This window comes from Mya arenaria, chromosome 14 (assembly GCF_026914265.1).
Source record: "Mya arenaria isolate MELC-2E11 chromosome 14, ASM2691426v1".
NCBI lineage: Eukaryota > Metazoa > Mollusca > Bivalvia > Myida > Myidae > Mya > Mya arenaria.
Window position 1 is genome coordinate 21446990 of NC_069135.1, and position 288358 is coordinate 21735347.

At 35.4% G+C, this 288358-nt stretch overlaps 8 protein-coding genes, 1 long non-coding RNA gene and 1 other non-coding gene across 10 annotated transcripts; 8 read left to right on the forward strand and 2 right to left on the reverse strand.

Moving 5' to 3' along the window:
- Window positions 1-30159: 30159 nt before the first annotated feature.
- Window positions 30160-66878, reverse strand: LOC128215783 (adhesion G protein-coupled receptor L2-like). Its single transcript, XM_052922351.1, has 27 exons — window positions 66820-66878; window positions 62430-62524; window positions 61372-61506; window positions 60120-60235; window positions 59213-59393; window positions 56664-56838; window positions 56327-56469; window positions 53425-53613; window positions 51235-51341; window positions 46831-46983; window positions 44210-44317; window positions 43344-43442; window positions 42805-42925; window positions 42336-42485; window positions 41850-41919; window positions 40304-40430; window positions 40010-40071; window positions 39566-39689; window positions 39229-39338; window positions 38050-38149; window positions 37622-37790; window positions 36313-36379; window positions 36110-36170; window positions 35615-35700; window positions 32750-32876; window positions 31072-31227; window positions 30160-30312 (listed from the first exon to the last, which is right to left on the reverse strand). Exons 2-27 carry the CDS (start codon window positions 62509-62511, stop codon window positions 30160-30162), a joined length of 3171 nt encoding a protein of 1056 aa, XP_052778311.1. The 5' UTR covers window positions 62512-62524; window positions 66820-66878.
- Window positions 66879-97143: 30265 nt separating this feature from the next.
- On the forward strand, window positions 97144-102890 carry LOC128216921 (uncharacterized). The gene is made up of 3 exons (XR_008258155.1): window positions 97144-97236; window positions 98159-98250; window positions 102858-102890. It is a non-coding gene; the product is annotated as an uncharacterized LOC128216921 (long non-coding RNA).
- Window positions 102891-104619: 1729 nt separating this feature from the next.
- On the forward strand, window positions 104620-107174 carry LOC128215909 (serine protease 41-like). Its single transcript, XM_052922514.1, has 4 exons — window positions 104620-104683; window positions 105018-105166; window positions 105426-105483; window positions 107038-107174. The coding sequence occupies exons 1-4, from the start codon at window positions 104620-104622 to the stop codon at window positions 107172-107174; spliced, it is 408 nt and encodes a 135-aa protein (XP_052778474.1).
- Window positions 107175-107658: 484 nt separating this feature from the next.
- Window positions 107659-132097, reverse strand: LOC128218081 (uncharacterized). Its single transcript, XM_052925617.1, has 16 exons — window positions 131739-132097; window positions 128141-128303; window positions 125091-125215; window positions 124186-124266; window positions 121956-122061; window positions 119456-119503; window positions 119236-119275; window positions 117909-118086; window positions 116254-116355; window positions 115855-115931; window positions 113908-114022; window positions 112459-112500; window positions 111957-112023; window positions 111388-111560; window positions 110116-110205; window positions 107659-109199 (listed from the first exon to the last, which is right to left on the reverse strand). Exons 2-16 carry the CDS (start codon window positions 128269-128271, stop codon window positions 108928-108930), a joined length of 1647 nt encoding a protein of 548 aa, XP_052781577.1. The 5' UTR covers window positions 128272-128303; window positions 131739-132097; the 3' UTR covers window positions 107659-108927.
- Window positions 132098-138619: 6522 nt separating this feature from the next.
- On the forward strand, window positions 138620-166197 carry LOC128218600 (cadherin-23-like). The gene is made up of 36 exons (XM_052926308.1): window positions 138620-138969; window positions 141850-141924; window positions 142344-142516; window positions 143752-143808; window positions 144512-144601; window positions 146017-146118; window positions 146508-146519; window positions 147290-147451; window positions 147757-147882; window positions 148233-148311; window positions 148581-148699; window positions 150332-150541; window positions 150812-150976; window positions 151226-151387; window positions 152569-152633; window positions 152913-153180; window positions 154084-154320; window positions 154602-154686; window positions 155338-155783; window positions 156048-156195; window positions 156341-156550; window positions 156887-157197; window positions 157477-158004; window positions 158096-158284; window positions 158422-158638; window positions 159315-159628; window positions 159810-159959; window positions 160393-160521; window positions 160658-160746; window positions 162653-162736; window positions 162975-163043; window positions 164102-164168; window positions 164731-164899; window positions 165132-165192; window positions 165328-165393; window positions 165649-166197. Exons 1-36 carry the CDS (start codon window positions 138924-138926, stop codon window positions 165932-165934), a joined length of 5766 nt encoding a protein of 1921 aa, XP_052782268.1. The 5' UTR covers window positions 138620-138923; the 3' UTR covers window positions 165935-166197.
- A 10473-nt stretch (window positions 166198-176670) lies between these two features.
- Window positions 176671-188757, forward strand: LOC128215911 (cadherin EGF LAG seven-pass G-type receptor 2-like). Its single transcript, XM_052922515.1, has 15 exons — window positions 176671-176898; window positions 178880-178972; window positions 179419-179508; window positions 180456-180581; window positions 181078-181203; window positions 181679-181760; window positions 182656-182786; window positions 183297-183500; window positions 183711-183884; window positions 184925-184989; window positions 185179-185431; window positions 185674-185925; window positions 186256-186340; window positions 188395-188555; window positions 188731-188757. Exons 1-15 carry the CDS (start codon window positions 176671-176673, stop codon window positions 188755-188757), a joined length of 2097 nt encoding a protein of 698 aa, XP_052778475.1.
- Window positions 188758-189383: 626 nt separating this feature from the next.
- Window positions 189384-198492, forward strand: LOC128215912 (cadherin-23-like). Its single transcript, XM_052922516.1, has 14 exons — window positions 189384-189435; window positions 189513-189725; window positions 190105-190415; window positions 190541-191047; window positions 191506-191706; window positions 192815-193031; window positions 193157-193470; window positions 193653-193802; window positions 194127-194255; window positions 195122-195210; window positions 196212-196298; window positions 197103-197145; window positions 197771-197780; window positions 198485-198492. Exons 1-14 carry the CDS (start codon window positions 189384-189386, stop codon window positions 198490-198492), a joined length of 2331 nt encoding a protein of 776 aa, XP_052778476.1.
- LOC128218601 (uncharacterized) lies at window positions 198491-202075 on the forward strand. The gene is made up of 6 exons (XM_052926310.1): window positions 198491-198560; window positions 199599-199729; window positions 199971-200011; window positions 200399-200468; window positions 201037-201102; window positions 201590-202075. The coding sequence occupies exons 1-6, from the start codon at window positions 198528-198530 to the stop codon at window positions 201888-201890; spliced, it is 642 nt and encodes a 213-aa protein (XP_052782270.1). The 5' UTR covers window positions 198491-198527; the 3' UTR covers window positions 201891-202075.
- Window positions 202076-206727: 4652 nt separating this feature from the next.
- LOC128217570 (MOB kinase activator 1B) lies at window positions 206728-221465 on the forward strand. Its single transcript, XM_052924781.1, has 4 exons — window positions 206728-206896; window positions 211076-211245; window positions 214574-214801; window positions 216022-221465. The coding sequence occupies exons 1-4, from the start codon at window positions 206883-206885 to the stop codon at window positions 216261-216263; spliced, it is 654 nt and encodes a 217-aa protein (XP_052780741.1). The 5' UTR covers window positions 206728-206882; the 3' UTR covers window positions 216264-221465.
- A 51459-nt stretch (window positions 221466-272924) lies between these two features.
- Window positions 272925-273001, forward strand: Trnah-gug (transfer RNA histidin (anticodon GUG)). The gene has a single exon. It is a non-coding gene; the product is annotated as a tRNA-His (tRNA).
- The last annotated feature ends 15357 nt before the right edge of the window (window positions 273002-288358 follow it).

The window sequence follows — 288358 nt, forward strand, 5'->3', positions numbered from 1 at the left end:
GGAATTTGATTTGTCACAGCTATGGTCGACAATCCTCTTATTCGAAAGTATTAATTTCATGGTATAATTTCTGTGAAAATTTTATTTCTTGATTGTTCGAGTGATGATTAGATGAATGATTGATCAAATTATGTATATGATTATATTTGATATATATTTTGATAATAGATTGATCGATTGAATAATCTGCCGATGTTTTAACGAATTGAATGCGGTCGATTGATTGATAGAGTGAATGTCACGAGTAATCGATCGGCAATCGATTAACAATTGTATCAACTCCAAGACCGATTTCCTGACAAAACTGAATGATTTATTCCTGATCATATTCAATCTGACAGTATCAGATATATAGTTGAACATGATTAATAATGATACAAACAATTTTGTTTTATGTATAATGGTTTATTTCTTCATAATTTTATTAGACAGAATTTACTTCTTTAATTGGTTTGCTTTAAATGTCAATACGAAGAGATCATATTTAAAAACCACCTTAAATCGGCCAGAATAATGAAATCATTAGTATCCTTCTATAAAGAAAACCTCTGAAATAGCCATAGAAGCATCTTAAATGAATTTATGACGATGCTACAAATTACAAACGAATCTCAACTTTGTATCATGATATTGCGGCCAACATTTACCTCGACGATAAAAACTTATATAATTTGCATTTTTGTTCTCACGTCTTTGTTTTGCGAAGTCAATTCCTTATATTATTCGCAATATTTTCCCTTGACTGATTGTTACTAAGTTTGATTAATTACCCTAAATGTTTAAGACAGGCTTAGTTTTAATTCACATTGTCGTAAATATGACTTTAATCGAAAGTATGGTTGAGTATGGAAATTATTCAACATTAATGTATTACGGTATACCCATGTTTTGTTTTTAAATAATATAAATTTCAATCTCTATCGAACTATCCAAGGATTAGCCCAATGACAATAGAAAAGCGTGTTTTATTTATGCTCAGATCGAGATTGAGGCCTCTTCAGTGGATTATGATAGTAACTGTGGTCTGATTTACTAGCGCACCAGTCAAGTCCCATAGTTTCAGATTGAGAAGATTGGCTCCTTCAGTGGATTATCATAGTAACTGTGGTCTGATTTACTAGCGCACCAATCAAGTCCCATAGTTTCAGATTGAGAAGATTGGCTCCTTCAGTGGATTATGATAGTAACTGTGGTCTGATTTACTAGCGTACCAATCAAGTACCATAGTTTCAGATTGAGAAGATTGGCTCCTTCAGTGAATTATGATGATAACTGTGGATTGGTTTACTGGCTCATCGATAAAGTCCCATAGTTTCAGATTGAGGAGATTGGCTCCTTCAGTGGATTATGATGATAACTGTGGATTGGTTTACTGGCTCATCGATAAAGTCCCATAGTTTCAGATTGAGGAGATTGGCTCCTTCCATGGATTATGATGATAACTGTGGATTGGTTTACTGGCGCACCAATCAAGGTGAACCATACGACCAGATGACTTTAATTTCTTATATTATACCTTACATAAATGTGTCCTTTTTTGTATATATAAAGTCGCTCGGTCAGTATAATACTTTATATTGTTAAAAATCCAGTTTTATGACGTCACCAGTCCATATCATATTTTTGGCCGGTCCAGACCTCGCCAAAAATCTAATATGGACCGCTGACGTTAAACAACTGGTAAGTGCGGCATTTTTTTCACAACGGCGAAAATTTGACGCAAGTAAAGATTGTTAGCTTTGTACAATGAAACACATCTTAAGAGCTTTAAAAATATTGAAAGGTAATAGAAAATGTTCGGTATAACATAAGAAATATTTACACACCACTTCGGGCCATATGTCATTAAAAGGACCGTCAAGTCAGTCCCCGAAGGTGAATATACACTTTCGGTGGCTGACTGGCCGGTTCTTATAATGTCATATGACCCTCAGTGATGTGTAATATTTCTTAACTATTCTATGTAATCCTGCGGTAACTATCTTCGATACATTTGTAAAAGATATGTAATCTCGCTACAGCATATTAAACATTCTTACATGTAGACCAATTTTCTCTCTTGTAATTTAATGCGTTCGATGTTTGATCAAACAACAAAAAGGTGTACCGTTACATTTCGCAATTCATGAAATGTGGCTTAATATTAAATTGTCTGGAAATAGCTTTGGGTTATTAACTAGTCGAAGTCATTTAACTTATATGTCTCTGATTCCCATTGCTCTTAAATTTGTCATTTTGCCATTCATATCACATTTCCACGGGTAATAATCAATATTGTTTTGAAACTTTTCCTTTAAAATGAGTTTTCTGCGTATGGCACATGCTGTAAACATTCAATCAAATGTGTATATGCTATAACCAACAGGTTGGACCAAAGCAAGTACAGGAATAAAATCACAAAGAATTTAGGTAGATTTTGCTTTTTCAGTGTTGATTCATCTTAGATCTAAATATATAACATATAATAATATTATATACAACCAATAATATATAAACAGTGACATGTAAATCTGACACGTAGACACACGCACATTAACACGTAGACACACGCACATTAACACGTACTCAAGTCGCTCTTTACCTTGCAAATTCCTAACACTGTTCAAAGTCATCAATTACGTCACATTAAAATGTTATTACACTGTTTACATATTTTGACATTATTTCATGACTGAGATAGTTCCCACTGCCTTCTTAGTGTCATGTTGCAACTTATTAATTTGCTATGGAAAATACTGAGATCGAATTAGCTGCAGGGCGCAAAAATCTTGATCTTTGTACAGTCACTCTCCTCATTCGACCGACATAAACGAAGGAGATTAGTCACATGATTTTAATTTCAATATGTTTCGTCATTCAAACCGTTGTTAAAACAAAAATTGCTCACGAATGCATAACATCACGGATCTAATCAAGGCACAGCCAAATTAAACATTCCTGATGAATTTAAAGCATTTAACAGTTAGTATTCGAACTGCACGAATGCCCACAGCAGATTTACGCTTACAACTGTACCTCATGCTACGTGTGATTTATTGTTATTGCGCATTGGATCTCTACAATTATCCAACACCGCAGCCAGAAGTATAGTTAATAAGACTTACTGTGTAATATCGCAAGTAAATATTGTAAAATGTAGGTGTAATATGTCCGAAATATAAACAATATGTAATCTGTAGTTGGCTTTAATTAAAGCATTTAACAATTACCTGAAAGCATTCCTCATTAATTTATCATTTAATCTAAAACCTCATTGAACTCTCAGTGTTCTGTAAAGGATCTAATTATGCCCCCCTTCGAAGAAGAGGGGTATATTGCTTTGCACAGGCATGTCGGTATGTCGGTCGGTCGGTCGGTCGGTCGGTCGGTCCGTCGGTAGACCAAAGCTTGTCCGAGTGATAACTCAAAAATTCCTAGAGGTATGGTCATCAAACTTCACATGAAGGTTGGGCCTGACCAGTAGATGACCCCTATTGATTTTGGGGGTCATCGGGTCAAAGGGGCAAGGTCACAGTGACCTTTAATGGTAAAATAATTTTAAAGCTTGTCCGAGTGATAACTCAACAATGCCTGCACCCATGGCCCTCAAACTTGACATGGAGGTTGGGCCTGACCAGGAGATGACCCCTAGTGTTTTTGGGGGTCATCAGACCAAAGGTCAAGGTCGCAGTTACCTTGAATGGTAAAAGGTTGTCCGAGTGATAACGTGACAATGCCTGCACCCATGGCCCTCAAACTTGACTTGGAGAATTGGCCTGACCAGGAGATGACCCCTATGGTTTTTGGGGGTCATCTGGCCAAAGGTCAAGGTCACAGTGACCTGGAATGGTAAAAGGTTGTCCGAGTGATAACTCGACAATGCCTGCACCCATGGCCCTCAAACTTGATTTGGTGATTGGGCCTGGCCAGAAGATGGTCCCTATTGATTTAAGGGGTCATTGGGCCAAAGGTCAAGGTCACAGTGACCTGGAATGGTAAAAGGTTATCCGAGTGATAACTTGACAATGGCTGCACCCATGGCCCTCAAACTTGATTTGGAGGTTGAGCCCGGCCAGAAGATTGTCCCTATTAATTTTAGGGTTCATTGGGCCAAAGGTCAAGGTCACAGTGACCTTGAAAGATAAAAGGTTGTCCAAGTGATAACTCAACAATGCCTGCACCCATGGCCCTCAAACTTGACATGGATGTTGGGCCTGACCAGTAGATGACCCCTATTGATTTTAGGGGTCAAAGGTCAAGGTCACAGTGACCTTGAAAGCAAACCCGACAATTCTTGGACCTATGGTCATCAAACTTGACATGAAGGTTGGGCCTGCCCAGTAGATGACCCCAATCGACTTTAGGGGTCATCAGGCCAAGGTCAATGTCACAGTAACCTTTAACGCAAAAGAGTTAACAAATCTTCCCCCACTGATATCTCAACAATGCCTGAACCTATGATCATTAAACTTGACATGGATGTTAAGCCTGACCAGTAGATCACCCTTATTGATTTAGGATTCATAGAGCCAAAGGTCAAGGTCACAGTGATCTTGAATGGTAAAAGGTTGTCCGAGTGATAACTCAACAATGCCTGAACCCATGGCCTTCAAACTTAACTTGGAGTTGCATCTGACTTGTAGATGACCCCTTATGATTTAAGTGGTCATCGGGTCAAAGGTCAAGGTCACAGTGACCTTGAACGAAAAAAACTTGTCTTGTGATAACTTGACAATGCCTGCACCCATGGCCCTCAAACTTGATATTTAGGTTTCTGGTGACCAGCTGATGACTCTGGATTTTGAGTTCATAGAGTCAAAGGTCATGACGGTCATAACACACTTTATCCTAACACTTTAATGGTCATAATCTTAAAACAGCAACAAATCAGCTGTCATTTCGGTCCATGCATATTTCATGCAATTGTCCATATAATCCTGACAACATGGCGCTCAGGGGGGGGGGCATAATGTTTGACAAACATCTCTTGTTTAAATGTGCATCACATGTTTTTATTTGTTATAAATGGCAAATTACGCAGTTGACTTTAAATATTTAATTTCTTCATGTTTAGCAATCAGAATCATCAACGTCATTGGATAAAGCATCACTAATTTGAGATATTATTTTTTCTTTGAGGTAAACTCTCTCATTTGCGGTACTTTGAATGTCGGAAATCCAATTTCACTTGCATAAACATAACAATACTGCTCCACATTGTCGCATCAAATTGTTTTGTATGAACTAAAACTACACATCAATATCCGACGCAGCACAACGATACCAATAAGGAAATCCGAGAGACGATTACATGGTATGGAGCCATGCATTCAGATTTCTTGTCACGTAGAAAAAATAACTGTCCAGAATTGCACAATAGCATAATAAAAGAAACTTCATTTACGATTTTGTCTTAACCTAAGTATTTTTAGGTCAGTGAAATCTTCCTATAGCGATTTATGAGTAGCAACAGAGCACAAGCTTTTGCGGATCCGTTTCTTGTCAGATGTTGTGAATAAAAGACACCGGATTGTATAACCAACTCCAACCAACTAAAATGAATAGCTTATTCTGTCATTCGTATTTCGTAAACTGCGATAAAAGACTGGATCGGGTAATTAATGGATTCATTTCGTGTATTGCCGAGACATCATTCTTTGTTTAATAACCATTTTGAGCAAATTGCTAGTTTAAAGTACGACATGTCTCGGATTCATTCAATAAACTGTTCAACGGGAAAACGCATCGATTCATTGCGAACATTCATATAACCTCACAGAACCTGTGTATATACAGATTCTAGTAGACTAGTTATACCGGGATTGTTTAGCACCAGAGAACATAAGAAAGGTAATTCCGATAGCATTGGTAAAGTATTTCATACATATTTCTTATTGGGTAATTCGTTTCTTTTGAGGCTATTGACAAGCGTTTGTAACTCTCAGAACATTGCAAACATAATCAATGCACACAAACATGAGAACACAGCTAACACAAGCTAATGGAGTTATTGTTTGAAAATCAAATATAAATGCAATTTCATAGCATTTTGTCTGATATTGTCTTACAGAAAGCGGTTATTTGGATCATCTCATCGAAACAGGATTTTAAAGTCAGCCAATCGGATAGCAATTGCGCGCCTGCCTTTTCAGATTTGAAAGGCATTAACTGAATAAAGCAATGGATCTACTTTACTACGACTGTCTTAAGATGGCACAATTATAGGTAATGGCTTCGGAGTGATGTATTAAAACACAATGGGTGTCATAATAATACAGGCGGTCAAAAATTTCAATAAGTGACTTTGCCTTGGAAATATAAAGAGGAAAAAAATGTTTCAGCAAAATATTGCCGTTGATTTATATAGAAGGACAAGTGGTGATATCATTCAGTTTAAACTTTGACTTGGAAATATACAGGAGGAGAAATGATGGCCTCTGTTATTTTCAATTTACCTAAAATGCCCAACAAATCGCGAAACACAGAACGATTAACCCGAGGATGGCCCCCAAACACGTCAATGACAGATTTCCAGATTCAAAATAATATTGGAAGCGGAAATGACGTCATGTTAACAATGTTCGTCATTTTTGTAGGATTTATGATAGTCGGTGTTGCTATTTACAAACGATGTGTTTGTTATTGTAAAGACTAAAAGTGTTATCACTGTGTTCCTTGATTCCCTTGTTTTTAGTATTGAACTGGATATACATATAATCACCACGTTACGGTTTCAACAATGTGCGTTTTGAGCTTTATGAAATTTCAATATGCTGTTTTTCTTGTATTTCATTGATTAAAACTGCTTTGCCAATTTCAAAAGAGACCAAAACATAGTTTTCGACGTTGTTAGTATTAACTTGTGTTTATGTGTATTTTGATATATATTTATCACAATGTCGTAGATAAATATCAGATTGGTGGTTACAACATTCATGCAACACTTGATGCCTTATCAAAATACATTAAGTTTTGAACGTTATCATGAACGTTCAAAGAAATGCTGTTTCTTTCATTATTGAAACACATATTCAAAGAGATCAATTTATATCCCATGTTATTAACATTTTACAGTGAATTGGTTTGACGTTTTGGGGAATTTCTCGTCAATGCACGGATATATAACCAAAGGAATGTCACAACAAAGTCTTTATAATTAGTCACATAAACGGTGTTTGCATGGCCTTACTAAAATAGTCAAAGGAAACAGAGTTAATGTTGAAAACATGTGGAAAAAAATAGATAGACGAGCGTATTTTGAAACTGTGTGAATTTAAAAAAAAAGTTTAAGAGTTTAAATTGAAGACAAAAGTGCATTTTTTTCAAAGCAGAGCCAATTGAAAATATGACGAAAGAGGTTGGCGAACTTTTGGCGCAACTTGTGCGCCGCTCTCCCAAGATGCAAGACCATACAGGAAAAACAAAGCATGGTTATGGGTGTTCCCCTTTGAATATTTGTGCTAATTTAAATGTCTTAAATAGTCCATTCTGGTGTCTGTAGGGTTTTGATTAATGTTTTCGACCACATTGACATGAAAAGTTTACTTAGACAAATTTATTCCGGCCCAAAGTATGGGATCAGCAGAAGAATAACGGAACACAATTATGAGCGTGATCTTTGTCATGGCTAGTAATGTGCCTTCAACTATCTAACTATATAAAACAACTACTCGCGAATTGAATGCAGATTTACGCAAACAACTGTTGATTATACTGACTTCGAATAAGTCTGAATGTCTATGAATACTCTTGTCGCTCTTGTCTACTCGGCGACAAGAATTACACCGCCAACAAAAGTGTGGGGTATGATTTAGTGATATCGCTAGTAAGTATTGTAAATTGAATGTCTCTGAAGTTAAACATTGTAAAATCATTAGGCTTTCAATAAGGCATTTAATAATATCCTTAAATAATTCAACTCTTCCTTTTCTTTGATTTTAAAACCTCTATGAACTATCCTTTTCCTCAAAGTCTCTGATTTACATGCATATCCATGTGTTGATGATAATATCAAATTACACAATTTTGTGTCAAGAACGTTGTTTTATCCAGTTTAAATAATTGTTTTTCTCCTTTTGACTCAAGCATGCAGTCAATTTCGATGATCTAATTTTGTAATTTCTTCATTTAGTAACAAATCTCAAGTTCACGTATTACAATTTTATTAGCCAAAATAACCAAAAACACAAGATATGGAGTCAGTAGCAAAGACGTGATAGGTACATAGCGTCAGTCGGATTTATTTATTTAACGTATTGTGTTTTCTTTCAAATAAACACTCTTATTAAAGTGGTACATTAAATGTCGGAAATGCAAATAACACTAGCATAAACCTAAGAGTTAAATTTAACAATGCCGCCCCAAATTATGTTTGGTTTAAGAAAAACTATCAATATCCGTCGCAGCACATCGGTACCAATAAGAAGTTCCGGGAGACGATCGCATGATATGGGGATATTATAAATTATTGTCACGTAGGGATATAATTGTCAAAGATTGAGCAATAGCATGATAAAAGAATATTAATTTACGTACATTTTTATGTAAAATAACAAGATGGTGGTGTATTTGCAAAGACAATGTACCTGGTATGGTGACTGTTTTGGGCAAATTGCTCATTTAAAGTACGACATATTTGAGATTCATTCCTGAAATCGTACAACGGAAAAACGAATCAATTCATGGCGAACATTATTACAACTGCACAAAACCTGGGTTTTGACAGATTCTAGAAGACGCTTTGTTTTCCTACTAGTTCTTTCTTGATACTTAATAATCAGATCATGTTAGAAAGGCATTTCGATAGCATTGGTATTTTTTTATACAAATCTTTAATGGAGTAATCATTTTTTTCTGATATCAGTTTTAAGGTCTTATATTAGCTGTTCATTCAAAGGATTGCTAATACACATTCACGTATATAGTAAACAAATGCACAAACATCGAAGTAGAGTAATCATGACTTTATGGAGTGATTTGATGAATATCACTTTGTCTGATATTCTGTGTAACGCAGCGTTGAACTGGTGATATATTACCCATAATAATTTCAAATTACACATTATACTATATGTGCACAGATGGACAAACTATGGCAACGGGGATTTTCAGGTCACGGCTATGTTTTACTCTACAATGGATATACATATGCGGACAGAAATTTACTTCAGTGAGTCACTTTTACTTCGAAATACACAGATTGAAAAAATGATGTTTTCAACGAAATTCTTTCTTATATTTATAAGGATTTTAAAACGGTGACACCATTGAGTTTCAACTTTGCCTTTGAAAAAAACAGGACGATAAATAATTGCCTGTGTGATATTTAATTTAGTACCTAAAATGCCAAATTAAACACAAAACTCAGATAGATAAACCAGAGTATGTCCTTCAAACACATCATTGGCAGATTTTAAGATTCAAAGTAATATTGAAAGCGGAAATGAGGTCATACTAACAATGTTTATCATTTTTGTGGTATTTGTTGTACTCGGTGTATCAGCAGTAGCAACTCAAGACGTGTACGCGTATCAAGGAGCCTAAAAAAATGCTATTTACAAACGGTGTATTGATATTGTCGAGACTTAAAGTGTTCTTAATGTGTTAGAACAGAATGAACAAACAATCATCACGGTACGGTTTAAAATTTGACTGTGTTCCATACTGATGTTACGACATTATAACTGAGTATATTTTGAAAAATGACATTATAATTTACTTTTGCCCTATTGATGAAAATTGTTTTACCAATTTCAAAAAAAAACATATTTTTGCGACGGTGTGAGTATTTCATTGTATGTTTAATGCATTTCGATATCGAACATTTATCACAATGATGTAGATATGAATTAAGATCGTATATCTTATATTACTCATACAAGACGTGATGCTTTATTAAAAAAGCATTTTTTTATTTATGTTACAGTATGACATGCGTGTCGAATGAACAATTTCCTTTTAATGAACAAATTATCCCTTCTCTATAAACACAGATTTATTAAGGTACATTTGTTCTCATGTTGCCAACGTATGACTGTGAATTCGGTTAACTTAATGAATTTTGGGGATTCCTCGTAAATATACGGATGTATTTGTTTGGCATGGTGTGATCTGTTCTCAATGATTCAATCGAGCATAATCAGACAGTCGCAGAAAAAATGTTAACTAAACATAGCAAAACGTGATATTTACACGGACTAAGTTGGCAAAATAAATACTATAATCGCAAATATATGCAGATAATAAATACTGGAACAATTGATCGGCAAACGTGGGCCCCTTCTGTTTATTAGAAATTTACAATAACGTTTGTTGGTAGACAACTGACGAGAGGTGTTGTGACGTCAGCTGATACATGAATAAAAATACTTTTAAAATCAAATACATGCTATCTTAACATTTTGTTTTGTTTGGATTTGCATCGCATGATTAAATTGTATTTGAAAAACGGTAAAGATGTAGCTAACTAGATATCTCAAATGGCTAAAACACGAATTCTGTTAATTTGTTGCAGACAATGTATTATGGCTCAATACCACAGAAATCTACCCCCCCCCCCGACGGACGTTCATACAGAAAAAAGAGAATATTTTATTATATTAGTTGAATGAAAGATAAGAAACGGGTGGTCTTTTTGCATAGAGCTTTACATAACTGGACACTGTATTGCAAAATAAATGATAGTTTTCAGTGTAAAAATTGGAAAAATCATTGCCTGTGGAACTATGTAAATTGGTTGTTTGTAGCATCATTCCGTCTTGACCTAAGGGTGATGTATTACTACTCAATTTTGTAAGACACCGCATTGGTCAACTCTATGTTTTCTTGTAATTAAATTTTGTGTCTTGGATTGTTCTACAGCAGCCAGTTACATGTCTTTCAATTGGGACTGTTTTAAAGTGAAAAGCCAGGTTAGTGTCTCTATGAAACATATGTATATTTGTTTTGGTTCGGAATAAAACATATTTACGATTATTACCATATATGGTGGTCATGGTCAAGGTCGTTCCGACAATTGCAATATATGGTGGTCATGGTCAAGGTCGTTCCGACTATTGCCATATATGGTAATGGTTAGTGAGCTTACATAAGTAAACGGCTACTATAAAAGCCGTGTATACACGTGCATTCGTCATTCGAGTTTATACCTGGCAGTAGACAAGAGAAAACTGGTAGTTTTTACCATCCACCAACCCTTTAAAATTTTGAATGGATGTATATGAGTCATCTAATGTGTAGATATTGATGAACTTTGAACACATTCATTTTATATTTTTCAGATACACGATTGTGTGTCGTTCTGAAAATTGGGAGAGGATGACAATCTTGTACAGAGTGAACGAGACGGATTCATGAACTTTTACAGCAGTCGCTTTGTGCAAAGTGATCTTTTTATTTTCCTGATGCTATGTTTATGTACATGGACACATATTGCCACACGAAGTGGTCATGAAACCATTGAGAGATTGATGTTTATTATTTGTATTGTGTGTTAATAAATATACTTGCCCGGTAAAGACTACTCCTATACAGTCGTTGTTTTATGTTTTATAAGGTTAACACATAAATAACTTATGTTTGGCTGAATATAATGAAAGAAAACATAAACTAAAAATAACTGTGGTCTTAGGTCATATTTCCTTGTTAAAAGTAGCATTAGTTAAAACGGTGATTTTGATAACAATGCGAATGTGTCTAGTTCAACCCTTTACTGGATAAGGAAAACAAAAAATCCCAGAGTCTTTGCGGAAATCATTTTGTCCAAGGGCACGTTATGTGTTTTTTCCAACAATTTGATTGGCTGGCGAGCTGATTTGAGGTTCCAGTTGGACCTTGTATTCTACTTTTTATTGTGTCGCCTGACTAGGCGACATATAGGGGTTACTTTTGTCGGCGGCGGCGGAAACTTCATAGCTAGATAGATCTCATTGAGTGCAGGTGCAGTGCACAAGAACCGCAACTCTTGCTTCCATAGTGTTAGAGTTATTATCCTTTGTTGGCGTCCTCGTCCCGTTTTCACTTGTCCGGGGCATATATCGTAAACTATTTGTGGTATCAACTTGAAATTTCATATGTAGATATATCTCATTGAGGGCAAGTGCAGTGCACAAGAACCGTAACTCTTGCAACTATATGTTTAGAGTTATTGCCCTTTGTTAATTTTCAAGCTTAAATTTTGTCAGGGGCATATATCGTAAACTTTAAGAGGTATCAACCTGAAACTTAATAGCTAGATAGATCTCATTGAATGCAAGTGCAGTGCACAAGAACCGTAACTCTTGCTTCCATATATTTAGAGTTATTGCCCTTTGTTAATTTTGTTGTTAATTTTTGTCCGGCTTAACGTTGTTACCTTCAGTTCAAATGTCACCTACACTTAGTTAATCTAACAGCTATAATGTCGACAGTAAATAATTCGTCAGGCGACACATCCGACTCGCGGAGTCTTCAGTCCGACAGATGTTTGACTAGCCTGTATTATTGTTCAAACTTATGAAAAGGCATGATAATGTTCTAATTCTATGTTCTTTCATATCTCAACATAAACAAATCGTATTGTTCTTACTCTCGCTCCTAAATAACATGTACTAAGACGATTGAGTTTATTTAGTTAGTATCGTATGTTTTACGAAAAAATGTGTATTTCTTATAAATGCCAAATCAACAACTAGTGCATACCATTTCTGTCCACAGGCCATTTAATTAATAAAATATGAACATTCTTCAATTGAATATGGTTATAAATGTTATTTAAAAAACTAAATAGAAATTGTGATCAACGTTTTAATGTATACATTTTGTTTTCATTCCTATGGTTAAATTAAATTTCCTGAAAGATTTAGTTTTTTTAAAGCAATGATATTTAAAACGCCTCGTGTTCATGACGTGGCTGACTCCGGAAAAGTTCTTTGAACTATCAAAGTAGAACGTGCTTCAGAGATTTAATAGATCAAAGTAGACAAAGATTTACATCAAAGGTAGCTGAAACCCATTAACAATCCGATTGTTTCCATAAATAGAACACTTAAAGCAATAGTCTACTAATTGCTCTCAGTGTTCCCATTAAATCAGGAAATAACATGTGTCTTAAATTTAAACCTGCTGAATATTGAAATGGAATTACATGCTATTAATCACAAAGAATAACAAAGCTACGAGAAAATGAGGTTTATTATCTGAATTGTTCTTTTGTCAACATAATTCTAAATTTAGACAGTCATGATATATTAAGCGTGAATAAAAGCACCGCGCCTCTACCTATATTTTATTGAAATTTTGTGATTAAAGATAAGTTGTTATATATATTTATATAGAGAAAATAAAGAGAGAGGAGAAAGAGAATGGAGAGAAAGGTGGAGAGAGGAGGGGAAAAAGTCTTGGAGATGAAGGGGAGGGAAATAGGAGAGAAAGGGGAAGAAACAGAGGAGAGAAAAAGGGGAGAAAGAAAGATGGGGAAAAGAGAAGGGGAAGAAAGAGAGGAGAGAAAGAATAGGAAAGAAAGAGGGGGAATAGAGAAAGGGAAGAACGATAGAAGAGAAATAGGAGGGAAGAAATAGGTGGAAAAGAGAAGGGGAAGAACGAGGGTGAATAGAGAAGGGGGAGAAAGAGAGGAGAGAAAGAGGGGAGTGAAAGAGGGGAGTGAAAGAGGGGGGAAAAGAGGAGGGGAAGAAAAAGAGGAGATAGGGAAAGGAGAAAATGAGGGGGGGAGAATGACGACAAGAGAAAAGGGAGGGGAGAAAGAAGGGGAAAGGGGAGGGGAGAAAGACTGGGGAGAGAGATATGATTTGGAAGGGAATTGAGAGAGAGGAGATTGAGAAGAGAATGTGGTAAAGATATTGTTGGAGGTATGGGAGATATACAGGCAAAAGTTGAAGTGACAGGGGGAAGAAGAGTGAGGAAGGAGATAAGATGCGAAAGTTGAGAGGTTGAAAGCACAGAAGAAAGTTTTTGAGATTTAAGAAGAAAAGAGGGGAGGGTGTGTAATGGGAAGGTAAAGTGTGGGGAAGGGAGGCAAAGATAAGAACGTAATCCAGATTTGATAGATCTCGAAACATATGCGACCACATACACATGTACGATGGTGGCTCAAAGAGCCAGAAGGAAAGACAGAAGAGAGGAGACAGATCTCGTACCATGCACGACCACACGTACGAGCGGTGGCTCTGAGAGCCTGGCTCGAGAACCAGCACCGCTAGTTCCCGTACAAATTCATCCAAGATTTGAAACCCTGAAATTTTATCATAATACAAAGCTTGAAGGTTAAATGGCAGATTTATATTACATTTCCGTGGAAATGGTATTTGTTTAAATTCATGCAGTGGTACGAAAAAAAAATACATGTTATAAAATTATATTTTAAGAGCTTTATACTGGAATGACAATTCTTCAAAAATTAGTTAATTGCCTTATTTTAGCTATTTAGTATTATTGTTATGCCTTCCGTTTATTGCTTATTCAGTCTATTTATATTACTATTAAATATTCTATAAATAAGTGTATTATTATAATATCAATGATATACAGTAACGCCTTTGGCCATCACAATAAAAGGTGCGAAAATATGGCCATGAATGGAAATATTACTGTACGTTGTATACCGACAGAAAATGATATATTAATTCTTGAAAAATAAAGAGTTCTGAAACATTGCTGTATACAGTGCGACATGGAGGCACCACGCCGCCGCATACAGTATACGGCAGACATATCACTGCATTTAGGTCGCGTAACGGTGCCCCGCATAAAGCACCATTTGAAATACTTAAACACCGTATGAAGATGTTCCTTTATTTATTATTGACTATTTTGGGCAAATAGTTGATACAGTTTTGGGCAAATAATTGATACAAACATGAAGGAAATGAAAATGAAATATAGTGGCCGAGAAACTAAACAATAATTTTGGTTAGCCTAATGCTGAAAATGCATCATTACAGGAAAAAGGAAATTGGATTTGTATAGAAATGTCCAAAGTTTATTATGGAATATAAATACTGGAACAATTGATCGGCAAACGTGGGCCCCTTCTGTTTATTAGAAATTTACAATAACGTTTGTTGGTAGACAACTGACGAGAGGTGTTGTGACGTCAGCTGATACATGAATAAAAATACTTTTAAAATCAAATACATGCTATCTTAACATTTTGTTTTGTTTGGATTTGCATCGCATGATTAAATTGTATTTGAAAAACGGTAAAGATGTAGCTAACTAGATATCTCAAATGGCTAAAACACGAATTCTGTTAATTTGTTGCAGACAATGTATTATGGCTCAATACCACAGAAATCTACCCCCCCCCCCCCCGACGGACGTTCATACAGAAAAAAGAGAATATTTTATTATATTAGTTGAATGAAAGATAAGAAACGGGTGGTCTTTTTGCATAGAGCTTTACATAACTGGACACTGTATTGCAAAATAAATGATAGTTTTCAGTGTAAAAATTGGAAAAATCATTGCCTGTGGAACTATGTAAATTGGTTGTTTGTAGCATCATTCCGTCTTGACCTAAGGGTGATGTATTACTACTCAATTTTGTAAGACACCGCATTGGTCAACTCTATGTTTTCTTGTAATTAAATTTTGTGTCTTGGATTGTTCTACAGCAGCCAGTTACATGTCTTTCAATTGGGACTGTTTTAAAGTGAAAAGCCAGGTTAGTGTCTCTATGAAACATATGTATATTTGTTTTGGTTCGGAATAAAACATATTTACGATTATTACCATATATGGTGGTCATGGTCAAGGTCGTTCCGACAATTGCAATATATGGTGGTCATGGTCAAGGTCGTTCCGACTATTGCCATATATGGTAATGGTTAGTGAGCTTACATAAGTAAACGGCTACTATAAAAGCCGTGTATACACGTGCATTCGTCATTCGAGTTTATACCTGGCAGTAGACAAGAGAAAACTGGTAGTTTTTACCATCCACCAACCCTTTAAAATTTTGAATGGATGTATATGAGTCATCTAATGTGTAGATATTGATGAACTTTGAACACATTCATTTTATATTTTTCAGATACACGATTGTGTGTCGTTCTGAAAATTGGGAGAGGATGACAATCTTGTACAGAGTGAACGAGACGGATTCATGAACTTTTACAGCAGTCGCTTTGTGCAAAGTGATCTTTTTATTTTCCTGATGCTATGTTTATGTACATGGACACATATTGCCACACGAAGTGGTCATGAAACCATTGAGAGATTGATGTTTATTATTTGTATTGTGTGTTAATAAATATACTTGCCCGGTAAAGACTACTCCTATACAGTCGTTGTTTTATGTTTTATAAGGTTAACACATAAATAACTTATGTTTGGCTGAATATAATGAAAGAAAACATAAACTAAAAATAACTGTGGTCTTAGGTCATATTTCCTTGTTAAAAGTAGCATTAGTTAAAACGGTGATTTTGATAACAATGCGAATGTGTCTAGTTCAACCCTTTACTGGATAAGGAAAACAAAAAATCCCAGAGTCTTTGCGGAAATCATTTTGTCCAAGGGCACGTTATGTGTTTTTTCCAACAATTTGATTGGCTGGCGAGCTGATTTGAGGTTCCAGTTGGACCTTGTATTCTACTTTTTATTGTGTCGCCTGACTAGGCGACATATAGGGGTTACTTTTGTCGGCGGCGGCGGAAACTTCATAGCTAGATAGATCTCATTGAGTGCAGGTGCAGTGCACAAGAACCGCAACTCTTGCTTCCATAGTGTTAGAGTTATTATCCTTTGTTGGCGTCCTCGTCCCGTTTTCACTTGTCCGGGGCATATATCGTAAACTATTTGTGGTATCAACTTGAAATTTCATATGTAGATATATCTCATTGAGGGCAAGTGCAGTGCACAAGAACCGTAACTCTTGCAACTATATGTTTAGAGTTATTGCCCTTTGTTAATTTTCAAGCTTAAATTTTGTCAGGGGCATATATCGTAAACTTTAAGAGGTATCAACCTGAAACTTAATAGCTAGATAGATCTCATTGAATGCAAGTGCAGTGCACAAGAACCGTAACTCTTGCTTCCATATATTTAGAGTTATTGCCCTTTGTTAATTTTGTTGTTAATTTTTGTCCGGCTTAACGTTGTTACCTTCAGTTCAAATGTCACCTACACTTAGTTAATCTAACAGCTATAATGTCGACAGTAAATAATTCGTCAGGCGACACATCCGACTCGCGGAGTCTTCAGTCCGACAGATGTTTGACTAGCCTGTATTATTGTTCAAACTTATGAAAAGGCATGATAATGTTCTAATTCTATGTTCTTTCATATCTCAACATAAACAAATCGTATTGTTCTTACTCTCGCTCCTAAATAACATGTACTAAGACGATTGAGTTTATTTAGTTAGTATCGTATGTTTTACGAAAAAATGTGTATTTCTTATAAATGCCAAATCAACAACTAGTGCATACCATTTCTGTCCACAGGCCATTTAATTAATAAAATATGAACATTCTTCAATTGAATATGGTTATAAATGTTATTTAAAAAACTAAATAGAAATTGTGATCAACGTTTTAATGTATACATTTTGTTTTCATTCCTATGGTTAAATTAAATTTCCTGAAAGATTTAGTTTTTTTAAAGCAATGATATTTAAAACGCCTCGTGTTCATGACGTGGCTGACTCCGGAAAAGTTCTTTGAACTATCAAAGTAGAACGTGCTTCAGAGATTTAATAGATCAAAGTAGACAAAGATTTACATCAAAGGTAGCTGAAACCCATTAACAATCCGATTGTTTCCATAAATAGAACACTTAAAGCAATAGTCTACTAATTGCTCTCAGTGTTCCCATTAAATCAGGAAATAACATGTGTCTTAAATTTAAACCTGCTGAATATTGAAATGGAATTACATGCTATTAATCACAAAGAATAACAAAGCTACGAGAAAATGAGGTTTATTATCTGAATTGTTCTTTTGTCAACATAATTCTAAATTTAGACAGTCATGATATATTAAGCGTGAATAAAAGCACCGCGCCTCTACCTATATTTTATTGAAATTTTGTGATTAAAGATAAGTTGTTATATATATTTATATAGAGAAAATAAAGAGAGAGGAGAAAGAGAATGGAGAGAAAGGTGGAGAGAGGAGGGGAAAAAGTCTTGGAGATGAAGGGGAGGGAAATAGGAGAGAAAGGGGAAGAAACAGAGGAGAGAAAAAGGGGAGAAAGAAAGATGGGGAAAAGAGAAGGGGAAGAAAGAGAGGAGAGAAAGAATAGGAAAGAAAGAGGGGGAATAGAGAAAGGGAAGAACGATAGAAGAGAAATAGGAGGGAAGAAATAGGTGGAAAAGAGAAGGGGAAGAACGAGGGTGAATAGAGAAGGGGGAGAAAGAGAGGAGAGAAAGAGGGGAGTGAAAGAGGGGAGTGAAAGAGGGGGGAAAAGAGGAGGGGAAGAAAAAGAGGAGATAGGGAAAGGAGAAAATGAGGGGGGGAGAATGACGACAAGAGAAAAGGGAGGGGAGAAAGAAGGGGAAAGGGGAGGGGAGAAAGACTGGGGAGAGAGATATGATTTGGAAGGGAATTGAGAGAGAGGAGATTGAGAAGAGAATGTGGTAAAGATATTGTTGGAGGTATGGGAGATATACAGGCAAAAGTTGAAGTGACAGGGGGAAGAAGAGTGAGGAAGGAGATAAGATGCGAAAGTTGAGAGGTTGAAAGCACAGAAGAAAGTTTTTGAGATTTAAGAAGAAAAGAGGGGAGGGTGTGTAATGGGAAGGTAAAGTGTGGGGAAGGGAGGCAAAGATAAGAACGTAATCCAGATTTGATAGATCTCGAAACATATGCGACCACATACACATGTACGATGGTGGCTCAAAGAGCCAGAAGGAAAGACAGAAGAGAGGAGACAGATCTCGTACCATGCACGACCACACGTACGAGCGGTGGCTCTGAGAGCCTGGCTCGAGAACCAGCACCGCTAGTTCCCGTACAAATTCATCCAAGATTTGAAACCCTGAAATTTTATCATAATACAAAGCTTGAAGGTTAAATGGCAGATTTATATTACATTTCCGTGGAAATGGTATTTGTTTAAATTCATGCAGTGGTACGAAAAAAAAATACATGTTATAAAATTATATTTTAAGAGCTTTATACTGGAATGACAATTCTTCAAAAATTAGTTAATTGCCTTATTTTAGCTATTTAGTATTATTGTTATGCCTTCCGTTTATTGCTTATTCAGTCTATTTATATTACTATTAAATATTCTATAAATAAGTGTATTATTATAATATCAATGATATACAGTAACGCCTTTGGCCATCACAATAAAAGGTGCGAAAATATGGCCATGAATGGAAATATTACTGTACGTTGTATACCGACAGAAAATGATATATTAATTCTTGAAAAATAAAGAGTTCTGAAACATTGCTGTATACAGTGCGACATGGAGGCACCACGCCGCCGCATACAGTATACGGCAGACATATCACTGCATTTAGGTCGCGTAACGGTGCCCCGCATAAAGCACCATTTGAAATACTTAAACACCGTATGAAGATGTTCCTTTATTTATTATTGACTATTTTGGGCAAATAGTTGATACAGTTTTGGGCAAATAATTGATACAAACATGAAGGAAATGAAAATGAAATATAGTGGCCGAGAAACTAAACAATAATTTTGGTTAGCCTAATGCTGAAAATGCATCATTACAGGAAAAAGGAAATTGGATTTGTATAGAAATGTCCAAAGTTTATTATGATTCGAAATTTAAAGCCAAAATTGTGGATTTTATTTCACTTCATATCTAGCAGGCTTGATTACATAAACTAGTTGTGTAAACCTCTGGCCATTCCTGTATACAATCCTACTATGCAAAAGGTTACCAGGCTCGCTGAGCCTGAATTTCGGGATGATCTAGCCGTGCAAGACTTCGGTGGCAACCCTGGAGAAGCACGACTTCCTCGTTATCGCAGGTGAATTGTGGCTACCTCATTATCGCAGGTGAATCGTGGCTTCCTCGTGATCGTAGGTAAATCACGGCTTCTGCATTATCGTAGGTGAATCACGGCTTCCTCAGCTTTCTCAATATTGTAGGTGAATCACGTCTGGAGAAGCACGTCTACCGCGTGGTGGTTCGCGGCTTCCGCGTTATCGTAGGTGAATCACGTCTTCTGCAGTATCTTAGGTGAATTACGACTACCTCGTTACAGTAGATGAATCACGGCTACATCGTTATAGAAGGTGTATCATGGCTTTCTCGCTATCGTAGGTGAATCACGGCTTCATCGTTATCTAAGGTGAATCACGGCTTCTTCGTTATCGTTGGTGAATCACGGCTTCCGCGTTATCGTAGGTGAAGCGCGACTTACGCGTTATTATGGGTGAATCACGGCTTCCGCGTTATCGTAGGTGAATCACGGCTACCTCGCTACAGTAGATGAATCACGGCTACCTCGTTATAGAAGGTGAATCATGGCTTTCTCGCTATCGTAGGTGAATCATGGCTTTCTCGCTATCGTAGGTGAATCACGGCTTCTTCGTTATCGTTGGTGAATCACGGCTTCCGCGTTATCGTATAGGTGAAGCGCGACTTACGCGTTATTATGGGTGAATCACGGCTTCCTCGCTAAAGCTATTTTCACTAGGTGTATTTTGATGTCATGTTATAAAAACGTTATCATGTTGTTAATCTTACAGCTGAAACCTGATTGAATCCATATAACCCATAATGCTTCTCTATTAACCATGTCAAAAGCTCTTTGGTAATTTATGAATGCAGGTCAAAGTATATACCGTTTGGTAAAAACTTTTTGAAATAGTATCATGTACTAAGAACATTGCATCAGCTGTAGAGTGACCATTCGTCTCTGAAATCAAATTGGCCATCATAAAAATGAATACTATTTTCACACCATTTGTAAAAGCGATTTCTTTTTGTAAGAGAGTATATTTTTGCACTAAATTTTCCAAAGTAATGCCTCTATAATTTGCTGGGTTAAAAAAAATTGTACTTTTCAATATAGTGAAAATAACGCCTGTAGTCTAGTATTTCAAATATACGTAAATATGATAAATATGGTTGAACAATGTACAAATATAAGGTGAATTAAAATCAAATTTATATATTAAATGAAAATAAATCACTTTCTTATCAAAATCACAAGCTTTGAATCTTTTCAGCAACAATATTGTTTCAACTATTTCTTTTATTGAAATTTGAAAAGTTCATCAATGTAGAGCGTTTCGTCCTTCAAATAAATTTCATGAGTACTCGAGTTGAATTGACGCTAACACAAAATTTGATTTTTGTTTTCAAAATTTAAAAAAAAAAAATTCGGAGACATTCTTGGAAGACAAACCTGATTTGCTGATTTTTAATATATTTTCAAAATAGTCGAGGTGCTGTTTCACTTATTTAAAGACGGTGGGTGGAGGGTGGTGGTTCTGCACCATGAGTTATATTTCATTAGCATTACGTTTTTATACGGCAAATTTCTTTCTAGTTAAAATAAGATATAGACACTTCGTTCATTTTAGGGTTCCGCGTATCAGTATGCGAAAGTAAGTCATGATTAGAGACAAAATATACAAATTCTGAATCGTTTTATTTATTTCATGCTTTAAAGCTGCACTCTCACAGATTGAACGTTTTGACCCCTTTTTTTATTTTTTGTCTTGGAACGAGCCGTTTTTTTGCGAAAATCCATGGAAACCAATTATATAACTTTAAAGACTGCTGACAAAAAATCAGATTGCAGATTTTTATATTTAAGTTCAAAAATGATGTTTTATGCATTATTCGTAAACCCTTAGTAACGGTTTAAGCCATAAAACATTATTTTTTGAACGGAAATATGAACTTCTACGATCTGATTTTTTGTCAGCAATGTTATATCATTGGTTTGCAGATATTTACGCAAAAATTTGCTCGTCCCAAGACAAATTATTTTTATAAAAGTTGTTAAAATTGTAAATCTGTGAGAGTGCAGCTTTAAACATTCCTTTAATTTGGAAAATATGCTATCTGAAGCCCGAAGTAGGGAAATATTCTACTGTGTACATTTTGTTGTTAAATAAATAGAATGCCATATGAAAGGTAGGCCGGGTTTGAAACTTGGAATAAGATTAAGGTAGGTTATGGCTTTGGACTCGCATATGAACATGCAACATCAATATAATCTTTGTGCTGCCCGGCTTATCCCTGTAGTTTCCGTAACCCAATTGATTGGATCTATTTGTAAACATGTAGTTTCCGTAACCCAATTGATTGGATCTGTTTGTAAACATGTAGTTTCCGTAACCCAATTGATTGGATCTATTTGTAAACATGTAGTTTCCGTAACCCAATTGTTTGGATCTGTTTGTAAACATGTAGTTTCTGTAACCCAATTGATTGGATCTATTTGTAAACATGTAGTTTCCGTGGCTTAATAAACTTGATCTATTCTATCCCTGTGGTTTCCGTTAATAAATAAATATATAAACAGTTCAAATATTACCTTCTGGCATAACAAAAACACAAATTCAATGTTTTCTCCATATAAAGACAATATTATCAAAGTGTTGATTTGTAGAAAATTGGGAATATTAACAAGATGTAAATCCTATATTTCTTAAACTCGCGATAAAGTGTAATCTGGAAGAGTTCTTCTAAACAACGTGGTTCTCTCCTATTGTAAAATTCTAGCAACAGGCAATTTTATGAAATCTTCAATTTGTCATTTGGCTATGAAACGTTTATTCATTCAATACCAAAACCATTATCATATCCACTTATTATTATGTAAATGGTTTATTAGTTTATTGGGAAAACATATACAGTAGGCATAAGCCCATGAGTACAGTATACAAATACACTTATCAAGTTATGAATATGAAACCAAAACCTACTAATAGAAACGGATAATTGGAATATAGTACCAGTCAATGAAAATAATTGTCAAACATGTAACAAACTAGGACGTGAGTCTTTTTTTTATTCGAGCGTAATAAGGCTTGATGATGAACGTAAACAGCATATTAACCCATCTTTTAACAGATATCGAAACATACAAAAAGTTATACAGCTGGTAAACACAAATAATACAAAGGAATATTTGAATATGAACAATATAGTATCTAATATTTTTTAACAGATTCGTTATAACATGAGTATTTTTATTTATGTAGGACATTTTGCATAAATTTGTTTAGTTGTGACTCTCCCATTGTGCTTTAAACTTTTTTATAATTCGTACGCTCATGACTTGATATATTGAATCTATTTGAATCGCTATAGATTCCGTTGCCTTATTAATTGGACTTATTTTACACATGTTTATGCTAGACATGTTTTCGTTGCCTAATTGATTGGACTTATTTTAGACATGTTTCCGTTGCCTAATTGATTGGACTTATTTTAGACATGTTTCCGTTTCCTAATTGATTGGACTTATGCTAGACATGTTTCCGTTTCCTAATTGATTGGACTTATGTTAGACATGTTTCCGTTTCCTAAATGATTGGACTTATTTTAGACATGTTTCCGTTTCCTAATTGATAAGACTTATGTTAGACATGTTTATGTTGCCTAATTGATAAGACTTATGTTAGACATGTTTCCGTTTCCTAATTAATTGGACTTATTTTAGACATGTTTCCGTTGCCTAATTGATAAGACTTATGTTAGACATGTTTATGTTGCCTAATTGATTGGACTTATGTTAGACATGTTTCCGTTTCCTAATTAATTGGACTTATTTTAGACATGTTTCCGTTTCCTAATTAATTGGACTTATTTTAGACATGTTTCCGTTGCCTAATTGATAAGACTTATGTTAGACATGTTTCCGTTTCCTAATTAATTGGACTTATTTTAGACATGTTTCCGTTGCCTAATTGATAAGACTTATGTTAGACATGTTTCCGTTTCCTAATTAATTGGACTTATTTTAGACATGTTTATGTTGCCTAATTGATTGGACTTATGTTAGACATGTTTCCGTTTCCTAATTGATTGGACTTATTTTAGACATGTTTCCGTTTCCTAATTAATTGGACTTATTTTAGACATGTTTCCGTTGCCTAATTGATAAGACTTATGTTAGACATGTTTCCGTTTCCTAATTAATTGGACTTATTTTAGACATGTTTCCGTTGCCTAATTGATAAGACTTATGTTAGACATGTTTCCGTTTCCTAATTAATTGGACTTATTTTAGACATGTTTCCGTTTCCTAATTGATAAGACTTATGTTAGACATATTTCCGTTGCCTAATTGATAAGACTTATGTTAGACATATTTCCATTGCCTAATTGATAAGACTTATGTTAGACATGTTTCCGTTGCCTAATTGATAAGACTTATGTTAGACATATTTCCATTGCCTAATTGATAAGACTTATGTTAGACATGTTTCCGTTGCCTAATTGATAAGACTTATGTTAGACATGTTTCCATTGCCTAATTGATAAGACTTAAGTTAGACATGTTTCCATTGCCTAATTGATAAGACTTAAGTTAGACATGTTTCCGTTGCCTAATTGATAAGACTTATGTTAGACATGTTTCCGTTGCCTAATTGATAAGACTTATGTTAGACATATTTCCATTGCCTAATTGATAAGACTTATGTTAGACATGTTTCCGTTGCCGAATTAATAAGACTTATGTTAAACATGTTTCCGTTGCCTAATTGATAAGACTTAAGTTAGACATGTTTCCGTTGCCTAATTGATAAGACTTATGTTAGACATGTTTCCGTTGCCTAATTGATAAGACTTATGTTAGACATGTTTCCGTTGCCGAATTGATAAGACTTATGTTAGACATGTTTCCGTTGCCTAATTGATAAGACTTATGTTAGACATGTTTCCGTTGCCTAATTGATTGGGTCTAGTTCCATCCCTGCAGTTTCCGTCGTCTTATCAACTGAACAATCAATTTAATATTTTAATTGTTGTGTGATTTTTACGTAAAGTTCGTATCACGTATTAGAATCACAAACAGTTAAAAACATATGTTAACGATGATATAACATCGTATTTATGTTCAAGCAGTGTTTCGTCTGCACTTTGTTTTTATGAATGCAAATGTTCAAACATTTAGCTTCAAATTTCAAGAAAACGTTTGAAAAAGTGAATTACCTTTTATTGTAATAGACGTTAACTTAAAGCTTCGATATCCCCCACCGAAATCTTTAATAAATAGAAGCTTTGAGTGCATATATTATGAACCCTATAAATAACAGAATCAAGGACATCGTTGTCCCAATCAAAGCTATTTGTATAATTTTAAAGTTATTTTAAAAAAGTACAGTTATGATATATATATATCATTTATCTTAATCGTATATCATGAAAAAAAAATACTTTAACGATACAAAAAGGAAATTTGTCAATCCTTTAAATCTTTCCTGTTTATTTATTTTCGTTCCAACTGAAAGTCTTTCCTCGGCAACGCAAATGAAACTGATTTTTCAAAAACAGCTTTAAAAAGCACGAAAGTGTACATTTACAGTTAATTTTCATCGCTGACTTTGTACAGACAGTCAAATGCGAGATTTGGTATAGCTAACATGGGCCTTTACCTTACATTTTTGCTTTTTTAGTTTTGCCATCTATCAGTTGGTTGTAAACAATCAAGAATAATCGGGCCCGATACTGTTCTCGTAAAATGCAACAATGAAGAAAACGTGTAAATTGTAACGGATTCGGCATGCGATGAATATATAGCAATCTCCTGCTGCTGATGGACACGAAGCCAACAGGTTTCTTGTCCGCCCAACAAGTTGTTTGTCCAACAAACAGGTTTATTGTCCGACCAACAGGTTTTTTGTCCAACCAACAGGTTTCCTAGTCAGACCAAGAAACATCTTGTCCAACAAACAGGTTTTTCGACCAACAGGTTTCCTGTCCGACCAAGAGGTTTCTTGTCCGACCAACAGGTTTCTTGTCCGACTAGCAGGTTTCTCGTCCGACCAACAGGTTTCTCGTCCGACCAACACGTTTTTTTGTCCAACCAACAAGTTTATTGTCCGACCGACAGGTTTCTTGTCCAACAGACAGGTTTCTTGTACGACGAACAGGTTTCTTGTCCAACAAAGAGGTTTCTTGTCCGGCCAACAGGTTTCTGTCCGACCAACAGGTTTCTTGTCCGACCAGCAGGTTTCTTGTCCAACCAACAGGTTTCTTGTCCCACAAACAGGTTTATTGTCCGACCAAACAGGTTTCTTGTCCAACCAACAGGTTTCTTGTCCAACCAACAGGTTTCTTGGCCAACAAGACGTTTCTTGTCCGACCAACAGGTTTCTTGTCAGACCAAGAGGTTTCTTGTCAGACCTAGAGGTTTCTGGTCCGACCAAGAGGTTTCTTGTCCGAACAAAAGGTTTCTTGTCCGACGAACAGGTTTCTTGTCAGACCAAGATGTTTCTTGTCAGACCAAGAGGTTTCTTGTCAGACCTAGAGGTTTCTTGTCCGACCAAGAGGTTTCTTGTCCGACCAACAGGTTTCTTGTCAGACCAAGATGTTTCTTGTCCGACCAAGAGGTTTCTTGTCCGACCAACAGGTTTCTTGTCAGACCAAGATATTTCTTGTCCGACCAACAGATTTCTTGTCCGACCAAGATGTTTCTTGTCCGACCAACAGGTTTCTTGCCCAGGTTTCTTGTCCGACCAACAGGTTTCTTGTACAGCCAACAGGTTTCTAGTCCGACCAACAGGTTTTTGTCCATCCGACTTGGATTAAGTCTCCTCAAGTGGGCCTTTTTCCTTTTTTTATTTTATGTAGCATTGAGGATATGAATGGATTGTAAAATTCAGGCTTATATTTACTTATAATCATAAGGTAGCAATAAACTCGGTACAAATGGAATTAATAGTTGAAATTCAAAATTAACGTTTGATATTTTGTAAACAAGATAATGTTAGTGTTTTTCAAGACAAGTACGGGTCTGCGCCAGTTATATTTTGTTATTTTTCTTATAAATATTTGAGGTTTATCAAGCTGTGAAAAACGTCGTGAAGACGCTTATAGAACGATTTGATTTCCCCTGAGTCTATTTTGGCCATTAAAAAATGGGTTATATAATATCATGTATGCTTTACTCTGGCAACGATAAAGAAATGCAGTGGAAGTCACAGACAAAACTCAATGAAGAACATAAATGTTCAGTATGATCTCTCTGGAATGTCATGTAAAGCTTTACGCGAATACTTTTAAGAAGCAAAACTGTTACATGATACCACAATTAGCTCCCATTAACTCAGACAACATCGACATCAAGGGAAATCAGTCGTATTTTAATTGTGTGTTTTTTTTTGTAAAAACAATCTTAAATCCTAGCTGTATCATGCTGTCTGTTCTCCAACTAAAATATGAGCAGTTATATTGTTACTAGTTTCCATCAGGATTTGATAATGATTATTTGAAGTTGTTGCATGCAGATCGAACATTTATCGACATCCCTCTAAAGGAATACATTAGAGGTCTAACGTCGTTGAAGGCGACCGAATAAAAATATAACTTGTCGACTTGCATTTAACTTAGAATCATGCATGATAAATTGTAAAATGAAAATCATTGTAAGAAAGTTTCCATCTTATACCCAATCTACTCTGAAAATTTATCGCTCCTTCCCATCTTCTATACCCCCTCTCCTCCTATCTTTCCTCGATTCTTCCCATCGTCTACGTCCACCTTCTCACATCTGTCCTCTCTCCTTCCCATCTTACAGCCCCTCTCCTCTCATCAGTTCTTTCTCCTTCCCAATACCTACCCAATCTCCACTTATCTTTTCTCTCTCCTTCCCATCTTCTACTCCCAGTCCTCTCACTTTTACTCTCTCCTTCCCCTCTTGTACCCTCTCCTCATCTTTCCTCTCTCCTTTACATCTTTTTTCCATCTCCTGACCTCTTTATCCTCTCTCTTCTTGTACCCCCTTTCTTCTAATAGTTCATCTTTCCATTCCATCGTCCATCAAATCTGCTTCCCATCTTCTACATTGAAGTCTTCACATCTTTCCTACCTTCTGCCGATATCATATCCCCTTTTCTCTCATCTTTCCTCTATCCTTCCAAATTTTACCAAATCTCATCACAGCTTTCATCTCTCCTCATTTTTCTCCCTATCTCCTCTCCTCTATTACTCCTCTTCCTTTACATTCCTCTCATCTTCATCCCTTTCCCTTCATTTACTACCTCTTCTCTTATTGCCCTTTCAATATCCATCATCTCCACCTGCATCATAAAAACAAAAACGTGGCAAACAGTATGCCATAGACATTAAACATTATTTTAATGTGTCCTACAAATGAAAAATTTAAAGATAAAATCACTATTATCATCATCGTAGGAATCCGAGTTTCACACATTATGTGAGACTATTAAATATTGAGTATGAAGTGCTAACGGAATTCATCCTTTCGACGATTAATGAACAATATATAAATTTCTCTAAACCTTAGCTTGTGTTAAATTATGACTGATGGTTCTTAGACAAGCATCTTTGTAAATATACAGCTGATAACACAATCAACCAGAGCATATTCCTATTTGATTCATCAATTCACCTTCAGTCTCTCAAACAGTATGGAAACATAATTGTTTACCGTATGTTTTAGTCATTTGCATTCTTTCCATACACACATAGATATAAATCTTCGCTGAATAGTTGAAGAATTACTTATGACCTTTCGGTGATATCTCATTAATCAATTTAATGAACTGAAACGTAAAAATGATATTTTATGTCCGCATTTTGACTCATTTTTATAGAAATATAGCCTTTTGACAGTTCATGTTCTTATTTCAACTGAGCTAAGTGAGCCATACATTGTATTCATATTTTGTTTCGGATTTAATTTAGTTGTTTTTAGAGTTATCAATACTACAAAACCCCTGCTCGTTTCAAACTCGTGACAAAAACTTAAATGGTTTTCACATGTTTCAACATATTAATACAGTTGGTCAGATACATATTTAAAAAAAAAAAGAACATTATCGTACGATGCTTGAACATACATCCAATTGCACCAATGCGTATTTGTTCGTAGCATGTTTGGCATACATTTTTTTAAACTCTGCCGAAAACTGCTTGTCACATTGTTCAAACCTACAAGTCCTTAACTATGCAGCACATGTTTAAACATTGCAATACAAAGTCGATCATAACTTGTTAAATCAAAACAATATAAAGATGTTTGACACATGTTTAACTACACCAATACGTATCTTCTCGTCCCATGTTTAAAAGCATCAGTACATATCTAGTTGAGGTATGTTTAAACACACCGACAAATATGGTAACGCACACCAAAACATATCGCCACATGTTTAAACACATACATCAATACATATCCTCCCTTCACATGTTTAAACACACCAATACATAACTTCTGGTCACATATTAAACACACCAATACATAATTTATCTTCACATGTTGTGTTAAACACACCAATACATAACTTCTCATCACATGTTTAAACAATCCAATACATATCTTCTCATCACATGTTTAAACTCACCAATACATAACTTCTCGACACATGTTTAAACACACCAATACATATCTTCTCGTCACGTGTCTATACACACCAATACATAACTTCTCGTCACGTGTCTATACACACCAATACATAACTTCTCGTAAGGTGTCTATACACACCAATACATAACTTCTCGTCACGTGTCTATACACACCAATACATAACTTCTCGTCACGTGTCTATACACAACAATACATATCTTCTCGTCACGTGTCTATACACACCAATACATAACTTCTCGTCACGTGTCTATACACACCAATACGTAACTTCTCGTCACATGTTTAAACACACCAATACATAACTTCTCGTCACATGTTTAAACACACCAATACATAACTTATCGTCACACCATACCATTTCTTAACTTATTGGCCCATGTGTTTAGACAGTGTGCATGATGGCCACATGTTTAAATATACCAATTTTTAAACAAACATTACTTACAAATCTTGACATGACAGTCAAAATAACTCGTCAGTTTTACCATAACATTTTTTTACTTTCAAATATTTGCGTTATCTTTTTCCACGTTTGAACAGAAACCTCACTCTATCAATATGTTGCATGCACATTACATACTAAGCACGTTTCTGAATAATGCCAACTGCTTAAAAAAAGAATACCTGACGTTTGAATTCTAAACAATTACGCCGTCTACCTATCAAGCGAAATTCTCAATATTCTACACAGATGTTATCATTTCACAATCTGAAGCCATCTGTTCGTCTTCATCAGGTGACGTTTCTCTCTTTAGACGTTGACGGCGCTTGTTTCTTGCCGCCTGATCACGACGTCGACGTGGTCGCGGATCTAACGCTAACGCCTCTAGACGGTCCTGCAAGACCATGTTATTCTCGTTCATATGTTGTACAAAGTTTGAAAGGAGCAAAATTACAAAATAATGGTCCGGAAAAAACTACTCAGGTGGCCCTTACTTACTGTAATTGCGCTGCATTGACAGTATTACCGCTGATGTATAGTTGGTCTTACATGTTCTAATGTTATATGTATAACAAGTAATACCAGATACCAACACTCATATGTAATCGATCAATGAAAATAAATCAGCAGTTATTAAAGAAAGAGTTCTCGGTTCCAGTTATTGCTATGTCGAACATACGCGTATAATCATTCGTAAACATTGGTAAAACGTGTGCAATTTTAACTACATAATTCGTATGACATTAAACTCGAATTTATACATAACAATTATTGACCATATCATTACAAACTAATAGCAAAACTTGAATGAAAGTTAAATTTAAACTCTTCTTTCAGATTCCTGGCACGCAATGGGTTATAAATTCCATGTATAAGCAGTTTGCTTTGTGGTATCGAATCCTGCTTAATCTGATACTGATTGGATAAACTTGCTGATATTTCATATGTGATAATGACAGCATTGAAAAATAACAAAATAAGATTGTGTGGAGTAATCATGAATAAGCTTTTTTTTTAAATGTAAGAAAAAAACATCTGTCGAAGGCGACCATGTTTGTTATATTTAGAGCTTGGTGACCACAAACCAAACTGACAACGGCCAAAGGGAAGATGCAGAAAAGCAATGAACCCTTAATCGCCATAGAAACCGTACCTTCTCCACGAGATGTGTGGACGGCTGCGAGTCTAGAGATCTATCGTCGGCGTCGTCAAACCCGTGGGCCGACAGCGTCTTTTTCTTCTTCTTCACTTTGAAAATGTTGCGTACTTCTTCGTTCAGCAATAGGTAAAATACGACGAAGAACATGCCCTGGAAATTAAAACATTATATTATCAGTGTATGCAACCGGTCAATCCATACAGAATTTATAAAATTAGAGTTGTCTAAACTTGATATAAACGACGCCTGGCGAGTTTAACCCAGATTGTTCCGAGTGGCCACGAATGCGAGTTTTATTTATGTCATAAATACCATTTTGTTACTGCGACATAAATCCATATATCGTCGCTATATGCCGCACAAATTTGAACGCTTTTCAATTTTTACGGCATGCCAAAAGTTATTACATTAGTTATGAAATATTTCATGACGTTATTTTGTTTAAAGTACATTATTTATATTAAACTATATATATATTAATTATTGATTGCGATATATGAACGATCAAATAATAATAATAGCTACGTGGTCACACATGACCCCATTCAAAAAGCGCCAAAATATCGATACTATTCTTTTCATCTATTATAATACACATATCACGATTTTCTTAGATCATTAGAGACAAATGTCGACTTAAACATAACAATGCATTGAAATTAAGAAAGTACATCATTGGCAACCTTTATTGTGCCCATTGGAATTGAAATTGTTTGTCGCCGTATTTATCCAACCAACATCAAAATAATGAATGACTAAGGAGCGCTAAAAGATTAAAACTGTAGGATGCAGCGTAAAACCTGCTGTAAACACTATAATTATCTCCGACTAGAAATGTTACATAATCATGGTGAGTTCCCGGAAATTACATTCGTCATTTTTCTGAATCTCGTATAATTGATGGGAATGCATTCCGGGCTTATGCATCCGTTTTCGTACCGCGCTCATGGGGAGCTAAGGTATAGATAACGCGAAATGTAACAGTGGGAAGGGATCATTAGAAATTCTTAATGATAATTGCAAAGATATCCAAGGAGAATCTCAATATGATGATCGTGTATCTAAATGATGTTTTTACGCTTTGTCAAATCTATATTCCGATATTTTCCTGTTTATCAAGAACATAATTGTAGAACATGTTGCATCCTTTAATCTTGGGAATTTATTTTATCATTTCGTATGTTTGAATTCACAAATTTATAGTTTTTGAAAAAGAAACTAAAAGCTAGAATTGTAAACAATATTGAATAGGGATTATGTTGTTTATCCTCTCTTTTAAAAGTGCACACCATAGGTTTACACTTGATATATACACAAAAGAAAATTATTATTTTAAATCCGTATTATGTTTAACTCATTTGACTAAAATAATGAACAAATAGGTGTGACTGGTGTACAGTTAAAAGTATTGACTTTTATAATTGCGGTTTTCCATTAATAGCTACGTGCAGAGGACTGAGGAAGATTTTGATAGTCAGACTTAAAAGTAGGAAGACTGAAAAATCCAAAATTGAAAGGTGTTTTTTTTAAACCAACGTTATAATTATCCGTTTCATGCCATACGTCCATTAGGCAAATTAATTTTAGTTTATAATTAGCTTAATCCAACAACCTTTGCAATCCAAATACTTCATTTGCAAATAGTTTAACATTTTCATTAATAAATCATTACCTGAAGGCTATTAAAGAGACCAAAGATGTATTTTATGATTCTATCGTTCATCTTCAGGGAAATAAAGGCAAAAGACCATGCGACAGCGATCAAGATTATCTGAGTCCACAGGCCCTTCATCAGCAGTCTGTAAATACAGGATATCTGTTTAAGACCAGGCGACAGCGATCAAGATTATCTGAGTCCACAGGTCCTTCATCAGCAGTCTGTAAATTCAGGATATTTGTTTAAGACCAGGCAATAGCGATCAAGATTATCTGAGTCCACAGACCCTTCATCAGCAGTCTGTAAATACAGGATATTTGTTTAAGACCAGGCGACAGCGATCAAGATTATCTGAGTCCACAGGTCCTTCATCAGCAGTCTGTAAATTCAGGATATTTGTTTAAGACCAGGCAATAGGGATCAAGATTATCTGAGTCCACAGGCCCTTCATCAGCAGTCTGTAAATTCAGGATATTTGTTTAAGACCAGGCAATAGGGATCAAGATTATCTGAGTCCACAGGCCCTTCATCAGCAGTCTGTAAATACAGGATATTTGTTTAAGACCAGGCAATAGTGATCAAGATTATCTGAGTCCACAGGTCCTTCATCAGCAGTCTGTAAATACAGGATATTTGTTTAAGACCAGGCAATAGTGATCAAGATTATCTGAGTCCACAGGTCCTTCATCAGCAGTCTGTAAATACAGGATATTTGTTTAAGACCAGGCAATAGCGATCAAGATTATCTGAGTCCACAGGCCCTTCATCAGCAGTCTGTAAATACAGGATATTTGTTTAAGACCAGGCAATAGCGATCAAGATGATCTGAGTCCACAGGTCCTTCATCAGCAGTCTGTAAATTCAGGATATTTGTTTAAGACCAGGCGACAGCGATCAAGATTATCTGAGTCCACAGGTCCTTCATCAGCAGTCTGTAAATACAGGATATTTGTTTAAGACCAGGCAATAGCGATCAAGATTATCTGAGTCCACAGGTCCTTCATCAGCAGTCTGTAAATACAGGATATTTGTTTAAGACCAGGCAATAGCGATCAAGATTATCTGAGTCCACAGGCCCTTCATCAGCAGTCTGTAAATACAGGATATTTGTTTAAGACCAGGCAATAGCGATCAAGATTATCTGAGTCCACAGGTCCTTCGTCAGCAGTCTGTAAATTCAGGATATTTGTTTAAGACCAGGCGACAGCGATCAAGATTATCTGAGTCCACAGGCCCTTCATCAGCAGTCTGTAAATACAGGATATTTGTTTAAGACCAGGCGACAGCGATCAAGATTATCTGAGTCCACAAGCCCTTCATCAGCAGTCTGTAAATACAGGATATTTGTTTAAGACCAGGCGACAGCGATCAAGATTATCTGAGTCCACAGGCCCTTCATCAGCAGTCTGTAAATACAGGATATTTGTTTAAGACCAGGCGACAGCGATCAAGATTATCTGAGTCAGCAGGCCCTTCATCAGCAGTCTGTAAATACAAGATATTTGTTTTAGACCAGGCAATAGCGATCAAGATTATCTGAGTCCACAGGCCCTTCATCAGCAGTCTGTAAATACAGGATATTTGTTTAAGATTAGGCAATAGTGATCAAGATTATCTGAGTCCACAGGCCCTTCATCAGCAGTCTGTAAATACAGGATATTTGTTTAAGATCAGGCAATAGCGATCAAGATTAATTTTGTCCACAAAGCATTCATCAGCAGTTTATACAGGAAAACCATTTTAGACCAGGCGACAGCGATCAAGATAGTCTAAGTGCATAGGCCCTTCGTCAGTCATCTGCCAATAAGAAAAATAGTTTTAGACCCGGCGACAGATATCAAGATAATTTGGGTCCACATGCCTTTCATCAAAAGTCTGCAAAAAAGGATAAATTCGTTTTAGCCAGGCGCTAGCGATGAAGACTTTTTGGGTTGATATGGCCTTCATCAGAAATCTGCAAACACTGGAACGAAGTTTAAGACCAGACGACGGTAAGATTTGCTGGGCCCACAAGTCTTTTTTGAATAGTCGATCAAGACTTTTTTGGGTTCATATGGCCTTCATCAGAAATATGCAAACACTGGAACAAAGTTTAAGACCAGACGACGGTAAGATTTGCTAGGCCCACAAGTCTTTAATGAATAGTCTGCAAATACAGGAATACAATTTTATACCAGGCGGTAGATATCAACATTGCTTGCGTCCATAAACCCTTCATCAACAGTTTGCAAATACTGGAAAATAGTTTTAGATCAGGCGACAGCGATCAAGATTATCTGGACCCACAGGCTCTTCATCAGCTGTCTGCAAATAAAGGAAAATACCTTTAGACTAGGCGACAGCGATCTAGATAGTTGCTGTCCAAAGGACCTTCATCAGTTATCTTCAATCACAGGAAATTGCTTTAAGATTTTACTATCTAGGTAGTTAGTATTCATTAATATCCCTTCTCATTTCCGATAGCCCGATAAAGAAAATAGCTCGCGTGTTCGATTCCATTGCCTCGGTATAAACCAGTTCTGATACCCATTTTGAAAGGCCATGAGAAAGATCACCTGATAACAAACGAACCAACAAACTCATGGGAAGAAAAAAAAACAATCAGTTTTATCCAGAACAAAGATAGTGTGAGTACATTGACATAAATACATAACCAAAAGAACGATGAATTGTTATTAAACTAGAAATGCTTCAGCAGAAAGGACTTAGAATTATCAAAAGAGAGTTTGAGAGTTATTCGAAGATAGGGTATTGTTAAGAAAGTAAAGTATGCAAATGAAAAGACTAAATCGCTATCTAAGACTCAACATTTTGTTTGAAACTGAAACATTACTTAACGCTATATAGCTGGCAGAAATGCATTTACTACTGGCGACTTACATAATGGATTTATTGTTTTTCTCGGACTTGGTGTACGAGTTTTCATTATGTTCCTTTGCGGTAAATATCAGCACCATTATTGTAACCTGAAATATATTAATGAATGAACTTTTAAATGGTTTAAAGATATCCGTCGCAAACTTTATAACTGTCGATATGAAATAGTCGCTTTCCTATTTTTGTAATATTGACGAAGTTGACACATGCTGACTTTGACAAATTGAGATATGAAAAGTTGGTCAATAAGGGTAATGGCCAGTAAAAACTTCATTTATGCATCTCTACATCAGGAGTAATAGATGTACGTTTAAATATATTCCAATACATTAATTATCAAAGTAGAACAGCAAAACCAGCTTACATTTGACACAATTTCCAAAAAAAGACAGTTATATTCAGTTTTGAGTCCGATTATTTACAAACAAAAGTCATATAAAACATGAGTTTGCCGTCAACAGTAAATTTATATATAAATATATAAATGGTCGAAATTACCGCAATAATTCCTAAAGCAGGTCCTACAAACAACCACAGGTTATCCCATGATACCCAGCACCTAAAAAAACAAAAGTTAATTAAAGTTATAATGAAAGTTATGACAAACATGCTAGTTAAAGAAAATGGAAAACAATGTGTAGATGTTAAATTGATAGCTGGTGTAAATGAAACTCAATCCGAGGATAACTCTGAAAACTTACATATCTTTTGCATAATAGTTTTCTCCCTGTGATCCGACAAAAGAGCCAACCAAAACGGCCGGTATTACTGCAAACAAAGAACATTAGAACATATAAAACATGTTGTGTTCACGTTTTTCAAATATCGTTATTTCATTTACATTTTCTGTTTGATTTAACAGAATTCTGAGGAAAAAATGAATGGTGTATATAATTAAACCCGCGTATTTGCTGAGATACAACAGCTTTAGATCATCTTTTTACAACTAGGTAAATTAGAATTGAGTACTCAATTAAACAACTAAGAAATCATACCGTGATCGACGAATTTCATCGTCGATATCATATCAACAGGCTAAACTACTGTACCAACCGTACAGTATACAACCATAGATGTCAAACTTGTCCGTACATTGTCGAGAATTTGTATTCAAAGCGATATGTATGCCTTTGAAGGGTAAAAGTGGATGCATTGTGACTTTACAACATAAGCTAACATCCTGGTTCAGGGTCCTATGTGTTTACTAAAATCAGACTTATGTAATGATCGACCGACCGTGCCCACTCCACCCGTAGATGAAGATGAAGCCTCACTGTGTCCAGCATATGCTTTAGATGGGAAGGTAATCACAATGTCACCTTCACCATATTTGTTAACCTCAATAACCAAATTTCTTTATTCAATTTGATTCTTTATTTCCGGTAGTGCTCACTCCATCCAAGGATTTTGTACGACCCTTTGTTAAACCTGATTTATAAATGACCTGTTTTACTCACTCCATTCGAGGGTGTCATATTTTAGCTTTGACCCTTTGTTAAACATAAGCTAACATCCTGGTTCAGGGTCCTATGTGTTTACTAAAATCAGACTTATGTAATGATCGACCGACCGTGCCCACTCCACCCGTAGATGAAGATGAAGCCTCACTGTGTCCAGCATATGCTTTAGATGGGAAGGTAATCACAATGTCACCTTCACCATATTTGTTAACCTCAATAACCAAATTTCTTTATTCAATTTGATTCTTTATTTCCGGTAGTGCTCACTCCATCCAAGGATTTTGTACGACCCTTTGTTAAACCTGATTTATAAATGACCTGTTTTACTCACTCCATTCGAGGGTGTCATATTTTAGCTTTGACCCTTTGTTAAATTTGACTTATATTTGACCGGTGGTGCTCACTCCATCCTAAGAATTTGTATTTAAGCTTAACCCTTTGTTATGATTGATTCATAATTGACCGGTATTACTTATCCTCTCCGAGGATGTAGAAACTAAGCACTGACCCTTTTGTTATAATTCATATACAATGGACCTGTAGTACTTACTCCATCCGAGGATGTAGTATCTTAGCATGGATCCGGCCTCGCTGTGCCCATCGTGGGCGTGTGAAGAGTATGTGATGACTATGTAGAGGTTAAAAGCTTCGTTCATCAGCCACGAGAAATTGGCAAGAAAAAAGTAGTGAAGGCAGACGGCGAATATCTCACAAATCACCTGAAAGGGTACATATTTCAGCTACTATGAAGAAACTTGAAGCGTTACATAGTACTAACAAAGAAAGAGTCAATGGCATCATCTATTTATAGTAATTCCACTGCAAAAAATATCACACGCTTTAATAATCCTACTGTATTCGTCCACCTTGGGTATTTGAACTACAGAAAAATTAAACACTCATTAAAGCGATGCATCGCAAGATTGCATTTTTTTCCAGTTTGATAAAATGAAATTTGAGGCAATAACAATATTTCACCGTGTGGTCGTATCTCTCGATGCCCACCATGAACACCAGCTGGCCACAGACCACCGACATTCCGAGGTTTCGGTGTAAAGACGCTGTTGCTGATGACGTTCTGAAGTAGTTACAATTTTAAACTATTTGTACTGCAATTTAAGTCAATTTAATTATGTATCTAAAAAATACAGCACTTACGACAAGGATACGAGGTTTCAATTTTAAAGTTCTAAATTATATCAAGAAATGACTTAATTTCATGAAAGGTAGTTTGTGTAAGATCATTTGTCTACAACAGAGTATTAAATCCTTTAAATTATCAATAAAACGACCTTATTTAATGTATGTTTTATGATGGAAAAAAATGATCAACGGATAGAATATAGGTTCATGCAAAACATTGGTTTAAATTTTAATGCATTATTATTAGTGATAATAATGTTCCGATGATCGATTATAATCGAAAATCGATTGGTTGGGCCTGAAATCAGCGACAGTCGATAGTGTTTAGTTATAATCGATTATCGAAAAAAAAATAGTAAGTGTTCAGATGTTATCTTTAACAAAATGGCTGATGAAAGCCACAATGAGCAAGTAAATGAACTATTTTTTATACAACAACACTTAATAACTTCAATCATAGACATGAGGTATATGCATATAATGATTAAGAGTTTAATACTGTACATGAATAAAACTACAACTAGTATTTTAAGAACCGATTGTACTATCGATAATCGGTTACTTGAGTGGAACCGATCATCGATAGTAAAATTGCAACCGATTCCCAACACTAATTATTATGTTTAACTCATTTCACCTAATTGTACAATAATATTGTTTATCGAAAATATGTATATCACGTGTGTTTATTATTTACAATAAAATACGATTAAACTTACTCATTTGACCTCAATGATCAAAACAAAAACGGCCTTATTTTTTGTGTACAATACAATATTGACCCCATTGTGACGCTTTTCATTTGTGGAATTCGTGGCCACGTAGCTATTATTTTCAAAAAAAACAACATTAACATAGGCTAATATTTGTGTACCAAAAACATTCGTTTTGTTTTGATCATTTAAGTCATATGAGTCAATCATAGTAGTGCATGGAAAAAATATATGTATATGTTTATGTATATGTATCTTTGCATCGACCTATAATGTGCCTCTTTAAGTCCTATCAACATACTTGTAGTAGATGTGAAGTAAGCAGGTCGTAAGGCAGAGAGTTGCACTCATTGTACAACCAATGTAGGAAGCGAAGTTCATCAAAATCGGTCGCACTTCACCCTTGTTCCACTAAAATAAAGCAAACATGTAAACGTTGCTATTTTATCGTCATTTCGCAGCTGATATATGAGATGAAGTTCATACCTGTCATTGCAATTCTGTTTACATCAGTAACAAGGGAAATAACTCGGTGTTGTTATTGTTCAGCCCGTTTAATAAGAAAGGCATGAATTCGTTTTCAATAGTATTTTAATTGCAAGAAAATAATTACTGGAATACAATGTGGTTCTTCATACATTGTCGTTGTACATGTCAGTTGTTACTGCAAAGATGCCCGTTGATGCGCATGCGCACACAGCATCGTTCCCACGATCCTGTCTTAGCTCACAGCCTTCCGTCGTCCATCGCCAGTCAGTGATTCTAGGCAAACAGCATACAATGGTTCAAGTAAAATAGCAAACACGTACTTTCTTTTTTTCTATTATCTGTTCAGAAAGGCTATACAAGGTTTATGTCGTCTGCTAAATCATCCGTATTCAGACTTACCGATACTGGATATTGCTAAGGTATTTTTCTGAATTTAACGTCCGATTCAAATTGACGAAATGCCACTTATGTGGTAGACATTTACTTTAAGTATCTTACTCGCTGTTCACATGATTTTAAGAATTCTTAAACATGTAGATCTATTAGCAATTCCACAGGACAGACGATGAAATATTTTACTAACTTATACTTACTTTCCTGCCAGAATTGTCCCGTGTTCCAGTCGGACGCACTCTGGGTTGGATATGTTAAATGTCTGTAAAAGACGAACACAAATACAAGCTCGATATATTTCTGAAAAAACGCTTTCCAATATTATCATATGCTTGCAAACAAACAAGCGTTTGTGTGTATCTCACATAACCATTTAGGAAGCAATTAATTTGGATGAATGGTAGATTTGGTGTTTAGAGAGATGTTCAAAAACCAAAATGATCCAAAAAAGAAAACGATACTGGTATGAAGCAACTCAGGCCTACTATACGCACATCTAAGTAGGGCAAGGTAAACACAATGGGTGCGGTCAGGTTTGACCCCAGTCCCAAGTGTCCGGCATGCAGGAACATAGCGATGATTGGTGTGTTAAGGTTGTTCTCCTTGCTCTTCTTGCCAGTCCTAAAGGAAAGAAAAGACGATAATGTGTAATTTAGTTGCAAATATTGAAAACAATAAGTAAAGCCACAACGCTTTAGCCTACAAGAACATGACGATGATTGGCGAGTTAAAGTAATCGTTTTTGTTTCTAAAAGGAAAAACAAGGTAGTGTGCAATTTTCAAATGTTAGCATAATGAGCCGACTCCTAACTCTACAGCCTGCATAAACATGGCGATGATTGGATTTGTGTGATTGTATTGCTTACACTTCCTGATTGTTATTACAATGCGACAAGTGTTATCGGGCGGGTTTTTTATATGCTTTACAATTAATGTGCACAATGCTCACTGAAGACGTTCACATAAATAAATACGTTCTTTTGTTATTAAAACAAAACACAATACAAGAAATACTCGTTTGCATGCTACAGCGGGAAAGTTTGGAATTTTTTACCAGAAGAAATACGTAAGTCTAACACCGAAAAGACATTTAAAACCCGCTGTAAGAAGTTCTATTTACATCATCAATCGCAAAATCCGTTGTAAAAATTATATGCATAATTCCATGCATACCACAGGTATAGTTTATACGTATGTATTTGTTGAGTAAGGTGTTAAATAAATGTGTGACTGTCCTACTTACTCAATTAAACAATTTTGATGAGTTTTCTTGTTAACATTTAGGTACAAATTGATGTATTATTAAGCATTGATGTGTTAAATGAATGTATTATATTCATGTTTCTTTATGTTTTCGTATTACATTTTAATACGTACCTTTCTGAAATCCCATTCTAAGCATTTTACATGTTAAAACGATCATTAATTCTAGTTATAGGCCATGACGAAAAAATGTAATAATGTTTTTTTAACAATATGTATTTTTGCGGTATTGTTCAAAATGTGTTTTCATATTTGTGTTTTGAGTATTAATTATTTGCATCACATCTTATTTAGTGTGTGTGTGTGTGTGTGTGTGTGTCTGTGTATGTTCTTTCAGATGGCCGCATTGTAAATAAGACGTGTGTTATGTTTTTCATAATATGATGCCTATGTCTTAATGTGTTACCTTCTATAAATAAAGTTATTATTATTATTATTATTATTATTATTATTATTATTATTATTATTATTATTATTATGTCTTGATAATGAGATTCATAAGATTTAACGTACAGTTTGATCAGAATCAAAAACACTCGTCCAATCAGAATTTTCAGAGGTATGTCGTTAGACGCACATCTGAGACAAACACAAATGAGTGTAGAGCGAGAACTAAGAAACCAGACATGAACTGTAAATAACATTTTGTTTGAAAAAAATGATATGTATCATATTCGATGCGCATTCCGATTGTTTTCAATATACAATACTAAAATCAGGAACACGCCTTTAATGAAAGCAGCAAAAGTAGAAATGGGAAACAACTTGGCTACTTACGCCCTCAAGTCATGGTTGGGAAGCATGATTGTCATACCACGGATTCTCAGACCAGCTATCTTTATGAACGCTGAAGAAGAGAACAGTTTCGAGTTATTACAGCACTGTGGGTAATGGTCGTATTCTTTACTGCCCTTTGGTGTCAGATAGTATCAATCAGATCGCAGATCAGTGTATTTTGCTTTTTAACGCATGACCTATGTAATGCTTTATCTTTAAAGTTGCAGTACACAGTGAAGGCGGTACCCTGATGTGACAAAAATCAGGGGACGCAAAGTTTGGGATAAGCATGCAAGATATTCTTTTCACTAACCCATAAGACTCATGTTTTTTCAATATACAAAACAATAAAAGCAAATTACGTAAGCATACTCTACAGAAAGTGTCAAAAACATGACGTCATTCATTTAAGGAATGGAAGTTGAGTTGTAAATATTAGTTTATAAACGGAAACATTTCATGCATAAGTCCGTCCTGCTTTTATACCTGGAAGGTCAGATTCATTTGTCGATTGTATGATAGCTGCTGGCATCTCTATATGGCCGTATCGTGGTTGCACCCCTTGACGACCGTCCATTTGAGAAGGAAAAGTTGCCCCTCGAAACTCCTCAACCCATTGAGCATGTACGCTGAGTTCTAAAAGGAAACGAATTGTATAGGTGTACACCTTAGAATGAAAGCTTTAAACGAGCCATATCATGCATGTACCAGCGCAACATTGATCTCCAAAAATTATGTACGAAAATAAAGCAGCTCTTTTAGCTTGACAAACACCGTTACTTCAATAACATTAGGGAAACACTAAAGAACGTGAACTAGTCTCAAATAACATCACTGCAACAGTCAGGAGGAGATCCCATCAATTTTATTTATTATTGTTATTGAGAAAAGTATGTGTGTTTTATAAGAAATCATGGTCTATAGTTCTCAGGTATTTTTAGGAATTGTTTTTCACCTATCTTTTGTCTGATGGCATACAAATAAGCATCTTCAAAGCCGACAGTTCCGTGTATGTTACCGTCCGTGATCTGGTTTTGCAGAATTCTGGAAACCACGTGGGCAAACGTCTCCATCACCTACACGAAGTGGAATGAAAATAAATTATAAAGGATTAGGCAAAATACTAGTCAACGGAAAATTAGTGTTGTTGAAAACACGTTCTTGTATTAAGAAGGCTTTTTTTTTAAATCCATACAAGACATACACGTATTTTTCTAAAATAATACAAATAAACATCGGCAGATTATTGTTAATTGATATTTTTAATTTTTAAGACTAGTCAAAAACTTTATTGATTGGTTAATATTTATCCGTGTTTTATACAATTGACTCCAACTGATGATGCTGTTTTCCGACGTTGTAACTATCAACTACAAGACGGGATATAAATGAAAAACACTAAAATTGTAGACTTCAATACTCCACGATGGCAAAGTCGGTATATTCAAATATGATTTTATCTCGGCTCCATTATCGTTCATTTTGCAAGCAAACCTTTAGTAAGTTATCTCCCTCTGTACCGGGAGGTTGAGTGGCATTCCATCCAAGCTCGTGTTTCTCGCTGAGTAGGTTGTCAACCACATCACACACGATCTAAAACAGGACCAATATGAAGATGATATGAACAATAGTGACTCTCAGCTGGGTGGGCATCGCAAAATAAGAGATGATGTCACTCAAAACATCACGTTCTAAGAATGGAAAGGGAATTTATCTATACGTGTAAGTGTATGCAGTATAAATGACACTGCCTTCATGAGATAACTGCACAGTAAATAGATCATATGTGTTATACAACGAGACGTTGTAAATGGATAACGTTATTAATATGCGCACTGTATAGCTACGCCTTATGTACGAGGAATGATCCAAAGGAAACAGGATTGTTCTCATATAAAAATTGTTGAATTAATATACAAGACGCGGATGGTATTCGCAAACACTGAACATATTAATACAATAGTATGTACGGTACTAAACAGTTCTGAACAGGGGCACTACCGCAGATCCGGCGTGCGCCCGATACGTCGGAACGATGTTAAACGCGTCAATGACGCCAAACTATAGCTAGTGTCTTTCAAAATACTCGCCGCAACATTGAGTACACCGTTGGTATCGATGAAGCCATTTGTGTATCCATTCGTATTAAGCGCTATACATTTCTAAATTATATTTTGTGATATGAATAAAATAGTGGCCAGTCAATACGCAACTTATTAAACTTACTAGATTTAATAAATCTAATTAAAATCCTACTTGAATGATCACTGAAGACCTTCGTACTAACGCAATACCGTTGACTTCGGTTACTTAACCCATTTTTTTAAAGTTGTTAATGCGAGGTAATAGAGAACTCCGACCTGTATGAACTGTTTAGTTTCGTCCAACGTTATGAAAATCTGAGAGGCCTTGGCATAGTTAACCGTTCCATCAGACCACTGCTGCACCTTCAACACTATCATCTCAGCCTGAAAAAGTCAGCATATTAATGTTGATTGGACTCAAATATGTTATCTAAGCTTGCAATTGTAAACATTAAATGTGTTCTGACTCAAATAATTTATGTCAGTCTAAAATGACAACTATTGAAAGTTGTTAAGACTAAAATAGATAATCTCAGCCTGAATGTATCAAGAAATTTAAGTTGTTTGGACTCAAAAAGTTCGTCTTTGCATGAAAATGTCAACATTGTCAAGTTGTTCGTACTCAAATAGTGAAACTCAGTCTAAAATTGTCAACATATTGAAGCGTATCGGACTCAAATTGCTCGTCTGAGCCTGTAAATCTTAATATATTCAAGTTGTTTGTACTCATATAGTTCTTCTCAGTCTGAGATCGGACACAAGTTTTACATTTCAGCCTGAAAATGTCAACATAGTTATGTTGTTTGTACTCAGATATTTCACTTTAGCCTGAAAATGTCAACATAGTTGTTTTTTTATACTCAGATATTCCATTTCAGCCTGACTATGTCAACATACATGTACATGTAATAAAGTTGTTTATCAAAAAAATGAATCTCCGCCTAAAACTGTCAACAGATTGAAGTCGTAGATAGTGTTTGAAATGCAATTAACAAAACTCCGACTATTTGCGATCATCTCCAACATGTCAAGGACAGTTGCAATATCTTCAATGATCAAATACCTGAATATTGACGATCATCTGCAACATGTGAATGAAAATTGCAATGCCCACATTGACCAAATATCTAAATTATTGACGATAAAATTGAACATGCTAATACTAGTTACAACATCTGCAACTAACAAATAACAGAATAATGTCAAATACCTGAATATTGAAGATTATCGTCAATATGTCAATGAGTGTTGCAACATCTACAATGGTCGTCAAGTACCTGAGTATTTGGTCAAGTACCTGAGTATTGACGATCATCTCGAACATCTCAATGACTGTTGCAACATCTACAACGGGCAAGTACCTGAGTATTGACGATTATCTCAAACATGTCATTGACTGTTACAACATCTACAATGGTCCAGTATCTGAATATTGACGATCATCTCGAACATGTCATTGACTGTTGCAACATCTACAATAGTCCAGTACCTGAGTATTGACGATCATATCGAACATGCCATTGACTGTTGCAACATCTACAATGGTCAAGTAACTGAGTGTTGACGATCATCTCGAACATGTCAATGACTGTTGCAACATCTACAATGGTCCAGTATCTGATCATTGACGATCATTTCGAACATGTCAATGACTGTTGTAACATCTACAATGGTTCAGTATCTGAATATTGACGATCATCTCGAACATGTCATTGACTGTTGCAACATCTACAATGATCCAGTATCTGAATATTGACGATCATCTCGAACATGTCAATGACTGTTGTAACATCTACAATGGTCAACTACCTGAATATTGACGATCATCTCGAACATGTCATTGACTGTTGCAACATCTACAATGGTCCAGTATCAGAATATTGACGATCATCTCGAACATGTCATTGACTGTTGCAACATCTACAATGGTCAAGTACCTGAATCTTGACGATCATCTCGAACATGTCAATGATTGTTGCAACATCTACAATGGTCCAGTATCTTAATATTAACGATTATCTCGAACATGCCATTGACTGTTGTAACATCTACAATGGTCAAGTACCTGAATATTGACGATCATCTCGAACATGTCAATGACAGTTGCAACATCTACAATGGTCAAGTACCTGAATATTGACGATCATCTCGAACATGTCAATGACTGTTGCAACATCTACAATGGTCAAGTACCTGAATATTGAGGATCATCTCGAACATGTCAATGACTGTTGCAACATCTACAATGGTCAAATACCTGAGTGTTGACGATCATCTCGAACATGTCATTGACTGTTGCAACATCTACTATGGTCCAATACCTGAGTGTTGACGATCATCTCGAACATGTCATTGACTGTTGCAACATCTACTATGGTCCAATACCTGAGTGTTGACGATCACCTCGAACATGTCATTGACTGTTGCAACATCTACTATGGTCCAATACCTGAGTGTTGGCGATCATCTCGAACATGTCATTGACTGTTGCAACATCTACTATGGTCCAATACCTGAGTGTTGACGATCATCTCGAACATTTCATTGACTGTTGCAACATCTACAATGGTCCAATACCTGAGTATTGACGATCATCTCGAACATGTCATTGACTGTTGCAACATCTACTATGGTCCAATACCTGAGCGTTGACGATCATCTCGAACATGTCATTGACTGTTGCAACATCTACAATGGTCAAGTACCTGAATATTGACGATCACCTAGAGCAGGTCAATGACTGTTGAAACATCTAAAATGGTCAAGTACCTGAGTATTGACGGTCATCTCCAATATGTCAATGACTGTTGCCACTTTTACAATGGTCCAGTACCTGAGTATTAATGGGAATCTCCAACATGTCAATAACTGTTGCCACATCTACAGTGGTTAAATACCTGAGTATTGACGATCATTTCCAGCATGTCAATGACTGTTGCAACATCTACCGGATTACTGTAGGAGCTGTGGAGGGTGTGGTTCACTAATTTTCGACCAAGATCAAGCAGCGTTTTTTCGTCTATATAATCTGCTAACAGGTACCTGTTGAACTATAATAAGAATATAATTTATTTTAAGATGCACTCGTACTCGCAAATAAGATCTACCACAATTATTTATATTGTTTTAATATTCTAAAAAGGATGAATAAATGTCGAAAACAATGGTTCTTATAAAAGATACTGAGTTTAATTTGAAAACAAAAATGACCATAAAACACGGTATTTCTACCTTCTGAGACTTAAGTAGATCACAGTAAATCCTTTAGCATTAACCAATCATTTAATAGTTTACGCTTTCTGCTATTAAATACACGGTTACAATCTTGTAATCAGTAATAAATATTGTCTCTAAATGCAGTATTAAGTAAGTAGTTAAAGGTTTATCAGTCGAACTTGATGTTTGTTATACATGTGTTTGTATTGATTTTGAATAACAGTGTCACTTTAATGAATGTGTTAATCCGATCCTCTTTATCATTTCAATTTGATAGGATTTTTTAAGCGTGATTGACTAAACATCGACCTAGAAATGTCAATATGTTGTGTTTAACCTGTTTTATTACAACGATATTAAAACAAGTTATTACAACACCATATTAAGCATCCTCGTTGACACGATGCTACGCGAGAGTGTGGTCACAGGAGGAAACCCTATTGTCAGGCTTGGTGACAACAAACCAAACTCATATGCATCCGTATATTCTGATTAATGCAGTCTGCTTTCAGATAACTCATTTTCAGTAAGGAGGAAGCTGATTTATTTCATTGCTGCCAGAATGTGTCTTGGTCAGAATGTTCAACATACCAGTGTTAATGACATCTTCGTATACAGTGTTCCTAAGTTTTCTACGAATATTGTCACCTTTTCGTCTTATCCAATATAGAATTAAGCATAATCTGCAATCTAGTCTGACATAAAGTATAGAGTATACCGTCTATAATAACCCAGATATATCAATCACTATGCTAGTATAACTGCAGGAGCTGACATTTATAGCAAATGTTCACTTCTTGCAAAAGTAACTTTCTCGAGGTGTATTTAATTCAAAGCAGCCAAAACGGAGGTTGTGGTGTGTAAGCTTATTTATACTCGAACTCACGCCTTGCCCATTCGGCTAGTGCTCCGTTAAGATTAATAGTCATTTTAGGAGCATAGCACAGACAGAATGTAACCCTGGTTAGAGCAACCCTATTTTTTTTAACGTGCACCAGTGTATAGCAATGTCACACGGGACCCCATTTAACGTCCCTCCCGGAAGACGATTAGTATTTTTAGTGATGCGGCGGGGAATCGAACCTGCGACCAATGGATTGATAATTAAGTGTGTTACCACTAGACTATGGATCCGCCAAAACGTAAAATACAAAGGATAACTATTTAGCATCCGAGGTATGTCGCCTCGGTTAAACAGAAATCACACCGAATGATAGAATACCAGGTCGGTGTAACGATTTGCTAGAATAAAATAATCGACTTAAATCCATATGTATATGTTTTGCTTCCCTATTCCCAATTGTAACACCAACGATAACCGCATGCCAGGCATTTGCCTTGTGATATATTATATCCAAATTATGACAAAAAGAAAAAAACACGCCAGTTATTCTCATTGTGATGTATGAAATCCCAATTATGACACAAACGAAAACGACATCCCAGATATTCCACCTGTGATATATTAAATCCCAATTAACACATCACCCCACCAACGTTAACCACACGCCCTCTATTTCCCATTTGATATATGAAACATCTTCGTTCTTTGTCAGATTTCTTTGACAGTAATATTGGCTTGTTTCCTCTCCGATTTGTTTTTCTCTCTTTCTTAATGATATTGAGCTTCAGTTACAACAAGGTTAAAATGCAGGTTTGACAGTTGATGAGATTTCGGTTTATTGTTGTTATTCGCAGACGATGCAGCTATTGTGTCGAAAACTAGGAAAGACCTTCAGGAGTCATTGAGTAAATGGAATCTGACGGTCAATGTGGAAAAGGCTAAAATTGTGGTGTTTAGAAAAGGTGGTCGGTTAGCTAGAAATGATATATGGACGTACAACGATCAAGCTGTTGAAACCGTCAATTCCTTTAACTATCTTGGTGTAGTATTTTCCTATGGTGAATCTTTCATGCAGGCGGCTAATAAACTGGCTGGCAAGGCATTGCGGTCTATGAACTCACTTAAGGCCATGATCAAACGTAATCAGGTCCCTATTGATATAGTGTTCAACTTGTTTGATGCATTTGTTTTGTCAATTCTTAACTATAATTCAGAAATGTGGGGTTATATTTAGCCAGAGGTGATAGAAAGAGTACACAGGAAATTTTGCAAGTGGGTGCTTTATGTCAAGCGCTCCACAAATTCATTGTCACTCTATGGAGAGCTAGGCAGATTAAGTATTTCCTTAAATTATACAAAGATAAAAAAGATAATTGTATCCTTAGGGCAATATTAATGGATCAATACAGGGATCTTGATGATAATCCACAGACTATAAACTGGGTCTCTAAAGTAAGAAGTATTCTTCAGTCAGCGGGTTATGCGGAGGTGTGGTTATTCCCTGAGTCTGTTAACATAAATTCATTTGTCCGCATGTTTAGAAATAGATTAAGAGATGTATACATAACTAGTTGGGGAGCTACCATGGAAACACAGTCATCATTGTATTTATATAAGGAAGTTAAACATACATTCCAATTGTCTAAATACATGGTATAACTGGATAGTATAACATATAGAAATGTTTTAGCTAAACTCATATTGTCCTCGCATAATTTATATATTGAACTAGGTAGACATAACAATATCCCTAGACAAGACAGAAAATGCACACTGTGCCATTTAAACGATATAGAAGACGAGTTTCATTTTGTTTTTGTTTGCCCAATGTATAATGACATCCGACAAACTTATATTCCTAGATATTATGTTAGAAATCCCAGTATGATTAAATTTATATCATTACTAAATTCTGATAAAAATAATCTCTGTTAATAAAGTTAGCGATTGTTTGTATTAAGGCTTTTAAGATAAGAGACATAAATATATGATATCTTAAAAAACATTCTCACATTATATTGCTGTTAAATGTGTTAGTTATGTGTATACCATATGTATTGTTGGTATAGTTACCAAAATATCCATATGCATTACTTATTTATCACATACATGCTATTTTTATTTATTTTTTATTCTGTGTTTATAACGATAAACTGTATATGCTTAAGTTAAATAAACATTCTGTTCTGCTCTGTATGAAATCCCAATAAGCACACTATCGAAACCTACACGTCAGTTATTCCCCTTGATATATTACATGCAGTTATCACATTATAACATCTTTGCGCAGACCGCAGTGATATGCTTAGGATTGGTACATTAGTTTACCGTTTTCATGACAAAGTGAATTTGGGAGAGTTTCTTCTCTTGTCATTTATATAACCCTAGTGGATTTTGAGATTTTATAGAATGTTGAAATATCGTCGACAAATCATGATTAATAGTTGTAATTTGTCCCATGACGTGATAAGCAGCACATCAATGTTGTTGGGGTTTTTTCATTTTCAGGATCAAGACTGATTTTACCAAGCTGAGGTCACAGGCAACTATTAAAAGTATGCCAAGGGCAGCTGTTGGGATCTGCATCATATATTCAAGTCTCTGTGGATATCATTACTACAATGGTGTTTTGTTTGCTCCTTTGTAACCCCATATCACTTTGGTATCGTTTGAAAGGGTATAAATTCCTGATTTGTGATTATCAATATGCAAATTAAATGACCGAAATACATTATACATTCAGTTAGTGCAGTTTGTATTTTAACTATTTATCTCGTCGGAAATCGCTCGTAATATTACATATTTTGCAATCTTTCAAGACCACCAAAACTTGTTTTTCAAATGATACTGAAACAAAATCGGGTCACCAGGCACCTACATTCACACATTTGATTATCGGCTACCTTAATAAAGGAATATTTTTTAATCATTTAGAGTCATAGATTTATCAATGGGTGTATAATGGTAAGTTTAATGCCTTGACAAATTTAGTTTTTTTAACAGTTAAAATACATCACATCTGGGTAGATAACCCATTGTCAGTCAAAATACATCACATCTGGGTAGATAACCCATTGTCAGTTAAAATACATCACATCTGGGTAGATAACCCATTGTCAGTTAAAATACATCACATCTGGGTAGATAACCCATTGTCAGTTAAAATACATCATATCTGGGTAGATAACCCATTGTCAGTTAAAATACATCACATCTAGGTAGATAACCCATTGTTTCCTACCTTGTATTTAAGCCTCCTTAGAGACTCTGAAATACAGCTGTCTATGTTGGCCGTGTCCCATTCTCCTTCGTTCTCATCTGTCAGGTTACACGGCCGAGTACCATACGCTATAAAAATCAGATAAATTGGATTACTTTTATAACATGTCGGCACCGTCAAATAGAATATACTTGGGAGGGGGGGGGGGGGGGGTCCAGGCTTTGATGTTACACAGACCGTAGCTCTGAGGGTTAAACTTTTGGCATGCGCCTCTCCCTGAGAACCAAATTATAAATGGTTTAAAAGAGGAAATGGCGATGGCGGAGTGGATTTGGATTTCTCTCCATGTTTATCTTTTTGGCAACTGAAATGGTACATTTTTTGACTTGGACAAGCATGTTGTTGTTGTTTTTTCTTTGTTTGTTGTTGTTGTTGTTGTTTTTGGGGGGGAGGTAGAGGGGTTGCGCACCCATACAACCTCTTCTAAACCTTTTAGTGATAAAACATCCTGAAAATAACATAACAATTCCATGGGCAGGAACATGTGTCTTTATGTGTACGTGTTCAGAGCAAATAGAAAAACATATAATATATGTTAAAACAGATACAGTTACTTGAGCGAGCAAATAGACAGAAAAATATAAACTGTTTATAGATAATGATATATAAACAGACACAAACGTAGTACCAGTAACATAAACCTTTGAGGCACAAGGTTACACACATAGTTCATATCATAGATACCTCATAAGACAATGTCAGTGATATCGAAACAATTTTTGAACATGTCAGGACGTAGTCGGCAACACAAGCACTACATCGTCCTTGCCATCAGTGTCATTACGATTGCACGATTGTATTGATTTTCGTACAATAATACATTTTACATCTTGCAAAATATTGCTTCTGCGAAAATGCATCACTGTTGTATTTGCTTTACATCATTTGGACTCAAAATTTGTTGAAAAAGGATTGACTTAATAAATGGTTTATGTTGACATACTCACAGAGTGTATAATATCTGCAGTGATGTTTGGAGGCATGCTATTGGCCTACGTTCTGACGCAGTTATATATCTGCTAAAAGGTTAACCTACTTCCATAAGATATTTGCAGCAATATTGACCTACCTTCTGGTGATTGTAAGATATTTACAATGAGGTTGACCTTTTTGTTGACGCTTGTAAGATTTAATGCAGTGATTTTGATCTACTTTCTGGTGAGTGAAAGAACGTTGACCTCCTTTCTGATTTCCGTCTGATATTTGCACTGTGATTGACAGACGTCCTCTCGAGCGTGTGAATCTATGTGCGGTGTGGTTGTCATATTTTCTCGGAAGTGTAATCTATTTGCATTGGGGTTGCATTGCGTTCTCGATATTTAAATCTATTTGCATTGCAATTGCCTTACTTTCTCGGGACGTTAATCTATTTGCATTGCGATTGCCTTACTTTCTCGGGATTTAAATCTATTGGCATTGCAATTGACCTACATTCTCGTGATTGTAATTTATATTCTCGGTTGCCTTACTTTCTCGGGATTGTAATCAATTTGCATTGCGGTTGACCTACATTCCCTCGATTGTTTTGTATTTCTATTGCGGTTGACCTACATTCCCTCGATTGTTTTGTATTTCTATTGCGGTTGACCTACATTCCCTCGATTGTTTTGTATTTCTATTGCGGTTGACCTACATTCCCTCGATTGTTTTGTATTTCTATTGCGGTTGACCTGCATTCACGTGATTGTTTTCTATTTGAATTGCGGTTGATCTAGATTTTCTGGATTGTTTTCTATTTGCATTGTGGTTGACTTACATTCGCTGGACTGTAACCTACTTGCATTGTGGTTGACCCAATTCCTCTGGATAGTAATATATTTGCATTTTGCTTTAGACCTACTTTTTGCGTTTGTTAGCGATTTCTTTTTTCATGCGGTTGACTTTTTTGATTGGTATAAGATATTTGCAGTGGTATTGATCTACTTTCTGATGTGTGTAAGATAGATGCAAAAAATTTGCTCTACTTTAGTTTGCGTGTAAGATTTTTGACAGTGCTGTTGACAAACCTTCGGTTCGGGGATATCTACATTATGAAATACATAATTGTTTATGTGTGTGTAAGATATTTTCAGTTGAGTTACTCCTCTCGTTTATATCAGTGCCACATGTTCTAATTCAGTAGTGATTTTTCTGAATGACTGTACTACATACCGGTTGTGTTTGCATCTGCGGTTCGCTTGTTAACATCTGCTGGACATGGAATTGAGATGGTATCGAGGGCCGGTGTCCGCGTCCACCGGATGTTTTCAACAATTTGCTCGTTACATTGGGCGCCTATCGTCAGACTGCAGTATTTGTTACACGAGTAACCTATCTTTTCCTCGCTAAAACATGAGTCTCCTGGAAAAAATAATAATATTATATATGATAAAAAGTAAACTCTTAAAGGGGCTGTCTCACGTATGATAAAATAGCGAAAAAAAGAAGAAAATTGTCGAAAACTGACATAAACTTGGCATCAAAGTGTACAATGCATTGAAATTTACTAACTGACGTACCACATAGTTTATAATTTATTTAAGTTTAGCAGTTGTTTCGTATTTTTCCATTAAAAAGATTACTGGGTATGTCTACCAGGAAGAATTCATTCCTTATGCGTGATTGGCTAGTCGGTGTTATCACGTGATATTACCGAGGTAGGTGTATAGCTTAATTATGTCACACGATTGGTATAAGTCTTTGTAGCTCAGTGAGTAAGACGCTGGACTACAATTTTGGCGACGCAGATTCGAACCCGGTCTCCGACACAATTTTTTTTTACATTTTGGTGCTATTTTTTACAATTATGATATCAAAGCGTAACACATTCTATGAGATAATTGTCCTGAGATTCGTTACAGAAAAGAACTTTTTTGGTGCCAATCTGTGACACAGTCCCTTTAAGTTTATTCCAAATGCATAGGGCATCATACCCATGCGATACAATGTATGTTTGATATCTCTTAGTCAACGGTAAACCAAATATAAGGTTATGCAACAACGAAATATCAAGGGTTCGTAATACAATAAATATATCATACGAATTTTGAGAAGACAACGAATATTTTTTCGTTAAAGGCTTCAATACATGCATAGCTAACCCTTTTACGAATTAGGTGATGCAGTTTTTACGATAAGGCTATACATAAATGATTCAATGATAAGCTTTAGGTTCCAGTTTCAAAACCTGCCTTCCAGGCAGAAAAAGAATATAAATAAACGTTATTACAAATTTAAGATCTATACAACAGGCACAACGAAAAGCAATCCTGCAACAGAAAACATAAAATAAAGTTGGTGCATGTATTCTAATGAGATTTATAACCTGTTTATAGTAGCTTTATAAATGAAGTTTTGCTAGTTTTATTTTAATTTTTCCAACGTTTTGTTTGTTTAGTTTGGTAGAGCACTATGACGCTAAACATAGAATCAATTTGACATTGCACCACATAACCATTTAATCCTAGCAGACAATTATCTCCTTATTTCAAGATTTCAAAATGGTATTAGCAAGCTAATATGGCATTGGAATTGAAGCTATGCATTTGACATAACCTTTAATTTAGCAACGTTCTTTTTGTGGATATTATTCAAACTTAACACGGACGTTTTACTTCCGGATGGCATTGCATCTGCATCTCTCATTCCCAATGTCACAGTAAATATAAAAGAACAGAACAGATATTTTATTAAGACTTGTACAAAGTACATCATCTTCTTAACCACAAATGAATAATAAATAAACAAACACATGGTATGACATAGTTATACATTATATGAAATAGAATCATAAATACATTCAAAAAAATATTCAAATCAGGTGAGGATGAACAAAACTATTATAATTATAAATCAATATTTAAAGTGATCTTCTTATACTCAGAGCTTGTTTGACAAATAAGGATAGTTTTTACGGACGTAAATAATAATACCGTTTTATGTATTTCTTTCTTATAGTTTCAAAACGTGTACATCATATCGACGTATACAACAAAAAGCCGCTTATTGTCATTTAAATATTTGTGTACTAATGACATTAGAATAAATATAGCATCGATGGTGGATCGCCCTTTCCGAAATCCGAACTGAGCGTCCGAAATAATGTTATGTTCATTACAGAATATCTCAATTCGTTTATTTAGCACAGTAGCACAGTAGTAAAAAGCTTAGACATACAACTAAGGAGAGTAAATCCCCTATGATTATTAACATCATCTACATTTCCTTTTTTGTGTAACGGTATAATAACTCCTTCCATTCACTTATCGGGGAAATATCCAGTATTTAAAATACCGTTAAAAATATCACACAAATGCGATGACAAAATATCAAAAGACTCTATAAAATATTAATTCATCAAAAAATCAGTACCTAAAAGTCATTTCTCAAGCTCAACTTATTGTGTTTTTCCATTAAAAATGCTAGAATGATAAACAATAAGTAAGTGGGTTTTTTTCTTTCGAAGAGCGCATTCTCTTTGTATTTTTTTAGAGAAATTGTTTCTAGAGCAAAATGGGTATTTGAGTGATAACTGAAAAGAAATAAATTAGACTAAAGTTCAAGATTATTCTTGAAGGGACTAGACACCAGATGATACAACTGCAAGAGAAACAAATTGCCAAAAACATATATACAATTGATATCGTTGTGTACAGCATAATTGAATCTTACTTTCTGATGTCTCTTTCGAAGTTTTTTGCTAATATTTCCAATTCAAAATTAACTGTATTTGTCGGCCAGGTTTATACCTGGTTTATACCAGTAAGATTAAAAATGGCGTCGGTATATACATCGCTGTATGAAGCGCGTGACTTTCACATGCTAATTATAAACTGGCATGTAAAATGATGTATTATCGGCTAACTCGTTTTGACAATTCTAAGCTCGTTTTGAGAAAATACTGATTTTGGCGATTTTAGGATTTCTTGTGTCTAGTGCCTTTAAGTGTGTTGTTGTTTGCTTTATATTGGTGCCTGGTCCTCGCCACTTGGTTTCCGTCCATTCAAACCATCTCTTACTCCTCCCAACTACGTGCTAACAACAGACATAACTGATCTTGTAAACAAACACGTACGTAGGGCTCCCGACGGCCACCGCATTCTCATGGCTCCCCTAGTACCGCGTCGGAACTCCGTCCATGAAACAGCGTCCCCACAGTGCATGAAATCGCAGGAAGAAAACAATGTGTCTATTTCGTGCTCTGTCAATACGAAACTCCTGAAAATGGTAATACGCAAATTACATGATAATTTTGTGTGTTAATTAAAATAAGTGTATTCGTAGTAAAATGTAGCGGTAAATGAGTGATTCCGATGCAGATTTTCATGAAATGGATACAGAGGATGGCAAATAAATGGGGTTTAGTCTTCACAAAATTGGTAACGATATAGTCCTTAAAATTGACGACCGACCAGATATTGAGATGCGACAGATCCCCGACGAATGCGACCCGTTCGTCAAAGTCATTCTGGTTCCCCCTGGATGCTTGACCCAGCACAAACTCTCCCCCTTGGGGAACTTCCGCCGCCTCACCGCTCACTTTTGACTTCCGCTTCCGGCTGTTAATATACAGGTTCGACTCTCCGTCTGTGAATAAATAAAGGATAGAAGGGTTATTAATTTGATTGAGGGACCATAAATTTGATTATATTAAACCTGAAAGATAAATTAAATGTTGAGAAGAACGATATGACATCTACAAAAATTTCAGCCGAATATTAAAAATTCCCCCGGTAAACCATGAAAAATAACACAGAAATACACATTATTTGACATAAAGTGTATGACCAGTTGACCTAGGATTTTATGTTTTAACAATTCTCATAGGTTGGGTTTCCAAATTGGCTGCTTTATTGTGAAAGTCTACCGTACCTTATAACTTTCAGAGGTGTCAGTCTTTTACCATGAATATAAAGGTTTATGTTGTTAATTATATAGGTTTTATATTATAAGACGTTTAAACGACGCTTTTGTTCGGTGTATATACGTAGTATATTAAAGTTCTGTTGTTTTTTCAATGAATTAGCAATTCGACAAACGCGTAATACAGTTTAGTACAATAATTCCTATAATTATTCAGTTCACATTTAATTGTCTGCAAATAATCTATACAAATTTTGTTTTTACACAGAACATGATCATAGCGTCGCTTTGAACCAACGATATAGTTAATTGAAACAGCCTTAATGGCGTCTTCAGGGAGTCAGTTTTACTCTTTTACGGGCATATGATTCGTAAAACAATACGGTAAAACACTGACGGCGGCAGTCGGTGTTTCTTTGATGTGTGAAGTCGATTGAAATACCATATTCATTTCGAATTCACTTGCTTCAAAAACCATTAAAGGGACTAGATACAAGACGAAACAATTGCAAGAAAAGAAAACACGAAAATTGTCAAAAACGTACGTCAAATTGATATCGTTGTGTACGATCGCTTACAGCATATGTATCTGTACTACTCACGTGACGTGCACATACTAAATATGCACTTAATCAACTGGGAAACCATTGTGTGCTATTTTAAAGGAGTACAGTCAGCTGAGACAGCGCAAAGATAGCATTTGAATTAGTAAAATAACGTATTATCGGCCTCATATAAGCTCGTATCGACAATTCTAGGCTTGCGTTGTGGATAAAATGTATTTGCCGATTTTGAGACAATCTGGTGTCTCGCCCCTTTAAACGCAATGCTCGACTGCAAACAGTAGGATTCACCAAAATTTTTATCTTAAATCTTACATAATTATGAGCTTCATACTATAGACTGTGATGGAGATACAGTAGTGGGCTGGATGAAAGATAAGTGAGTTCCTTATTAGTCAATGGATGAAATATAAGCAGGTCAAATGCCGGTATACACACGGTTTGATATCAGAATAAAGACAGGCGTCCGACTTAAGGCCACACAGCTAGGAGTTAATTCACTGATGATCACAGCAACGATTGTATGACTTAATAAAACAACTGAAGCTTATGCACATAACTATTAGTTAATTCCTTGATATTCACAGCAACGATTATTTTGACTATATAAAACAAGTGAAGCTTATGCACATAACTAGGAGTTAATTCACTGATATTCACACCAACGATTATTTTGACTATATATAACAACGGTAGCTGATTGTAAGAGACTGGTTATTTCTTTAGTTTGGTGAAGGATAGTTTAATCTTTTGATCTTTCAATATTTAGCCAAGAACAGAGTCACCTGTTCACAACTTACTAAAGTTTTATATAAACGGCTGCTGCGTAGTATTGCTAACTGTATTTTAAGGGCATTATGTTCAATGCCAACTAATAAGAAGTCGTTTCATCAAAAATTCAATGAAAACAACAGGGACAAGCCTGTTTAGGGGCACAAGGCAAGGGTCAATACGACAATAAATTATATCCATAAACATGTTAAAATCACATACAGGGACATACACATACACACAGACGCCTTTAATGCAGTTATATAAGGAGTGACACACACTTTGTGTCAGTGTATGTATTGGATTTCTTATTAAGTCGTCTACGGTAAATAATTTAATTTTTCGAATTGGACTTAAATTTAAAGTGACACTCTTATTCAAAAACAATATATACATGTATAACAAACATAAATTTTAAGAGATAAACTACTCACTAAATAATGCATTTATGAAAATTATTTATTTCTGATAACAAGATTATAACCGTGTATTTAACAGCTGAAAACGCAAAAAGTATTAAATAATTGGTGAGTGCTAAAAGATTATTGAGATCTGCTATCGTCTCATAAGGTAGAAATACCGTGATTTCTGCACCTTTCTTTCAAATTAAACTTGGTATCCTTCATAAGTACTATTGTTTTCCACATTTATTCATCCCCTTTAGTATATTAAAACAATTAAATTAAATGTGGTAAATCTTATTTGGGAGTAAGAGTGCATCTTTAAAGTAAATGCAACACTAAATTAACGTAAACCACATGTACCTTGCGATGACCAAGTCCACACAATGTGGTGCCATTCGTTTGGTAGGAAATAGAAGCCAGTGTCCACTTTTTGATTCCAAACTTTATACATGAGGGTTGGCCCACTGCGCATGCTCAATAGGTCACCGGTGACGTCATGCTTGTATGACAGGATAGTTCCGTTATGGGCGGGGCGAGGAACCTGGTTATAAATTGTGGGGATACGTTTCAGAAATTGGTAAAATTAACATGCTTATATGATTAATACTAATTTGGCAATTCAACCAGAAACATGCAATTATTTAATCAGTGTATTAAAACATGTAATTGAAACATATGGAGTTATTATATAGCGTACTTGATGATAATTTCAGAACTTTAAAGTGACACTCTTATTAATAATCAAAACATACACATATACAACAAACTTAAATTTTAAGTGATAAACCTTTAACTACTTACTTAATAATGCATTTATGGAAAATATTAACTACAGACAACAAGATTGTAACCGTACATTTAATAGCAGAAAGCGTAAAAATATTAAATGATTGGTGAGTGCTAAAAGATTAACTGCGGTCTACTAAAGTCCCATAAGGTAGAAATACTGTGTTTTACGCTCATTTCTTTCAAATTAAACTCGGCATCTTTCGTAAGTCCCATTGTTTTTACATTTATTCATCCTTTTTGGCATATTAAAACAATATTATTAATTGTGGTAAATCTTATTTGGGAGTAGGAGGGCATCTTTAAGAAATAATAAAACTGAGTGTACACTGCAGGAACAAGTACTAAATAATTGTAATTACATTATTCCATATTCAGAGATTGAGTGGCGATTGTTTAAAACTATATTCATAGCATGCAGAAGATATTAGCAATTATAACTTCACATGGAATTCAACATGGAATATCAATGTTATCTTACTTTGATCCAAAAGGCTATTGTAAACTGTTTTAGCACCGGAAAAGCCTTTCCAAGTAGCACAGTGTATCGGAGTGGCGTCTGGCTGGAAAACTCCAGTCGGGAGTCCACTGCTGTCGCTAAAAATAAAGAACCTAACCATTGGAGAATTTTATGCTCTAATGGCGTGGCTTGTTTGGTCATTTTCTGTCCAGAGCATGTACGTATGAGTAATAGGCAACATAGTGATAGTTCACTTGGATTATTTCTTGAAAGTGAAATGGCGCCGCCATTACAGCCTTGTAACATATAACATGCAATGTGCATACGGAGGCTCTTTTGATTACAGAAATGTTGCCATTTTCAAGGGCCATGCATTTGTGGATCCATCCGGTTTTTGAAAGTGGCCGAGGTACATGTATAATCAAGATTTAACTACTGTCAAAGATTTGTGAAAATTGGATAAAAAAAGGAGACTCTATTGTGTTCACAAGCCTTATTTTCGCAATTTTGAAAATTTCAGGGGCCATAATCCAGTCCAGAATGGGCTCATCTCTCTGAGAACAGGTTGTCTCTCTTAGACTGTATTTTTGGCATGGCTACAATATAATTTTTGACAATTCGAAGGGCCATAATCCAGTCATGCATATGTGGATCTTGCTGGTTTACAACCTCTCATGGATATCTAGCTACTGTATAAGTTTGATTAAGATACACTTAAAGCTGAAGACTTTATCGCATTCACAAGTAATTGTTTACAGACGCACGCACACATGACCGAATAGACGACGGACACTGCGCCATCGTATTCTGGCATTGTAGTTCAGCGGCAAGTTTAATTTACATGTTTATCCTTTTTCATTATCTGCCATGTAAAAGTTTGAATTTCACAAATAGTTGGATCTAAACAACTACTATTGTGTTTTCGATAAATACAGTCAAGTATAAATTGGCATGAGTTTTGATTGTCCGATCTATATCTATCATTGTCTCACACTACACGACAGCTACAAAACCAGACTACCTGTGAACTGTAATGGTATTAAATATGCACTTTTATGTCAATCTTGTGGCCATTAATCATGGTCAATGTCTTCATTTACCGTTTAGGTTGTTTATGTTTCTGTGTTATCCGATTAGCTACATCTTTCTTAGATCAAATTAAAACCAATTTTAAATGCTACCCAAAACGTCCTAAGTGATACTTATAAATGTGTTATACTCAAAGTTTAACACGCAAGTATCAATGATTAAAATGGAACAAGGTTATACTCACACATACACACTTGAGTGTTCCAATGGAACCCCGCCCCACAATCACATCCGTATCCGTCCGGGTGATCTCTACAGTCAGGTAACGTATACAATGTCGAGTTGATACACGTTGCATAGATCTGCGGACGCAAGTTAGCTGAAACGGGAGTTACAATGTATTACTAATTCCCGTACTACATAATTTCCCCATGCCCTGCGATCTCATCTATGCCCGCCCAGATGGTCTATACACCGCGCTATTATGAACTGTGTCGGGGTGATACGCGTTGGAGAGATCTTCGGAAATAAATTTGCTGACACGAAAAAAACAGTTTATCTTATCTTTCCCGAAACGGGAAATTCTACCTATCTTTATATGTCCCATAAGATATAGTATACCGTCCCGCAGTCAACATTATAATCGGCATAATGCTTCATACATTGCGGCAACGTGTACAACATCTAGTTAATACACGATCTTCTGTATTGTGTATAGCATATACCCAGATCCGTAGCTAGGGCATAAAAAAACTTGTAGCCAATGTAGGTCCGATGAGTCCATGTGAGTTTGGGGACTTTTATATGCACATAACAGATAATCAATTTTATTTGCAATGATTACAATAAAAACAAGCAATACACCCTGCAGGTAGTTTAAATAAACACAAAACTTGCTTTGGTTAAAATAAAACAAACTTTTGTGTTGTTCAAAGTGTTTGAATAGCTAGTTTTAATTGCATTTTGTGTTATTTAAATTTTGTCATTTTTCAATAAAGGTGTAGGCCCAGGCCTACAAGGCCTATGTGTAGCTACGCCACTGATACCGAATGGACATCAACGTATACAAAACGTAAAAACGTATTGAAGCGTGTTACCATTCCCCGTACTCTTGACGATAACTATTTGACGATCTAAGAGTAAGGTGTGATTTCATTAAAACGTGAAAAACGAGAATTCTTATTCCAGTACATAGAAATGATAAAATGGTAAATGAATTAAAAATAATCATAACGTTTGGAAAATTCCTATTTTCCTTTTTTGTACCGTTCCTTAGAAAAAGAAATGAAAACTGCGCCTTACCTGCTGAACGTATTTTCCAAGCAGACGACACATGCAGGAGACACACCACCGCCACCAGAAATGACGTATCTGCAGACGCCATTCTACATCCGGTTCTAAAAATCATATAGAATGTCGTTAATAAATAGTTAGTACGTTTTCCAATAATGGACACAGTAAACGATATCTTATTTATAATCTGCACCATCAAAGCTTAAATACGTCACACCGGTGTATGTTTCCGTTTTGTCTCCAACATAATTGAAGCTGTTTTCACTCCTCATTTCCCTTTTATCAAATATTGAACAACACCTTTAATGATAAATGTACACGCAAAACTACCATAATACGGTTCAAGGTTATTTTAATATTTGCAACTGAACAACTGTTAGCAGACTTGTTACAATGTACATGCAATGGTTTCCACAAAAAAACACGGGAATGAAGAAAGCTATATACATTGTTTTAGCTGATTGTTTAAGATTACTTTAAACATTTTCCTAATTCTCATCATCTTACACATATTGTAACAAAATCAAGTTTCCATAAAATAAGATCGTTCATTTGTTAGAATAGTACCTAATTGTATGCCATTTTATTGATGGAGGGAAGTCTTCAGATAAAAGCTGGCTTTCCTTAACTTCTTCTCAGACAAGACAGTAATTTCATATCGATTTGTATAGAACTACTTCTGAATAAGTGTCTGCAGCTACAAGTCAATATTGCAGTGAAAAGGTGCAGTAAATTGCATCACGTAATGATAGAAGCGACATGGCTGGATAGACACGACATAGATTCTTGTCTGCAACAAGTAAATGGTGCAGTGTAAAGATGCAGTAGGTTGCATCGCTGAACGATTGAAGCCACATGACGCGGTAGACATAGAAGTGTTTCTGCAACTCCATGTCAATATTGAGGGTGTCAATATGCAGTATATTACATCACGTGGTGAAAGAAACGACATTATATCATATCCCGGTATCGGAATAATAGACACGGCATGGCAAGATAGACACAGCACTACTGAGCGCCAACCGCTACAAGTGAATATTTTGGGGTTCAAGTTCACGACATTATATCACATCCCGCTTTCAGAACAATTTACACGGCATGGCACGATAGGCATGTCAACATTGAGCGTCTACAGCTGCAAGTGAATATTGCAGTGTGAATGTACACTGCATTAATCAAATACCGGTACCGACGGGACATGGCAAGATAGACGTGACATGGCACGAAATACAGAACATGGCACACAGAACATGGCACGAAATACAGAAATACAGAACATGGCACGAAATACAGAACATGGCACGAAATACAGAACATGGCACGAAGACACGATATGGCACGATTAACTAAAGAATTTTGTTCGTCTTATGCATTTTATTCTACTATTGACCCACTTTCATTTTTATTATGGTTGTCCTACATCGCACTATGAATTGTCCTTTCCTTGACAAATTCCACCGCCTCCGTGGGTTTTTGGCCCCACCAGGGTTTTGATGTGGCCTATTGCTGACCAAGAGGCTACTGTAATAATGACCTGGCAAATAGGAAAGGCATCCGATGTAAAGATGTTCATCAATCAAGGTTTCTCCAGCAGGGTGACCCTTAATTGAAAGGGGTGGCCTTAGAATAACAAACACTTGACTTTTTACTCATAACAACAAAAGAAGTTCAATCGATCTTGTTCACAGAAATCATTCATGATGAAATGGATATACTCAGCTTTTTGTTGACACTGAATCAACATTGTAACTTTATTTATTCCCCGTAACATTTAGGTCAGTTGTGCGTATCTTGACTGTGTTAGTGTTCGAGATTGTGTTTTGTCCACCAACTCAGCCTCATGTCAAGAAATGATTAAAGGTTTTTAGTGTGTACTTACAAAAATGAATGGTTTGAAGCGACGCTGTCTCATAACCACTTATTGTGTGTAAGAACATACTTTAATTTTAGTGGTCTACATTTTATGGTGTGAACAACTTCTAAATGGGCCAGCCACTGTTTATATATCGCTTTACCTGATTTAAATCAGTAACGGCTGGCTGCTGACTTACTACAATTAATGTATTGAAAACTAGTGAAATACTGCCTTCTCATTTGACAAAATAAATACTGACCACTAATATACGTTAAATGTACAGTAGATTTTGAAAATACTGTAATTTCCTTTGGACAAGACTTAATATACGGATGCGATAACATGCGTTAAATGAACACTTTGATGTCAATATATATATCACTAACATAAAGTGCACGATTTTCATGAAAAAGGGAAAATCGCGACTCTGCAAAATTGGGTATTTACAATAGAACCCCGTTGGCTCGCACTCCCAGGGACCGGTGAAAATACTTCGAGCTTCGGGAAATTCGAGCCAAGCGGGAATGCGTTCATTCAGTAGAAAGAAATCAGTCCTGTTCCAGTTCGAGTCAATGAGGATATCGAGCCAAGCGAGTTCGAGCCAACAGAGTTCGGATGAAATATAATGTAATACGTGTGTAATAGCGCTTTTAACCTTGTTGATTTGAAAACATAATAATCATGAAGCAGTAACAATCGGTATGAAAAGAAAAAAAGAAACATTCATTAAATGAATACTTTGAAGTCAATAATAATGATTTTATTACTAACGATTATCACAATGATCTAGTATTCGATTTTCCTGAAAAATTTAACAACGCGACTCGGCAAATATTTGTGTATTTTCTCTGAACAAAACAGGTTCAATATGCAAATAACCTCTGTTAACAAATAGACCGGAGTGTAAAATTAATATCCAACGGAATGGAATGAATAAATAATACAGTTTGAGTACACTAACTGGGAAGTGCATAATTCATCGCTGAATTATTAATGTTTTTGTTAATGGCGGTTTTTCGATACGGGAATCTTATTATTTCATGCGCATATTAGATTTCTAATCCTGATAAATGATTCAAAAGCAATATTTGCTATATTTGTTCTCCACGACGCCCTGACGTGTCAAAATGCTCCGTTGTTAAATACTAAACAAAGAAAGACTTCCTATATCAATAGTTTTGAATGAAATGTTTAATACCTTTTCCCAATGTATTGAATGACAGGTTGAATGAGTTATACTGCTACATCGATGATTGGTTGAAATAATTTGCTTCTATTCACAAACTTGAAGAGCAGCCCTCGTTCATGTATGTAAAGTCGAACCCCCGTTGGCTCGAACTTTGAGTGACCGGTGGAAATACCTCGAGCTACGGAAAAATCGAGCCAAGCGGGAATGCGTACCGGAAAATTCGAGCCAAGCGGGAATACTTACCTTCATTATATAGAAATCGGTCCTTAACATACAGTTCGAGCCAACGAGGAATTCGATTCAAGGGAGTTTGAGCAAACGGGGTACGACTGTATCACCAACATACTTCACCTACTTTGCCATCGTTGTCTAGAGTATTCAGACGAGCAATCTTGCTCCTTGCGAGGATCTCTTTGTGTTTGAATAAGAACACTTTATGATTTATATTGATTTTCCCAATATTATGTGTAGGCATCATTTTTTTAAGTTATTTTTTCTAATGTTAACTGCTGGTTGTTCATTCGAACAGAACCATCCATGACTTAAGTCATTCAAACAACCCCTATTAGGAAAAATCAAGCATATTCTGTCCTATTTTAGATAATTAACAACAGAGGTAACAGAGATTCCGATCAGGTTTAAAACATTCTTAGAATCGTTTAGTTCGTATTTCATGAGCGGATCCCTTTAAATGGACACTATGTAGGTTTATGCAAAGACATTTATTTTAAAGTTTCAGTGCATTATCGTGTTGAACTCATTGGGGATAAAAATATATTAGTGATGATTTGGTGCTTTTTAACTGGGTAATTCGTGGCCACGTAGCTATTAATAATTTCGTTGCATTTTTAAAGGCTAGTGCACACTTGTTCGTCTCAAATAAAAATATACATACTGATTAGGTTTACTTAGAAATTGTATAAGGCAGTAATTCCTTAACCATTGATAGACGTGATATGTCTTTTACTGAAGCGCACATCAAGATCGATAATGTTTTACTATGAATCAGACAATCACATATACTTGTAGCTTATTTTTAGGAATCATATAGTTAACTACATTGCATTTGAAGCCAAGATATCAACAATGAGCTGATCGCTAAACTAGCTAGAATCAGAGACAAAACTTCGAGGAACTGCTTTGCTTGAACTCTGTCATCGAACTAAAACATCAATTCTTACCATTGCAATATCGCTCATGCACGAATATCCAATTTCCAAAGGCGAACTGCCTTTATTACACCAGTCAATTCTTGTTAAATATGTCCAAAGCCACTTTAACCATGCAGACACTTAAAAGCGAGAGGAAACTTAGTACTTAATCCAGTACTAGCACTTGTATTACTGCTCACATACCCTATTAGCAGACGCTGCTAATTCCAAAGCGTCTGTATACCAAATACCATCGATTCCCGAAGAGAGCGTAGCCCATAAAAAGACGCGTTAAGACAGCTCGGAGTAGTCGTAGTGTGAAGGCATTTGCATTGTATCTTATTGATCGCCGGAACTATATAGCATTGAGGGGAATCGCAAGCAGTCTCCCAATGATGGGCGCTCTTTTGAGATACGGTGGTGCATATCTGGGACATTTTTGCTGGCAAACGTTTCATAGATGTTATATGTCATAAGCATGGCGTAGCAATACTTGCATATTTGTATAAAGTTATAAACATGGTTTTAAGTCAGACAAACCGTGTAGCCTACCTTAGTACCATTTATACAATTGGTCCATAAATCTATGTATTAGTCGTCCGGCCGGCCGGTAAGTCGGTTTGTAGGTCTGTCGTTCGGTCGATTTTTCTACCGCTATTCAAAACCATGGACTTTAAAGAGAATATTTGAGCATATATCAAAATATTGTTGAAATGTTCCAGCCGTCAGTATCTCAATTATAACACTTTTGATGATTTACGACACTTTATTACGTAATTAAAAAATGCATTTTACAAAAAATGACCGAATCTCTTCAATTTAATTTTGAATTGCTTATGAAAAGTATATATCCTCTTATCATTTAAGATGAATGAGGGGTTTTTTCCGGCTAAATTCTAGTAATGAACTACATAAATCTATTGTCTAATATCTAATTCAATAACTAAAAACAATCAATTGATCACTAATATGTAAACGTATTTAAAACAAAGAAATGGGTTTGTTGATTGCTTGCTTGATTGTTTGCTTGAATGCTTGGTTATTTAAATGAAAGATTGATTGATTGATTGATTTATTGATTGATTGGTTAATTGATTGATTGAATGGTTAATTGATTGATTGAATGATTGATTGATTGATTGATTGATTGATTGATTGATTGATTGATTGATTGATTGATTATCAATTTTAGCGAGTGAGCCAGTGAGCAAGTGAGTGAGTCAGTGATCCAGTGAGCGAATGAGTCAGTGAGCGAGCGAGTAAGTCAGTGAGCCGATGATCCAGTGAGCGAGTGAGCCGGTGACCAAGCGAGTGAGTCAGTGATCCGGTGAGCGAGTGAGCCAGTGAGTGAGCGAGTAAGGTAGTGAGTGAATGATCCAGTGAGCGAGTAAGCCTGCAGTGAGTGGGCGACTGATCCAGTAAGCGAGTGAGCCTGTGAGCAAGCGAGTGGGTCAATTAGCGTGCGCGTGAGTGAGTGAGCCAGTGAGTGAGTAAGTGAGTGAGCGAGTGATTGAGTGAGTGATCGGTTTTGCGTGAGGAATGGGTTCATTTTTGCAATGATGGGTTACTGATAGGTTTGTTGGTATAAATCATTTTCCTTTATTCTATTTTTTTCAACGGAAACAACCAATATTCACCAGTTATTATTTGTAGAAAAATGCTCTAAATTATTTTAATACGAGAAAATACAATTGCTTCTTTACGTCAATATGTGTATGAACTATGTATAAAATATTTAACTTCAATACACAAAACTCATATCAGACCTCTAATATATGTTTATTTTATTTTTTCTAAAAATAGCGCGAATGTCAAGTTAAACACCTGTGACACACATGCCTACTAAACGCCAGCTCCTCTACTTATCAATGGTGCAAAGAAGTAGTAAAAGTGTTTTAACACGGTACCACTTCTCCGATTTTCTAAATATTTCCAAATAATAAAAATCTCAGATGAAATAGAAATCAACCTGACTTATGTACACATAAAAAATAGGCACAGCTATACCACGGAAGTGTCGACATTGCATTTTGTTTGCACCAGCAAGGTGGAGCTGGCGTTTAGCAAGCGTGACACAGGAAATCACGAGGAATTGTCGTCTGAATTTTTTTTCGTCTGCGTAAATATTTCAAGACCGGTCATTTCAACCTGGACACCCTTGCTGATTGCATTGAATTCGTTGGCATGGTGTTAAAAAAGGTGAGTGCATAATAATTAATAAATAAACTTATAAAATAATAAACTAATTAATAAATTAAATAGTTTGTTAGTTAGTTAGAAAGTTTGTTAGTTAGTTAGATAGATAGTTAGTTAGTTAGATAGATAGTTAGTTAGTTAGTTAGTTAGTTAGTAAGATCGTTCGTTCGTGCGTTCGTGCGTCCGTGCGTTCGTTCGTTCGTTCGTTCATTCATTCATTCATTCATTCATTCATTCATTCATTCATTCATTCATTCATTCATTCATTCATTCATTCATTCATTCATTCATTCATTCATTCATTTATTTATTTATTTATTTATTTATTTATTTATTTATTTATTTATTATTTATTTATTTATTTATTATTTCTTTTTAATATTTGTCTTTTATATTTGTCTTTTTATTTATGTTTTTATCATGTTATAGACAATTGTTCTTTTTTTCTTTCATTAGCTAATTCCTTTCGTTGTTTCTTTCCTTTCATTGTCTGTGGTAGATGTTGTCATAATTTAAATCATTGTAATTGTGCCCGTTATTATCAATGTTGTCGCCATCCTAATTGTTGTTATGCACCAGTCAATTGTATCCCCCCCCCCCTGGTCCGGGGAATAGCGGGGACTTTCGGTCCAGCCAAGCCCGGGTAAAATCCCCGCTCTGCGGGAACGTTCTGCTGGTAAAATCCCCGCCAAAAGTCATTGCACCCCAGGGACCCTAGGTAAGGCCCATTCCGGTATTTTTGGCACGAAGACAAAACCAAGGTATTCACCCGGCACTGCGGGCCCTGCGGGCCAACCTGGAAGGTAAAAACATGTCCATTTCCCTGGCTATCCCCGGTATACCCCCGGACCGGGGGCGTGGTTACAATTGACTGGTGCATTACTAACAAATATACGTGAAATGGCGGGAAAAATAACTCAAATACGGAAAAACGCTATGTGGCATTGGGAAAACGCCACGCTGCGCGGCTACATATTATCCTGCGTATTTTCGGTCCTCCACACTGAGGATTTTAATCTTCGCCACATGGCGTATTATTGTGTTTAAGGCCTTTCATTGGCATATTATTGTTATTATTGCCGTATTTCCAGCCCGCCAATTTTCGCACTTTCGACTTTCGGTTGGCATGCGGCAACGATGGAGCATTTATCAGTCAATAGATATAATTCAATAGAACATTTTTACGTGCCGTTATATGCGGGACGTTTCATCAAAGGTACATGCTCATGTCGGGAGTCGAAAATGTAGCGGGACAAGCATACGGGGGATTATTTGCTTGCCCCGTTTCGCCATATGGCGAAGATTGCGCCGTGCCACTTGGTATATTGTCATAGTTTCGCTCTGCAATTTGGCGCATTGTCGTATATTCGTCTATCCAAAAATGCAGAGATCAGCCACCACGTGGTATATGTGGGATAATTAACTCCACATATTTTAAAAAGTATTTGTACAGCTAAGATAGTTACTTAATTCTATATTTAATTTCAATACAAAACACGAGTCAATATACTTCATGTAACTGTTTTGTTTCAATAGCTAGCTGGGCAAATTTGACACCTGCAAAACCGGACGTCTAGCACGAGGAAAACGGAAACAACCAATATTCACCAGTTATTATTTGTAGAAAAATGCTCTAAATTATTTTAATACGAGAAAATACAATTGCTTCTTTACGTCAATATGTGTATGAACTATGTATAAAATATTTAACTTCAATACACAAAACTCATATCAGACCTCTAATATATGTTTATTTTATTTTTTCTAAAAATAGCGCGAATGTCAAGTTAAACACCTGTGACACACATGCCTACTAAACGCCAGCTCCTCTACTTATCAATGGTGCAAAGAAGTAGTAAAAGTGTTTTAACACGGTACCACTTCTCCGATTTTCTAAATATTTCTAAATAATAAAAATCTCAGATGAAATAGAAATCAACCTGACTTATGTACACATAAAAAATAGGCACAGCTATACCACGGAAGTGTCGACATTGCATTTTGTTTGCACCAGCAAGGTGGAGCTGGCGTTTAGCAAGCGTGACACAGGAAATCACGAGGAATTGTCGTCTGAATTTTTTTTCGTCTGCGTAAATATTTCAAGACCGGTCATTTCAACCTGGACACCCTTGCTGATTGCATTGAATTCGTTGGCATGGTGTTAAAAAAGGTGAGTGCATAATAATTAATAAATAAACTTATAAAATAATAAACTAATTAATAAATTAAATAGTTTGTTAGTTAGTTAGAAAGTTTGTTAGTTAGTTAGATAGATAGTTAGTTAGTTAGATAGATAGTTAGTTAGTTAGTTAGTTAGTTAGTAAGATCGTTCGTTCGTGCGTTCGTGCGTCCGTGCGTTCGTTCGTTCGTTCGTTCATTCATTCATTCATTCATTCATTCATTCATTCATTCATTCATTCATTCATTTATTCATTTATTTATTTATTTATTTATTTATTTATTTATTTATTTATTTATTTATTATTTATTTTAAAAAGTATTTGTACAGCTAAGATAGTTACTTAATTCTATATTTAATTTCAATACAAAACACGAGTCAATATACTTCATGTAACTGTTTTGTTTCAATAGCTAGCTGGGCAAATTTGACACCTGCAAAACCGGACGTCTAGCACGAGGAAATCGTTGTCGTCCGTGGGAATAGCTCTACACTGACCATCTAAACATCGTGCTCTTTCGCTACATGTATGAGAATTTGTCGTCTGCTGGGATGGTTTTAGAAAATAAGTGAGTTCATTATTTATTTAATTACTTTAATATTTACTATATTTATCAATTTATGTTCAGTTCGTCTATTTTCGCCGATAAGTAAGTCGGGTATTTTTGATAATCTTCGGCTATCTATTTATCAACTTTATTTTTCAATATTTTGTTTCACATTTTATTCAAGCAAGTTGGGTATTTGTGAATGTACGTGAAGTTAGCGGCCTAGCGGCCTAGCGGCCTAGCGGCGTGAAGTTAGCGGCCTAGCGGCCTAGCGGCGTGAAGTTAGCGGCCTAGCGGCCTAGCGGCGTGAAGTTAGCGGCCTAGCGGCCTAGCGGCCTAGCGGCGTGAAGTTAGCGGCCTAGCGGCCTAGCGGCCTAATATAGTATCTTATTTCAAAGTAGGAATATATGCTTTTTCTTCTAAACAATGATAAATTAAATGTTTTTGTGCACGAAATATCAATTTCAAGCGATTTTCAACAATTTTTTCAAAAAAAGTTTATCAAACATTTTTCTATTTTATAGCATGCAAACATGTCTGCTCTGCTAACAATCTAATATATTTGCTGTTTATATGCACCAATCATCACTCTGAAACGATTTTCAACATTTTTTTCAAAGAAGTCGATCAAGCGATCTAGCGGCCTAGCGGCCTAGCGGCGTGAAGTTAGCGGCCTAGCGGCCTAGCGGCCTAATATGGTATCTTATTTCAAAGTAGGAATATATGCACAAAAACATTTAATTTATCATTGTTTAGAAGAAAAAGCATATATTCCTACTTTGAAATAAGATACCATATTAGGCCGCTAGGCCGCTAGGCCGCTAACTTCACGCCGCTAGGCCGCTAGGCCGCTAGATCGCTTGATCGACTTCTTTGAAAAAAATGTTGAAAATCGTTTCAGAGTGATGATTGGTGCATATAAACAGCAAATATATCAGTTTGTTAGCAGAGCAGGCATGTTTGCATGCTATAAAATAGAAAAATGTTTGATAAACTTTTTTGAAAAAATTGTTGAAAATCGCTTGAAATTGATATTTCGTGCACAAAAACATTTAATTTATCATTGTTTAGAAGAAAAAGCATATAATCCTACTTTGAAATAAGATACCATATTAGGCCGCTAGGCCGCTAACTTCACGCCGCTAGGCCGCTAGGCCGCTAGGCCGCTAGATCGCTTGATCGACTTCTTTAAAAAAAATGTTGAAAATCGTTTCATAGTGATGATTGGTGCATATAAACAGCAAATATATCAGATTGTTAGCAGAGCAGACATGTTTGCATGCTATAAAATAGAAAAATGTTTGATAAACTTTTTTGAAAAAATTGTTGAAAATCGCTTGAAATTGATATTTCGTGCACAAAAACATTTAATTTATCATTGTTTAGCAGAAAAAGCATATATTCCTACTTTGAAATAAGATACCATATTAGGCCGCTAGGCCGCTAGGCCGCTAGGCCGCTAACTTCACGCCGCTAGGCCGCTAGGCCGCTAGATCGCTTGATCGACTTCTTTGAAAAAAATGTTGAAAATCGTTTCAGAGTGATGATTGGTGCATATAAACAGCAAATATATCAGTCTGTTAGCAGAGCAGGCATGTTTGCATGCTATAAAATAGAAAAATGTTTGATAAACTTTTTTGAAAAAATTGTTGAAAATCGCTTGAAATTGATATTTCGTGCACAAAAACATTCAATTTATCATTGTTTATAAGAAAAAGCATATATTCCTACTTTGAAATAAGATACTATATTAGGCCGCTAGGCCGCTAGGCCGCTAACTTCACGCCGCTAGGCCGCTAGGCCGCTAGGCCGCTAACTTCACGCCGCTAGGCCGCTAGGCCGCTAACTTCACGCCGCTAGGCCGCCAGGCCGCTAGGCCGCTAACTTCACGCCGCTAGGCCGCTAGGCCGCTAGGCCGCTAACTTCACGTACATTATTTGTGACAGCCTTCGACTTGGCGTTGTCGTCGTGCAATAACTAGTCTATGCCATATCGTCATATCCACATATGTATTCTTTCTATAAATAGCGAGATGGTCAAATTCGACACCCGAAGCACCTAACATCATTTTCCACGAAGAAATCGTTGTCCATGGCAATGATTTTATACAGACCTCAACTTGTGCACCCACGCTGCGTGTTCGTGATTTTGTCGTCTGCTGAATAAGTAAGTGCATTATTTTATTCATTATCTTAATATTTGTGTGACTCCGAAAAAGGGCATAGTTAGATCGCACATATGTCCGTCTGACCGTCTGTCAATGCGTCCGGCTCAATTTTCTTGTAACCGGACTGTAACTTTCTTCTGTCCATGCGTGTAGGACCTGTGAAAACTATTATCATGCGTATAATGCAAGTAATTGCATTTTGTTATGCGAAACTGAAACGGGAGCTGAGAGAAAATGTATGTTCATAATACAAATTCTCTTGCAGGACCAATTAATCGCATCCATGAGTGTACATTGACTGATGATTGCACGCGTTCATGACTGTATTTGGACCATTTCAACGCGTCCATGACTGTATATGGACCGATTCCACGCGTCCATGAGTGTATATCAACGAATACCAAGCGTTCATGAGTGTATATCGACGAATACCACGCGTCTATGAGTATATATATGGAGAAATTCCACGCGTCAATAGGTGTATATGGACCAATATCACGCGTCCATGAGTGTATATGGACCAATTCCACGCGTCCATTAGTGTATATGGACCGATTCCACGCGTCCATGAGTTTATACGGACGAATACCACGCGTTCATTAGTGTATACAGACCAATTCCACGCGTTCATGAGTGTATATGAATAATTCCACGCGTTTGAGTGTATATGAACAATTCCAGGCGTTAATGAGTGTATATGGACCAATTCCACGCGTTTATGAGTGTATATCAACAATTCCAAGCGTTAACGAGTGTATATGGACCAATTCCACGCGTTTATGAGTGTATATGAACAATTCCACGCATTTATGAGTGTATATGGAACAATTCCTCGCGTGCATGAGTGATTCAGTGATACACGCGATTCGTCGATTCTTTGAGTGTATGGACCGACTCATCGATTCTGTGAATGTGTATGTGACAATTCCACGTTTTGGAGAGTGTATATATATATGGACGATGTGTATGGACAAATTGATTCTACTCTTTCATCGACCAGTCTACACCCTCGATCCTGCCGGAGGAACAACCAGTAAGATGTTTTTTGTAGATATACTTTAATGCCAACCGTTAAAGTATGTCAAAGGTCTACACCTAAATCATGCTCCTATTTTTTACCCTTTCCCTCATTCTCCCCGTTTTATAAGCATAAATAATATTGAACCTGATATTAGGTGTAGAACTTCATATTTAAGGTCAGGGCGGGCGAAATAGGCATTGTTGCACTGTTGGGGTTGCATCAATATTTCATATCTAAATAGCAGAGCTTGTTACTCATGGAGTATTTGAGTACATGCTAGTATGGATATAGATGTATTGAGACGATCCCTACAGTGCCAATTCCTGTTTTGCCCGTCCATATGGTCCGATAACTTTGATAACGCAAGAGATCGTTGCTCTTCAATTATCAGATTTGTCAGACAATCTTTCAAGTTTAAAGTATCACATATCTAGTCAATCAGGGTGTTATTAATGCAACAATTCCTGGCTAACTCGATATGGGATGCTTTTGGGTCATATGTGAATATACGTTGATGCTATAGGTAAAACGTATATATACAAAGGTTATGCCTGAATCCATATATGTGACTTTATTTATCCTCATTATTTTTTAACTAAGTTTTGACTTTGAGCCAAACTCACATTGGCTCAAAGTCACCTACGTCACATAAGTACATGGTATTGGGTGTGGTCTTTCATTATTCCATAAACTCGCGATATCACAATCACCTCCGTTAACAGGGCAACAGAAGGATTCATCAGCACCTCTTTCATTTTCGTTGTAAAAACACATATATCATGGATATACATTCTGTTATACCATTTCTAACTAAACCACATTTATTGATATGATTTAAATTGTATTATGATTATGATTATTTTGGGTAAATATTAGCAGCAGTGTTTATCTTTGATATGTGTGTTTCCGATTTTCAAGAATGCAAAGCCGATAGCTACGCGACACGCGATATTTTGCACGCGATATTTTTGCACGCACAACACTACACATATACACACTCCCGTTTAATCATACACATGTAAAAATAAATAAACTAAAACATACACATTAAGATTAAATTAGGAGATTGAATAGGGATACAAATAATATACTTAGGTAAACAAAACTATGAAAAAATAAATTAAAACAAGTAGGTAACAAGTAACTTAAAAACAATGAAAAAGTAGGTGAAAATAATAAGGTGAAAATAATGGATTGAAATTAAAATAGTATACAATGATCAGTTAAAAAGCCTATTGGCATATTTACTAATCATTGTATTGAATAATATACAACAATGATAGCTATTGAGAGGTTAATAAGCTTCCCTACTGATAGGCCCAGCTTATTAACTTAATAAACCGGCAACACAATGTAGATGAGAGAGGTGTTATGGTGATTGTGATATTTTATTTTGTGGACCTTCAACGGATGACCTTGGCTGCAGAAAAGGTGAGGTAGTTTAGTATCTTTGACATTCATTTTGTGGATGTCAAGTCTCTTATTAATCGTCATAGCCAGTGTCTAATAAGGTACCCGTCTCTGATCGCCATGCTGCCCGGCTGGCGTGCAATTGCGACCCGTGTCCGTTCGCCAAGCTGCCCGGCTGGCGTATCCGTTCGCCATGCTGCTCCGCTGGCGTGTCCGTTCGCCATGCTGCCCCGCTGGCGTGTCCGTTCGCCATGCTGCCCCGCTGGCGTGTCTGTTCGCCATGCTGTCCGGATGGCGTGCTCTTGCGAGCCCGTGTCCGTTCGCCATGCTGCCCGGCTGGCGTGTCCGTTCGCCATGCTGCTCGGCTGGCGTGCTCTTGCGAGCCCGTGTCCGTTCGCCATGCTGCCCGGCTGGCGTGTCCGTTCGCCATGCTGCCCGGCTGGCGTGTCCATTCGCCAGGCTGCCCCGCTGGCGTGTCCGTTCGCCATGCTGCCCGGCTGGCGTGCAATTGCGATCCCGTGTCCGTTCGCTATGCTGCCCGGCTGGCGTGTCCGTTCGCGATGCTGCCCGGCTGGCGTGTCTGTTCGCAATGCTGCCCGGCTGGCGTGTTATTGCGAGCCCGTGTCCGTTCGCCATGCTGCCCGGCTGGCGTGTCCGTTCGCCATGCTGCCCGGCTGGCGTGTCCGTTCGCCATGCCGCCCGGCTGGCGTGTCCGTTCGCCATGCCGCCCGGCTGGCGTAACCGTTCGCCAAGCTGCCCGGCTGGCGTGTCCGTTCGCCATGCTGCCCGGCTGGCGTTTAATTGCGAGCCCGTGTCCGTTCGCCATGATGCCCCGCTGGCGTGTCCGTTCGCCATGCTGCCCGGCTGGCGTGCAATTGCGAGCCCGTATCCGTTCGCCATGCTGCCCGGCTGGCGTGCAATTGCGAGCCCGTGTCCGTTCGCCATGCTGCCCGGCTGGCGAGTCTGTTCGCCATGCTGCCCGGCTGGCGTGCAATTGCGAGCCCGTGTCCGTTCGCCATGCTGCCCGGCTGGCGTATCCGTTCGCCATGCTGCCCGGCTGGCGTGTCCGTTCGCCAAGCTGCCCGGCTGGCGTGTCCGTTCGCCATGCTGCCCGGCTGGCGTGCAATTGCGAGCCCGTGTCCGGTCGCCATGCTGCCCGGCTGGCGTGCAATTGCGATCCCGTGTCCGTTCGCTATGCTGCCCGGCTGGCGTGTCCGTTCGCGATGCTGCCCGGCTGGCGTGTCTGTTCGCCATGCTGCCCGGCTGGCGTGTTATTGCGAGCCCGTGTCCGTTCGCCATGCTGCCCGGCTGGCGTGTCCGTTCGCCATGCTGCCCGGCTGGCGTGTCCGTTCGCCATGCCGCCCGGCTGACGTGTCCGTTCGCCATGCCGCCCGGCTGGCGTAACCGTTCGCCAAGCTGCCCGGCTGGCGTGTCCGTTCGTCATGCTGCCCGGCTGGCGTTTAATTGCGAGCCCGTGTCCGTTCGCCATGATGCCCCGCTGGCGTGTCCGTTCGCCATGCTGCCCGGCTGGCGTGCAATTGCGAGCCCGTATCCGTTCGCCATGCTGCCCGGCTGGCGTGCAATTGCGAGCCCGTGTCCGTTCGCCATGCTGCCCGGCTGGCGTGTCTGTTCGCCATGCTGCCCGGCTGGCGTGCAATTGCGAGCCCGTGTCTGTTCGCCATGCTGCCCGGCTGGCGTATCCGTTCGCCATGCTGCCCGGCTGGCGTGTCCGTTCGCCAAGCTGCCCGGCTGGCGTGTCCGTTCGCCATGCTGCCCGGCTGGCGTGCAATTGCGAGCCCGTGTCCGGTCGCCATGCTGCACGGCTGGCGTGTCCGTTCGCCAAGCTGCCCGGCTGGCGTGTCCGTTCGCCAAGCTGCCTGGCTGGCGTGTCTGTTCGCCATGCCGCCCAGCTGGCGTGTCCGTTCGCCATGCCGCCCGGCTGGCGTGTCCGTTCTCCATGCCGCCCGGCTGGCGTGCAATTGCGAGCCCGTGTCCGGTCGCCATGCTGCCCGGCTGGCGTGTCCGTTCGCCAAGCTGCCCGGCTGGCGTGTCTGTTCGCCATGCCGCCCAGCTGGCGTGTCCGTTCGCCAAGCTGCCCGGCTGGCGTGTCCGTTCGCCAAGCTGCCTGGCTGGCGTGTCTGTTCGCCATGCCGCCCAGCTGGCGTGTCCGTTCGCCATGCCGCCCGGCTGGCGTGTTCGTTCGCCAAGCTGCCCGGCTGGCGTGTCCGTTCGCCATGCCGCCCGGCTGGCGTTTAATTGCGAGCCCGTGTCCGTTCGCCATGCTGCCCGGCTGGCGTGTCTGTTCGCCATGCTGCCAGGCTGGCGTGCTATTGCGAGCCCATGTCCGTTCGCTATGCATCCCTTTTGGCGTATCCGTTCGCCATGCTGCCCGGCTGGCGTGTCCGTTCGCCAAGCTGCTCGGCTGGCGTGTCCGTTCGCCATGCTGCCCGGCTGGCGTGCAATTGCGAGCCCGTGTCCGTTCGCCATGCTGCCCGGCTGGCGTGTCCGTTCGCCATGCTAACCGGCTGGCGTGTCTGTTCGCCAAGCTGCCCGGCTGGCGTGTCTGTTCGCCATGCTGCCCGGCTGGCGTGCAATTGCGAGCCCGTGTCCGTTCGCCATGCTGCCCGGCTGGCGTGTCCGTTCGCCATGCTAACCGGCTGGCGTGTCTGTTCGCCAAGCTGCCCGGCTGGCGTGTCTGTTCGCCATGCTGCCCGGCTGGCGTGTTATTGCGAGCCCGTGTCCGTTCGCCATGCTGCCCGGCTGGCGTGTCCGTTCGCCATGCTGCCCGGCTGGCGTGTCCGTTCGCCATGCTGCCCGGCTGGCGTGCAATTGCGAGCCCATGTCCGTTCGCCATGCTGCCCGGCTGGCGTGTCCGTTCGCCTAGCTGCCTGGCTGGCGTGTCTGTTCGCCATGCCGCCCAGCTGGCGTGTCGGTTCGCCATGCCGCCCGGCTGGCGTGTCCGTTCGCCATGCCGCCCGGCTGGCGTGTCCGTTTGCCAAGCTGCCCGGCTGGCGTGTCCGTTCGCCATGCCGCCCGGCTGGCGTGTCCGTTCGCCAAGCTGCCCGGCTGGCGTGTCCGTTCGCCATGCTGCCCGGCTGGCGTTTAATTGCGAGCCCGTGTCCGTTCGCCATGCTGCCCGGCTTGCGTGTCTGTTCGCCATGCTGCCTGGCTGGCGTGCTATTGCGAGCCCGTGTCCGTTAGCTATGCAGCCCGGCTGGCGTATCCGTTCGCCATGCTGCCCGGCTGGCGTGTCCGTTCGCCAAGCTGCCCGGCTGGCGTATCCGTTCGCCATGCTGCCCGGCTGGCGTGCAATTGCGAGCCTATGTCCGTTCGCCATGCTGCCCCGCTGGCGTGTCTGTTCGCCAAGATGCTTGTCTGGCGTGTCCGTTCGCCATGCTACCCGGCTGGCGTGTCCGTTCGCCTTGCTGCCCGGCTGGCGTGCAAATGCGATCCCGTGTCCGTTCGCCATGCTGCTCGGCTGGCGTGTCCGTTCGCCAAGCTGCCCGGCTGGCGTGTCCGTTCGCCATGCTGCCCCGCTGGCGTGCAATTGTGAGCCCATGTCCGTTCGCCATGCTGCCCGGCTGGCGTGTCCGTTCGCCAAGCTGCCTGGCTGGCGTGTCTGTTCGCCATGCCGCCCAGCTGGGGTGTCCGTTCGCCATGCCGCCCGGCTGGCGTGTCCGTTCGCCATGCCGCCCGGCTGGCGTGTCCGTTCGCCAAGCTGCCCGGCTGGCGTGTCCGTTCGCCATGCTGCCCGGCTGGCGTTTAATTGCGATCCCGTGTCCGTTCACCATGCTGCCCGGCTGGCGTGTCTGTTCGCCATGCTGCCCGGCTGGCGTGCTATTGCGAGCCCGTGTCCGTTCGCTATGCAGCCCGGCTGGCGTATCCGTTCGCCATGCTGCCCGGCTGGCGTGCAATTGCGAGTGCGTGTCCGTTCGCCATGCTGCCCCGCTGGTGTGTCTATTCGCCATGATGCCTGTCTTGCGTGTCCGTTCGCCATGCTACCCGGCTGGTGTGTCCGTTCGCCATGCTACCCGGCTGGCGTGTCCGTTCGCCATGCTACCCGGCTGGCGTGTTCGTTCGCCATGCTGCTCCGCTGGCGAGTCTGTTCGCCATGCTGCCCGGCTGGCGTGCAATTGCGAGCCCGTGTCCGGTCGCCATGCTGCCCGGCTGGCGTGTCCGTTCGCCAAGCTGCCCGGCTGGCGTGTCCGTTCGCCATGCTGCTCGGCTGGCATTCAATTGCGAGCCCGTGTCCGTTCGCCATGCTGCCCGGCTAGCGTGTCCGTTCGCCGTGCCGCCCGGCTGGCGTGTCCGTTCGCCAAGCTGCCCGGCTTGCGTGTCCGTTCGCCATGCTGCTCGGCTGGCGTGCAATTGCGAGCCCGTGTCCGTTCGCCATGCTGCCCGGCTGGCGTGTCCGTTCGCCATGCCGCCCGGCTGGCGTGTCCGTTCGCCATGCTGCCCGGCTGGCGTGTCCGTTCGCCATGCTGCCCGGCTGGCGTGTCCGTTCGCCATGCTGCCTGGCTGGCGTGTCCGTTCGCCATGCTGCCCGGCTGGCTTGCAATGCGAACCCGTGTATACTTTAGTGTATAGTTTTTCAGACTATTTTAAATCCGTGTCATGCTTTTTTGTTAGAACAATAATATCAATGCACTACAGTCGCTTTTAACTTTACACGGATAATTTAATTGTCTGAAATGTTCAATCATTTGAAGAACAAAAAAATATTTTAAGCATTTTATAGTTCAGTACACCCTGTTCATGTGCATGCTTGAATTTGCTGACAATTCAAAACAGTGTATTATTAGATGTCAGCCAGCTAAAATACTGAAAAGATTCCCGTTTGAATATCGCATACACGCAACGCATTTCGGCCATTTCAAGAGGAATGGGCATTTTCAAAAAGTTACACTCACTATTTGTTTTATTTATTACTTTTATTATTATTATGAGTAGAGGTAGTAGTAGAAGCGTTTTTATTGTCATCAGAATCAGCAGCAGCAGCAGCAGACGCAGAATCAGTAGTAGTTTTAGTAGTAGTTCTAGTAGTAGTTTGTGCATGTACTTTCTGCTAACAAACATTGAAAATGTCCTTTCCCACCCACGAATTTTTTAGTTGCGTTATTTTACAACAATTTTTTTTTAAAACAAGTGGGTAACCTGACCTAAGCCAGTTGCCAGTCTGGTTATTAAACAGGGAGCAAACACTTGTTTGGGGGTTTTCAATACCGCATGGGTGGCAACTCACTTCAATCTAAGAATTAAGGGGGGGGGGTTCATATTTGTCTTATATTTATTCTTTTCATATTTCACGAAGTTCAAATTATGGTCAAATTGTCTACTACCGCTGCAATTGGTGACCCAAACGTTCGAAGAAACAGCTACACAACAGGTGCAGGTGAGTTTATAGATAATTTGTGGACATAAGGTGCGGGTCGAGTTTTCATTTACCCTTTGACTTGTTTGAAATTGGTGCTTTCATTTTCACTTTCACTTTATTTCACTAGGTGCATAACTGTGTTTTTGTTTTGATTTATTATAAGTGGTTTCTTTAACCAGGTGTACTTGTTTTATTATGTGCAGGTGGTCATTTACTTGGTGTACTTGTTTATTATGTGCAGGTGGTCATTTACTTGGTGTACTTGTTTTATTATGTGCAGGTGGTCATTTACTTGGTGTACTTGTTTTATTATGTGCAGGTGGTCATTTACTTGGTGTACTTGTTTTATTATGTGCAGGTGGTCATTTACTTGGTGTACTTGTTTTATTATGTGCAGGTGGTCATTTACTTGGTGTACTTGTTTTATTATGTGCAGGTGGTCATTTAGCTGGTGTACTTGTTTTAATCGTGTTCAGGTGGTCATTTACCTTGTGTACTTGTTCTTTTTATGCGCAGGTGGCCATTTACCTGGTAAAGTTGTTTTTATTATGTGCAGGTGATCCTTTACCTAGTGTACATGTTTTTATTATGTGCAGGTGATCCTTTACCTAGTGTACATGTTTTTATTATGTGCAGGTGATCCTTTACTTATTTACTTGTTTTATTATGTGCAGGTGGTTCTATACCTGATGTACTTGTTTTATTATGTGCAGGTGGTCTTTTACCTGTGTACTTGTTTTATTATGTGCAGGTGGTCCTTTACCTGGTGTACTTGTTTTTATCATGTACAGGTGGTTTTGTACCTGGTGTACTTGTTTTATCTTAAGCACGTGGTCCTTTACCTGATGTACTTGTTATTATTGTGAGCAGGTGGTCCTTTACCTGTGTACTTGTTTACTACAGGTGAGGTGAGTATTCATTAATCCTTTGTTGTGTTTTCAGAGGGTGCATTTGAGGTTGTCCTTAGCTGTGTACCTTTTTAGTGCATGCAAGAGGTGCATTTACCTCTACTTGTTTTTATTAGGTCAAACTAAATGTTTCGTGACCCATTTACTGATTTTAAGTGAGTGGATTTTTTTTGCCTATTTCGTTGTTTTTATTACGTTTTGATAAGGTGCAGCCGAGTTTCCATTTACCTATGTACTGGTTCCATATGGTGCATGTGAACATTCATGTTTCTGTTCACTTGTTTTCATTAGGTGCCAAAGAGCTTTCGCTTACAACTTCATCGTTTTCATTAGGTAAAGTAGGTGTTCCTTTACCTGGTTCATGAGTTTGCGAGTTTTTATATAACTTTTTACTTGATTTCATCAGGTGCACGTTCATGTTCCTTTACTTGTGTACTGGTCACTGAGAGTATTCATTTATTAGTTCACTTATTTTCATTCTTTACAGTCAATATTTCATTTACCTGTGTTATTGTTTTCATAAGATGAATGCGAGTGTACTTTTACCTGTGTACTGGTTTCATTAAGTGGAGGTGAGTTTAAATTAACCAAGTAACTTGTTTAATTAAGGTAAAGGTGAGTAGTTTTAACTGTGAAGTTGATTTCAATATTTCTTCTACCTCTGTACTTCTTTACATTATGTGTAGGTGAGTTTTCAATTACTAATTTCATTCTTTTGCATAAGGTGCAGGTGTGTGTTCCTTGACCCATATTTTGGTTGGTTTTGGTGGGGGTGCCTGTTTCTCTATCTGTATACTGGTTTCTTTAGGTGCAGGTACCTGTTTCCGTATCTGTATACTGGTTTATTTAGGTATAGGTGCCTGTTTCTGTATCTGTATACTGGTTTCTTTAGGTGCAGGTGTCTGTTTCTGTATCTGTATACTGGTTTCTTTAGGTTCAGATGCCTGTTTTTGTATCCTGTATACTGGCTTCTTCAGGTGCAGGTGTCTGTTTCTGTATCTGTATACTGGTTTCTTTAGGTGCAGGTGCCTGTTTTTGTATCCTGTATACTGGCTTCTTCAGGTGCAGGTGCCTGTTTCTGTATCCTGTATACTGGTTTCTTTAGGTGCAGGTGCCTGTTTCTGTATCTGTATACTGGTTTCTTTAGGTGCAGGTGCCTGTTTCTGTATTCTGTATACTGGTTTCTTTAGGTGCAGGTGCCTGTTTCTGTATCCTGTATACTGGTTTCTTTAGGTGCAGGTGCCTGTTTTTGTATCCTGTATACTGGTTTCTTTAGGTGCAGGTGCCTGTTTCTGTATCCTGTATACTGGTTTCTTTAGGTGCAGGTGCCTGTTTCTGTATCCTGTATACTGGCTTCTTTAGGTGCAGGTGCCTGTTTCTGTATCCTGTATACTGGTTTCTTTAGGTGCAGGTGTCTGTTTCTGTATCCTGTATACTGGTTTCTTTAGGTGCAGGTGCCTGTTTCTGTATCCTGTATACTGGTTTCTTTAGGTGCAGGTGCCTGTTTCTGTATCCTGTATACTGGTTTCTTTAGGTGCAGGTGCCTGTTTCTGTATCTGTATAATGGTTTCTTTAGGTGCAGGTGCCTTTTTCTGTATCCTGTATACTGGTTTCTTTAGGTGCAGGTGCCTGTTTCTGTATCTGTATACTGGCTTCTTTAGGTGCAGGTGCCTGTTTCTGTATCCTTTATACTGGCTTCTTTAGGTGCATGTGCCTGATCCTGTATCCTGTATACTGGCTTCTTTAGGTGCAGGTGCCTGTTTCTGTATCTGTATACTGATTTCTTTAGGTGCAGGTGCCTATTTCTGTATCCTGTATACTGGCTTCTTTAGGAGCAGGTACGTATTCATGTATGTCTCCAATGGTTTTCAATACGTTCGGGTGAGTAATCATTTACTTTTTTACTAAATGGTTTTATTATGTGTATTTGAGATTTCTTTTACCTCTTTACTTGTTTTAATAACGTACAGGTGAGTTCACTTTTACCTCTTTACATGTTTTCACTAGGTACAGTTGAGTTTTCTTTTACCTCTTTTAAATTACATGTTTTCACTAGGTACAGGTGAGTTCACTTTTACCTCTTTACATGTTTTCACTAGGTACAGTTGAGTTTTCTTTTACCTCTTTTAAATTACATGTTTTCACTAGGTACAGGTGAGTTTTCTTATACCTCTTTACATGTTTTCACTAGGTACAGGTGAGTTTTCTTATACCTCTTTACATGTTTTCACTAGGTACAGTTGAGGTTTTTTTTTACCTCTTTACATGTTTTCACTAGGTACAGGTGAGTTTTCTTATACCTCTTTACATGTTTTCACTAGGTACAGGTGAGTTTTCTTATACCTCTTTACATGTTTTCACTAGGTACAGTTGAGTTTTCTTATACCTCTTAACATGTTTTCACTAGGCACAGTTGAGTTTTCTTTTACCTCTTTACATGTTTTCACTAGGTACAGTTGAGTTTTCTTTTACCTCTTTTAAATTACATGTTTTCACTAGGCACAGTTGAGTTTTCTTATACCTCTTTTAAATTACATGTTTTCACTAGGTACAGGTGAGTTTTCTTATACCTCTTTACATGTTTTCACTAGGTACAGTTGAGTTTTCTTATACCTCTTTACATGTTTTCACTAGGTACAGTTGAGTTTTCTTATACCTCTTTACATGTTTTCCCTAGGTACAGTTGAGTTTTCTTATACCTCTTTACATGTTTTCACTAGGTACAGGTGAGTTTTCTTATACCTCTTTACATGTTTTCACTAGGTACAGTTGAGTTTTCTTATACCTCTTTACATGTTTTCACTAGGCACAGTTGAGTTTTCTTATACCTCTTTACATGTTTTCACTAGGCACAGTTGAGTTTTCTTATATCTCTTTTAAATTACATGTTTTCACTAGGCACAGTTGAGTTTTCTTATACCTCTTTTAAATTACATGTTTTCACTAGGCACAGTTGAGTTTTCTTATACCTCTTTTAAATTTCATGTTTTCACTAGGCACAGTTGAGTTTTCTTTTACCTCTTAACATGTTTTCACTAGGCACAGGTGAGTTTTCTTTTACCTCTTAACATGTTTTCACTAGGCACAGGTGACTTTTCTTTTACCTCTTAACATGTTTTCACTAGGCACAGTTGAGTTTTCTTATACCTCTTTTAAATTACATGTTTTCACTAGGCACAGTTGAGTTTTCTTATACCTCTTTTAAATAACATGTTTTCACTAGGCACAGTTGAGTTTTCTTATACCTCTTTTAAATTACATGTTTTCACTAGGCACAGTTGAGTTTTCTTTTACCTCTTAACATGTTTTCACTAGGCCCAGGTGAGTTTTCTTTTACCTCTTAACATGTTTTCACTAGGCACAGGTGACTTTTCTTTTACCTCTTAACATGTTTTCACTAGGCACAGTTGAGTTTTCTTTTACATCTTAACATGTTTTCACTAGGCACAGGTGAGTTTTCTTTTACCTCTTAACATGTGTTCACTCTATATGTACAGGTGAGTTTTATTTTACCTCTTTACATTTTTCACTAGGTACAAGTGAGTTTTCTTATACCTCTTTACATGTTTTCACTAGGTACAGTTGAGTTTTCTTATACCTCTTTTAAATTATATGTTTTCACTAGGTACAAGTGAGTTTTCTTATATCTCTTGACATGTTTTCAATATGTACAGGAGAATTTTCTTTTACCTCATTACCTTTTTCCATTAGGTACAGGTGAGTTTTCTTTTACTTCTTTACTTGTTTTAATTAAGCACAGGAGTTTTGTTTTACAGTTGAGGCAGTTGGTGTCAATTAGTGAGATAAACATTGAAGAAAAAAAACACAATTACACGACTGGGATCTACTATGAAGGACTCGAAGACTGTGAATAGTTTCTACCGATGGCCTGGAATCAGGTACAACCTATTCTATATTTTAGTGGCAAACATTGAAATAAAAACGGTCTTTATGGCATTCAACCAGATGTCTCTCCTTGGTCAATATATACACGATGTTACCAGATCTAATCAATGACCCTCAGCCTCTACATGGTAAGTACATACATGCTGTAACCAGATGTAACAAACGACCCTCAGCCTCTCCTTGGTAAATATATACATGATGTTACCAGATCAAAACAATTAGTCACAGTCTCTCCTTGGTGAGTACATACATGATGTAACCAGATGTAATCAAAGACCCTCAGTCTCTCCTTGGTAAGTATATATATATACATGATGTAAACAAATGTAACCAACAGCCCTCAGTCTCTCCTTTGTTAGTATATACATGATGTAACCAGATGTAACCAACGACCCTCAGCCTCTCCTTGGTAAATATATACATGATGTTACCAGATCAAAACAATTAGCCACAGTCTCTCCTTGGTGAGTACATACATGATGTAACCAGATGTAATCAAAGACCCTCAGTCTCTCCTTGGTAAGTATATAAATACATGATGTAAACAAATGTAACCAACAGCCCTCAGTCTCTCCTTGGTTAGTATATACATGATGTAACCAGATGTAACCAACGACCCTCAGTCTCTCCTTGGCAAGTATTACATGATGTTAATGTGTTATTTTTGAGCTTTCATAATAAAGAAGTAAAACGAACTATAAATAACACAAATAGACCGTTAGTATGGTAGGGAACATTTTCATCTTTGTTTTAAGCCGTCATTTTAAGCAAAATGTTGCCTTCCGACGTAGCATTTATGACGTAATTTATCACGTGGTATACACACACTGGCTGTGAAAGAAAGGAAGTTTCAAGGTATGCCGATTGCAGTTATTGAAGGCGCTGGGGAAGAATAGCCTTGTATCTCGTCTGGAAACGCAGCTTGGCATAAGGATTTATAAGAAATTGGGTAAGAACAATTGTTTTAAAAGCATATAGTTAACATAGAATTTGAGGAAAAAAGGAAGATATTGCTCATCAATACCATTCATTTCTAGATCAGGGGCGGTATTCATAAAACCTCTTAAGTCATTTCCTAACTTTAGTCACTTTCCTATCTTTGACATCTCTTTAGTCATATAAAATAAAAAAAGAAGTTCCAAAATCCATTATTTCTATTGACCTTACTTAAAAAACATACTTAAAATTTTGTTAAAAATACTTAAACATTCCTTTCGTTTGACTTTGAAAAAAGAAATTATCTCAAGTTAGGAAATGACTTAAGGCCCAAATTTCTCAAAACTTCTTAGGCTTAACAGGCTTAAGTAGCTTATTTCAATTAGCCAAAATATATACTTAAATTGAATTTTGATAGTTAAAATATGGTTTATTGTGATTATCCTAAAGATAAGTCCTATCTTAAGTATAAAAGGTCTTAAAATGTAAAAGTGCTATCTTAAGTATAAAAGGTCTTAAAATGTAAAGTCCTATCTTAAGTATAAAAGGTCTTAAAATGTAAAAGTCCTATCTTAAGTATAAAAGGTCTTAAAATGTAAATATTACGCAAATTATTGAAAACAAAAATAGTGAGCTTAGCTTAACCCTTTTTAAGGGGCTTAAGAAGTTTCGAAAAATTGGGGCCAGACATCTTATGAATACCGGCCTAGGTTTTATTGTATATGGTGATGCATACAAAAAACCTTCAAAAGAGAGTGTATCCGAATTTTCTGTAAGATTATAAACTCCGGATTTGTCGTAAAGAAATAAGTATTATAATTGTTAACTTTCCGTTTAAATCCTTTTTGTGAATTTGAACAACATGTAATGCATATACGTGTACTATAAAGGCATTAAATATACTGATATAAGATTTTTGCAGACATTTGCCAACAATGGACTAGGCTAGTTCCCAGACTGGCTTTATGTTGCATACTCTCAAACGACGGAACGAGGACAGAGGAGGGAGCTTGCAAAACCCAGACAAGAAAAAGAGGCAGTAGCTGACGGAAATGTCACATCTAAAGTAGCATTTGAAGTTTCCGAGGATGTCATATACCAGCCAGGTTATTACTAAAATTGAATATATTCCACTTTATACTTGTACTGGTCAAAGTAATGGTATGTTGTAAAGATTAATATTTCACATGATCCTTGATGTATCACACCAGAAACTTTTGGCAAAAACTCCAGCCTTAATTTGTGAAAAAAAACAATGGAGACGAACTACAATAGCATGCTCAATTAATCCCGAATGTAAACTTAAAGTAAACGTTAAGTCCCATGTATTATTGATGATAAACATTTTAAAATTGTTATAAATTCAAGTCTAACGCATATAGTACTAAAATAATAAGATTGTATTGGCGATGTTAGACAACTTACTATTATAAAGAAACATTGTTTTCTTTAGAGCATTGTTTAAATACTTATTGAGTTCCTTCTCCTAGGCATGTATGTGTATATGACATTGTAAATATTTGTAAATATTGTATTTGTCCTCATGGGCCGTATGGTATTTGGGATATGAAATAAACCATCTTCCTATTAAACACAATTAGTAAGAATTGATTTGAGTGCATGTATGATAACGAACTATATTTGAAACCTTTACAAAGGTTTATTGAATGGTGTATGCAATAAAACCCATAATTATTTCAGATAGAAGACAGAGCTAGAACATGAACTTAGGAGCAGTTTTGTTTCCCATGCCTATGATCTAATTTAGGACTATTTGAACAGTTGAGGTCCAAAGATCCCACGATTGTTGCTCAAAGAAGGTAATTTTTGTTCTTATTGTGTTTTCACCTGTATCCAAATTTCGATCAAAATCATAGAAATAATTAGTAACATGGGTAGCTGTTGTTACATAAAGCATTCAAGAACTCGCCTTGTTGTGTAATGTGGAATATTTAATAATAAAAAACTCGCCTTTAAGATTCGTAGATTTGAAGGACACACTTTCAGATTAATTGGTTATCACTTCATCAAAGCGATATCCGGAGCATTTGTCACACTAAAATACTCGCTTTTGTTTTCAATGACAATTGGGAAAAGCTGGCTGCATCAGAGCGAGTGAGCTTATAAGGCAGTAGCCACATACCCTGCGGTTCGTCAATTGGTTGTAGTGTTGTAAGTATTGTAAAGTGGTACGGCGGGTAATCCAACCAGCGACCCTTTGATTGATAGTCAGTTGAGTTACCACTAGACAACGGATCCGCTACAAAGGAGACAATTTTCATGTCTGATGTTTGGTTAAAATATTCACTAATTATGCCCCCCCTTCGAAGAAGAGGGGTATATTGCTTTGCACAGGCATGTCGGTCGGTCGGTCGGTCGGTCCGTCGGTAGACCAAAGCTTGTCCGAGTGATAACTCAACAATTCCTGGACGTATGGTCATCAAACTTCACATGAAGGTTGGGCCTGACCAGTAGATGACCCCTATTGATTTTGGGGGTCATCAGGTCAAAGGTCAAGGTCACAGTGACCTTTAATGTTAAAATAATTTTAAAGCTTGTCCGAGTGATAACTCGACAATGCCTGCACCCATGGCCCTCAAACTTGACATGGAAATTGGGCCTGAGCAGTAGATGACCCCTATTGTTTTTGGGGATCATCAGGCCGAAGTTCAAGGTCACAGTGACCTTGAATGATAAAAGGTTGTCCGAGTGATAACGTGACAATGCCTGCACCCATGGCCCTCAAACTTGACTTGGAGGTTGGGCCTGACCAGTAGCTGACCCCTATTGTTTTTGGGGCTCATCGGGTCAAAGGTCAAGTTCACAGTGACCTTGAATGGTAAAAGGTTGTCCGAGTGATACCTCAACAATGCCTGCACCCATGGCCCGCATCATTGAATTGGAGGTTGGGCCTGACCAGTAGATGACCCCTATTGTTTTTGGGGGCCATCAGGCCAAAGGTCAAGGTCACAGTGACCTTGAATGGTAAAAATTTGTCCGAGTGATAACTCGACAATGCCTGCACCCATGGCCCTCATAATTGAATTGGAGGTTGGGCCTGACCAGTAGAAGACCCTTATTGTTTTTTGGGGTCATCGGGCAAAAGGTCAATGTCATAGTCACCTTGAATGGTTAGAGGTTTTCCGTGTGATAACTTGACAATGCCTGCACCCATGGCCCTCAAACTTGACTTGGAGATTGGGCCTGTCCAGTACATGGCCCCTATTGTTTTTTGGGGTCATCTGGCCAAAAGTCAAGGTCACAGTCACATTGAATGGTTAGAGGTTTTCCGTGTGATGACTTGACAATGCCTGCACCCATGGCCCTCAAACTTGACTTGGAGATTGGGCCTGACCAGTACATGACCCCTTATGTTTTGGGGGGTCATCAGGCCCAAGGTCAAGGTCACAGTGAACTTGAATGGTAAAAGGTTGTCCAAGTGATAACTTGACAATGCCTGCACCCATGGCCCTCAAACTTGACCTGGAGGTTGGACCTGACCAGTAGATGACCCCTATTGTTTTTGGGGGTCATTGGACCAAAGGTCAAGGTCACATGTACCTTGAATGGTAAAAGGTTGTCCGAGTGATAACTCGACAATGCCTGCACCCATGGGCCTCAAACTTGACTTGGAGAATTAGCCTGACCAGGAGATAACCCCTATTGATTTTAGGGGTCATTGGACCAAAGGTCAAGGTCACAGTGACCTGGAATAGTAAAAGGTTATCAGAGTGATAACTCGACAATGCCTGCACCAAACTTGACTTGGAGGTTGGGCCTGGCCAGAAGATGGTCCCTATTGATTTTACGGTCATTGGGCCAAACGTCAAGGTCACAGTGACCTTGAATGATAAAAGGTTGTCTGAGTGATAACTTGACAATGCCTGCACCCATGGCCCTCAAACTTGACATTTAGGTTTCTGGTGACCAGCTGATGACTCTGGATTTTGAGTTAATAGAGTCAAAGGTCATGGTCATAACATACTCTATCCTCACACTTTAATGGTCATAATCTTAAAACTGCCTACACGGCAACAAATCAGCTGTCATTTCGGTCCATGCATATTTCATTCAATTGTCCATATAATCCTGACAACATGGCGCTCAGGGGGGGGCATAATGTTTGACAAACATCTCTTGTTTGAAAAGTTTTAAAAACTGTTAAATTGTCATGTTATACTTTAAATAATGTTCATCTTTTTTCAGTATAGAATGATGTTATTCCACTCACAGCCGGTGGGCGACGATGAAATCAATACACAGAAACGAGTGGACCGTTATGTATTTCCTAAAAATACGCTGAAGTTATAACATGTGTCGTTGGTAATGGAACTAACATGACTGTGAAAGGCATGCCTGTTGATGCCGTTGCTGTCCAGGATCCATTGCTTGTTTGTTGACTGGATTGAAAAGTGCTGACAGTGTGCTATTAGTTGTCCACAATGGTAAAACTGTTAATGGTCGTATCATGACACGTGTTTTTATTAAAGATATACTCTTACTCCAAAATAAGATTTACCACAATTAATAATATTGTTTTAATTTTCCAAAAGGGATGAATAAATGTCAAAAACAATGGTACTTATGAAGGATCCCGAGTTTAATTTGAAAGAAATAAGCATAAAACACGGTATTTCTACCTTATGATGCTATAGTAGACCACAGAAAATCATTTAGCATTTACCAATCATTAAATATTTTTGCGCTTTCTGCTTTTAAATACACAGTTACAATATTCTTATCAGAAATTAGTATTTTCCATAAATGCATTATTTAGTAAGTAGTTAAAGGTTCATCAGTCAAAATTGATGTTTGTTATAGATGTGTACGTATTGATTTTGAATAAGAGTGTCACTTTAAGGTGATCTCATAAGTAAGTTCCATTTGTAGACATTCTGACGCTCATGAAATCATAGTTTCCTAAACTTCATAAATACTCTCAGCATTGTTGTGATTAGTTGTTTGTGTGGAAATGTTTGCTGTTTTCATACATTATATATTTTAGTAGTTTCTCTTTATACAATATTTCCATAATGAATAACTTGGATAGAGAAACCCCTAAATCTTGTTTTCAGTAAATGACTTTCCATTCCTTGTAACGAGTTCTCTCATTTATCAGTTGTATAACACCAGAGACAGTTTCAATACATATCTCAGTCGTTATTTTAGTGTCTAGCTTCATTATTATGCTACATAGCTGACTGAATATTAAAAATGTATAGAAAGTTGAGGAAATAAAAAAGTCGATGTGATTCCTTTTCTGACCTATATACAAATATTTGAAGTAACCACTATTTTTACCACTATTTTTTATTGAAATGGCCGCTGTTACTGTAACTGTTGACAAGAATGACTTTACATTGCTACACTTTCAATAATTCATTGTGCATACTGGTGTAATATTGTTTGTGGAACAGAATCATGTGTAAAATAAATTTGTTTTTTGTATCGAAATTGTGTTGTTTTATGCTTCACTTTGTAATACAACATCAGGAACGTGACATAAAACAAAGAAGATGTCAACAATTGACGAAATAAAAATGTTTATGATGTGGTTAAAATCTGCTGTTTGCGACTGTTGACGTCGAAAAACTCTACATGTGCTTGCTGTGAGCTAGACATATTAGTTCGTTCGTCTGATTTAGGGTTGTCCGGGTGGTAACTTGGTCATGATGTGTCAGCTAAACCCATGTCTGTAGATAAAAGGGACTTTACACCAGATTGGCACCAACAAGTTTTTTTCTGTAACGAATCTCAGGAGTTATTTATCAAAATGTTTTACTCTTTAATATTGTGTTAAAAATATACCAAAATGTAAAAATAAATCGTGTCGGAGACTAGGTTCGAACAGGTGTCGCCAAAATTGCAGTCCAGTGTTGAATCCAGTGGGCTACGATGGCTTACCCTAGTTGGAATATTCATCACGTGATAACATCGACTAGCCAATCACGCATAAGGATGAACTCCACTAGGTGTACATACCTGGTAATATTTTTAATGAAAAAATACGAAACAACTGTGAAAAATAATTAATTGTAAACTATGTGGTACTTCAGTTAGTAAGTTGCAATGCGTTGTACACATCGATACCAAGTTTATTTCAGTTTTCGACAAAAAAAAAATCACTTTCAGCATACGGAGTCTAGCCCCTTTAAAAGTCAAAGTCACACTGAAACATCCATGTTCACCTTGATTGGATGGCATGTTGCTAGGCAGACCAATGTCTCGAGGGTAATTTGTTAAAACACCCTTTATTTTGGCTTATCGGTGATCATTGGTCGAATTTTATTTTAATTTATTAGCTTTTGTTTCTCAGAACTATACCATATCCAATAGGCAATGACCATTTTAGAAAAAAGAAGTTGCGAACAACTATTAGTATCTGAACGTGTTGGATACATTTTGGACACTATTATTATTTTTCTATTTGATATCGAAATTGCATGGAAAAAAATCAATTCTAGTTTAAGAAAGTGTTTTGGTTTCAGTGGGGTACCACTCAGCGCCTGTCAAGTCAATAAAAAACAAAGCTTGATCTACTTAGGCCGCCAGAACTTAAACAAAATGCCCATAATTTTAGCATGTATTAAATTGTCAAGAAAAATGAGAGAAAGTGAGGCTGCGAAACATTTAGACGGGTTCTTGATGTACGGGAATTTGTATGTGTGGACTTTTTTGTGCTCTACGTCATCCAGTTATGTGTACGTTATACAAGTTTAGATTAAAATGTACGCTAACACGAGGGAAATAAGGAATGCGATAAGGTGTAAACAAAAATTGTTGTTATCAGTAACTACTAAAAACACATTTTTTTCAGGACGCTTAATTGTTTGCACTAGTGTGGATTTTTCTCGTAACTTTATAAAAGAAAGTGCATTCTTGAGTGAATATATTAAAGCTGCACTGTTACAGATTGAACTTTTTTGACAACTTTTTTTTATTTTTTGTCTTGGAACGAGCCAATTTATGCGAAAATGCATGTTAACCAGTTATATAAGACTGTAGACAAAACATAAGATCGAAGATTTTTATATTGAAGTTCAAAAAATAATGTTTCATGCATTTTTCCTAAACCGTTTTTAATGGTTTAAGCCATAAAACCTTTATTTAAGACCGGAAATATGAAAATCTGCGATCTTATTTTTGTCAGCAGTCTTTCATCATTGGTTGGCAGACCATTCCAAGACAAGAAAAAAGTTGTAAAAACGGTAAATCTGTGAGAGTGCAGCTTAAAAACTTGACAATTCTTATTTAAAATGATCAACAAAAGTGATAAGCCCAGATATATGTCGGACGGGTACAGAATCCCGGGTTTTCCAAAAATATAAGTAATGCCAACCTATCAACCCTATATTTTTGGAGATGTAGAAACAAACAACGTATGGGGTGAGAGAGTTTAAAGAGATCTTTTTACACTAAACTGTAGCTTTTACCTATACGAATAGTTATATGAACCGTATAGCTATATGTACAAGTTCACTCAAAGGTCGTGGCTAGCAGCCGCTCAATTTACTTTAGTCTGTACAACAATATAATATCATATGTTATAAATATTTACAACATCGCCCGCTATATCGATAAACAAATTGGTCTATGAAAGATGATCGCAAATAGCTCAACCCGTCAAGTTATAACAATGACCCTAATAGGTCAATAATCACTACTGACCTTACTGTCCAAGTTAGATTTGATCAGACAATTAACTCTCGACCATCTGCCCCATGATCGTCAGATAAAACTGAACATTTGTCACAACACCAATTTTCATAGCGTCCTGATATGATGTCTAAGTTTAAGGCCACACAAAAACCATGTTTGTTTATGTTTGTTCGACCTGAATATCATTTAGAGGGCTTATAAGTTCGAAAGATGTTTTCGTATGACTGAGTCATGTATTTTATTAAACAAGAAATGATATAACTCTTGCAATATAATGGTTTTACCGACTACATGCTTAAACAATTTCACGAGTCCGGGTTTTATTTATAAGTCGCTGGCACCACTTAAACAAAACATGTTTTAAGGACGGCCTAATGAACTCCTGTTTCCTTTTGTGTTTTTCAGTGAAAATCTTGCTTAGATTTATTTTATGGTTATATTGTTTTACCTTTATACACATGTATATTTGATCAATTAAAAATAAAATGTGTGACGCATATTTGGATAGGTGACTTTTATTTAATTTTGTCATTTGTTTATGTGTGATAATTTAAGAATTTTGCAGACGAGAGTTCACCTATTTCTTATCTTGAAGTGATAAACGTGACATTGATATTTAAATGGATTCAACATTTGTGATTGTGAAAATATGGAACTAGCCTACATTTTGTCCGGACTAACATGCCTAGAGATTTGCATTGGTGTTTTTTATTCAGTTATGGATTGCGTGGGGGGCGTGGAATTTTTCTAGATGGTAGGTATATATTAATTTTAGCTCCTGTGTTTTGAAGAAAAACACAAGTCAATGTATTGTTGTATTGTTCGTTGTTGTGCGCCGTCGTCGGCGGAGTCGATAATGGACTAGGGTTTACCGGTGATAGCCAGGGAAATGGGCCGTGTTTTACCTTTCAGGTGGCCCCGCAGTGCCGGGCTTATGCGGTGGTTTTGTCTTCGCGCATAATATAGCGGGAAATGGGCCTTACTAGAGTCCCTTGGGTGCGGGGGCATTTGGCGGGGATTTTACCATCAGTTCGGTTGGCTGGACCGAAAGTCAAAGTCCCCGCTATTCACGGACCTGGGTGGGGGAGGGGGGGGGTGCGTGGTTACAATTGACTGGTGCATAAACTAATGCTTAGTCACTCTCGTTGTATGATGTTTTCTTAAGGTGTGGGGAAACTGGAGTTTCCGGAGAAACCTAGCGTGTCCGGCTTGGTGACGACCAACCAAAATCGCATACGCCAGGCAAATAACATTTGGGTATGAACACATCGGAATGATGATGATACGCTTAAATATTATAACAAGGCCTATTACTCTGTTGTTGTTTTTAAAATCTGTGTTACGCCCCTTGATTTTTGTCACTTTCATATTATTATTTTTTATTTAATCTTGATGATGCAGCTTCAGATATCATATCATATGTTGTCAATACCGTGGTACATAACCTCATCTTAATGAGCATACATGTACATTGGTGGCAGACCACACATCAGTGAGTATATCCATAACAGACAGCAATCCGGTAAATCGCTGAGAATAGGAGGTAAAGCGTCCCACAAAAGCTTGCAAAGGCTAACATAGATTTTAAATGATAGTTTATTTGTTTATCCATTAATAGACGCACGACCTTGCGGCAGACCAGACATAACTGGTGATTTGCCGAGATGTATGAGGTACTGTAACGTGCGAGCCAACCAAACAAACACCAACAGATCGCCGAGCTTTCAGGCGTAATAAAACAAACACCAACAGATCCCTTCAGGGAAAAGCATGCTCGACCCTGAAGGGGTCCACTGGTCTTTATATAACTTCTCTATCCGTCTACAGCTGACCGTTACAGTACGGAGACCTGTGAAAGCTTGCAACGTATACCATAGATTTAAAATAATATATTATTATATGTATCAATTAACAGACACGCCCTCTTGCGGCGGTGAGTTGCCGAGATGTATTTGGTTCGGAGTTCCGCGAAAGCTTCAAGCGTATGCCATATATCTTAAATGGTATATTATTATATGTATCCATTAACAAACGGTGGTGAGTTGCCGAGATGTTGTAGGAACGGAGACCCGGGAAAGCATGCATAGTTTACCATAGCTTTATAATGTTCTTTTATTTAGTGTATCCGAATTAGTTGCACAGATGTTTCAGATACGGGGACTCGTACGTGCTTGCACAGTCTACCATCTGTATAAAATGTTATGTCATCGTTTATCCATCAACAGACACGCCCCCTTGCGGCTTACCACATATCAGTCCGGTTAGCCGCCGAATTATAGGAGGGAAGGAGGCTCGCGTCGACTCTTGGCCATGGATGGTATGGAGATGTTAAATCTTGTGTTTATACTTACAATTATTCTCTTTCAAACAAAATGGACATATGTAATAGTAAGATGACATGAAGTAAATTCTTAATGCAATAGAATGTGCGGAGTGAGCGTAGCGAATGAGGCCTTCTTAATCATTAAGAAATTCCTTTAGGTCATATAACTGACTTAGAATACAACCTCATTGGCTGATACTTTGATAACGCAAAATCTGACGTAGGGAGTGTGTATCGGATCAGTGACAGTAGGTGGACTTTAAACGCCCGCGAAGGGTGAAATTCTTAATGATTAAGTCTAGTACTTAACAATTGCCTATCATTGGCTGTTTTCTAAATAAAGTTAAATTGTATTTCTGTGTAATTCTACGTTCCCGAATACAATAAGGTGATTCATGGTCATGGCCGTTGTGCCGTAGTTGACCCAGTTTTAATATTGTTTAAAACTTTGTTACATTTTTCATAATCATGGCAACAACATAACGTTCAACATGTACATTTACCCATCTTTAACTATCCAATATTAGCAATAAAACAAATTTATCCAATGTGTGAGTTATACACATTTCGAATGTATTTTTAGATTATCTGCCCATGCGCGCAGGTAGTATTAATACCGCAAAATCCGAAGAACTACTTCTATTCATGTCGTTTCTTACCCATTTTTGCGTCAATGCGCCCTTGTGCGAGTATGAATTCGTACTAGTTCGGCTTTTTCCGCGCTGTACTGAGTATGAGTTCTCACTAGTTCGGTTATTTCCGCGCTGTACTGAGTATGAGTTCTCACTAGTTCGGTTATTTCCGCGCTGTACTGAGTATGAGTTCTCACTAGTTCGGTTATTTCCGCGCTGAATCACGAAATGATTACTTTTTTTATTACCTACTAGTTCCCATGAACATGGTTTCTGCTTAACAGGCTCTGATGGCCAAAGACAAACAGACAGCATGTGGAGGCAGCGTCCTTAACAAGCGCCTGATTCTGACGGCCGTTCACTGCTTCGCTAACTCGTAAGTTCATTCGGGGCATCTCGACCATTTTTATCGAAAACAACATGGATGTAGGTTACACACCACCATTGTCATTTCCTCTATAATTCAATGTGAAATGATTATTTTTAGATAACATTTAAAGGCATTTCGAGCGAATGCAGACTATGATAAACATATATTCTTAAAGTACACGCATTAAATTATCTTTTACGCCAATAAAGGGGGGGGGGGTCAAGTTATTCCTAAGAAAAATCTCTCCACTTGAAAAACAAACTCTAAAAATTGCACAGTCCGCCATGACAGTTCTTCCAAAATGACCTTTCAACTATAGGGCAACAGTTTATGCTTAAATCTCTATTCTAAATTATAAATCAAGCAATAATAGATATTCAAGGTATAAAAGTTTCAGGAATAATGATATTTTTGATATACAGTGTATTGAGCATGTGAAAACATGTCTATCAGTCATAAAAAACATTATTTTTTATTGAGAATTTTCCGCACAACGGAAGTACATATGACGCAATGGTGACGTCATACCTATAACTAAACCCGTCCCTGCATTTTCTATGAAAAACACTTTCGATTAGTCCTTCATACATAAATACACCCAAAACTAGCTCAATCTGATAGTCTGTGTCAGGTTTTCCAGTTACACTGTCCGTCACCCAAGTGCCTGTGCGTCTGTATTTTCTAAGGCGTTTTGGCCCAAAATGCCATTCTTTGAGGTTTTTCAACTGAACCTGGATTCAAATGGCATCCTAAGCATCAAATGGGGCAGTTCTACAAATCTTTGCACACATTTCAAGTTCTCGCAGTCAAATTTTCACCAAATTTGGACATTTTCAGTGCTCGTAAGATTACAGACGACTTAATTTATTAAAGAAAATAGACGAAAGTTGTGAAAACCAGGAAATAGCATATTTTGATCAACCGGACAAGATAAATGCATTTAATTGTGAAAATTTGCCAGAAATAGTGAAATGCAATACATTTCTTGCCAAAAATGACACTTTTTAAACAAAGCAGTTTGGTCCCTTTTAGGTTACACACCACCATTATCATTTCCTCTATAATTCAATGTGAAATGATTATGTTTAGACAACATTTAAAGGCATTTCGAGCGAATGCAGACTATGATAAACATATATGTTCTTAAAGTACAAGCTTTAAATTACCTTTTACGCCAATAAAAAGGGGGGTCAAGTTATTCTTAAGAAAAATCTCTCCACTTGAAAAACAAACTCTAAAAATTGCACAGTCCGCCATGACAGTTCTTCCTAAATGACCTTTCAACTATAGGGCAACAGTTTATGCTTAAATCTCTATTCTAAATTATAAATCAAGCAATGATAGATACTCAAGGTATAAAAGTTTCAGGAAAAATGATATTTTTGATTTACAGTGTATTGAGCATGTGAAAACATGTCTATCAGTCATAAAAACACTACATTTAATTATTGATGCAATTCAAAAATTTACGAACTTCTTTTACTGAAGTGCCGACATTCATCCGAGGTTGTTTTCGATAAAAATGGCCGAGGAATTCCGAATGTCGTAAGTTCTGTTAATAGATATCCTGTCCATTATACGAGAGTAAGAGTACATGATAATCATATTTGGTTTTAATGTCAAGAAAACCTGCAGCGTGTGTTGACAACGCCCCAATCAGGCGATAAGATTTATAAGTAAGTTCTGTTTTCAGTAAAAGTTAGATGACATCAATTAAAACCTTCATGATTAAGAATGGGCGGAGTGAGCGTAAGTTGAAATTCTTAATGATTAAGCCTAGTACTTAATGATTGCCTATCTGCAATTCCATTGGCTGTTTGTAGGTTGTATTCTATGGTATCTTATTTTTCAGTTTAAAAATGATACCAGAAATGGTTGACTTAAAATGGCTGATGATTTCAGAAATGGTTGACTTAAAATGGCTGATGATATCAGAAAAGGTTGACTTAAAATGGCTGTTGATATAATAAATGGTTAACTTAAAATGGCTGATGATATCAGAAATGTTTGACTTAAAATGGCTGTTGATATCGGAAATGGTTGACTAAAATGGCTTTGATATCAGAAATGGTTGATTTAAAATCGCTGTTGATATCAGATGGTTGACTTAAAATGGCTGTTGATATCAGAAATGGTTGACTTAAAATGGCTGTTGATATCAGAAATGGTTGACTTAAAATGGCTGTTGATATCAGAAATAGTTGACTTAAAATGGCTGTTGATATCAGAAATGGTTGACTTAAAATGGCTGCAATGCAAAACACAATCTATGCCTGTATTAAGTTTCAGGTATTAAACGGTAGCGATTAAATTGTGAACGTTTACTCTAACAGTGTGTGTATACCACGTGATAAATTACGTCATATATGCTTCATCGGAAGGCAACATTTTGCTAAGAATGAAGACTTGAATCAAAGATGACTTTTCTATTTCTACACCATTTTTTATAAAACAAAGGACAGTCTATTCCGCTTTAAGAGCCTCACCTTCGTTTTATAATCGAATTTTGATAAGGTGATTAGTTTCATCAAACACTTCGACAAACCTGTTTCCAAAATATGTGTTTTGACAGTGCTCCGTCAGACGGCCGTATTGTGAAAAGGTTTGTCGAAGTGTTTTAAGAAACTCAACTCTCAATCAAACTCTGGTAAAAGACCGAAGGCGGGGCTCCGTAAGCGGCGTAGACTGCGCTATGTTTCATTTAAAATGGTGGAGAAATAGTGAAGTTATCTTTGTTTAAAGCCTTCAATCGAAGCAAAATATTGCCTTCCGACGTAGCATTTATGACGCTATTTATCACGTGGTATACATTCACAGTCTAAACTTGGGCATCAAAATCCTGCAGGAAATAGGAAGAACATGGCGGAATATCCTTAATGAAACGTTGTCACGAAATCATTTAATTCCTTTTCAATCCCACTCATTACGAAATGGCATGTGAATCTGTATTAATAAAGATTCATGACTGTTTACAATAATTTGTAATGAAAAGGTAACGTGCCTGATTTTGATTATGTGCATGGCAGCAATAAAGTTATTATAAAATTGTAGATTAACCACAAAGACTGAGATGCTCGCCCATCGAACGACGTCATAAAATTAGTCTGCAGTGTTACTTGGATTTCAATTTTGCTTTTTTAAGCTGTTAACAACATTTACACTAGTAAGCACGGTAACAATACTAATGATCCTGATATCAAATGTCATTGCCATATTTAAACAGTTGGGATCAAAGCAAGGGACCTGACATCAAACGTCTTTGCTACTTTTAGAAGTCATATTTCCTACAATCCTAAATACATTTCATTTGTAAGACTGTTGCTCAGGTGACATAAGTGTCCATGTACATACAGCGTACAGGCGTACTCATTATGTTACGGATAATCTTTAACCATTTATTAACCATTCAGGCTCCTACTCAAGCCCTGTTTAGTGTATTTGGGTAAACCTCGTGTGATAACACGTGACTTAATGTAGTGTGGTACGTGTTCCACGTACAGAGATTAATACCTTAAAAGTGACACTCTTATTCAAAATCAATACATACACATGTATAACAAACATCAATTCTGTCTGATAAACCATTAACTACTGACTAAATAATGCATTTATGGAAAATATAAATTACTGATAACAAGATTGTAGCTGTGTATTTAATAGCATAAAGCGCAACAATATTAAATGATTGGTGAGTGCTTAAAGATTGATTTACTGTGGTCTACTATAGTCTCATAAGGTAAAAATACCGTGTTTTATTCTCATTTCTTTCAAATTAAAATCGGTATCCTTCATCAGAACCATTGTTTTCGACATTTATTCATCCCTTTTGGAATATTATTAATTGTGGTAAATCTTATTTGAGAGTAAGAGTGCATCTTTAACCATTCAGGCTCCCATTCAAGCCCTCTGCTTGTTTTGTGTATTTGGGTAAACGTCGTGTGACAACTCATGACTTAATGCAATGTGGTACGTGTTCCACGTACAGACATTTATACTTTTAACGTACACGTACACTAATGAATGTTCTCTTTCATTTGAACTTCGGGATGCCATTCGAAACACCTCGGCCATTTTCCACCGAATACAATCTTGGATGTATATGGACGGATTACGATGTCAGAAATCTTTACATTTAACTACGCTGCCAGCAGATCGCGTAGTTATTTCAATTAAGCGCTTAAACTTTATATTTTTACTCTTGGAAATCTTAATTATTTATGCAATTATACACTTCAAAGGCAAATATTTTAAACTAAGATATTCAAAATGCACGTAAAGCACTACACTAAATTAATACTATTTTTTACAAACTCCTACTGATGATGGCCGATGTACCGGTATACATCCGATGTTGTTTTCGATGGAAAATACCCGAGGTGTTCCGTACGCGGGTAGTCTGGATGCATTGGACTTTTTTAAAAATCAGTTTTACGAAACGTACCTTCATCTTTTTTGGACAAGCGTATAAATAGTTCATCTATTGGCAATCTTTTGCACCAGTCAATTGTAACCACGCCAGTCCTCCTTCCTAAGGCCCGGGGGATAGCGGAGACTTTGGGGTCGTGGTTACAATTGACTGGTGCATTACTTAACTTGTATTCACTAAATTCCAGAATCCCCACCGAGTCTCCTTCCGCCTGGACGGTGTATTTAGGTAAACATCACGTGACAACACGTGATTCGTCGGAACGTTCGTTTAACATACAGACGTACGTGCCCCATCCCGACTTTAACAATGACACGCTTGAGAATGATATTGCCATAATCATGCTGGACGTAAGTGTATTGTCATTTTTTTTACATGATCAGCGGCTGTTCCTTTTTTAGTGTGTGTATACCACGTGATAAATTACGTCATAAATGCTATGTCGGAAGGCAACATTTTGCTTAAAATGAAGACTTAAAACAAAGATAATTTTCGTTTACTACACCATTTAAATGAAACAAAGGGCAGTCTATGTCGCTTAAGGAGCCTCGTCCTTGTTTTATTTCCGGAGTTGGGTGAAGACTTCGACAAACTAGTTTCCAAAATAATTTTGATAGTGCTCCGTCAGACGGCCGTTATGTGAAAAGGTTTGTCGAAGTGTTTAGGAAACCAAACTCTCAATCAAACTCTGGTAAAAGTACAAAGGCGGGGTTCCCCAAGCGGCGTTGACTGCGCTACGTTTTACATTTGTAATTAAAATGGTGACGAAATAGTGAAATATTGAAGTTATCTTTGTTTAAATGCTTCAATCGAAGCAAAATATTGCCTTTCGACGTAGCATTTATGACGCAATTTATCACGTGGTAGACACACACTGCTTTTTAAAGAAAAGAAAACTAAAATTATTGTCATAACCTTGTCCCTGGCAGCGTGTATAATATGAATAGCAATTTAACGTAACAGGTGTTTTGAAATATAACATGGACAGAACAGAACAGAACGTGACGTTGTATGTTAAGCTAAACGTTTAATAATTTCCATAGGAGTTTAAAACTCATTTAATTTCTCATTAAATATATTATTAAATACAGTATATAATTATATTAAAGTAATATAGTCAATATGAGTAAAACGTATTTGAAATGATCGTATTACTATTTTTATACTTATACGATGTGGGATTTTTTCAGAGGGACATCGAGTTTTCGGACGCCATATTGCCTATCTGTATCCCGCCCTCTGCAAACCACGTGGTTCCAACGGGCACATATTGTTACGTCACAGGATGGGGAGAATCTAGGGGTATAAACCTATAACAAATCAATAATGAAACGTTTTTGAAAGCAACTGAGTTCTTTATCTGAATTATAAATTTTAACTAGATTTGTACGCCGAAGCTGATACACGAGTGATGGCTGTGTGATATGGATATGCTAACTGAATGATACTGAGGTGTTGGCTGCGCTGTATTATACTGAGGTGCTGGCTGTTTGATACTGAGGTGCTGGCTATATGATACTGAGGTGCTGGCTATATGATACGGAGGTGTTGGCTGTATGATACTGAGTGCTGACTGTATGATACTGAGGTGTTGGCTGTATGATACGAGGTGTTGGCTGTATGATACTAAGTTGTTGGCTGTATGATACTTAGATGCCGGCTGTATGATACTGAGTGTTGGCTTTATGATACTGGGGATGTTGGCTGTATGATACTGAGGTGCTGACTGTATGATACTGAGGTGTTGGCTGTATGATACGGAGGTGTTGGCTGTATGATACTGAGGTGCTGGCTATATGATACTGAGGTGCTGGCTATATATACGGAGGTGTTGGCTGTATGATACTGAGGTGCTGACTGTATGATACTGAGGTGTTGGCTGTATGATACGGAGGTGTTGGCTGTATGATACTAAGTTGTTGGCTGTATGATACTTAGATGCCGGCTGTATGATACTGAGGTGTTGGCTGTATGATACTGGGGATGTTGGCTGTATGATACTGAGTGTCGGCTGTATGATACTGAGGTGTTGGCTGTTTGATACTGAGGTGCCGGCTGTATGATACTGAGATTTTGGCTGTATTGTACTGAAGTGATAACTGTATGACTCTGAGGTGCTGGCTGTTTGATACTGAGATGCTGGCTATACGTTTCTCTTCTTGCATTTGTATCGTTGCATTTTTGTAAAGCGTTCGCTTACTTTGTTAATATTTTTTTTTATTTTTAGCGTTAAATTGGTACTATAGAAAATGATACGTGACCAATCACATACGATTGTAAAGTCGGCAGTATTTTTCAATCAGTTGATTTGAAGTTTGGAAACCAGCACTTTTGTTTATCCTCCTAGGTACTGGCGATCGCAATGTGCTGAACCAAGCGAGCGTTCCCATACTGCACAACTACTGGTGCTCACGTCAGGACTGGTATGGGAACAAGTTCTTCTGGAAGGTGACATTCTGTGCCGGATTCAAGAGCGGGACAAGAGATGCTTGCACGGTAGGATGCAATGTTCTTATTCTTGTTCATATTTGGATCTAAGAACGATGTAGCTAATCGGATTGCCTGATATAAATAACTGACCTATACAATGAATTAAGTGATTGATGCATGCTTATAAGATTGACTTATAATAAGTTACATATGGAATAATTTGTTTTTCATTGTTAAGCTATTTTGAGGACTAATTTCGTGTAGTTAATTAAGTTAAGATAGCCTAGTGGTACATCTATTAAGTTGTTTTATCTTGTCTTTTTAGGGCGATAGTGGTGGACCTCTTGCCTGTAAAGCTAAGAACGGGAGATGGTATGTTCAAGGTATGGTTATCTTCTGGTTAAGATAAATACTCCTTTTAGTGTATGCTAAAAACTCCCAGAACGTCAGATTACCACAGTATAACTCGAGACGTTTGCAAGATACCTTAATAAGTCCCCAACCGTTTACCGCAGGGGACTAAATGTTTACCCTCCGTCCGTCCATCCGTCCCCTCCTCCCTTTGTCCGTCTGTCTGTCCGTCCGTCCGTCAGTCAGTCTTCATGTTCGTTCGTCCGCCCGTCTGTCTGTCTGTATGTACGTCCTTCCAGCCGTCACTCCGTCGTCCTTCCGTCCGGAAACATGGGCACTGTAATAACTCAATAAGTATGCATGGTAGGTGATTATGCAAGTCATTTACACAAAAATAAAGTCGGAACAATTGTGGTTGCTAATTGACAACGAAGGAAGTAAAAGTAACACTTTTTGACTGGATCTTGGCTTAACTCAAAACGTATCAACACTCCAGTTTTGAAACTTGGTTAGAATGTAACTAAGGGATTTTCATGTCATTTACAAAAACAATTTGACTTATTCTGCGTCAGAAAAAGTGTTAATGTTTTTTCGTGCGTCCGGAAAAAATGATCCTGCGATAACTCAAGAAGATTGCAAGTTAGTTATATGTGACAGTTTGTAAGTGGTTAGGCACCCATAAACATTTGAAACTTTGAGCTTGGCCAAGGTCACCTGCTCTAAATTTAAAAAAAAGAGTTATGAACCAGTGAAACCTGGTTATTAGAAATTCGCATGTCGTTGTTCATGGGCGGGCTTGCGGCGTCAAACTTAGCTATGAAACTGAATAACTTTAGTAAGGGTTGACATATCTTAAATGAACTTGGTATTTACAAAGAGTTTAAGGAGTCCTTTCATGGGATTGCGTGTGGGGCTCCTTGGATCAAGGCCAAGGTCACTGAAACTAAAAATAGAAAAACGGTTGATTCTGAATAATTTTAGCAAGGGTTGACATATCTTGACCAAACTATAGGAAGAGTTTATGGCTATATTTCATAGGATTGCGTTATGGGTCCCTAGGGTCAAGGTCAATGTCACTGTAATTAAAAATAGAGAAACGGTTGAAACTGAATAATTTTATTTAGGGTTGACATATCTTGACTAAGCGTGGTAATTAGGAAGAGTTTATGGAGACCTTTCAATGGATTGCGTATGTGGTCTAGGTCAAGGTCACTGTTGCTAAAAAGACAAACGGTTGAGACTGAATCGCCCAATGAAGGCTGAAGTTCTTCTGTCAATCAATGAAAACCTTGTTTCGTGGCATTGTGGTGTTTCTTTTTTCTTCGTATACACATATAGTGCAAATTATACTATAGTGATAAAATATGGTTGGTATCGATGTATATTTCGAGGTGATATTGTATATTGGTATTGCCTTTCAGTGCCCCAACTCTTCCATTGGGCAACTGGCAATTGTGATGCACATTAATCGACTATCAGTGGAATAATGACCATTCCTTTTGTGACGGAGATCGACATTGTGGGCCATATACGTTCCCTACGGACACATTTCACTTGTGTATTATATCAGGATCTTGTATTTCTAGGAGTGACAAGTTGGGGTTTTGACTGTGGACAGGAAAACTGGCCCGGAATCTACACAGACGTGTCTGTCTACGCTGCCTGGATCCGCCACACTGCTTTATCTCTCGGGATACCAATATTAAACGATGATTCATTATAATAGTGTATATTTGTCACTTTGACGAATTGTTAGTATCAAAATTAAAGATAAAATTGTTAATTGTGCAGTACAGAACAGTATAACAACGTTGGTGCATGTTTTATGCAGGGCATCTGTTTTTTTAGGATGTTTTGATGATTGCCAAGCTTAAGGTTACAGTTTTAGATTTTGAATACTAATTAAACAAGGTCACCGCGACTGATACATTAAAAGCATCGGGGCTCATCTACTGTTAATGACCAACATCTATACAAAGTTTGCGTACCTTAGGCCCAAAAGTTCTCTTGTCATCGTTCGGACAAGGTTTGGCATATGGCATATGAAAACCTATATATCCTCGTTTCTTCAAAGGGGGAGGGGTTGCAGGGGGCATAACCAATAATTTCCGCGAAATTGAAACAAATGCTTATATTGTGTGTATTATTAAAAAACGAATCGATGTCATGTATACATATGTTTATGTAACGAGCATGGTTTCGTTCCTCATATTTTATTCAATTAAAAATAAAGTAAATTACAGAATGTCATAAAATTTTAAAATATCACACAAGTGAATACGGCGACCTGTCACTCAATGTGGCACAACAGAATAGATTAATCAATACATCAATCAATAAATAAATACATTAATAAATAAACAGGTGAGGTCTTTGTAAATTACCAAATATACAATACATAGGACCCATCTTATAACCAAGCGTACGAACAAATATTATTATAACAAGAAGATTGCTTAAATACTGCTTAAAGATCACTTATTGAAGTAACATTTTTATTTCTAATTACACGCTAACTGTTCGTTGTCAAAATAAATAATGTTCATTCAGTGTAAGATTGTAATATATTTCACCGAGTGGGCATAACAATTTATATTACACTTTTGGTGTTCACTAGGTGAAATATATTGCTATCTTACACTGAAATAACACTTTATTTTATCTCATTTATAATATAATAATAATAATATATATATTAGCTTAAAATTGAAATTAAAAGTAATTTAATTACACTTCAAACGCGCCAATCTGTATGCGCACGTAACGTCATTTCGGAACCGAGAGCGGGCTTAAATTTCAAAACAGTGAAAAATAGCAAATTGATATTTTCACGGTTTGAAGCAGTGAAATATCAGTTTTTATTTCACTGATTATTCTCTATAAACCACCGGAACATACATACTGGGAATTACCAGTTCAACAAAGTGATCATACGATAAGATCGTTTATAAGTGGTGATAAGTGGGTCTCAATGCACTTTAAGTTCCAAACATAGCTGACATTCAGACCTTAAGTAAAGATGCAAACATTAAGTAAAGATGCAGAACTCAGAGTAAATAAGCAGATATCTAAGACAACATGCAGATATTTAAGTAGCGATACATATATTTAAATAAAGATGCAGAAATCTAAGTCAAGATGCAGAAATCTAAGACAAGATGTAGATCTTAAAGGTATTATGCAGACTTTCAAGGTAAAATTCAGACTTTTAAATAAAGAAGCAGCCTTTTAATGAAGATGCAGATATTTAAGTTACGAGGCAGACTTTTAAGTAAAGATGCAGATACAGATATTTAGTAAACATGCAAAACTAAAGTAAATATGCAGACATTACAGTCAAGATTCAGTCATTTCAGTAAATATTTAAGTAAAGCCACGGACATTTAAGTAAAGATGCAGGCAATAAAGTAAAGAACCCAACATTTTGGTATGCCGAAGTTTCAAACTATGTTTAGATGACGACGTTTAAGTATACTTTACCGCGCTCGTTTAATTCGTGTTACAAAAATACCGCTTAGACAAAAATACACCGCGGTAACACTAAATAGTATAATGTAACCTAGCCCTATTTTACAGTCTACGCTCTGAAAGTAGTCCAGTATAAATCCGCCAACGGGCGTGGCGAGAGCGTTTGGCAAAATGAGCGCTTGGTGCCACACGGCAATATCTTTGGCTTTGTCACGATCCTTAGGCAATACATCCATTACTAGGGCGAAATCCACGGATTGGAAGGACCCAAATCCTATACCTGTAGAAACATAAAGACACATTAGTGATCGAAATAACATTTGTCCAATGGGGTTGCCATAATTTTCAAATACGCCGTAATTTTGATTTGATAAATCAGCAATCAGCCTGTGTCCATTTAATCCGGTGAATCGGTCGATTTAAACAGTGACTGGGTCAATAAACAAAATATAAGGTCGACCACTAAGCTGTATAAACGTCTGCCAAAAATGGTTATGCTTCTTAATTATCAAATTACGCGTTTTGTTATCACATACAGTGTGTTTATAAGATAGACTATATATGTTAAATAAACATTATGTGCCGATCTGTTCTGTCCTGTTCTGATAATACGTTGTCGATTTAATATTTTGTCACATCGCATGTGAGAATACGATGATTTAACACATGGTATTAGGGAAAGAACAGCCTTCTATGTTCGAACATTCGTTAAATTTAGAAATATATTCAGTTGTCTCACGATATTTACATTTAAATGCAATCAATAGTCACTGCTCGAGTGTATTACAGTCGAAACTTGCTATGTCGAACTCTGTTATCTCGATGTTTCTGTTATGCCGTTTATCGAATATTTAAGGTTGAGTTATAGATATGTTTTGTTTTTCGGATAAATCGGATTTCTTTATCTCGAAGTGTTTTCCCGATGACCCAACGACTTCGAGATAGCGAGTTTTGATTGTATTTCAATCACGAGTGTCGTAGTGGGTGACGTAGCTTTGTTTTACCACGTTTTCAAGAACAACGTTAAATGACTTGGCGTATATATTAGTAAATAGCGTTGTTAATAATCTCCAGGCTAGTTATTGAATTATCAAGCTCCGCCTACTTATTATCGTTCCAATATGGTAGTAAATGTACAGACGAAAACAAAGAATAAAATCCCCAAACATAAAACAACAATAACACCATAAGCTCACCGAAGCAGAATGCTGTGACGATGGCAATGTAGAAGGCAGACTTTCCTGGCAGGAGGATCATCACAGATATACTTACACTCATTATGACAGCTGAAACATGCAGTATTGCAAACATTAAACACAACAAGTCGGGAAAGAGGATATTCTGTTCTACTGCTGTCTTTTAAATAGAGTTCAATTTTTCGATGAATCAAAGAAAAACATTCCTTCAAGCATGTACGATGTAATACTTAAAAAACAATACGTTTTTGGTAAATTCTAGCATATTGATATGGTGTCATGCCGCTGGTTGGTCAAGTTTTAAGGGGCTAGACACCAGGTTAAAGAATAGCAAGAGAAAAAGAAATTTGTCAAAACTTATATTAAATTGACATCGCTGTGTACAACGCAGTGAATCTTATTAACTGATGTATCATATCGCTTTCGACACATGCATCTTTCGCAGTTTTTGCGCATTTTACCAATTCGAAAATAACTGCTGTTGCCTTCTACATGAAATCCAGTTAGTTTAAAAATAGGGTCAGTATATTTATCTGTACTAAAAAACAGATGTGATTTAAACTGGGTAATCGGTATACGTTATTTTAAAAGGGAGCACAGATGAGACATCCACATGGTAGTTGTAATTATTAACATTTTAACCAAAGGCAAGTAAAATGATGTATCATCGGCCTCCTACCAGCTTGCATCGACAATTTATGCCTGTTTTGAGGAAATACTGTATTTGCCAGTTTTTTTAACCATCTGTCTAGCCCCTTTAAAATAATTATTTTCTTTCGAGTTTCCACTTTGCCTAATATACCTGGCATTTCTGAACTGTAGTCCATAAGAACTTAAGAGCCTTTAAACGCCTAGTTTAAGGATTTTTTTGCATGATTATCCCCTGCTGTGCATTTTCTGCTAATTGCACTGGTGTCACAGTAAGGGCCTATTTCCGGTGTATTCATTTATTGGCTCAGGGCCATTTAGGGTCAATTTCTATAATAAAACTTCTAAAACTACACAGCAGGATACTCAGATCGGAGATCAAGGCATAAAGATCAATCAACAGAGGTTGTGTACTATACAGAGTTGTTGTTTTGTTGTTGTTGTTGTTGTTGTTGTTGTTTTGGTGCGGGTTTTTTTTGGGTGGGGTTGTTTTTTTTTTTTTTTTTTTTTTTTTTGGGGGGGGGGGGTACTTATAGAAGGCTTAAACTACCCTTTAAGTGATTAAGCAGAGCACCAAAGCACATAAAACATCCAATTTCTCGAGTTATAGACAGTTTCAATTACCTGCTCCAATGACTATCGGTTTTCGGGCGGATGTTCTGTCAGAGATGATACCAAATACTATAGAACTGCAGGCGGCGGCGAATAACATGGGCAACAACATGATGGCGACACAGGTGGCGGCGGTCCAACAGTTGGGCAGATACACCATGTCATGCAGCCAGTATTCCAGGAATCTGGAAACCGATATGAGAAATATTCATTATTCAATTCATCTTGCAACGCAAAAATAGCATTTAGGTATCGCTTTAAAGAGACTATGAAAAAAATGTTTTTGCAACAACATAATTGAGGCCCAGGTAGCTGCCGTCAAGCAGTTCAATAAGAAGACAATGTTGTGAAATATTGCATGAACCAGAAATACACGAAACAGGTAACTTCAGAATTTGTTTCACATATAATCAAAATCCGACAACACCAAACCATTGTTATGTTTTCTGTTGTTGTTGTTGTTGTTGTTGGTGGTGTGGTGGTGTTTTTTCAATAAATCAACTTAAATAATATTCCTTTGCGGTGAATTCTTTACCTTGATCTTTAACTTGTACTTGAATTTCATAAAAATGGTGATTTACCCTGTGACTGTGGACACACCCTGTTGCATGAGGAATCTGGTTATGAACACCCAACGAAAATCATGCTCTGCAATAGAAGAAATGTACACTATTATATTACATCTGTTTTTTAAAAAAAATATCAAGATATTGTCATAGCATTGGTGTCGCCGGCGTCGTTGAGTATAAAAATTTAACTAGGCCATATATCAAAATATGTTTAAAATATTCTCCTTGATTTATGCAAGTCATGAAACTTGGTATACATCTGCCAGATCCAATAAGCACGTTCAACGCAAGATCAATAACATAACAGACAAGCGCTGTCATTCAATCTACGGCGCTCTTGTTATATAGACGTATTGATGTCATGTATAGAGGGAATTAACAGCATTGTCATTTGAATTAGCTATTATAATATGTGACTTTATGGATATCAAATAAAACACATCAAATAATTTATGAGGTTGTGTATTCATTTAATACCAAACAAAGGGTTTACGAATGTTGTATAATGTTTTACCTCTTAAAGGGTCCCAGAAACCTGTGAATATTGCCATACAACCTAAAATATAAGATGATATTATATACTCTTATGCAAATATCAATATCTTATCAATTATTTTTGGTTACTTATTGGAAAAAATATCATGTTTATGAAATCTTATTCAAGCATCATTACTTTCTTTGACACTCCTTCAAATACAAATAATATTAGTCATACAACATTATACACATTTTCACAGCTGTTTCCAAACTATTTAAAAAGCAAACCATGATGTTTATATATGCCAATAATAACATCGTGTATGCTTTATTATTAAAGTGACATTTGCCATTATTAACAAGCTGCCATTTGGAATCAATTGAGGTTTGTTCATAAGCATGATAGTTTGCAGTTTTTGTGTTTTTTTTTGTTCTGTCAAATAATATTGTTTCTACAAACTTGACCGAAACCAGTTGTCAAGTTCTTAAATGCCAGTTTGGACATTTACCAAATATGAACATATATTATCACATAACACGTTCTTGGGATCGGTCCAGTAAAGATCTAAGTTGATCGTAGTCTTAGTTTGATAGTGTCATTACTTTCCCACATGTTTGTTTTAATTAGAAATGTAAAAGCTCATTGCCTATATGAAAAGGGAAGCAATCGTTTCACTCAAACGTGCCAGAATTGCCAAAATCTACGTCAAAACTGACACACTAGAAATACGCCCAAACAGGTAAACATTGCACTATTTCTTAACAACTTATTGCATCATATGTTTGCTCTTCTCGTTTGTCGTTGCGAAAATTGTGCACATCTATCAACAAATTGTTAAGGGTGATCTCGTAATTAATTTGTTTTAATACTTTTACGACCTGTTAACCTATAATAAAACCTCAACAGCCTGCACATGATAAATGTCATGCCTTAATGTCGAGTGTAACAATAACAATGCCCACACATACCAGATATGTCAAAACTCTAAACACTATACATGGAAGCCGAGAACAACGCCCAAACAAGCCATAAATGTAAACAATTCTTACCTAAACAAGGAGTGCATTCTGAGCAATGCCAATGATGTCAAAACTCCAAATTCTTAACAAGGAACCCGAGGGCTACGCCTCAACAAGCCAAAAATTTAAGCAATTTTCGCTTAACAAGGAGTGAATTCTTCGCCATGTCAAATGATATCAAAATTTTAGAGACAAAACAAGAAACCCATTGCGACGCTCCAACAAAGCAGAAATGTAAAACAATTAACCTTTAAAAGGAGTGCATTCTTAGTAATACGAGAAGTGCCGAACCGCGTAATTCTTAACAAGAAATCCAAGAGCGACGCTTCAACAAGGTAGAAATGAAAATAAATAAATAAGTGAAAAGATGTTCAGTTTAGCAATGTCAGAGACGTCTATACGCTAAATATTTAACAAGAAACAGAATAGTGACTTTCAAACAAGGCAGAAATGTCAACAGTTTTACCGACGGGTTCCACCATGTGTTTTCCCTGCTCCTCGGTCGTCGTGAAGATTGTGATGAGGAGTGTGACAACAACTATCGAAATGGAGATTGAGTATGCCCCTGGAACACCGATATGCTGAAATATCACAACAGACAATATGGTCTTACATCATCAGTAGATATACGCATGACATTCAAGTTGCCCACCACCGTGTTGGACATACCAGTATTAATTCTAGCCTCATTCAGCCAAACAACATCTCACATAGAAAGGTTTGCTAGATTATCTCGGGCCTTTAGCCTTGAACAGCTTAACCTGAATTTTGTAGAGATCATCTGCTATATGGTAGAGCAAGCCGTACATTGTTATAACATTTGGGTAGCTGTTACTCTCTCAGGCTTTGCTTTGGATGTTGGTTGTGACCTTGACTTAGTGTTTCAGGACAAATTGGGTCATCTCATGTTCAGCTCATTCAATCAATAATGTTGATAGGAGTATTACTGAATATAAAGATTTTTTCAAATGGATCACATAACATTAAGAAGTGAAGCACTACAATAGGGTACTTTGGATTTGCATTAAATTCATTAACAGCTGTTTCAACGAAGTCTATATTGTACATTTATATTACGCAAAGCCTAATTGCAGTTAATGCAAAATCTGTACAAATCATAACCTTAAGGATTTACCAGGAAAATCTTCGATTTTTTTAACAAAGATATTGAGAGAAAAAATGTCATTTTATTACTTGGTTTAATATATGTCTCAGATTATAGCTGTCAGATTCTCCGAATAAATGATCGTATATCATCAGCAACTTTATATTATGAGGGATCAAAATTTTAAGACAACTTTTTAAGTATCCATGTTATGCGTTGTGCTATTAATGACATTATGTACATGGTAATGGGCTCTCTCGTACTGAACTCAGCTCATTATTTAGAGGTTAATATACGGCGCCGGTGTGCTGTCTGTCCATAGGGCAGACCTGATCCGTAATGGCCCGAGCAGACCTGGTGTGCCATTATGGACAGACGGCACACCGGCGCCGTTTTTTAACTTTTTTATTGCATATGTTTATTTTTATTTCAATTTTTAAGAGAAACAAAACATCTCCTTTACTCTACTATAAGTATTCACCAATTGACCTATGACGTAGTTATTGTATTCGTGACGTCATCAGAGTCATTGTTTTTTGGGTCAAAATAGTTTGGTGTGGAATGATAAATACTGGATAAATTTAAGATATTTCCTAAGGTAAGGTCATTTGAAATATAGATATGCTATATATCTATAATATGTTTAAGCAACAACAAAATCACACCACCACGTGTTTGTGTTTTAATGAATGCTATTTGAAATTGTATTATTTAGCGGTTTTTAAACAACAAAAATGGATGACTAAAATATGTCGATGACAATTTTTTGGCAACTGTCAATGCAAAACTTGGGAGTTATATAAATGTAAGGTACGATCATGTGATGCAAAACGCCACCGATTGGTTTATGTATCATTTGCTCGTGGATTACACTAGACATCGTTTACTAATACTGAAAATGGCAGTGGAAATGATGGTACAAAAGGATGTATCACTATCAGACAGGTATAAGCATTTTGTAAGGTAAGATTTCGTTAACTTTGTTATTATTTGTTATTTTAATTACTCGCTAAATAGGGACTTGCAATGCAAGCAGCCTTTCTCCGGCCATGTTTGCGTTGCTAATTACGTCGAACTCTGCCGTTACCTGTTCAGGTGCGCGATTTACCGGAAGTAGTCTCATTATGGATTTTTGGCACACCTCGAGGTGTGCCGATTATGGATAGTTGGCACACCAGCCATTACGGCGGTGGAACCCGGTCCGTAATGACCCATTTTCGGCCTAAAATGTTACTATATATAGTAACATATGCAATAAACACTGATATTTAAGTCATTAAAATTATTGTATATGTGACGTTCTTCTACCGTAAATGACGTCCCTACTGCCGCACCACTGACGTTTCCAATCAGAATCATTGCGGCCATCACTCCTGAATTTAATCCTGAAAAAAATAAAATGGCAATATGTTGCCATTAGATACTTAATTTAACTGCAAGTGTATCATTATGATGGAAAAATGTTAGTCTGGGGAAATCTGTGATAATTTCTCTGATTATATTCCTTTTTGGTAAAAAAATGTTTCTGAATTTAGACACACATTTTGCAGGCTTTTTCTGGGAAAAGGATTAATGTGTCATTAAATGTCGTTCCTATTTAAAAAAGCAATCTAAAATATGTCTAACTTGAGATTATTTATGTGTTTTGTTCTCTGCAGAGAAAAGTAAAATTGGCCTAGAAAAAGGACAGTGGTGACGTCATCCTACCTCGTTGTGACGGGTGTGATTTGTCCGCTATCAGTGCGTTGTATGGAACTGTTACCCCCGCAAATGCTGACGTCACTATCAGGTAGAATACGATGAATAGGGCTGAAAACAAATAAACATTCCTAACAATTGCATGACAAATTGTTAAAACGTATGTCTTTCTTTAAAAAATACATTTGCTTTTAGCGAACAAAGTTTGTTTTAACATTAAACTTTAAGTTCTGAACAAAGTATTGCCGAGGACAGATATGAAATAGAGGATATTTGTTTATTTCAGTGTAAGATCGTATTTTATTTCACGAGTGTCATAGAAAAACATATTTTCACGAGTGGCGAAGCCACGAGTGAAAATGTAGTTTTTTTATGATCACGAGTGAAATGAAATACGATCTTACACTGAAATAAACAAATTTTCTGTTTCTTTTATGCTTATTTTCGGAGTTTTATTTGTTTTTTATTTATTTCTGAATTACCCCCTTTTTGAAAAGGGTGGGCTTTACGCCGCTACCCGTGGAGCGCCCCTCATGCATAATTATAGCTGTCAACTTTTCTACTTTCGGTTTGCTGAGGAATAGTTCTCTGCTATTCATTCTTATAGCTTTATATTCGCTCGTTTTTTCTTGCAAAGCTTTATAAACAGTAAAAAATGAAGAATTATTAGTGCACAAATGTTCCAAAAAATAATGAAAACACTTTATTTTAACCAAATTACTACGCCGCTATTTATAGAATGAAAATTTGGAAGGTCAAATGTACAGCAAAACAAATGTGGATACTCATTGGATTTTAACCATTCTTCTTAGTTTAAGACTGCATATACGCGTGTTTTATAGTAAGTTAATATTCAGTCATCTTACTGTCAGAGACCAGTCTGTTTCGCTTTAAAATTTGTTAAAGTTTGTTTTCCAGAAGAGTAAATGCCACGCTAGTTTGTTGACACATTTTGAGATGTGGGTGGGGTAAAAAATATCGGATCTATCTGTAAATTGTTGTGTGAATTCTCCAGGAAGCTCATTTTACGTACTACAACGGTTAACAGTTCAAAATACATTTGAACGATGCTATAAAATTTTATTTATGTTCGAACAGTTGTTTTTGTCTGTAATTTGTTTGGAATGAAAGCAAATGTTCGAACATTCAGCTTCAAAGATCAGTAAAATGTTTGATAAACGGGATAACCGGTAATAAACGGTAAGTTGTTAATTTCCAATTATATATTTATTTAAATTTATAAAATATTTCTTTATTTTTTTTTTAACATTTTTTGACATAATTTACTGAAGTCCAGTGTTCTGTTTTGACCAAGGCAAGTACTGTACATGTAACAACAAAGGATTTTAAAAGTAGTTCTGAAAATTGATATTTTCACTCCTTATTTTGCAGTGAAAATATCAAATTGATATTTTCACTGTTGTTATTTCACTGTTAAAACCCCATATTTCATCATAAAGCATGAAAGAAATCCAAACTATTCTAAAATAGACTGTTTAAAATCGTGAGAAAAATTATTCTAGCCATAACGTCCATTTGAACTCACAAGCATCGGAGATACAATGTATATAAAAAGTGGTCGTCAAGTTTTTTTTATGTTGATTACACAATACTTTCATTTTACACAGCAACATCAAAACAAACAAAGCCACGGACGTTGTTACCTATGCTGCCGGAAGTAGTTTCCTTTACACCCTCCCCATCCCCAAAGGAGTTGTGCTGGAGGACGATGGAGTTTGGCTGCTGGGCGCCCTTGCTGGTGTCGGCCGCTAGGGGGCTCTCCGTGCTGGAGTTCCAGTAAGGGGCGCATCGTAGAGCGACTAGGTCTTTGTTACAATGGAGCTGATTGAAAAAAATAAACATGGTTAAAGTTTGGCTAATTTGATTTCGGTTTAAACTTATAGAACAACACTTGTTTGTGGTTTATATACCTATAAGCTGATGAAAATCGGGTTCATTCTAGACCGTTCCCTGGGGTTGATCCAGAACATTTTAAATGCCAAAACAACGTGCACCTGGTACAAATCAAGTCCAGGAAGTCTTGGGGGATATCCCGCTCTCGGTTAAAAAAATCAAACGTCAGTGCACACAGGGCTAGGACACAATTTCAATGACGTCAATTCCATAATGACGTTATGTGCGCATACAAATTGACGCGTTTTTCTAAAAAAGTGTAAATAATTGACTTTAAACTCAAACTTAAGGCATATAATTAAATTAAAAAAAAAACCTGTTTGTTTCTGTGTAAGATATTAAGATAGTAATATATTTCACCTCGTGAGCACCAAAGCGAGTAGTTCACCCTTGGCTAAGCCTAGTGATGGAACGATTAATGTGTACAATCGATAAATCGTCGCTGACAATGCTATGTCGGCGACAATCGATAGTGGTTGTCCAAAATCGATGTCGCTAATGTTACTTCCTGAAACTACGTATTGTTTTTTGTTTTGTGATAAAAGTCGAGTAAACGTCAATTTTTCTTTCCGGTAAATTCTCGTTAAATTCATTTGAAGTTTAAACTTAAGTTGTTAAGTACGGAAATTTACATACTGTTGCAAAACGCATGACTATAGCATCACACGTATTGATTCCATGTTTAACCATTTCATTGACCATGTTTATACTATGTATAAAGAATGTATTCCTTACTGATATTATGAATTTTCGATTATTGTCCGATGGTAAATCGAAATGCTTGGTCCGATTCGATTCGATTATCGATAGCAAATGGAGTCCGATTTTCAAACACTAGCTAAGCCTCTCGTGAAATATACACTTTGGTGCTCATTCCGTGAAATATATTACGGTCTTACTCTAAAAAAATCATCCTCTATATCTTGCGGATTTATGATGGGTATATCATGAACAGATTCCTCATAAACTTGACATCATAAGATCAAAAAAAAATATTCAAGCAAATGGACCTTTTGTGAAGAAAATGGATGTTAAATGAACTAATTAAAGATGAAACGTCCAAGCTTTTTTACTCACTTTTCCCGTTTTGTTATTATCGGTCCCTCTGTTGAGTTGTCTGAAAACAGAAGTAAAAAATTAATCATAAAAAACAAACTTCGCCATTTATGTTTTATAAGTTGCTATGGCAATACAGTCGCGCGATGACGTAATTCATTTAAGTTACAAAAAGTGGTTTAAACGAGCAAACCATTTCAAGCAAATGTAATTATGTCAAGACAAATAAAGGTATATTTACGACATTGAAATTTCTGGGGAGCTGATTGCCATTCCAACTAGTCCTACACTGAAAGAAACGACATGGTATAATTTAATAGTTTTTTTCTCATTTATTTAAGTCCGATAATGAGTAAAGCTGAGTCGGCAGCGCCAAATATTGTCGAGTTAATTTGATACCAGTTTGAATAAATGGACCTTTGATCTCAAAATAAAAATGAGTTTTCTACTGGTCAATACTAATAGTACATTTGGAACCCTCATCGCTTGGGTATGAAACATGAAAACCTTTTTTCTGCAAAAGGTGACCATGACATAAGCTACAGAACTAGAAAGTCATAGTAGTCACCTTATGACCATGACATGACCTTCTGAACCCGACAACTATAGGGGTCATTTCTGACCACAACATGACCTTCTGAACCCGACAACTATAGGGGTCATTTCTTACCATAACATGACCTTCTGAACCCGACAACTATAGGGGTCATTTCTGACCATAACATGACCTTCTGAACCCGACAACTATAGGGGTCATTTCTGACCATAACATGACCTTCTGAACCCGACAACTATAGGGGTCATTTCTGACCATAACATGACCTTCTGAACCCGACAACTATAGGGGTCATTTCTGACCATAACATGACCTTCTGAACCCGACAACTATAGGGGTCATTTCTGACCATAACATTACCTTCTGAACCCGACAACTATAGGGGTCATTTCTGACCATGACATGACCTACTGAAACCGATAACTATAGGGGTCATTTTCTAAAAATGACATGACCCTCTGAACCCGAACTTTATAGGGGTCAACTACTGACCATGACATGAACTACTGAATACGAACTCTACAGGGTTCAACTACTGACCGTGACATGACCTACTGCATCCGAACTCTATAGGGGTAAACTACTGAACATGACATTACCTACTGCATCCGAACTCTCTAGGGCTCAACTACTGACCATGACATGAACTCCTGAATACGAACTCTATAGGGGTCATCTACTGACCATGATATGGCCTACCGAACCCGAACTCTATAAGGGTCAACTATTGACCATGAGATGAACTACTGAATCCGAACTCTATAGGTGTCAGCTACTAACCATAAGATGAACTACTAAATCCGAACTCTATAGGAGTCAACTACTGACCATAACTTGACCTTTTGAACCCGAAATCTATAGGGGTCATCTATTGACCATGACATGACCTACTGAACCCGAAATGCATAGGGGCCATCTACTGACCATGGCATGACCTACTGTACCCGAAATATATAGAGGTCATCTTCTGACCATGACATGACCTACTGAAACCGAAATGTATAGGTTTCATATATTGACCATAACTTGACCTTCTGATCCAGCATCTATAGGGAGTATCTACTGACCATAACATGACCTTCTGAAACCGGATCCCTAGGGGATCATCTATTGACCATGACATGACCTACTGAACCCGAAATATATGGGGTAATTTACTGACCATGACATGACCTACTGAACCCGAAATACATAGGGGTCATCTACTGATTATGACATGAACTACTGAACCCGAATATATAGGGGTCATCTATTGGCCATAACATGGCCTTCTGAAACCGTATCTATAGGAGATCATCTATTGACCACGAAATGACCTACTGAACCCTAAATCTATAGGGGTCATCTACTGACAATAACATGACCTACTGAACCCGGATCTATAGGGATTATTAACTGACCATGTTATGACCTACTGGGACCGGATGTATATGTGTAATTTACTGACTACAACATGACCTACATAACCCGGATCTATAGGGGTCATCTACTGACCATAACGTGACCTACTGAGCCCGTATCTATAGGGGTCATCTACTGACAATAACATGACCTACTGAACCCAAAATTCATAGTGGTCATCTACTGACTATGACTTGACCTACTGAACCCGGATCTATAGAGGTCATTTACTGACCATAACGTGACCTACTGAGCCCGTATCTATAGGGGTCAACTACTGACAATAAAATGACCTACTGAACCCTAAATTCATAGTGGTCATCTACTGACCATGACCTGACCTACTGAACCCGTATCTATAGAGGTCATTTACTGACCATGACCAATGTGCACACATGTACGAATTTTCAAACTGAAGAATATGTCACAAGTAAACGGTTCTTCTAGCTAAGGTGACCATGGCATTGACCTTTGACCTTAAAATCATTAGGGGCATCTACTGATCACGACCAATTTGCATACACAGTTTAAAAACTGTAAAAGGTTATTGAAAAGTAATTTAAAGGTAACGAAAACGTGACGTCGACGACGTGGACGTGAACCACGACGCTGGTTAGAGTGATGTGTTTGCCATTCTCCTCATGCGACAAAAATTAAAAATACCCTTTAATCATTTTTAAATTCATTTTTTTCACCACTGTGTCAGTCTTTATCACAAATTTCACATATGCGTGTAATACGTTTGGTGAAATGTGTTGCCAAACAAATGTATTTTTTCTCTCACCATAACGCTATAGACGCGAGGAACATGACAGGTCTACGTTTGCCGAAAGTGAACGTGGCTCTGTCACTCTGCATACCGATGAGGGGTGAAACAAAGAACGTCACAGCTGAAGTGGATACAAGTATTATCTCGGTTGTATTTTAAAAACCATTTAGTTTAGAGTCTTTCTGTCAAACTTAAAGAGATTTACAATTGGCTCATCAGCAAAAATAGGCAAAAAGTACGAACATTTTTTGAAACAGTAAATTTAACTAGTCGTAAATCTTAAGCCGCTAAAGAGTGCTCAGGTGCACCCTGAATGTATGCGATCAATGTTCTTAAGATATTTTTTATTGAAACACAGGTAACGCCCAAAACGAGGTTACGCCTGTAAATTCACGATTATAAGTCTTACTATATATATACATATATATCTTTATTTTAACGGTGCCCGTGTTGGATATAATACGCACACAAATAATACATAATGAGGAAATAAATGAATAAAGCAAAATATATGATTATAAGCCTTACTATATATATCTTTATTGAAAAGGGCCCGTGTACAAATTATACGTAATGAGAACATAAATTAATTAGGCTCATATATATTTATTTGTATTGTTTTTTTATTTCCAACTCGTTCACCTATATTCAATATTGCTTTATATTGCTTATCAAAACGTGCAGTTTGAGTTTCAACATGTATATCACACATTGCAGCATTATATGGCATACTATTATTTGCATGATATATTGAAACGGATTGAACGAATGCAAAGCTTATAACGCCAAACAAAAAAATCATTGTTTCCGCTTACATTTCCAAAAAACAGGGTAGGTATGTAGGCGTAACTTTTTTTACAATTTTCATTTTTATGAGAACCGGTATTCTGTACCAAAACCGAACTATATGAGGTAAAAACACTATTGCACAAAAATTAAATATATAATGATCAATGTTAACATGTTAAAAATTCTCCCTACGGCAATATAGCCTAGGATCGAGAGGAAAAATAGGGTCGGTCGGTTTAGTATAAACTAATATTTTTTACACCTTATGTTTCTCTCCGGAAAAAGGCAATTCGTAAAAAATACACTTAGATTTATGTAGACGGCATTTGTTTATCTTATATTGTCAATGTTTATCTTATATAGTCAATGTTTATCTTATATAGTCAATGTTTATCTTATCTTATAGTCAATGTTTATCTTATATAGTCAATATTTATCTTATATAGTCAATGTTTATCTTATATAGTCAATGTTTATCTTATATAGTCAATGTTTATCTTATATAGTCAAATATCCACACCAGTATTCTGTTTATAGAATGTAATTTCAATGCGCGCAATATCAAATCACAAATTATGTTTGTCAGCGTTATCAGTATTTTTTAAATTCTGTTTTCGTTACCATTGTTACCATTGGCATTGTTTCTTAACAACTGATGAGAATGACTGGAAATATCTTCCAGAAGCGTTTTAGCAACACCGGTTCAAAACATTTATTGCTAATAACAGAAATATGCAGGTAACCGTTAACATAAGAAAATCGCTCAGTAACTTACGAAAATGACTGTATTTTTATACAAAAGACTGCTGACAAGAGCTAAAAACATCTCAATAGAAGTACGAAAATCAAGGATGATTTGATTTACAATTCTATAGTGCTTTTAAATCTAATTCAACGTCAGTTTAGCAGACAACTGTCAATTCTGAATGCCAAAGAACGTACTAAAAGAATGATTTACATCCCTCCAGTAGATATAATGACTCTGTGGCAAACCATTAGAAATCACTTTGACAACTTGTGGAGGTGTAGATAAGGAATTTTAGTAGATGAAAAAAGAAGAAGAAGAAGAAAAAAAAGAGGAAGAAGAAGAAAAAGAAAAAGAGGATGAAGAAGAAGAAGTAGAAGAAGAAGAAAAAAGAAGAAAAAAACAACAACAAAAAGAAACGAAAAGAAAGGGGAGAAGGAGGAAGCGGGGGAGGGGAAGTAGGAAAAGGAGGAGAAGGAGGAAGTGGAGGAGGAGGAGAAGAAGAAGGAGGAGGAAGAGGAGAAGAAGGTGGAAGAGGAGGAGGAGAAGGAGGAAGAGAAGATGGACGATGAGTAGAAGGAGGAAGAGTGAGACAAGGAGGGAGAGGAGGAGGAGGAGATGAAGGTGATATGTTCTTGAAATGCTTGACATTCTTGGCATGCTCTACAGCATGAGATAAAAGGGATGGTTACCGTTGTCTAATATCTTTACCTGCCCCACATGCTACCATCCCTCCAAGCCAGCGACCCTTGGCCGCCGGACCCACCAGTGACTGGATCTGTGCCGGAACAACTGGAAATATAGAATATATGAAAAATTAGTGTGATGTTATATTTATTTCGAACGGAAATCGAAATGATTACTATCGGATGATACTTTAGCTATAAACACAGGAGTACGGGTGTCTGTATATATGAGCAATGCCATACAATATTTGTAAAACAATGATTCTCTTCGTCATAACTATCGTTTTATTATTGTATATGCACGATTTATTTTATCAGAGATGAAATCGAAACTTTACTTCAAATTATTTTCCTTATATTGTATGTTCTTAGGATCAATAACAAGTCATGAATGGGAAATAATACATCTTAATACACATTGAAGCTTTTATGATTGTTTTCAGCTCGTCTGTGTTTGAAAAAAAAATGACGTATTGTCATAGGCTTGGTGTCGTCGGCTTAGGCGTCCTTATGCTAAAACCTTCACTTGGCTGGTATTCAATATTTCCCTTAAGTTAATGTTATGGTCATACATCATTGACTTCATTCACACTGTATGTCAATTATTAATAATTAAGTAATCCGATTAGTTACATCGTTATTAGATTCAATTAAGATCAATAGTAAATACCACCACCAAACACTTCAAGAAAAATCAAGATTTTCACATGAATGCAATTTTGTAACAAGGCCCTTAACATTGGCTTTACTAAATGCCTGTTGTACCTGTTGATAGTTTGAAAAGGACATTAAAAACCCGTCCTTTGGCCATTACTTACTAACCATTTAAGATATTTACTCTTGCTTTAAAACATGTAAAGTTATGCCCCTTATTGCCTTATATAGACGAGCGTTGGTATTCGCTCTTTGCCGCTCTTGTTAAATTCATACCTTCTACACCCATGAGCAGAAACATGAGACTCAGTCCAAACCAGGCTATATTGAGACAGAAGATTCCCCGCTTGCTGAGCACTGGAACGGTCTCTTCTACCAACACAACCTCGTCACATTCCTCTCTGAAAAGATCGGATACTTTTAAATGTCGTTGGAATATCGGGTATTTTCGTTAAATGTCGTTGGAATATCGGGTACTTCCGTTAATTGTCGTTGGAATATCGGGGTTTTTTCGTTAAATGTCGTTGGAATATCGGGTACTTTCGTTAATTGTTGTTAGAATATCGGGTAGTTTAGTTAAATGTCGTTGGAATATCGGGTACTTCCGGTTATTGTCGTTGGAATACCGGGTATTTTCGTTATTTATTTTTTTAATGAACAGCAAAATATAGATTTTTGTGCATAAAAGGAGTTTTTAGTATTGGAACTTGTCCTTATGTATCGTATTTGATCGTTCGAAATAGCGGTAAATATCAAACACCATATCATCATCATCATCATCATCATCATCATCATCATCATCATCATCATCATCATCACCATCATCATCAACATCAACAACAATAACAGTAACAACAAAACACCAACCAACAACAACAACCGATTTAACAGTCAACTCATGAATTTCTATTCTGAAACTGTTAAGTCAATAATGGAAAGTGTAAAGGCATGGCAGTCTTAATATCGCTTGATATTGCTTGGAAAGAGGTGACAGGTGTTTCATACTTCATATCAAAGAGACGTTGAACAAATAAATGGTGAATAGAAGAATGGTGATCAATAAAGATATACAAATAGTCTCCCTATGAGTGACGCAGGTTTCTTGAAATTGTATATTCGTACGGTAATGTAGAATCCACATGTGTTCAGTTCTGTTTAAGACTCTTGATGCACGTATCATGTTCAACTAATAAAAGACAGAAATAAACGTCGGAATGAGATTTCTCGAATAGATGACAACTCTGTGAACTATTAAAAAAATATAAGCCTTTATAAAAAAAATCTTTATAGTTAATAGCTACGTGGCCACAAATTCCCCCATTGAAAAAACGCCAAAATATCACTAACATATTTTTATCTCTGCACAAATCATATGCTTTTTTTATCATTTGAGACAAAAGAGTTGAACATAAAAAAGCATTAAAATTAAACGTTTCTTTTGTGCATCTATCAAGACTTTGAACCTTAAAATTTTGACCCTCAAATGATGAGTGACTTTCAAGGGCCTAGTTTGATTACAATACCGTGCACAGTGGCGGGTACAAAGGCCCGTGCCCCCCCCCCAGGTTGGTCGATAAATGAAGCTAATTGTAACCTTAATTTGATACATAAACAGTTTAAACGCTGATATATATATAGACACATTTATATAGTGTGTGTTTTACGGTTGTGCGCCTCAGTTATGCATTCCAGGATCCGCCACTGCCGCATGTAAAATGAAGCAAGAGGGCAAATGATCACCTCGGTGTTGGAATCTTGTTATATTTATTCTGGGACCCTTGGTCAAAAATTCTAGGAGCGATATCGTATATAGTACATATTGTCAAAAGAAGTGCTGCGCTGTAGAAAATATCACCTAGGAAGAAGTCGATCCTATGATTCTAAATAATTATATGGCACTCGAAATTTCTTAAGCAATGCTCTCACACCATAGACACCTTATTGTTAAAAAATGAACATCCCCATCCAATGCATAATAGGGCACTTAGGAAGCGCGAGAATTTATTAGTACAAATATTGGGCTTGCGTGTAAACAAAAAAACAACACTATGTTCGAACACTAATTCCAGATATGTTATGTTAGTAATAGCACTTCGGAGAAGCTTGTCAAATTTCAAAGTCTTTGATATACGGCCTTATTTTTGTATACGCTTTTAGATATTAGAAGATATTTTGTTAACACAGATTCTATTACTTTCAAAAGTGTACAGAACTGTACAAACATCTATGGTGATGTTGAGGTGACATGCATGTTTTTTTCATTCATCTAGAGGCCTCGACTAACTTAGTTGTGGTCATGAGATAACTTTGTTCTCCCACCTCAGATGAGTAGGTCCAATAATTTAACCATGCTAGATATTCTTATCTTGCCCACGGGCGAAGATAAAATGCCCGTATGGAACTCCTTTTACCACATTGTAATAACCTCCCTTGTTGAAAGGAAAGACCGATTTGACTATTAACATTAACTAGATCACTGCGCGTATATCCATGACAACCACGTGCTATCGCATGTCCATACGCAATTATTTTCACTAAGCAAAAAAAGAGTTCCAGCAAAAAATACATTTTTACTTAATTTTGTTTAACTGAGGTGGGAGAAAAAGCATCTACCATAGCCGCTCGTATAAGATAGGTTCATCCCGACCCTCGCGCAGGGTGTTTTGCGGAAACTCGGTAAACCTCGTTTCCGCAAAACACCCTACGCTCGGGTCGGAATGAACCTATCTTACACTCTCGACCATGGAAGATACTTATAGTCTTTGTACACACGGCCTCACGGAATTTGAACAAAATGAATTTGACAGAAAGTATTAGGAATGGTGTATTCTCGAAGTAATGAAATGTTTAAACTGCCAACTATATAAAATGGGTTTCTATTCATTATCACATTTAAAGTCGTTATCAAACAAAACAGATATCTGATAACCTTAAGCAATTAATTCTATGAACACAGAACGGTATACATGCTGGCCTCCATGAGGGCAGAAGGATGCTACAACAAAAGGACAGTGCATGTGAGTTTGCTTAGTGTAAACCAAGCCGGAAAAGTGGGTTTTCTCCGGGTACTCCGGTTTCCTCCGCAACACAAGACCACATTCTAACGCAACATCGTGCCAACGAGAGTGACTTAGAATAAGCTATCATAGCTTCCTTCACAGTCGTTGTAATATATATATATATATAATGGTTAAAGTAAAAGGACAGTGTTCAGCACCTTACTTAATCTAAGACCCTAAATATTTATATATTAGGGTAATAAAGAAAAACGTCAAAACATTAAAACAAACAGAACAGTGCATTGACAAAAGTGTGAGTGTGATCACCTAGGTGGTGTGTCCTCTGTGTACCGTTTCGGGGAGCCCTGTTTGTCCACAAAGGCGGTGGTCATGTCTCCTTCCTCCTCCCGCTCATCACTGGTCGGACTCTCGCCGCTTCCGGCGGGACTCGACGCCATTGTCAGAGTCCGTCTTTGCGTCTTGTAGGCTCCTGGAATAGGTATAGACCCTGTAATTGGATTAGACCCCGTAATTGGTTAAAACTCTGCGTGGACCAATAACAGTTTACTCCCACGAACCTGCAATTAGACTTTTGAAATGAAGAACTTTGCAAGAGATAAACACTGGGGAACGTTTGGCAAAACTTGATAGCTGTTATTGACGTTGTTGTTAAGATTTAATTATTGTTTATAAGTTAGGTTTTTGTGATCGTTATCTGACTAATTTATTTAGCAAATTGTATAAAACTTTGATACGTGAAACAAACGATATCTCTTGGTTTAAAACATAAACAATTTGATTGGCTAATATAAATTATTTTCTAAATTTTGACCAATCAGCAAATATTTTGATAAAGTTGAAAAAAAATCACCTAACGAATCAACCATTTTTCTACAAATGGAAATTGTTCACTGTTTAAAGATATTTACAGTTAAACAGACTGACAAGCAAGTATCAAAGCTTCACTTCGAACTGTTGAAGGCTGATAATGTATATACAAATTAAATATGCTAATTGAGCCTCCATTCTCTTAACATAGCTAAATATACGGAATATTCTCTACATACAGGTTAAGCTCTTTATAGAATTGCAGTATAATGCCAGAAACATATGATTTTATAATGCCCGTTGCAAGAATTTCAATGACACTCTCTTGCTTCTGTTGCCGAATGTTCGTTGTTCGCTTTACGCTCATCAAAGCAAATTACACTGCCCTTATAAGAATGGGCAAATAAAATAGGATAAACCTTTGCCGTACTTTCTTGTACCGACACACCTTTTCCTTTTGAGATGTTTACATAGTAATTTTGGTTTTGACTCTATTTAGGATATGCCTAGTATATCTCCATTTACTTTCTTTTCAAATTCAATTTATCCCTCCTCATAATTGCACGATTTTTAGCTACGGTACAGACGTTTGGGGAGACATTTGCTGAGTGAGTACATGTACATAAAAAGTTTCCATATCAATAGCTGTATGCAGTGTCAAATCTACAATTCATTGTTATTAATAGACTGTCTCATTCAAACTGACACTGCTGCTTTCATAACTTGGAAGTCATTGATGTAGTTTTTTCCTTTGAATGATCACTTTTCCAAAATGCACTCTTCAAAATTACAAGATGGATCGGTGATGATAACACTGCATCCAATAGATACATTTGGGAATCGAACCATGCGTGTATTATAGTTATAAATATTGTACTAGTCCACGGCTCTGGTCCAACGCGACTTTTGAGAAAAGAAAACCAATTGAACTGGTGCTAGAAGGGTAGAAACAGTGTTGCATTGTTTTCCTGTATTTTTCATTGATACTCGCTATGCAATTCATGTATGTTTTTTTGCTTGCAACGGATTGCTTTTTCAGAAAGTTTTGCTCTTAGACCAGAGGGAATATATTTAAATGTTTCACGTCGAAATGTCTTACTGGCTTATATATTTGGCTTGTGTTGTATAATCAGAAATAACTTCTGGCGATATTATTTGCCAGCCAGACAGGGAAAATCCTTTAGAAATATGATACATTCTTCTGACTCTTAACTTGCAAAAGTAATTTGTACAAATTATTTATGATGATGCAATTACATTTATTTTGAGGTGATATCATATCTAGGATCCCTTCCTAACACATAATAAATGCAAATACATCTTTAGAATACAAATCAGGCCTTATTCGTAACAATTGCAAGCGTCTGCTAATTCAATAAAAGATACTTATGTTATGGGAAATTCTAGCATATTGAATTAATGACAGTAAAAACAGCGTTACACACAAAAACACGTTAATAATTGATACCCCGGTGCCAGTTACGTCTCTGCTGTTGACTTTGACACAACAACATTGTGAGCTTTTCGGAATCTATAGTTTTTGGACCATCTTCAGTGTCGAGAGAAAACATTTGTCTCCATCTTAAAGCTGCACTTTCACATATTTGCCGTTTGACAACTTTTTTTTATTATCATGTATGTTATGTTTGCATGTCTTGGAATGAGCCATGTTTGCGTAAATATCTGCAAACCAGTGATATAAGACTGCTGACAAAAGATGTTACGGCTAAAAGAGTTGCAAACAGTTTAAGATAAATGCATAAAACATCAGCTTTTGAAAGAAAATATCAAATCTACGATGATTTTTTTGTCAGCAGTCTTATATTACTGGTTTTCCTGCGTTTTCGCATAAATTGGCTCGTTCCAAGACAAAACAAGTTGTCAAAACTTTCATTCTGTGAGAGTGCAGCTTTAAGTCGAAATCTGGTGCATGTATATATGTATATATTCTGCACAGTAATCTCATCATGTTAAATGCAATTTGCATATATACGTTTATGGGGAAGAACTATTTACCATTTAGTTCCCCCTTTCTATTAAACATGGCACTTGCACAGGGATTGAGACGGCTTAACAGATACCACTTAGAAGATAAATGTTTCCGTACTAAAAACATGTGTGACAATTTAAGCAGGTTAGGGGATAAACCCCTTGCCCTATGGTACGCGAGATTCAGGGCCTGGCCTTGACGTACTCGGGACTCAGTTTCTGTACGCAATACGCAGAAAATATATTCTTTTTTTAATTCGATACGCAGCGTACTTAAAAGTTAACAATTATTGATCCATTGAATACCATACAATGATTTAGAATGAATTATTGAATTATGAACAAATGATTATAAACTATACTGTGTTGCAAAAGAGCGGTATTCAATGTCTACCTTCATTGTTTTATTTATTTCGACAAATGCTAGACCTTACATAATACCAACATATGATCTTATAACAGTTACTAAGAATAAAATTATGATGTTTTGAGTGAGAATAAAATTCACATTACAATGAACAAAATAAATAAACACTATACAGATAACGATGGTATGAAGAAGCATTTTGAATCATTCTGTTTCAACTTTGGTTTAAACAATATTTATTATATATATTATGTATATTTAGCAAAGACATAAATTATATAAATGATAATTAAGGATTGAGGAGATGGCTAAGGGCTAATATTTATACCTTAATTTCTCATTGTTTTAGCTTTGAAAGCGACTTTACAGGTTTTCATGAATGTTTCTCCTGCTTCGTACTGATTTTAATTTGAACAAAACAATGACCTGCTTTTGTATGATAGTTCAGGGTAAAACAAATAACATAAACTTCATTTTTAAGATCAATATATGTGTTTCACATTCTTGTACACCACAGTGATGATACTATGCGTACATTCTTGTACACCACAGTGACGATGCTATGCGTACATTCTTGTACACCACAGTGACGATGCTATGCGTACATTCTTGTACACCACAGTGATGATGCTATGCGTACCGTAGATGTATCATTATCAACCCTCTGATGAATGAGAATGGTGTTTTAAAACTAAACTATGTTATATGATTTGCTTTACTTATTTTGTAACATTTTCTTACCTTATATAGAGTGATCTTAATCCTACTCCATTGTCCAAAAAAAAACCGACAACAATAAAAGCAAAGCAATTATATCCTATGGAAAATAGGCCAACAGCAGTAACACTATACTAAGACAAAGTTGAGCATCGATGCTTTTATGTTCCGACTATCAATAATTCATCACAGCTAATGTTTCAACGCTCCCGATATCTGCATGATGAAGCTGGTTCAGACTTAAACAAAGAGAATATAGCTGAAAAATAGCTTCCTCTGGTCAATTTTTAACGAAAACTGCAGATTATCAAATTTTGTGTTAAGTGGAATAATTATATTTTTAATGCGGATAGTTCACTGAATATGTATATATTTCCCTGTAGTGTTACATTAATGCTTTACCAAACAATATTACATGAAAATTTCTCTTGGTTTCTATCTGACATAATTACACAAAAGAAATGTCGTTAGCAGTCAACAAAGATCAAGAAAAGATATATAGATAAAACATGAGAAATAGCGCCATACAGAAATACTGGATTATAGAGAGACAGATGTCTACTATTGATTTGCTGGCTCAACAACGGCGTCTAGTTGTTAACAAAGTAATAAAGCCACTTCCAGAATTCCCGATACTCTTTATACCGCCATGCAATTGGATCATGCTCGGCTGTTCTTTAAGGCTGTACTCTCACAGATTGACCGATTTAACAATTTTATATTGTTTGTCTTGAAATAAGCCAATATTTGCGTAAATATCTGGAAACTAGTGATATAAGACTGCTGACAAAACATTAGATCGCGGTTTATCATATATACGTTTAGAAATTCATATTTTGTACCGAAAAACTCATTTTTCTTTAAACGATAGTAACGCTTTTAGCCATAAAACATCATTTTTTCGACCTTAACTATGAATAAATTGCAGTCTTTTATCACTTGTTTTCAGATATTCACGAAAGGTTTTCATTCCATGACAAAAATAACAGAGTTGTCAAAACGCCCAATCTGAGAGAGTGCAGCTTTAAAAGAATTCCGTTTGAAGACGAAAATTTCCGAGAGGTTTCGATTGGTCGCTTTGATGTTAGAGATGTCGTCTGCTGCAGCCTCAGTAGTTGACATTTGATATCGATATTTTGATGTTGTGATACGGTGAAGTCATTGTTGTTGAAAATGTTGTTTTAATGATTAGCGTCTCAAATGGCTCAATGGTGTTCAGATTAAAGAGGTCTCTCCTGTCTCCCTGGCAACTGTGCCTTGCAGCACAAAATCACTCTCAGGCAAGGTCCTATATTCCCTGTCCTAGCTTTCAAAGAATTACATTAGACCTCTCTCTTCGGAAGAAAGTAGCTTTAGACAGTTTTAGACATTTATTATAACAACCCAATTAGGGGGCCGGAGTAGCTTTTCTTAATTTGATATGCGTGCTCATTACTGATTACATTCGCTTATCATCTCTTTAAAGGCCTAGTTTAATCCTTTATAAGTGCTCCCCCCCCCCCATCCCCCCCATCCCCCAAAAAAATAATTGTACACAACCTCTCTGTATTGATCTTAATCTAAATGCCTAATTTGTCTTATCAGATCTCCGATCTGGGTATCCTGCAGTGCAGTTTATGAGGTTTTATTATAGAAATGGACCCTAATGGCCCTTAACAAATAAACGAATAAACAGGAAATTGGCCTCTACTGTGACATCAGTGCAATAAGCAGGAGATGCACAGCAGGGGATTGCCATGCCAAACATTCCTTAAACTTGGCTTAAGTTACGATATATTTCAAGTCATAAAATGTGACTCCAATTGCCTCAATAAGTGTTACAAGGTGCAACTAATCAATGACATGTACTTTTTGTAATTGTGAATTGAAAGATGCTTCCAATGAGTCAAATTATTATTTTCATTATATTTTATCAAACAATACAACAACGGACAAGGGGGTGGGGGCGATCGCTCTCAAATTCCAAGATCAGTGTAGAAGTGTCACAGAAGAATACCCTCCATTAAACCATGCCGATAATACGTTGCCCTCCTTCCGGTTACATATTAACCTTACGCATCTATTGTACGTATTTATACATTTTACTTGTACCTGTGGGTTGTTTAACAACTGTGATTATTTGCTTATCAGAAGCCGTGTCATCAGTTTTTAATCAGCTGTACACATGAACAAATAAAATATTTTGGAATAAATATACTAATAAAGATGTTTACACAAAGATATTATTAAAAGGTTACAAAACAATCTCATACTTAGATAACATTATACCTGTGTTTTCTAAAAAATATTTGACTTCAACACATACGCAAAACAACATATCAATAATGGAATACTAGTATGTCTTAAGTATGCTGATAGATATTATGATTTAAAATATAATATTGCAAGTTTCTGTATTGTTATTTATAATGGAAATATCGCCCTTCCCGTAGTTCTAATTGCGGTACGTAATGGCATCTTTGTCCACAAGCATTACCCATACAGCGTTACTTCCCCTGAAAAGTAATCGTATAATGTTCAAGGCGTTGAAGGTCGTCTTTGCTTGCAAATAATTTAGTGCACCTCTGAAAAAAATGAAACGTTTGTTACTCATATTTTATTTTAATGCGTGCAACTGCACGTATTGTACATGTATTTCAATTAGGATAATGAATCTTTGTAAAACTACGCTGTAGCCTACATAGTTGCTGTTTCTGAATGTTTTTAACTACATGCACTATTCTGCTTTCAAATATGTTTATCCCCAAAGAACATGCTCGTTTTACCTAAACAGTCTTGACAAGTTAGGAAATAATTATGCACGGAAAACGCGATATAAAGTTGCCCAAATATGTTTTGTTTATTACAATTTGTTGTCGGGAAAGGTGTATCATAAGCGTATTTTATTATTCTTTTCTCCGATAATGACATAACAAGTAAACTTGGACGATTTTAGAGGGGCGCCCCCTCTAATTCCGCTTGTGGTTATGACATTCCCCGTTTAATTTCCTCGTTAGCCTAGTCTTAAATGAGTTGAATTACACCTGTTTGAAAGAGTGCCAAAAGAAAAGTCCCTTTCTGATAAATAATCTTATAGAATTCAAAACTTCCTTGATGGTTATATTTTATATAAAAAATGAGATAAGTTTTTAATCAATACTGGATTTCAAGTCATATCTGTTTTATGGATTGATTACCGGTCAATAAAAGATTGTTTTGTTTCAAGCGTTTTGTCCCACTGATGCAATTTTTCCATAATCATCATGTTTTAAAATTGTAGGCAGAATGAAGTAACTAAAAATGTTTAAATGCAGGTGTACCCTGATTTGACATTCATTATTGAGCTATCGATCTTTACCAAGTTACTTTTTACTTGGTTTTTGAAATCAACAATAAGTATATACGAGAATTGAACAAAATTCGCATTGCCCTGCAAGTGACATTGTACGTTCTTGATATAAAGAAGTCCACATTTTTCTTGTAAAATGTTGTTTTAATATGTATTTGTTGAGATTTGTGTCCGAGAAGATAATTAATGATATGATATAACTATGTACATTATATACAGGACGTCACTTAGGGGTGCAACTTTGGACGAGCGTCCCGTGCTAAAGAATTGAAACAGTGTGTGCTTTAAACGGGGCAAGTTCTCCCCCACCCCCTCCCCGCGAGATAGTGTTGGCTATGTTTAATATGAAAGTAAACTACGGTCGAACTCCGTTGGCTCGAACTCCCACGGACTGGCGAAAATACCTCGAGTCTCAAGAAAATCGAGCCAAGCGTGAATGCTTACAGTCAGTGAAAGAAAAAAGTAAGTCCTTTACTTCCAGTTCGAGTCAACGTGGAAATCGAGCCAAGGGGCTCGATTTTATTCCTTTTTTTCCCCTCAAATATTGAAAAATATCTTTAAGGTGCGCCCACCCCTTAATTCACCAGTGGTACAAGTACTTTGTGATTAAAATTCCTTTTAAAGGTGAAAACTTTGACACAGCTTCAGAATGTTATCCTAAATCATTTTGTGGTATTTCATCTTTTGTTCGTAACATAGGGGAAGAAACAACCAAAGATGGGGATTTTTTAGAGTTATATTGTATTACAAATGCATAAAGGCATTATGCCCGTGTGTAAACTTAATGATGTATACATCAGAGGCGGTATTTATAAAAGTCATTTCCTAACTCAAGTCAATTGCTTAAAATTGTCAAAGTCAAATTAAAAGAAATATATATAAGTATTTTTTTCAATAATGTCAATAGAAAAAAATGAATTTTTGAAATTCTTATTTTTTTTTCTTTCATATGACTCAAGAGATAATATTTACACCTCAACTTCCATTCCTTAAATGAACTGCCTTTCGGCAATTGCTTTATTAATCGATGAACGCAACATCTTCGGATATGTTCGGATCGCAATTTATCGCATAACAATATACATGAAAACTATTGATCTTGTTATTGTTTGTATTGTGTCAGCAGGTCCCGTAAAATATAAATCAACATTTTAGAAAGTGTAAATTTATTGTATTTTAAATGCATTATTGCCATAAGTGTTTCAATTTTACGTTTAAAAGTGTTTTCGGGCTCCACACACTTTGACCAGCCCAATTGCGTTCATATCCCCGATAATGACATCAACCCAGCAATTCATTACTTAAATAAAATTAGGAAAGTGACTTAAGAAGTTTTATTAATACCAGCCCAGTTCATTAAAACATTGAGAACAAAAACACACAAAATGTTATCATTGTGAGGTGAGCGTGGTTGCACTTCCATCCTTCAATAAGAAGCATCCGTCTGTAGGTTGATATAATTAATTTTTACTTCAACAATACTTTTTTGTAATATGTAACTTGTTTATAGGGTTTTTGAGGCTGGTTCCATCTGCAAAGGCCCGCAAAATGGTTAACAGCCCGAAACCAGGTCGCTCAGCATCTATTGTTATGATGCGGACCCTGATAGCGCTTATGTAAAACAAAAAGCCGGCCATTAACGGCACGTGAATTTACTGAATAATGCACGTTTTCAACCGATAACACCCGGGGTTTTACGTGTTAACACACTACCTTATGCACCAGTCAATTGTAACCACGGCCCCCAAGGCCCGGGGGTAATCCAGGGGTAGCCGGGGAAATGGGTCGTGTTTTTACCTTCTCCGTGGCCCTGCAGTGCCGGGTGTATGCGGTGGTTTTGTATTCGCACCAAATATAGAGGGGAATGTGCCTTACTAAGGGTCCCTGAGGTGCGGGGGCTTTTGGCGGGGATTTTATCATCAGTACGTCCCCGCAGGACGGGGGTTTTACCCGGGCTTGGCTGGGCCGAAAGTCAAAGTCCCCGCTATTCCCCGGACCTGGAGGGACCGTGGTTACAATTGATTGTTGCATTAACGGACCGAAAACACACATTTTATGCAATTATATATGTTATTAATTAGATTTCTTTTTTTGTAAATAAGTTATTTATTTGAGCTTTAATGTTTATATATTATCAGTAAGATTGTTGTTATAAATATGTTATTAATACGATTTTTTTTTGTAATCATGTATATCTTTTCATTAAGACTTGTCTTGAATATATCTTATGAATAGGATTTGTTTGTTTCATCATGTACCGAAGAAGCATGTCTTTGTTTAAGTTACCTGAATAAATAGTTTGAATTTTGCATCTTTAATCTTGAGTCATAAACTATATACACTTCAAAGTGACTGTAACATGCACAGAAATAAATGTACACAACAATGCAAATATTTCAAAATTGTTCAAATAAATTTAATACGTTTTGAGAAACTCTAGAAAAGGCAATAAAACCTTTAGAACAGTAGTTTTTAGATCCCAGCAAATACACCCAATCGTGGGGTGGCATGCGGTACTATAGTAAGTCCTTCTATGAATGCATGTTGTAACTACAGTATTGCAGTTATCGCTCAAAACGGCCTATATTTTATGATCAAGTGGCCTTAATTCACATTGTGAACAATTTTTCTTATCTCATCCAATGTTTAAAATAAGTTGTCTGTTGATAGATTTATCCGTTTATGGTACAAATCCCCCAGCTTGATGATTATTAAAGAGGTTAAACCAATCAATATGTGCAATAAGATCACAGATATTTATATAAAATGTCATATATTTTTCATGTCTGTGAACATGTATTATTGTTGGCGAAATATAACCAAGTTCTAATTTCCAAGTGAATGACAATTTTTATACAGTTTGCAACTATTTAAGAAACTAAACGCACACTAAATAAATCGAGGGGTGAATGCGAAAATGTTCTAAGTGACATAAAATAAAAAAAGCAGATAGAACCTTTTCGCTTTCAACCGTCTTGCTCTTCACTCCAAAAACATTTTTTTACTATATTTGTAAAATAAAATGCAGCCATTTGGTTGATAATATGACAGTGTTATGTCATCTATCTTCACTTATGATAATGATACGAAATAATGACCTTTGATGGTCATACTTGTATTCAATATGTATATGAAAAACTACAGAAACAAGCTCAGTAGCCAAAGGTTTAAACATAAACCCCGTTTTTTTTTGGCACAGGGTAAACGCGAAAGACATAGAAAACAAAAACAAACATCAAAAACAAAAAACATGGAACAACAGCACAAAACTCCACAAACAACAAAGTGCATATATAGTATATAAAACTTGATGCGTTTATCAAAACCTTTACATGTTTAAGATAAGTTTCAGCCTTTTGTTCACGTTCTCTACCGGGAGGTATGACCACGCATATCAATGCGTATTTACATTGTGCTTTACTTTCAGTTTCTTACACTTCATGTGGTTTATGAAATGGCCAACTCACGTCTTTATCTCAGTGAATAAATTTATTTGCATTTCAAGTGGAAAACAAAAAGAGAAAACAAACAAGGGCACCGCCTTGCATTATGCCTGAGTCGCAGTTATCAGTGAATGGCTACATGTTACCCAATCGATTTAAAAGCGGATAAAGCAAACAGGGCTGACTAAAGTGTTGGCATAAATGAACGATTACGGGCTGATAAGGAATAGCCCTTGAATGCCTGATTGTAATATATTGGCCCGGTGATGGCTTAAACCCGGTGACACATGAGCTTGAAATTTCGGTGGAAAAGAAAGTGATTTTAGGGCTCGTATCTGCGATTAAAAACAACTTTGTTTTTAAAACACTTGTTTACGACTATGGACGTTTAAAATTAACGATTTTTTTTAAATATTTAACACACGTTTCAGTTCCACTATGAGGATATTTTTCTTCGTTATTTTGGAATTTTCACTGCTGACAGGTACCAGTTTTTCATTCTCAAATTTATAACCTGAAACATGATATCAGACGATTATAATTGTTGTTTCACATAACTGCCTTACTGAAACCAAACTGCACAAATGGGTACTGTATAATTGGTTTCACATATCTGCCGAACCTTATTAGCACAAATTACTATTATATCATATGTTTCACATACGGGTGAAGTACTTAAATCGGAACACTTTCGGCACTTTTTTTGAAATATTTTTAGATAGACTTGAACCACTACTGCAAAAGTTTTAATCAGCATACTAGAATTCAAGACCAATTGGTTGATATAAAGGGTATTTTTCAAGATACTACCAATCTGCGTAATAAGTACGTTATTCACCGTACAGTCAAGGACTGCCATATTTGTCCTCGGAGTACATAAATATAGAAAAGTTTTGATTCGCTACTTAATTTTATGTATCCTTTTAAAATAAGGGTTACATGTTTTGTTTTAGTAAGTTAATATTTTTGCCATGTATTGGCATTTGAACATAAAAAACTTTGAATGATAGCATCATTTGAAAGACTTACCGGATTAAAATGTTCAGTTTGAAATCTAAGGCTAGTGTCTATATTGATTAAAATCATAAATTAACCCATCGCGATCGGAAAAAAACGCTTTTATTATGGGTGTTCCGATTTAGGTTCTCACCAAGTACAGAAGAACCAATGTTCATTCATTATTGTTATCCCTTTGTAATGCACATTCGGAGAATATACGTATATTTAGAGCTCGCGACGGACGCCGTATGCATTGATAGTCTGATTTTTTTATTTTAAAAATAAAGTTGTGGTTGATTAAAGGCTTTCTCTACAATGCCAAAGTTTGACAAAATTGAAAGATGAAAAGGATTTGGATAAAAGATATTTTTACATAGAACAGATTCAAAATTGTTGGACTTAGAGGCTTTTTTGGAAGTTTCAAGACTATTAGTATATCAAATCTAAGGGAATTTGAATTTTCGTATCATCAAATTCGATATTGATGCTTGATTATTAATGGAAAATCCCATAGTCCCAGTCATGTTTTAATACCTAAACTCTTTACCAATCAATGTTCGATTTTTTAGCTTTACTAACTATATATAATTTGTGTTTGGACAACGATTACCTAAAGCCTTGGTTCTTTAGTAATATAATAACAATATCTCTATTTATTTAAGGTAACATATTAAGCTATACAACCTTAGTCACTTACATCATACAGACTAATTCAAACAAACAAACTAATGCACAACACATACACGCACGCATGCAGCACACACATGCGCACACACACGCATACGCACACACGCACGCGCGCACACAAGCACGCAGGCAAACACACGCACGCGTACCCTCGCACGCAGGCCTTCACACTTGCGCGCACATGTATACTCGTATACACACTCACACACGCACGTAAGCACATGCACATTCTCACGCACGCATGCACGTACATTCACACGTACGTACGCACATGCACACGCACTTACGCACGCACACATGTGAAACATTCAAGATTGTATTTACCATATAGTATAATCATATACAAAAGTTGCGTTAGTTTTTTTATTCCCACACATGCACATATACTTTTCCTCATAAGCGAGGTTGTTTTATTTCTTTTGCTATTATCTCAAGTCCCATTATAAGTATTTATATCATGTATAGGTTGTTTTAATTCGTCATTAAACGATCAGGGATGAATGCATTTCTGCACACCATATTGTTTTCAAGATTCTTAAATAAGAATGTGACACGTTAACATTAGCCTGCATTTCAAATAACCCCAAGTCTGATTTTAATAAATTTGCTATGAAGTTTTCATCCGTAACGTGCTGGGAAGACCTATGCGTTATTGTACAGTGGGAAGTTTGGACAAGAGTGTAAGCAAGACAAACGAATAACTAAGACGGTAAAATAATTACTTATAGTATGAAAAAGGTACATTTTGTGTCCATAACTGCATGAAAGAAGCCGTAGAGGGGTTTGAACTATATTAGAAAATCCATATTTATTTATCAAAGCAACTAATTAAGTATTTTCAAAATTACGAACATGTTGGTCTGTTAATATTACAATGAATATTAAAATAGTACGCAAGATTTAAACCGAAACATAAACGGGAACAAAACCTGTGTGAATCTCGTCTTCGAATTTTGGGTAAGGAGCGTTGATTTATCTTTTGTCAAGTCTTGTTGGGGTTCCAGTGGTTAAATAATGACTTTTAACACAGTTCAAAATGACCATTTGGTATATGAATAAAGCATCGTCGTATTCCCCCCTGACTTCAACAGTTGTGTTTGTCCTTTGTTATTATATAAGTTTATATACACATCATGGTCGCCCCAGGAATTGATGTTAGAGTGGGCATAAATTAGGGGCACAACCGTTTGACAACAGCTCCCCCCTCTTCTCGTGAATTATTGATTGTGTTGATTTGCTATATTTTCCTACCCATTTTTTTTCAAATTCCTAGTCCAAAACTGTGCATTCTGAGAGCTTTTTATACTTTTTTCTTCGATATTGACATCAATTGTAAATTTTGACGATTAAGAGGGGAGGGGCCACCTCTGCTTGTGAACATTTCTGATAAGATTTAAAATGTCTGAATCCTAAGTACATTCCGAAGGGGTAAACATCTAAGTTTTAAATTTCTTTAATACGAGAAAAGGTATTAATTATTTTTTATTATGGCTTGATACAAAATAAGTCGATTTAAAATTTGTATAATATAGGAGCTTTTTTTTACCATAAAATTTCACAAGGAGTTAGATATAGATATGCATTGAATGAAAAAAAGCAAGTGCAACATCCTATAGTGTGTATCTCTGAACAAAAAGACCAAAATAGAGGGAAATTCCTACACATTAATATGTTTCAGGCTCAGCGAATGCGGTGCCACCATCATTCCACTTTCCAAGCGGCACGGTGACAGTATATGAGAATATAGCAGTAGGTATGGACTACCCTTTTTGTAAATACATGTAGTACCAACATGAAAATAAATATATATATTTGAAAGCAAAATGAGTCGATCCATACTAGTATTTGGTCAAAAATGCCGACCTGAACGCGTCTTTTTTTCGGCGATGTATCCGTGGTATCAGTGTCTCCCTTGAATGTTGATTAGTTTTAGAAAAAAGGCTCGAAAATGGGTTTACTGAATTCTTTTCAACACTGGAAAGCTGTCGTCCCTTTATCATGCTTTATGCCGGGCTTAAATGACCTTAGTGTCACACAGTACCGGAATAACACAGTATTCCACTCTGCGGTTTATTAATTGGTTTAATAATACGCCTTATGCAGTAAGATCTGAAACATAAGTATTTTAAATGATTCCTGTACGCCGAGCCCTTGTATATTTTGTTTTGACAGGTTCCGTTGTGACCAGGTTTTCTGCCACTGATGACGACAGTGATGACGATCTTGTTATCCAACTAGCCAACTCTTATACTTTCGAACATTTCGAAATCAACATTACGCTTGGCAAGGGAACGAACAATGTTACTGCTGAAGTTCTTACAAAGACGAAACTGGATTGTGACCCGGTAAGCCAATGCTGAGGTTACGAGGGTCATTATTTTGAATTTTCATAAATATAATGGGTTTAAATAAAAAAATTGATATCCAAGATATATGTCTTAATTGGAGAAATGTTGCAAAGAAGAATTACGGATGAACAAGCACAGTAGCCAACAATATATCGAAGGTCATGTAAAGGGTCTTCCGCATTGCAAAGTTAGTTTCGAAGGACATAAACATTATGTAATTGTTTTAGTAAGTTTTGAAGGTCAATATTTAGCAAGCAGAATACATATATCTGTTGCACATGTGTAGGTGTAAAAAGGAATGGATCAACTTTTACGGCATTCATAAGATATTACCAGATTATCAAGAAAGAAAATCACCTTTTTACGGAAATGTTTTATACAAATTCACTTTTGTTTTATGTAAAACGTAATCCAAGCTACCAGATCATCAACGTTATGAAGTAATTGCAGGTATTTAAAAAAAGACATTTGTGAAAAAATGCAAAACACAAAATAACCACAATGCACTGTAAGGAACATAAATAGAAAGGATAAAATCACAAAAATGGACATGTACTTTCTGTTATTTAAATACTTTGACTAAGAATGCTTAATATCAACACGTTATAAGAATGATCATAGAGCGCATGTCAATACCACAACAATCACCAGTACATATAAAGGATAAACTACATACAGTATCTGCGTAGACATATCTATACTCAGTACATTACAACTGCGAATTGAAAGCAGAAATTCCAATGTGTTACTTGGAAAATCTTAAAATGCTTTGAAACAGAGAAACTTGACTAACAAATAAAAACTCCCTCTATTCAGAACTTTGTTATTTGACATTTACAAGCATAACTTTGTTCAAACCTTCAATTGCCCGTGTTTTAAATTCATGCACCACAGTTGTGTTGATGTCTGTAGACCTGAACATGTCTATACTTATATTTTTACTTCAATGTGTCCAACTCAGGTTATTTACAACTAAAAACAAGTAAAACCCTTGCCTTGATAAAAATGGCAATGTTAACGTCTCCTGTTGCTACTATATCCGGTGTACGGTCATCTCCCGTGATGCTAAGCCGACTGCATTTGCACATCATGTCTGCATCCGATTTGTATGGTATTTGCGATATGTGGGAAGGGAGCTCCGTCCAAGTGTGCTCGCTCTAACATCAAAAAATAAATATGCTGTAGGACAGGTTTTGTCAGTACAGTAGTAAAATGCGATATGTTTGTTTCAGCCCAACAGGATTGCCGAACAAGTGCAACTACGCGTACTGGACAGCACTGGAAATACAGTAAGTTGAAACGAATATATTTCAAATCATCATGGCAAAAACGGGACCTGGTTTAAAAAAAGTTTATCATATTGCCTCTTATCTTTCGTAGAAAATGTGGTATGGCATGTGATGTGCAAGCGCAAAAAATACTGTCGTATTCACGATGTCAATATGAACTTGTTTTGCATTCTTTCGAATGTTTTCCGGCAAACACTTTTTAGCTTTTTGATCTGTATTTTAATATGATCTTGTAAATTGACTAGAGGACTTTTGGTGGTGATTTTTGATGGCTTTGTTATTTTTGGTGAAACTAATCCGGCATTTATGGTAAATTAAATATCTAATTAATTCAAGCTGGAATCCGTCGCAAACAGGCATACAATAGCAAGCAAACATGCTTTATTTATATTTTTGTTTTCTTCGATCATTAATTTAAATTTATTGACATGTTTGATTCACTATGACAGTTCGTCTAAATGAATCAAGCATGGTTCCTGACTGTCCTATATTACTCAAATTGACCATATAACCTTTTGTAACGTAATTGATTTGATATGCATGTATGCTAACAGCATTTACTCTTAAACAATAAAAACTGTTTATGTGTATTGGTTTGTATGTGCTTACATGCAACTTAGCACAATGGTGCTATCTTATTGCTTTTGATTACCTAGAAATTGAAATCAAACAGTTGTAAATATATTTCTTGCATGCTATTCAGATTGTACAAGGATTTGCACTTTACCTGACTGACGTGAACGACAACGAGCCAGTGTTCCAAGAACCGCCGTATACTTGGTTCATAGATGAGGTGTGTTTGTTTGTGGAGTTTCGTGCTGTTCTTCCATGTTTCTTGTTTGTGATTTTTTGTGTTCTATGTGTTTGGCGTTTACCCAGTGCCATTAAACCGGGTTTATGTTTAAACTTTTTACTACTGAGTAGTTTTTCACATAAGTATTGCTGTTTTTCGTTCGTGCTTACCATTCAAACTGCAATCTAACATGTAGATAGTTCGTGTTTAAGATTTATCCAAGAATTTAAATAAGAATTATTGATTTAAGAAATGTCAGTTGACTTCATCATTCAATTTTGTTGTCATTTGATAGGTATTTGCTTGCTTTTTACTAATATGTTAACTTTAAGGGACACTCGTATTTAAATCAATATATACACATTTATTACTCTATTAAAGCTCAGTTTTCGTTATGTACAAGATGCGTTCAATGTATACAATACTTTCGATAGTGTTTAAATAATACTGATACAGTGGCATGTGTGCATATATTGCGTTAGATGATTATGTTTATATTGTATGGTCATACAATTGGTGTTATTTTGTCAATAATATTGTGTTTGACGCGAACCTATTGTATACATGTATGTATTACTCTCATGCTACTTCATGCATGAAATAACTTTTTCTACTGACATATTTAAACATGCTCATATATTACATAAATGAAATGAAATGACTACAAACATCAATTTCGACTGCCTACTTAATAATGCATTTATGGAAAACATAAATTACTGATAACAAGATTTTAATAGTGTATTTAATAGCTGAAAACGCACAAATGTTATATTAAGGAATGAATTGCGGGGTTGATGTCATTATCGGGGTATGAACGCAATTGGGATGGTCAAAGTGTGTGGTGTCCGAAGGACTCCACGCGTACTTTGACCGGCCCAATTGCGTTCATATCCCCGATAATGACATCAACCCCGCAATTCATTACTTATATTTACACAAATAGTTCATCATTTCACTCAAGAATTGTTAAAAAAAATACTTCATTTAATTTAAGAAAACCTTTCAGTAATCCTCTCTTACCCATTCTGTAAATAGAACCACCCGACTGTAACCGGAAACATTTTTTTCAAATGACGTCACAATAACGCGGGAAAAGATAAACCACATGAAATAACTTTTTAACGTAAAATTGAAACACTTATGGCAACAATACATTTAAAATATAATGAATTAACACTGTCTAAAATGTTGATTTATATTTTGCGGGACCTGCTTACACAATACAAACAATAACAAGATCAATAGATTTCATGTAAATTGTTATGGGATGAAATGCGATCCGAACATATCCGAAGATATTGCGTTCATCGATTGATAAACGCAATTGCCGAAAGGCAGTTCATTTAAGGAATGGAAGTTGAGGTGTAAATTATGATTGATGACTCCTAATGTTGATAACAATTTTACACCAGTATGTCAATGGATCGAGTAATCAAGAGTTTAAATTTGCCGTGAAGGACAACGACTATCAACCATTTGAGAATGGAGTGCAATCGATTCGCTGTGGAATACAGGTATTTTTATACAGATTCAAATTATTATACGTTTTATTACGGACCTTAATATATTTCGAGATGTAAATATCGATTTAAAACTCAACTAAAAAAACGCATATCGTCCATTATATGTAAACTGCAAAACACAACACTTCAAAATATTCCATGAACAAGATCTGGTAGTGCGTTGAGAAAGGTTTAATTCTTATGGAACTTTCATATGAGTAAAATTGAAATATATATAATAGGGACGTACATTTTTCGTTTGAAGTTTGATGGGTTTTTTTTAAATCTTCAATGACAGATTCATCCTAAATTTGAAACACATTACTGGCACTTTCATACACTTTATTAACATGTATATGTACAACATGTCCGCAATAACACTATAAACTTTTTTATTACAGCCCAACACACAGGTAACGCTAATTTTCTTTCTATTTCCTCTATATGAACACTTCTGTAAGTTTAACGTGTTAAATGTGGTTGGCACCACATCAAAAAAAATTCAGGAAATTTATATGTTATATTTAAAATGTCTCCAATTTTTAGACACTTATTCGTTTAATAATTATAATTTCTGCAATTTTGACCCTTTAATGCACACCCAACCTTTCATGGGGGTATGTTGCTTTCATGTCGGTAGGTCGGTAGACCAAAGGTGGTCCGAGGGATGCCTTATCAAGGTCTGGACCCATGATCCTCAAACTTGACTTGGAGGTTAGGCATGACCAGTTAATGATCCCAAAAAGTCAAGGGTCAAAACGTGACCAGTATATTTTGAGGTATTCTGGTCAATGGTCAAGGTCACAGTGACATTGAATGTAAACAGCTTGGTCCTCAACCTTGATTTGGGTGTGACCAGTAGATGGCCCTATTGATTTTGGACTTCCTTGGGTCTAAAGGTCAATGTGATTATAACAAAGAACGGGAATATTTTGTCCGAGTGATTACTTGACAATGCCTGCGACGACGGTACTCAACGTAACCTGTAGATGACCCGTTTTCCTTTTGAGATCATCAGGTCAAATCAGCTGATCTATGCACAAGTTATTCAATTGTCCAAATATTCATGATAACAGACGCTCAGGGGTGCATTATGTTTGACAAACATCTAATGTTTTTTTAAATAAAATCTGCATTGTATAACAATTGGTCATTAATGAACGTCAACATGTTTCTTTTTCAGTCGAACTCAGTTAGCATTGAGTATATGGAGACGTTCGAAATTGACCCTCTACCGACGTATGATATTAAAACACTTTCCGCACTTTGTACGGTGTCAGTGAAAGAACCTGCACGGCTTGATTTTGAAACAAATACTTACTATTCGTTCAAGCTTAATGCTACCGTGAGTGACATTTTACTATTTTAAAAAGAAAGAAAAAACAATCTATATGATAAAGAAAAATGATTTTAAGGCTGTGACCATTCGATAAACGTTATTAAAAATATGTATAGATTATAAACAAAAAGCTATTTATATCTTTTCGTTTTAACGGTTAAAAGCACAACATACAGCAAAAACTGATTGTTTACAAACAAAAAGTATCGAAAACATCAATATACAATGATAATGAATACATTATTTTGAAAAAGCATCGAATGTTAAACTAAAAGCATTTGTATTGTTTTAAACATATTATTTTTACACAGGATCGAAAGGGCAACGGAAGCACCTCTATAACGGATCTGGTCATCCGCATCCGTGATATTCAGGACACACCGCCATTTTTCACCAGTCTCTCCTATAGAAAGATCATCCAAGAAAACGTTGAATCGGTAGGTACTGGAAACATTAAAAATTAGTTCTGCAATGTTTTAAGACTTGTTATTGCATTTATTATTATCTGTGGGTCATAACATATTAAATCACGAATGTATAGAAAAAATCAATAAAATTAACTTAATGCAACATACTATGAACTTTTTATTAAACGGTCAATCCGTTTTGTAGGGTAAACTGGTTAAACGATGTAATTTAAATATTGTAATTACTCGAAGATATTATATAACCGTTTATGCCTTGTTGGCAATACAAAGTCATTTGTTTTGTATGGATAAAGGCACGTATTCATATTTTGTGTATGCTGTTGTTTTTGGTTACAAACATATCATAATCTATTGTGCAGAATACTGTTGTCGAGATCGTAACCGCCATAGATGGTGACAGAGGAATTCCAAATGCTGTGAATTACACCTTACAAGATGGTGACAGTTTAGCAATACTTAAATAGTTTGTTTTCACATGAGCCATATGCTTTTTGAAGCATTTTACTTCTTTTTTTCGAAAAAGTTCGCAAAAAGAAGTATTCTATAATATGAAATCAACAGATATTTCATGTATATTTGCATTGTTGATTCATTTGTTTTGATATATTATGCGAATGTATACATATACAAATATTGAAATAAATGGGTTAAAGAAAGGACATACAATATTTATAGCATCTTAATATTCCTTCTTGATTTTATTTTAGGTCCATGCTCCAGTTTGTTTCAAATATCTGACACCGGAAATATAACTACTAGGGTAAAAATAGACAGAGACGAAGGGGAAGTAGCTACCGAAGATGGAACATGTGTTCTTAAAGTCATGGTACACAGTGGACCGATTTTAGCTCGACTATTCTAATAATAAGGAGGCTTTACTTATCACTTCGACGTTGGCGTCGGCGTTCGGTTCAGGTTTTAGGGCATGTTGGCATCTTCACTTATAACTCCAATAACCTTCTTTCAATTCACTTCATACTTCACAAGGTTTATTAGGAACATTACACAATGAGGTTTCATAACTCCACACCATCCTTAAAACAAATTATTGCCCTGATTGACTTAGGTTAAAAGTTTAGGGCACATTGTGTCATTAATATTTAAGGGCAAGTTTTTTCTAATAACTTCTTTACCCTTTATTCATTTTACTTAATATTTCAGATAACTGTTGGAGACCATATAACAATTATTTTAATGCCTTTTTATTTTATTTTTATTGCTGTTTACATCTTTACAGGTACATGTTCATACTTTCTAAAAAGTGAAACGTGCTTATTAGAATAACGTACGCCGTTGTTGGGGTGGGCTGGAAAGCGGACTGGGTCAAACGCACATATGGTATCGAATATTTTATTTAGGTTTGTCACAAGGTGATCACATTTGGTATAAAGGAATAGTTTATAGGACCTTCATGGCATTGCGTTTAGGTCCCCTAGGGTCAAGGTTAAGGTCATTATTACTTAGGATAGAAGGCTGGCACTAAATAACTTTAGTTAGGGTTGAAATTGCAACCAAACTTGGTATATAGGAAGAGTTTTTAGAAACCTTTTATAGGAATGTTTCGCGCACTGAATGTCATGGTCAAGGTCAAAGTCACTGTTACAAAATATAAAAGGGTAGTACTAATTAACTTTATTTAGGGTTGACACGTTGTGACCAAACTTGGTATATATGAAGACTGCGATTGCGTTCAGGGCCCCTTGGCCAATGTAAAGAGTAACATTACTAAAATACATAATCATGGTACTGCATAACTTTAGTTAGGATTAACTTATCATGATCATTCTTTCATATTTTAAATCAGGTTTTCACAAAGTGAAACCTGGTAAGTAGAAAAACGTTCGTCGTTGTTTGGGTGGGCCTGCGGGTGGGCGATATCAAAATCGCGCACAGTATCGAATAATTCTAGTTAGGTTTAATACATAGTACCAAACTTGGTATATGGGAATAGTTTATTGAGGACTTCCAGGATTACATTTGAGGCCACTGTGGTAACGGTCAATGTCACTGTTACTAAAAATAGATGAAAAATAGTTGAAACTAAATCTCACATAAACGGCGTTACGTTCATTGTCAATCATTAAAAATCTGGTAATTCGCATTGCGGCGTTTCGCGTTAAGTTTTTAACACATATTACATAACCATTGTATTCATATCTAAGACAAAGCAGCATACGTCGAGCGCGCTGTCCTACAACAGCTCTTGTTAGAGTTGCATCCAGTCTCACAATTTTAGGAAATCCTGTTTCGAACATGTGCACTTGTAATTGTGCAAAGGATATGCTTGTATTTTTATTACTTGGTCTCTTGCTTTACTTTATTTGCAACAAAGAGTTTCAATACAACTCTTTAAATACACATCACACCTTGAGTTTAAGTTAATCTGTACTAGACACTATTAGCTTTCAATGTATGATAATGCATACATTTGTCATGTATTTCTATTATATTCTATAAGGCTGTAGAGATTGACAAAAACATCTCAGCGCAATTTGGCAACACGAATTCATCAGTCGACGTCACAATTAGTATATCCGATGAGAATGACAACATTCCGAAGTTTTCGAAAGAGGTTTATCATGCGTCTATTGATGAAAACATGCCCCAAAATGTACCTATAACGATGATGCCAATTGATGACGAAATCCTAGTTACGGACTTGGACCAGGTTTGATATACTTTGTTAATATCATTTGAGAATAAAACAACTCAAAATTGCTTGAGATTAAAACATAAAATAGAAATAATTGCTTAGTTATAGTTTTGTCATCTGATCTGTGTGTAAAAAACACCTTAAGTATCATTTTAAATACTGAGATTGACCTAGCCGTCATTCTGAGTTAGTTCACGAATTATGGTAAATGTCTAACATTGCATAATATGCAGTAGCCATAGTTTTCTAATGCATGACACTAGCTGAACTTAATCTTAATTTCAGGGTGATAACTCGCTTATGCAATTTTCACTTTTTTACGAAAACGATACCGAGAGTTTTGATTTTAGCGTAACTCCAAACAATATTCAAAGAAATGGAACTATTTTCGTCCGGGTCAACAATTCTGCATTCCTAGACTACGAAGAACGACATAGTGTTATTATAAAGGTAACGGAAGTAAAGATAGTCAAATTAAGCAAAGGTTGATGCTCTTAAAATTAGTTATAATGTATTTCGGTTGTTTGCAAGCTATTTCTCTTCAATTAAAACAATCCATGACAGCTTCGAACTAGAAAAGGTGAAGTGAATAACAAAACAACAGTCGGACATGTCTTCAATGTCAAAAATTTATATTTGCTTTTAATTACCAATTGAACATTGATGATACATGAACAAACAATTAAAAATCAACAACAGGTAAAGGCAACTGAGACTGCAAACTCGAGTCACACTAGCACTACCTTGCTGAACATCACCATTAACGATATGAACGACAACAATCCACAGTTCCTAAACTCGTCGTATGACTTTGCTATTCAAGAGAATCCTGAAAATGGATCCGAAGTGGGAAACGTAACGGTAAGTCTTTTATGTTTCATTATCTTATGTCTATGACTAGCAAATTGCTGGTCAGTATATTCATGAACCAGCGTTTTGTTAAGAAATTTACGTAAACTTTAATATAATGCATATGGATAATCTTAAGCCAATTATACTAATTTTGAAAGGTATTTGATCTATAAATGCAATGTCCCGAGGACTTAATGTATACGTATATACATTAACGATACACTTTGCCTTCTTTTCATAATTATTTGAACATGTTCAACAATGAGTTCTTAGATTTGGCATAAATGGGTTGAACAGGTAATTGCAACACTTATAAATGACAATGTTTTAATAGATGTGTAATAGTGTTTGTCTTTTTTGTCTTTTCTGTTGTTTCTTGTTTGTTTGTCTGTCGGGGGGGGGGGATATAGGTTTTGTCAGCTTTTGAGAACGTTTTGTAAATATTTAGCGAAATGTGTCGTTAAATTCTAACTTATCGCATAGGGTCATGAAAATGAGGGGAATGTCAAGGGGTAGAAGTTGTGCATTTGGGGTTTTGTTTCCCGCTGCACTTAATAAAACCAGAGTTATGACCCTTGATTCAGCATGACATCGGATTTTCTGAATTGTTTTTGCTCAAAACTGAAAAACTATAGTACATCGAGTCGTAAAACCTCAGGGCAATTTGGTGTTAAAATTATGCACGTGGGGTTTTGGTTCCCGCTTCACTTTGTAAAACAAGAGATTTTTTTCCCTTGAATTAGCAAAACCTGGAAGTTCTGCACTTGTGTCGATCAAAACTCCAAAATTATATTATGAGTCATGAAACCTTAGGGTTTTATTAATGGCGCGATGAAATGTGCACCTGGGGTTTCGTTTCCTGCTGCATATTGAAAAAAAAGAGTTTGGTCTGTGAAGTAGTCAAAATTTGCATTTTAGGCCTTGTGCCGCCAAGTTCACCCAAAGTCAAAACACCTTGTCGAAATGGTATTTGGTGATGAATTCGTACTACGGAGTTACGATTACATCTTTGGTTTTAATTGGATACACGTTTATGGATAATAGAGAATATAATGGTCCCTGCTTTTGTGACAAACGAGGCATACGGGGGCATCCGTGTCCGATGCACACATTTTTAATAGTTAATGAGTTCCATTTCTAATGAAGTTTCTAATTCGTTTCCTCTCATCGCTTTCTTTCTATATACTTAGGCAACAGACAAGGATTCCGAGAAATTTAACATAATCAAATACACCTTGGCAGGAGGGGACAATCGGTTTGTAAAGCCTTTTTTCATAAAATGTTTTATTCAAAACTGCCCTTACCTATTAAGATGAAACCAATTACATATTATAGTTTATTTGTATCATGAATGATTATTGATTTTAAGAGCTAATTGAAGATCTGATGCTAGTGATAATAGAATATTTGTAGTTCCTCCAACTGTCTGACATTTCCGAACAGTAGTATGTCTGTAAGCACTCAGTCGTACAACCTCTAAATTATTTTTACTCAACCATCACACATTTTTGATAAACATGTATTTCTACCACAGATTTTCCATAGATGAAACTACAGGTGTTTTGAAGACATTTTGTCGGACCAATTGTAATATAGAATTCGACCGTGAACGAATTGACACGTTTTACTTAACTGTTACTGCATCTGATAATGGCGGAAGAATTAACTCGACGTCTGTGAAAGTTACATTGACAGACGACAATGATAACGCGCCAAAATTTCTACGCAACTACATTGTTTATCTGAAAGAGAATGACAACAGTCACACAAGATATAATGGAACTTCTCTTGTCACGGTTGAGGTAAGTTGAGAATCATATTATAGTTTAAGCCGTCTATAACTGATCCCTCATAAAAAAAAAAAAATAATAATAAAAAAAATAAAAAAAACACTGTGTATAGTACACAACCTCTGTTTATTGATCTAAATCTACTTGGCTTGATTCCTCTTATCAGATCTCCGATCAAAGAATTCTGCTGTGCAGTTTTGCAGCATTTATTATCAAAATGGACCCTAAATGCCCGTGAGCCAAAAAACGATAATACAAGAAATTGGCCCCTTCTTTGACACCAGTGCATTTAGCAGGAGATACACAGCAGGCCCCAATTTCTCGAAACTTCTTAAGCTTAACAGGCATAAGTAGTTTATTTCAATAAGGCAATGTACATTCTTAATTGTATTTTGATAAATGAAAAATGGTTATTTGTGACTATCATAATGATTTTTCCTTTCTAAAGCATAAAAACTCATAGAGAAGTAAATATTATGCAAATTATTGAAAGACAAAAATAGTGAGCTTAGCTTAATCCTGTTATAAGGGACTTAACAAGTTTCGAGAAATTTGGGCCAGGAGATTAACTAACCCAAATAGTATGACTCAAGTATAAGTTTATGACTCACATAAGTATCAAAGTAAACAGAAAAAATGACTTAACTATAATTGTGTGCTGTTTGCTCAAGTTAAATCAGGAAAAGCGACGTATTTTTATAAAGAAAACGTATACAGTTAGACAATAAATAGTGTTTAAACAAGCTCGGCATAGCCGGTATATTTATGTGGAAAGGGAAACATTAGTAAATGGCGAATTTCTTGTAAATGGAATGCAATTTACTTATTTAATGTCGGATGTTGAAATAAATAACATTACATAAAGCTGATCCTGTCTCATCATTTCCTATCTTATTTTAACATATGTACTTTAAGGCAGAGGATGCCGACGAAAAGGGAAACAACAATTCGAAAATTGGTTATCATATTGTGGAAAAGTATGACCTCACAAACTTGAATATCAGTATTAACGAAACCTCTGGAGCAATTTATTTAAACGACCCGATCGACTATGAAATGATTGAAAATGACGACGGGATTGTCACCATTGTGGTTGAAGCATGGGATGGTGGAAACCAAAGTGGTCGTGTAAATGTAACCATATATGTCGAGGTACTACCTATTGGTTACTACTAAAAAAAATCTTGCATTATCATATTTACATTCATTCTAAAGTTAAACAGTTATATTATATGACAGGTAAAATCAGTAATTCTGCGAATTCGTATTAACATCGAATACTATTTGATTAATTGGCATGATAAACGGCATACACTGTACGCTTAAATTGTAGCGTGAAATACTTTGCTAAGGTATCATCTGCTAAAGTATATATGCACTTAGAGTTTTCTTCGATACATAATTTCTATTTACAATATATTAACACATTGCAGGACGAAAATGACAACAAGCCTAAATTTAATGATACCATGATCAGTGGCATCGTTGACGAGGATGCAGAATCGAACATAACACACAGTAATTATCTTAAATACTAAACTGTATTTAAGTTTATGTCATTTCTAAATCGTATCGATATTGATATCATGAATTTGTTGTAAGACTGTTCACTTAATCGTATTGTGTGGCTATGGGAACAACACACACTCGCCGATGTTTCAAAGCACAAAGGTTTTTTTTATTGCAGTGTTTAAATATCATTTTATTGTATAATTGTTTTGAGTAACATACACGTAGTAACTAAACGGAAAGTTCACTTTTTTGTATATGCATTCAATACAAAACAATTAAGGCGTATTTCAACGTTCAGAATACTTATCATTTTGAATGATGTACATATTTTAAACGGTAGGCTTTTTATAAAAAAGCAAGCATTTGGCGTAAAAATGTTTGTTTCCACGAACCGACCGTATCTTTTACTCCCGACCATACACTTTTTTATCCTAGAGAGGATTTTTTATCGTCATTTTCTAAATATTGTGCATGTTTGAACGAACTTATTAAAATTTGACCAGTTTATATCTAAAATGTTGAGTGGAATAGTGAAATACTCTGATGCAGGTCGGTTCGGTACAGAACACAATTGAAAAAACAAACCTTCCAACCTACCTATTTGTTTAAAATAATATTTCGAAAGGGGAATTAAAATGCAGTTGTGTTCAATTTCAGAGATGTCTGTTGGATACGTCTTTGCGAAAGATGAAGATGGCACGGATCGAAATAGTCGAATTCAGTATTTCATATATTCTGGCGCTATGGATGACTTTGTTGTGAATACAACCACAGGAGAAGTCACAGTACAAATTGGAACAAAGTTACTGGACAGAGAAACAATGCCACAGTATAACATCACCATTATAGCAATTGATACCGGCTCTCCTCCGTTAACTGGTACCACGGTATTTAACGTAATGGTCAAAGACGTCAACGATGAGAAACCGGAATTCAGGAATAACAGCTACGATGTATCCATCTTAGAAAATAAGACATACATGCCCTATTTTATCACATGCGAAGCAGTTGACCTAGATGATGACCACTCTCTTAACTACTCTATTATTGAAATCAGAGGTTACAATGAAATCGGGCAAACAGTTGAAAAAAACTTAATTGAGGTAACGCAATTGGACTTGCTACTTGAGACATGGATTTTAAATACGTTTGCTATTTTAAAACCCTTTTAAGAGACATTGTAGTATTGTTTTACTACAAACACATCACCAGGATGTGATCCTTAAGAAACATTTGTTTTAATAGTGTTTCATGTATTCCTTGAATTTATAACTGTTTATGTGTTGTTGGCAATGAGAAAAAACTGCACCAGCTTTGAGACCTTTTACTAAAACTTAATGAAATACCTGTTTCCTTCATTTATTCAGGATTACTTTGCAATACACTCCAATAACGGATCTGTTTTCGTCAAAAGCGAAGACTCATTACCAGACAGAGAAGTTGCAGGAGTTATAGAACTGACAATTCAAGTACAGGACGTGAAAGCTGTCCATAACTTACCTCAAACTGCCACAGGTATTGTTGATAAAATGACGACGTCGACACTTCATTTGCTGTATCAGCATGAGTATATCACTGTTTCTTTTGATCGTGTTTAGTTTGATTATTGGCATACACACAAACATTGGCTCACTAAGACATGTGCTCTTATATGTTTTAGCGCTTGTAAGGATTACATTGAAAGACGTCAACGATAACGATCCGGAATTTTTAACCGAAAACGAATATAATGTTAGCATTCCTGAAAATGCTGCAAATATGACCATCTTGACAACCATTCGTGCTACGGATAGAGACTTGAACCGGTCAATGTCATACACAGTTTTGAATGACAAGATGCCAGGAGCTGCGTTCTACATCAACGATAATGGTTACTTCTAAGATATTTTAGTATTATCTATAAGCATTTATATAGTTAAAATAAGCATTGTCGCTTTATATATTGTTAACAAACTGAATGTAAACATAATGTCAATATTTGACGCCGTCTGCGAAAAAGAGTCCTGTTAAATAATTCATAATTATTATCATCCAAAGTCAAATTTAATCCATCGGTTGTGTAATACAGTTAATATTAGCGATATTTAAGGAAAACATTTATGTAGGTTTTAAAACACGTTTTATACAGTTATTACGATCGTATTAAAATCACTAGTATGCGTATTTGACGACCTCGTATAATGAAGGTGTGTTTGTGTTTTAACAGGAGAAATAAGAAAAATACACGAACTTGATAGAGAACAAAACGAGAGTGTTACTTTACAAGTACAAGCCACAGATGATGGCATCCCCTCAAGAAGTTCAACTGCTAGTATACATGTCACAATTACTGACTTTAACGACAACCCTCCTGTGTTTAAAAACGAATCATACGCCAAGTCTATTGACGAGAATGAACTCGAAGGAACTATTGTCATTACTATGAATGCTACTGATGAAGACGCGGGACCAAATGCAAATATTACTTACAAGATTTCAAGTGGTGCCGATGGTGACTTTGATATCAATTCCACAACTGTAAGTTCCATTTCATCTAGCATTGTATTTCAAAGAAATTGTAGTAGTGTTTCTGCCTTCGTGTTGTCTGGACGTTTTAAACAGCAACGTAAAAATACTGAGTATTGACATTATTAACACTGACAATATGCATATCTGTAACCATTTACTCTGGCCAAATTTGTTTTGAGGCTCATGTACGTCGATTGATAATGAAAGATAAACGATCTATTTCAAAAAGGTTTTAGTGCTAAATTGCAGTTTATATATTCTCGAAAATAAGAGAGTTTTCTATTCCAGGGTGAAATATTCGTAGTCAATAATTCAAGCTTGGATCGGGAAACGAAGGAGCAATACGTTTTAGATGTTGAAGCACAGGATAATCCAATACGAAATGACGATAGAAAGTTTGCTACACAAAAAGTCACAATAACCATCAATGATTTGAATGACAATGCTCCAACTTTCACGAGGTCGATTTTCAATGGCACTATTCGCGAAGACGCGGACTCGGGGACCAATGTTTTAACTATAATTGCTGCTGATGATGATAAGCCTAGGACCAACAATTCACAAATATATTACTCATTCGGAAATGATACGGAGCCGGCTGGACTGTTTAAAATTGGAAGTGACAGTGGAGTCGTATCTGTAAATACGTCTTTAAAGGGATATGCTGGTGAACACTATTTGCTAGTTACTGCCAGTGACTTTGGCGAGCCTTCTCTTCAAAATTCCACAACTGTTGTTATAAACGTGCGGGATGTAAACTTGAACCGGCCAATCATATCAAATATTCCAGAGAATAACACAGTTAAAATATATGAGGTAATTCCTTTACGGCGTTGCGTAGTATATCAAGACAATTTCGTATATATTATTACAATTTCGAACATTCTTTTTAATTCATTTGTTTCAGTGTAGCAAAGTGGGATATGAGGTCTACAAATTCAATTACACAGATGCCGACAAAGGTCAGAATGCAAATGCAACATTTAACATTACAGAAGAAAACGAAGGTACAACTTTGCAGACGTTTCAAATGCGCCCAAATGGATCGCTGATATTGAGTCAAAGTATTGCAGACAAACATATTACTCAATATACAGTAAGTTTTACTTGCAAGAGGTGTTCAAAAACAAATATGTGTATTTTTAATTATATTAAATCTGTTTCTTTTGAATGCAAGTGGTTCTATATGTTTGGCTTCGTTTGTCATAAGAAAATTAATATTTTCAATTGCAGTTTTTTGTTCAAGCAACCGACAACGGTTCACCAGTGCTTTCTTCTGATATGCATAAAATAACGATTTATGTCATGGACGTGAACAACAACATGCCTTATTTCACGAAAGAAACAACTACCTTAAGTGTTAATGAGAATAGCCCGGCTGGCGCTGTTGTAGGTACAGTGACCGCGATTGATGATGACCGCGACTCCATACCTTGCTATGAAATTAAAGGTACTTACTTTTGATGTTTACCAGTAAGTGGGTATCGTAAATGCATGACAGACTTGAGAAATAGACGTTACAACAATCTTGCGCTAAACCCTTGATATGTTGTTTCTTGTAACAGCAGTTCCGTTCGTATAAAAAAGGATGATGAATATACTGATGTGACAACCTGTTGCACAATCGTTGAGAAACAAATCTTTAAAATTCTTTATTTTCGTTCAAAATATACGGTCGAAGGATCTAAGAATATAAGTACCCCTCTTACACGTGATCTAGTGGTTAAACCATATATGGGAGACGTTAAAAAAACGTTCAGATTCAGTTTTGCGTTTTGCCCAATTGAACGAGTTAATTTCTAATAGTTCGTAGATGTCTTTTTAATTCGAGCTTGGGGGTTTAAGTTACTTTAACTTGCACGTATTCCAGTTAGTTTGTATGTGGGTGTAACAATAAGGAAATGAGAACCTATATGATGTACAAGAATAACAATGTTATGGTTTTAAAAAACTGTTGCTGGCAATTATACTTTAGTTTGTATTGATCTTACACCTGTTTTAAAAGCTAAGTGGTGTTTATACTACATTGACATTCCATAGCAATTCCATTCGAGAGATGTGAACTATTAGACATTGACTTGATTTTATTTGACTGGATTACATCTACTATTTTCTCACATTTTTAGAAAGTGAAATGGAAAATTATTTCAAAATCGGACGTATAAATGGAACCATAGTTACAAATACAACAATTGATGCAGAAACGAATAAAACCCTCACCGTTACAGTCACTGTTCAAGATTGTTCTACTGCACTTAATGCTAGCACCGCTTGTGGAGACGATGCAGATATAAATTCGTCTAGTAAACCAGACCAGATTGTTCAAATAAATATCAATGACGAAAACGACAACCCACCAATATTTCCTAATAAGAAAATAACTGTTGGCATGAGAAGAATAACAGAGGTCGGCACGCCGCTCGCACTGTCCCTTAAGACGGTACGTAATTATATCCAAAATACAACAAGAAATCCAAACTTATTCATGATGAAGGTCATTTTCTTTAGTTTCTGCAAGTCCCTTGTCTAATAATTAGAATAACTATTGTTATCATAAATGTTCTTTTTACTTTATTTTTGTGAGCCAAAATTAAACAATTATTCATGTTTATGTTTTTCAGGACAATTATGTTACAGACAAAGACTACTCCGAAATAAATGCTGTTAATGCATGGATATTTAAAACGGGAGGTACTATGACTGTTAGTAATTCGTTAACAGGCAAGGTTAATCCGTTAAGTGGGACAAACAAATGCGAAGATGGTAAAAACGTAAGAAATCCTTGCATGATTATGTTCACACTGTTTTTATACGTTTTGTAAGTGTTATTAAATACTAATTGCCCAGCATAAAATTGCAAACAAAATATATTTTTAACGTGTCACATACACAAACTATCATGATATATATATATTGTCCTGATCTATAATAAATAATCTTGCTTCTGCCAACACTATTGCAATATATTGTTGAAATAAAGAACCGCGAAATCGATGGAAATTTAAAACCTGAACCTTTGAACTAGCAGATAATAACCAAAAATATCAGCGCCTGTGCCTTCCTGCGAAACTCTATATGCGTTCGCTTAGATATTTTCGTACGCGCATTACAGTGCATGTGCGCACCCGGGAGGGCCGTATCGAACTCTCAATGTTACAGTCAGAGACTTTCTAACATCTAGCTCATTAAATGTTTGTATTTCAGCATGTATTTTGCGTCAGTAGTAACGGTTCTGTTGTGAACAACAAGTACTTCAGTGAGGACATGTCGGGATACTTTATCCTGCCCGTCGTTGTTTCCGACAAGGCTGGAAACGATACTGCTGAAATTATGGTAAAACATGCATTATCTGTTTCAATGATTGAAATAGTTTGAAATGTTAACCTTTAAATTATATTCAGGTTTCACTAGTTAAGGTAAAATGTTGAATGTTAATGATGTTCCCATGTACCATCTAGTTTTATTCCAGATATACTTGATAGGCGATTCACAGATTATGAAAATGGTCGTGTTCGGAAGCAAAGAGGAAGTGGCTTTAAAGAAGAATGATATTTTGAGGTTTGTTCACATGTTTATCTCGGATACTCGTAAACCAAAGTCAATATGAAAAAGTGATCTTTGTAGAGTGTAAAACGCCTTTACCTCCAAACAAGGTCTAGTATTGCAACGTGTTTGACCAACAAATAAACAAACACCAGATAGCCGAGCTTTCTGGCGTAATGAAACAAACGCCAACAGATCCCTTCAGGGAAAAGCATGCTCGACCCTGAAAGGGTCCACTGGTCTTTATATACACTAACTTCTCTATTCTCACATATCCCGGGATTTGCTAATTTGCATATTACCAACCAAGTTTACATCCGGTATGTACGTACTTCCGGAATATTAACCATCAGGAAAGCAGAGCTTTCTCTGAAATATTGTTGAAGTTCCAACTTACTATGCCTCACAGGATAGCTGAGCTTTCTAGCAAGCGCATAGAAGCGTAACGCCTATAGTGGACCGTTACAGTATGTTTGAGCGCTTTCTTTCCATTACAAATTGACATTTGCGGGAAATATACTCGACCGTGACTCCATAAGCTAAAACCTTTCGTTGCAAACGAATATAAGAGTAAAACAAGCGGAGAAAAACAAACATTTGTAAACTTTACTAAGAAGTTTAGATGATTTTCTACAGATGTATATTTGACATGAAACGTCAGTCATGCTGTTATATTTGGTCCACTGAAAACAACTGAATAAAAACTGTTTGAAAATCAAGGTTTGTTAATGTTAATGGTATTTCAAAGACACACTTATGCTATATATGTTTGGATTAAACATGAATGCCTTTTGCAACGAGATCGACCTTAAAATAAATAAAATTACTCTATTTGAATTACGCCTATTTATTTCATTACTATATTTTTTTAAATTACGGCATAGCAATGGACATTTTATCAAGTTCCATTTGTCAGAAAAATTATTACTTTTTTATCATTGTTTCATTTGAAACAGAGGACGGCATTATCATGTTTCTTTTGAAATAGATAATTACATTTTATCATGTTTCAATGAAGAACAGAAGTTGACATTTATCATGTTTCTTTTAAAATAGCAAAGGACATTTTATCATGTTTCCCTTGAGAACAGAAATTGGTAATTTATTTAGAAACTGTAGAGGACCTTTTATCATGTTTCATTTGAAAATACCAAAGGACATTGTATAAAGTTTCATTTGAAAATAGCAGAGGACATTTTACCTATTGCATTTAACATATTTCATTTGAACAAGGCATTTTAAATATTTAATTTGAAAAACAGAAGAGGACATTTAAACACCTTTCATTTGTTTTTACTGTATGTTGACACACTATCTCTTGTTTCCAGTTTATAAATGAATCCTTCTTTTCTTTCTCCAGTCTTTAAATGAATCGTTCTCTCCTTTCCCCAGTCTTTAAATGAATCGTTCTCTCCTTTCCCCAGTCTTTAAATGAATCGTTCTCTCCTTTCCCCAGTCTTTAAATGAATCGTTCTCTCCTTTCCCCCATCGTTAAATGAATCGTTCTCTCCTTTCCCCAGTCTTTAAATGAATCGTTCTCTCCTTTCCCCAGTATGTATGCGCTGTTCTGTTTGTGGAGTTTTGTGCTGTTCTTCCATGTGATATTGTTTTTTATGTTCTATGTCTTTAGCGTTTGCCCAGTGCCATTAAACCGGGTTTAAGTTTCAACTTTTTGTTACTGAGTTTGTTTCTGTAGTTTTTCGCATAATTATTCAAATGAATGATCGTTCTTTTCTTTTCCCGAGTCTATAAATAAATGGTTCTTTGATTTTCCCAAAGTTATAAATGAACCGTTCTTTTCTTTTTCCCAAATGACTACCAATTTATAAATGAATCGTTCTTTTCTTTTTCCCATAATTATAAATAAATGGTTATTTTAAGCAATTTATATATGTGAGGTTCTTTTCTTTTTCCACTTAAGTCTGTACAGCAACATAACAAGACACAGCTTTATTTACGATTGGCTGGAGGACCATAAGAACGGTGATCGAGTTGACCCTTACAAGTAATGTCATGACTTCATTATCTAATTTGATGTTTACTGGCAGCGTTTTAAAAGATTATGTATTTATTGAATTGACCATTTTTCTCTTTGCAAAACGGAGCAATAGTATTTAAAACAGATTTAGCATGTAATTTTAACTATTTTAAGACTCGTTAGCAACCAATAATATAGTTTCTTGATGAAGCCTTCGGGAAACCACTTTCCATTTAGATCGAGTGTTTGCTATCTTTTGTTTTAGGACTGACCTGTTTTTCCATGTGGTTGATCCAACAACGCAAAGCATTCTATCAGCCGATGATGCCCTTCGGTAATTACATGTCATTTGAACATAATATTAGACTTGCAGGGTTGCTTATAGTTTCGCCTCTGTATACATTTTATATTGTTATAGATTCCATAACTGAATATAATAGGCCGATTGTTTAGAACCTGCTCAAGATACATAAAGTTTTTTTAGTCGGGTATGTAAAAAAAACAATAACTCAATGAGCTATTTTCAGGCATTTTATGTTGTTAACTCAATAATTGTCGCAGCTGCACTCTCGTAGATGTACCATTTTTACAACTTTTTTAGTTTTTGTAATGAAAAGAGCAAATGTGTGCTTAAATATCTGTAAAACACTGATATAAGAATGCTGACAAAAAATCAGATCGTAGATTTTTATATTTCCGTTCGAAAATTAATGTTTTATGGCTTTAACCGTTTAAGAAAAATGCATAAAACATCCATTTGTAAAATTAAATTAAAAAAAAATCTAATCTTTGTCAGCAGTCTTATATAACTGGTTTCCATGGATTTTCGCAAAAACTGGCTCGTTCCAAGACAAAAAAAAATAAAAAAAAGTTGTCAAAACGTTCAATCTGTGGGAGTGCAGCTTTAACTTTCAAATCATTACTACTCTGGAAGTTCAATGGATAAACGTGTGATCTGCTGTATTTAGAACAGGATTTGAGACAACTGTTTAAGCTGTACCTGATTATATTCAAATATTTCACGTTATTCAATTATCAAAGACGTCGTTAATCATGTTGTTAACTTTACAAAATTTTGAACAATCGGCCCATCGTATATTTTGGGTTTATCAATGAAATGAGCAGCCATTTTCCACATAAAATATGTTTACTATCATTCGACTTATCAGCTTAAGTATATCGTTTCATTTAACCATATTACTTAGTTCAACATGATTTAAAAAAATATAGTGCATCGTGTTTATCATATAGATACAAAATCTAAGATCTCTTGAGAATATAACACAAATTAAACCAAAAACGATGTGATTGGTTTGAGCCTATCATGAGCGACTTAATATCGTTGGAAATATTGAAACTTACTTATAAGCACCACTATCCCTCTTTTTACAGTTTAGTAGACAGTAATTCGTATGCATTGCTACAAGCACAATCCCAGTACGACATTTATGAGGTTACTGTAAGTAAAAAAATGTTGTTTTTTAATTGGTGATATTAACTGTAGAATATTATGTTTTAAATGGTAATTTTACTTTTGTTTATTTTACAAAAATGTTAAGGAAATGTATAATCTTATGCTAAGACACTCGTTGACACTCGATGATGCGCTGGAGTTTAGTCTTGTGTTTTAGGGTGGTAAAAAAACCACACTTGTCCGATTTGTTGACTCGTACCAAACTCACATACACCCACGCTGGGAATCGAATCCGCGAGGTATTTCAGAAAAGCGCATATGAAACCGCTGTGCTTACTGGACAACTTTTAGAACTATAAAAAGTTTAGACCGACAAGAAAAGATGACTGCTGAATCATACAAAACAGTTGTTTACATCTATGCCTTTTTGTTGTTAAGTACAAATGAAATTTTCTTAAGCTTCCTTTTTTAAATGAGTTGTAATTTTCGGAAGCACTGAAATATTCCTATGTGAATTAATTAGGTGTTGCATATTAAAATGACTGTGTTTTGTATGTCGTTTAAATAATATCATAGATCCTAAAGTACATTTATTCATTTGTTTTAGAAATGGGAAGGTAACACACCAGATGAAGGCAACTCTATCAAGACCATCTACATTCTTGTTGCAATAATTGTCGTTCTTGCTTTGACAGTAGCCATTATTATTTACGTATCCATGGTGACTAGGAATAGATACAAACGAAAGCTACAAGCGGTGACAGTGAAACCTCATGGTAAGATTACAAACTAACATAAATTAAATACTCTTACAGAAAGTATTAAGGGAATTATATATGGAGGGTGCCTGCGAAAGAGTGTAAATACCAAAACGTATAAAAATGACTTGCTACTTCCTTCGGTATGTCTTTGAACATTTATAATGTTAATTTATTGAAATCTAAAAGGTTTTTGATTGATAACGAGGACTAAGTGATTTAGCTTTACAGAGTGACTTTATATTGGCAGATCAAAAAGATGGGCTCGTAAATACAGGATTTATACCAGGAAGCAACCACTACTCAAAGCAGTAAGTAGACAGATATGAAACCAGATCAAAGGGACAAGTGTAAAGACCCCAGTAAAAGAGAATGTAATTTTAGCGAATCATTTATACTAGATCAATTTGAATTAAATATAGTGATGCTTATTATGTGTATTGCAGGTCAAACCCATTGTTGAATGCTGAAATACCCGACAAGGTTCAGTATGACAATATTAGCATAGGAAGGTGAGGGAAAGAGAAATGAAATAAACATTACGTATTTTCAAATTATTTTTCAGCCGTAGTATTAAGGGTAATCAGTTTACTAATGAAGTTTTGTTGTTCTTATCTCACTACACTGAACATTTAGAAGATGAATGAAATTTGTACACCGATTTCATTGAAACCTACATTTAAATATAATCCCTATTTGGTTATTAATTATAAACACGATAGGACCATTATTGGATCCATCAATTGTTCCTTTCTTTTGTTTTCTAGTCAAAACTCGATCGATTCAAATGCGGTTGGTGAGCGAGGTGACGGCCCTATCTATGACAAAATGGAAGAGAAAGGAATGACGCTTGACATGTTCAACGAAGACAAGCAAGTGTTTGAAACGAATGAACACTACCTAGAAGCAGCCCTTAGGCTACACGACCTGCAGAACATGAAAGACAAGCCAGACAACACAAGCACCGAAGGCATTGTTTCTCCGGCTGATGTCGAGAAATTTGAATTTGAAAACAATGCAAATCTTGAGGGTTTGGAGTCCTCGGAAATATAAAATGTTTTTTGTGACACTTTATTTATCGTGGATGTATTCAGATATATCTAAATCTATTTGACCATTCGATGGATTATACTGGGGTTTTTTGAAAGGGAATGTAGAAATGTGAAAATGAATTTTAAAAAATACTGGACTAGTTAATATCTAACGAGAAAGATAGCGAATATTGTCACCTTTCAGTTTTCTTGTTTTACCGTTCTTGACAAAATATAAACCATAATTCAGCTGTACGTGTGTTTGAAATTACAAAAATGTAGAATAAATATATAGAACTTTTTAAACGTATTTCTCATTAAATTTGAAAGGTCATATTCGTCCAAACATACCCATGTAGAATCATATATTATGACAAACTCAGATGGTTTTATCAGTGGCCTTTATCATTCGACATACTGATAAAAACAGGAAGAAAGAAACTGCTGTGCGCGATTTAGAAATAGAAGGGTGAGCAAAATATTTATTATCGGGATGATATTTCATTATCAAACGCCCGTTCGAAATCATATTGATAAAGACGATGCAATGCAAACACATTTGTCACAAATATTCACTTGAAATTGACGATAAGGCTTATCTCGTGGAAACGATATAAAATAGCCTTAGTTTAATTTTGATAGTGGGATATTTAGTAATATTTGATTTCTTTATGAACAATGTGATTGTATTGTCTGATGTAGAATTTAAAAGTGAAAATGGATATTAACTCGATAGTTTTAATAGGATGCATCTTAATTACACAAATAGGTAACGTTTAAATTTGTTGACCCTTGACCTTATGTTAACAGTTTGGTGTTATTTTACAGCGATAAACACATCTTGTGTATACTTTATATTCATGTTTATACAGACAACGTTTGTATTTTCGGAAATTAGATTTTGAATTAAACAAATGTCAAAAAGTTAAGAAAACATTATGTATGTGATTTCAACAATCGAAACTTCAGGGATCAGGGCCAGTATTCATAAAACGTCAAAGTCATTTCTTATCTTAGGCGAATTCCAATCTTTTTCATTCTCAATTTTAACGACACGTACAAGCTCTCTCTTCATTCAAATAATTCTATACGACATACAATTAATGAAAATAAAGTATTTTAGATATTATTGAGTTTTTTTATCACATGACCAGCGACATACTTAATATAAGAAATTAACTTAAGTAAGGAAATGACTTATGATGTTTTATGAATACCGGCGGTGATCAGTACCCAAACAGTCCCCAAATCCCTGGTTAATGCACATCTATCAAAACATACACAATACAAAGGGTACCTGGGGTAGAAGAGGTGTACGTGTTCTTTGTACGCTTTGTGTCTCTCAACAAATGTCTTCTGTGCCCCAGCCTTATTCCTCTAAACAGGGTTTTTGCTAACATTTAGACTACTCGGCTTGTCCCTGTAGTTTTTATTTTAGTATACATAATGCTACAAAGCAAATACTATCGCCATTGGCTAATTTGAGAGGAGGGGATGGGGTGAGGGGAGTGGGCGTTTTATCATTATATTGTTAAATGTGTTTGTCAAACATAAACACCAAAGATAGTTTGATGAAAGTTGGTAAATTCATTTGCTTTGCTTCGACATACATGTAATTCTATTTTAAAATATACTATTTTAAAACTGGTCCCCTTTGGGTCGCGTCCGTTCTGATAGGCGGTCAGAATAGTCAAACTGGTGAAACGACTCAACAACTTTAGTTTAAACATCAAAATTTACACGATTGTGAAACAATTTATTGCAACATTATTTTAACCACTTGCGTTGGCACGAATTTGCGAGAATGGTCTTGTGTTGTTGGTTAATCCGGATTACCAGGAGGATATCAATTTGTCAGGCTTGGTGAGCACAAACCAAACACACATGCGCCTAGGCCGGGAGTCGAACCCGGAACACTTTGGTGTGAAACAAGTGCGCTTATCAGACAATCTAGTCAGTAACTTTAGTTTAAATAACGTGATATGAAGAGACGTATTTTTAGATTGAGCTTTGATGTATGTTGCAATCAATACCGCTGTTTAACTAAAAATAGAAAGAAAAAAATAATATTTCTGATGAATGATTTTAGATAAGAGTAATGAATAAATTCGAATCGCGATGGTGGGATGCTTTTGGGGGAAATGTACCACAAGGTCATGGTTGCTGAAGACGGTTTCAGGTTTATTCCTGAAGTTAATGGCGATGTAAAGTAATGTATGATAAGCTTATTTGAAGATTGAAGGATAACATTTGGAGGCGTTGGTGTCAATACCAATGTCTTTCTGTTTACGTATTTTAAGTTGCAAGCTCATGAGAAATCACACTTCGAGTGTAGAGGTCACGCATAGATACCCAACACATTGATTTGCAAAAATTGTATAACTGCCCGGAGTAAAAAATTGTTTCGAACCTTAAAGACAAACAATCGTTACAATAACTCGTAGTTTAGTGCTTTTGATTTCAAGTTTTTCATGATGATATATATGTACGTTATTGGTTGTCAAAAACGAATATTTGAAACAACGAGATAACAGTGCTCATGTGATAAAAAACAGCCGACCCGGTAAATATTTGACAGATAATTATCTATCATACATGTTATGCGACAAATACTTTAGTTGGATCAATATTAATAATATATGTCATGTGTTTCTGGTCCGGATCGAAAAATCTAACCCGAGAGCACCTGCGTTGCTAGGTAACGAGGCTCGGATTTTCTATCCGGTGTGAAACAGTTGCGCTTAACAGACAATCTAGTTAGTTACTTTAGTTTAAATGACGTGATATGTATAGATGTATTTTTACAACAGCTGTTCAACTAAAAATAGAAAGAAAAAAGAATAAATTCGAACGCGATGTTAGTCAAGCTCTTGTTGAAATGTACCACAATGACATGGTTGCTGAAGACGGTTCCCGCTTTATTCCTGAAGTTAATGGCGATGTAAAGTAATGAATAATGAGCTCATTTGAAGATAGATGGATAACATTTGGAGGCGTTGGTGTCAATACCAATGGCTTTCTGTTTACGTGTTTTAAGTTGCAAGCTTATGAGAAATCACACTTCGGGTGTAGAGGTCATGCATAGCATAGATACCTAACACATTGATTTGCAGAGATTTTATAAGCTGCCCTGGCAGAGTAAAAAATGTTTCGAACCTTAAAGACAAACAATCATTACAATAACTCGTAGTTAAGAGCTTTTGATTTCAATTTTTCATGATGATAAATATGTTCGTTATCGTTTGTCAAAAGCGAATATTTGAGACAACATGATAACAGTGTTCATGTTGATAAAAACAGCCGATCCGATAAATATTTATATATATATTACAGATAATTACTTAACATATTTGTTATGCGACAAATATTTTAGTTGTAACAAGATTGATAATATATGTCATGTGTTTCCGGTTCGGATTGATAATTCTAACCCGAGGGCACCTGCGTTGCCAGGTAACGAGGGTAAGATTTTCTATCCGGACCGGACACACATACTTAATACTTTTCTAGCATACCTTAAATTTCTTTTTCGGTGAAAAAAGACATAGAAAAAGGATTTTTGTACATTTAATAGAAAAATGCGTGATGATGTTTACTGACGTCATGGCGCGCAGTATTGTTTATTCACTGCATACGTCAAGAAGTTCCTTCAATATAATGTCTTTTGGATGTATTCTGTTTTGAAGCTACATTTTTGTAATGTTAATGTTTATGAAAATCATCTATTGAAATTTTATAATAATGCATTATAAAAGAAATAAAACATTTTGCGTCACAGCGCGTTATTCAGCTAGCCTTGCGGGTGCCAGATAGAGTTTCCAACACGGCTGAAGCCACCGGAAATGCCTAACCGGTGTGCTAGAAATATACAGATTGAAATATCCGGCATCGTACCTTATGCCATAGAACACTAATTCACAGAAATTTATTGATGATATATCTTATGCGAAAAATATTATGTTCTTTTACAATTATGACACAAATGTAGCAATATACATTTCTGTTTCAAATGATCTCAAATAATTAATTACAAAACATGCGTTCGATTTTAACCCGTAAATTTGCGAATGTAAAAATGGTTTGTAAAATAGATGACGACGTTAGCGAAAATTAGTCCTGTGGAGGAAAAAGTAACATATTTAAAAAAAATGCAAGATATCAAAGGCAATCAGTGTTATTTTTAGTATACTTTAAACAGTATATTGTTGTTGTTTGTTTGTTTTAATTTTGAATTGGAATCTTCTTACTATGCCAAATACCTCCACAGGTCTCAGTTCTGTCACATTTAAAAATCGGAGAAATTCATTTCTTTGTCATAAATGTTTTGCTCCATTGATAAAGGTCGCCTAACACTTAAATGGTTGCTGATAAGCCTATCGGGATACATGCTTTCATAATTTGACAGTTGGTCACTCTTGCCACTTTCTTTTTGTCGTCCCGCCATCAATCTTAGTAAATAAGAAGTTTGAACCATGATACAAACTCGTACTGTATATGCGATTGACTATATCATAATTGTTGAAACCAGAACTAAGTTTTCATTTAAGTAACCTGATGATTTACTACGTACTATGATTCTTTTGTTGTCAGAAAAACTATGAAATACAAGTATGGCTAAAATTCTTCCAATATAATACACATATTCTAGCGAATGGTGAGTATTAATAGTACATGTCATACAAAAGTAAATTCTGGTCAGGTTTGTTAAAGCTGCACTCTCACAGATTGAACGTTTTGACAACTTTTTTATTTTTTGTCTTGGAACGAGCCATTTTTGCGACAATCCATGGAAACCAGTTATAAAAGACTGCTGACAAAAAATCAGATCGCAGATTTTTTTAATTCATAAGTTCAAAAAAATGATGTTTTATGCATTTTTCTTAAAACATTAATTTTCGAAAGGAAATATGAAAAACTGCGATCTTTTGTCAGCCATCGTGTATCATTGGTTTACAGATATTTACTCAAAAATTTGCTCTTTCCAAGACAAAAAATAAAAAAAGTTGTTAAAACGGTATATCTGTGAGAGTGCAGCTTTAAATTTATAATAAACAAAAATTATTCTTACAATTATATAGTGAATTTTGCATTTGAATTTTAAGTAATACGGTAGAAATTAGGCGTATGTAATCTCGACACATCATACCTCATTGAAATAAAGACTATGAATATTCAATTTTTGAATTAAATAAACTTTCGGTGCATCTTGTTTTTTTTTCATGTATACGATCGGCAATGTTTATGGTATACGATCTGTATGGTTTAAGGTATAGGATCGGTATGGTTTAAGGTTAACGATCGGTTTGATTTAAGGTGTACGATCGCAATGGTTTAAGTTGTTCGATCTGTATGGTTTAAGGTATACGATCGGTATAGTTTAAGGTGTACGATCGCAATGGTTTAAGTTATACGATCTGTATGGTTTAAGGTATACGATCGGTATGGTTTAAGGTATACGATCTGTATAGTTTAAGGTATACGATCGCAATGGTTTAAGTTATACGATCGGGCGCTGTGGTAGAAATCGATAGGTCAGAAATACAGTTTGTAATTATCGATGAAATATTTTTAGAAACTTTGCTTATGGAAATTAGAGTTAAAACTATATCATTTGCTAGTTACAAGTCTAAAAAAAAGAAATCAAGAAGAAGAAATATTGCTAAATGATAGTTTTAAATTTCAAAGTAAAATGACGGAAGAAAATAAAAAAAAGTTATTAATTCTAGAGACTGAGTTAAATAAATTAAGAAGCAATAAGCTTATAGATATAAAGCAGACTGGATAGCTAATTGCGAAAAGGCTACCTCATATTTTTTCAATTTAATAAAGAAAACTATTGCTGATAAACACATACCCTTTATTGAAAAAGATGAAGGTTCTTTTATTTATAAACAAGATGAAATTCTGAGAGTCTTACAAATTTTATGAAAATCTTTACAGTGGAAGGGAATCTGTTGATCTTGATCTACAAGAAGAATTAGATAAATGTGTTTACAATGTATTAATAAACATCAGAGTGACTCCTTAGAGGGTTTTCTGACATATGATGAAGTATCAAATTCTTAAAACTTATGAAAAATGATAAAAGTTAAAACATTTTTTTAATTGTCATGGGGGATACTAGATTTAAACTACTTGGTGTACATTTTGATGTACATCTTAACAAAATGTGTGAGCTAAATTTTGATGAGAAACTGTTGAAAGTGAAGAAAAGCATTGGATATTGAAAAAGAAGAAAATTAACACCTAGACGGAGACTAACTGTCGTAAAGACAATTTCATTACCACTGTTTACACACTTATTTATCACCTTACCTAATCCATCAAATGCTTTTATGAAACAACTCAATGATTTATTCTCCGTCAGTTTGTATGGGATGGACAACCTAAGATAAAAAGTACCGTATTTGTGAAAGATTTTACAGAAGGTGGTATAACACTGATAGATGTAGCGAGTTATATGTATAGTTTAAAAGTAAAATGGCTTAAAATTTATATTGTACATAATGAAAGTAAATGTTTTAAAGTGATGAAGAGTTTATTTGATGTTGATAAGATGTTTAAATGTGGTAAAATGTATTGTGAAAAAAAAATGCCAAAAATTGTCAAATGTATTTTGGATGTTGTAAAAGCATATATGTTATATATAGATAAAATATGTATAGGCACTGTAAAACCATTTTTGAATATGCCATTATTCTATTACCATGACTTAAAATAAAAAACTATGTATTTATGCATGCATTTTTATTAAGGGGTTACACTACGTAAAATACTTATTTGATTTGGTAAAATGTATGATCTAAGTGCTTTAGAATTAATTGTTGGCAAAAAATTTAACTTTTTACATTACAATGGACTTACATCTGCAATAGATTCATATATGAAGAAAAAGAGCATTATGTTAAGAGACATTGACATTGCTCTTTGCAAAAATCCATGTATAAATTGTTATTTATATCCTATATTGGTAAAACAGGACCTCAATAGATTTCTTTACAACACGTTTATTAAAAACACTGAAAAACCAACTAGCCAACAAAAGTGGGTAATGTTACTATATGAAAATATCAATATTAAATGGAAAGTTGCATAAAGCTATGTGTTTTATTGCACAAGAGATTCCTTATGCAATGGTTACAAACAAGAATAGTTCACAGAATACTTTCAACAAAGTCGTTGCTATATAAAATGAAATTAGTTGATGATAACCTTTGTTCTTTTTGTGAAAGCAGTGAATAAACTCTGCTCCATCTTTTGTGGGATTGTAATAAAATACAGCCTTTGCTACAACATATTTTACAAAAAGTGTATTCCATTGATCCAAATATTGTCATAAATAGTATGTTTGTTTTGCAATTATTTATACTTGAATAGTTCAATATTAAGCATACAAATGAAAATGTGTGATATACTTGCATGTTGTTTTTTTATCTTTTCTTTTTTGCTTTTAGTTTATAATCATGGATAATTGTACAGTGTTTAAAACGATACAATAGAACACGTGTGAATGTAACTTTGCATGTTTGTTTATGCTGTTGTACCTACTGTTTTAAAGATATACGATCGGTTTGGTTAAATGAATACGATCTGTATGATTTAAGGTATACGATCGGTATGGTTAAAGGTATACCATCGGTATGTTTAAGGTATAGCATCGGTATGGTTTATGGTATACGATCGATTTAATTTATGGTATACGATCGATATGGTCTAAGGAATACGCTCGGTATGGTTTAAGGCATACGAACGGTATGGTTTAAGGTTTACGATCGGTATAGCTTAATTATACAATTGGTTTGGTTTACGGTTTACGATCGGTATGGTTTAAGGTAAACGATCGGTTTGGTTTGAGGCAAACTATCGGTATGGTTTAAGGTATACAATCGGTATGGGTTAAGGTATATGATCGGTTTTATTTAAGGTGTACAATCATATCGATATGGTTTAAGGTATACGATCAGAATGGTTTAATGTATACGATCGGTGTGGTTTATGGTATACGATCGGTTTGGTTTAAGGTATACAATTGGTTTGGTTTATGGTATACAATCGGTTTGGTTAATGGTTTACGATCGGTATGGTTTATGGTTTACGATTTTTATGGTTTAAGATATACGATCGGTATGATTTAAGATATACGATCGGTATGGTTTAAGGCATACGATCGGTATTGTTTAAGGTATTCGATCGGTATGGGCGTTGGTATATGATCGCTATGGTTTAAGGTATACGATCGCTATGATTTAAGATATACCACCGGTATGCTTCAAGGTTTACGGTCGGATGGGTATAAGGCATACTATCGGTATGGTTTAAATTACGATCGGTATGGTCTAAGGTAAACGATCGGTTTTGTTTTAGGCATACGATCGGTATGGTTTAAGGTAAACGATCGGTATTGTTTGAGGTATATGATCGATTTTGTTTAAGGTATACCATCGATATTGTTTAAGGTATCCGATCAGAATGGTTAAATGTATACGATCGGTGTGGTTAATGATATACAATCGGTATGGTTTAAGGTGTACAATTGGTTTGGTTTATGGTATACCATCGGTTTGGTTTATGGTTTACGATCGGTATAATTTATTGTTTACGATCGGTATGGTTTAAGGTATACGATCGGTATGGTTTAAGGTATACGATCGGTATGGTTTAAGGTATACGATCGGTATGGTTTAGGTATACGATCGGTATGGTTTTAAGTATACGACTGGTTGGGTTTATAGTTTACGATCGTAATGGTTTATGGTTTACGATCGGTATGGTTTATGTTATTCGATCGGTATGGTTTAAGATATACGATCGGTATGGTTTAAGGTATACGATCGATATAGTTTAAGGTATACGATCGGTTTGGTTTAAGGTATACGATCACAAAAGGATAATAGTATGCCTCTTCAGCCTCTTAGTTATATGTGAGAAGGTTTCATGTGCTGAAAAAGAAGATACAAGACAGTATGCCTTATTCTATGTCCTATTTCAGTTCAAATAATGAGAATATATACACACTACTATGACGTTTTGATTATTTATTAAACATATTGGTAATCAACAAACAATACGATTTCTAATGAAATCAAACTACATGGGATGACTAGCCATCAAAATTTAACAATATGGCAAATGGACCAATTCGAGAGCAAGCTTCTTTGTTTGTCAGATTCCTTCAACAACTAGCTTTCGGTTAAGATTTGATTATTCATATTCATTTTTTGCGCCATGTCTTTACAGGTCAAGCATCATCTGGGCAGCCTCCAAGCTATTCTGCACCGTCATATGTAACAGTAAATGAAACTGACCAAACAAGTAAGTTAAAACACTCTTATATGTGTGATGATTATATCGTTTTTAGGTCGACTATTCGAAGAATAAGGAGAGCTATACTACTCACCATGGCGTCGGCTTCGGCGTCCCACCTAGTTTAAGGTTTTGCGTTCAAGCACACATAGGATAATATCTCAGCAACTATTTGATGTATTGCATTGAGACTTTATACAATGGTAGTCAACCACCTAACCACCTTGAATAACCAAGTTAAATAACTGTATAATGGCCCTCTATTATTAGATTGAGAAATTCTGGTTAAAAGTTTGCATATAACGACATGTATGTTAATATCTCAGCACATCATGTATTGCATTGAAATCTAATCTTACAGTGATCCATGCATGTTTCGCCAAAACCTTTCAATTCTTACACTGAAAAGCGGCGGAATAGTCGAGCGTGCTGTCTCTGTGACAGCTCTTGTTATATAACCTAAAGTTAAAGCTCCTGAATTATTTAAAGGCGCACAATAAAGGTTTAAGCAGAAAATTCAAATTATATTCAATGCATACAGATGTTTAACTTATTTGACTTTAATGATAAAATAAAAAAAAACATATGATTTTTATATAGATATTACAATAAATGAGCCTTTATAATATTTTGTTTGATTAATAGCTACGTGGCCACACATTCCTGAGTAAAAGAGCGCTAAAATATCTCTATTTGTTTAAATGTACATAAATCATACTTTTTTAACATAAAGTCTATACGTTTTTAATGCGTTAACGTTTCAACGTGTAATATGAGTTATTGAGAAACCCAAACTATTAGACTTGCCATTTCATGCCAGAATATTTTAGTCAAGTAAATTAAATATCATTTACTTAAGATAAAAAAATCCTCATTATGGTCCATAAACCACAAATATGTATGGTATATATGACAGAAAACTAACCATGAGAAGCGATCGTTGTCAACTTTGCCTGTATTAATTGGCATCCTGGCTAACACTATTTTCGTGATTGGCATTTTATCAAATATTGGGCCGAATGTTCAGGACTTCGTAAAAGTTAACAAAGTTGTTAACTTCACACTTGTTAGCTTTCAAATAGTTTACGCTCTGGAAGTTTAATTGATTCACTTGTGATCTGCATTGATAATAATTATGATAAATAAATTGATGATACTAATAAGATTTATGACGATGGTTGTATCTGCACTTTAAATTAATCATATGAACATATCAACAACTTGTTCACGTGTAAAAGTTTACAACGATGTCGTCTACCACGTTGTTTACTATAACAAAGTTCTGAAATAAATGCATATTTTAGAGCTTAGTTTAAACTAATAACTAATTGCAGCCGAGCAATTCGCTGATGCTCTACATGAATAATGAGTTCTTGTATTTCAGTTATTAAGATTGTACGTTACAATATAAGGTTTAATTTTATTTGCTTTTAAGATGAACGCATATATGTGTAAATGATTAACAAGCAAAGAATAACGGGTAAACCATACGAGTTCTACAAAAAATGTGCTTATGTTCCAGACACGACCTTATTCACATTTAGCGTGACTGACGAGGGAAAAACCATCGGGGTAGAGCCTAATGACGCTGTTACCAGAAAGTTCGTATTGGTCAGCGTATCCGTATCAAATATCGGGTGGATTGTCACTGTCATGAACATCATTCCCTTGGACAGGGACACTGTAAAGCATTTTATTTATTCAATATTAGATAGTACTATTTTAAAAATAAATAAATATGCTTATGTATTAAAGTGACACTCTTATTCAAAATCAATACATGCACATGTATCACAAACATAAATTTTGAGTGATAAACCTAAGACTACTTACTAAATAATGCATATATGGAAAATATTAATTACTGATGACATGTTTAATACCGTGTATTTAATAGCTGAAAATGCAAAAATATTGAATGATTGGTGAATGCTAAGATTTACTGTGATCTACTATCCTCTCATAAGGTAGAAATACCGTGTTTTCTACTGCTTTATTTCAAATTAAACGCAGTTTTTTTCAAAAGAACCATTGTCTTCGACATTTATCAATCCTTTTAGTAAATTAAAACAATTGTATTAACTATGGTCAATCTAATTTGGGAGTAATAGTGCTTCTTTAAGTTCAACAAAAAAATGTAAATATTTTCTAAATCTTAAAATAAGACCTCTTGAATTCAAAGGAAGAAGTAGAAACCAGTACGTTGCAAAATATTATTGTTCTAAGAAAGTACTGTCTTTTTTTAACCTTTTAACATTATTTCTAAACTTATGAGGACATATAATGCTGGACTTTGATATTGTTTCATTTTAGGCTACTGGAGGACATAGTTCGATTGTTTTACGCTTCACGCTAAATGACGCCGATGGAAATACAGCAAGTGCTTTTGTTACATATCAGTTTAAGAAATGAACTGTACCTGTAGTTTCCATTGTTTTATTAAATAATTGACGACACTTTCAGAATAATGTGTCAAATTTATTTCGGAAAAAAACGGCATGTTGGTTTATTTCATTGTTCATTATTATATATAATTAAATTTATAATAACAAACAATGAAATAAGCCAACATGCCGTTTTATTCCGAAATAAATTATATACACAAAAACTGGAATGTTTTCAAGTATCATGATTCGTATCTTTTTATATATTGTTTTCCATTTTCTTGTGATTGATTTTTCTTTATCAACGACACAAATAAGTATGATTCATGTAGTGCTTTGTAAAAAAAGGAAAACGGATAAACTACGTTTATGTTTTCATTGAAGATTTTCTTTTAGTTACTTTTGCCGACTATAAGTGACCACCAGTCCATCAAAATGCGAAGCACAATATGTGTAATGTATGATATGCAAAAACTGCTCGCACGCACTTCGTGTATATAATGTATAATTATATTAAAGCTATAGTAGTGCTTGATAACGGAATTGTAACGTAACAGATATGAATTATTGTTTGCACAGGAATATAAGAACGTAGTAAACATCATTATATCTGTCTTAGGTTTTAAAATAACAAAAAACATGATGCGATCTTAAAAATAAATTAAACTTGAACTCTTCCAAAGCGGGCTTTCACGCTGATGAATGTCTCACTACGCGTTAAGCCCCTTTCACGTACAGCCTGCGATCTTTTTGGTGACACGGTTTAGGCATGATTGGGAAATGTGACTGAGAAAGTTGCGTTTTAAAGTTCACATATCAAATATGTGTTTTGGGAAAATTGGTCAAGGCTGTCGAAGTCCAAAACTAAGATGTTCCCACGACAGTCGTAAGATAGAGTTATAGTCGTATGTTTCACCAAGGACAATCGCAGAAAGGAACTACGTTGGTGAAACATCTCAGGACTGTCGTGGGTTTAACGTAGGACTAACGTAGGGAATGAGTGTAGCCTAAGATGACCTTAAACTCGTTCAATACTGAATTATGAGCATGTGCAAAACTCTATGACAAAGTACTTCGTCAGAAATTTCAAATGCAAAACTCCTGTGTTGCGTACGACACACATACGACTGTCCTACTAATTTCGCATGATTTTCTCTCGTTGACCTATTGTATACCAGTTGTACGACAGAGGTGGCGGGGATTTAGTTATAACTAAGTATTGTAAGTGCGCTTCCAAGTTCCAGTACAATGTTCATAATATTTTCATTTCACATTTACAGATTGTAACGAATTCTATCACACTGTACCTGACTGATGTCAATGACAATGCCCCGGTGTTCAAGGACGAACCTTATACTTGGTATCTGAAAGAGGTAATTATGGGAACTTGTAGCGTTTGTCGTGGACATATTTCGGCCAAATTTTTTTTCTAATATAGGTTTCAAGTTTCAAATCTCTTTAAAAAAACTAAACGCATATGCCATTACTTTTCATGTTTAGTACGAAAGTATGATGCCACGGCCATTCAATAATGCCAAACACAAACGTATGTTTTAAACTTACTACAACGATGAAAAAAAGTTTATGTAACAAGATATAAACGTAATGTTGCTAAGGCTCTAAACTGACTAAAGTGCTTTCATAGGTAGGCCTTTAATTGGCTGACTGAAAGCGTTAAAGAGGATGATCCCTCTGGGTGAACTGTAAAGCTTTTATTAGGAAATTGTTTAAGTTAGATTGGCCAAGGCTTAACATAAGGGCATAACAATTATTGTCCGAATATGTGGAGTATGTTAAATACAATAATGTACTATTTAAGGATATAAAAGGCAGTGCAATGAGGCATTACAAGATAAACGCAACTGACTATGACAGTAATGCCAATGGGAGAATAACATTCACAATGCAGGTAATTCACTTAAAGATATGTTTTAACTTATGGAATTTCTGAAGTATTTGTTTTTAAAAATGTAAACATACTTTAGCTTTATTCATGCCCATGATAAAACTAAATTGTAATGTCTTCTTAAGCTCTTTCTTAACATATTTTTCAATTATGACTATCGATGCAAAGCGATTTTAATGGGTTTATATGTGTGCTGCGTTTGACCAAATTATAAAACTTGACAGTTATGTAGTCGTTGTTGAACTAACCAATATTTATGTACATCGCATTTCAGCCAAAGACGCAGGTAAACTTTCAGTATTTAATTAAATGAAAAAGCAGTGCCAAAAAGTAATACCTTTTAGATTATTTTATTTGTTTCATTAATATTACGTTTCCTCAAGTGTATGCATACTTTGATAAGATTTACCTTTTAGGTTTTTACTTTATTCTGGCTTGTTGGGATAAGAGAGAACGCTAACTGGTTTAAAACCCCAGTAAATTTACAATTTACTGACCGTTCCAAGGCGGTACCTAACAATCTTTGATAAACACACCTAGTTTGTTTTTTTCAATTTATATATAGTATGAATGCACTGTGATGTTTGTGGAGTTTTGTGCTGTTGTTTTATTTTTTCTTGTTTTTTGAATTTTTATGTTCTTGTGTTCAATGTCATTGGCGTTTACCCTGTGCCATTGTCGGTTTATGTTTAAACCTTTCGCTACTGAACTTGATTCTAGTGTTCTCATATAGATATTTTTAAAATACAGAAGCTTTACTTGTATAATCATGTGTATTCCACATTGTTATATATATATATTATCTAAACATACTATAATAATGGTGATTTAACTGTTTTTATTTGGCAAATTATTAAACACATTTTAAATCTAAGAACATGCATATCTATGTTCTATATTAAGCTTCAATATTTCAATATACAAACAAACATCCCCTTACATTTCATAAGTCCACAAATTCCGCGAAGGAGTACAATGAGACATTTGCGATTAATCCCACATCCGGAATGGTCGATCAAATGAAACCACTTGACTATGAGAAAAACAGTTACTACCAGTTCACTGTTACAGCTACGGTAATGTTGAATTAACTGTTACAGCTACGGTAATGCGGAATTAACTGTTACAGCTACGGTTATGTGGAACTAATATGATAACTATTCATGAGCAGCTTTATAAAGAACGATTTAACGTAAAATACAGACCTTCACATATATTTAATGTCTATTTGTGTTTATATTGGTGTACTGCAATTATAGTTTACATTCAGTTTTTGTCTATAACATTTTTTTTCGCTATTTCATCATACGGAGTACAGTCCCTTTAAAGAAAGAAAGATAAACTGTCAGTTTCAAAAAATAATCTGTTCTTGTCTGCTGAAATTAACACAAGGCAACATCAATAATATAAACCCAAAACTCGAGAGAATCATTTTCGTTTATATAATTCCCCAGAAAAATTGTACCTTATTTCTCTGTTGATTTTGCATTTAAATCCACATTATTTTTTGTCAAATAAAATCGTTCTGCTTAAAATATATGTCATTCTAAACACTTTGTTTATAATTTAAAGGATGGAGGAAGTCCACCAAAGAGCACAACGGCCGACTTTATCATAAGGGTAGAAGATGTGCAGGACACGCCCCCTTTCTTTACAGGAATTCCTTACAGGGCTATAATTGATGAGGGAATAGTAATGGTTGGTCGGATGTTTTAACTTGCAATTATAATCATTAATCAATGCATGACATAAAGATATTTTAGAATGCATTTTGACAAACTCCCTGGGGTAACAATCCAAATACAAACAAATTGCCTCTTACCAACGAACATAGCATCTACATGTACTCGTATAACTGTTCGCATTGGTACGAGTGTACACCGTTGAGTGAATGTTGCGAGGTTAAAGGTGCACAATATAGGTCGATACAAATTTCCATTTTGTAATGTATTATAATAATCAACTCATTTGACTTCAAGAATCAAAAAAGCAAAACGTATTATGTGTGTACATGTCAGAAAATAGCCTTTATAAATGGATTTTTTATCAATTTCCATTTGCATTCGGCTCTTGCAATGTATTCTCCACATGTGAACATAATTAGTATGCTGAAATTTTCGCGTTGGACAAAGGCAATGGAATATTTTATTGTTTTTCTTGTCTTCTTTTCCAGGGTTCAAATGTCCTCACAGTCAACGCCCAAGACGGTGACCCCGGGGTTTCCAATAATGTTAACTACACAATTGAAGCAAATGGTTAAACATATTATTAAAACCGGTTTGCTATTTAAGCCTGAGGACAGAGCATTTTTTAATACGTTAGATTCCATTGTATTATTTAACAATTCATTCAAAAATTGTCAACTTCATTTGATTATCTATGCGGTTGCAGTTGGATAACATGACAATAAATGCAATTGACACATTTCTAAAGAATAAATTGTTATAGATTTTTTTGTTATATACAGTATGATGAAATAACAAAAAAAAGAGTAAATTGTCAAAACCGACATAAACTTGGTATCGATGTATACAATGCATTGATACTAACTAACTGAAGTACCACAAAGTTTACAATTAATTTATTTCTCGCAGTCTTTTCGTATTTTTCCATTCAAAAAGATTACTAGGTATGTGTACCTAGTAGAATTCATTCTTATGCGTGATTTGCTAGTCGATGATATCATATGATATTAGTTAGGAAATATCTTAAATATTCCAAACATTTAAGATAAGCTTTCGTAGCATAGTGGATACAATATTGGCCTCCAATTTTGACGACCCCGGTTCGAACCCGGTCTGCGACTCGATTTTTTACATTTTGGTATTTTTTTTACAATTATGATATCAAAGAGTAAAACATTTTATTAAATAATTGTCCTGCGATTCGTTAATGAAAACACTTTTTAGTACCAATCTGGTGTATAGTTACTTAAAGACAAATTTTTCTTTCTCTTTGTATTGAAAATTAAGAGTTCAGTTGTCAATGAGTAAACCACTAATCGGAGTCTTAAATATCTATTTGTGGTTAAGAAATTATGCAAAATGGCCTTACTCAAGAAAATGCATTTTTCTAAACATTCGATTGTTGTTAGATGCGTTTGCATACTTCCATTTCATGATTTCATGATTATATTATTATTTATTTCAGGTTTGAACAAAAATTGCTCACAATTGTTTCAAGTAAACGTGACCAGCGGAAGTGTGTCAACTGCTACAGTTGTAGATAGGGAGAGCGATGCAGTTACTAAAGTCAATGGCGAATGCAAGTTTAATATTACTGTAAGTGACCATTGATGTAGACCACTAAATTGTTTCGTTGAATTCATGCATCGTTATGTATAAATATGTGCAATGTTGTTTATGGTGTTCATACATTGTTTTGATGTCATTTGTACAAGTAGGCAAGGAATATGATGCTACAAACAAGCTGCCTTCTGTGTCTGTTTAAGATAGGTCATGTAATAGCCGATTTCAGTGACATAAAGAACAAACAATACAAACGGCAAATACATGTACTGCATCATTTCCACTGTTTCGATCCTTTTTTTAAATAGGCTGTAAGAAAATGATACTTAAAAGTTTACAGATCATTTTTTGTTGCGAGTATACATTATCTCGATAAAATAAAAAAGTTTATTGTATAGCGGTTACCCTAACACTATAACAGACCTGGCATAGTGAGTGTGTGCAAGCCGTTTAATATTGATACGTAACCAAACTACACTACATTTGAAAACATAAATCTCAACTTACAAAGCTTTGTCAAGGTCAATTTCATATTTTGCCTAGACTACTGAGGTAGAGAGTTCGAATGAAAAACAGTATGGAAATATCACCGCAACAACCGAAGTTACAGTTACTATAAAAGATGTCGATGATAACGTTCCAACGTTCAGTCCCAACCAAGCCATAACTGGTAATCTAACAGAAAACTCAGCGGAAGGAATTCCTATAACACTTTCAAGGAATCTACGTGTGATCGATAAAGATTATGTAAGTTGATATCATTATTCTACATGTGAGCTTTTACCATCTGTTTTATACATGTTTAGTGAAGCTGGTTGTCTTCAACGCCTATTCGATTTAAAATATTTTATTTTTATCTGTGACGTTTTTATTCTATATTTATATTGTGTTTGTGTGCCGAAGCTTTTATAAGTTAATATTTTATTCTTCTTTGAAAAAAATGTGCTTCTGTTTTAGGGAGATAATGCAAAAATGTGCGTACAAGTGTTAAATGCTAACGGAGCAAATAGTACAGATTTTCATGCGATACCTAAGGAAATCCAAGGAGACGGTAATATAAATCTTCTAGTTGCCACAGGCGCGAATAAAACTCTTCTTGATTACGAACGAACAAAAAAGGTTTATCTTAAAGTGAGTAGTTATTAATAATATAAACTGTATTAATCAATATAATACAAAGAGAAGTAAGAATACTTCCTGACAACGGTTGTTATGTAGTGTACAGTTCTCAAAGCTTAAAGGCCTATTTTGTAATGTTACGAAGCTTTCCATGCGGAACGAATGAATTGCAATGTGGAAGGTCATTTTGTTGCATATCTTTTATCATTAATAATAAATACTTATATCTGAATTGTATTATATCAAAAAGTATCCTATCTAGTTGTTTAACTACTCTGCATTGTTATACTGTTCAAGCATTTGTTTTGATTTACTTATTACATGTTTTGCTATTTGAGAACAACATAAAATTTACTGTACTTATATAGATAACAGAGTGTAAGGTTGTTTTCTTTTTTTTAATAACCAGTAAATGAACTTCACCAATATAAAAAGAAAGACTAGCCAGATATGTAAAGTTAATTTGGGACCATAATGCAATTGTTTCTTTCACGTTCACGCGAGATCCATTATTATCTTTTTTTAAGGTGAAGGTCACTGAATGTCGCAACTGCAGTAGATCAGTAGAAACATGGTTGAATGTAACAATACTTGATGCGAACGATAATGATCCCAAATTCACCACTAATAAGACCTATAAATTTTGGGTGAACGAAAATTCCCGCAACAACACATTGGTTGGCAACGTTTCGGTATGTGAGATTACGTTGTACGTTTCATTTTTTTAATTCAATAATTAGAAAACATAATATTTAATAGCATTATTGAAAAAAATATATATATTAAGAGATTGTGTGACTACGATCATACTAAATACTAAATATACAAAAAAAGCCACTTCTGAGTTGCGTCTTTCGTGTTGATCTACTCCTATGATTGGTATGGCAAATCAGTCTAGATCCACTAGTCCTGCTGTGATTTTACTTATATTACTTATTCTGGCATATGTATGTAACTGCCAGTATTCCTACATTCGCCTAGCCAATGACATATTCATAAAAGCATGACATAAAGTATTTATTTATAAACATGTTATTTCACTTATGGTACAGGCGACAGATGAGGATGACGATGGAAATGGAAATTTAACTTATAGCTTAGCAGGAGGAATGAACAAGTAAGTATCCTGGTTTTGGTTTCAATAGAACGATGCAAACTACAGGAACAAGCCCAGTAACCTTAAAATAACCAAAGGTCCTATCTAAAGCGACACTCTTACTCAGAATCAATACAAACACATGCATAGCAAACATAAATTTTGAGGGATAAACTTGTATCAACTATTTAGCATTTAACTATCACACAGGTTTCGAATTGACCCGGACGATGGACACATATACACAAATTGCATTGCAAGTGCTTTGAATCGCGAGTTGTTAGACACCTACTATATGAGTCTAACAGTGGAGGATTCCGGTCATAGGCGGAGCACAGCGCAGCTTATTGTATGCCTGAATGATGAGAATGACGAAAGACCGAAGTTTTTCCAGGATACATATTATGTTACATTGGTGGAAAACGACGAAAAATACATTAACAAGTCATTTGTCACTGTTAGAGTATGTAGTTTCTATATGTAATGCTATATTTTCAAGATGGTCGTGTTCATAAGCTTGGATTGTATACCCTCTCAAAAAAGAACACTCGTACATCAATCTATAATATAATTCATCTCGCATTTGCAATGTTATTTTATCACAAAATATATATATTACATTTTATATCTTATAATTTGTAATAGCTTTATACCACATTAATTTATTAATTTAAATATATCACACGTACAATTATTCATTTTCAGGCGAAGGACAACGATCAAATCAACTCGTCAAATAGTAATATATCATATTGCATTTTAACAGCATCTGACAAAAACTTTGTCAAAAATTTTAATGTCAATGATCAAACTGGGAATATCTCGCTGAATCATGCCATAGACTTTGAGAATATTACTAATAGTACAGAGCCTGGGCTTATTGTTTTAACCATTCAGGCAACTGACCATGGCAACCCATCATTAAATTCTACAGCGACCGTGAGGATCATTGTACAGGTAAATCTAACTTTACAGTTTTGTAAAGCCTAAAGGTTGTGTTTGTTCGTATTAACTATCACATTAACAAAGTGCAATAAAAGCTATTGGCATCGTCTTTTTCTATAGGGAGTTGTATATGCCTCAAAGTTTAAAGACATTTTGTTCAAACCAATATTAATTGTACGCTGTAAGTATTGTTTTGCTGCAAACTGTTAGTACATGGTATAAAAAGACAAAAACAACTTGTTATAAGTAGTTGGTGCTCTATAATTATACTGTAACAATATTGTAATACATGCTTTGATACTCCAATATAATTGTTTCATTTTTTATTTACTTTGTATGCAGGATGTAAATGATTTCTATCCGATATTTGAGAAAGACCACTATGGCGCCTCAGTCCATGAAAACGAAAGTTCCACTCTTCAAAAAGGTACGTTACCTCGACATTAAGTGTTCTAAAGTGTCTATAAAGTAACCTATGTTGATGCGAATGTATTTTGTAGTGTTTCATTGCCGCTGTTTTGTTTTGGATTTTTTAAACAAAACCAGACAATGACATTTTAATTTGTAATATAAGAGGTGAAGAACGAATTACACTTCATTTACAGAGCAAAGTTGTCAAAATGTCAGTATATAAGTCTTCATATTTTGAAAATATTTATTTAAATCCAAAAAAAAAGAAATCCATGTGTGTATACCACGTTTCAAATAACGTCATAAATGCTTCGTCGGAAGGTAATATTTTGCTTTGAATGAAGACTTTAAACGAGGATAAGATTTCTTCACTATTTCAATGAAATATAGCACAATCTAAGTCGCTTACGTAGCCCCGCCTTAGGGGCATTACAAAAGTGTATTTGGGAATTAATTTTTTTTAAACATTTTTACAAACTCTTCAACATAACCGCCGCCTAAAATAACAGTTTCAAAATGTTATTTTGGAAACAAGGCTGTTGATATGTTTGAGGAAACAAATCACATTATCAAACTTAATCAGGTTATAAAACGGCGGCGTAAATTGTCCTTTGTTTCATTTAAAATAAAGAAAGAAAATTAAGAAAAATAACACATTTTCTTGTTTGAAATCTGCCTTCGTAGCGAAATGATGCCTTCAGACGACGCATTGAAGACGTTATTTATTACGTGGTATGTCTAAACTGGAAATGTGTCTTCCAGAAGTATAGTTATGTTTCCACTATCCACTATATATAAGACTACCCTTAAAAAGTCTAATTTTACTTTTTATGTCAATAGCGAAAACAAAAATATTAATGAAATGCGCCTCAAATGCACCTTTTCAGACAAGAAATTGTTTAGAATTTATTTGAAGAGAAACCCCAAACCACCGGGCAAACATTTAAGTAATAGTTGTGCCGATGACCGATTATAATCGACAATTGATCGGAAAGGCCTACGTCGGCGACAATCGATATTGAAATTTGAAAAATCGATTATAGAAACAAGAAACGTAACCGCTACCGACTTATTTTCTTTTTCAAGATAAAGCTACTTAATGTTGAAATGTGAAGGTGTTACTATGTTTAGTTAACTGGTCATATTTTTATCAAGTCAGTAAGACACTACGGTACCTTATTATAGGTTTTGTACTTAAACTGCTAAAATACTTCTCTTCGTTGTGGTATAAAAGTGCTTTATAAATCGTGTTACCGTTTACTCCTTACCAAATAAAAAAAATAGTTTTCTCAGTTTTTTGAAAGAAAAAAAATGTTATTGTTAAACATACAGAATATTCATCTGCTTATTGTACTTGTTACTGACTGATTTTAAAAAGAAATTGATAGCTTTCTCTGTGTTTATTTTACACATGTATTCAATACTAAATGTAAGACAAAAATAGAGCATGTGATCTCATTTTCTGTACTAGTAACGTTTAAACACTAAAAGAAAGGTGCGTTCTGAATAAATAATGTAGTTTATACAAATAAATGTTCAAACATTATTGTAAGGGAACACTGGTGCATGTACTGTATCTGTATGCCTTAAATATGATGACCAAAGATAAATAAATTGCTTAATAATCGATCATTGATCGGTTTCATGAACCGATTATTGATATTATTTATCATATATTGATATGTCCGATTCCTAACACTAATTTGTGTCATTTACATTTCGGTTTTGATGGAGAGGCGCAAGACAAAAACGGTTGCAACCTAAGTTACGCCAGTTCAATTTTTAATTCTGGATCCGCTCCTTCTGTTTGATCAAAAACTTATCTTGAGTTAATTGACAGAAACTCCATTGGCTGAGCGCTTATAACAGTCTTGCAGTTGTATAAGGCACATATACAACCACTGTGGTATTCACGAAGAATAAGCAAATGTTAGCGCTGTGTTTACATCAGATTGCAGAATATCTATTATGATGCCGATCGGTATTTTACTGGCCTTAAAGTGATATCATCATGTCTACCTATTTGTTTGATTTGTGTGGTTAATAGAATTTTAAAATTATTTTTTGCAGAGGAATTCGTTACATCTGTGCACGCTTCTGATGGCGACGGTACGGAGAGAAATAGGGGGATAAACTACTTCATTGAGTCTGGGTCTTTCGGAAAATTCAGAATAGACCCAAAGTCTGGGAAGATTTCAGTGCAAATTGACGCAATACTTGATTACGAGCAAGTGAGAAACTATAGGCTAACTGTAATGGCAATTGACCAAGGCAGTCCTGCACTGAATAGCACTTGTACCGTTGATATCGATATTATAGACGTTAACGACGTGGCACCGAAGTTTTTTAAACCATCATGTAAAGCGGGTGTAACAGAAAATACAACAAGTGACAATTTTATAACAGATTGCACAGCGTATGATCGTGATTTAGATAGTGATCTTGTTTACAACATTTCCAGTATTGATGCATTCGATGAAACTGGCAATAAAGTTAACAGCAATCCGATTTGGGTAAACATGCATGCCTAATATTCACTAATTGGCCTATATATAAATGTCTTTTAAATTAATATAATCAGAATGACTTCTTGTGATAAAAGTCAGCTGTCGTAGAGGTACAACTCTTTTTTTAAATCGAGTGAAAACCAATATCTTGGTTTAATTTTGTTTGAAAGGTTCACCTCAGTTGGATTTTGTAAAAGAAATGTATAAATTGGTCTATGTATATTTTCAGTCGTGGTTTGAAATAGATAATAAAAGTGGCAACGTCTCAGCAACGAACCAAACAGACAGGGAGTATGCGCAGAAAATTGAACTGACAATTTTAGTGGAAGATATGAATGCTTATCATCCCGCACCTCAAAACGATTCAGGTTTTACAACATATTTTATTGCTTTCTAACAAACATGCCTATATCGCATTAACAAATCATAATAGAGCAAACAGATTCGGTGAATAGCCAAAGAAAGAAAATCATTTTAATTGTATCAATAAAATTAATACTGTAACTGTGAAAAAAAAATTAAAACAGCAACCAATAGGATTGGTTTGCATTTATGTTCTTGCATCCTTTCAGAACGTATTCATGGAATTTCAACTTTGAAAATTGTTTTCTATTGCTGAAGAATACACAATTACTGTTACATAAAAACAATATTTTGTGTATCATACATTTGCTATTTCAGTTTTACTCAGCATAAACTTACTAGACGTAAACGATAACGAACCAGAGTTTAGTGAACAGCTTTATAATGCCAGTGTGTCGGAAAAGGCTACAAAGGGCACAGTTGTAATAAACACGATTCAAGCAACAGATAAGGATGTCAACAGAACAATTACATTCTCATTATTGCCCGGTGAACCTCCAGTCTCATCATTTCATATAGACAACAAAACAGGTAATATTTCATGCACGTAACTCACGTTCGCAATTGAACAGCTACACGCATATAGTTTGTTTTAATTTGTTTATTGTTTGAATCATCTTTTATGAAATATTTCGAACAAGCAAGAAATGTAAATGCCTTTAAAGTAAGCAATTTCTATAATTGACAACACATCATGGAACCACATTTTTTAACTTTAACACAAGAAACGTCATATTGTTTGCGTAAGTTAGATAACTTTAAAACCTTTAAAACCTATAACTGTTAATCACGGATCTGATAGTGATATACGTGTTTAAAAAAATACTTCGAGGCTATTATTGCTATCATATTAAAAGGTTTACTAAATTCACTTTTCAAAAATATTTTGTCACTAAACGGTATTTTTCAGGTACTATCATTAAAGTAGATGTAATTGATAGGGAACAAAATGACTCGGTTATACTTACAATCGTGGCTCGTGATAATGGGGTTCCTTCGAAGAACAATACATCAGAGGTCTACGTTGACATCTTGGATTTTAATGATAACGCCCCACAGTTTATCAATTTGCCGTATAATGGACGTATCAGCGAAAGTATTACAGTTAATAAGATAGTTTTAAACGTTTCTGCATGCGATAGAGATGAGGAAATGAACAGTAACGTCACATATTACATCAAAAGTGGATCGGGTGGAAATTTCTCTATTGATGAAATAACTGTAAGTATTATAAACTTAAATATTTAATCTTAAAATGAATTTTGTTTGTATTGGCATTGGTTAAACAAGCATTTTGTTATCGTATTTCTAACTGGCCGCTTACATTTTTTTATTTTCAATTTCAGGGCGAAATAACAGTGCAGACACCGCTTGACAGAGAAACCCGATCTGAGTATAACATTGTTGTCATAGCAAAGGATAATCCATCAGACGCAGCCTTTCAAAAAACCAACGAGACAACAGTTCATATTTCGATTTCCGATGTTAATGACAATCCACCGATTTTTCCTCAATACACAACAACACCCATATTAGAAAACTCTGCAATCAATACTACAATATTGACGATATCTGCCACAGATGCGGACCAGGAAAATACCAACAATTCAATGTTGGTCTATCACGTTGAAGATGACAATTTCAATTTCTTCAATATATCAGGAAATGTACTTTATATACAAACAGATTTAAAAGATCATGTTGGCTTTTACAATGTAACTGTGGTTGCAAATGATTTAGGATACCCACAAATGTCTGCGAACACAACTATTCAAGTTGAAGTGGTGGATGTAAACCTTCATGCGCCGTATTTTAATAGCATTCCTCAAGGCAACCGCCTAACCCTTTTTGAGGTATATTTCTTTTGATCACAAAATGATATTTCTTAGAAAATATGCGGTGGTAATAGTATCTGTGTTGGTGCTCTTATATCATATGAATATGATGATACTGCTGATGACAGATTCTACCACCACCACCACCACCACCACCACCACTACCACTACCACTACCACTACCACTACTACTACTACTACTACTACTACTACTAGTACCACCACCACCACCGCCACCACTGCCACCACCGCTGCCGCTGCCGCTGCTGCTGCTGCTACGACTACTACCACCACCACCACCACCCCCACCACCACCACCACCACCACCACCACTACTGCTACTACTACTACTAGAAATTGCCGATGTGTCTCTGTAGAAGACAGGACTAAATTATTATGTTGTATTTTTTTTCCAAAACATTATGCTATTGATGCACGTGATTCTGTGCTGTTGTTATGTATTTTATTCTTTGCAGTGTCTTCCTGTAGGAAGTTTGCTTTATGCATTTACATACATTGACAATGACACGGACCAGAACAATAATGCAAAAGCGGAATTTAACATCAGCCAATATCAGGAATCGTTAGATACCATTCGCGCCAGTTTCGATTTGAATGCAAACGGTTCTCTTTATCTGAATGCTTCCCAAGATGTTAACAAGAAAAGAAGTTATCAGGTCGGTTAAACCAGTCTTCTGACATTAAATTGAAATAATAAATACGAAATAAAGATTTACAACTTCCTCGAATGTGTCTTATTCAAAAGACTGATGTTGATCTTTACATAATTATGTTGATCTTACAGACTTATATTATTATGTTAATTTTACATACTTATACTGTTATTTTAATCTTATAGACTTACATTAACATGTTGATCTTACAGACTTAAATAATGATGTTGATCTTACAGACTTATACTATTATGTTATTCTTACAGACATATATTAATATGTTGATCTTACAGACTAACATTATTATGTTGATCTTACATACTAACATTACTATGATGAGCTTACAACTTGCATAATTATGTTAATCTTACAGATTTATACTATTACGTTGATCTTACAGATTTGCATTATTATAATTAATCTTACCAACTTATATTATTATGTTGATCTTTCAGACTTACATTATGATGTTGACCTTACAGACTTACATTATGATGTTGACCTAACAGACTTACATTATGATGTTGACCTTACAGACTTACATTTTGATGTTGACCTTACAGACTTACATTATGATGTTGATCTTACAGGCTTAAATTATGATGTTGACCTTACAGACTTACATTATGATGTTGATCTTACAGGCTTACATTATTATGTTGATCTTACAGGCTTAAATTATGATGTTGATCTTACAGGTTTAAATTATTATGTTGACCTTACAGGCTTAAATTATTATGTTGATCTTACAGGCTTAAATTATTTTGTTGATCTTACAGGCTTACATTATTATGTTGATCTTACAGGCTTACATTATTATGTTGATCTTACAGACTTACATTATTATGTTGACCTTACAGGCTTAAATTATTATGTTGATCTTACAGGCTTAAATTATTATGTTGATCTTACAGGCTTACATTATTATGTTGATCTTACAGGCTTAAATTATGATGTTGATCTTACAGGCTTACATTATTATGTTGATCTTACAGGCTTGAATTAATATATTGGTCTTACAGGCTCGAATTAATATGTTGATCTTACAGTCCCATTTCGAAGTGTATGTATCGAATGTACATACATATTCAGAATTGTGTTGTGTTTTCAGTTTTATATCCAACTCACAGACAAAGGTATTCCTCCGCTTTCCTCTGACAAACAGTTAATCACTGTTCAAATTATCGATGTCAACAATCATCTTCCAACCTTCAAGTCTAATAAAACGGAAATGAGTCTGAAAGAAAACTCAACACAGGATTTGTCTATCGGTCACGTTACAGCATATGACGAAGATACGGAATCAAGACAGTGTTACAGTTTTAAAGGTTTGGCTGTAAAGTACTTTCGTCTTGATATTAACGAATGTTTTACTGATATTGCATTGCGTTAGATACTTGATTGATTAGTTAGTTCTGTTGTATTAGCATTGCAATAATTACATTTTTTACAGAAACGACGAATATGACGTCATACTTTTATCTTAATAACACAACCGGTGAGATCAAAAACACAGTACCAGTCGACTATGAAGTAATCCATGTCATTAAATTCACAATACATGTTGAGGATTGTACAGCAAATACTAACGCGACATGTAATGGTTCCCGAAACGAAGAGGAGAAACGCAAACAAATAAAGGAGACAGACGTAATAATAAATATAATAGATATCAACGACAACCCTCCGAGTTTTATCAAAGAACGAATTGCTACAGGAATGGTGCATGGAACGGAACCCGGAGATATACTTGGATTAAAACTCAAAGTATGTTCATATGCTTTATTTGTTGTCGAATATGTAAAAATATACATGCTTATCATCGTCAACAAATCAGAAACTTAATTGTTCTTTTAAGTATTGCCTATTTTCATTCTACAAAATCTTTTCGCAATAAGAACCTTACTTTGATGTTACACAACCATGTGTTATTTGCTTACATCGTCAAGAACGAGTCATATGTAAAAGACATGGACTCAAAACGAAACGCCGCCGATTCCTGGCACTTTTCAAACGACGGTAGTGTGTCCTTGAGCCAAGGTCTTTTGGCATACCTACAACCTGGTACTGGCGTAGAAAACTGCACAGACGGTCAAAAGGTATTTCATTTATGCAAATATTCTATGAAGCAGTCTCTTAAGCATTACCCATTAGTCCGATATCATAAATAAGTTCAATAATTTGTATTTGTTATCATAATCATTGTTTATATACCTCGTGACACAGACGTCATTTGTTCACAGCATAAAGACCAGTATTTCGAAAAAAAAACATTGGTTGGATTCGATTTTTTTTCATGTTATAAACGAAATGACGTCGTTTATTTGGAGGGTCATTGTACAATTGTATTTTTATTTTCAAACAAGACCTGTTGTAGATAATAAAAAAATGCAATGTAAAAACCAAAGAATTTGTATTTCCAGCATCTGTTTTGTGTGACACCTAATGGCACATTTATTTCAAACAAGATAATTGATGAGACTTTGGCAGGGTATTTTACTGTACCAATAATTGTTCGAGACAAGGCGGGCTTTGACAAAGCAAATGTTACGGTAAATAAATTTACTTTTGTATTATAATAGAGGCTTAAACCTTTAAACGGTATCGTAATAACTAGATCAGTGTTGAATATATATTTAAATGGACATGTGTTCATGTTGAGGACACTACATAATGTATTTTCTTAGTAAGTTCAGATTGGTCATTGTATTTATTGTTATGAATAAAACCTTTAAACAGTAACTGATGATGATGAACAAAAATCATTTCTAAAGCACCAAATATTCCACAGCGAACTGAGTGTTTATTCAGATATATAAACAGATAGGCTCTTATATTACTTTTTAATGAAGACTTACCAGTTTTTAAGTGATGGCCATTGTTCATAGTACGCATGGAATTCATTAGTTCGATCTCTCACCTCACAAGATGTGAATAATTTCTTCAAGTATGTTTTATCTTAAGCAGGCATTATCGCCTTTTCTTAAGGAGATAAATAGAAATTGCAATATCTCTTTAGAGCAAAAAACATTAATTCATTACACACACTAAAAACAGACCTCAAACGCATCATAATGGCCCTCAAATAATTACGAAAATCAACCAGAAATAGACCACAGACGCATTCAAATGGCTCATTTCAAAGTTCATTATCATATTCAAATGTGTTGCAGATGCTGCTTGCAGAATAGTCTATGTGAGCCGATGCGCACATATATATTTGAATGAAACATTAGTAATCATTTTACGTATAAATTAAGTTTATTCAAGACAACGTTTTGAAGGACACAAGATCTGAACGGTGTTCTGTTTTCTTGTCATAAGCCTTAGGTCTAAAAGCCGTTTGAATATCATATATAAGCCAATATATCAAAACGTATACTAGTTATGTTACTAATCAGTTCAAGTTTGTTTACAGATATATTTGATAAGCAGATTCCAAATTTTGACCATGATTATTCGGGGAAACAAAGAACAAGTTTCAGTGAACATAGATCAGATAATGAGGTATGTTGAACTTCAATCAGTGAGTTATATTTAAATACAATCATTAATGAGTTGTGTCAGAGATCAGAGTGGTCTTGGTGTCCACCTCTCACCCAAGAGGTCATGGGTCACCAGGGGGACTTTCTCATGGCCCCTCAAAAGGGACACAGTACTGGTTTCTGCCAACGAAGCGGACTCGTGAATGATTCTATAAGCTATCATCACAGTGTGTGTATACCACGTGACTAATTACGTCATTTATGTTACGTCGGAAGGCAAAAGATTGCTTAAAGTGAAGACTTAAATCAAAGATAACTTTTCAATTACAACACCATTTTAAATGAAACAAGGGGCAGTCTATGCCGCTTAAAGAGCCCCGCATTTGTTTTATTTCCTAAATTTGATGAGGTCATTAGTTTCATCAAACACTTCGACAAACCTGTTTCCAAAATAATGTTTTGACAGTGCTCCGTCAGACGGCCGTATTGTGAAATGGTTTGTCGAAGTGTTCTAAGAAACTAGAATCGCAATCAAATTCTGGTTAAAGATCGAAGTTGGGGCTCCGTAAGCGGCGTAGACTGCGCTATGTTTTATTTAAAATGGTTAAGAAATACTGAAGTTATCTTTGTGTAAAGTATTTTTTCAAATCAAAACATTGCCTTCCGACGAAGCATTTATGACGCAATTATCACGTGGTATACACGCACTGCATCAACATTCGTCACAATCGACCTAATTATGTATATACTAATGAGTTTTGTGGATTGATATTTAATTTATAAATTATGTTTATGTCGGTTTTAAAGATAACCGCATTCTATTTGCATTCGTTATCAAGGCAAATAGTTTAAAAAGAAATCCTGAATATCAGGACGGACACTTTAGTAAGAAAACAGAGGCACCTCATTGAAAAAATGTTGTATAAGATTAAACAACTATTGATTTGTGACGTCAATTAAATTAAATGTTCAGTAGATAAACATAGCTACAGTATATAAATATACATGTTCGCATTATTGCAGTGAGTATAGTGCGATCACAGGAAAAACGTTCGTATATGACAAACTGTCCAATCACAAAAAATCAAATGGAGATGTGGTAACGACAAGGTAAGTTTGTGTCAGCACCAATATTTAAAAAAAATAAACACGTATATCACGTAGGATTTTATTTTTGAAATTATAACTCATACGTTTTCAAGCATGATTGATTTTCTTTTGTATAATTTCAACCATATACAATTAAGTTTTGCCCATATGATGATACTTGTATAAACTGTTCAAATGGTGTATTAAGTTCTTTCATTTGGACCTCTTCGGCCATTTTCGATCAAAAATAAAACATCGGATGTATGTGGACAGTTTACATTGTCAGAAATCTTTATTTTTAACTGCATTGCAAGTAGATCGCGTAGTAATTTCAATATAGCAGTTAAACTTAATGACTTTATTCTTGAGAATCTGAAATATTTATGCAATAAATCTCTTTATGGCAAAAAACGTTAGAACACTACAATTAATTTATATTATTATGAACTACTTGTACACATGTACCGGCATACATCCGAGGTTATTTTCCATTAAAATGGGCGAAGGTTTCCGAATGATTTGCTTTGGTGAGGTGTATAAATGAATTAAAACACAGTAATTCTAGTTATTTTACCTCGAAGACCCTAAACCTGATTTTCTCAAAACTTAAAAAGCCAATAACATGATAACGTGATACGGAAATAAGGCGAAGTAGCATTTAACAGCATCTATGTTTGCTTGTAAATGTCAAACCTTAATTAATCGAAGTATTCGTAAGTATGTTTTAAAACTTGATTTTATTAGATAGCTTAAACAACTCAATCAATCATCATGTTTAGAACTTTAAAGCAAATGTTCATTAATACCTTTCCACTTTTACTTAAGTTCGGATTTGGAGTTCCATGTGGTAGATCCCGAAACCCAGAAGGTACTTGAAGCACAGCAAGTTTACGAGTATGTTGTTTTTATTGAATTTTCACTTCATAGTCTTCAGATTTCAATACTTAATGTGTTTAATTATGTAATATAATGTCAAATGGTTTGAAAGCAAAAAAATAGAATTGGACTGAGTAGTATCAATCCCATCATTTTCTCATTTAACTGCGACGTTTGCTCCTGGTAAACTTTCAAACATACTGGGAGTTAAGCAGTTAATTAACAGAATGTTACATTATAATGACACTCTTATTCAAAATCATTATATACACATGTATAACAAACGTTGGGACAAGAGTGTGTTTATGCGCATATAAACTAGTTTACATTCACAAGTTATCATCGATCTTTCTAAGGCGGATATTTCATCGTTTATTTATGAGGCTATTTTGAAGCGTTTGTGGACTGTTTATAGTGTGTGTTGGTTTGTGTCTTTATTTGAGTGTTGATTGGGCCATATTGTGCCTCTGAGCAGGCTTTATCCCAATTGGGTTCCCTAACCATAGAAAAAGTTGGGGTTTACCTAATTGTTTATTATTATTTGTTTTATTTTTAAATTTCTTTAAAGTAGTGCATACTTTGATCATATTTACTATTTAAGTTTTTACTTCATTCAGGATTGTTGGGGTAAGAGTGAGATTGTGCATACAAATAAGTTTAAACTCCCAGTAAACTCTCATTTTACTGACCGTTCCAAGGCGGTACCTAACATTCTTTGATAAAATCCCTCGTTTGATATATTAATCATGTAGTGTGTTGTTTGTTGAGTTTAGTGTTTTGTTCCATTTTCTAGTTTGTGATTATTTATTTTTGTGTTATATGTCATTGGCGTTGACCATCTGCCATTAAAAGGGTTTGTTGTTTTTTTTAACTTTTTACTTTTGGAATTGATTCTGTAGTTTTCATAAAAATACTTATTTTGAATATGATATTTTGACTATTGAGTTTGACCATGTAGTTTTCTCTGTATTGCGGAGCCGGTATTTATATAAAAGATCCTAATTTTTTTTTTAACTTAAGTCATTTTCTTAACCAGCATATTTCACTAAGCATTTGATATAATTTAAACGCTGCTCTTATTTATATACTAAAATATATGTCACTGCGTACAACACATATATATGCAAAATAAAAAGGTCATACTGGGCTTGACTCTGTGGTTGCTATTGTTTTATTACTAAGCTAAATATAAATCAAATACACCGCCTTTTGTAATCGGAATAAGTAGCATTCTTTAATTAAATGTATCATTAATCAGATATACAAGAAACATATTACATATGAGATTGAATTATACTATGATAATAAAAAATAATGTTCTTATCTTTCAGGCTTTTAGAAAAAGTGTCAGACGACGCACGATTAATAAATGTTATGAATAGATACAATATTGAGTCGACAATTCAGGTTCGTTAAAACATAATTTCTAATCCAAAAATCTGTTGTTGTTTTTTTAAAAAGAGTGCATGGAGTTATAATTACTAAGATACATGTAACATTATTATACGGAAATATAATTAAGATATTATTAATTTCTTGGTCCATTATGGTCAAAGCACCGGATGCCAGGTGACCATATATCAATTTCCTTCACCCCATATTAATTCATAAAAATATGGTCACCGGAGGCGGGACTTGTTTTCACTATATGTCTAAATAAAAAAGACAGAATCCATTGGCCCAGGCGGGCGGGCATTCGGATAGGTGGTGTCCAGAACGTTGACCGATCAATAATAAGAGTGCTGTGTTCCATCAGATGCGCGAAATAGGGCCATCGTTTTGCTCTGTTGTTTACTATCCGAATACTTCGGTCAGAATTTCGGATGACTTAGAGTAAAATGATTGAAAATATTTTCAATTGCGTCTTGATTTTTGTTGTCGTTGTTTTCTGCATTCAGTCGATACAATTCGGAAGTAAACATTTATTTTCTTCTAAGAAGTCGCAAATAAATAACTTGTACGAACATCTGTAAGAAAAATCAAAATTCAACATATTCTCCACATGGTTCGGTTTTGTAAACATGACATAAAACACCACACTAAATGGCTAAATAAACTTTTAATTCAGAAATAACAACACTTCCACACTATTTCGCTAAGTATATCAACTCCTTTGCGTTTTGAACGAATATAACAATATCAAGATGATGGCAACTTACTCAGTTTAATGACGCGAGGTATCTCATGTGCGATTGTTCACTTGAAAACGAGGCCGAAATTGCATAAGACCGCAAAAGGTCTCATATTGACCTTTATTTAAACAGGCCATTCTTGTTAGTAACGCATTCATTAGTGTCCAAATTATCTATCCATGTTTCTACACATTATTATTATATACCATTTATTTTGCGTAAATATCAAACATAGAAAACATTGAAATGAAAGGGCCTAAAACATATATAGAAAATGTATATCAAATAATTCGTTTGAAGATATCTTCTTCAGGCTTTGTCGGAAACTGGAAATACCAAGGAGGACCAGACCAAAAAGACTTTCTTTATTCTGATCGGAGTCACAGTAGCAGAGGCTCTCATAATCTCCGTTATCATTTATGTCTCTCTCGTTACAAAGAATAAGTACGGAACCTCCATTAATATGTTCATCATTCTTCACATTACACTTCTATTTAAAAGTAGATGATCCTTTAAAAAAAATAATGTTGTAATTTAAAGACGAATACCACGCCCTTATAAGTCGTGATAAACTGTATCTGTATATATATTAGTATCTATAATTACTAATTAGTATTTTATATTAATAACTCTTATGAACCGTATGGGTTTTTGGCGGTCAGAAACTGGTATTGTTTTTTTGCAGATACAAGAGAAAGCTTAAAGCATCGAATATTAAACCTCTAGGTAAGCAAATGCATTGCAAAAATATTAAAACTTTAGGTAACGGAATGAAATGTTGAATCAAAATACCTCTAACGTAATGTAAGTGAATGGGGTGTTAAGATTCTTAACCTTTGGGTTAGACAGTTGGAACTCATTCGTTAAGTATTAAGACAAAATATAATAGGTTTGGAAAAAAAACATATATGTGTGTTTCCAAGAAGTGGCATTCAATTGTTAATGTGACATTACTAATCAAAGCATACACCATAACTATATATTTAAAAACATCAAAGTAACGAAAACGTGAAGCATGTTTGTTTGTCCAACTTTAGTTATGCTCACTTCTTAATGTGATTGCTGGTAATTGTAACATGGGAAGAAAGAAACGTTTTATATATTGTGTTTCAGATCATGTTCAGCTTGAACAATTAGAAGAAAAGACAGCCGCAATACCAGGAAGTAATATGTACGCAAAAACGTAAGAAAATGTCCAACTTTTAATTGTTATTATATATTACATCTCTGTGAGAAATATGTATGCAAAAACGCAAGCAAATGCCCAACATTTTATTATTTTATATGACACCCCTGAAAGAAATATGTATGCAAAAACGTAAGCAAAAGTCCTACTTTTTATTATTATATATCACATCTCTGAAAGAAATATGTATGTAAAAACGTAAGAAAATATACAACGTTTTATTATTAAATATGGCATCACTGAAACAAATATGTACGCAAAACATAAGCTTATTCCCTAATAAAGAAATTACAACTTACATCCCTGGAAATAGTAAAAAATAAGCAACCGTTCTTTACCTGGACAATTTGGTATCATTTGCTTTAAACAACAAGCATAATGTAAAATCTAATATAAATACAGTACATTATTAAGACTCCAAATTAATTAAGATTTGTTTTTACTTCTTTTCGAGCTGAACATGTATTTCGATTATATGTTTTTGTTGTATGGCAGCATTGAAAAGTCATGTAACATCTGTATAAATCATGCAGGTACGTTAATGTGAACTGTTTTATATTTGCAGGTACAACCCTCTTCTAAATGCCAAAATTGACAGCAAGAAGATTTCTGGAGATATTGACAGCGACAGGTGCATTTTACAAAAGGCTATACATAAATACGTTTTAATTGTTGTTGTTGCTTTCAAATACGGCAAACCACTGGCTTCTGTTAAATGTTTTCGGACTTTTTATATTTAGTTTATTATGCAGCAGAGGGTGTTTCAATGATAATCTTTCGGTTTTAGTCGAAAATTTATATACCTTAGTTTTCATGTTTTCGTAATTTTGCTTCATGTTTATTTGAATTGTACTTTACCTAGTATTAAAACAAACACAAAGTTCAGGAAATTAAAACAATCACTGCGCTGCCATTTGTGTCGTTTATTCAAATTTAAGATAACTAAAATTACTACTTTAACTTTCATTGAAACGGCCCGAGAGCAACACAATTTCAAAGTCCAGTTATGCAAGTGTATCGTATAAAAGGAATTCTGTATTTGACAGAACTTAGACTTACAAATTCAAATTACTTCCTAACATAACATTATTATCATAGTCTGTACTACATTTTTTCAGTGGACAAAGCGACGATGTGGACATGGATGATAACGAGGTGGGTGAAGCAGTAGACAGAGACACTGTTTATGACAGAATGGAAGAGAAGGAAGCTACCATGGACTTGTACAACGATGATACCAGACATGCCGTGTCGAGTGAGGATTTGCTGGGAGCCACCCTACAACTCCATGCTCAAAATAAGTCTGTGGAGAGCCTGGATCGATTAGATGCAGATTCCACATTCGAGACGCTGGATTCAAGGGATGCCTTTGCATACATCAATGAAACTTACGAAGACATGGAAAGCACGGAAATTTGATTATTTTTTAATTTACGTTTGATATGTTTATTGCAGTGTTCATATATATATATATTAAAATGACACTCTAATTCAAAATCAATACATTCACATGTATGGCAACATAAATTTTGAGTGATAAACCTTTCACTTTTTACAAAATAATGCATTTATGGAAAATATCAAAATCTGACAACAAGATAGTAACCTTGTATTTTATAGCTGAACACGCAAAAATATTAAATAATTGGTGAATGCTAAAATATATATATACCGTCTCATAAGGTAGATTTACCGTGTTTTCTGCACCTTTCTTCCAAATTAAAATCGGTATCATTCATAAGAACCATTGTTATCGAAAATTATTCATCCTTTTAGTTAGATTTAAACATTTTTATTCCTTGTGTTAAATCTTATTTGAGAGTAAGAGTGCATCTTTAAGATATGCGATTAATTAGATTTGTGTTGACAAAGGTGTGTGTGTGCGCGCTCGTGCATGCGTGTGTGTGCGTGCGTACGTGCGTGTGTACGTGCGTGCGTGTGTGCGTGTGTTTTCAATACAAAGAATCGATTAATCACAAGTTAATTAATACCTTACACAATTATCACATGATATTTTACCATGAAGTTGCAATTTTAACGCATTCAGTATATGTATATATTTTGTTGTACTTTTATGTATGCAATATGCAGACGACAATATAAGTATTGTAGCAATTTGTGTAACCTGCTAACCTGAACCAAGAATGCGGCTATGTCTAACTATGCCAACTGTTTGTATGTATTTGTTATTGTCAATATGGTGTTTTGCGTTCATGTGTTTCTGCTATGTGATTATCTCTTTGTTACGAAGAGAGCTTGTAATATGCAATACAAACTGGAAATTGCAAGGTTAATGTGTTTGTCGAAATTATTACAATAAGTATCACTATTATCACTATAATTAGTATTAATTAATAAAGTACGTAAACAGACCATTTTGTTTATTGATATTAAAAAATACCTTTGGTCATAGCTACAAAGTGTGATACCTTAACACATAGTGATAGATAAGAATCATAACATATGTTCTTCTGTTATAAAGACGTAACAACACAAAACAATAGTAGAAGAACCGTTTTGGCATAATAAAAAAGGTTTGGAATTGATTCGCAGAAATCGTCACAAATATATCTGTTTGCAAATATACAAAAACTATTTTTAAACCATTTTTTTAGGAAAACAAACAATATATTTTATCAAAATGTTTCTACTTTATCGTCATCATAATTTATATAAACATATGCGCATCATTTAAAGCTGCACTCTCACAGATTGACAGTCTTAACAACTTTTGGAAAGAGCAATTTTTGCGTTAATATCTGCAAACCAATGATATAAGATTGCTGACAAAAAATCAAAAAGATTTTCATATTTCTGTTCAAAAATAATGTTGTATGGCTTAAACCGTTACTTAAGGTTTAAGAAAAATGCATAAAACATCATTGTTTGTTCTTGAATATAAAAATCTGCGGTCTGATATTTTGTCAGCAGTCATATATAACTGGTTTCTATGGGTTTTCGGAAAAAAAATCCTTGTTCCAAGACAAAAAATAAAAAAAAATTGTCAAAACGTTCAATCTGTGAGAGTGCAGATTTAAGCATCGCTCATGTACATGTGTTACCGGTACGGATGGGAAATTCCGCTCATGGAAGCCGAAAGTCCAAAGGTCCGATTTTATCAGTAGATTACCTGTGTATGCATTTTTCAATAGGTACATCAATATTTCTGAAATGTTGCATTAATAGACAGTATCAAAGTTTGAGAAAAAATAGCTTGGTTTCACTAGCTTATAATAATAATACATGTTCAAGCATATTACGACTTACAAACTGACAAGTTGACAACAATTCTTTTTCCAAATATAAGACTACATTTGCAGTATAAGAAGAAAGGTGTCAGTTTACTTGTATTTGATGATATATTTATTAATTATTATTCGTTGCCAATGTTATGTAGTCTCATTAGCAACAGGTTTTGTCTAGACGTTCTAAGGCCAACCATTTTCCTGAAGGCTAATTGAAACCGTTCGTTGACTAAGGAATATACCACATGGTTATAACAGGCCGACGTTTTCGTACAAAGAAATGGCCAGCAATGGCAGTGGAACGGAATCCAGATCCCCGAAAGCTGTCCAAAGACAAACAAATGTATATGGAGTCCAGCAACCAGGAACAGAACAATGACTATCAGACACATGTTTGACTGTTATTTTACTGTCAGCCCAGTGAAATATTCACAATATGTCAGTTTTTATGATTCAGTTCGCTAATTTTTCATTAAATCAAATGTATAAATGCGTTCATATATTTATATAACACTTAATAAAATAGAAACATATGTCAACATCCAAACAAAAATACGAAGAGGCAGATTATTCTTAGCATTATATATGGTTATTCCAAAGGTGATATTTACTTTTAATGTCCTTCAGCTATCACATATCTTAATCTCTAGGGTCTCATTTGTAATTTGGTTATTTTTTGCAACATGGAGCGTTTGCTTGTCCCTCTAGACTCAAGTTTTAAAGTGAACTCTTAATCCAAAATGAGCAGTTCCATATTTACTACAATTGTTTTATTTAGCAAATAGGATGACTTGATATCGAAAACGATGGTTCTTGTGAAGGATACCATGTTTTTAATTTGAAAGAAATGTGCAGAAATCAAGGTATTTCTACCTTATGAGACGATCGTTGACCCACCAGTCATTTAGTATTTGTGCGTTTTCAGCTATTGAATACACGGTTACATTCCTGTTACCAGTAATTAATATTTTGCATAAATGCATTATTAAGTAAGTAGTTAAAGGTATAGGACTTAAGTTTTTGTTTGTTATATAGACTATAAATACGAGTATCACTTAAACATACCTTTGCAATCAGCTTCTCGTGCGTCCATTCAATATTTTCCTGAAGTCGACCGTGCCCTAACGTTTTTAAAAACTTAAAGGTGTTAGCATAGCAATAGGTGATTATAAGAGATGGCAGAAGAAAGCTTGTTTTGAACACTGACATCCTGTACTACGTAAACTTCATCCGGCTGTTCCGTATTAAAACGATGCAGGCAGTCCATGTTCGTTCGGCGGCATAACTGCGTTTGAATGTAAACACGTACGTGATTATAGAAATATTGTATGGCCTCCGAAGCTAAAAAATACATTAAGCTTGAAGGATAGTTCCGAAAAGGGCAACAAACAGGTATACTTTGATAAAAACATATTATAAATAAAAGGTTAAAACCCTTGAAAATTCTATCACTTTGCACGCGGAATTTTGTTGAGATATGAATGAAGCAAATATACTTATATATTATAAAGAGAATATAATTATCGCTGAAAAAGATAATCCGCTCATTTTAAAGAAACAGAATTGACTTTACCGTGAATGCTTTTAAAGGGGCGTGTATGGAAGTTATGCACCTGTCAATTGTAACCAAGGCCCTACACGTCCGGGGAATAGCGGGGACTTTGACTTTCGGTCCAGCCAAGCCCGGGTAAAATCCCCGCCCTGCCAGGACGAACTGCAAAATGATCCCGCACACCAGGGACCCTACGTAAGGCCCATCCCCCGCTGTTTTGGCGAGAAGACAGAACCACCGCATTCACCCGGCACTGCGGAGCCACCTAGAAGATAAAAACACGGCCCATTCCCCCGGCTATTCCCGGTATACCCCCGACCTGGGAGAGGCGTGCTTACAATTGACTGGTGCATAAGCAATTACACGACAAAAACATTGGTGAGAGCTCTTTCTTTACTCTGATTCTTCGCTGACGTTAAACAAAATATTCATTAATTATTCACGATATAATAGTCCTTCTGCTTCTACTTCTCTTTCTGCTGCTGCTGCTCTGCTGCTGCTGCTGCTGCTGTTTCTGCTGCTGCTTCTGAAACTGCTGTTTTGGCTGCTGCTGCCAAACCTAGTGTTATGCAGTGAGCTATACACAAATAAAAAAGGTATATCAAAAGAAAAGTTTGTGCTACTGCAGGCATTTCATTTTGTGTTTCTATTTTTTAGAGCATATAGAAAAATAAAGTTTGGACAGGATCAAAACTGATATGTTCCTTCTCACTTCTTAAAAACATTTTTTTCAAATTGTTCTGATCTTTTATAGGGGAGACAATATCGTTAACATACAGCGTAAACAGCAAGTGCAAGCGCTCTGATTGTACACGTAATGCTACGGCGGAGCACGTCATATGAAGGCTTGCCGATGCCGCTGGTTTGCCGACGCAATGTTGGTACTGGACCAATGCTGTATGTGGTGCTGATTGGGGCTGAAGGGGCTCGATACACAGCTGCTCGGTGTACACCCAAAGCACCACCGATACTAGCGCATCTTCTGGTGTTGGGGGTGTGCGTCTTTTGTAACAAAACGGATAGGTGTTGTCAGTATTTTGTCATTTTCATGCAACTTCCGGAACCTTTTTTTGCAAATTTTCGAGCTCGAAATTCTTAATCCGAAAAAGAACAAAAATTCAACATACGTCACAATTTCGAAGTATTCAATATAATAACGAAAAACAATTCAAACCTCCCTGAACGTAGGGTTCGGAGAGCGGCTTTACTCGCCATGATAACTCAATCATTAAGCAGTCAGTTCACGTTTTATTCCCGCCTGAGCAATCAATAAACAAATGTTTACAGAAATTTAAGTAAATAAAATATAATAGTTATGTTTCAAAATACAATAATACGATAAACGCTCTGTTGCATTTTGGATGTGTTACCAGGTTTCTGCCGGGAACGCATTTCAAAATATAAGGATCGTCTGGCCGTTTTGATAACCGTTAATGCCGTTTTGTCTCTGTACGTACTTCCGGCTAAATGTCAGCGGCCATCTTTCACGATTGTAAACAAACAATATATCCATGATCATCTGCGATTTAATCGCAAAATATCTTATTTAAACATTTTATCTCATCGAATGTAAATACTATAAATAATTCAAGAGGATAAACATCAACGAAAAAAATGAGTTTCCTCTTGTAAGTACAGTTGTTTGGATGTCTGTGTAGTCAACCGAATCACTTCCGTATTTTGGCAGATTATGTCAAACTGATCCTATTCGCAGTGTTTTTAAGGCTAGTACCCTGGTTATTCATAACAACGCCGTTCTGTCTCGTTCTTTGATCTGGATGACAAGTGATGAACACTGTGATAGCGTATCAATACTCGTTAAGTCCGGTTTCCTTGGTAGTAAAAAGGCCATCAATTATAGTCCGGTGTATAAGTTAATCGTTAAATTTTATTTGTTTGACAGCTGATTGTTTTGTTAAAAGCATCAACCAGCAACCACCTCCATTTTTAATCATTAATATTATCGTTTATGTCAATATGGTAAAAATAATTTGTGTAGGGGCTGGTTGTAGTCCAAATAATTGTACGTTGACGGAATTTTTTTAGATTTTTGATATGGCAAATCCTTCACGTACAAATTGTTTAGTATCAAAAGTGGGTAGTTGTTCTGACCAGGATTCCGGGTTAAATCATATAGCGTCTATAAAATATCATAAAAACAAGAAATATTACCAGATAATGTTATTTTATATTAGTTCCATACACAAAAAATAAATATCCAACTTATAATTATGAGTTGGATGGCTTTTCTTCATTTCATTCTGTCAAAACATAACGATATATACATGAAGGGCACATGCAAGGCTTCAGGGCACAGTTTTAAATCGCTCGGAACATTTCGGCAATCTCGAAGCTTTGTCGGAGGAGGCCAAGTTATTACGATTGTATCAAGTTGTTTCCCTTTGCATAATTGTTGTCTGTGTCAGTCAACTTTTGTTTTATTGGAAAGGTAAACAACTTGTTTTAATGCATTAAATGCTTGTTTAGTGCAAAATAACATTTCACTTACATGGTAAAATATGAATAAAACTCTTTATGATCAATTTCAACCATAAAATACTTTACTTAAAACAATTTCAATATTTTTAAAACACCCCCGTTTTTTGCACATTCCCGTTAAGACGTTAGGGATTGGAAGAATCCCGTATAACACGTCTATTATTTTAGACTAGGGCTGGTTCTTGCAATCTTGATCACACATCAAACTCTAAAAAAAGTGACTCGCTCATGGTTTTGAACCAAAATTTGTTTTCCTGGTTATGCATATGAAAACATTTATTTTATCATTATTTTACTCTATGATATCGAAATTGCAGAAAAAAGTACAGTTATAGAATAAAAAAGTATTTTCGTCTTAGTGGGGTTTGAACTCACTCCAGCTAAGTCAAGAAAAAAGGAGAAAACAGCCAGCCAATCCTCGCAGCCACTGGGACTTTAATATAAAAAACATGGATATGGGTGACCCCTTGACGATACATTGATAACATCACATGGTAATGTCAACCAACCAATCACGCAACACCACAGCCGTAATTTATTTCCAATCGTGTTAACAACGCCATTGAAAATTGTGGTCTTCAAAGACACTATTTGAGCAAATATCAACATTTGCTGAGGGGTTCCAGCTTTTAGTATTTTTGTGTTAACACTCCTCATGATTTGCCACACTTTATTTCACAATTCAAAATTTTTTTGCATTGTACAAACTATTAGCGAGTTTATTTATTCTCGCCAGTTATGATGAAGTATTAAAATGTTTTGCATAATTCATCTACTAGAGACAAGCGTTCTTTATAAATTGATCCAAACAACACCTGTAGTATGTGTGGGTAAGAAGCAGCCACCCAGTTAGCTCAGTTGGTAAGAGTGCCGTAGCAGTGTTCTGGCTGTCGTGAGTTCAAGCCCCACACTTGGCACACATTTCCCTACCAGGTTGACTTTAATGGTGGCAGTCTAAAAATGGGGGGAGTGTAGTGTTTCCTCCCATGTTTGTTTTATACCATTCCAATGCTCGACAAATCTGTTTAATGTTCTGGGGCATTGAACAATTACGTAGAATTTGTCCAATCAGGTGGCCCGGCAGTGCTGGGTGTGTGCGGAGGTTTTGTCTTTATGCCAAAAATAGCAAGAATGGGCCTTACCTAGGGTCCCTGGGGTGCGGAGGGCATTTGATTGGGATTTTACCAGCAGTTCGTCCTGGCAGGGCGGGGATTTTACCATGGCTTGGCTGGACCGAAAGTCAAAGTCCCTGCTATTCCCTGGACCTGGGGGTAGGCCATGGTTACAATTGACAGGTGCATTAATGTCCAAACAGTCAAAAATTTGAACTAAATAAGTAACAAAATATGGGTTGTTTACCATTTAAGCAACAAAATGCAAGTTTTGGTGCACCCAGAATATATGTATTACAAAGGAATACTTATAATGAACTTAAATTTTAGAACCCTATTTGATATGTTGGAAACTATGAAGCATTAAGTGATACACATTCTTGGTATTTCATGACCTTTAATGACTTAGCAAGATTCATGCTGATGCAGTCAGATGTGTGCCAATGATCTGCTGCAATACACTAAGATTTTGAGAGTAGAAGACCCAAAAGAATATGGGTCATCTATTGGTCATGGGCAACCTACACACTCACCGACACTGAAGTTTCATGGTGCTGCATCAGCATTTTCTACAGTCTTGTAAAGACAAGACATGGTCTTTAGACCGATTTACCAACATTTGTCGACCAATATTTGATGGAGGTTAAATGTGTGTTATGAATGTAAAACTTCCATGTACATTGTACAAGACTGAAGTTACCAAAAAATAACAAAACAGTTGAAACCTCAAAACACTACTATCAAATTCAGGCTTATTCTTCAATAAACAGTTTTGTAAACTACATGACTGTACTGTATCTAAATGAATAGATAAAAAAGTTTTACTAGCAGGAAAATAATAAATGAGGCTATACCTTCTGTGGTGTTAAATTTCAAATAATAAATATTTAAGTTAAAAAAATCAGGTGAGATGAGTCATGTTTTGGGTCATTGCAAAGTTTGGATGATAGAATTAAGATAGAAACTTCAAATTAAGATAAAAACTTCTAAATATGACTTTTTAAATCAATTTGTATGAGGTTTTAACTTAAATATCATATGAATTACTTAATCTAAAAAAATATGAAATTCAATAAAAATAGTATCTTGATAATAAATAATCTGTTTTAAGCAATTTTGGTTTACAAATAATACAGAAAAGTACACAATATCTTAAGTTTCTTTGTAAATGTTAGGGTATGGTATATATTCTGGGAACACTATATAAATACAGATTATACAAGTAAGATTATACATGTTTCGCAAACCATCTTATGTATGGTATCCATGATTCGACGATTTGTGAAGTATTTTGTAAATTGAACTTGAGTGTGCAGCAGATGTGTCGCATCATTGTTCACAATTGCATTGCATGTACGTTCCTGAAAATATATTGAAGAAAAATCATGAATTCAAAATTAACCAACATTTTCTTAAATAATGATTTTTTAGTACATGTACATGTATTCACCCGCATTAGATTATGGTCCATTATGCATTAAGGGAGAGTATGAACACATATTCATCTACAGTCAGCTAAGATAAATAACACATATTCATATGTGAAACAGTCACCTAAGATAAATAACACATATTCATATGTGAAACAGTCAGCTAAGATAAATAACACATACTAATCTGTGAAACAGTCAGCTAAGATAAATAACACATATATATATATTCATATGTGAAACAGTCAACTAAGATGAATAACACATATTAATCTGTGAAACAGTCAGCGAAGATAAATAACACATATTCATATGGGAAACAGTCAGCTAAGATAAATAAAAAATAAACTATATGACCCTTTTTACCACGCTTCAGAACATAACAAACTTTATACCGTTATAAAAGCGTCTATACATGTAACTGTTGGACATTTATTTTCAGTACTTTATAACATAAGCAACCAAAAAACAAGGCAACAAGCCATTACAGGTGTTGAAGAAAGCATAGCCTTTCATTCTTAACAAACAAAAACACATACAAAAACATTCTCTGTTGTTTACTATTACAGAAATGCTTCAAACATGTATATACGATAGCACATAAATTATGACCTTTGTTTTGTAAAATCTGGTAAAATTTTAATCGACCTTCTCACAAAACAAGCTCCAGAATGATTTCCTTTTGAAGCTCTTTTCAACTATTTTCATGATGTCAACTTCATCTACACGCACACTATCATTATATTATACAAACCTTCTTTTACAGTGGGATGAAAAACTCTTCGAAGACTTTTAAGCCAAAGAAGAACATCCCAGAGGGTTCCCATGGATACGAGTTGATGCAACATGCTGCTGTGACCTTGGGAAGCGGTAACCTTCGTCTTGCAGTTGCACTCCCAGAGGGAGAAGACCTGAATGAATGGGTGGCAGTCAACAGTATGTGTTCTGCTTTTAGTTTAATCATATGTGTTTTCACGATGATTGTTTGATAGTTTGTGTATAAATGCATTGTTCAAAAAGTCATGTGATATACTCTGTGCAATGATTACAAACCATACGAGTTCAGACTCAAGACTTGAAGAGGCAAAACTTTAAATCTTCATTTCATTGTATATTTCCTTTAAGTTGAGTACTGATGCTTAAATGTACTGAATTGTGTTTCTATCTGAAACAGAAATTAAAACAAATAAAATATGTAAAAGATTAATCTAAATTGATAAAAGTGCTTTTGAACGTGTAGACTCAGTCAGACATGGGACTGTTCGTATTCATTGGCCCTGGTTGACATTTAGACTAGAATGTTCTTATATTGTTCAGGAAGCTGTAGTAACAAGAGAAACCCAATTTGTATTGCATTGACTTGCAAGGCCTAAAAAAAAATTGTTTGGTTAGGGTTACATCCTTTTCAAAAATAGGTAGGGTAGGTAAGCTTTTTATTTTTATTAGGCTTTATATAAGAATGTTATTTTCATCATAGGAGAATGGTGTTAGTTATCTTCTGTATAAGCATTTAAGGTTTTAAACTACATATTGAAAAGCAATTAAAAAAAAAAAAGAAAAAAAAATGTTGTTTTTTTTGTTTATTTTAGTTTTTCATTTTTTTTTTTCAAACTGACTATAAAAACGGTAGGGTCGGCACCTATTCCGTAGGTAGGGTCGGGTAACCCGAACCAAATGTATTTTTTTTTTTAGGCCCAATCAAACTAACATGCACCTAGGTTTGAAATTGATCTCTGGGTCACCTCGATGAAAAGGGTTCTCATTTTAAAACCTAGCTGGCACTGAATTTGTATTTCATCTTTCCTTCTTTTACTCTGTCACCGTTGAAGCAGGGCAGACACATTTGGAGTACTTTGTCTGCCGTTGTCCACAGTGACTGTCATTGCCACACTCTCACTCTTTCATTTCTGATCTGGTCTCTGAACTTGGTATGCCCATTGGTCATTGTAGATGACCCCTATTGATTTTGGGGTCAAGGTCATTAGTATTTTAACTATAAAAATACAGTGGGGTTTTTGTGTTGCCTGAAAAGACGACATATAGGGGTTACTTTTGTTGGCGGCGGCGGCGTCCGCGTCCCATTTTTGCTTGTCCGGGGTATATCTCCTAAACTATTAGTGGTATCAACTTGAAATTTCATATGTAGATAAATCTAATTGAGGGCAAGTGCAGTGCACAAAAACCGTAACTCTTGCATCTATATGTTTAGAGTTATTGCCCTTTGTTAATTTTCAAGCTTAAATTTTGTGCAGGGCATTTCTCGACTAAAAGAGTTATCAACTTGAAACTTTATAGATAGATAGATCTTATTGAAGGGGATCGCAGTTGACATCAGTATTTATTGTGCTTATTTTTGCTTATAAAACCAATTGCTTGCTCCTGGCTTAACGTTGTTACCTTCAGTTCAAATGCCACTTACACTTGAAAGTTAAATGGCAACATCATTGTCTATAAATGAATAAAATGCCAATCTAACAGCTATAATGTCGACAGTAAATAATTGGTCAGGCGACACATCCGACTTGCGGAGTTCTAGTTTTTATCAATTACCGTAGGAAGACTTAATGTAGAGTCTTCAAACTTGGTGTGCACATTGAGCATGGTCAGTAGGTGACCCCTATTGATTTTGGAGTGACAATGTCAAGCTCATGATGACCTTAGCTAGAAACGTTATTGGCAATTTTGTTTCCGATCAATTACTGTTTACAACTTGGTGTATTCTCTTCAAACTTGGTGTGCATGTTGATCATAGTCATTTCTTTAGGTGACCCTAATTGATTTTACGGTAAAAGGGTCAAAGGTCAAGGTCATGTTGAAATTAACTAGAAATATTATGGGCGCTCGCCATAGGCAACACACTTTTGATGTCAGAGTAGAATTTTAGTAGGATTATATATAAATCAATGCGGAAATGTAAAAACAAAGATAAAACTTGAAACATGTACTTTCAATAACTCTGGTATATATCGTTTGTTGGTGCATCAACTGTTAAAATGATAAGGAAAATTATATTTGATCAGATCTTGTCACTTTTAATTAAATGAGACAATTGGAACATAAGATGAAAAGGATGTTGTATTAGTCATCATCTCAATTAAGCCGGTCATATTTTCAATTAGTCATTATTATTTTTATACATCACCATTGTATAATATAGTAATGATAACAATTACAGGAGATAGCTGAAAAAGTCGGAAGAAAAAAGCTGTTTTCTTTATCATTGTGTTATGATGACAGACATGATCTCATTGATCTTCTGATAGAGACATATGTCAGGGGAATTGTTTTAAAGCAAGATCCAAGAGCAATTTTCTAGGGCCTTAAAAAATTTGTTAGGTTCAGGTAACCCAACCCCACCTATAAAATTGGTGCCAACCCTTCTTTTTTTATAGTGTTGGTAAAAAAAATAAAAAAATAAAAATTCTTTTTTTTTACGTGTGTGTTTAAATTTGTAGTTTCAAACCTGAAAGCTTTAAACAGAAGATAACTTCAACACCATTCTCCAATGATGACAATAATGTTCTTTAGTGATGTTCTGAAGATCGATTATAATCCAAAATTGGTTGAGCCTGGAATCGGCGACAATCGATAGTATTTAGTTATAATCGATTATAGAAAAAAAAAAATTAAAGAAATATATTAGTAAGTGTTCAGATGTTATATTTAACAAAATGGCTGATGAAAGCCACAATGAGCAAGAAAATGAACTATTTTTTATACAACAACACTTAATAACTTAATTCATAGACATAAGGTACATGTATATGCATATAATGATTAAGAGTTTAATACTGTACATGAATAAAACTACAACTGAGGTACTATCTAGTATTTTAAAAACCGATTGTACTATCGATAATCGGTTTCAATAAAAGTATAGTAGGGACATTTATTGCTTAGATTCTGCCTGTTACTTTAGAAGTATACTTGAGCACTTGTTAGAAGCTTAAGGCTTATGACTGAGATATCTTTTTGAAATATGGTAATGGGGGATTTCACCTTCATTATCTCCTTCACTCCCCAATGAAAGAAAAGAAAATTATTTCCCAATTTATAGACACTTAATTTTAATTGTTCCCCAAATTTATGTTTTTAAATCAGGGATTTGTTGTTTGTGCTTTGCTTCTTAGTTATTTTTTAATTAATATTAAATTTATTTAATTAAAGCTTCAAACATTTAAGCAAAATAATTTTAAAATTTCAAATTTGAAGCTTTTCTGCTTTATCATGCATTCTTTCAAAATATTTTTTTTATTTATTTCAGCTGTTGACTTTTTCAACCAGATTAACATGCTGTATGGCACAATCACGGAGTTTTGTTCAGAAGAGACATGCCCAGTTATGTCTGCGGGACCAAAGTACGAGTACCATTGGGCCGACGGACAGACCGTGAAGAAACCCATCAAATGTTCAGCGCCAAAGTACATTGATTACTTGATGTCTTGGGTCCAAGATCAGCTGGATGATGAGACATTATTTCCATCCAAAATAGGTAGCAGAGAATTATGATTACTTCAGGGTTTGATTTTAAGTTGAAATTGCGTAGATTATTTGTAAATTTTACATGTATGTTTTCTAGTTGTTTTTTTTTTAAAGAAATGAGATGTTTAACTGAATCTTATCATGATGTAGAACCAAGAAGAAATAGTTTAAGTGTTTATAATTGGTCTTCTAAAGGATTACGTTGAAAGGCTAGGCACAGACTGGCGCAGATTTCATACAGAATTATTTTTTTAACTTTCATAGTGTTCAACTCGAAAGGACTATCAAATGACTCTATAATAGCCAGTGTGCACGCGTGGGCTTTTGAATAAAACATTTAAACATTCCAATCAATGACTACAATAGGAATTTGGCGGGAGTTTTTACTATTCAATGGAAGATTGGCAGTTGTAATCTGCTTAATGTTTTTTTCGTTTGTCAGAGCTCTTCGAGGAGTAAGTGATTAAATTTGAATCTGTCTGGCGATTTCATTGGCTGAGGCATGAGACTGAACACTATGTTTTTTGTTTATTATGCATGTTTACATTTTACTTGCCATTAAGCAAGTGTAATAGCTTCAGAAAAGACATGACTTTCTTGAAAGTTTTGAACCATAATTCAAGTTTAAGTAAGTGTATGATCTTCCTACACATATTTTCATACTTATTAATTTGGATTGAATTGTTCATCGTCATAGAAAAGCCAATGCTCTCAAGACCTCTCCGTTTGAGTGTATTTTTTTCAATGGTATTTTTTGCTTTTGTATTATCATTGATACATATTGCTTTAATCTGAATTTATTACAGATACATAAATCATTCAAACTGATAAATAACATAAATATTAGCCATAGTGAATTCAAATATGATAAAAAGCAATGCTCTAGCAATAGTGTAAATTTTACAGAATTTTGAGATTTTTCTGAGTCTCTCTTTGATACAGATTACTTATGTAGTTTGTGTTTAGAGCTATTCCAGTAAACATAAAACCCACAGGGGGAGGCAATTATTTTCATTATATATGGATGGATGACTTTTTAAACTAATTTGGACCCCATAGCCTAGGGTAATTTTTTTAACCCCCCTGTGGGTTTTATGTTTAAATGGAATAGCCCTTAAATCATCTAAATTGTTTTTGTATGCATTTTGAATATTATTTTTTGGAGAGAAAAACAATTTAATTTCAGTGTATGATGAAAATTCATTATAATTACAAAGTATTTTGTTTCAGGCGTTCCATTCCCGCGAAACTTTCTCAACAGTGCGAAAACAATTTTGAAGCGCTTGTTCCGAGTGTACGCGCACATATACCATCAGCACTTCAAAGAAGTCATGCAACTCAGCGAGGAAGCACATCTCAACACTTCGTTCAAACATTTCATATACTTCGTCCAGGAGTTTAACCTTATCGAGCGCAGAGAGCTCGCGCCACTACAAGAGTTGATTGATAAGCTTACCAGCAAGGATAGATAACTTGATGAATAACAGTCGAGCAAGTTTAGAAAGCATTTTCATACAGGAAGAAATAGTGATTTATCGGTTAAACTTGGAATTCATTTGTTATGGGTTTTTATCTTTATTTCTGGCATGGGCCGTGCTGTATACATGTAAAAGATTAAATGTTACTGTATATTTCATATCGTACATGTAACTCGATGAAATGTTAAACAATAATCAATAGTTTGGTAACATTGTCAATTGTAATATTTTCTTCATATTTTAAGCTAGTTTTCCCACTAGTAAATGTATTAACAGAAAAGTCAGTTTGTATCAGTAATCCAGCAGCAATCTTTAAAATAATTCTAGACAAAAACCCATACAGATTGAAATCCATATTGTACCTATCGAAGAAGCCTTCATTGTGCGGAAAAAAGTGTTGAAAGTGTCCAAAATGTGCTGATATATTTTCGTGCTGTCAAGAGCTTTGTTATTTTCTCTCGTGTCTTTTAAATCTCATGAAAACTTTGAGCGGAGGGATAGTGTGTTTTAATGTTCAATTGATCATTTGCTATAAAATGTTTAAGTTCAATTAATTTTACCTGTATGTGTGAGCCCAGTCTTCAGAAATCAGATTTTTTTTTCAACCAGCCGGAATACCAATTTGCTTATTTAATAATGAGATTATAACTCACAAGTGGATATATATACATGATACACATGTGACCAAACCCCATATTTTTACAAGCCCTTCTGTTTTTTGGCTAATTTCTTTCAAAGTTATGCCACATATGTAAGATTACTGATAATATATATGGATAGAAAATAAGGACAACAAATATCATTATGTTCCTAATGTTTATTTAAATCTATCGACTACAGAAAATAATCTACTGTCTTTATTTTAGTGATAAAGTTATGACTTAGTAAGGCTTGAAAAAACATGAAAGGCAAATAACAAGAGTTGGGGATTTTAAAGCTAGGTGCTTGCTCTCACTGTAAAGTCAAATTTTTCATGCATGCAGGTGAAAATAATTGAATTTTAAATTGAGATGAATATATATATCTGACTGTAAATTTATCAATGTGCTTTTACTTTTTGGCAATAATGTCCATTTTCTGTTGTATTTTTTTAGCTTTTCTGTTTTTCAAAGAAAAATTGTTTGTATTGTTAAAGCCTTGGTGTCCGCGCCATAGTGTAAAAGCCACTCTACATATATATAGGGGAATTAGTCAGGGGTATTAAAGTTTGTATTTATCCTGTGTTTCAGGATTGAGGGCCGTTAACTTCAGACTATTATACAGTTGTAAAGCCTTTTGCTTAGACATTTGCATCAAAAATAGTATGAATCACCTTGAAATGAATATTTATAGTTTTGGAAACCATTTCAAAAGGGGTATTAGCCTCTTTATCCTTCTTTGGGCATAAATTCCTCGTACTCAACAGACACTTGGTTAATTTTCAGGATTGATGTTTATTAGCTTTTTAACCCCCTGTTTAGAACAGGAATACACGTTTAGAACACACGTTACCCCGAGACAATTCGCAGTTTATAGTAAGGCCTATAACTCAGGTTTTAATAATTATTGAGTTGTGCCCAAGACAACAGACAGTGTTGCTGTTGGTTTAAAAACTTACAAGAGCACATGAAATATGTTTTTGTGTTATTTAAGTGAATGGACATACATGCAGCCTTAATAGTTATCGAGTAGTGCCTCTTTTCAACTGAAAAAAAACATAATAATGACAAGAACAGGTGAGCGTTGCCACTACTTGCAGGGCTCTTGTTTTTACCATTTACAAGAATATATGGAACACTTATGCATTTTGTGCCATTGAAATGATTGATAAATATTCACTGAAATGTTTCCTGTCGTAATAAAAAGAATTTTTTGCTGGCTTTTGAATACATTGTTAACAGTAGGTTTATCAAAATGTTAATATAATGTTATCAATTGTGTGTGAGTCAGTTACATTTTATGTCTTTCAACAAACACCCATACTGCTATGTAATAATAATAATGATAATGGCACATACATTTTAAGGTTTAAGCAAGGATTTGTAAAGGAAAGGGTGCTGCAGAAGATGGCCAGGATGATGTCGAAGAAAAGGGAACATAGTTTTGGCCTGTAAAGAACTTGGAATGTTATGAGCTTCATAGAAAATGTTAGGGATTGTGTTTAATTGAAGTGATATTAGGTTTTAACTGCCAAATATGTAAAGTTGGCATGTGTTCGCATTATAAGTTTTAATCAAAACAAAATAATTATTTGACAGTCTTAAGCATTTAATTCTATGAAGGCAGAAGGGTGTCCATGTTGGTCTCCATGAGGGCAGAAGGGTGCTACCAGAAAAAGGACAGAGTGCCAGCACCCTTCCATAACTCGAGCAAAAAACTTGAAAATATCCATACCACATACTGTACCCATCATCTATATTTGATAGTTTTCATTGACTTTTTATTTGACATTCATCATGTTGTATTTATTTTATGTTTGACACAAATCCTTACAAATCATATTGCATTTGTAGCTTTAGCGATCTACATGCAGCGTAATTAAATGTTTAGATTGTTGAAATGAAGGCCATCCTTTGTGGATGACTTCTGAGCAGCTGCTAAAATGTTTAAGAGAATATTTCCGTTATTATTTTAGAGCTGCACTTTCACAGATATACCATTTTTACAACTTTTTTGTTTTTGTCTTGAAAAGAGCAAATTTTTGGGTGAATATCTGCAAACCAATGATGTAAGATTGCTGACAAAAAATCAGATCATAGATTTTCATATTTCTGCAAAAAAAATGGGTCATTCCAAGACAAGTATAAAAAAAGTTTTCAAAACGTTCAATCTGTGAGAGTGCAGCTTTAAATTCTTGATTTTCTATTCAGGAGTAAGAAAAAATGTGTTTCATGCCCAAATCAGGAAGGAAACAGGTCAGAATATGTTTGTTTTTGTTGTTTTTTTTGTGGTGTTTTATACCAATGAATAATTAGCAAATATTATACCCTTTCAATTGGTACCTAAGTCATATGAGGTCATCTGACATGAAATGTAAGATTGATATTGCCAATGACTCCATCAACTGACAAGCTTATCTTTTCATGGTTAACTTAAGCTGTAATGGGTTAAATTTTTGTAAAATCCTGGTACATTGTTCTTGAAACATCTTAAGTCCCTTATAGCAAGAATAAGCTGGTCTAACTACTTTTATTTGGGTATATATTGTGTTATATTGTCCATTCTTCAAGGTTTTTGATCTTTAAAAGAGGAATTTTCTCTTAATGATTATCTTGAAAAAAAAAAATTATCTAGAAAAGTGGAGATTAAGGTAAGAAGTTTGGCTTAATGAAATAAGCTTGTTAGACTAAAGAACTTTCGAGAAATTCAAGCCTGGCAGCAGTTAAGCAAAGGAGTCTTTAGTTTGGATTTATTCCTCTGTCATGTTTGATTGCATTACTAAAATGACATTTCAGCTTGCGTTTGATAATATACATTACGACTTTGTTGAAAGCTGGTTTATAAGAGGTCTTTGTTAATAGTTGGTGATATTTAGAATTCACTGCTTTGAAAGAGCTTTAAAGCTTATGGTTTGTATTCAAATGAATTCTATAAGTTTGGTTATTAAAAATGTTTTGATACGGGAACCTGAAATGTCATTTTTAATAATTAATTTGTTAATACCTAGTCAGTTTGTTGTAAATATTTGATGCGAAAATGCTACAAATGCTTATAGTTTATAGTGCATTGAAAAAGAGCGCAAATCATGCTGAGCTGTGCTGTGTGCTATATGATAAAACGCCATTTGAAATTATTTGTTCTCATAGTACAGAAGTACATTGTAATACTGCTTATTTACCTGATATTAATGTCTCTATCTCTTAGCTAGCTGTTGAGTGTGTGTGCGTGCGTGCGTGTGTGTGTGTGTGTGGTAGTTAATGGTACATAAAGCCCACTCATTGAATTGGGGCAACCATATAAATGTTGACATGTAATTTGCAAGCATTCGGCGTGAGTACATAAGTGAATCTTTCTAATGATCGCTTGAAATTCATGTATTTATTTTCGTCATTAATTACATTGTGTTACATGATACATGTAACAAAACTCCTTTGTATCCTGAAGCAGTTAATTTCCTCATGTCATTTCAAATGTTAAACATTAGGGAAGTAGTTCAGGACATGAACATCGTGAGAGAAGGTCATAATGATTTAAAGTAATAGATCATTGGCTGTAATAAATAAATTATAACAAATTTTGATACAATAAAGTTCATCGGCATATTATTGTGAAAACTTTTACACTGCTTTTTTATTACATATCTGAGTTAATCTTGAGTGCATAATTCTAAGCATTATTTTAGGTACATATCACACTTTAAATGGTGCTGATGTGTTGCTCAAGATATTCATGTTCATTTTAAATTGATACTTGTATTTAAAATCAATACATACACATGTATAACAAACACATATTTTGAGTGATAAACCTTTAACTACTTTAAAGTATTCAATAATGCAATAATGGAAAATATTGATTACTGATAACAAGATTGTAACCCTGTGTAAAAATAGCTGAAAACGCACAAATATTAAATGACTGGTGGGTCCTAAAAGATTTACAGTGATCAACTATCATCTCATAAGGTAGAAATACCATGTCTTCTGCATCTTTTTCAAATTAAATATGGTATCGTTCATTAGTACCATTGTTTTCGATATTTATTCATCATTTTCGATCAATAAAAACAGTTGTATTAATTGTGGTACATCTTATTTGGGAGTAAGAGTGCATCTTTAAGGTTCAGTAAGGTAGATTGTAATAAAGTTACATTGATTATAATTTTGAATGATGCCTGGTTGGCTATTAAAGTACCATGTAATATATGTCCGTGATAATATTGATATATAAATGTTGATAAAAACTATAACTGAGTGCTTAACAAAAATCTCATCACACCTTTCGTCCTCCAATCAATGTTGGTGCAGATTTTGCTCGGAATGTACCATGTAAAAAAAAATGTGGATTTTTTCGAATACATGTAATATTCCATTTGTCATAATTTACATTTATTGATGTTCTATGAATTTATCAAATAATACTTGTGATATAAGTATACATGTATATGTGTGTAGCTTACCATTTATTTGAATGAATGCACTTTTCTGTCTCTTTTATTTGTATACAGAATCTGTGTATACAATCTTTTAAGTATTGCAATAAATATCATCTATGAAATTTTGTCTTTTTTTCTGGATTTAATTCTTTTATAACATTATATATTTCCAAGCATTCACATTCTTGTGAAGTGTTTCATGTTAATTTGAGAAAAGACATTTGTTTTCGACATTTAAAGTCTGTGAAAAGGAATGGCGTATATTTTAAATTTTGTTTACCACATTGGCATTGGTCAAATGTTGTTTACCATTGGCATTGGTCAAATGTCATTTACCATTGGCATTGGTCAAATGTTGTTTACCATCGGCATTGGTCAAATGTCATTTAACATTGGAATTGGTCAAATGTCATTTAACATTGGAATTGGTCAAATGTTGTTTACCATTGGCATTGGTCAAATGTTGTTAACCATTGGCATTGGTCAATGTTGTTTACCATTGGCATTGGTCAATGACGTTTACCATTGGCATTGGTCAAATGACCATAGGCATTGGTCAAATGTCATTTAACATTGGCATTGGTCAATGGCGTGTGATCAGGCCCAAATTTCTCAAAAGTTCCTAAGCGTATCAAGCTTGAGGAGCTGATTTTTTAACATGAATTTCTAACTTGATTGATTTAAGTTAGTTTTGACATAAACTTGGTATATAGAAAGAGTTTATGGAGGGAGACCTTTCGTGGGATTGCGTTTGGGCCCCTATGGGCAAGGTCACTGTTTCTAAAAATAGATGAAGATTGGTTCTGATTAACTTCAGTTAGGGTTGACGTATTGCGACAGAACTTAGTATATAGGAAGAGGTTATGAATACCTCTCATGGGATTGTGTTTGGCGGCCCCTAGGGTCAAGTCACTGTGACAAAAAATAGAATTATGATTGGTACTGAATAAAATAATTAAGGGTTGACATATTGTGACAAACTTGTATATGGGAAGAGTTGATGTAGACCTAGCATGGGATTGAGTTTTTGGCCCCTGGGGTCAAGTTCAAGGTCACTGTTACCAAAAATAGAAAAATGGTTGGTACTGAATAACTTGTGTTAGGGTTGACCTATTGCCACTTGGTTTATAAAAATAATTTATGGATACCTTTCATGTGATTGTGTTTTGGGCTACAAGGGTCAAGGTCAATGTTACTAAAAATTGAAATACAGCTGAAACTGAATCCCACAACGATTGGCTGAAGTTCTTCAGTCAATCATTGAAAACCTGGTTTCGTCGCGATGTTTCTTGTTATATACTTTCATATTTTTTATTCTGCAATATCCGTTTCTAAGAGTAAAATGATGATAAAATAATTGTTTTTAAAAGCAATACTGAGAAAACTAATTTTTGGGCCAAAAACATAAGCGAGTTACTTTAAGGTTAAAACACCTTTTAGAATGTAAATATTAATCTTCTATACCAAAATAAAAATATTGAGATTAGCTTTATCTTGTTATAAGGGACTTAAAGTTACACTTTTATTCAAAATCAATACATACACATGTATAACAAACATAAATTTTGAGTGATAAACCTTGAACTACTTACTAAATAATACATTTATGGTAAATATTATTTACTGATAACAAAACTGTAACCGTGTATTTAATAGCTGAAAACGCAAAAAATATTTAATGATTGGTGAATGCTAAAAGATTTACTGTGATTTACTATCGTCTTATAAGGAAGAAATACCATGTATTCTGCACCTTTCTTTCAAATTAAACTTGGTTTCCTTCATAAGAACCATTGTTTTCGACATTTATCCATCCTTCTTGGTATATTTTAACATTTATATTTATTTTGGTAAATCTTATTTTAGAGTAAGAGTGCATCTTTAAGATGTTACGAGTAATTGGGGGCTGAGGTGTAGCTAGACAATTGGTGTTAAGGGCAGCTTCTTAGGGAAATTCGGGGCAAACCCCCTGAAAATTATTTTTATAGAAAAAGGAAGATAATGGAATCATGTATGTTACGCCTTTAAATGCACCCGAAATATTTGTACGTTCATAAAGCGTATTACCCCCGCCGCCCCCTCCACCACACACACACTGAAAGGCAAAGGAACATAGAGTAATGGTAGGTGCGCGTGTGTAGGGGGGGGGGGTGCGTGTGCGTGTGACTCGAAAGGTCTTCGAGATATGTATGGTCTTCAGGCTTCATACACTGATAGATCTCATTGAGGAGAGACAAAGACATTTACGAATATGATTTGATATTCGTACTTTCAGTCATAAGAGATGACGAATTCCTTTTGGCATACATTTATTGTCCAGGCGCTTTGTATGTTAGTCCCTTGTTCGGGTTTTCACATAGGTTAGCTTAATAAAAACACGGACTCACTTTTTTTTCTGTTATATCATTGCAGTGGTCTGAAGGAGACTTTTCTGTATGGAAAAAGTCAATCGAAAGAAACTAGATGCAAGTTGAATGACACATAATTATCTAAAAGGTCTTATGTAGTAAAACGGCCATCGTCTACCGAATGAACACAGATTCGTATTACTATTCTTCTTTGAAAACGACATCATGGAACTTGATAATCTACCATTGAACATCAACCTGATAACATGCATGAGGATTGACTCGTTTTTCAAGGATGCGCTTAGGTATTTTTTTCACTATCCCAAATCTTGGAATAAAAAAAACGTTTAAACACCGATTTAATTTTATGACGTACACCCATTTGCCACAATCCATTGAGTTAATGATGGCTATTCATGAAAAATAGCTTTTGGTGCTCACTCGTTGAAATATAATGCGATATTATACTGAAACCAACATTTTTTATCTTTATTTTATACAATAGATAAAAAACGAAAAATGTAATGTAATATCTGCTATAGTTATTGATAAACTGCGTTTTTGCCTTATATAATTATTACACATTGCAATAAAATAGCAATACATTATCAATAAATAGCAAAACATGTCACATATTGCGAGCGATTAACTCAAGCTCATTGATCTTAAGGATTCCGACCCACAACCATGTGAATGTTAATGCCGCGTGGGGCCATATTGTGTTGGCATCATTTGAATGTATATATGCTCAGAAACTAAAATGTTTTTTTTTCTCTTATCCAAACATGTTTTTCTGCCCCGCAAACATTTTGAAATATGTTGGTTGCATACGATTAAATTCAAAATAAAGAACAATTAAGCAAACTGTAATATCTCCATCTATGATGTTTTTCCATCATTTAATTAGTAATCAAATACAGTCGAAACCTGTTGGCTCGAACTCGCTTGGCTCAAATTCCTCGTTGGCTCGAACATGATGTAAAGGACCGATTTAATTATACTGAAGTTCAACATGAATTCCCGCTTGGCTCGAATTTTCTGAGGCTCGAGGTATTTTCGCCGGCTCCTTAAAATTCGAGCCAACGGGGTTATACTGTACATTCCAAATTGAATGTGGTCATCAGGCATCAAAATCTAACATTAAGGTTAATTGAACTACCAGAGAATTACCTTATTTGTGGGTCGGATACCTTAATGGTCAAGCTGTTCTCTGAAATGTCTTATATTGAGGGTTATACTCTCCATTCTTAGATAGAATAAGTAAAATAATGTTTCCAAAGGAATGTTTAGTTTATTTGACATTGTACCATGTATTGTGCAATGCCATTCCATTAAAAACGGACGAGGGACTCAAGTGTGGATACGAGGTAAGATGCAAACATTAGACTTAATTTTTATTTGCGTATAGAGGCAAAGAAACAAAGAGAATATACAGTCGAACCCCGTCGGCTCGGACTCTCAGCGACTGGCGAAAGTACCTCGAGCCTCGGAAAATTCGAGCCAAGCGGGAATGCTTACATGGTATAAAGAAATCGGTCCTTCAAATCCAGTTCGAGCAAACGAGGAATTCGAGCCAAACGAGTTCGAGCCAACGGGGTTTGTGGCGTACAAGTTGCATGGGATCAACAGGTTGCTCATTGTTCAACTTGACCAGATACTATCCGACCTTTGTTAACATGGTTACACTAAAACCATAACATTTCGAGATTAGATCTAACTCAACAAGATCGCTTTCTTTAGTTAGGAGTTTATGCCATTACCCTGTACCCTCCTTAACGTTAAGCCTTAAAAACATTTGGTTCGGCTTACCCGACCCTACCGTTTTTATAGTTGGTTGATGTTTTTTTAGTGTGTGTTTAAAAATGGAGTTTAAAAACTTTATACTGAACATTACATTAACATCAGTCTCAAAATATGACGTTCTTACATTAAGCTTAATAAAGAAAACAAGCCTACCCTACATGTTTTTGAAAAAGGAACCGAACCATTTTTTGCCTTAGCTGCGTTGAGCCTATGACCACAACCAAACATTGTAACGATGTTTTGAGACCATCCATGACGGACAGGTTTCTATTTGTTTTTTAAAAAGGAACCGAACGATATTTTGCCTTAGCTGCGTTGAGCCTATGACAACAACCAAACTTTTTAACGATGTTTTGAGATCACCCATGGCGGGCAGGTACCTGGGCGGACAGACGGTTGTGCCTCCGCCAAATCGTCTGCTCTTTACCTTACCCGGTCCTTGTCCGATCTTTACCAGTTTCCACTGCTTGTTTCTCGAACCTAAACCACTTTACATACTTTAGGGTAATGGTCATTGAATTGTAAAACAAACGAACACATTGACTTTGCTATTTAATACTAATACGTTTTATACGGGACTTACAGTATGATAAATTCATAACGTGAATGTCCGACGGTGCATAGAGCCTGATATACCTAGTACCATTGATATATTTGCAAATTATTAACTAGTCTTACATCAAGCTTTTAAAATAGTTCTAACATTGAAGACAATTCAATTCTTAAGAAATACCCGGAAACAAAAACAAAAATGAAATTATCATCTGAAAGGAAATAATGTTAAAATATACAATGTGGGGAGCAGTCTATTGGTAAAACTGTCGGCCACTCTCCAGAAAGGTCGTAGGTTTGAATCCATCAGTTGGACATTCCCACGGTATCTCGTAATGGTCACAACTACTTGTCTGGAGCAGTACTTATATGGTGATATCGCTTGGGATTCAACAAAAATCGAGCTTCATGTTTTCTTTTATAAAAACTAAAAATGCATTGTGGGAAATGTTGTAGGCCTGTAACCCCGTGAAGGATGGCATGCTGAATGTCCACATCGTTCCCCATACTCATGACGATGTCGGCTGGGTCAAGACCTACCAGCAGTATTACGACCAAGGTATGTAGTCCTGAGTGTTTACAGTACTGAGCTCGGCTGGGTCAAGACCTACCAGCAGTATTACGACCAAGGTAGGTGGAAGTGTATGTTGTGCCCTTGACCTACATGATAAGATGAAATACCACTAACAGTGATGGTATTCAGGATTGAAATCTTTCAATTTCAGACTATCGTTCATTTTTTGGTGTACCTACAAAAACTATAGTTACAAGCGCCTTGAAATATATATACATTGTTTTATGGAACTTATTTTCACACGATGTTGAAGTCTTGAAACCTGCTTTGTACCTGATCCCTCATACTCCAACGTTCAGGATTTCAAGCATTGTTTTTGTTCGGTATACAATCACACATGCCCTAAAAAACTCTTATTGCAAGTGTGCCAGGCGTAGGCTACATTTATCAAATAATTTATATAATATCAACGTTTTCTTCGTGAACCACTTTCAATGTTCAAGAAAATGCGTTTTCAATTTTACGCAATGATTGTGCTCAACTAGCTGTTGACAATGCTTAACTTACGGTACACTGTATATGTTCGAACATTTTGTTGACAGTGCCGAACATCTTGTTGACAGTGCCGAACATTTTGTTGACAGTGCCGAACATTTTGTTGACAGTGCCGAACATCTTGTTGCCGAACATTTTGTTGACAGTGCCGAACATTTTGTTGACAGTGCTGAACATCTTGTTTGCAGTGCTGAACGTCTTGTTGACAGTGCTCAACTACTTATTGACAGTGCTGAACATCTTGTTACAAGTGCTCAATATGCTTAGTTCAAATATACCTGTTGACAGTACTAAACTACTTGCTTACAGTGCCCAACTTCCTGTTAACAGTGCTCCACTACTTGCCTACATTACTTATATTACGTTTCAATCCGATGTAATCTCGGAATAATCTTAATGCTATGCATTTTTTCAGACGTGTCATACATCATTTCATCGGTGGTTGAAAATTTAAAAGAAGACATTATGGGACAAAAGCGATTCATCTACGTGGAGATGGCTTTTCTGAAAATGTGGTGGCAGAAACAGGATGAGAGCACAAAGGAGACATTTAGATCCTTGGTCAACAAAGGTTATGAAAAGTTTAAATCAAATAGAAGTTGTTTCATTATAGCAAATTGCAAACAAAGTCATGGATTTGCGTTAACAGTTATTTTTGTACATGAATTACATACATATAAACGCCATTAACAAGGTAAAGAACAAAGGAATCCATATACGTCGAAATGGTGGCACATTTGCGCTCCCAAATGGTTAAAATAAGCTGAACTATAAACAACAATAAAATAAAGATCCAAGTGCATTGTGAAATATTGCCCTATTCTTTCTTGTTTTAAGTAAAAAAACAACAGTTTATATCATTTGTTCAGGAAAACTGGAGATTATTCTCGGCGGCTGGTGTATGAATGACGAAGCCACGCCCTACTATCTGGACATCATTGACCAACACAGCCTAGGGTTTGAATTCATCAGGAAGAATATCGGGGATTGTGGTCGACCCAAGATCGGTTGGCAGATTGACCCATTCGGTCATTCTAGAGAGCTGGGGTCATTATTCAAGCAGGTAAAAGTGTTAGTATTGTTTTACCTATTATTCCTTTTATGCATTATATTACTTAACATACAGTCTAACCCCGTTGGGTCGAACTCACAGGGACCAGCGATAGTACCTCGAGCCTCGGAAAGTTCGAGCCAAGCGGGAATGTTTACCCTCAGTTTATCGGTCCTTTATATCCAGTTTGAGTCAACGAATAATTCGAGCCAAGCGAGTTCGAACCACCGGGGATCTAATGTACATTAAAGTATAAGCTTTATATTATAAATTTGTTGGACACCAAATAAGTGAAATTTACTTGTACGTTTTTCGTTTTTGAATACAGTTAAAAGGACTATTTCATTTTTTTGTATTCGACTGAAATTTCCAAATTCAAAATGGTATTTGTTTTTCATTTAAACTTGCAATCAAAGATGTAGGATGATTTTTTCATCTTATCAAACCTACAGTAATTTATCGACCATTAAAAGCCAGTAACAGTCGAACCCCGTTGGATCGAACTCGCTTGGCTCGAACTAGATGTAAAGGACCCATTTCCTTTTACAGAAGGTTAGCATTCCGCTTGGCTCGCAACTTCCGAGGCTCGAGGTATTTTTGCGGGTACCTGGGAGTTCGAGCCAACGGGGTTCGACTGTACCTGATGATGCAAAATAAAGTATGCAGGAAAAAGGTTTAATGTTTTAGTTTACATTTTTGGTGAATATTAACAAGTGCTATTATAATAATGCCTTTTACAGTTCGGTTTTCATGGCATGTTTGTTGGTCGCATTGACTACCAGGATAAAGAACAACGTCGAAAGACCAAAACGATGGAGATGGTTTGGAAGACTAGCGACTCACTCGGTAACCAAATGATACTTTATCACATAAAATGAGATTAAATACAGGTGCTATTGGAATGATGTGAAGTTGTAATGGATGGCCACGCTTCCACAAAAAAAAAAAATCATTCAATTCATTATCTTGTTATAACATTACTACAAGATTGAGTTTTTTGAAAAAAAGTATGTCTTTAAGTTTTAAGAAGCTCTAATTAAAATAATCAGCATTATGAGGCCCCTTACTTTTATTGTCGTCGGAAGCTTCATAGATTTTATTTAAACATTAAAGACGTACTTAAGTATGACCATGTTTGGAGACACAAGTCTAGGGCCTTAAATAAGCTGAACGAGGTACACTTTATGCACCAGTCAATTGTAACCACGGCCCCCATGTCCGGAGATATACCGGGGATAGCCGGGGAAATGGGCCGTGTATTTACTTTCCAGGTGGCCCCGCAGTGCCGGGTGAATGCGGTGGTTTTGTATTAGTGCCAAAAATAGCGGGAAATGTACCTTACTTACTTAGTGTCCCTGGGGTGCGGGTACAATTACCGGCAGTTCGTCCTCGCAGTGCGGGGATTTTGACCGGGCTTGGCTGGACCGAAAGTCAAAGTCCCCGCTTTTCCCCGGTCCTTGGGGGCCGTGGTTACAATTGGCTGTTGTATTACGTACAAACACTGGTACATGAGTTTTAAGCATGCTGATTACTTTAAGAAGTGGTGCCTGCATGCGAACTTATAACCTAATTGTACATTATATTCATTAATTGTGATTGACGGCTCTTGTGACATTAAAGCAGACCACCGCATGTTTTACCCCAAATGGACGACGTGTACCTGTAGTTTCTTTATGTTATTGCTGTCAATGAGTGAAACTCACATTTGACTTCTACATACGACGTTCAGGCTTTGTTACATTTGACTTGCGACAAGGCTAGCCGCAGCGGAGTCACAGATATTCGCAGAGCCTAGAGCTCTGAGCGGTCACACTGCAACAACTGTTGTTGTCAACACATAAAACTCACATACGCTTCTAGAAACAACGTTCATTGTGTTATTAAAGATCAACGTTTCAAACCATGAGTTCTTTTATTTTTTTGCAGATGACAGCGACCTGTTTGTTGGAGTACTTGACAACGTTTACTGGCCCCCGAAAGGGTTTTGTTGGGACTATTGGTGTAATGACAGAGAATTGGTGAACAGGTATAAAGCCATTTTCTTCATGGGAAATGTAAAGCTTTGTCATAATGAAAAACTTTCAAATGGTCAATGTTCACTCTTAGGGTTGTCCTTTTTTTAAATTTACTAAACATTTGTTTTCGCTAACACAAGCGGACCCAGAGGGGGTACATCTAGCCCCCCCCCCCCCCCCCCCTCAAATAGTCTAAGTTTACTTGATATGGTAATATCGGAGAAAAAGAAAAAGGTAATAAATTACGCTCAAGATGCATCATTTCGGACTAGAAATTGTTGAAAGTTCTCCCAAACCCCCTGCCACCATCGTAAACAAATCTTCTGATTCTCAGGGAGGGGCGAAATTTAAAAGGTTACGCCGCCAAAGTTACGCCCCGCTTACGTCAAGTCCTGGATCTGCCCCTGGTTAACAAAACTTTCAGTTGAAATGTTCAGTTTGATTAATGTAGCGTAACTATTTAGTATACATGTACACAGTTCCGATTGTAACCATGCATTAGCAAATTAAAGGGAACTAAATCAGTTATTATTTTTTAAGTTGATAAAATTGAGTTACTTAACTTACTTTAAATTATGAACAAAGCCCAAAATTGCATATTCAGAAGGGAACAGGCCTTTTCTTTCAATACAATAGAGCATTTTCTGTTACAATGATGAATCATTGCAAAAAGCATTCTCAAACGAGATAAAAAGTTTCTTTGTACGACCCTATAAATTATTAATGTATCCCTTTAAACCACTGAAGATGTAAGTGTGTTTTATTTTATTTTTAGTTCGGATTCTTACAATGAAGCAAAAGTCGATGACTTCATTGGTTTGATGAGAGCAGAGGTGAGGACAATTTCATACTCTTATGCTATTCCTATGCATGTCTGCCTTATGAATTTACTGTCTACTTCTAAAGTTATGCTACAGAATAAAACAATGGGTAAAGAATGACAGTTTCATCAATACCTCCTGCAATTCTTGTTTCTTCAATTATTTAAAAGGTCATTGCCGATGAACATTGTTGTTCTGTTAACTCGTATGTTTTGAGGTGTTGTGATTTTCTTAGTGCTGTCGTCTCCAGTGTCGTTGTCGTCGCTGCTTTTTTTTACCTTGACCATAACTACAGAAATGTCCGACAAAATTACTGGCAATATGAAACATATATGCTTTAAATTAGGAGAACATGCGCACGTAGACAACAATGCCTTTAACTCTGACTTTGATAATTGATGAGTTGTGTCCCTTTTTTTAACGAACTCGCAGACGAGCATTGGCGTCATCGCCATGGCGCTCTTGTTTGGACACAGGATTTGTCATTTTGATATGTTTCTTTTCCATCATTATTGATATTTAAGTAGAATATTTGGCAGTGTGGACATCATTAAAATCACCCAAAACTTACATTTACAAGGGCAGAAATATCAGGTGCGCCCAACAATCAATTGCTCTTCATTCGGTGCACAGGGTCGTTTTTTTTAATTTTTTTAAATATCGTTGAAACACTTAGAAAACAGTGTTAATACTCACCGAATCGAGGACGTTTTCAGCCCAAACAATTAACCAGGAAACCTGGACGCACCTGACATTACTGCCCTTGTAATATCACCAAAAACTTAAATATAAGTGTTCTTAAAAAGTAAACGGGTGTGTTTTCTTGTTGACTGCCTATAGGCTGAACGATATGCGACGGACCACATCATGGTTGAGATGGGAAGTGACTTCCAGTACAGGCAGGCTGAGAAATGGTACCGAAATCTGGACGAGCTCATCAGACTTGTCAACGAGAGGGTAAATATTTGCAAAATCGACCCCATTTTGTCCATCTTTAGTTGTCACCCATTACGCCAACAAGGGTGAGATAATGTTTATGCTGCTCATTTTAAGGATTAAAATTCGACATGTTGCATTTTATTGGGGTATGGTATGCAATGGGGCTGTTCAAAATGAGGGGAGTCCGATGTTCTCATCTAGTGGTGCTCTCCAAAAGGAATACCGTTATAAACATGGTACCAGTTTCTTGAACATTCTCAAGTTATTATTTAACTGAGTAAACTATTTAAATCATGTAAATAGTAAATAGAAAGGAAATAAACGAGTTTTTCGTATATTATTTTATTTTTATATATTTGAATATTTTATTCAAATTTTGTTCGACTAGTTAATTTCATATTTTATTTAATATGCCAAAACACAGCTGAGTACGAGTATACTGGTATTGTTGTTGGAATTACTCAAGTACACATCTTGCTCTAAAACTAATTGTTTTAAAGTTGTTGACCAAAATTCTACATCAATATAGTACTAGTATATGAGATTATATGGTTTTAACATAGTAAATTCATTTAAAAAATTAACCGTACTAGGCTGTTAAGGCTGTGGTCTTGTGCTGAAAAGTCTTTAGGTTCGAATATATTTGTATGTTTTCTGAACTTTCACAGCCACTGGACATATAGTCTTTTCCCGGAGTAGAATTTTATTGGAAATAACTCAGTTACATATAAGGTGAGATCTTACTTAGTCCGAAATTAAAAAAGTTGCGGATCTTTGGGTTTCCTGTGACTTTCTTTTATACCGACGACAAGAAATCTCGCGGAATGAAAATGGACATTGCCGGCCACGGTTCCAGCACGCGCAAAATTGCATTCATTAGTGAACGAATATGAAGGCATATTTACATCTAAACACTTAATATATATTATATCTGCGGTTCCTTAAAGTTAGATGGACGTTTGATGTGTGTATACACAATTGTCGAAAACAGAGTTTCTCTTTAATCAAACATATTCCTATACCTATATCCTTCTACAGCAAAACGATCCAGATTTCAAGATGAATCTGCTCTACTCGACGCCTTCATGCTACCTCTACCAGCTCCATCGGTCTAACCGTACCTGGGGTACGAAGAGAGACGACTTTTTCCCGTTTGCTCACAGACCTCATTCGTTCTGGACTGGATATTTCACAAGTCGCCCAATCCTCAAACGTCTCGTGCGGACGGCTGGGGCGATTCTTCAGGTTCCGAGTTTTTTCTTGTTTGCGTGTGTTAATATTGAGATAAACGTTTGGAACCATGGTCTGTAATTGATAAACAAATGACAATGGTAACAGGGGCGGCACCAGGTTTTGATGTTTAAGTTGGCGTAACTCAGGGGCGTAACCTTTTGACTTGCGCCCCTCCCTCAGAACCTTATTGCTTTACTCTTTTTCTCCTTTATTGAAATAAAAAGTAAACTTGTGCGATTTTAAAGGGGCTCGCGCCGGGTGCGCCCCCCCCCCATCCCCTCCCGCTGGATCCGCTAGTGGGTAATGCTTTTCCACATGAAGTATTACTAAGATTGAAGTAGATTTACCTGTATTTCAGTTACATTATGATAAAACATATATTGCAGACATGCAAACAACTATCAGCGTTATCTGGCCTTCCACTGGAGGACTACCAGGACATCGAATATCTGAGTAAGAAATAAACATCTAAATGCATATTTAAGTGACAACTGCTTTTAAATATTACCGAAGCCTTTTTTCTCGCTCAAAAACTTGAATGTTGGTGATAAGTTGGAAACCTTTCGAAATATTGTAATGAAACCATTTCATGTTCATATTCGAGACTATGTAACTGACAAATCACATGTTGCAACAGACTTTCGTCATAGAATTACGAGAACTTACGAATCCTGTTGGCTCGAACTTGTTTGGCTCGAATTCCTCGTTGGTTCGACCTTGATGTAAAGGGTCGATTTCTTTATACTGAATGTAAGCATTCCAGCTTCAAATTTTCCGAGGCGCGAGATATTTTTGCCGGTTTCCTGGAGTTCTAGCCAACGGGTTCAACTGTATTCATTATTCTGGGGAACACTGACTGATACGTCATGTACAGTTATATCCCTGATGGAAATAATAACTTTGTTATTTCAACATTTTGAACATATTTCCCTTTACAGAGGAAGCAATGGCAGAAGTTCAACACCATGACGGAGTATCGTAAGTAATGTACAGTCAAACCCCGTTGGCTCGAATTCCAAGGGACCGGCGAAAATACCTCGAGCCTCAAAGAAAGCGAACCAAACGGGAGTTTTACCTTCAGTATAAAGCAATAGGTCCTTCACATTTAGTTCGACCCAACGGGGAATTCGAATACAGCGAGTTCGAGCTAACGGGGAATTCAAACACAGCGATTTCGAGCCAACGGGGAATTCGAACACAGCGAGTTCGAGCCAACGGGAAATTCGAACACAGCGAGTTCGAGCCAATGTAGTTCGACTATAATGTATAAATATCATTCAAATTGTTCCTTGAATATACGCGTATAATGCATGGGTAAACTCTAAATGACATATGTGTGACCTACATGTATATTCCATGGGTCAAATGTATATTAAATAGGCCGAATGTGTATTTAATTGATTGAATGTATAAATGCACTTGGGGTCGTAGCAGTGACTTTTTAGTATGGTGCCGAGTCGACTAAGTGCCGTATTTGTTGCTGCCCAATTGACTAGGCCGATTCACCTTAGTGCCGAATTGTCTAGTTACCATTATAGAAGGCTAAGCAACTTTTTGTATGAGGTTCTCATATCAACTTATTTGTATTATTGATGTATTTTAAAGTTTTAATTTGGTAAAGTTATATATTGTTTCACAATAATTGTATATGAAAGCTTCCAACAAAAGCATGTGTTTTGAATGAGTGTTTTGTTATTTTTATAGGGGCACGGAAAAACAATTTGTTGCCGACGACTATACAAGATTGCTCCAAAACGGAATCAATTACTGCGAGGTTGTATTCTTAAATTAAAATATGATTTACGGGTATTATTAAAGCTGAACTCTCACAGATATACATGTACCATTTTTTTTATTTTTTGTCTAGGAAAGAGCAATTTTTGGCATAAATATCTGCAAACCAATGATATAAGATTTCTGACATAAAATCAGCTTAGATCATATTTTCGTTCGAAATCGTTACTAACGTTTAAGAAAAATGCTATAAACATCATTTTCCAACTTAAATATATAAAAATCTGCGATCTATTTTTTGTCAGCAGTCTTATATGACTGGTTTCCATGGATTTTCGCTAAAATTGGCTCGTTCTTAGACAAAAAATAAAAAAGTTGTCAAAATATTCAATCTGTAAGAGATCAGCTTTAAGCCTGTAGATGTTTTCAGTGTTTGTAATATGTAATGATAGGTTTTGCATAATTAGTTTAGTTACTCAAACTTGGGTATGGTTAATTATATTCAAATTATATGTCGAAACGAATGGATTGGAATTATAACTGTGTGCGTGTAAAACAAGATCAAATTGATGCATTCTTTCAAACTGAATTGTTAGACAACAAAACTAAACATCTTAATAGGAAAACTAGTTATTTTTTTCATAATTATTTTACAATCGAAACCTGTTGGCTCAGCATCCCATAGAAAGGCTAAAATACTTCAAGCCTCGTGAATATCGAGCCAAGCGGGAATGCTTACATAAAGTAAATAAAAATCGAATTTTTACATAAAGCTCGAGCGAACGAGGAAATCGAGCCAAGCGATATCGAGCCAACGGGTTTCGACTGTATTTTTTTAAATTGTTTAAGTGCAATTATTGTAATAAAACATATGACTTTCAGGGGCTTATTCAGCGGAGCTATAATAAGCTTCTTCCTCTCAACCCTTCCATGACCACGTCTCCAAACCAAATATTCTGCCCTCAACTGCCATTGGCCTCTTGTCAGCTGACGGAAGACGAGATAAAGGTAGCGGCGTTGATTTGAACGCTGTTAGACAATTACAATCAAACCCCGTTGCCTCGAACTCACAGGGACAATCAAAAATACCTCTAGCCTAGGAAAATTCGAGCCAAGCGGAAATGCTTACTTTTAGTATATTGAAATCGATCCTTTACCTCCAATTCGAGCCAACGAGGAATTCGAGGCAAGCGTGTTCGAGACAACGGGGTTCGGCTGTATATGAATTCATATTAAAATGCGTATCTTAAAAGTGTCTAAAATAGCATTTTGGTTTTGCAAATAAGGTACTTAATTCAATTTCATTTTGTTTAAAAGGTTGTCGGATAGTAGCTACTTAATCCAAGCCTTTAATTATTGGATGCATTTTAAAATGAAACCAATTGATACATATTGAATTACAATAGTAAACAAAAAGATCCTTTTGTCCAAATTGACCTATCACATAAAAATGCTATTTTCTTTTATTCATATTATTGTCTGACATTGTAAAACACTGGCAAGCTCAACAAATATTAAATATGTCGTTGACTTCCGTATAAAGTCCATTTCTAATACTCGAACTTTTAAAACGTGCTGTTTTTTGTTCTTTTAGTTTTGATATTATGCTTGTTTTAGGTAATGTATGGTGTTCATGTATACTGCTATTACCGCATTCTTACAGTTTACCGTTCTGGTGTACAACCCTCTTGGACGAGCTCGGCGTGTCTTTGTAAGACTTCCTTTTCGAAAAGGAGATTATGAGGTTCGAGATAGCAGCGGCAGGCTGATAAGCCATCAGGTAACATTTCTACATGAGCCCCGTTTAAGAAAGAATTATAGTCATGAATTCAATAATCTTAGATGTGTAATAACGTAACAAATAGAAACACGCAGTGATGCTTTTTATTTCCTCCACATGGTGTTCACTCTTAAACAATTTTTATTTCCGACTAAAACCATATCAAATCTTTAATGAAACGGTTCCAGCCTTATACACATTGGTACGTGACTGTAAGGCCATACCACTGCGCTGCTAAACAGGCGACTTTAAATTAATTGCTAGATTTCATCCTCGCCCGCACCTTATTTTTTCCACCGACCCTTAAATTTTATTGACGAATGTTGAACTGGGATCTGAATATGTCATGGAACGGTGTTTATTCGTGCCTATGTTTTCGATGTTGATATTCACATTTAAAAAAAGGAGAATTGTTACGACTGTGTTCGCGGTTCGTCGAGAAACACATGTTTATGGTCCCTTCTGCAATAAAAAAGAGAATGAACACATATTCTACGATGAAACAGTCATATAAGAAAAATAAAATAAAAAAAGCCACTTACCGCCCCAATTTAAAAAAAATGATTGAAATCTAGCAATCAGTTTATATTGGTCTTATCGTCATGTTTTTAATCCAGGGTCTGTCCATGTATGTTCTTGTAATATTAAGAAAATTATTTTACTGCAGTCGAAAAACTCATCGCACGTTCGGTACATTTAAACAATTGCTTAAATGGTAAAATAATTATACGTCATATTACTGTTAATATTTTACGGTTGATACCAGTAACAACATGTTCATTTTGTCCAGGCTCTTCCAATTACCGATGAAACAAAGGCAATTCCAGAAAGAAGTTCAAGATCACGTGCTCAGATGGAACTAGTGTTCAGTGTCCGTATACCTGGACTTGGTTTTTCTACTTGCTTCGTTAAGCGTTTGAAGGATGTAGAGAAGACATTGGGAGGTACCATCTTATTTTATTTCTATTCTATTAATGTACAAGAGCAGATCAGGCTTAAGTCAATCTATCGAGTTGGGAAAATACTGTATTGATAGGCCACAAGTATAGAACGCCAAATCTACTGAACTCAGTTATTTGGAATAATTATAAACATCTTCAATTTTTTTTTAACGAGAGCTCCAACCGAATAAATGATAGCATCAATTAAATTGTTGATAGCAATAGTTATATAATAAAAGAATCAAATAATTAGAGACCTCTTTAAATTGATTTAAGAGGGATTTGATTGATTTGAAGAGCTCTTCAAACCATTTAAACGTTCTCTTTTTATTTAAAAGAAGGATATGAAGAGCTCTTAAAATAGTTACGGTTTTTATTTGGTAGATTTGGCGTTCCATACACGAGATAGTGCTTCTGAGACTATATCGTTTGGACATCTCACCCTTATAAAGTTATTATATTGCAATGCCCGATTTGTTTATCAATAAAGTGAAACTAAATAACGGGAAAGCCTATGGCTAAAAGAATTGTGGTCTTTTTCGTTTCCTGAATGAATTGATTACCGCGTCACGATGTAATAGATTAGATGTTTCCAATTATTTCAAAGGGACTTGACACCAAATGATACCATTGCAAGACTATGTTTTTGTCAACAATGAGGAAATATTCTTTTAATCATGTAAAATGATATATTATAAGCCTCATACTAGTTCGATAATTCTAGGCTTTCTTTGAGGAAATACTGTATTTGCCGATTTTGGGACCATCTGTTGTCTAGTCCCTTGAAAAGTCGCAACACTATGTTAACAGAGTACATGAATTACTATTCCTTTGCTTTTACAGAGAAGGTTTGGCTTGAAGACAAGATCATTCAGCTTGCCGAGGAATCCTTTGGACCTGAACCTTACAGCGAGACAGTGGAAATAATCGAGAACCAGGTTGTCAGCTTGTTTTATCGAGGTTTATTTCTCTTTTAACCATATATCATGATGCAAATAAAATATTGCTTTCTTCAGTTACTTTTGACAATTTTTGATATCGTTTTAAAGTTTTGTTTATCTTCACCACTCAATTGCGGTTTCCCAGTTATTGATAAAGGATATATTGATTTTTTATCAACTGCCAAATGTTGTTTTTCTTGTTTTTCGTTCGTTTGTTTAAAGCCTCAGAGCTACCAACCAATGACGCAACAACAAAACATGAACATTGTGGTCTCCAAAGGGGATATTTTAGCAAATATGAGCATTTGCTAAAGGGTGCCAGCTGTTAGTATCTTAGTTTTAACCAATGCTCCTAATGATTTGCCACAATTTATTTCCGGCATACTCAAAAAGTGCATTTTACAAAAACATGAGTGATACGCGGTTCTTCCACTTAACAACATTGATGCTATGCTCCGCCCACTTATCTTTCTAATAAGCATATAGTAAGCTAGTGGACCAGTGTGGAAGTTCGTTGGTATCTCCAATACATTTCTATTCTTCCTTTTTAAACCATCGCGTGGGCCTCAGGATTTTATCAGACATTATATGAGACTCTATCATAGTTATATACTCACATTTATTTTTTTCTCTTATTATTTAATCCTTATCTATTAAGTGCCACTGAGGTTTTAACTACAGAGAAGGTAATCCAAATACTATTATATCTAAATGCTATGTTTCCTGTCTCTGTTGTAGTGTGTGTTTCTCGGTATGTGTCTGTTCAGCCATAAACGTTATGCCAATAATGTTATTTCTACTAGGCTTGTCCCTGTAGTTTTTATTGTAATATTAATATCCTTGTGTCGCTAAGCAATAAAACCTTGGTGTTTTGTCGTTAGGCATATTATTGTAGTTTCTTAATGACTTCGTTATGTCCATTTCGTTATCTTTCAAGTTCTACACGGTGACAGTAAGCAGAGAAACGGGACGCATCACACGTCTTTGGAATAAGGCCGAAGATGTTGCAGTCTCATTGAAGCAAGATTTATTTTACTACATTGGCCATGATGGGTACAATTATGATGCAGCAACACAGGCATCTGGCGCCTACATATTTCGTCCTCTGTCAAACACTCCAAAGAAAGCAAATGCTGGCAAACGGGTGGCAATTGTCGCGTATAAGGTAAAACTCCACAATTATATGTCAATACTATAATTGATAATTTGATTTTGATTTATTGAATTCAATGCAATCGAACAATATAAGAAAACTGTTGAATTAAAATGGCATTTAAACAAATGTTTCTCTGTAAATTTGTTTTCACTTCAAGTGAGAAACACAACTGGAATGGCTGTTACAACTCCATTTTAAAATCGTTCCTTCAATAAAAAAAACACCAAGTTTGAACAATTGATTAAAACTATTTTGTAAGGAAAACATTTAAGTTGCATGTACTTCATATTATGTTTTAAACAGGGTGGACACGTCCAGGAGATAAGACAAGTGTTCTGTGACTGGATATCTCAGGTGATACGCCTCTACGACAACTCCTCGCATGTCGAGATAGAATGGACAGTCGGACCCATTCCTGCTGAGTAAGCTAATGTTACATTTATGTAAGCAGTTGTGTAAATGAACGGGTTTGGGTTTTGAAGGTTTAAGCATATAATAATGTGGCGTGTGTTTTCACTATTTCTTCACCATTTTACTGAAACATAGCTTTGTCGAAGTGTTTGATGAAACTTATCACCCAATCAAAGTCTGATAATGAAACAAAGTCGGGGCTTTTTAAAAGAATAGACTGCCCTTTGTTTCATTTAAAATGGTGAAGAAAAATGAAAGTTATCTTTATCTTTTTATCTTTAATCGAAGGGAAATGTTGCCTTCCAACGTATCATTTATGACGTAATTCATCACGTGACACACACACACACACACACACACACACACACACACACACACAACACACACACACACACACACACACACACACTAACAATTGATGCAATGAAAGCACTGAAAGCGATGAAAAGCTCTAGGCGCGACAAACGGATTTTACTCCTTTTTTAAATGCTCTCCACAGGCAAAAATAAAATAATTCGAAAAACATTTTGAGCGGCCACAAACTGGTACTAATAAGTGCCTGTCTTTGCCCAAGAAAAGGTAATAAAAAATGATACATTTCAATAATGTTAGCTGGTCTCAAAATTGACTGAGAATCCTATACATGTATGTACTATAATATATGGCCATTGCTTTCATCTCGTAGGTTTACTGCTAGTGTAAAGTTAATGAAATGCAACCTGATGTCGGCCGAGGAGAGTTTGGCTATTTGTAGGCTGTCTGTAGGCAGGGTTTTTAAGTCAACACATGCCACTTTTTGCGACATTGCTTCAGCATCTATTCCCCTCAGTTCCTCACCAAGATTAATTTATGATTCTTTGGCATGCTATCACCTTTACATTAACATTGCAACCTTATGAACGTGAGTCTTTTAATTCGCATTATTTAAAACCGCATAACACGATACGTTCCATTTTTTCCAACACAGTCGCATTAATTCTTTAAATATTTCATGTCGAAAAAAGTAGATCCGTCGATGCCAGATTTTGATTTACGGTACTAGAGTCTGTATGTCTGCGGCCTATAGCCTTAAAACCACAAACAGACCACAAACACATCAAAATAGTTACGCCGATAAATTATGGGACAACCGCCTGGGAACTGTTATTGAAATACGATTTTACTGGAACATGAGTCTACTGGAGGTTTAAATTAATCTGTATTGCAATACCTGATGTCATGATAAAAGGGAAAATACAACAACAAGCCAATTGGCCAATAGCTTAGCGAATACCCTGTTTCGAGGCATAATGTTGACGCCTTATGGACACTTACTTATAGACACATGGCGACTCAAAACAACACAGGCCAGACGACATGTACACAGCATTGGTATGGTCTATTATGTACGACATGTAATTGTAAATTCACACTTACATAATTTTGCAGCGAACAAACATAATAACATGTATCTTTAATTTTGATATGCAATATTTTCTCTTGATAAATACATGTATATGCTAATACGATTTTAAAACTTAACTGAAACTTCAGTGACAGATTCAGTAGCAAAACAACTTTTGACCTATAACTTATTGGAATGTACCATCCGATCCTCTTTCTAGTTCCATGTATTATTAAGTAAACATATAAATATTGAACGACTTTTATCAAACTTTTCCATAAAGGTCGTTCAAGGAAGGACGTGAGGTTATTTCGCGGTTCACGACTGACCTTGAGACGAACGGTGAATTCTACACTGACCTCAATGGGAGGGAAACCCTGCAACGCAAGTATGACTGATATATTTAAAGATGCACTCTTACTTCCAAATAAGATTGATCACAATTAATACAATTGTTTTATATACTAAAAACGATAAATTAACATCGAAAACAATGGTTCTTATGAGAAATACCGAGTTTAATTTGAAATAAAGGTGCACGGAATTTCTACCTTATGATACTATAGTAGATCACTGTAAATATTTTAGCTCTCACCAATCTTTTAATAGGTATGTTATTTCAGCTATTAAATACACGGTTACAATTTTGTTAACAGTAATTAGCATTTTCCATAAATGCATTATTAAGTAAGATGTTTAAGGTTTATCATTCAAAATTTATGTTTGTAATACACGTGTATGAATTGATTTTGAATAAGAGTGTGACTATAATTGCTTGATATTAAATTTAAAAAAAAATGTTAGATAGTTGTCATAAACAGCATACAAGTATACGCAGTTCGTTTATCTGGTTAGAAAAATAGTTAAACTACAATATCAAGAATATTGGTCGCCCCAAACGGTCTGCATTTTGCTTTCGAAGAATGTGCACGATTTTAATACTTCTTACAGGAGGAATCTACGTGAAACATGGACTTTAAACCAGACTGAAAGAGTGTCAGGAAATTACTATCCAGTTACAAGCAGAACATCTTTAAGGGTATATTACAGGACCTGGTAGAATAATAAAGAGTCAATGAGTGCTCTTATACGAACTCTCATATAGAGGGGTAAAAACGAAAAAAGAACTAAGTCTCATTGTAATGTTTTTCTCTTTCGCTTTCAGCCTTTGATATATATACTGACAAAATCAATCATAGATATTATATGCAAGCGGGTAAATGAAGTAATATTCGATCCTAGTTTCAAATCAAATTATCCAACTTTTATCTCGATTATTGTAATACATTATTGTCACTGACTTGTTTAGGACGATCGCCGAGGATTGCAATTCACTGTTATGGTGGACCGTTCAGAGGGAGCGGCTAGCATTGTTGACGGCCAATTGGAGCTGATGGTAAATATATTCTTAATGAAATCAGTTACAATACCAGAATAGACGCTCTTCTACATTTCGCTCGTCTGTGGTGTAATATATTTTTGTCGCCATCGTTGACTTTTGGCTTTAACAAAAAAATCAATATTTTAACATGAACTGAAAAGATCAGATATTTATTTAGACTTGTACAATGTACATCGTCAACATATACGTCCATTCTTTTAATTATATTATCAGTTTAAACCAATATAGCATTGTCCTTATATCTTCCTAGTTCACCATAGATACAAGTATAACATGTATTTGGCCTAACCTTCAACAATATCCTCCAAAATTAAAGGTGTGTTCTGTTTTAAAGAAAATATATTATATACATGTTCCCAAATTTTTCCAAGCCTAGCTTACTTTAAGTCCCCATGTACAACAATACTGTAAAATGGTATTAATGATCTTGTAATCCTGTGAGTGTTTTCCTTCAATGGCCAAGTCATCTGCGAACAACAGTAACATTAATACTATGTTATCTAATTGCAAACTAGATTCAACATTATTTTACATATACAACTCAAAGTATTCAACGAAGAGAGAAAACAATAAAGGGGATATGCCATCCCCGTGGCGTAAGCCAACAGCATACTCAAAATATTCAAAATAATTAGAACATGATTCGACACAGGATTTAACTTCTTGGTACATATCGCGTATAATTAAAAAAGGTTTGCCTTGGATTCCACATTTATACATTTTAAGCCATAATGCATTTCTAAATATGGAATCAAAACATTTCATAAAATCGACAAACATAACATACAATAGTTTATTTTCATTAAAATAATTATATATCTATGACATAAGGACAAATATTGCATCAACCGTAGACCTTGCTTTGCGGAATCCAAATTTTGAGTCCTAAATTTTGGCATCTTCATCACAAAAAATGTAAAGTCGTTTGTTAAGCACAGTGGTACACTCAGACATACAACCAACAAAGGTAATATCTCTATAATGGTTTACATATCTCTATAATGGTTTACATCATTAACATTGCAAAGGGATTATTAACATTAGTATTGACTTGCAGCACTCTTGTTTAGGAGAATTATAGTTTTATTGCATTTTGCCCGATACAACTCGTCACTTAAAATATGAAAACAAAAAATAAAAAGATTCAAGTGTTTCAGGTTTCGCATTTCAAAGCTCGACCTTGGATGAGGGATCATCCACGCCGGGTAATCATTGGAGCCATAACATTTTGTTATGTGTTGAAAATGCTCCAACGCGTCTTCCGTTATAGTGCCAATGAGTGAAATATGGATGTAAACAGTGAGTATGGTTTCTTATTTTTCATTTTTAGAGGTTTATACGAGTAAATTTAAAAACAAAATGGAGAATGTAGTTCCACATAGGAATGGCCAAGAGTTGTTCTAAAGGTAAAAGTTCTGAATAAAATTTAATATCTGATCGTCTAGAACTTGCATAACTTGCTAGACGTTAGTGTTGACAACGTAAAAATCTGGATTTTCGTGAGAATTGTTCTCGTACCGTAGGTTTAAGCATTTTCTTTACATGTGTGTGACCTTTTTATTGACCAAAGGTTGCCTTGTTACAAATTTTAGAACTTTATTTGTTATACTTGCTGCACTATGCTCGATTTTCTGAACGTTGTGGTGCCAATGAATATGTTGTGGTGCTCATGAATAGTAATTTAGTAGAAAACGAATTGTGAAAAAACTGAAGCAATTTCATAACATGAAAATTATCAATTAACTGAATTAATATCATTTTCGATCTTTTTAAAGTACGACCAACTACCACACTGTTTCGCGGACTTTAAAGTTCATTCTGTGTCTAATAAATTAATACTTAAAAGCAAATGATCGTCGTAATTCCAATTCCGTATTTCCAGGTATTATAAGGCAAAAATCTAACGATTGTGTTTATATATTTTCAGATGGGTGTCTTTAAAGGGAAAAAGATGCGGGTATATTCATGTCGAGAAAAAAATCACTCCGTAGCTCAAAATTTGCAAGAAAATGTATTTTACAGTCAATCATCTAAATTAACAAGCACTACCTTGCCATCTCAGAAAAAAAGATTCCTTCGTTTGCATTGGATGATTTCTCTTTTGTGGGTAGATAATTCAGCATGTATTATCGGCGAAAGAAACCGTGCTCGTTTAGTAACTATCTTTTTTCCAATGCTGCAAGGGAGGAATCTTTTTTTCTGAGATGGCAAGGGAGTTCTTGTTCATTTAGGTGAATGACTGTAAAATACTTTTTCTTGCAAATTTTGAGCTATGGAGTGATTTTTTTCTCGACATGAATAGCCCCGCCTCCTTTTCCCTTTAAAGACAGCAGTCTGAAAATATGTAAACACAATCGTTAGATTTTTGCCTTAAAATACCTGGAAATACATAATTAGAATTACGACGACCATTTGCTATCAAGTAAAAAAATATTAGACACCAAATGAACCTAAAAGTCCGCGAAGCTGTGTGGTAGTAGGTCATACTTTAAAAAGATCGAAAATGATATTAATTCAGTTGATTGTTAATTTTCATGTTATGAAATTGCTTCAGTTTTTTTCACAATTCGTTTTCTACTAAATTACTATTCATGAGCACCACAACATTTTCATTTGCACCACAACGTTCAGAAAATCGAGCGAAGTACAGCAGCAAGTATAACAAATAAAGTTCTAAAATTTTTAACGCGGCAACCTTTTGTTAATAAAAAAAGCCACACACATGTAAAGAAAATGCTTAAACCTAAAGTATGTCGACAATTCTCACGAAAATCCAGATTTTTACGTTGTCAACATTAACGTCAAGTTATGCAAGTTCTAGACGATCAGAAAATAATTTTTATTCAGAACTTTTACCTTTAGAACAACTCGTGGCCATTCCTATGTGGAACTACATTCTCCAATTTTTTTTTAAATTTACTCGTAAAACCTCTAAAAATGAAAAATAAGAAACCATACTCACTGTTTACATCCATAGTTCACTCATTGGCACTATAACGGAAGACGCGTTGGAGCATTTTCAACACATAACAAAATGTTATGGCTCCAATGATTACCCGGCGTGTCATCGCAGAACATATTATGAAGACTCGCTTTATTTTTTACGTTTCATTTAGGTCCTTTGAAGTATATAATGACGACTCACCTGATCTTTACGTTTCATTTAGGTCCATCGCAGAATATAATGACGACTCACCTGATCTTTACGTTTCATTTAGGTCCATCGCAGAATATAATGACGACTCACCTGATCTTTACGTTTCATTTAGGTCCATCGCAGAATATAATGACGACTCACCTGATCTTTACGTTTCATTTAGGTTCATCGCAGAATATAATGACGACTCACCTGATCTTTACGTTTCATTTAGGTCCATCGGAGAACATTTTATGACGACTCACTTGGAGTAGCCGAACCGTTGTTAGAAAAGGGTGCAAGTGGCAAAGGGATTGTTGTCAGAGGTGATCTGAGTTTGGCAAAAACTTTAAGCTTAGCAGATTTTTTATAGATAAAACAGATTTGAATGTTTAACAGTTTATCAAATTATTGTGTGTATGGAATAAGTTTGTAGTCTGCCTTTTCATTTTTAAAATCAAAATACGAACCGCCAATTATAATAGTGTTGATATGAGTAGTTTTACAGTCCCTTAATGTCCAACTTTCTAAATTCATCTAATGTAAAAATAATATACCGTATAATAATAGGTTTTCGCTTGAGATATATTGATCTGAAAATTGCGTCACCATGTTCTGCAATACCGCTTATTTTCTTGATATATTCCAGGACGTCATTATATAATGCTGAATAAAATAGATAATTCGGCGGCTGTTCACAGACCACTTTATCAGGAGATATATTTCCAACCTCTAATAACGTTCTCTAAACAGAATGCAGAGTTTACATCATGGAGTACAGTTTTTAAAACCGAAGTAAGATTTGATTTTTTGTTGAAAACCTTATTTAACTGTGAACCATAACATAGGTTATATGCATTGTTTAATTCAGTTTACACCCGGTGAAATGTTAATTTGATATGATACACTTGATAAATATTTAATTCTCAATAAACTTTTCATTTTATTTTTGGAAAAAAACAGTTCACTGTAATTCAATGCTTACTTAAAGACTTCAAAAATAGTTTACACAATTTTAAAGATGCACTCTTAATCCCAAATAAGATTTACCACAATGGATAATATTGTTTTAATATTCCAAAAAGGATGCATAAATGTCAAAAACAAGGGTTCTTATGAAGGATACCGAGTTTAATTTGAACGAAATGAGCATAAAACACTGTATTTCTACCTTATGAGACTTTAGTAGACAACAGTAAATCTTTTAGCATTCACCAATCATCTTTATTTTTTGCGTTTTCTGCTATTTAATTCAGAGTTACAATCTTGTTACCAGTAATTAATATTTTCCATAAATGCATTAGTTAGTAAGTAGTTAAAGGTTTATCAGTCAAATTGTATGTTTGTTATACATGTGTATGTATTGATTTTGAATAATAGTGTCACCTTAATTATGTTGACAGTGGTCGGAGCTTAACTTTGACCTTCCGCCCAATATCAACATCTTGACACTGGACCTGTGGCCCGATCCTTTGATTCCAACGGACAGTACAGCTATGTTGCTTCGACTTGAGCATGCCTTCGAAAAATACGAGCACTCTAAAATGTCTAGTCCAAAAATAATCGATCTTTCTGTGAGTGAGGTTTGAGGATGTTTTTCACATTGTATATACGTATTATAGATAGTTAGCTTTGCATACAATACATATAACACTGAAGTTACCTCTTACATTTACTTACATTGAATCCATTATTTTGTGATATAATACACCTTTTCTGAAGAAAATTAGATGAAAATAAACGTGAACAAATATGTTTTTCATGCTCTAAATAGGTAACACATACTAATCAAATTATGTATTTTGATTTTGTATTAAGTATTACTTTTCAGAAGCTATTTAGGCATATTGAGATCGTTGAAATCTTCGAGCTGTCGCTTGGGGCTAACATGAGAATGTCCGACATTCAAACGTTGAAGTGGCGAACAAAAGGTAAGTTGTGTCATTAAGATAAAAAAAAATAAAGATACCTTTTATCATGTTCGATTTGTTTTTAAGAACATCGATAAAGTATATAATTCATACTGTATTATACATATTAGGGAGCATTTTGCCTCACAAAATATAAATACAAAGCAATGTTTTTTTATGTGTTTTTTCTTATTTTTGCTTAACGTTGAAACATGCAAGCTTATACAATGTATAATAAAGTCGTGTGCCTTATATTAAAACCCTTGAACACTATTCTGTTTTCAATTTCAGAGAAAGTGCGGTCTACTACTTCAAGAGAAAGGATAGCTCTCAACAATGGAAGAACTGTAGAATTAGTCCCCATGGAAATTAGAACATTTCAAATCAATGTTAAAAGATAAAATAGTTTGTGTCATATGATATGGCAATCGTTTTAGGTTGCAGTTTTATTTTGATCGTTCGAAATCTTTTTTGTATTTAAAGGTACTTAAACGGTCTTTGTTACAGTATATTTACAGATCTATGTAAATAAGCAGTAAAGTAATCATGATAATACCAATGTTACAATAAATTATATTTAAAAAGATGTCGCTAAAGTTACTTCATTTTAATATCAAGGTTTGAAAAACAATTACAGACATTTTTAGAATGCGGCTTTTATTAACGATATGCAAAAGAAATATCTGCATCATTATTATTAGCTTAAACTATTGAAAATTTGGACTTATATAACACTTGTTATTTGGATGACCATTGACTATGAAATAGAACATATATGTTTTGTTGCTTTGTGTTGTGTATGCATGGGCATATTGCCTTATGCATTTGAGATAAACTCTAAACTTTACTATATGGGACACCCACGTCACGGAAAACGCAGGCGATAATGTGGCAAAGAAGAAAGAGTATTTTGATATTTCAACATTGTACAATCGGGACATCCGCACTGTATTAATCAGGCTCATTATAAGCAGACACTGGACTGACTGTCAAATGTTTCAACATCTGACAAATGTTCCTATCTTATGTGCCAAAATTTCGATATCAGAGTCTTAAATAGCGAGAAAAGCTCTTAAACACGATTCCGAACTATTTTGATATGAATCAGAGCGATTAAAATGAATCGTCTTGCGGTGGGACCGGTCCCTGCCTTTCAGAAATAATGTTCTTGAAAACGTCAACCTATTCCTCGTTTCAGAAAATAAAATTTGCGTTCCCATGAGAGATCAAGAAAGGCCCATATTAATAGGCTGCAATTAAATATTGATGCAGTGATGGAGTTATGAAAACACTGTTTTATTGAGAGAAGTACCGATAGCCAGATTCCCGTCCGCCAAATGCTACGCGAGGGACATGCTTCACTAGTTTGAGCGATGTTGCGGTTATTAGAAATCAGAGAAATTTGATTTTAATTTGTACTTTTAGACGTGAATTACAATCAAAGCTGATGAATCTGTTCTGCACATTTGTGCACTTGTCCGTTGAAATGGTATCATGGCGAATGAAGCGCCCTAGTCTGTCTATGCTGGTTTTAACTTGTGTGTCCCTCGCTCAGTGTCTCTTTAAATATATTCTTTGTTTAATGTTTGTCAGAGAGAGAGAGAGAGAGAGAGAGAGAGAGAGAGAGAGAAAGAGAGAGAGAGAGGGGGGGGGGATGGGAGAGAGAGTGACTGAGAGAGAGAGAGAGAGAGAGAGAGAGAGAGAGAGTCATTCATTGTAGATGAGCAAAAAAAATCGGATGTCGACTTATCCAAGATTTAAAATGCTGTGCGAAAGCATGCTAACGAAAGAAAAAACGGTAACAAGCTTTCATTTCAATAATTTTAAAGGCCTGGGAATATGAGCAGTTTGTTGGTGGTCGCACAGCCGGACAATATATTTTTTATTCCAGCAATCCGGTTTCAACCACAACAAAAGATCTCTCTTTCGCGTAACTTTATGCAAATGAATGTGACTAACCTTACGTTTATACAATTTTGTTCAAATTAAGCTCAAACTCATCTTTAGTTATCGACTTAAGGCCAAATCGGTATAAAGTTTGATGGAGTATGTAATAGAATAATTGTTTCAAAACATGATAAAGTTGAATATTCATCAAATAAAAAATAAACCCTGTTTAGATACATGTATATACGTGTATACCTATCAACACTGAACGACAGGCACAAACGCACGATCACCGCACACACACGCACAAACACCACAGATACACGTACAATCGCCACAGATACACGTACAAACACCACAGATACACGTACAATCGCCACAGATACACGTACAATTGCCACAGATACACGTACAATCGCCACAGATACACGTACAATCGCCACAGTTACTCGTACAATCGCCACAGATACACGTACAATCGCCACAGATACACGTACAATTGCCACAGATACACGTACAATCGCCACAGATACACGTACAATCGCCACAGATACACGTACAATCGCCACAGATACACGTACAATCGCCACAGATACACGTACAATCGCCACAGATACACGTACAATTGCCACAGATACACGTACAATCGCCACAGATACACGTACAATCGCCACACACATACGTTTGAACACCATAGACACACGTTTGAACATCTCGTGCACACGTACAAACACCACAGACTACGGTAAGTTATACTAGTTGATGTGTGCTTATCTTATTTAACAGTTTAGTGCGTTTTTTATTTTGCCTGTCATATCAGGCATTGTTGTTGAGAGTGCGTCAACATAGTCTAAAGCATGCGCTGTTTAAATTGAGCAGTTCTGGTTCAACCTGTACGAAGCTAGTCGTGCAAAGTATCTCGGTATTGTTCCATTCCCAGTAAAACCGTTATAGTTTCTCCTTATCCACGGTCCGTGATCTCACGTTGTCAAAATCTATCAAAATTAATGTTTAAACGTACGGCATAATTACCATAGAAACTTACGAATTTTACGAAGAAAATTGCTGGCAATTTCAGACAGCAAATTACCTGAAATAAATTTATATCTTATCGCCGACCAAAGCGACTATGACGCGACTGTAATACATAAATTATGATGCCAAAGCCATCATATTTTCCTTTTAAAATGCGGACAAGCAAAAAATGTCTCATTTCAAAATTTGAATACGGAAAGGTTATCAGGGTGCGAATTGAATAAATGCATGAATCAATTTCATGATGCCATTTAAATGTGCATTGTAGTTATTGAAATATCTTAAGTTATCGTGAGATATTGCTATATTACTTCCGATAACATATCATAATTCATGAAATTGTGAAGTATTGAAACCAAGGAAAACAGCTAAACATCTGAATTGAAAACTCAAACATAACGGCAATAGTATGTTTTTAACTGTTTGAGACCCACCGATTCCTCATTATAAATTCAATAGATTGATATTTCATGGAGTGACTTTCAAAGGACGGATCTCTTTCCAGGCCACAATGCTTCGACGCTACACACCTGTGTTCGAGGTATTTCGTTTACCACATGCCGTATTAAGTTCTGCCTATGAAAACCGTGATAATAAGTTTGCGTTTTACTGCCAATTTTCTTCCAGAAATCTTGAATGTTTAAACTAACTGTCAAATTTATAATATTACTAATGTTAAAAAGTTTATAAAAACGATATTTTCACTAGCGTGCGAACGAGAAATGGTACAAAAAATCAATCAATGAACCAATACATCAATGAATTCATGAATAAATAATATTAAGGAGGCACTCTTACTCCCAAATTAGCAGTACCACAATAAATACATTTTTTTATTTACTGAAAAGGATGAATAAATTAATATAGAAAACAATGGTTCTAATGTGAAGATAGTTGATCATTGTAAATCCTTTAGGACCCATCAGCCATTTAATATTTGTGTGTGTTCAGCTATTAAATACACGTTTACAATTTTGTTGTCAGCAATTAATGTGTTCCATAAATTCATTATTTAGTAACTTAAAGGTTTATCAATCAAAATTTATGTCTGTTACACATGGGAATGTATTGATTTTAAATACGAGCATCACTTTAAGCTTACCTGTCCATATGAGGGCAGTTTTAAAGCACCCTGGTCATACCTCAAGATTTGACGACACATATACTGGACAAATTAGGCATTTTTCAATCGTAATCTCGACAAAAAAAATTCCACAGCATGTGATTATTAATCAAAATTATATGTTTTACTTTTATAAACGCTCATTCTAAAATTCATAATGTTGATAAACTATATATGCTTAAAAAATAAATATAAATAAAGTAATGTACATGAGTAATAACTCGAAAATAATAAAATTTTATTCAAGTGCAATTTTAGTCCTAGATTTATTTTTTTCTGGAAAGTTGACCAAAGACTTTTGAATGGCTTTACTTTACATTAATAAATGTGGTGAAACGATTTTAGGTTGAAAACGACTTACACTTTTGTGATATTTGGGGCAAGTACTCGTCTATCAAAACAAATTTGTGTTTCTTCCTTGTTACAGTAAAATAAAAATATAACGCTAAAACATATATCTTATTTACTTCATCTTCTCTGTCTCTAGAAACTTCCCAACTTTGTAACAAGAGTTTAGAGTTTATTCACAAATACATCGAGACAAAAATGCCCATGAGTATACAGCGTTTTAACAATGAAAAACATAATTATTAACCTTGTGATCAAGGTACAGTTACATGCATACATACATATATACAAATACATCTTCACACACGTACAAACAAATACCACATATACATGAAATTTCAGTGTAAGAATATCACTATCATATGAAAATATATATAGTACAGTATGTACATAACGTAAAGATTCCTTTTAAAGACGCACTCATACTCCAAAATAAGATTTACCACAATTAATAATATTGTTTTAATATTATAAAAAGGATGAATAAATGTCGAAAACAATGGTTCTTATGAAGGATACCTAGTTTAATTTGAAAGAAATGAGCATAAAACCCTTCTTTGTATACTGCAAGATTTTTTTATTAATAATAACATTAATTAAAAGGATTGCCTAGCATTATTCTGGCTGACGAAGACTGATAAGCACATGTTCAAAACAAATAACGAAGTAATGTACAGTTGTTGTTTTTTTCTAACACGGAACAATAACCACTTAACGAGTAACATCCAACGTTCTGATTATCCTGGAAGAACATCTATGGAAACAGTGTTGCGGGGAAGAACATGATCCTGGAGTCGACCTTCTGAAATTAGCCTTTTATAATCTAACAAATTGCTTATTTTCGCTTTTTGTTCTGATACATGGAACGGTAGTATGTCATAGAGATCTAATTAGTTGTCCATTAAACAAATATTAAAAACGCATACACGTGCATTTGTTACTTGAACACACGTGCACACTCTTCGCTGCGGTCGTTTGTTAAAAAACAACAGTAAACGAGAAGTCAATGATACAGTTGAATGCTTCATTCAGTTACAGTTGTGAGTGGTTGCTTCAGACTAATTGTCTGCATTCTGGTCCTGAAAGCCATTGGCAGATAAATGCAGAAAAAACGCCGTACATGAAAACCGGTGGTACATCGTATCGTTACAAGAGACGAGGCTGAATGGTTGTTACGATTTCAACTATGCATGTTGCGTGTATCAAGCATGTGTGAACAAACTTAAATTTTAATGGTAATTTTTTTGTTGTATTCATTAAACAACTTAGTAAACAAGTTCAACTTTTTTTAAAAACAGACACTCCAGCATTTAAGAGAATCTCGAACAGTCTAGAAATCTTTTGAAGTTAATGTTTGGCTGTCAAACCCCAGTTGATCGAACATTCTCAAGCATTGATTCAACTGGGTACATTATTTTAAATTCTATAGTTTGATAAAAAAGAATATTTTTTCTTGATGCTTTTTAATCAAACTGTGTTTGTACTATCTTATTAATGTCATTAAAGATGCATGACAGTTGATATATGTGTATGAGTAATTATGAGTTATCCTATCCGCTCTAAAAATATTTTATTTATATTGTTTTTACCAAAAATCTATATCAGTTTAATAATTTAGAGAACAGGGTAAAACCATTCAATTTTTTTAACCATACAAGGCTGTAAATTGGTAAATACGGTTGAATCAGACTTGGTGGTGGTGTTAGTAGTTTATTCTCCGGGTCGCGGCGTGAGCACATTGAAGGGTCCCAGAGTGACAGTTCAACCACCGCACACCTATCCTGGGCGGTTAACCAGTACTAGGTGCCTTCACCTCTGCAAGGAACTGACAACTTTTGTACATGCCAGAGGCAGCGGTACAGTGCGAATGGTCGTTGAAAGGATTTCATAACCAATCACAACAGAAGTGACCTGGTCCGCCCGGGATCGACCCCGGGTTGGCCGATTCACAGTCCAACGCTCTACCGACTGAGCTGACCGAGCGGACCTTAAATCAGACTTTCACTTCTTGTGCATTTATATATTCATATCATCGTGTGTACGCACGCGTACGTGTGCGCGCGCGACTATGTGTGTGCGTGTGTTTGTGTGCGTGTGGCTACAATTTATACTCGTCAGATATTAATCTTTTTAATTGTTATTTTTTGTCAACGCATGCTGCAAGATATTCGATTTCAAAACATTTTCATACTTCTGCAATATTTAAAACCTCAACTACTTTAATATATACAAGTATTGTTAAGTATGGAAATCTAAATGCATCCTATGGTGAATTTTGGTCCAATTTCACCCGCTATATGCAATATTAGCCAGACATGCAAAACATTGCATGTGTCTTTGCTATGATAAATAATTGGTTAATTGAACTGACAACAGTAACATCCGACTACAAAAAGGAAGTTGTCGTAAAGTAGTTGTAACTGCATGTATATATTTGATAGTTTATTAAAGTCTCATCAATACAACATATATACATCACCTATTAAATATACATCAAAATATGTATTGCCACTCAGTATATGAGTTATAATAGACAATAGCACACAACAAAACATAATACTTATTTAACATCTAAAATCGATATATACAAAAGTAAGAATCTAGAAACCAATGCTAATCTTGTTTTAAAACTTAGTTAAATCAAACAAAATAAAAATACTGAAAACATGAACGCGCACAAGCGTGCATACTTACGAAATGGGTGTAAAAAATCGAATATCACCCCGGTCAGACCGTAGATGAACTGATTAGCACTCATTTCTAGCTTAACGTAAAATAACACAATAATTTAAGTTTAAAAAACAAAAACAACATTACTTACACAAATAAAACATCCTATAATTAGATTTACTGTGGTCTACTGTAGTCTCATAAGGTAGAAATACCGTGTTTTATGATCATTTCTTTTAAATTAAACTCAATATCCTTCATAAGAACCTTTTTTTTTCGACATTTATTCATCCTTTTTGGAATATTAAAACAATATATTTAATTGTGGTAAAACTAACTTGGGAATAAGAATGCATCTTTAACAATTGGGTAAGATTTTTTGTTTAAAAACATCATTTTAATATATAACAGGAGTTATGCATTAAGAGGGTTGGATCCGTAAGATCATGGGTAATAAACATGCTTTCTTGTGTAATAAAGACATGTTTCTTTTAATGGTCTATTTTTGGTGAAATCAATGCATTTATAAGTAAAAAAAATGACAGTACCTGGTTCAGCGAGTTGATCAGTTGAATATCTGAAAATTAAATATCTGAAAGGGACTTAAAAACTTATGAAACCCATACTTAACAAAAACCTGTCTAATAGAATGGATCAATTAAAAAGCATTTGCATTTTTATTACAGCTTTCTTATTATTCATTTTCATAATGAATTTCTGATAAACTGATAAAAAACGTTATTTACTGATGTTCCCGTTCTTGGGTCGTATGCGTTGACAATTAATCCTTTTGTAATTTGAATTAGTTTGCCTTAAAAACGTTTTGTAGCTCATATCTTTAACAAGCTGTTTAAACTCAGGGTTAATAAATAAAATGAGTTTGTCAACTTCTGCTGACAGTGATATGATCAACATTAAGCTAACCATTGAAAAGAAAATTGAATATAATATCATTTTAATTTAATATTTCATTGTCGAATGGAGAAAATGATCACCGTTGTTAAATCAGACATACTACGAATAAACGAATCCCATTTAGGCTATAACAGCATGAGTATAATAATGTTAAGTCGTAAACGAACCATTATCCATACAACTATCACTTCTATAATCTGATTATCATGAGATAGCAAAGCTTGATGGGGTGTATTATTCAACAGCATTCAGCCCATATCGCCCCGTTGACCTTGCCTTTCATTACTGTGCCATTCCTGTGGAGTACATACAACAGACTGATCGTCTCTGACACTTGCCCTTTCCACTGAATTAGCCCTCAACAAAGGGAGTCGCGTGCGGGTCCAGCCAAATATCTGTCCCCTGTCAAGTACCCACCAGTCTGTCGCGTCAGCATGCCTTTTGCAAAACATTTCGATCCTTTCAAAAGTCCGTCCATCTTCATCTAGTTATGTTATTACAAATGCATTTCATATTAACGTTATCATAAATACCTCAGATCTTTGCATGGTTATTTTCATCGTTTTGTTTGCAATTATTACGGTGTCTGGGCTACTTATTGGTCTGGATTTGTTGTGAAAATATTGGACGCAGATCACGTTCACATCCCCTCCCTCTTTGTTACTGATTGTCCATGTCTTTTCCATTGCTTTTTGGTTAAATTAAAACACTGTTTCAAAGTTACCTTCTTTTCAGATTTTTTTTTATATGGAACAGTCTTTTTGAGCACATTGACGTTAGGGATTTTCATAATTACGCAAGACATGATTTCAATGTCGTTCAAATAAAAGAAAGATTCCTCTAAATACTTTTGAAGTTGCGCTCAATCGTGCCATTGAATATGAACTTTGTCCTCTTTTTAAAACTGAAAATATATGAACTCTGTTGACAGCATGCTTCTCTTTGACTTGGGTGTTTCCATCTTGATTTGAGGGGCAAAGGGCCATGGTAATGCACGCATGTTTTAGAAAGTTGAAAATCGTTTCATAAAAAAGTTCCTTTCAACTTCAATTTTGCTGCAGAGGCCGTGAAAAGCAAATTACGGATTCAAATAGCTTCGCTTCTTGCATCGGTATCTCTTATAAAGAAAAAGATAATCCAATTATATACATCCGTTTTGAAAAGGAAAGAGGTACGCGAGTGGCGCGCGCCAAAGAGCGACGGTCCACGCGCTTGCGTTTGCGATAATGAATATTGAAGAAAAAGTAAAATGTCCTAAAATTTTACATAAATCACATTTCTGACAGCCTAAAGCTAGATAAAACATGGACAGACAACGCATGTCAATAAAGCTGTAATTTGTAGATTTTGTAATTATTAAACGGCCGTTCTGTATGAAGATTGTGGGAGCGCGCGCCAGGCACGTGACCTCAAAATGGTCGCGTGCTTGCGGTATTACATATTACAAATGACATTGCCCGCCCATTAGGTGTTTAACCGTTTAGATATCTTTAACGATACTAAGCGTGACGTTTGATGGTAAGGAGAGTTTAATGCTGTTTTAAACAGGTTTTTATATATTTCACGGATGATTTACTAATTCTACTATGGTGTAAATAGTATTTCTATAGCATTTGATCAAAGGGCGTAGTAAATAAAACTAACATTAAATTACCCTTTTTGTGACTAATGCACTTTTGTTGAAATTTGACAAGTTCTATTTTTTGCATGGTTTTAATTACGTCTATAATCAGAAAACTATAATAGACAGGTTTAAAGGGGTATTTTGACTTTGTTATCAGCTGCATAAAGTTAAAGAAGCTTCAGTTTAGTAATTTGAGATCCATATTAATGGCCAATGGCACAGTATTTTACATCATAGAACTACAACTATTTACAAAGATATATATCAACCAGGCATGTAGTTCATAACAAAAACACACATGCATGTAAAGTCGTGCATTTTCTAAATGTACTTGAATACAATAAATATTGTTTAAACCAAAAACACAAATTTCACATATATAATTTAATTACAGCTACCGATGGAATAATACATTTCTCACAATCGTATCAAATAATATGAGAAATTACACCCTACTACCAAAACACAAATAATATTGCACCGTACGAATGTCCTTAATTTAAACAAAGGTAATACCACTGCAAAGCTCTAATAGACATGGAGTAAATTGCGTGATTTTTTTTTATATTTTATTGGTTTCGCATGACCAAACGCTCACTTATAAAAGTACTCTAAAACTTTTTGTCTTTCGAAGAAGTCAACAATGAATATTCTAGCATTATCAAACAGGATAACGTTTGCCACTTTCCAATACCAAATTACATCGAAATACACAGTCCTGGTTAATCTGCAGTTTATGGTTTAAAAAACTCAATTTTATCTCATTCTCAATTTCCTTTTGAAAAGGGGGAAGCAGATAGAATAACGGTCGCGTCTGTAACTTGATAAGTAACAAATCTTGTTAATATGCTTTGTCAACAAAGAACATAAAATACTGTCTTCTAAACTGTGAACATTGAACAGTCTTTCAAAATGAACAATTCGATACTTTGCAGGATTGCTATGATGTCAGCACTTTGACGCTAATGCATCACTCGATAATTTCATATTTGGTGAAGATTAAAATGCCGTGTTTGGTGGAAATGTGATATTAAAAAAAGTTATAAAGTTTTCGTGACAAATGATTGTGTGAGATTTAATTTAAACGATGGTTTTGGCAGTTATTGTTGACTCCAATCATAATATTGATTAAATAATTTTAGAAATTCACAGTCTAATGAGTTAGCAGTTATGATTGACATCTGAATATATCAAGTTAAAATAAGTAACAACCAATCAGAGTAGCTGAAATTTACCCCAGTCTCGGGTGTTATACGAACGTAAAGGAGAAGACATTGGATCGCTTCTCATGACATCAGGGGTACACTTAGCTTTGATTGGCTGAAAGATGATAATCCATCCGTAGCCTTAGTAATAAAGATGTCGGATGGAAGCCGTACAGCAAGAAGACCGCTTTATTTTAATGCAATCTAATCAACCTTACGGAATTCAGAATTGATAGCATTTTAAAGACTATTCGTTCCTGTAGCGTATGATTTGATTCCGGAGAAGGGAATTGGAAACTATAGTAAGCGTTAAATGCATAAAAGGACGGTGTTATGACAAAGTGCAATCCAGATAAGTAAGGAAAAATGGATAAATCACAAAGTTCAGTGTACGCGATGACTCTCCCACAAAGAACAATGCATTCGGATGTACATACATATTTCTGCATTCCAACGATTGCTCATGTGAATGACGATACCGCGTCGCTAGGCTCGTGCGCGATGACGGAAAGTGACGTGACTCCAGAAGTGACACCAAACACGCCAGTCAGTCCAGCGTCAAACTCGAACGCGCAACATTTCACGTTCACAGACATTGCCAAACTAACAGGTGAACAATCAAATATCAAAGTGACATCATTGGAAAAACATAATAAAAGCCGCATTTTTCCAAATCGAAGGAGACGCCATGAAGCTCCGACGAAAGACGTAATGCGAAAAAGAAGAGTTGCTGCGAACGCGCGCGAACGACGGAGGATGGAGAGTTTGAACGTCGCTTTTGATAAACTGAGAGATGTGGTTCCTTCGTATAATGATGACACAAAACTGTCAAAATATGAGACTCTTCAAATGGCTCAATCGTATATTGCTGCGTTAAAAGATCTTTTGTGACGTACATCACGTGTGCTTGTTTTGTACTTTAAAAACTAGATGCAATTCCGCAGCAATAATTGGCATCTTGAAGGTTACCCAAGTGCTTGTTTACTTAATATGACATTGTGTTCATTGGATTATAAGTTTATATATAATATTGTTTATTGATTATTGGTAAATTGTTACATTTGTATTTATTCAATAAAATATTCAAATCCTTGTTGAAAATTTGCTTGTACTATTGCCCAATTAAAATGTGTGTACATACAAATAAATTGTATAAAACAATTTATCATGTATGTAACAAATTAAACGAAAACAAAGTAAAATTGATGAGGGTGATGAGGGTGAAAGAGATTTGTGTATATTGACACATTCCTTATTTAGCTACCACTTGGTACAATTAAACTCTACATTCAAAGGTTCTACCGCAGGATTTCCTCCGGCAATGTCATTTTTTAAAAAGAATGTATAAAAGTTTTCGGGGATGATTTATTAAAAATAGGCTGATAGCGATATTTTGATGCGTATATCCGCTGTGTTGTGTTGTAGTTTTTGTCTCTCGTTCAATGTCTGTGAGGTCTTGGCCTGGTGCTTTTAAACATTCGTTTGCTAAATGTTTGGGTACATTGTTTGTCCCTAAAGGTTCATTGTATAATCGGTTTCAAAGTTATTATATGTGTATATTATGAACCGCTACATAGCTCGTTCATAAATTATTGATAGTGTATGGTGTCTTGATCCGTGTGCTGTGATTTTTGCAGTAGCTATACCGTAATGGTTTATGATCTAAATCCGGAACATAAATAATTTATTAGAATAACAGTTTGCTAACGGTTTCATTTGCAATGAAATGGGTGATTTCTCGGCATTATTTTGAGTCCCAAAGGCACTGGCTATTAGGAGTTAAATATAACTCGCTATTGCCGGATATATGGATTATGCGTAGATTCGAATTCGTGCATTATAGTATACAACCTGTATATAAATCAGTCAAAATTCGCTATGTCGAAGTCGTTGAGAGCTCGGAAAATACTGAGCGATAACGACCATTCGCTTAAACCGAAATACAAAACATGTCTAACTAAACGTAACACATTCGAAAACAATGATATAACCAGAACATCGAGATAACAGAGATCGACATAAAGGGTTTCGACAGTACTGTATATAGTAATGATTACTGAGCGAAACCCAAAATTTAACAGCAGCAGTAGCAATAGTCGTATCCGTAGCAGTTGCAGTAGTAGTCGCAGTAGTAACAGCGAGGGGGTACCGAGTGGCAATATTTTTTCAAGTTCTCGTTCTTATGTCAAATTATGTCACAAGAGTAACATTTCTTGAAGGGGACCCAAACCCCCTATCAATATTTAAACCATATAGCTGTAGGTTTTAGGGGAAGGACCTCCTCACAAAACTTGCGCCCCCGAACTTTTACGCAAAATCCTGCATGTGCCTGATACAAACAAGAAACGCACAAAATTCATAATTAAAGAACACGTCGCATACTGTCCGACACTCAAGTGTGTGCTTTGGGGATACTGCTGACCCCCTATAAGTTTGGTGTCATTCAAAAAAGGTTATTAAGGCACGTATCGTATGCTCGCCTTTTGGAATTCATAGAATATAGTATATCTTGGAAAAAAACTTGTAGTATAACCCCTAAACAGGTGCTAGCTGAAGCAAGTTGATAGTGTTTCATTTACAATTAATGTTAATTACCAGCGGCTGCTTCATTATTGTCCGATTAGATTTCGTGCTTCGTTTGCAGAATCTATTTGCAACATTTGGTGTCATTTGGTCCATTATAAATATTTGGATGCTCATTACAATTAATATTTATTCGAAAATGATACTTGATCCTGTCCGGATATCCACACCTGTAGCCAAATGTTCAACATTTAATCAGTTATCCACGGATTATATTTAGGCTACTTTGCACATTTACACGATTTGATTGGTTTAAATGATTAATTGGATACATATTGCCAATCAAAAAGCACTTTGGTTAACTTTAACCATTCAAAGAATTAACCAGTTGCATAGAATTAATTGCTGGAGAATGGCATAGACCAACTGGCAGTCGGATTGCTTGTACATTGTTCAACTTTATGTGGTCATTGTTACGCCAGAAATATGTCAAACGGATTATTTTTTGTGTATGTTTATTAGGAGCACACGGTTAAAATGCCTTCTGAATAGTCACTGAATATCACTTTTATTCATTTATTTATGCTATTTTATATTTGAAGTAATAACAAGTAACAATCATTCGCAAAGTTTGAAATAGAGATAAAAAAGTTTGCCAGAATCGATGTGGAAAAAGAACTTATTATGATTGTGCACGCAAACTGGTTTAACCCCCCAAGTAAATTTATTTTACTGACCGTTCCAAGACGGTATCTAACCATCCTTGATAAACATACCTAGTTTTTAAATAGGGTATATGCACTGTGTTGTTTGTTGAGTTTTGTGCTGTTATTCCGTGTTTCTTGTTTGTGATTTTTATTTTTGTGTTCTATGTCTCTGGCATTTCCCCTGTGCCATTAAACGGGGTTTATGTTAAAACTTTTGGTTACTGAGCTTGTTTCTGTAACTTTTCACATAAATATTAATGCACTGAGTGTTTTCCTTATGATGTTTAGTACGTGAACATGTACAATACATAATATAACAACAAAGATATTATTTGATGCAAACACTGAGTGTTTTCCGTATGATGTTTAGTACGTGAACATGTACAATACATAATATAACAACAGTGATACTATTTGATGCAAACACTGAGTGTTTTCCGTATGATGTTAAGTACGTGAACATGTACAATACATAATATAACAACAATGATACTATTTGATGCAAACACTGAGTGTTTTCCGTATGATGTTTAGTACGTGAACATGTACAATACATAATATAACAACAATGATACTATTTGATGCAAACACTGAGTGTTTTCCGTATGATGTTTAGTACGTGAACATGTACAATACGTATTATAACAACAAAGATATTATTTGATGCAAACACTGAGTGTTTTCCGTATGATGTTTAGTACGTGAACATGTACAATACATAATATAACAACAATGATACTATTTGATGCAAACACTGAGTGTTTTCCTTATGATGTTAAGTACGTGAACATGTACAATACATAATATAACAACAATGATACTATTTGATGCAAACACTGAGTGTTTTCCGTATGATGTTTAGTACGTGAACATGTACAATACATAATATAACAACAATGATACTATTTGATGCAAACACTGAGTGTTTTCCGTATGATGTTTAGTACGTGAACATGTACAATACGTATTATAACAACAAATATACTATTTGATGCAAACACTGAGTGTTTTCCTTATGATGTTTAGTACGTGAACATGTACAATACATAATATAACAACAAATATACTATTTGATGCAAACACTGAGTGTTTTCCTTATGATGTTAAGTACGTGAACATGTACAATACATAATATAACAACAATGATACTATTTGATGCAAACACTGAGTGTTTTCCGTATGATGTTTAGTACGTGAACATGTACAATACGTATTATAACAACAAATATACTATTTGATGCAAACACTGAGTGTTTTCCATATGATGTTTAGTACGTGAACATGTACAATACATAATATAACAACAAATATACTATTTGATGCAAACACTGAGTGTTTTCCTTATGATGTTAAGTACGTGAACATGTACAATACATAATATAACAACAATGATATTATTTGATGCAAACACTGAGTGTTTTCCGTATGATGTTTAGTACGTGAACATGTACAATACATAATATAACAACAATGATACTATTTGATGCAAACACTGAGTGTTTTCGGTATGATGTTAAGTACGTGAACATGTACAATACATAATAAAACAACAATGATACTATTTGATGCAAACACTGAGTGTTTTCCGTATGATGTTTAGTACGTGAACATGTACAATACGTATTATAACAACAAAAATATTATTTGATGCAAACACTGAGTGTTTTCCGTATGATGTTTAGTACGTGAACATGTACAATACATAATATAACAACAATGATACTATTTGATGCAAACACTGAGTGTTTTCCGTATGATGTTTAGTACGTGAACATGTACAATACGTATTATAACAACAATGATACTATTTGATGCAAACACTGAGTGTTTTCCTTATGATGTTTAGTACGTGAACATGTACAATACGTATTATAACAACAAATATATTATTTGATGCAAACACTGAGTGTTTTCCGTATGATGTTTAGTACGTGAACATGTACAATACATAATATAACAACAAATATACTATTTGATGCAAACACTGAGTGTTTTCCGTATGATGTTTAGTACGTGAACATGTACAATACGTATTATAACAACAATGATATTATTTGATGCAAACACTGAGTGTTTTCCGTATGATGTTTAGTACGTGAACATGTACAATACATAATATAACAACAAATATACTATTTGATGCAAACACTGAGTGTTTTCCGTATGATGTTTAGTACGTGAACATGTACAATACATAATATAACAACAATGATATTATTTGATGCAAACACTGAGTGTTTTCCGTATGATGTTTAGTACGTGAACATGTACAATACATAATATAACAACAATGATACTATTTGATGCAAACACTGAGTGTTTTCGGTATGATGTTAAGTACGTGAACATGTACAATACATAATAAAACAACAATGATACTATTTGATGCAAACACTGAGTGTTTTCCGTATGATGTTTAGTACGTGAACATGTACAATACGTATTATAACAACAAAAATATTATTTGATGCAAACACTGAGTGTTTTCCGTATGATGTTTAGTACATGAACATGTACAATACATAATATAACAACAATGATACTATTTGATGCAAACACTGAGTGTTTTCCGTATGATGTTTAGTACGTGAACATGTACAATACATAATATTACAACAATGATACTATTTGATGCAAACACTGAGTGTTTTCCGTATGATGTTTAGTACGTGAACATGTACAATACATAATATAACAACAGTGATACTATTTGATGCAAACACTGAGTGTTTTCCGTATGATGTTTAGTACGTGAACATGTACAATACATAATATAACAACAAATATACTATTTGATGCAAACACTGAGTGTTTTCCGTATGATGTTTAGCACGTGAACATGTACAATACATAATATAACAACAATGATATTATTTGATGCAAACACTGAGTGTTTTCCGTATGATGTTTAGTACGTGAACATGTACAATACATAATATAACAACAATGATACTATTTGATGCAAACACTGAGTGTTTTCCGTATGATGTTTAGTACGTGAACATGTACAATACATAATATAACAACAATGATACTATTTGATGCAAACACTGAGTGTTTTCCGTATGATGTTAAGTACGTGAACATGTACAATACATAATATAACAACAATGATACTATTTGATGCAAACACTGAGTGTTTTCCGTATGATGTTAAGTACGTGAACATGTACAATACATAATATAACAACAATGATACTATTTGATGCAAACACTGAGTGTTTTCCGTATGATGTTTAGTACGTGAACATGTACAATACGTATTATAACAACAAAGATATTATTTGATGCAAACACTGAGTGTTTTCCGTATGATGTTTAGTACGTGAACATGTACAATACGTATTATAACAACAAATATATTATTTGATGCAAACACTGAGTGTTTTCCGTATGATGTTTAGTACGTAAACATGTACAATACGTATTATAACAACAAATATATTATTTGATGCAAACACTGAGTGTTTTCCGTATGATGTTTATTACGTGAACATGTACAATACGTATTATAACAACAAAGATATTATTTGATGCAAACACTGAGTGTTTTCCTTATGATGTTTAGTACGTGAACATGTACAATACATAATATAACAACAATGATATTATTTGATGCAAACACTGGATGTTTTCCGTATGATGTTTAGTACGTGAACATGTACAATACGTATTATAGCAACCTTATTTTATGCAAATATACAATGTTAGCATAAATTAATTATATTTGCTGCGTCTAACTTAAAACGTGGTAAAGATTTTGTTTGAAATATGATTTAAAAGAAGATTTCTTTAATCATGAACCATTGTCTACTTCGACAGTTCAGTTTACCAGCCACATTAGAGTATTTGATTTATTGCAGTTTCAAAACAAATATGTAATTAAAGCTTTTGATCAAAACAAATGTAAAATAACAGCAAGCATATCATATTAAAAGTTAATATTTGTGACCATAACGCAATAAACATTATTCCTTATTTAAATCAATCGGTTATGACGAGGTTCCAAATTATAATCTAGGTTAAATTACCGTTAACGTGCATACAAGTCTACTGAGGCGTTCAAAAAAGTCGCAGGTGATAATTTAAGCCCTTTCACTCTTGATTTCAGCAGTATAACAAAAATAGGTTTTTGCATGGCGATGCAGTCGTCAAAGCATTTCTAATTAAGTGCAAAAAATAAGCTGAAGTGCTTTTATTGTTCATTATAAATTATTTGAACACCAATTTCAATTCAGATTTTGAATCAATAAAACACCGACCAATGATGTTAATTCTGATATAGGGTTGCAGCAATACTGCAGTTATTTATGATGATTCAACGTCGCCATGTATGCCAGTAAGTAACGACTTGATTCAGGGGAGAAACCAGGATTTAACGTTAGGGAATGGCGGCACTTTAAGGGCGCAACTTGGTTCGTGCTCCCGATCCTCAGAACTCCCCCATCGAACTGTTCACATGTTAAGGGGGAGGGGAGGGGTGGTGCTGCATTTTTCATTCCCCCATAAGATATGTTTGTATATTTTTATAACAGTGCTTTTTGGTGTATACTATGCATATTTTGTATACCATATTAACATAGGGGTGAATTGGGTGCACCCAAGCCCTGTTGATCAATCAATTTCAATGCGGCCCTCTTTATATAGTCTTGTGCTGATTACTGACAAGCTTGGGAAATGATAGTCATCAAATAGCGTGGTAGACGCAAAGAAATATTGTAGCCGTCCACAAAAAGCTTTGTATGACACATAAATGTTATTAAGATATTAAAAAAAACACGGAGTTTACGTCAAAAACTGGGCTACCCCTTGAAATTTACAATCTTAGGCCTTACTTACTGTTTTGTAATAATGTATATTAATTGACCTTGCTATAATTATTACCATTTATGTTGTAAGGTGACTTATAGGTCCACTGGGCCGGGTGTAAAATAGTTTGTCTATATTGTATGATATTATGTATATTGTCCATTAAACATGTCACTATAATAAACAATTTTCTTATCTTATCTTATCTTACTAGCTTTATTGAAACGGGGCATGGGCTTATCAGGCTGTGAAAAAATAATTTGAAATGACGACGAAGTCGAATTAAATATTATTACAACTAAGTTTAGATTAACTGGCTAGAATTACGTCTCGGAGTAAACATGTTGTTTTTTGCTGTATTTCTAGTTTTACCTGGACTCGTCCCTGTAGTTTTAGTTGTGTTATCATTGGAGAAAATCAGCAACTTCCTGAATTATGCACTGTTTTGGATTGCAAAAACAATCCAGCAGGTGGGGCATCGAATGGCGTATCTAAGATAATAATAGCTGCTCTCTTTTGAATTTTAAATAGAGTTTATGTGCGAAAGACATTTCGGTCATTTTTGTATCTGCGTTTTGGCAGTTCAGCGTTATATCTTGTCGATAAGACATCGCGTCGATATTGCTTGTATTGTTATTTTAAACCCGAGTGGATAGTGCTGAATGTGATGAGGAAATGTAATGTTTTTATTCTCGTTCTGATTTTGTTTGGCTCATAGTTTTAAACAATAACTGCATCGTATCTTTGAAAAGTTAATGCATTAAGTGCTCTGAATTAAGTTCCGTCCTCTGCAGAAAGAGTGTAGATACATAATCATTGAAGTAATTGGGGTTTACCTATTAGTTTATTATTAATTATTTCTTTTATTATTAAGTTTCCTCAAGTAAATGCTTACTTTGATAAGATTTACCTTTTATGTTTTTACGTTATTCATGATTTTTGGGATAAGTGTGAGGTTTGTGCACGTAGGCTGGTTATAACCCCCATTAAATTTACATTTTATTGACCGTTTCAATGCAACTAACTTAAATGCAATTCCTAACAATCCTTGATAAACATGCCTAGTTTTGTTTATAGAGTATATATGCACTGTGTTGTTTGTGGAGTTTGATGCTGTTGTTCCATGTTTCTTGTTTGTGATTTCTTTGCTTTTGTGGTCTTTGTCTTTGGCGTTTACCCTGTGCCATTAAACGGGGTTTATGTTTAAACCTTTGCTACTGAGAATGTTTCTGTAGTTTCTCCCATAAATATTCATTCTATTTGGAAGTCCACATTCTGCATAATTGTCGACAATCGTAGTTTTTTCTGCCTTGTTCCGATTGATCGCTCGACGCTTTCTAAATCCGTTCTTGATCTGCCTCAAAACGCTTTATTTTAGAGTTATTAAAGGAATTCACATTCCGTTACATGTTCATCCAGCTGTGGATATATAATTTGATTTTTTATTACGACGATATCGAATAAAATCTTAAACGTTTTTAAACTACTCTGGTTAAGGGGTGGGGAATAACAATAAATCACCTATAGCGAGATAAATCTTTCTTAAATACATGTTATAAATAAATTATCGGGACACAATATGGATGCGTCAAGGATGCCACGCCAACAACCAATGAAGCGTGACCCATTTCGACATCTTAACCCGTCTGCTTAGCAAGAGATTAACGTGTCAATCGATTACAAGCGATGGGAAAATGCGATATAATTTTGACATTTCTGTAAATAAATTCTTCTTTCTTCATGTTACAATATTAATCTTTGATGTATAATAGTGGCTAGAATACATGTTTTCAACACTGGTAGAATATCTCGATTTGTTTGGCTTTGCAAAGAATGGTGCAGTTGACAGGCATTTTGAATTAATGTAAAATACTGTACTCAATGCATTCAGGTGTACATATCTTTAATATTCAATGTACATGTGCATTTCTGGTAATGAAGATTCCTTTATTTCAACAATATTAAGCAGCTCTTACTATTGTGTAAAATTTTGACCGGTGTGCACGTCATGTATCCCATTCATTCCATACCTTTCTTTCTTAAAACAATACAATGTTCATAACAAAAAAACAAACAATACATACACTATCAAATAGATAAGACATTGAATTAGCAGGGGCATATGATTAATAAATTCCTATTAAAATGCTTGTTCTTTGACGTTAAATTTATGGGATTCGAGTTTGATTTGTTAAATATATAAATTTTGGAATATAAAAAGAATGTTCTTGAAGTTGAACTCGTTAAAGTGTCACATTTGTTTATTCATGGCTAATGGCAAAAACATGGTTAAAAATGTTTCTTAAGTCCGGTATTTTGGACATAGTAAAAGAAAATGATGTTCTGTTTCAATTTAATTCATTTACATGATTCACACATGCATCAACTTGGCCTTAAACAGAACCTCCGTAATTGTTTGTTTATCTGCCAGGCTTGACCTTGTAGTTTACATTGTGTTCTTAGCCATTTTCTCTCGTATACGAAGTATTATAGCGTTTTAAGAGAAAATATTAATTAAGTGAACAATCTTGTTATTACAGCATAATCATGATTCGTTTTTTTTATGGCAGATCTCGTTTCTCGCTTCTTGATATTCAGTCGTATTTCAATCCTTTCTGTTTTTCTTCGGGATTGGATCATATCATAAACAGGTTGTTGGTTTTTCATCAGGAAAAGTTCCAAGACAAACCCGTCCACTTTGTTCACCCAAAATCTTCAGACACAACTCTTCCGTCTTGACTAGTCCTATTCAACCTCCTCTTATTTCCGCCAATCCTTATTCTCCTTGACCCGCATATCCGCTTGCTTTTGTTCCCCGCGGTTCGTGCTCTTCGCGCTCTTGACGCAGTTGGTAAGTTCTCCCAAAGTGATCCTTGTGTATACTGGTATGTACGGTCCATTACGGAGTCTTCGAATTTTTATCGACAGCTAAGTACCAGTGTGGCTGCTGGGCGGCTCCTATTTGGGTAAAGGATAGAAAAAATAGTGCCATCAACTTGGTCATCTATTAAACAATGGAAACTTTAGAGAAATTAAAACAATATCCTATTCAAAGGCGCACTATCCAATTTTTCAAGGTGAATGACATTGTTAATTAGCAATTAAAACCTTTAATTTCCCGTTATAATGATTTCAATTGAAAACCACAAGATTTAATCGAAACCTAAATTACCAACAAGATAGTATTTCACCTCCGATGTTACGCGTTTTTCACTGTTGGAACGAACATTAATGTTATGGCTTCGCTGTATACCGTTTGCCACTTCCCGTGCATGTTATAAGTTACACTGTAAACGGTCGTGATGTGCACCAGTCTTTCTTCACCTCTGTAATCTTCTCACTGTCTATGGGTGGTTTCCGTCCATATATGCGTTAAGTTATTAAATTATAATTTCTCTCATGGTGGCATTGAAATACGAAGAACACGGTGATGAATTCACAGGCAATAAAAGACTTCTTTCTTTGTAATCGGTAATATTCACGACTTAATTAAGAATTAATCAACTCGACATTTCAGTCAAGGTCACATTCATTGCAGATGCCATTTTTATCCTATCTGCATGTGTCATCCACCGAACAAAGACGTTGACTTGGTTAAAATACGAAAATCACATATAACACCTTCTTCACACATATGGCAATTTGAAAAAAAATAAAATTGATGTTATCTATCACGAATTTGGGATATAAACCTTTGAGTTAACATTAAGAAAACCGAGTTCTCAAAGAGCAAAATAAATTTTGGAACGATTACAACTGATACTTTTGTTTGGTTTTCAATGGTTAATGTTATAATAGAAAAGAGGTTAGCTTCAGACAAATAAAAGGTTTTATTCAAAACTAGCGATATTATCACCGTCTTTCCTCATACCCAGGTCACGCCCATGCTACAAGCTCCTTACGAGAAGGTTTTCGGTCGGAATATTGCAAAATGGCACAGAGTCCGTTCGGACATTGTTGACTCTTGCGAGAAATTCGGATACGGATTTTTTGAACTCGCAGAGCACTCGGGGACTTGATGAAAATGTTGCACTGAGCTCCCGAGTTCTCACCGAGCTCGTAGAAATGTTCGATGGGAACAGCTAGCAAGGGCCCCGGTGAAAATAGTACGGGTATCGCACCGCGAATCCCAGAATAACCTTGCATGGTCAACGTACGATGTTCGTACAATACTACGGACATCTTATGTAATAAAACTTAATTTCTATAGGTGTATTGACTTCAGCTGACTAGCGAAAATGAAAATTTTCAGATTTCGCCGAACTGGTTTGTTCTTTTCGTACAGACACAGTGCGGTCACCGTCAGAGCGCCGTACCAACTCACGTGATTCGTAGGAGGTACGTCTGAGCTCATTGCGATCTTTGTACGACTTGTCTGATGTGTTCACCAGGGTATTCTACGATTGCATCCTCCAAAGTATTTGAAAGGGCCCGTAGACATGTGACCAGAAGCTACGAGTCTTCGGAGACCGTACGGATTTTGATGGATTCGTATGATTGTATCAATCGTGAGGATACGTGCCAGAACATAAACGCCCAAAAACGGTAATCTGATGATCCATAAACTGCTTCAATTCCCGATGAACTCCTATTTCACTGACTGTTCCAAAGCGGTAACACTTGCTTATAAATATACATCGATGCATTTTTGGTATGTCTGTGGTGTTTTGTATGTGGTTTGAATGTGTTGTTTTGTATGTTATGTGACGCTTGCTCGGTGAAGGTTGGGTTTTGGCCATGTGCTTTAACCAGGGAATCTGTAACCTTGATGATTGGGATGACGTGTTAAAGAAATGCGCAGATGTCCGCATAATGTTTTGAAATCACTAAAAGATATTTGCCTGTCCTGGAATGTAATTGTATTTGTTTAAACTGTATTTACTTGACAGCGATTTGTTTCACGGTGTCGCGTGAGAGAGAAGTGAGGTCTTGGGTAGTGCGGGGAAATTCGGAGTACCTGGAGAAAATCCACTAGACGATCATTTAGGTCGGTGACCACAAACCAGATTCACAAGCGCCTAGTCCAGGAAAAATATATTAAAGATATACATGTACAACCAACCACCATATTCATTCTCGCTTGGTTTAAGTTTCAACCTTGGGGGTAGCGAAAATCATAACATTTATACCGCAATAAAACAAACACAAATGTTTTGAATGTTAAATTTTGTTGTAATTAAATATAGCCCACAAAACCATAGCTTTCGTATATGCATTTAAAAGTATTTTATACAAAATTAAAAGGATCTTAAACTTCATTGTTGACAGGTTTATACTTCAATATAATGAAATGAATCGCAACCTATAAAAGGCGTGCTATTAACCGTTTTATGATTAATGTTTTATGTGTATAACATTTACCTTAATAAATACTGGTAGTAAGAAATAAGTGCGCTCGCGTGCCTATTTGTTTGAAGTAGTAAAATTAAAACATAAACCGTTATCGAAAAAAAAGAAACTATTTAGGTCAATATAATAAACTAAATTGCATTTATTACGTTTTGAGTTTCGATATTTTATATTAGACTGGTACCCTACGTTAATTTTCCTAAAAATATATTTTGAGAAAAGAGTTTAATGGAACCAGTCTATACTGTATCGATACAATTAACCGTTCTAATTTGATGAAACATTGAAACAAGGAGCGTTACATGGGGTGGGGGGTGCGTCCAAGTTTACTTTATATTTCAATATTTGAGTAAGAAAGTAATAAAATACGTGCAAAAGTACCACCAGCCCCAACCCCCAACACGCCCTCTCTAACGTCGAATCTTGGAATCCGCCAGTGTGTGTGTATGTGGGGGGTGGGTCTGAATTGGCCAAGTCGAATATGGCTACATTATAGTAACGTAGTCATTTTGTACCTATAATTTAAGAGTCTTTCACATACTAGCTCGCATGTCCGGCATCCTTGCTTAAATATAAATTTGACGAAACCGTTCTATAACAACACGCTGTTTACTGAACGTTGTCCTTGACAACATGGTGTAAAACAGTTATGCCGTCCCTAACTCTCGTAATTGAATTATACACCCGTGCTTAAGCGCTTGAGAGCCTTCAGTACAAAGGTTTTAGGCTATTTCACCTTACTATACGTACTAATATATCCGCCCGGTTAGCTCAATCGGTAGAGCGTTGGACTGTGAATCGGACAACCCGGGTTCGATTCCCGGGCGGACCAGGTCACTTCTGTTGTGATTGGTTATAAAATCCTTTCTCCGACCATTCGCACTGTAACCGCCTGATAGTCTGCCCAGGATAGGTGTGCGGTTGTTGAACTGTCACTCTGAGACCCTTCAATGTGCTCATCCCGGGACCCGGAGTATAAACTACTAACATCATCATCATATACATACTAATAAGACGAGATGTGTTGAACCTCCGACTTAACTCTGTAATTATGAGTGTTTTGTGTGTGTTTTTTTTCTATCGTTGCTCACTTGAAAACTATTTTAAAGTTTAAGTGTATTTTCATTTTCATTAAACTAAATCACTCCAGTGAACCCTCGTTTTAGGAAAACTTATCCGAGGCCATGTCCCCAAAATTGATCAATAATTATGTTGCTATAATGAGTAGGATTTTGTTTTGACCAATGTACCTTTAAAGATGCCCAAATAAGATTTACCAAATTTAATAATGTTGTTTTAATATTCCAAAAAATGATGAATAAATGTAGAAAACAATGGCTCTTATCTGGGACCAACAATACTTACTGTAATCTTACTCCCAGCTCTTACGAAGGATACCGAGTTTACTATGAAAGAAATGAGCATAAAACACGGTATTTCAACCTTATGAGACTAAACCACAGTAAATCTTGTAGAATTCACCAATCATTTCATATTTTTTTGAGCTTTCTGCTCTTAAATACACAGTTACAATCTTATTATCAGTAAATAATATTTTCCATGAATGTATTATTTAGTAACTAAGTAAAGGTTTATCAGTCAAACTTTATGTTAGTTATAGATGTATATGTATTGATTTTGAGTGAAGAGTGAAACAAACTATTGGTTAAACATTTGGCTTTTGGTCTTGTCCCTGTGGTTTTCATTCGTTAACTTATTTACCTATAAAATGATATGTTAATTAATTATAATTACAGTCCTCATCTCGAAAGTTTAATTGAAAGGGAAATAACCGTTGCTTCGGGGTGCACAGAGCCACCCTCTAAATCTGTCGGTGATGGGAATTTCGAATACCATATACATGAACACTTATCAGCAACCATGTGTTTATATTTCTAAATCCATAATTTGCTATATAAATGTTAAATACCTTGCCATAAATTTTCAAGATATTTTTTTAAGAATAATGAAATGCTTTGCACATAAGTCTGAGAGTCGATAGTTACAATTTAAACCGGTTTAATCGGTTAGCAATATTGTTGTTGAAGCTGAATGAATCTAATCGTTAGACAGTTGGCGGGAAATATGCACGTGAGTTGTCAAAATATTGCAGTTCGACAGACAACAAACGAAATTCACATCTGCCCGTGTGTTTGAAGGCAACTAAACAGAATCAAGGTAACAATTAATAAAAAATGATTTCGCCAAACATCTATATATCAAAGGGAGTCTGATGGAAGTGCCACCTGACCCCCCAGCCCCCCCCCCCCCCCGCTCCCAGTTGACAGTTAATTCCGGAACACCTTTCATTTTTTGACAGTTGAATTCTTATGTGTTAATTATGAACTAGAATCCGCAATTCTATTAAAGAATTTAGTGTTAAGATTGATTGATGGACTGACTGATAGGATCTATGTATGATTGACACAATCAAGATTGAATTACAGTAATATTAACACTTATTTTTTTTTTAAATATGTCAGTTATTGATTGACTGAATGATTAAATGAATGAGTGATTGGTGAAATATTAATTATTAATTGCTGGAAATAAATTGGGTATTATAAATTGATTTAATTATTGATTGAATGATGCAGTGATAAAATTAACAGTTATGAATATTCAATCAAATGGTTCATTGATTGGTTGAATAAGCGATTGATATTTGAATGAGTGAATAAATCATGGGAGTAAAATACAAAATGCAACATGTTTGAGATCTTTTAATGCACCAGTCAGGGTTCGAATTTAGACTCCCATACACGCAAAATGCGAGCGACATTTACAAATTGCGAGTGACTTTTATTCAAGCTCGCAAAATTCTGCGAGTGGCTTTTTCTAGACCACAAAATGTTAAAAGGAAAGTAGAATAAACATGAACTTAACTCCGCTACGTAGTCGAGTGTAAACAGCCTAATAGTGGCATATTTACACTACCAGTATAAAGAAGACAGTACGGAGACACGCTTTAGTAAGTTTTCAAAAATAGAACAAATACGGAAAAAGCCGAGTTTTATCTTGAATCTTTCCGGGATGCTCCGATGCGTGCAATTATACAAAGTGAATACGAATGACGTAATCACCTAGCTCAATCATTGGCTAAATTTAGCGCTTTCGCGCACTATATGTAAACCCCATCATCCTTTGAATATATTTTCGCCCAATTGTCAAAATGAATAGACTTCATCGATCGATATATTTCATGGTCCAAAGAACATTTACTGTTGCTTTTTTTATTTCAAATTTATAATGTTATTGATTTTAATACTTACAGACTTAATGATATCTGTAGCGTGCTTGTCGAATGGGTATTAAATTACCCGATGGCGAGGGTAAATATACAAAGTGAACAATGTCAAAATATTGGACAGCTTTGCTATCAAAAAGCTGCCAGCATTAGATGAGTCTTTCCGTATCCCCCAAATAGAATAAGCCATCAACAAGTTCTAGTAGTCGAATCACTCAAGATTGATACTTTTTAATATTCATAATATGTCTTAGGTGTAAATTTATACTTTAATTAGACAATATTATAAGGGAATAAAGCAAATAATAAAATTGCAAGTTGATTTTTCATTTTGCGAGTTGCCTCAAAATGCACTCGCAAAATTTTGCGAGTGCTCCTCAAAGTTAAATTCGAACCCTGCCAGTCAATTGTAACTACGCCTCTAGAGCCTTCATAGCCGATTTAGATGGTCATTGATTCAAGCTTAATTTAAATGAGATCCTCATCGAGTTCTGCGGCATTTTCAACAAGAACGTCTGCGATCGTAATTAACTGCGGCCGGCGGGAAACGACAAAAAGTGAAACAGTATTATGAATAATTTGCTTAATCCTTCTACAGTGGGTCAATATTCAACTGATTATCTTAAATAGTGATATATATCTGGATTTATAATCGGGGCTTCAAGCTATAAGTTTGATATCGAAGACGAATATTTCATTACTGCGAATGAGTTAATCAAGCGTGTCTCAGTTGATATTCTATATGACTAGGTTAATTAATTCGGAATTTTAATGCTTTCATGGGTTAACAATGACAATTGCATTTATCTTTAAAACCGTATTTAACCAGCAATGCTTCTTTATTACAATTTAAATTTAACAGTTTGGTAATCAACAAACGGAGATATCATGTAATTATCGACGACGACATAGCATATTGCCATGTGAAAATATGGACAGATTTTAACCTTCAATTGGGATAGCTGCAAGCGCATTATTAACACATATAGTTTGTTTAATTGTGTCTTCTGCGACCTACCAATACACGTGATTGGACCGATTGCAAGTGTCTGCTAATTAACAAATAGGCTATAGGTTTGGTAATCAACAAACGGATATATCATGTCAATATCGACGACGACATTGCATATTGCCATGTGAAAATATGGACCGATTTTAACACTCAATCAGGACAGCTGCAAGCGCATTATTAACACATATAGTTTGATTAATTGTGTCTTCTGCAACCTACCAATACACATGATTGGACCGATTGCAAGCGTCTGCTAATAAACAGATAGGCTATAGAGTGTTCAGCGTAGCGGAATAAACCGCTGGTCTGATGGTAACTAGGACACTTTTATTGGGGGTAATTTTGAATGTGTGAATGACCCAAGAATGTTTGAGTATCACAATTTTTACTGACTTAGTCGTTTTGGACTGAAATTATAAAAAAATGAGAACATTTCGGACCAATTTTTTTACACTTTTTGAAACTGAAATCAGTCTAGCTTGGTCAAAATTGGTCCAGACCAGCAAATTGCTGGTTTTTAGAAGCCCTGACTGTAATAAAGATTAAGCAATGAGTTTCTTAAAATATGTACTCTTATGTATCATGCTTTTGTGCATGAAACAGGACCATCTTTCTGGCGTGGTTTGGCATTTAAAAAAAGCCAAAGTCATCATAGTTTGCATGATGCCAAAAAGGTTTAGGCTTATTCGATGAATATAATTATAGTTGGGGGTTCAGTTTCTGATGTCAAAGAGGTATTTGACGTCAAATTTTACCAAAAATGGTTTTCCAAAAGGACATTTTAAAACGGCCACGAAATTCATTTGCCTGACAATAGATGGGGCGCCTTCTCATCACTTCCAGAGATGCTTATTGATTTTGAATAAAAATGAAATTGATAAAATAAAAAGTACAAATGTTTCTCTTAACAACGGTGTTTGACCGGAAAATAGAATTTTCACGCATGATATGGTTCTAGTGAAAACAAGAAAACTGCTGTTGTTTTGACAGGTAAATATATGTTTTTCACATTTTTTTTCTTGATTTAAAAAAATGCTTGTATTTTTCTGTCTAGAAACATGAAACAAGTGCAAACAGTGCATCCCAAATAAATTTCTTAAAGGTACGATGTGTTGTCTGTGAGAAAGCTTAATTTTGACGTTCAGTTGAGCGGTATTTCGGACATTCACAGCCATCCGAATATCAACTGGCAGATAGTGTATGTATGTGTAACTGCATGTGTATGTGAATAATGATTTTATTAATTGACTGTTCTATTAACTAGATATTTAGTTCAAGGTCAAATACAAATTAATACCTTTTTGAACATTATTGAACATTGAAATCAATGTATTTTGAGGGTACAAAAGTGTACAGTTATAATTTTGTCACTGTAAGACTGCAAAATATTTTTAGCACTTTTTCTGATTTATTTTGTCACTTTCATATGATCAATTATCGAGTGATTGACGATGACCTCATCGACACACGTACCAATTAACGGATTAGTGTCAACATGTCCTGTGTTTTACGACCAGTGTCCCGGACAGGCAAAATAGCTGATAATCGATTCCGAGATTATTTTTTTTCGTTTTTTTTATGACTTTCCGGGACAAACATGCACCCTCCGTGACTCCGTGACAGAGATACGATTTCCAGGGCAATCCCGGACGTCCGGGACGTTATCACATGTATGGTAATAATATGCTGGGATCGATCTAAATTTTATTACCCCTATCATAAAAAAGACACATCTGGATTAAAAAGCCGACAATTGATGTTCTTGTGTATGATACACAGAAATGTATTCATTTGCTCATTTTCAAATATCCTGAAAAGTACCTATACAGATAAGGACTGCTTATCAGTAAGATGGCTATTGACTGGGAGGTGTAATCTGGCCACTTGTCTATGTGCTAAAGGGTTAAACCGTTTATGGTAATGGTTTAAGCCATAAAACATTAATTTTCGAACGGAAATATGAAAATATACGATCTGATTTTTTGTCAGCTATCTTAAATCATTGGTTTGCAGAAATATATGCAAAAAATTGCCCTTTGCAAGACAAAAAATAAAAAAGTTATGAAAATGGTGTATCTGTGAGAGTGCAGCTTTAAGTCACTTTCCTAATTTATATTAATCCTTAGGTCATATTAAATAAAAAAATAAAAAATAATTTTCAGCATACATTATTTTCATTGACCTTATTGAAAGAAACATACTGTAATGTTAAAACACTTGTACATTTCTTTTAATTGCAACTACAGATTCTGAAAATTTTAAGAATTCGACTGAAGTTTGGAAATGACTTAGGCCACTACTTTTATATAAATTGGTTTACAAAACCGGCGGGTCTAATTTTCCGAAAAGTACAAAAAAAATAAAAAATGAATTTCACTTTTATTTTCAAAATTATTTTCCTGACCGTATTGGTTTTGGTGCGAAACGAAAGAAAAACGAATCGATAAGAGTACGAATGCAGTGGATCTCGACTGGTTTGTTGTTCCGTAGCCATATTCGCCAATTTATAGTGATATCATATGAGCAAGTCAACTGTTATGGCAGCGCCGTTGGCAATGGCGGAATTGACGATAGGAGTCATTCTTTGTATAAAATAATTAATTAAAATATGAAGGAGTTGTTAAAATAACAATAGCAATAAACATTTGCAAATTTAACAGCCGACACAAACAATAACTGTCACATGATTGTTGTTTTTTCCCGCTAATTTAGGTCATGAAAATATTGTTGTTTATAGATAAAAAAATAAAAGTGTCAGCGGCTGCCATCGAATAAGTAGACACAAATATCTGTAAATTATGTGTGAGAAAAACATTTTATAATATTTTATGGTTATATATCAAATAACAGTGCACAAAACGTGAGTGGTGAAATTGAAAGTAAAATTTCTAAGTTGACACCGGTGACCTAGTTTCACAAGTTCGGTCGGTGGTGTTTATGGATTTTAAATCACATAATGGTTTTGAAATACTTGTCATTGGGTCAATGTAAAGCTTGTGTTTATTCTAGATTACATGTTTATTCATGTTTGGGTTAAAAAACAAACAAAGAGTTGAACACATGTGTCAATGACATTTACTCATGCCGGGAGTTGTGTGCAAAACATTTAGATAAAACAACACGGAAAACTATTTTGAATAAGTCCATTTCAATTTGTAATGAACTTGATATTTTACTATAAATGAGATTTGTTGTAGTCACCAAGGAATACTCTTTAAAATGAAAAAAAATTAAACAAGCATTAAGTATAGATGCCCTGTGAACGCATATATACACAAAATGGCGGAGTTGGGAGAAGATGAAAATATCCGATACATAATTATGGATTTCTCTGTCAGTTTGCTATCATTGGTACATAAAGTTAAGCCACATGCTAGATTTATTATTTTGCTATGTGATTTTTATGTACTGATGTGGTAATTTGCTGCAAGATTTGAATTTGAAATGGATTTGGTGAACAGCCCATGGTAAGTATCCCGGTCCGAAAATATCCAGACTTATCATGAATCGGGTTACACACAACTAGGACCCCGCATGGTAAGAGTTATTAAAACTCAAATCTAGGTCTTGTTAGGCTTTTAGTTTTTCAGGAATTGTTTTCACAATATTAAAGCTCAAATGTCTTCATAAATGTTACTTCCTTATTTACAAAATTGGTAATTATTTCACTTTATTGACATTTTCCAATATTAAAATAACTTAAATAATGTTTAGAAAATGTAATGTATTGTTTTAATACAGTGCAATTTTTGTGTATTTTAATGCGTAAAATTCGCCTCCTCTTTTTTTCAATTTAATATTGGTAAGTTTTTAAGTGTTCTGCATTCACTTTTGCTTTAGCATACCCTTAAAGCTAAACAGATGTCTTGCTGAGTGATATTCAATGTATCTTTGATTAAAAGTGTAGTTTATACATGTAAACATGTTTTATAGTCAATATCATTGATGTTTTATATGCACAGTATGTAAGATTTAAACTGTGTGTTTAATAAGAACTTTGAAACTTTGAGTGTATTAAAGCATGCATTAATAGCAGTTTAAGAATTTAAAATGACAAGTAAATGATATAAAAGAAATTTTCACTGTTTTTATGTTGTTTTCTGATTTTCACCCTTTAAGAGTATGTTTTGTGACTTTTTTCCTTTTTTTTTTTTTTTTTTTTTCGACCACCCAGTGGACATTTTTTCCAAAAAATCTTGTAAACCAAAAAATAAAAAAGGAGTGGCCTTATGGTGCTTTATGAATACAGCCCCTGGACTATACATGTGAATAAAATTGATGTTATAAATTCTTTACCGGTACATGGTATGACTAACTGAAATGATTTAGATACATTTTAAACAATTGCAATAGTACTAGTTTAATCAATTTAAAACATTTTTTAATACATACTACAGAAACTGTAATAAGGTTATAGAATGGCGAAAAGCGGGCGGGTGGGCGTTAACAATTCTGTGTTAAAAGTTTTTATTTTCTGTAATAAAATCAAGAGTTTTTATCCAATGGTTATCAATCTTGGTCAGACTATTTGTCGGCATGTTATCTTGAATATATTTGAATATGGGTTATCTCAGGTCAAAAACTAGGTGACTAGGTCAAATCTTCAGAAGAAATACTTCAGGGTAATGAATTCAACAATTTCTATCAAATATTGATAAAACATGGTCAGAATGCTTGTCTGCATTATATCTTGCAAATTTTTTTAATATGGGTCAACCCGGGTCTTAATCAAATCTTAGGCCACAACAAATTGATCATTTGTTCGTCGGATTTGCCGCACCTAAAATTCGAAAAACGAAAAAAAAAAAAAAAAAACTTTTTTTTTGCGCCCGCACTTACTATTTGGCCGCGCATATTATTTTTTTTGTTTACTTCTGAATTTCCTCTATTTTCTGAAGTTATTTTACTAAGAATTTATTCCTTCAACGTCAACTTCGCCTTTTTTGAAGGTATTTCCATGCTTTACATTCTTCGCGAGCAAAATTTCCTCGTGTCAGGACAAAATCAGGTCCGGGTAACCGCAAAACAGCCGATATTTGTTGACAGTCTTTTTTGTCGGGAATATTTTGCAGGACGCACCGTTGTTATTTATTTCCGGTATTAATTTTCGGGTTACTTTCAGTTTTCGTAATGTAAAATACACGTTTTAAATGAAAATCAGTGTCAAAGTCAATGGATTACAGTCTTCAGTAAACAACAACAGTTTCACAGCGTCGAAGTCAATAATTATCTATGTGTGTTTTAAGTAATTCATTGTTTTGTACTCAAAATTTTGTGCTAAATAATAACTAAATCGGATTTTAAGTGCAAAACTTATATTAAAATACACGGACACAGGACTTAACACAATTGAACATGTTTTGGTGAGTTATTTTTTAAATTTTCTAAAATGCATTTCTCAGTTTTCATATAATCATAATCGTTATAAACAGATAAAAATAGTAGGACTTGTAAATGTTTTAGAAACAGCCTGTACATTGAATTTATGAACCAGTCAATCCACGCCCCCTTCCCCCCCCCTAGGTCCTGGGGTATACCACGGATAGTCGGGGAAATGGGCCAAGTTTTTACCTTCCAGGTGGCCCCACAGTGCCAGGTGAATGCAGTGGATATACCCGGGGTTGGCTGGACTGAAAATCAAAGTCCCCGCTATTCCCCGGACCTTGGGGCGTGGTTACAATTGACTAGTGCATTACATACACATGGACAGTATAAAAAAACATCAGTAAAATCAGAAAATAAAACCTTTTATAAGTAAAATGACTGTTTTAATTTTCTCAATTCTTCGTTTTTATCCACTTGTTTTCTTTGATCCATTTGTATAAAATGGTCTGTAATTAAGGTGGCCTGTTTCTTATGGGCATTGGTTTATACTATTTTTTTTTAGCTCGATTGTGACGAAAGCTGATAGCTTATAGAATCACTCTCGAGTCCGTTTCCTGGGCAGAAACCAGTACTGTGTCCTTTTTTTGAGAAGCTATGAGAAAGTACCCCTGGTGGGGATCGAACCCACAACCTCTTAGGTGAGAGGCGGACACCTATACCACTAGACCACTCTCACCCTCTTATGGGCATTGAAGCTATGGAGGCCGACATGATATTCTTTTTCAAGGCACGGACCTATAAACCATAGGTTCGGGGTAAAGGCGGGTTCTTTAAAGGGAAATATCTTTATTCCACCACCTGCTCTAATATAATGACTGGTGCCACATTTGCAGATTTGTTTGATACTGCTTCATTTATGTTGTCCCGCAATTTAATCCACAGTGTCTTTTTATGCCCCCACAAAGTGGCGGCATATAGGGTTGCCCTTGTCCGTACATACGTCTGTCTGTCTGTACGTACATACGTCCCGAAGATTGTTTCCGATCTAATTCTTGAAAACTGTTTGTCCAATCCTCACCAAACTTTAAACACATGTTTGTGACCATAATATCTTGATCAAGTTCGATAGTCATGGAAATCGCTTTAGTCATTTAGGAGTTACGGCCCTTTTTTGCCAAAAATACTTCAAAAATATATGTTTCCAATCTAATTCTTGAAAAGTATGTGTCCAATCCTCACCAAACTTTACATACATGATTGTGACCATAATATCTTGATCAAGTTCGATAGCCATGGAAATCGCTTTTGTCATTTAGGAGTTACGGCCCTTTATTTGCAAAAAAAGACTTGAGATTATCCTGAATAATCATTATGGCTTATTTTCTGTGACAAAAAATCGAAGTGGGGGCATCCGTGTCCTATGGACACATTTCTAGTTTTAGATATGTTGTCTGTGTTATTTACATTTTCAATCTTCTGAAATGTCAAAGTCACTAATAGTTGACACCAATTTAATCAAGTGCTTCAAGAGGTTCAAATTTAGGCCTGACCCAATATTTAGAAATGCTCAAATCATGAATAACTCTTACAAGTCTAAAATGTTTTTTTTGTAATAGTAAGTTACAGAATGAATACAATAGTTTTCTTTTTGGTCTTCGAATAATTGTATGTTACTATGAGGAATGTTGTCTTTACAATAATCCACGTTTAAATTGAAGTTAATAGTAAAGCACTGGACCTTATTGCCATTTGTTAAATATTGAGAGAGATTTTCATGTCACTGTGATACAATCAAAACCTTTTCATTAATAACTGAACATATGTTTGCAATTAAAAAGCATTTCTTGACATAATTGTATGATAAATTTGGTAACAAATATACTTTTTATTTTTTTTTTATTTTTCGCCTTGCGCTCGCCTCTGATTTGCCTTAAATTCAAAAAAAAATTATTTTTTTTTTTTTTCGCTCGCTCGCTCCTACTTTTTTTGGGCAAAATCCGTAGAACAAATGATCAATTTGTTGTGGCCTTAGGAAAAATATTTCCACATCATAAATTCAACTCTTTTTTTTATGAAACTTGGTCAGAATATTTGTCTGCATAATATCTTGCTTATTTTTTATATTGGTCATCCCTGGTCAAATTCTAGGTCACTAGGTCAAATCTTAGGAAAATGTTTCCACGGTCATAAAATTCAACAATTTTTGTCAAATCTTGATGAAACTTAGTCAGAATATTTGTCTGCATAATATCTTGAAAGTTCTTTAATATAGGTCATCCCCGGTCAAAATCTAGGTCACAAGGTCAAATCTTAGGAGAAAGAATTCCATGGTCATAAAAATTCATTAATTTTTTTCAAATCTTTATGAAACTTAGAATATTTGTCTACATGTTGTCTTAAACATTTGTGAATATGGGTCACTGCAGATCAAAATCTAGATCACTAGGTCAAATCTTAGGAAATGATTTCCCGCTGTCATAAAAAAAGTTCATTGCTTACCAAACCTATCAGTATCAGTCAACAACTAAATTCAATTGCTATTTTATAAACACAAATCCCAATCATGAATTTCATATCTACCCATATTTTTCAAAAATTTAAATTTAATTTAAAAATATTTGTGTACATGAAATCTTAGATTATAAAGTGTGTCATCTAGGGTCAAAAACTAGTTCTCTCGGACAAATCTTTTTGGAAAAGCTGATGTATTTATAAAATGTTCCTCACACAAATGGAATAGTTTCTGTTGATCAGGTTATTTGTATGAACGATATCTCCGATAAGTATAAATATGGGTCTTTTTGGTTAAAAATACTAGATCACTAGCTCAAATCCTAGGTTTAGGTCAAATAAAAAATCTGGGTTTAATGCGATGTTACCGCATTCAGGCGTCTTGTTGTACATTCAGATACTGCAAGAACAGTCACATGCTTTAGTGAGAATTTTGTCATGATTGGTTTTGATTGCCATCCATTGCCTGATGTAGCAGCCTTTCACCCCTAAGTGTAGAGTTGTATGCGGTGGTTTGGTTTAAAAACATAAAAAAAACTCATGAAATATGAAAACTTGTAAAGTTTGTCATCTAATTTCCAATTATCCGGACGGCTGAAATTTATGCATGTTCATTTTACTGAAATAGTTGAATTGCATGTGATAAACATTTTACTGATCAATTGAGAATTGTGAATTCCTACAACCTTTGTGTAGATTACAATAAATAGCAAAAAAATGAGAAATAGTAATCTGTCTCTAAAGAATGCACATATTTTTTTTTCAATTTCTTTCTACCAGGTGCTGGCTTTTTGCACTTCAGATGATAATTTCTGACATAATTTTTAATGCCATGATATAGTTTTCTTTGTCAGCTTGAACTGGTAACTTTAATTTCAGAGTTATTGTACCAGACATGTGCTTGTTCTACTTGTGGAGTTGTAAGAGATCATTTCCATATTTGCCATTATGTTCTGGGCTTCAGATCCATTAGGTAATATTTCACTTGTTGATATTGAACAAACAGCTGAACTTCTTAGGCTGTCAAATGAATACAAACACTTAGCTGCAACCTTATTAGTTATTATATATATTTGTATTAGTATTCATTTGTATTTTTATGCCCCACATGGAAGAAGAGCGGCTAAATTGCCTTACATATGTCGGTCAGTCAGTATGTCCGTCGGTCAGCTGGTCCGTTTGTTCATTGGTAGACCTCCACAATTCCTAGACCTATGGTAATCAAACTTGACATGAAGGTTGGGCCTGACAAGTAGATGACCCCTATTGATTTAAGGGGTCATCAGGTCAAAGGTCAAGAACACAGTGACCTTGAATGTGAAAAGGTTGTTTGAGTGATAACTCGACAATGCCTGCACCCATGGCCCTCAAATTGACTTGGAGGTTAGGCCTGACCAGTAGATGGCCCCTATTGATTTTAGGGTCATCAGGTCAAGGTCATAGTGACCTTGAACGCAAAAAGCTTGTCCGTGTGATTTCTCCACAATGGCCCTCAAACTTGACATTTAGGTTGGGGGGTGACCAGTAGATGAGCCCTATTGACTTTAAGGTCATAGAGTCAAAGGTCAAGGACAACTCATATTGGTCAGTAAAATTTACGTCATATTTACTTATTCCCTGCTGCTAAGAGGATGCATGTTTATTTGCAAATATCAGTCATCATCTGAACATGATTAAAAACTGTACCTTCTATCCTCACACTTTGAATGGTCATAATCTTAAAACTGCCTCAAAAGGCATCCAATGTCAATGACAAATCAGCTGTCATTTTGATGCATCTTTCATTCAATTGTCCAAATATTTCTGACAACATGGCGCTCAGGGGGGGGGGGGGGGCATAATGTTTGACAAACATCTCTTTGATATCCCGTTGCTGTTATGGTTTTGTTTTCAGTGCAACCAGTAACAATAAGAACATCTTTGCTTACAACAGCTATAAATTGATTTGTTACTGAGCATAATGTAATACCCTAACCATAGGAAGCACTTAAGTGCCAAACATGTCAGTCAAACTCTGTCTGTAGTCGCTGATTCTGTTAGTGCAACAAAACCAGCAGCATATCAAGATGACTTGGTGTAAATATTCAGCACAGAATTAATAATCTAAACAGTTCACTGTTAGGGTCAGAGCCACTAATACTAAGTATTTAAATGAGGTGTAGTGGATCAAACCCTAGCTGCAAATGTTTCATGTTTGTTAAAACAACAGCAAATAATAATGTGCCGAGTTCCTGCATGAATATCTGTATTCTAGCCACTTAAAAAAACTGCTAAGTTAAACACAGTACAGTATTCGAAATTCTACGTCTAATATCACCAAGTCTGTTCAAGTGTAATGGAAACATTATCATTTCCTTGGAGTTGGTGTTATAGACATTGTCATGTTAAGACACATGGTGCTTTGTAGTACCTCTTTTGTTTTTGAAGTGAAACAACAGCTGCTTGGAACATATGTATCTTACACACTTTATTTTTTGCTAACTGTTAAAGGGGCTGTTTTACGTATTGGCACCAAAAAAGCTTTTTTCTGTAACGAATCTCAGGACAGTTATCTAATAGAATGTGTTACGCTTTGATATCATAATTATAAAAAAAAATTCAAATTATAAAAAAAAAATTCAAAAATGTAAAAAAAAAAAAGGTGTCGGAGACCGGGTTCGAACCCGTGTCACCAAAATTGCAGTCCAGGGTCGTACTTAATGAGCTACAAAGGCTAACTCTAATCGGGTGACATAATTAAGCTATACACCTACCTCGGTAATATCATGTGATAACACCGACAAGCCAATCACGCACAAGGATTGAATTCTACCTGGTAGACATACCCAGTAATCTTTTTAAATGGATATATACGAAAATAACTGCTAAACTTAAATAAATTGTAAACTATGTGGTACTTCAGTTAGTAAGTTTCAATGCATTGTACACATCGATGCCAAGTTGATGTCAGTTTTCGACAATTTTCTCTTTTTTTCGCTATTTTATCATACGTGAAACAGCCCCTTTAAGATTTATAAGTTCTCTTTTTCTGTATTCTTTTTTGAATTTATTTTCAATATAACTCGTATGTTTTATGCTGATAGCAATATGTCTAAATTTTTTATTCTTATAACTCCAGTTCAACTGACTCATGATCATGTTTTGGTGGTGTGGAGGAAGAATACATCGAATATAGATATATATATATATATGTGCAATTCTTGAGCTGAAGGAAAGATTTCCAGCCCTGAAATCCAGAGATGACCAGCTAAGAGTTCTTCGAATTGATCAAAAGAAAAAAGAAGCTAGGATGGGATAAAAAGCATGAAAAAAACTTATTATTTTTAGCTATTTCACTTAGATTTGAGCAACTGATAAAACAACACACAACTGCAATTATCATTGATCAGATACATAGAATTAAATCTCAAATGAGCGTTGTTGCTCAGGAGAAAAGCAGGTGAAAAAGGAAAACCTTGAATGGCAAATTCTGAATTCTGGAACAGGTGGTGCAGACACACCCATGATGAAGTCTTTCACCTGAGTTGAGTTGAGGATCTCAGAACAACGAATACTCCTGGCCAAGTAGATGCTGAATAGATCTCAACAAATATTTGTTCTGTTAGAACCACCATGTCAGATCAAGGATCAGCCAACATTGTTTCATCAGAATGCTGGAAAGTATTCTACCAGTAGCATATATTTATTTATATATATATATATATATATATATATATATATATATATATATATATATGACAACTAGGAAGACATTGAGTGCAAATGAGCGGTCAGATTTAGGAGACATGTGCTCATATCTCTGCAAATCCATCTGATTACAAGTCTATTTAGTTACAGAAGTTAATAACATGGGCTTTTTTCAATAATACTTAATTGAATACAGAAACATTTATAATAAATTTAATACAAAAACTTAAAAAATAATAGGTTCTGTATTTATGCAAATGGTTGCCATATCAATACAAGTCTTTAATAATGTTTTGATATGAATTATGTTTTGCCAATGGTTTCATTTTTGTACCTTGTTATGTTCAATATCAGATATTTCCAGACAAATTACTGAAGTTGTTTGAAATGTGGAAACGTTTCTGTATGTGCG

Coding starts and splice junctions, on each gene's coding strand:
- LOC128218081 (XM_052925617.1), bottom strand. CDS start 128,271: ATGGCGTCGAGTCCCGCCGGAAGCGGCGAGAGTCCGACCAGTGATGAG. Junction 119,504..121,955: donor CTCGCGTCTATAGCGTTATG/GTGAGAGAAAAA, acceptor CGTTTCTTTCAG/TGTAGGACTAGTTGGAATGG. Junction 110,206..111,387: donor ACCGATAGTCATTGGAGCAG/GTAATTGAAACT, acceptor TGCATGTTTCAG/CTGTCATAATGAGTGTAAGT.
- LOC128215783 (XM_052922351.1), bottom strand. CDS start 62,511: ATGGCGTCTGCAGATACGTCATTTCTGGTGGCGGTGGTGTGTCTCCTG. Junction 56,470..56,663: donor CTGTCGCATCTCAATATCTG/GTCGGTCGTCAA, acceptor TACCATTTTCAG/GAGTTTCGTATTGACAGAGC. Junction 31,228..32,749: donor GTCTCTTTAATAGCCTTCAG/GTAATGATTTAT, acceptor TTTAATTTCCAG/GGCATGTTCTTCGTCGTATT.
- LOC128218601 (XM_052926310.1), top strand. CDS start 198,528: ATGAATAGATACAATATTGAGTCGACAATTCAG. Junction 199,730..199,970: donor TCTCTCGTTACAAAGAATAA/GTACGGAACCTC, acceptor GTTTTTTTGCAG/ATACAAGAGAAAGCTTAAAG. Junction 200,469..201,036: donor AGTAATATGTACGCAAAAAC/GTAAGAAAATGT, acceptor TTATATTTGCAG/GTACAACCCTCTTCTAAATG.
- LOC128215912 (XM_052922516.1), top strand. CDS start 189,384: ATGTTCTTGCATCCTTTCAGAACGTATTCATGGAATTTCAACTTTGAA. Junction 189,436..189,512: donor GAATTTCAACTTTGAAAATT/GTTTTCTATTGC, acceptor TTGCTATTTCAG/TTTTACTCAGCATAAACTTA. Junction 195,211..196,211: donor AACATAGATCAGATAATGAG/GTATGTTGAACT, acceptor GCATTATTGCAG/TGAGTATAGTGCGATCACAG.
- LOC128215909 (XM_052922514.1), top strand. CDS start 104,620: ATGATACTGAGGTGTTGGCTGTATGATACTGGGGATGTTGGCTGTATG. Junction 105,167..105,425: donor GGACAAGAGATGCTTGCACG/GTAGGATGCAAT, acceptor TTGTCTTTTTAG/GGCGATAGTGGTGGACCTCT. Junction 105,484..107,037: donor CGGGAGATGGTATGTTCAAG/GTATGGTTATCT, acceptor TTGTATTTCTAG/GAGTGACAAGTTGGGGTTTT.
- LOC128218600 (XM_052926308.1), top strand. CDS start 138,924: ATGAGGATATTTTTCTTCGTTATTTTGGAATTTTCACTGCTGACAG. Junction 152,634..152,912: donor TTGGCAGGAGGGGACAATCG/GTTTGTAAAGCC, acceptor TTTCTACCACAG/ATTTTCCATAGATGAAACTA. Junction 164,900..165,131: donor GGTGACAGTGAAACCTCATG/GTAAGATTACAA, acceptor TTATATTGGCAG/ATCAAAAAGATGGGCTCGTA.
- LOC128215911 (XM_052922515.1), top strand. CDS start 176,671: ATGATTAACAAGCAAAGAATAACGGGTAAACCATACGAGTTCTACAAA. Junction 185,926..186,255: donor CCGTGAGGATCATTGTACAG/GTAAATCTAACT, acceptor CTTTGTATGCAG/GATGTAAATGATTTCTATCC. Junction 186,341..188,394: donor AAGTTCCACTCTTCAAAAAG/GTACGTTACCTC, acceptor TATTTTTTGCAG/AGGAATTCGTTACATCTGTG.
- LOC128217570 (XM_052924781.1), top strand. Junction 211,246..214,573: donor TGAATGGGTGGCAGTCAACA/GTATGTGTTCTG, acceptor TATTTATTTCAG/CTGTTGACTTTTTCAACCAG. Junction 214,802..216,021: donor ATTATTTCCATCCAAAATAG/GTAGCAGAGAAT, acceptor ATTTTGTTTCAG/GCGTTCCATTCCCGCGAAAC.